This window comes from Rhyacophila brunnea, unplaced genomic scaffold, assembly GCF_057557595.1.
Source record: "Rhyacophila brunnea isolate RB1 unplaced genomic scaffold, BYU_Rbru_1.0 scaffold_1, whole genome shotgun sequence".
In the NCBI taxonomy this organism is placed as follows: Eukaryota; Metazoa; Arthropoda; class Insecta; order Trichoptera; family Rhyacophilidae; genus Rhyacophila; species Rhyacophila brunnea.
In genome coordinates, this window is record NW_028232751.1 from 6,615,890 (window position 1) to 6,904,247 (window position 288,358).

At 33.9% G+C, this 288,358-nt stretch overlaps 4 protein-coding genes across 7 annotated transcripts; 1 reads left to right on the forward strand and 3 right to left on the reverse strand.

Annotated features, from left to right (window-relative positions):
* Positions 1 to 22,486: 22,486 nt before the first annotated feature.
* Positions 22,487 to 154,676, reverse strand: Alh (coiled coil domain containing protein Alhambra). 4 transcript variants are annotated; one of them, XM_085940915.1, is made up of 26 exons: positions 154,433 to 154,676; positions 140,016 to 140,159; positions 116,793 to 116,872; positions 113,206 to 113,370; positions 113,008 to 113,083; positions 110,863 to 110,984; positions 109,580 to 109,726; positions 105,866 to 106,010; positions 103,038 to 103,139; positions 101,897 to 102,076; positions 92,404 to 92,518; positions 91,035 to 91,215; positions 89,193 to 89,303; positions 86,354 to 86,541; positions 85,154 to 85,250; positions 82,125 to 82,259; positions 81,627 to 81,769; positions 80,242 to 80,411; positions 68,199 to 68,324; positions 54,670 to 54,712; positions 54,077 to 54,233; positions 53,103 to 53,238; positions 52,018 to 52,155; positions 26,219 to 26,267; positions 24,552 to 24,603; positions 22,487 to 23,790 (listed from the first exon to the last, which is right to left on the reverse strand). In XM_085940915.1, exons 2-26 carry the CDS (start codon positions 140,122 to 140,124, stop codon positions 23,755 to 23,757), a joined length of 3,003 nt encoding a protein of 1,000 aa, XP_085797041.1. In that variant the 5' UTR covers positions 140,125 to 140,159; positions 154,433 to 154,676; the 3' UTR covers positions 22,487 to 23,754. The 4 variants fall into 4 exon arrangements, with proteins under 4 accessions (XP_085797041.1, XP_085797045.1, XP_085797048.1 ...); XM_085940919.1 differs by lacking the exon at positions 89,193 to 89,303; XM_085940922.1 differs by lacking the exon at positions 109,580 to 109,726 and having other exon boundaries at positions 154,433 to 154,652.
* Positions 154,677 to 160,053: 5,377 nt separating this feature from the next.
* Positions 160,054 to 168,289, forward strand: sturkopf (lipid droplet associated hydrolase sturkopf). Its single transcript, XM_085959991.1, has 3 exons — positions 160,054 to 160,372; positions 165,142 to 166,167; positions 166,745 to 168,289. The coding sequence occupies exons 1-2, from the start codon at positions 160,183 to 160,185 to the stop codon at positions 165,858 to 165,860; spliced, it is 909 nt and encodes a 302-aa protein (XP_085816117.1). The 5' UTR covers positions 160,054 to 160,182; the 3' UTR covers positions 165,861 to 166,167; positions 166,745 to 168,289.
* Positions 168,290 to 205,028: 36,739 nt separating this feature from the next.
* Fer1 (48 related 1) lies at positions 205,029 to 221,980 on the reverse strand. The gene is made up of 5 exons (XM_085960487.1): positions 221,745 to 221,980; positions 218,065 to 218,278; positions 213,754 to 213,844; positions 207,752 to 207,760; positions 205,029 to 205,159 (listed from the first exon to the last, which is right to left on the reverse strand). The coding sequence occupies exons 1-5, from the start codon at positions 221,978 to 221,980 to the stop codon at positions 205,029 to 205,031; spliced, it is 681 nt and encodes a 226-aa protein (XP_085816613.1).
* Positions 221,981 to 233,671: 11,691 nt separating this feature from the next.
* Positions 233,672 to 266,189, reverse strand: LOC147079428 (uncharacterized). The gene is made up of 5 exons (XM_085940879.1): positions 266,105 to 266,189; positions 244,641 to 244,767; positions 241,701 to 241,838; positions 239,964 to 240,125; positions 233,672 to 234,293 (listed from the first exon to the last, which is right to left on the reverse strand). The coding sequence occupies exons 2-5, from the start codon at positions 244,765 to 244,767 to the stop codon at positions 234,271 to 234,273; spliced, it is 450 nt and encodes a 149-aa protein (XP_085797005.1). The 5' UTR covers positions 266,105 to 266,189; the 3' UTR covers positions 233,672 to 234,270.
* Positions 266,190 to 288,358: the final 22,169 nt, after the last annotated feature.

Genomic DNA, 288,358 nt, shown 5'->3' on the forward strand with positions numbered 1-288,358 from the left:
GAGGATAACGGAGCAGTGGAGCAATAGGGTTTTACCCGGAGCAGGAGTGGAACCGGAGCAACGAAAATTTGTAGTGATCCACTACTCCGGATGTTTTTTTTTTATAATTAGATTAATGTCATAACATCCAATGAAAATATTGTATTTGACACTTTGCAACATTGGAATTATTTGAAATATGGCCGCAGAAATACTGCCGAGTGATAAATAACTTCACTTTTTGACAGAAGAGGTAGATAATGAAAGACGATTTGCTCCGCAAACGATCCGAAACTGAACTGGAATCCAGAAAATCAAGAAGTTACAAATAGTGTGGGATGTCGTTGAGGGAGGGGGATATGACACACAAAAATTAGATGGCATTGTAGATAAAAAAAAATTAAGAATTCAATAAACTTAATAAATGTAAATAATCTACACCACAGATAATATTTTTAGTACTTCGTTGCAGATCGTTGAAGTCAATAATAATTTAATCTGTTTTTTTATCAGTATTAACATGCAAACAGACTGTAGCGTGTTGGATTTCAATTTATTACACATGTGACGCCCCTTACATGCTTTCGTGGTGTAGTGGTTATCACGTAGAAGGGCCCGATTCGATCCCAGGCATAAACACATTTTTGGGTTAATGATATTTTATCCCCTTCAATTATTTATAAGTACCCAATTTCCATGGCAAACCAACGTTCCAATTCCCGGCTCAAAATTATGATGAACACAGAACTGGTGATTTTTATTTAAAATTTATTGTCAATATTAAGGCCATGGCCCCACAATTGGCCCACATTCCAAAGCGTTCCCCAGGCCACGATGTATGGCTAGCCCCCCAACCTATAGCTAATGTTAAGGACAGTGTGGCACTGTTCCCTAATTGTATTCCGTGGAACACCAGGGTTCTATGATCCAAAATTAAGAGTGTTCCGTGAATTTCTAGCGATTTTTTTGTGTTTTTATGTTACTGGAACTAGGCATCATTTATTATTTATTATTAATCACTGATCGCGACCCCCTTTTGGGGCAGCGAAGCAACATGCGACCCTTATATTGGATAAATATTTATTTTTAATAGTCAGAAAAATAATTATAAAATAAAATTCTACACGTGAATTATTACCAATCATTAAATTGCATAGCACAACTATAATATCAGATCGCAGACGAATTTTTTGATTAGAGCAGATTTGTTGTGCTTATTTCACTTAACTGGTCAACCTGCCACGCCGGTCCCCCAGACTAGAGACATGTCATCCGGGGCCTTGATTAAAACAATTGATGTGCACCGTTCGAAATAATTTAATTAAATTAACAATAAATACGGTGTGAGTAAAAGCTACTCTCAAAATTAATCCACTAATTATTTACATAATAAATGTCGGTATGTGTACCAACTCTAATATTATGTATAACTTATTATATTGTACAGAGCTAATTGGTTTTATCCGCATTCTCAAATAGTATGTGATGAAGAAGTGATTGTAGAAAATGTGACAATAAAAAACTAACAAAATATCTTCTTTTTCTGATAATTAATTTTGACAGGGGAAGGGTAAAAGATTTTGTGGCGGAGTGTGAAGGTGGGGGGTCAAAAATTACGAAAATCGTGTCAAATCATTTTACCGAGATCCCCATATGTAGTTGGCGCCGGGACAACTGGACGCCACACGATTCGAAAATAAATAGACGTTAGGTACTTTAAAAAAATATATTTAATATTATTATTTAATATTTGGTGATAATTTAAATATGTACACGTAAATAATGATTTAATCGTGCATATGATTAAGTTCCAACGAAAAAAGAGTTTTTTATTTTTACATAAAGCCTTAGGCATGGTAATTCTCAATCCGCAATAAAAAAAATATGTTAAGAGTAAAATGAATTAAAACTACTAAGTAGTAGATAGAAACTGATTAAAATGTCTCGTCCACGTTCTGTATACGTGTCTACGACAGTGTGTCGTCCAATTGTCCTGGCATCCAGTTGTCCCATCCCGGTATGGGGTAGTAAAAGAAAGCATGTGGTCACGACGGGCAAAATGATTTAAGGGCGTCCTCTTTCGCTCCCCTGTAATATCCCCGCTGACTGTTACTCTTTTGTTAAAATATAGATATCCACCTACTTATTTAAGCCAGTTCAAGTCGGATGTCGTTGATATAGCATGGTTAGAATAAAGGGGAAGTCCTCTTTTGATGAGAATGATAAGATGCGATCACACGAAAAGGTTGAAAACTCTACAGTCTACGGCAGTGAATTTCAAATTGTGCTTCGCGTGCAATTCCCAAGATCACTGTCGCGACGCAGTTCGATGATTCAGGGCGGATTAAAAAAAATGCTCTCACATTTTGGTTGGAGAAACTGACGAACAGTCCTCGATTGTCGTCGAAGTTTTCATTTTGGTTGAAAATACAGTACCTACCGAGAAAACATATTTTGAAAGGAAGAACTAAAAACGAGTCATCCTTTTGCGAGAATAAAGAAATATGTAAACAGATTTTTTACACTCTAATGGCGTCGTGAAACGAAAATGTTTGAAAGCCACTGGTATAAGGAATAGTGGCGTATCCAGTATCCATAATAGATGACTCGGCTACTCTAAATATTTTGTAATGACGCTCGTATTTTTAATGAGTAATCGATATTTTTTAGAAATTCACACTTTGATTTCTCGATTTAATTATAGAAGCTAATGTGGAATTTCGTTTTCTGTTATTAATTATAAAGATGACATGGATTTATCCACCACTCACTGTACAATGAAGGCACGTGAAGACCCCAGGATCAATAATTGAGGCCCTCCCTTAATTTTAATTTCTTATGGTAACATATTATAAACTACTTAGGTATATCTTACTTAAAAGTTTTATGTTTTCATTATGGGTATTCCAAACTAATTCGATTTCTGAAAAATAGGTACAGGTATATAAATTGTATTGCTTATTATTGTCATTTGAATTTGAGGGACTACGAGCAGTATTGCCAATAATATATTATTAATTACTAACTATGATTACGTTAATATTACAAGATTTTCGCCTTCCGCGCTAATAATATTCTTGAATGATTATAGAGATATGTATAAATAATTACAAGATAAAAATAAGTTTTTATATACCACGTTTTTAAATTTTCTGTTGAGTCATATAAACTTGACAATTCTATGTATTAATAAATACTTTTTTTGTACTTGATAGAAATACTGAATAAATATAGAATACTGAAATGTCATTTCAACATTTCATATTGATTTCCATAGTAACGCACGTATATATTAATAATTTAGCAACCAATAATAGTGTTTTACTTTTTACGAATTTTTTCCGAAATAACTTTCTATACAAAACAGAATTAAGTAACTGAAAATGAATTCAATTCCTAATGAATTTGGATAACATTTGAGTAGGTAACCAATAATACGTATACTTCGGTAGTATTATTTAATTTAAAAAATCCTGTAAATGTTGTGTAAAACCATTTATAACTGCACTCGAGTAAGTAATCACAATGAACATAAAAATGGAATCTATTGCGCGAGTAAGAACAACGGAATGGCAACTGAGCGACGTTAATATGTGTGGAGTTTATCAACTTAACCCGCGACACGTCATGCATGGGTATAAAATGTGCAAAACAAGGCTAAAATCCAGGGGAAGCTTTATGGCGACAACCATACCACCCGAATAAGATAAACTATTCGCATGGGAGGCGTACCTAGCCTCTGAGGGTTTCAAAGATTGGGTAAAGCCAGCAGAGCATCTCCCAGCCGGAGCTAATCTCGGATAACGTACATGGAAATCCCTAAACAGACTGAGAACCATGGTAGAGCGCACTCGAGACAACATGGTGAAGTGGGGGTTGTCCGATGACCAAACCTGCGAGTGCGGTGAAATGCAAAGCATGGAGCCACTGACGTCCCATGGGGGTAGGCAGATTGAGCGTTGCATGGAGGCGGCAGTTACTCGAAGGCCGTTAAATCGAGGGGAATCATTGGGTATATTATGTAGAAATAGCTACCTAAACTTAGTAATAACAAAAATATCATTCAATTAAAAAATCAGCTCACTGGTTGGAAACAAAAGATTTAACAGGACTGTAAATTTTTTGTCGGGTTCGTGATAGCTATCTTGTTTACTTCCGTTGCCTTTCGACATCCTTGGTGACACGTGCAGACTTGCGAATAATTACAGTCTGACTTACTAACTGTAGTGGTATATAATATGTTATTAGTAATGTACCCATACATTTTTTTTTAGATATTGGAGTCTTGGAAGGATGATAAAAAATACTGTATAAAACAATGGGCCGGCATTTTGGCGCTGCGTAGAGGCGGCAATTTGTCTAGGGACGTCACTGCATGGAGCACATTTTTTCATGCAAGGCTTGCCCAGTAAGCTGCAATTTTGACGAGATCCTACAAGCCGAGGAAAATAGTGTTGCCTTCGCCAACTTCTGGAGCGACACATTATAGCTATTGAAGACCCGACACGACGAAGACCATGCTTCATGCGTTTGCTGAATAATTTTAAATGTTTACAGAACTAACACAAATAAAGATCCTACTATTTATAGTCCAAATTCTTTGATTTTACTTAGGTATCTAATTAAAAACAAATGTAATTTTTAATACTCTTCTATTCAAAAAATCATATTCATTTAATAATGAATAAATTTCATTCATTTGCATTTCAGAAGGGCATATTTGTTTTTATATCGATTTTTCAATAAAACCAGAATAAATAGTAGTTTAAGTATAATAATTTTTGAAAAGATATGTGCATTATAAAAAAAAATCAACGCCAAACGCCATGCGTTTTTTGAACGCTACTAAAACGCAAAATTAGTGACGCCGTGGCGCCACTGCTACCGCTCAATCCATAAACTAAACATTATAATTTCATTTTCTAATTAGATTCATCCTTGGGCATACGTACCTATCTTTTCTGAATTGAATTATTAATACGTATAAGCCACTATTTTATTATTCCGTTGGGTCTGATGTTACTGGATATTGTTAGTTATCGACGTTAACGTATAAGGAATATTAACAATTATTAGGTAGGTACCGTGAAGAAAACACCATACACAGATTGTAATTGAGATAGTCTCATTTTAATTTCCGCGATTCGAATGAATGTGCACGGTGTAGACTTTAGACCAGTGAGACCCAATCGCTTTATACCTACCGAATGTCGCCGTAAGGTACAATTATTTTCGGGTGTGAGAAATATGAGATAACTGTTAAAGTATATTGAATAGTTACCTCTGCATCCACAATACGCATTAAAGTTTGTCACGTAAACGAAACGCGCATTCAATATTGGTAATATTTGAGACAGCCCTCGAAATGGAATTTTTTACAAATCAGAGCGCTCGATAATATCACCATATTTATCTAATTTGAAGTTTTGTAAAAATGTGTGTCGGATATTACCTATATAACTCGGTTGGTAAAATTATTTTTTACAAGACTCGGAGATTTCACGAACCGGAGCAGTGTCACAGTCCCTTTCGAACTCTGGTTTGAGAATATTCAGCGCAGCGACGATTTTCTTTGATGGAGATCATTTATTGTAATAGATTCGTCAAAAGATTTAAAATGGGGTCTCGAAAATATTCACTCTGTCCGAAACAATCAGACAATTATCCCAAAATCTTAAAACTACCATTACAAACCAAGCTGTTATCTTATGCCCCTGATATGTTTGGCACGCGGTGGACTGGTTGGTAGACTGACTACCTCTGGAGCCATGGGTCACAACTTTCATTCTACGGATGAAAAAAATATATGTTTTTCAATGTTTGCTTGATTCAGTGTTAATAATTCAGACTTAGGGACCAACATAACCACTCAGATACTACACAAAAAATATCCATTAATATTATTAGATATAAGTCATCACTTCTCACCAATAATTATTTTTAGTTAAATGATGTGATTTATGGTTTCTATTTTACTTTTTATCGTAGAGGGACAGTCCACACCGCCCTTCTCTCTAGAGCACAGGTTCTCAAACTTATTTCAACCACCGCCCACTTTGAGATTTAAAAAAAATTTAGTGGCCCCATATTTTTTAACTTACCTTTTTACTTCTGTTGTGTATCTTAAAAACAGTTATTGCAAATATAATTTTTAAACATGCATTATTATATGGATAGGATAGATAGGGTTGTCACCGATATCCTATTTCTGAGATCAAAGAATGTTTCAATGAGAGGAAGTAAAACTCATACTTAATCATATTTAGAAGTATTTTTATTAAAATTAAAAGAAGGCTTTGAATTTAAAACTTATCTAATGTGATGTATGAATCTGATGCATTTCGACGAGTTTGTTTTCGGAAATCAGACAATTTTATTTAGTTAACTTAACCATGGACTACGTACATGAAATATAAAGCTGCATCCACATTACTACATGCGTAAGTGACTCTAATTAAACCGTCTATATGGGACTCCAAGCATTCGAGTAGTAAATTGCATCTCAAGTGGTGTCGTATCCAGAAACCTTCGAATTTTTATAGATAGAATTTGTCTGCCGTCGCCCCACTTGGAGAAAGACTGCTCTGGAGGATACAGGATCTCTCCTAAGATTATTGCCATAATCAAATACCTGCGTGAGAATAGCAAATGCTATGTCAGAATGTCATGGAATGGTTCGGGATCATGACAGGAGTCGGATGGCGTTGTGTGTTTGCTTCATTTTTCTCCATATTACAAAAGTCAATACCACCTGACCGAGGCAAACTTATTAGCTACCCCTACGGTGAAGCTATGCGACCTGGAATACGTCGTACTATTCAACAACTCAATCGAGGGCATTGAAGAGATAACCGACAAGCTTCATGGCAACTCATCTCTTCTTCTTTTCATGTCCGATCCTAATAGGATCATAATATGGGCCTCCACAGAGTGGAGGTTTGTATTGACAGATTGTTTTTACGAGAAATAGATGTCAGCCACTTGCTCAACCTAGTAGGTCCATACTCTGACTCATACACAAATTGAAAAACAATGTGTACTTGTCAGACCCAGGATTCAAACCTGGGACCCACGACGCAATAGGCCAACACTTAAGCCACGCGGCCATCTCTCATTGGTCTGAAAATCAATATGAAGAAAACCAATGTTTTGTGCAATAGCACTTTCCTGATTCAGATTTCTCTACGATTAGCGACTGACAAAACATCGAGAGCGTCGACAGGTTTAAATACTTGGGGGTGCACATCACAGGAGATGGCATTTTGCAAAGGGAGCTCGCTTTACGGATGGGAACACCTGATACAACTCGATACGGAGTGTCTGGGAATCTCGACATACAGCGGATCTACAGGATGCTGGTATGACACAAGACTTGGCGAGCAACAGAGATACTTGAGACGTTGCATGGTGTCCATATGCTCCAGCAAAAGGGCGGATATGGCCAAAGAAGAACTAGATTATGTGTTATCGGCGCCATCTTCAATAATAATTATTTTTAGTTACAGTTATAATTCTAGCAAAGAGATACATTGATATTTTTCCTAGGTATGTTGGTATTTATAGTTTTCATTTAATTTTTATTGTGGGCCTGTTGTCTCAGTCCCTAACCTGCCAATGTTTACAATATGTATTTGTCTATAGTCCCAAGCGTAAATCCAGCCCCGGATGCAAGTTAATTTGGTATAATTGTTTTTGTTTATTATGGATTGGTTATCCAATTTCGTCTTAGTAAGTCTTCAACTCAAGATGCATAGGTACTCAGAAAAATAAAAGAATATGTACAAAAAACTATTGTTTTATTTATTACAATTTTTAAATTAGAATAATTTATTTGTCTATATTACAATTTATTATCACAGATTAGATACTCGCCACCTGTCATTTATCAGAATTTATTAAAATCTGTGAAGAGTGTGCAGTGATTACCCACTATTAAGTAGATACCTTTATTTATTACACTCACATCTATTACAATGACCTTCCACTTATGACATACTTGTACACAAATAGCATTATAATTCAGGTCATGTAGATTAAAATTATCAATTATTCACAATAGTTAATGCAACTCATAACTTCAGTCATATAGGCTACCTTGATCATCACAAATAGCAAAATTGTAAATGGATACTTAGATAATATGAAGAATATTACAATTAAAACAAAGTATAGCAGAGAAAAAGATGGCATCCCTCCATATAAAATGTATCAATAAATAAATACCCCATACGAGATGATTGGATTGTGGAAACCAAGCTAGCGTTACACAGAAATTTTCCATTATTCTGAACAATTTATTTTACTGTTTTAGGATTTTACGCGCTCTATAATTCTGTGTACGCAAGGCCGGCCATAGGAAATGAGTGTGTCCGGTTGATTGTTTTAAATAATTTAATGTATTGTACACTCCCATCTCTTGGAATCATGGTGAAAAAAATTATCAAACTACATGTCTTTATGATATACTTTACATATCTTTTAATATATTATGTTTATAAGGTTTTATTTTTTCATATAAATTCACGGCCCGACGGAATTAAATGAAATTAAATGCTGGAAAGTATTAATCATATAATCTGAAATAATCATATTTGTTAAATAAATTTTCTTCACTCTGCTATATATAGTAAGAATTTCACTCACATAATTATATGATGGCGATCACAATTTTATAAAATTTCTAATTCAAGTGTTCACATAATATTATAATTCACAGTATACCTACTACTAATTCAACTTAACATAATTCCATATAAAAAATAACATTCAAACCGATATTGTATACATGTTTTCTTAAATTATAGAGTTTGGCAGAATGCAACCATATACAGCATAGTTTCTTAACCGGTGGTCCGCGAAGTTTTATGGGTGGGCTACAAAAATTTTCTGTAGTTCAAAAATAGTTACCTAGAAACCGAACATTTGTAGTGAGATTGTATTATATTTCGACAATTGTTTCAAAAATAGTGTAAATATAAATATTTATTATTTTATTCCAATCTTGATGGTCCGCAAAACATTTTTTGATTTTTTTGTGGTCCACGGTTGTAAAAAGGTTAAGAAACATTGATCTACAGTACTATCTCAGTAACCTGCAGCTCGAGTTTATCCGACAACTACTATAATCCACCTTTATTTTTACTAGTTAAAATCACAAAACCAAGCTCTATAATTCGCCGGTATACGTATGTCAAATTTAATAGTCCGCTTCGTGCCTATATCAGTTATCCACCGTCATATTTAACGTAGCTGAGGCATGGATCAACCTACCGGGACGAGCGATAATTTAATTGTGAAAAAACTTGTGGCCCTCCATGAATCAAGATGATGAAATCTGGAAACCGGAAGACTTAGTTCCATTAGAAGAATTGATTTAGAGGGCGACTGAAAACTCAGAGCTAACGCGAAATGTTTTAGAAGAATAAATAGCAGAAAGTTCTGAGGGGTATGCACCACTTCCGACTGAAGACGACCTTGTAAATACATATTGGATTCTGAGGATGAAAGCAATAATTGTCAACCGACCCCAGCTCATACAGTTAAATTAGAAGATGCACTAGCCGGGACTGACGCATCACCATTAAATGGGCAGATGAAAATAATGCAACCGTCAACACATCATGTTGCATAAATTACACAATCTTCCAACAATATTCAAAAAAAAACAAACAACATGAACAAGTGGTTGTGTTAAGTGATTTAGGTACTGTTTAATATGTATGTAGTTAATAAACTTAGTTTGTAATTAATATGTATAATTTAATAAGTACATAGTAATTGATTTTAATCATAAAAAAAACCGTAAGTTGCTAGTACAAATTTCTCAATAAAAACTATTTTTACGAAATACCTGTCTTAATTTTTACAATATTTTGTGTGTATGCACTATAATCCGCCGTTTTCACTAATTGGACACCCGTCTGGTTTTTGGAGTGGCGGATTACTGAGAGAGTACTGTACTTTGATTGCATGATAAATATGTATTTCTTTAATATTATAATCAAATTATAAGATTTGGAGAATCTTCAAATTTCTATTGTTTTGTTTGATAATAGTTCCGTGGCACTCAGAAAGCTTAATAAATTGTGCACTTTTGTATAAAAGCATGAACTTGGCAGGATGAATATAAGCCATTGAGCTGCTTCGAAATTTACCTAGGAGCCTCTAAATTCCACAATACAGCAGAGAATATTTAAATTTTGCCATTATTTGGCAAAAATCAATTTTGACTAATTTTTTGTATAGAACTACACCATGCAGAGAATTTTAATGTTTACCGATTTTCAAAACCTGTTCGAACATGTCAAATAGCACCACACAACAGTGTTCGCTTACGCTTGAAGAATGAGATTGACGAGACAGTCAGCATTTTTGTGTGTAAACAGTTATTGTTGCGATACTTTAATTTATATGCTATTGTTGACAGTAAATCCATGCATGTATACCGGCGCTATAAGACTTGAGCTATTTTGTGAGTTGTCAAATATCAATACTGTAGGTATAATGTTTTCAGTAATTTATTATGTTGCGACGACATTCTGCTAATACAGTCGCACTGGGTTATTACGATCACGGATATAGCGAGATCTCAGATGTAACGAGGAAACATTCCTTGACATTTTAGTCTATGATTTTCTCCATACATTTAATCACTTTTATACCGAGCTACTATCGGTTTTACCAAGCTAAAACATGCTCAAAATTTTTTTTAAAACTGTTAATGTGTTTTTTTGTTAAACTGTTAACTTTTTGACCCTAAGCAATAAAATTCGACCGGACAGGATGCCGCCGGAATCGGATTACGTTTATGACATTAAGTGTCCAAGTACCTACCTAATTGGTGTTTTCACACAAAAAGTGTACACACATATGGTTGAAATTGCATGTAAAACATCCAAGGTTTGTGGAAGTCACTAGGTACCTACCAGCGTCCATTACAATAAACAACTTCTTTTGTAGTTTATGAATGCCATGCTTGTTTCGGGAAAAATTCTAATTGGGTATTTTTGTTTGAATTGCGACTTTTTATAATAATAACGAGCAAATTCAGTCGGTGCCATCTTCCTCTTTTCCAAGCACTTGGTTCTCAATGTCAACATGGATTGTTTAAAAATTTGACATTAATTTATAATAGGATTACCTACGTTAAGATATATAAAATGTTACCTACTACTTTGAGAACCAAGTTCAACTGTAATTGAATATTAATTTTCTTTAATTAACATTATTTTTTTTATTGCGTCAACTGTCAATTCATGGTGAACCAAGTTCAACTGTACATGAGAATAACGAATGCTGTCAGAATTAGTGACACTGTCACGGAATAGTTTGGGGTCATGTCAAAAACTTTATTACAGAAAAAAATCTTTCTCAGGGTCATTTCTTTAAACTTGGGAAGAGGTAGTGTTAGAGGCCAAAAAAGCAAGCAGAGTCAATTTAAGCCTCAATTTGTTAACTGCTTCTGTGCAAACTGATGCATTGTCATGATTCATGAATAACAGCAATTTTTTATCATCACTCTTGCAATAAACCGATCAATATGATTGTGAAATAGCTATGGAAATGAACATGGAAAAAACCTTGTGAAGTCAATCACACAATAAAAATTTCTCATGTATTTGATGGTGCCTAGGTCGGTAAATTTTGAAAGTTTGAGATGAAATCAAATTTCTATGGTCTTTAAAAACCAATGTTGTCTATGATGATATTGTGAATTTTATAGAGATAACTCCACTCCTCTGGGTGGGATATGTAGAATGAATATTGCAGACTGATACGCCACAACTTCAATATCATATACTGAAGTTATGGAGTATTACATATTATGTACAGAATGCAAACGAACCTCAATACCAACAGTTTGTTTCAATGGCAATCCAAAGCAAAGTAGAGCAGCCCCACCCCAGCCTGCAGTGAAATTAATAAGACATATACTGTTTTTGCACAATATTCAATAAACCCATGCGCACACAAAAAACAGTGGTGATAATTTTTCCAGTATACCGGCGTTACTTCTGCGGGTCCACTGTTTGACTGTATTGTTGGGCCTTCTCCCACACAACATGAACATTCACCATTTTTTTTTGACTGCGTCTGATTCTAAGATTATATTATGGACCTCCACGAAGTGGAGGTTTGCATAAACAGATTTTTATTTTTACAAGAAATAGATGTTAGCCACTTGTTCAATTTATTAGGTCCATCTCTGACTTCAAGCACACATTGAAAAACAATGTGTATTTGCCAGATTCGGAATTTTAATCTGGCACTCACAACATTATAAGCCAACCATGTTAATGAAACTAGAAACTTGTTATTGGCCACTTGAAGAATATTGGGTAGACAATTTTGTAAATAGTGGTCCATCTATATAATATGAGATGGCAAATTATAAAAACTATGGAAAAATATTTCAATATTAGTGGTCAACGGCTGGTCGGCCCCAAGTGGACACATTGACGCCAGTAGATGTGTTCATAGCAAAAGTTGGGAAATGCCAAACTGCCAGCAAGTCCCATCTGCTGGCCTCCCCGCGGCGACCTCCGAGCAATGCAACGTAAGCTGTAGCTAAGAGCAGGGGGCGAAGGGCGAGTGATCGGCGCCATAAAACTGGCCTTCAGGCTATGGGAAGGAAATCCCCGACAGAAAAACCCGGTCGAGCCGACCCTCAGGGCCCTCGTGGCTCAGGCCTCAGGAGCGTTGGCTAATCACCTTGCCTCCTTAAATGAAACAGATTAACACAACACCTTCACAGCAGCCTCGGACGACAACAATGGACAATGAAACAGGTAGAGTAATCCTCTCTAACAACTCGAATATGCGCATTGGGACATATAATGTTCGCACCCTGCGTACCCCCGGAAAGGATCTGCACGCCACACGCATCATACACACCTACGGTGTGGACATCCTAAGGCTGAGCGAAGTGCGCTGGAAAGGAGCTGGGAGAAAGTTGATTGAGGGTTACTCTATTGTCTACTCAGGTCAGGAACAACATCATCGCCAGGGAGTGGCAGTATTGATGTCAAAGAGAGCGGCCTGTTGCCTCGTGAAATGTTAACCAATCTCGGAGAGACTGATACGTGCCTCCTTCAAGACGCCTGATAGCTCCTTGACCGTCTTTCAGTGCTACGCCACTGAGGATGCCGACGCGCAGATAAAGGATGCCTTCTACGATTCTCTCCACACGGCAGTCTCCGCCATCCTCCGAAGAGACCGCGTGATTGTAATGGGGGATTATAATGCGAGAGTAGGAGCAGACCCGGTGCTTGGCCCCACGGTGATGGGACGACACGGCCTCGGTGACCCCAACGATAATGGTGAACGGCTCGTAGAATTCGCCACTCTGAACAAGCTCGCCATCTGAGGCACTATTTTTCCCCACAAAGACATTCACAAATATAAGTGGACATCTCCTGATAGACGCACTAGGACACAGATTGACCACTTCTTGTACAGCTTGAAGCACCGAAAGGAACTTCTCGACGTGCGTACTTACAGGCGCTGATATCCATAGCGATCATGAGTTACTCATTGGAATTATCCGAATAAAACTCAGACGCCAGGCGAGGCCTCTAAAGCGCGAACAAATTGACGTTGAGAAGCTTCGACGCCGCAGAATTTGGATCGACTTCGAAACTGCTGTACGAGATAGTGTAGATCGTATTTAAGAGCGGCACACATCTGAATCCGACCTCATTGAGGCGGACTGGAGCCTCATAAAGAGTGCGATTGTGTCGTCGGCCCGTACCGTCCTTGGTACCAGAAGGAGTGAGCAGCCAAAGTGGATGTCTGACGAAACGTGGGTTGAAATTGGAAAACGAGCCAGCCTGAAAGCCCTGAGAGACGAGAAGACAGATCCCGACCGAACCGAGGACCGCCGGACTGACTACCAGACCCAAGACAGGGTATTCAAACGATCCGTGCGGTTGGGACAAGCGCAATTTTATGAACCGGCAAATTGAAGCGGCAGAGGAGGCAGCAAGCAGAAATAACAACAGGAAACTATTCCGAATCACCCGTGAAGTCTGGATGATACTGGGAGCATACGGGATCCTCCCAAAATCATTGCCATAATCAAAATCCTATGAGAATAGCGAATGCTGTGTCAGAATTGGATACACTGTCACGGAATGGTTCAGGGTCACGACCGGAGTCAGACAGGGTTGTGTCCTTGCACCGTTTCTCTTCATCATTCTCTTTGACTTCATACTACGGAAGTCAATACCACCCGACCGAGGCATACCTGTTACCCCCACGGTGAAGCTATGCGACCTGGAATACGCCGATGACGCTGTCCTATTCGATAACTCAATCGAGGGCATTCAAGAGACAATCGACAGGTTGCATAACAACTCCTCTCGCGTTGGTTTGAAAATCAACGCGAAGAAAACCGACGTCTTCTGTAATAGCACCTGTCCTGATCCTGATTTCCCTCTGATTAACGACGGACAAAACATTGAGAGCGTCGACAGCTTCAAGTACCTGGGGGTACACATCACGGGAGATGGCATTTTGCAGAAAAAGCTCGCTATCCAAATGGGAATGGCTGGAGCAACATTCAACTCGATGCGGAATGTCTGGGACTAATGATTGTACTTAGTCAAAACCAAATGCCGCCTATTCGACGCTTGCATTCTGACGGTGCTGCTTTACGGTAGCGAATCATGGCACCTTACGAAGGCTGGCTTACGTTCTGGAAGGCCGCTAAATACAATCTACAGAGTGTATACGGCGGAGCTACGGGATGCTGGTTTGACCTGGAACGAAGCAAGAAGACTGGCGAACAACAGGGATTCTTGGAGGCGCCGCGTGGTGTCCATATGCTCTAGTTAAGGGGTGGATATGGCAAAAGAAGAAGAACGTAAACGACATTTTTGTGCATCAAGTGTAACTGGTTGGTTAGTTTCTTTTTATATTGTAAAATTGGACACAAGATATATATCATTTTAAATAATCGGTTTGTTAGGTTTTAAAAAATGTGATTTTGGCACATTATAGAAGTTATAGATCACTACATATAGAATTTGTGCATATGTATACAATATTTTGACTATGTGTGACCCACCAATTTTTGTAATTTGTCGCCTCATATGTCATCAACATTCGCACTACAGTGCAATGTAGGTCTTGGCTGCCTCGAAAAAGTTTCCATTCCCATCTCTTGCAAAATCCCGCTACCGCTTTAGCCTCTTTGATACTGTTACTCTTTTTACACAGTTCAATCATCGGAGTTTTAGGTCACTCAACCCTTCTTTCCTATTCTGGTATATTGAAGACAACCATGTCGGCTTCAATAAGACGATGCAGGATCTATGAACGACGTACAGTTTGTAGTTTTACCTTTCTTACTATGTGCCATCTTCATCACATATGGCTATAAAGAGCTGTCTCAATATCTTCTTTTCAAAGACGTCAAGCTTATCATGGTTTTTGTCAAGGCAGCATTCAAGATCCATAGGTCAACATGGGCAGTGATCCCTAGATAAGTATATTAACCCATTAACTTTCTTCAATTCGTAGCCATTGATAATGAAACACGGTTAGCCTCACTAGTTGAAAGGATTCTCACTCACAGGTATGTATTTAGTCATATGCATGGATTTACTGCCTTAAAATGCTGATTTTAAGGCAGTAGCAGAAAATGCCAATCTCATTATTTGAAGTAAAACGGTTGGTTATTTTTTGGCTTGCGGTGTTGTATAGTAAGTAGTACATACTACCAGCAGTAAATCCAGGAATGTGTAAAACCCCTATAATATATGATTGATTGACATTGAGTCCAATTTCCTTGGAAGCCCTTACTAGTGCAATAATTATTTTAGGGCCGGTTCCAATTCTGCCACTATATCTATATCGTCAACATATCCAAAGAGCTGCGCTGCTTTAGGGTATCATTTAGCATATTTATCAAGCAGCCACAGTATCGTAACAACCATACTTTGTATCAGTGGCATAGGATGGAGGTAGGCTGTTAAGATCTGATATAAATAATGCACACTAAACTTTGTCAGTCATACATACGTATTTGTTATTGAACTCAGACTACAATGTGCAGATGTTTAATTAAGAATACATATTACAGATGGCATTTGTTAGTTTTTTTAAATTCATTTAAGAGCATACTTCAGTGAAACGGCAAATAATTTTCAGCAATACGTGGGATGTAATTTCATATTCGTTGCCAGTCGGAGAGCGATAGTCGACCTGTTCGCACGTCAATTTATTTTATGATGGCGTCAGAAGAATTAATTCTAAAATCTAAAAAGATGACTAAAAAATGTTACGTATTTACTCGAAAAACAAAACATGTCAATGAATATATTACTATTATTACTTAAATAACATAACATTAAATGGACGCATGTTGAATTTTTGTGACAAATTATGTTCTGTTCGTCACACATTATTTGGACAATCTGCGCGTCGCATAGTCACAATCGTTTTAGAACATGCCTCAGCTGAAGTATAGTCTTAAGCCGTGGATGAACGAAACCATAATAGATAAAAAAATATTCTTCAATCTATAAAATATCGAAAATTGTGTATGATTTAATGGCATAATTTTAGATATTTTATAGATATGTAACTAGTTTTTGAGTTTGGTTTAATTATTGAATTTAAAAAACTTACTAACACTGTCTTCTCATTGTAGTGTTAATTAAATGAAAACAAATATGTATGACTGAGAAAGCTTAGTTTCCACCATTTATGTTGGATCTTAACAGCCTACCCCCACCCTTCGCCAGTGATTTGTACATATTATACTTTGTTCATTACATTGACCATTGTATGACATTTTTCTGGTTTATTACTATTCGAAAATTCTAATTGCATAAAGTATTATTAGATATTTTGTTTAAATTATCACTAAATATTCGCTTGCGCTAAGTAAGGACAGCATTTTCTAATTCAAGAAAATTTATAGTAAGCATTAATTAGACATCACAATACTATACAGAATCAAGATTGACTAAAGATTTTTTTCGTCAACTTAGAGGCCATCCAGACTGAAACCGTATGCGGTTTAGAACTGTGCGCCATGCTAAACTTATGATTTGTGTGCGTGGAAATATATTTTCACAAGGTATAGTATAAGCATCTGATCATTTCCCTTTATATAGCATATACTCACACTCACAAATTTAGTGAAAATATATTTTCATTAACAGAAAACATAAGTTTAGTATGGCACACGGTTCTAAACCGCATACAGTTTCAGACTATAAATGGCCTCTTAGTCAATAGTAAATTGCAATTACATAGCGACTTGTGATTTGGTTACCAAACAGCTATCTCAACGTTGGCATTCTACAACACATGAGGCTGGTCTTTGGATGACCTGTGACGTTCATGGGTTGATGCAACACTCTGAGGAACCCAATATACAAAGACAGCGCAGATGACGCAAATGGATGTAACGATCCTAATTATGCATGTTAGACCACTTGCACTCGATAACCACTTGTGGATGTGACATGTCACAGTAACTCATAGATGAGAACTAGAAGTTATAGTTGCAAACAATTTGTTCATTAAACTATTAGTAATAAATGGAGCAAGTGCAGAAGTCAGTGGGACAAGCTAGATTATGTCCCCTCTCTCCTACTTCCTTAAAAATCAATAATAAATTATAATTGATATTTTGTCGAAATGAGCCCCCATACTGTTTTACTGGGTGCGCACTATGTGGTATTCATTCACGATTCATTTTAAGGAAAACTACATATTTATCATCAAGTACCATTGATTCTATGGTAGTGTTGTGAAACATACAACCTGCTGGTTGATAAAATCACGATTTATGGTTACCACAGCAAAGCATTGCATTATTTTGAAAATAAAGTTAATCTCATATTTTTGACTGCCATGCGCAGATAGGCCCAAATTAGCTACCCATAAATGTGATTTAGCTATGAAGCCTTGAATTGAGAAATGTCAGACTTTGGATAAAAACCTCAATCATTCATCACGAAAAATGAATACATAGAATTTTAATTTTGACCATGAAAATCCTATCCTAAAGACCAGTGCACAGAATAGATAGATAAGATGGAAATATGAAAGCCAGTAGCCATGGACCAAGGTTATCCTTTATTACTTTATGACGGTCAGCCAATAAAATGCAAGGAACACAAAGCGCGCCAACTGTCCTAATGTTCCCTGGGCCAGTTGATATTGAGATTACCTTATATTCAAAACAATCCGAGTTATATTATATCAAAATAATTAAAACAGAATTTTTATCAGTAACACTGAGAATGTGATAACGGAAAATGGCAAGTTTGTATATTTAAGAAACGCTGACTTGAATGCCGATAAAAAGAAAAGAAACACATTTTTGTACTTGAGAAACATAAATTTTTATTTTTTGGTCACTCAAATTACGACATAAATTTTCATGATTTCCCAAGAATAAACAAAAAAAAAATGTTTATAAAGATTGTGGAATGAAGTTAACATAAGACAATCAATAATGATAATTACTACAAATAAATCATCAATTCATTTCGGTTTATTTTCAAAAATATACAAATGAGCAGAGCATAAATGAATTCTCTATAAATATAACAATCATGCAGCCTATAAATCCATAATGCAATCTAACATTATCTTTCCATAGAATTTGAGAGGTGGCAGCAACATCTATTGCACCTAAATCCAACATGTCACTCGTGCGTTTGCGAGTCCTATTCCAGAAAATGTGTACATAAATAAATATGTACATTTCACATTAATTCTTGGCCATTGAAAACATTGATTATTTAGAATAGATTCTAATACATACATATTAACAAAGCTAGTAAAATATTCTGGTTTGGGCTTGTCAATTCTTGATTTTTTGTCAAATTCTACTTTTTAATCTGGATCAGAATGCATCTTATAGTACAATGAAAACTACCACAAACTTGTAGAAATTTTGTATGAAGGATAAAGCAGCGCTGTCCAACTGGGGCCCGCCAATTTTTTTTTGCGGCTTGCGAGCTCTACAGCAAATATTTTATCAAACATTGGGGAGAGAATTACCCATCACACATTAAAATATGAAAACATTTCATTATAATACTAAATATTAAAAATAATTTTTCAAAACAAAGAAATATACTGCTTAATTTTTCCAGCTTGAAAAAAACATAAATTTGAAGATGAGAATTAAAAAATTGCGTTACAAATAAATAAATGACTAATTAGTTAACGAGATTTTGGACTTCAAATCATTTCTATGTTCGGAAGTACATATATCTGCGAGTGTGCCTTCTCTGACATGAAATACACAAAATCAAAATATACAAACAGCTTGAAAATATAATTATTAGACTTGCCATAACAAATGTTGATATTGACATAAAAGAAATTGTTGTTCAACAACTAAGGCCACAATGCTCCCATTAAATAACTTATAAGTACGTATATGTATAATCCTTGTTTTGTAAACGTAAAAATTTTCACAAAAGAAAATTAAATAACTTAATAATATTATTGTTTTTATTATTTTTAGTTGTGTTATTTTTGTATATAAAAATAACTTTTGAATTGACATTAACTGACTTTTCATTTACCTATTCTCTTTGGCCCGCGGCCTAAAAGAAGTTGGACAGCGCTGGGATAAAGCACTAAAATCGAGTAGAAATACTGTTAAATTTACATTACAATAATCACACCCTTGTTAGATAATATCGTCGGCTTACTATGCAAACCTTCTGTCTGTTTTAGAAAAAAGTTAAAACGTATTATTTATTACATTTCTTTTATAAATAAAAAAGTTTTCCTACAATATTATTTAAAGTGCACTCTTTTTTCGATATATCATAAATTTGAAACTTTTTTATTAATAAAAGAATTGTAATAAATAATGTTTAAACTGTCACCTGAACTTTTTTCTACAACAGACATAGAATATTTGCATAGTAAGCCGACGATATGTACTTTCTTTCACGGTATAATAATTTGATGAGTTCATTTATCTACACAAAAAAAATCATGAATATATGTGTATGTAATTTTTTTGTAGAAATTTAATGCTCAGATAAGTTTACGATCCGCAAACACAATAGAACAATTACAAGTAACGTTGGCTGTGACTAAAGTTATATTATATATAATTTTCCATTACAAAAGTTAGAGTCGTGTTATGTATGAATGTGAGTGACATGTTGTCCACAGAAGCAGTAAATGCGGAGCATGCGCAAAAATAAACGATGAAGTGCTATGTAATTATATCGTTTTTTACTGTGGAAGTTTATGATTAATTACCTTTAATTTTTGAAATGTTTCCATAGTAGTAAAAAACTGGGTATAAGATAAGTATTGTTAAACAGCATTCCTACGACCAATAGTCACCATACGCCTCTGATTAACATATTACGAACACCATACCATGTTTACTTATAAAGGCAGGTTTGAAAATAAAATTCGCATTTGAGTCAGGTATATTACATATATACATATATATACATACATCAAGTGTTTCGAAATATACAAATACTGGAGGCTATTACTTCAAATATGAAGAAGTGATTACATGAGTGATCTAATTATATATCTAATTGATCCAGATTAATAGTGGGATTCGGCAAAAGAGACTTTACATAATATATATATTGACTTTATGGAGACCTGCAAACACATTAACCTCTCTATATTATGTACAATGTAGGCAATCAAATATAGTCGGCAAACTGTTCTTCAATTGGCTAAAGAATAAGAGGACAAGTTTCTACTGTAACCATGTTCAATATTATTTAAGGGCGATGCTTATACCAGCAGAGGCATCTAGCGGAAAACTACAAAGTTTGCAATTTGAGACATTTTTTTGATAATTTACAATTTCACCTGTATTAATTAATAAATATGTATCTGAAAACATTAACCTCCTCACCGCGGAGCATTTAATTACTATTTAATTACCGCATTTAAATAACATGCTAAATATATCAAATGGCCAACTAATGAAGAGACAATAGCTGTGACGTCAGCGGTGAAAAGATTTTTTAAGTCAAAGATAAACTTACAATTGTAAAAAAGTGTGAATTTGTTACATATTTATGTGAACAGTTATGTTATTATTACATTATATTTTATGGAAATTGCAAGCTTCATATTTTTCCGCTAGTTGCCTCTGCTGGTATAAGAATCCCCTTAACAGAGCATTAAAAACACCAACAACAACCTAGCCTAAAATTAAAATAGACTTGGATATTTTAGAAATCATCAGCAAAATGTGGTTTGTTATGCATATTATAAATTATTGGTAACGCGATCATCGCTGTTAAATGCCATTAACAAGTTACAAATTTGACAGCCATTATAATCAAATTGTCCTCTTATTGTTTAGTAATTGGACTGGCTAATACCTTAATACACAGGAATGTAGATATATTTTAATTAAGCTATAAAAATATTATGGCTAGCTCGCCCTTCATAGTATTATGAACTCTATGAGGCATTCTCAGTCAATTACATAATTTAAGTTTTATATGTAAGTATTTAAATAATCTTTGAGCTGGTTTATTACAGCGTTAGCTTTCATATTTTATAACAATATTTGTGGTTGTCATCAGTCGTTGCTATAAAATTTAACTTTCGATTAGTTGTGTTTTTATTATTTCCTGCCAATCTACGATATTATGCAATTTATTATGCTGTAATATTGAATAAATTCAATAAAATGTTAATAAGACAAGCAATAAATATGATTGCACAAAAAACATTTACACAACAGTATATTTTATTATAAAATGTATAAATTTTCATTATTAAGTATTTTCATAGAAACGGCGCCATACAAAAATAATTATAAATTGAATACTAATTGCGAACAATTAATAAATATAACCGGATTTCTACAAATGCAAGGGTCTAGGCCACACTAAGCAGAATAGAACAGGGACTTTCGCAGGGTACAGGGCACACTAGCCGTGGATTTACAGAATAACCATTCATTCACTCATAGCGTCATTCAGTGCTATTTACGATTTGTTGAACCACTATTACAAAATTTACAGTATCGAATCTCTGACTTGCCTATTTGGCGAATCGCAAGATGCCAATCACATCATATGGGAGTGTGCCCATATATTGGTTGAAAGGAAAGAGTACCTCAAGTCTATCCAACACTCAGTCGGACCGGTCGGCCATTGTGACTTGGTATCATGAGCGAAAATTTCTCAGCTTTCAAAAAGTTTGAGGCATTTTACTGCTAGCGAGAAGGTCTTTTCTGATCAAGGATTCATCGTAATATTATATTATATCAGAAAAGGAATCATGCATACTCCGGTGTACACCAAACAAGGCCATGGGACACACTATCCCGCCAGTCAACTGTGCAGAGGTTTGGTAGTTCTCATAAAATATCACATGCTGCAAGTTATACACAGCTACTAATATGCAGTGGCTGTGGAATTGTCTGAATGCAATGATTTTTCCACAATTACGCTCAGCGCGGCCAGGCCCTATGTATGTAATAATAAAAAAACAATATAACATTAAAACAAAAAAAATCACAATTATTAATGATTAATATCAAACGAAGACTAATTGAATTTAATCGCAACAATCTTCATTTGATACTCTAAGCAAAATAATATATATTTACATACATCTTCATAGTACGGTATAAACAACATATTATTAACCATTTAATTGATAAGGATTTAGTATAATCTAGCAGACCTTAATTATATCACTGTTAACGAGATGTGCATTTCATTGAATATGTCATCACACGCAGTCTATAAAATTAATATAAAAATGTCAACTAATCCTAATTAAAGTATAGGATTCATTTCAACGTATAAACCAAGTTGATTACCAATGTTCTGTGGTGGGTAAACGTTCAACATCTACTTATTGTAACACCATATTTGATAAGAACAAAAAATGTAAAAAAAGTATATTTAATGACAATTTAAATTATAACAGCAGCAAAAATACAGCAAACACAGAAAGAACAAATTCAAGTCACAAAGCATAATAATATTGGATCCATGTATCAAGAATGTATCTAAAAACCAGTTTGATAAATCAAAAAATTGACTATCCACGTTCTGCAGCTACAAATGTCTCCATATTACTACTATTATATCCCCGAAATATTACAATCATAATAATGATAATACTGTGTTATTTATAGCAATTGACTGGTAACAAGTTTCTTAATTCATCAAAACACTATTTTATTTTTGCTTCTTAATTCATCACAAAAATTAACACATTTCCTTCACTGGAACCTCGAATAAAAGAATAAACCATTAAAAATAATAACTTGATTTACATATTCTGACTAAGAATGTATTCAATTGAAAAATCTTGAAATTTTCCTTGTGAAGTGGAAGCGGATGTCTCTATAGGCCTATCATTGCAAGAACTACTACTACTGCTGCAGCAAGTATCCTGGGCATCTATTATCTTAGACTCGATTCTGACAACACTGTCGACGTTTTCCAGTTTGGCCTCGCCAGCTGACAATGCATCAGGATTCACCGAGTCGTTTGTTTCTAGCTGTATCAAAATAGACTCTGCCGCAATTTGAGCATGCGATGTGTCGTTGATTATAGTTTCTATAGGCGCCAATGGTGCGTCAGTAATGCCCAATGCTTTGAAGGAACTAGGCGGCGGAGCATGCGACGAATTGTTTGTGACAATGCTATTTTGACCATGAGCTGCGAATATATTATTTCTAATGTTCATTTTTCTCCGAGATTTGATATCTTCTTGGGCAACGGGAGGTGTAGTGTTTGCCACTGAGCTGCTTTCACCCCCTTCCTTTGTCGGTTTTCAGCTAGACCTCGGCTGCATTTCTCGACTTGTCAGCTGAAAATAAAATAAAATATTGGAGTAAGAAATCTGAACAGGCTGGAGAGATGAGCGATTACTGGTGGCGCGTCCATGGGCACTTTTATTAAAGAAGTCAAACCACACTTGAATGCGTGGTGACCTTAGTCTTGCGTAGAGTACTACAGCTGAGACATTCCTAGGCATAACAAACTACTGATGTTTCACATCAAACATAGGACCTCGTGATACGCTCAATTAAGACTGAGTGTGGTGGTGTGAAAGGAAGTTGCGAGGGCGTCTGCCTTCTAGATGGAATGACATAATCAAGAAAGCAAACCTTAACAATGAAAAGCAACAAGATCAGTACTCGGTCAGTCGATAAGTACAGGATCGCTCTAGATGGAAGGAGATTGTTGGGAACACCTATAATTACAGTGGACACACCTATCGTGTAACTTCAAGGTATTAGTGTATTAGTGTAAAAAAACGATTCCAATATTTAACTTATGATTTGTAGACCTTCATAAGATCTGTGGTACACCCTAAACTGGCATTATATTAAGCCTTTGTTGTAATGCTCATTACTTGAAACCATTAGTTTCAAGGTCGGTTCCTCCATTTTAACTTTTTATTGATTCTGATTCTGTAAGTACTTTTCCATCGTATGCATGTATTTTCATAAATATCAAATCGAGATCTGTTTGTTAGTTAAATAGAATTAAACATATGTGAATTTATGAGTATCGATCTACCAACACACCAGCCACAGTAATATTATATTAAATCTGAATACGTACTTGTTGACTTCGTTCAGTTAAGTTTCCGTCAGCTCTTACGGGTGCCGGTTGCCTAAAGAAGTACAAAAATATATAAGTAAATATGTAATATATAGATATTATGCAATTGGAAGCATTCTGCATTGCTTCAAAATATCGCCTAAACTGTAATAAACAAGGTGAAAATCTCAAACACACGGTTATATTAAGATTATCATAGGCTGATTGGTATAACTTACTATTAATGATAATATATAGATCCCTTTTCATTTCCCGTATTGACGTCCCAAAGTCAATTCGTCAGGCCTTCAACGATCTCATAACAGAAATGAAGTTAGCTGCGAGACGAAAGTGTGGCCACTTGCGCTCGATTACTAAATAAATATTTATTGGGAATACTTTGTCCGATATTCAATTCTATTATAAAAATACTGAAAAATAATAAAATTATTTATTTATAGTTTATATTAACTATTCATTTATAATTATTCAATTTGTACTGTGCAGTTCGGACACTAATTTTACACTTCTCGACAATTTTAATTTTTTTTAATTATTATAAGGGAATAATAAATATTTTCTTTTATTTTGTTAACTGTCAATTCATGGTGGAACTGCATTGTATTGCTGTTTTTATTTAATAAAATGCAATTTTTTTGTAGTACTTATTCCACTTTTAATCAATAGATTAGGACCGGTTTCGTCCGCCTCAGAAGAACATTTTCAACTGTCCCTCTGAGGCGGATGAAACCGGTCCTAATCTATTAATTAAAAGTGGAATAAGTACTACAAAAAAAATGCATTTTATTAAATAAAAATAACAACAAATATTTTAACAATTGGTCATATTACTGACGTGTGACGCATTTTGACGTCACTAATATTTACGTTCATGCATGCAAATTTAGATTGAACATGGTTTGATGATAATATATATGCATGCTCCTCTTAAAGTATAAAATATATAATGTCATTTTACTACAATGATAATACTCAGCTTGTGGTATTGTGTGAAAATGATGAGCATGTCAATGTGATCCGGCAATCCTCTAATTCCTAGATGGTATGTGGATTGCCTTGAATCTCTATGTCACTTCACACAAAATTCTTCTTTTCATCGCTAAATCGTCTATCACAATAGAATCTTAGTTACAAAGACATAGCAGCAACATTCAGTACCATCAAATGGGGTTATTCCACCTACCAAGTATATTTTCGCCAAGTAAAAAATATTTTGTTTGTTGGCCACCACTAATTTTTACACTCGGGTAGACAAAATATTTCTTTATAACCTTATTCTTAATTGTCAGTTAGTCATATTGTACATTTTAAATATCTATGACTACGTTGGTTTATATAAAACTTAACTTTTGTAAATAGTGTGTGCATATACAGTTACGTCAACCAGTAAAAGTAATTTATTAGAATGTAGATAAATAATAATATTAACTATTGTTAATAATTGCAGTATATATAACCACAAAAACCACATAATAATGGATATGTAGTACAAAAAAAGATCAGAAAATACAAATTAACAACACGCTGTAGAAAAACCCGGCGGAATAACCCCGTTTGACGGTACTTTACACCTTTACATTTTGGGAACATTCAATTGAAAAGTCAAATTATTATATTACAACAAATATGAATTAAAATTATTTTATTAAAAAAATACTTCTTTTTACCTGCTCATACTTTCCCTAGAATTTCGTGTGTCAGCCGTAATATTGCTGGCTGAAATGAAATTTTTTTCTTCGTATTATTAATAAGAACATTAATAAATAATATTGTTTAATAATAAATAATTAAAGATAATTGTTTTTTTGTGCAACATGCAAGACAAGATAAATGAAACATAACATAGCGCTGTATGCAATATAAGTAATGAATAATAATAAAATGATACCAATTACCAATAATTTATGATGCAACCTTCAATTACCTCAGTCAATCACTCAATTATTGAGCAATGAGAAATATCAAACGTCTTCAATTTCACCAAAGTTACCAACACCATTACAAAATATATTTTACCAATTAACCGTAAAAAATCAGTTCGCACTACCCACAATAATTTATATGTTGTAATACCATAGCGATTGGTTATCAACCATTTGACACAGAGATTGACGATTATGTGTCGATTGTGTATCGTTTATGTATCGATGTGATTAGCGATTCCTTTGACTGTTGAAGCCTTCAATTGAGAGCCATGTTTTATTTATATCCTGAAATTAACTAGACTAATTTTCCTCGTAATAGAAAAGTACTCATTCATGATACGAAAGATTTGTTTGTGAAAGATGAATTAAGAAAGTAGTCAATTATGATCATGCCATTGCAATTAAAATATCTGCAACCAAACTGGTTAGCCTAAATTATAACTCAGGAATAATATTTCTTTAAATAAACTCCCTTTTTACATACAAATATAAGTATAACTAAACCAAGCGCAATGAGTTTCCAGCTATCCCTCGAATGATATATTGCAGTTTTAATTTTGGACATCCGGTGAATTAGGCGCATCACACCATTTTAAATGCAGCGCATGCGCTTGTCCATTGTAAGTGTTTGCATTTTTAGTATTAGACTTATAGAATACTATAGTTTGTTATTGTAAAGGGAACACCAAACCGGAGTATTTAGACAAGGATGTTGAGGATAAGCAAAGAGTGCAACCACAGAGTCGTTAAAGCTTTAAAGTGATGTTTTTTTTCCTGTCAAAATAAAGTTGGAATTGCATACATTCTAAACAGCTGTAAGCAGATGACATGTCTGATTTAACATTGTTATACTTATGCGTATGGCATGAATTGTTCTTGCCATGAATTAAAAAAAAATCTCTAGTATTACCTTAACTATATTTGCCATATTTGGGAGATAAAAATAATTTTCATAATGGATTAAGTTAGCAAACATTTAGTCTATATTCTTATTTGACAGAAAAATATACTGTTTATAATGGGGAGGTAGTGAAAATATTCCAAATAAAACACAATGAATTGGTTGGTAGAACAGGTGAGTTTGTATTGAGAAATAGTTTTACTACATTTATGAAAAATGAGGTAAAAAGAACATTTTTGAGATAATTACACTATTGCATCTGGTTTGCGGTAAATGTAGAATCATCTTTGAGGTATATTTATACATCATCCATATGAGTGTTTCACAGGCATAGTGCACCAAGTCAATTCTGGTTATTTTTAAGTAAGCTAGGTTCAAACATAATATTTGAGCATTTCTAATTCTGATTGCAATTCCGAAGTTTATTTCGAATCCATTTAAGTTATTATGTAAGGGAAATCATACACTTACAGAACAAGAAATAAAATAAAATGAACCTAGCAAACTCAAAAATAACCAGAATGGACTTGGTACACTATGCTTGTGAAACACTCATATTGTACCTGAATCACAATTTATTTGTATTTTTGTATGTCATATTTATGTTAAAATGTTAATGTTAATAGAAGAGGTGAGACGTACTAATTATTAGGCAAAGGATAATATCTGTTCATTTTTAATGTTACTAAACCATTAGAATGAAAATAATATATGTAATTTTACATCACAATATAGCTACTGATTGTACACGAAGATGCATAAATGAACCTTAAAAGACATTCAAAACAGTTCTATGGAATTTAATGGTAATAACAAATAAAAAATGACAATGAAAAAAAAATTGTTTTGACGTAAAATTGCCATACACTTTTCACATTATAACAAGATCATCCTTCTTCTCCACCAAAGCAATATTCATAATTCCCCAGTTATTAGGCAGACAGTATCAACAAGTAAAAACAAATAATAAGTTTAAAATATAACAAGAATGATATCACAAATCGCTATTGGCAATTCTACAATTTAAATACAAATTACAGGGTGGTAAATAAAAAAGGTAAATGTATAGACTGCCTAATAACAGAATATTTTATGGATTTATGGAAGGATTATATGTTAGGATTGAACTTAATATTAGTTTAAATTAATTAATGAATTATAATTTTTTTTTAACCAAGAAGCATAAGTCTTTGCCGCAACTTTTTTTTCTCCTTCACACCATATTGAATTATTTCACTTAGAAACACTAGCGTCTGAGCTTCAAAAGCCTTTTTTTAAAAATTAATACATGGTCTCTTGTAGCACAGCACTTTGATATTATATATGGTTGAAACGTCAAATCCGAAGGGATCGCAATGCGCTATTGACAATTTTATAAAAAAGACATATTTGAAAGTATTCCCTAACACTGAAATTTCCCTTGAAACGATCATATTAATAAAAATAAACTTATCTACTTGCTAATTTTTTTTAACCAAGAAGCATTGTCGTAATCACAACTTTTTTTTTCTTCGTTACAATGTATTGAATTGTTTCACAGAAAAAATATAAAGTATAATTGAATGGTCTCAGTTGAAATAAAGAATTTTTCCCTTAAATACATAAATTAACAGAAATGAATAAAATTAAAATAATATCTCCTGATATTTTGTGCTTGCGAGTTTAACATTCAGGCGGCGGTTAGTTTTAGTCATTGATGTCTTTGTAAGTGGTAACCATTATTCCACTGTACTCACCACGAGTGGAATATATCATAATGCGATTATTGAGTTGTTATTACCTCGGTTACTCTATGGGATTTTCTAGAGTAACCAAGGTAATAATAGCTCAAAAATCCCAGTGTGACACATTCCACTCGAGGTGGGTACAATGGAATAAAGGGACAAGTATACATAGTGTTACCTCAAAAATATACTTGATGGAATAGGACTGTAAAAATAAATTTTTGAAAGGCTACAAAATTCATTAATATATCTATGTACATATTACATTGAGGTAGCCCAACCTCATAAAGCCAGATTTTTTCATCACAATTATTATAATTAATTAGAATAAGATTAATAAAGATTCTTACTGGAAAATTAGATCTCCAACGAAATCAAAGTTTATATTTTGAATAGACAGTTTAAAATCAACAAAAAGAAAAATTTACTATTTCACTTATGTCATAGCCAAGCAGTCATCACAAAATGCAACCTCTCCGATAACCATATAATTGTTTGACAAGGTGATTACTTGGACCAGTTATTGAACATTACATGCCAGGTACACACTGTTCCCAGTAGAAAAAATACCAAAATGTGTCCATGTACTTGAAGACAAAAAGATAAGCAGAATTAGACAGGAACAGAGAAATAATCTCAAAAAATTATCTTGTATCAGAAATTACATAAAATAATTCGTATATCATCTTGAATGATTACTTTTAACATTGAGAAAAACAGAAAATGCTGAATAGAAGGTTAATTTTGTTAATATTATTTTAATGTGGCATCAGATCAGTGTTTCATTTAAAAACTTTCAATTTTTACAAAGCAATGTGACTATTGGGCTAAGACACATGGCGCTGCAAGACGCAGATACTAGGTCGGTTTGACGTCCAAGATATGTATTGCATTGTCTATGCAAAGACTGACCTAGTATCCGCATTGCAAACGCGGCAACTTGCAACGCCATCTGTCTTAACCCTTGGATGGAAAACATGACAACAATATTATTATCATGTCCATAAGTAAAAATATTTTTTTTGTAAACAATCCCAATCTTTTATAGTCCGTGAATATTTGAAATGACACTGACACATAACACTATTCCACAGTAAATTAATATTACTGCCCTAATAATACCACATATAAGTACAAAAATTATTGCGAGTGAGCAGATTAAGCAATTAGCAGACATTTTTGTTCAAAAACAAGACGATATTATTAGACATATTTCAAATAAAATCAGTAAGGAAAGTAAAAATTGCAATTATAAGTTTCTTATAAATCGCGTCAGGGAAATATAACTAGAGACCAAATCATAATGTAATCGATTTATAATCTAAAAACTTCTTGAGGCTGCCTAATTTATTAATTATAAAGGTCGGAATAATCATCTTCATTGCTTGAAGATGACTCTTCCGAAGCCAAATCCATCACGGGAAAGAATATATTACCAGGTCTCCAATGACCATATTCATGCCATACAGTACTGTTAGGGAGAGATATGTCATCCGCGGCAATGCCAGGGAGAGCTCTACTACCAACAGTACTGTCAGGATGAGGCATTTCCACATCAAGGGATTGGGGAGGCAGAGGTCGAGTATCATTTACAGTACTGTCAGGGAGATATATTTCATCCACGGCAATGCCAGGGAGAGATATTTCATTTGCAGCAATGCCAGGGAGAGCTCTACTATCAACAGTAGCGTCAGGATGAGGTATTCCCACATCAAGGAATTGGGGAGGCAGAGGTCGAGGAGGCAGTTGGGGAGGTTGTGCTGGAACAGGACAGTGAAGTTAAAATAGTGGATGGCCTATTACACATTAGCATTTTAGCAGCGCCAAGAAGTGGCGTGTCGTTTATTATTATACACTGATGTTTTAATAGTGAAAATGACAGCCCTGCCAAGTAGCACTGCTAGAACATCTGGTGTGAAGGTATTCGTTATTTTGCGTTACTGCAATTAAAATGCTAACATGTAAGGGGACTGATGGATCATATAACAGTAGAACCTCAATTACAGTCGAACTTGTATATTACGAGGAAGATGGGATCGACTGAATTTGCTCGTTATAAGCATTACTCATTAAATCGTTCTATAACATTTTTTGCCCCACATTCTATTTAAGCATAGAACATAAAAAATCTGAAAACTATTGTAAAAATCCCCGAAACAAGCATGGCATTCATAAACTACAAAAGAAGTTGTTTATTGTAATGAAGTGCTGAGCCGCCGGCGCTGGCTTTACCTACTTCCCAACTTCATAAAGCTTAGATTTTTTATATGCAATTTCAACCATATGCCTGGATACTTTTTCAATGTTGTCGGCGAAAACACCAATTAGGTACTTAGACACATAATTAGTGTCATAAACGTAATCCGTTCCCAGCAGCATCAGTCTAGTTAACTGCCCGGTAGGATTTTATTGCTTAGGGTCGAAAATGTTGTTTTTAAACGATCGACACATTAACAGTTTTGCTCAGTATACCCGAGAAGTAGCTTGTTATAAAAGTGAATAAATGTATGGAGAAAATCATAAACTAAAATGTCAACGAATGTTTCCTCATTACATCCAAGATCTCGCTATTTCCGTGATCGTAATAGCCAAGTTCGACTGTATATGGGTTGAGTGGGGATGAAAGATAGTGCTGATCCTGAAAATCCAGATAATCGAAAAAAATAATAAAACATCTATTTTACTTCTAAAATAAACCTATTTAATACTCATTTTTGAAACATTCACCTTTTTTACTAATTTCATATTTTAAAATGCACTCTTTTTTATAACCATAATGATAAATAAATGAATAAAATTAATGATCAAAAACAAATCCTGATAATCAATATTCTACTTTGGTTCTAATTTTAACCCTTTCCAAGCTTTATGAATCCTGACTTAGTACAACAATGCGCATTGTGATTTCAAGCATCAATAAATCGTAATAAATGTCAGTCAAACATACACAAATAGAGTCATAAAAAATCAGAGTCAAGTTCAAAAATGATTATGACGGAACCTAATATTTTATGTGACTCTAAAAATAAACATTTTTCACCTAAATCTGATTAGAAATCACAAACAAGATTGCTTCAGAGAAAAAATGCTGGCTTATCCTAGTGCCGCCATGACACATGCTAATCGTCACTGGACAAGTGCGCCGATGACAAAGGATAAACACTTATACACAAATATTTTAATTACACACCTTTATAGCTTTATAGCCAACACAATTTTATTTTCAAGTTCAATTGTTTTATTATATTACTTCAATAACCTGGTACTAGAATAATCTCTTATTTTATTATAATGACGTGATAGTAAGTAACTCGATAGTCGAGTTATTTTCGACCATAAATATAAGAAGAATTCTACATAAAAAAATCGTAGTCTCATGAATCAAGCCCTTTAGAATAATATTACTAAAAAAATAATTCTCAAGTGTCTGCCTGACGCCAGCAGACGATGATTCGTCATGCAGTGTATAAAAACACAGCAGCGCAGGACCTGGTGTTTGCGTAATATGACAATTTCCGCATTAATGCGGGAACGGGCGTCTGAGTGTTCGTATCTTTTCTTTATAAATGGCTGATAACTAGGGGAAATAAATAATTTTTGTCTGTTTTACCTAATAGTATATAACCAGAAAATAGTATTTAAAAATCAATGATAAACAAAGAGAAATATTAAATCGCGGACTCCTAGGTATATTTAAATTACACCTTGTTCAAATTATTTTCCGAAACTATTAACTCGCGGATAATATACTAGCAGATAGACGAATGAATGCAATCTCCAAAAGCATTCCTTTTGTAAAAATGTTTTGTAAATTCACTTTGATCAATGTAACTTTCGAATATTCTATTTAACAGAGTAGCGATCCGGCCAATATACGCGACAAATTTGAAGTGACCCGATGAGTGATATTTTTCGAGACACGCTCCAAAAAATATTTATTTAAATTAGATAGAACAAAAGTTTAGGTTATACATCGACAGATGTCAGAAAGATGATTTCTGAATAAATTAAATCAATATTAGAATTTTTGCGCCTGACCGAAAGCAGTGCTAGGCGAACGAAAATCGAAATGACTTTAGTCAGCTGACGCGCGGATGACCCACTTGTATTGGCTGACTAAAGTCAGTTGCCGCGTAAGAAGAGTTAAATAAATCATATTTATAAAAATACAGACATGCCTGATGGGGAAAATGAATATGATTTTAGACTATACATTACCGGTCAAGACGACATTAACCTTTTCCACTCGAATTTTTTTTTATAGGTACATACCACCCACTCGAGACTTTTTCCCGCACAAAGCATAATTTCAATATAAAACATTTAATTGGTGAAAAAAATGTAAAAATTTTTTTTTTTTTTTTTATTCTGTAAAATAAATTTATAATGAATATACTGTACTTATTTTTAGTTTATTTATAATTCTTCATTGTGTGGTATTTCACAAAGCAATCTCCAATATGTAATCCTGGCTTATCACAGAATCGTAATGAAATAGCGGTATGTAGAGAACTGGCTATAAAGTGTAAATCGTCCATTATGACTGTAAATATGATACAAATGAATTGCCTTCAAATACACTTGTAAAATAAGCGGCTGTCTCGTAAATTTCCTAAATTAGTTTCGGGCTCATAACAACTCATTCCCAGTGCGGTACACATTATCAAAAGATTTTTCAAAAAATAATAAATCGATACGTAATAATTTTCATTTGACTCATTAGAGTATTTCACATTATATAGGTTCCGAATCGGCATAATATACTAGTAAGTATTGTCATCAAAAACAGTATTCAAATATAAAACTGTAAACTATACGAGACGCCCCTGCGCAAGCGAGAACCAATAAAAAATATAAACACACTTCAAAATCATGCGTGACAAACACTTCACTCTAGTCTGGGAACGTTCAATAAATAAAATTTATGTGACAAAAAAACATTGCTTGCAAGCGACGACCTACGAATAAAAAAAGAGAAGATTCCGATAAAAATACTATGTTGAAATTAGGCACGCAGTATTCTTTTGCCGACTTCTTTCTCAGATAAATGTAATAACCCATTATTATTCATTCTAACTTGATTGAAATCGCATTATAAAAATTTCTGAAAATATTACAAAAAATGACTTTATAGGCGGTGCCGCCGCTACGGCGGCACTCGAGTAATACGGGAAACTTCTAATGCCGCCGATATGGCGGCACTCGAGTGTTAAGGGTTAATGTTGACCAATGTCAAGAATTATCATTCTCAAATAAATGGTCAAACTGACAGAGTTGTTGTTTTGCGCAGAGAGTTAACATGCAAATTAATATACCCACCACCGTTTCACAATTCTCGAATGATAGTCGACCGTGGCCCATTGTTGCAAATTCAACAATCAACAAGGCTAATAATAATAAGACAGTCCCACACACTGTGGTTAGAGTAAAAACTAGTGACATTCAAAAGCCTGACAGTTTTTCCCCAAATGCAATGGACTCAACCTATTCAAAGGCACGCTGCAGCAGTCTTGATGTCATCGGGGAGCGATTCCACGAGAGTTTAATACCTGTCAATTTTATTACCCAAAGAAATGGTTTTTACAGTGAGCGTGCACTCATGACACATCAAGTAATATCAGTCGAGTGAAAAAAGTGTTGTAACCAACCAGAAACCTGCCAGAGATTATGTTAAAAATAATGAAAACACCATAGCCAGTATGGAGAGAAGTTTACCAATTATGAAGATGAAAAGAAAACCTGACTCGAACGGTGACTACACAATTGACAATACATTTATTTATTCACACGCTTCAATGCAGTCAAACGTAGAATCGGGTGAATGAATTCACTCGCTACCGATCAGAGTGCCCAGAGTTATGGAGGCTGCACCAGAAATGGTTGCCAAACCGAATGAGATTAATACCGGTCGCGGCATGATAGAGAAAAACAGAACGCACACCGAAATCTCAGAGAGGTCAGCCAATAATAGTTACATTGAAAAAGTTTCGGCCAGTTCTTCATCCGGTAATGCTGTGAATGTTTCACAATTCACGAATGATAGTCGAACGCGGCCCATTGTTGCAAATTCAACAATCAACAAGACTAATAAAAATAAAACAGTCCCGCACACTGTAGTTAGAGTAAAAGCTAGTGACATTCAAAAGCCAGACAGTTTTGCCCCAAATGCAATGGACTCAACCTATTCAAAGGCACGCTGCAGCAGTCTTGATGTCATCGGGGAGCGATTCCACGAGAGTTTAATACCTGTCAATTTTATTACCCAAAGAAATGGTTTTTACAGTGAGCGTACTCATGACACATCAAGTAATATCAGTCGAGTGAAAAAAAATGTTGTAACCAACCAGAAACCTGCCAGAGATTATGTTAAAAATAATGAAAACACCATAGCCAGTATGAAGAGAAGTTTGCCAATTATGAAGCTGAAAAGAAAACCTGACTCGAACGGTGACTACACAATTGACAATACATTTATTTATTCACACGCTTCAATACAGTCAAACATAGAATCCGGTGAAAGAATTCACTCGCTACCGATCAGAGTGCCCAGAGTTTTGGAGGCTGCACCAGAAATGGTTGCCAAACCGAATGAGATTAATACCGGTCGCGGCATGATAGTGAAAAACAGAACGCACACCGAAATCTCAGAGGTCAGCCAATAATTGTTACATTGAAAAAGTTTCGGCCAGTTCTTCATCCGGTAATGCTGTGAATGTTTCACAATTCACGAATGATAGTCGACCGCGGCCCATTGTTGCAAATTCAACAATCAACACGGCTAATAATAATAAGAGTCCCGCACACTGTGGTTGGAGTAAAAGCTAGTGACATTCAAAAGCCTGACAGTTTTGCCCCAAATGCAATGGACTCAACCTATTCAAAGGTACGCTGCAGCAGTCTTGATGTCATCGAGGAGTGATTCCACGAGAGTTTAATACCTGTCAGTTTTATTACCCAAAGAAATGGTTTTTATAGTGAGCGTACTCATGACACATCAAGTAATATCAGTCGAGTGAAAAAAAATGTTGTAACCAACCAGAAACCTGCCAGAGATTATGTTAAAAATAATGAAAACACCATAGCCAGTATGAAGAGAAGTTTGCCAATTATGAAGCTGAAAAGAAAACCTGACTCGAACGGTGACTACACAATTGACAATATATTTATTTATTCACACGCTTCAATACAGTCAAACATAGAATCCGGTGAAAGAATTCACTCGCTACCGATCAGAGTGCCCAGAGTTTTGGAGGCTGCACCAGAAATGGTTGCCAAACCGAATGAGATTAATACCGGTCGCGGCATGATAAAGAAAAACAGAACGCACACCGAAATCTCAGAGGTCAGCCAATATGAGTTACATTGAAAAAGTTTCGGCCAGTTCTTCATCCGGTAATGCTGTGAATGTTTTACAATTAACGAATGATAGTCGACCGCGGCCCATTGATGCAAATTCAACAATCAACAAGACCAATAAAAATAAAACAGTCCCGCACACTGTGGTTAGGGTAAAAGCTAGTGACATTCAAAAGCCTGACAGTTTTGCCCCAAATGCAATGGACTCAACCTATTCAAAGGCACGCTGCAGCAGTCTTGATGTCATAGGGGAGCGATTCCACGAGAGTTTAATACCTGTCAATTTTATTACCCAAAGAAATGGTTTTTACAGTGAGCGTACTTATGACACATCAAGTAATATCGGTCGAGTGAAAAAAAGTGTTGTAACCAAACAGAAACCTGCCAGAGATTATGTTAAAAATAATGAAAACACCATAGCCAGTATGGAGAGAAGTTTGCCAATTATGAAGATGAAAAGAAAACCTGACTCGAACGGTGACTACACAATTGACAATACATTTATTTATTCACACGCTTCAATACAGTCAAACGTAGAATCCGGTGAAAGAATTCACTCGCTACCGATCAGAGTGCCCAGAGTTATGAAGGCTGCACCAGAAATGATTGCCAAACCGAATGAGATTAATACCGGTCGCGGCATGATAGTGAAAAACAGGACGCACACCGAAATCTCAGAGGTCAGCCAATAATAGTTACATTGAAAAAGATTCGGCCAGTTCTTCATCCGGTAATGCTGTGAATGTTTCACAATTCACGAATGATAGTCGACCGCGGCCCATTGTTGCAAATTCAACAATCAACAAGACCAATAAAAATAAAACAGTCCCGCACACTGTGGTTAGAGTAAAAGCTAGTGACATTCAAAAGCCTGACAGTTTTGCCCCAAATGCAATGGACTCAACCTATTCAAAGGCACGCTGCAGCAGTCTTGATGTCATAGGGGAGCGATTCCACGAGAGTTTAATACCTGTCAATTTTATTACCCAAAGAAATGGTTTTTACAGTGAGCGTACTCATGACACATCAAATAATATCGGTCGAGTGAAAAAAAGTGTTGTAACCAACCAGAAACCTGCCAGAGATTATGTTAAAAATAATGAAAACACCATAGCCAGTATGGAGAGAAGTTTGCCAATTATGAAGATGAAAAGAAAACCTGACTCGAACGGTGACTACACAATTGACAATACAATTATTTATTCACACGCTTCAATGCAGTCAAACGTAGAATCGGGTGAAAGAATTCACTCGCTACCGATCAGAGTGCCCAGAGTTTTGGAGGCTGCACCAGAAATGGTTGCCAAACCGAATGAGATTAATACCGGTCGCGGCATGATAGTGAAAAACGGAACGCACACCGAAATCTCAGAGGTCAGCCAATAATAGTTACATTGAAAATGTTTCGGCCAGTTCTTCATCCGGTAATGCTGTGAATGTTTCACAATTCACGAATGATAGTCGACCGCGGCCCATTGTTGCAAATTCAACAATCAACAAGACCAATAAAAATAAAACAGTCCCGCACACTGTGGTTAGAGTAAAAGCTAGTGACATTCAAAAGCCTGACAGTTTTGCCCCAAATGCAATGGACTCAACCTATTCAAAGGCACGCTGCAGCAGTCTTGATGTCATAGGGGAGCGATTCCACGAGAGTTTAATACCTGTCAATTTTATTACCCAAAGAAATGGTTTTTACAGTGAGCGTACTCATGACACATCAAATAATATCGGTCGAGTGAAAAAAAGTGTTGTAACCAACCAGAAACCTGCCAGAGATTATGTTAAAAATAATGAAAACACCATAGCCAGTATGGAGAGAAGTTTGCCAATTATGAAGACGAAAAGAAAACCTGACTCGAACGGTGACTACACAATTGACAATACATTTATTTATTCACACGCTTCAATGCAGTCAAACGTAGAATCGGGTGAAAGAATTCACTCGCTACCGATCAGAGTGCCCAGAGTTATGGAGGCTGCACCAGAAATGGTTGCCAAACCGAATGAGATTAATACCGGTCGCGGCATGAAAGAGAAAAACAGAACGCACACCGAAATCTCAGAGAGGTCAGCCAATAATAGTTACATTGAAAAAGATTCGGCCAGTTCTTCATTCGGTAATGCTGCGAATGTTTCACAATTCACGAATGATAGTCGACCGCGGCCCATTGTTGCAAATTCAACAATCAACAAGACCAATAAAAATAAAACAGTCCCGCACACTGTGGTTAGAGTAAAAGCTAGTGACATTCAAAAGCCTGACAGTTTTGCCCCAAATGCAATGGACTCAACCTATTCAAAGGCACGCTGCAGCAGTCTTGATGTCATAGGGGAGCGATTCCACGAGAGTTTAATACCTGTCAATTTTATTACCCAAAGAAATGGTTTTTACAGTGAGCGTACTCATGACACATCAAATAATATCGGTCGAGTGAAAAAAAGTGTTGTAACCAACCAGAAACCTGCCAGAGATTATGTTAAAAATAATGAAAACACCATAGCCAGTATGGAGAGAAGTTTGCCAATTATGAAGACGAAAAGAAAACCTGACTCGAACGGTGACTACACAATTGACAATACATTTATTTATTCACACGCTTCAATGCAGTCAAACGTAGAATCGGGTGAAAGAATTCACTCGCTACCGATCAGAGTGCCCAGAGTTATGGAGGCTGCACCAGAAATGGTTGCCAAACCGAATGAGATTAATACCGGTCGCGGCATGAAAGAGAAAAACAGAACGCACACCGAAATCTCAGAGAGGTCAGCCAATAATAGTTACATTGAAAAAGATTCGGCCAGTTCTTCATTCGGTAATGCTGCGAATGTTTCACAATTCACGAATGATAGTCGACCGCGGCCCATTGTTGCAAATTCAACAATCAACAAGACCAATAAAAATAAAACAGTCCCGCACACTGTGGTTAGAGTAAAAGCTAGTGACATTCAAAAGCCTGACAGTTTTGCCCCAAATGCAATGGACTCAACCTATTCAAAGGCACGCTGCAGCAGTCTTGATGTCATAGGGGAGCGATTCCACGAGAGTTTAATACCTGTCAATTTTATTACCCAAAGAAATGGTTTTTACAGTGAGCGTACTCATGACACATCAAATAATATCGGTCGAGTGAAAAAAAGTGTTGTAACCAACCAGAAACCTGCCAGAGATTCTGTTAAAAATAATGAAAACACCATAGCCAGTATGGAGAGAAGTTTGCCAATTATGAAGACGAAAAGAAAACCTGACTCGAACGGTGACTACACAATTGACAATACATTTATTTATTCACACGCTTCAATGGAGTCAAACGTAGAATCGGGTGAAAGAATTCACTCGCTACCGATCAGAGTGCCCAGAGTTATGGAGGCTGCACCAGAAATGGTTGCCAAACCGAATGAGATTAATACCGGTCGCGGCATGAAAGAGAAAAACAGAACGCACACCGAAATCTCAGAGAGGTCAGCCAATAATAGTTACATTGAAAAAGATTCGGCCAGTTCTTCATCCGGTAATGCTGCGAATGTTTCACAATTCACGAATGATAGTCGACCACGGCCCATTGTTGCAAATTCAACAATCAACAAGACCAATAAAAATAAAACAGTCCCGCACACTGTGGTTAGGGTAAAAGCTAGTGACATTCAAAAGCCTGACAGTTTTGCCCCAAATGCAATGGACTCAACCTATTCAAAGGCACGCTGCAGCAGTCTTGATGTCATAGGGGAGCGATTCCACGAGAGTCTAATACCTGTCAATTTTATTACCCAAAGAAATGGTTTTTACAGTGAGCGTACTTATGACACATCAAGTAATATCGGTCGAGTGAAAAAAAGTGTTGTAACCAACCAGAAACCTGCCAGAGATTATGTTAAAAATAATGAAAACACCATAGCCAGTATGGAGAGAAGTTTGCCAATTATGAAGATGAAAAGAAAACCTGACTCGAACAGTGACTACACAATTGACAATACATTTATTTATTCACACGCTTCAATACAGTCAAACGTAGAATCCGGTGAAAGAATTCACTCGCTACCGATCAGAGTGCCCAGAGTTTTGGAGGCTGCACCAGAAATGGTTGCCAAACCGAATGAGATTAATACCGGTCGCGGCATGATAGTGAAAAACAGAACGCACACCGAAATCTCAGAGGTCAGCCAATAATAGTTACATTGAAAATGTTTCGGCCAGTTCTTCATCCGGTAATGCTGTGAATGTTTCACAATTCACGAATGATAGTCGACCGCGGCCCATTGTTGCAAATTCAACAATCAACAAGACCAATAAAAATAAAACAGTCCCGCACACTGTGGTTAGAGTAAAAGCTAGTGACATTCAAAAGCCTGACAGTTTTGCCCCAAATGCAATGGACTCAACCTATTCAAAGGCACGCTGCAGCAGTCTTGATGTCATAGGGGAGCGATTCCACGAGAGTTTAATACCTGTCAATTTTATTACCCAAAGAAATGGTTTTTACAGTGAGCGTACTCATGACACATCAAATAATATCGGTCGAGTGAAAAAAAGTGTTGTAACCGACCAGAAACCTGCCAGAGATTATGTTAAAAATAATGAAAACACCATAGCCAGTATGGAGAGAAGTTTGCCAATTATGAAGACGAAAAGAAAACCTGACTCGAACGGTGACTACACAATTGACAATACATTTATTTATTCACACGCTTCAATACAGTAAAACGTAGAATCGGGTGAAGGAATCATTTGGAACAACAGGAAAAGTGAACTATAGAACTGGCGAAGACATTCAAAAACCGAAATGTGTTATAGATTATAACAAAAATATGGGTACGGTAGATAAGTCCGATATGATGCTTAGCAACTTGTCGTGTATGAGAAAGTCGATCAAGTGGTATAAAAAGGTCGCATTCCACATGATCGACTTATATTTATTAAATGCTTTTTATTTATATAAATTTATTAAATGTGACAAAAAAACCTTGGGCGATTTTCAACTCTGTGTAATAAAACAACTAGTGGACAGATATTGTGTGAAAATTTCAAATGCACCCCTGCCCAAGCCGACAGCGTCAACTAGCGATAATCCCGTACGATTATTGCCCAAAAGTGCAACGGGACATTTGCCAGAATACATTTCACCGACACAAAATACCGATAAGCCTAGAAGATGTTTCATATGCGGGAATTCTAAAAAAAATCCGAAAAAAAATAAACTCTCGCTATGTGCCCAGCGTGTGATGTTGCGTTATGTCTGTCACCTTGCTTTAAAATATATCACACATCAAAACAATTTTAAAATGGGTTTATGATTGTATATGTTTTTTTTAATGTGAGTTCGTGTTAACTTATCAATAATATTCAATAAGTTAAGTGTTTGTGTAGTTTAAATATATTAAAAGGGTCCCCTTTATATTTGTTTACGACTCAACACGAAGACATTAATATGTGATTTATCGATATGCACTTGAAAATTAGTAATGCTTTAATTCGTGGGAACGTATGCACAAGTGTCGAAATAGTACACACCGCGCAGAGCTCGAAATACTGGCTACAAAATGGCGTCTTGCGGTAAGTTTTTTCAAATTTGTATAGCATTCGTTTATTCAAGTGTTTCTGATATTATAACTGATTTATTACGGTTTTTTAGTGTGTCGAAATTATCCTAATGGCTTTGGGTTCTCGACTGGTGCGATGACATAATTTTTATTGCGTTTTTAGTATAGAACAAAGACGATAATGAAATTCATGTGAAGTTATGGTGCGTCATACGATTTTTGTAGGCAGGTGCCGGGTTAAGTGCACCCATTTTCGGTCAGACGACGCCTAGGGACCGATATAAGTTATTACTCCAAATGCTCACTTTTTCCGATCCAACAAGTGTTACCTCAGATAGACTAAATAAAATTAGGTTACTTTTAGAGCATACACGCAAAATTTTCAAAGAAAAGATGATTCCGCATCAAAATCTCTGTATCGATGAGGATCATTGTTTTTAAAGGGAGACTTATTTGTAAACAATTCATTCCATCGAAGCGTCATCGTTTCGGTATCAAAATGTTCGTGCTGTGTGACGTTTTGCGAAATTTCGCATACTACATTCGTGACAGAAGCGGGCGCCGGGTTAACCGACTTCTCTGAAATTTTGATGGGCGTTGTGTTTTTTTTCATCATGCCGCGACCGGTATTAAACTTATTCGGTTCGGCGACCACTTCTGGTGCAGCCTGGATAACTCTATTCACAGCATTACTGGATGAAGATGAAGATCTGCCAGAAACTTTTTCAATGCAACTATTATTGGCAACCTCTCTGAGATTTCGGTGTGCGTTCTGTTTTTCTCTATCATGCCGCGACCGGTATTAATCTCATTCGCTTTGGCAACCATTTCTGGTGCAGCCTCCATAACTCTGGGCACTCTGATCGGTAGCGAGTGAATTCTTTCACCGGATTCTATGTTTGACTGTATTGAAGCGTTTGAATAAATAAATGTATTGTCAATTGTGTAGTCACCGTTCGAGTCAGGTTTTCTTTTCATCTTCATAATTGGTAAACTTCTCTCCATGCTGGCTATGGTGTTTTCATTATTTTTAACATAATCTCTGGCAGGTTTCTGGTTGGTTACAACATTTTTTTTCACTCGACCGATATTACTTGATGTGTCATGAGTACGCTCACTGTAAAAACCATTTCTTTGGGTAATAAAATTGACAGGTATTAAACTCTCGTGGAATCGCTCCTCGATGACATCAAGACTGCTGCAGCGTACCTTTGAATAGGTTGAGTCCATTGCATTTGGGGCAAAACTGTGAGGCTTTTGAATGTCATTAGCTTTTACTCTAACCACAGTGTGCGGGACTGTCTTATTATTATTAGCCCTGTTGATTCTTGAATTTGCAACAATGGGCCGCGGTCGACTATCATTCGTGAATTGTGAAACATTCACAGTATTACCGGATGAAGAACTGGCCGAAACTTTTTCAATGTAACTATTATTGGCTGACCTCTCTGAGATTTCGGTGTGCGTTCTGTTTTTCTCTTTCATGCCGCGACCGGTATTAATCTCATTCGGTTTGGCAACCATTTTTGGTGCAGCCTCCATAACTCTGGGCACTCTGATCGGTAGCGAGTGAATTCTTTCAGCCGATTCTACGATTGACTGTATTGAAGCGTGTGAATAAATAAATGTATTGTCAATTGTGTAGTCACCGTTCGAGTCAGGTTTTCTTTTCAGCTTCATAATTGGCAAACTTCTCTTCATACTGGCTATGGTGTTTTCATTATTTTTAACATAATCTCTGGCAGGTTTCTGGTTGGTTACAACATTTTTTTTCACTCGACTGATATTACTTGATGTGTCATGAGTACGCTCACTGTAAAAACCATTTTTTTGGGTAATAAAATTGACAGGTATTAAACTCTCGTGGAATCGCTCCTCGATGACATCAAGACTGCTGCAGCGTACCTTTGAATAGGTTGAGTCCATTGCATTTGGGGCAAAACTGTGAGGCTTTTGAATGTCATTAGCTTTTACTCTAACCACAGTGTGCGGGACTGTCTTATTATTATTAGCCTGTTGATTCTTGAATTTGCAACAATGGGCCGCGGTCGACTATCATTCGTGAATTGTGAAACATTCACAGCATTACCGGATGAAGAACTGGCCGAAACTTTTTCAATGTAACTATTATTGGCTGACCTCTGAGATTTCGGCGTGCGTTCTGTTTTTCTCTATCATGCCGCGACCGGTATTAATCTCATTCGGTTTGGCAACCATTTCTGGTGCAGCCTCAAAAACTCTGGGCACTCTGATCGGTAGCGAGTGAATTCTTTCACCCGATTCTACGTTTGACTATATTGAAGCGTGTGAATAAATAAATGTATTGTCAATTGTGTAGTCACCGTTCGAGTCAGGTTTTCTTTTCAGCTTCATAATTGGCAAACTTCTCTTCATACTGGCTATGGTGTTTTCATTATTTTTAACATAATCTCTGGCAGGTTTCTGGTTGGTTACAACATTTTTTTTCACTCGACTGATATTACATGATGTGTCATGAGTACGCTCACTGTAAAAACCATTTCTTTGGGTAATAAAATTGACAGGTATTAAAGTCTCGTGGAATCGCTCCCCGATGACATCAAGACTGCTGCAGCGTGCCTTTGAATAGGTTGAGTCCATTGCATTTGGGGCAAAACTGTCAGGCTTTTGAATGTCACTAGCTTTTACTCTAACCACAGTGTGCGGGATTGTTTTATTTTTATTAGTCTTGTTGATTGTTGAATTTGCAACAATGGGCCGTGGTCGACTATCATTCGTGAATTGTGAAACATTCACAGCATTACCGGATAAAGAACTGGCCGAAACTTTTTCAATGTAACTATTATTGGCTGACCTCTGAGATTTCGGTGTGCGTTCTGTTTTTCTCTATCATGCCGCGACCGGTATTAATCTCATTCGGTTTGGCAACCATTTCTGGTGCAGCCTCCATAACTCTGGGCACTCTGATCGGTAGCGAGTGAATTCTTTCACCCGATTCTACGTTTGACTGTATTGAAGCGTGTGAATAAATAAATGTATTGTCAATTGTGTAGTCACCGTTCGAGTCAGGTTTTCTTTTCAGCTTCATAATTGGCAAACTTCTCTTCATACTGGCTATGGTGTTTTCATTATTTTTAACATAATCTCTGGCAGGTTTCTGGTTGGTTACAACATTTTTTTTCACTCGACTGATATTACATGATGTGTCATGAGTACGCTCACTGTAAAAACCATTTCTTTGGGTAATAAAATTGACAGGTATTAAAGTCTCGTGGAATCGCTCCCCGATGACATCAAGACTGCTGCAGCGTGCCTTTGAATAGGTTGAGTCCATTGCATTTGGGGCAAAACTGTCAGGCTTTTGAATGTCACTAGCTTTTACTCTAACCACAGTGTGCGGGATTGTTTTATTTTTATTAGTCTTGTTGATTGTTGAATTTGCAACAATGGGCCGTGGTCGACTATCATTCGTGAATTGTGAAACATTCGCAGCATTACCGGATGAAGAACTGGCCGAAACTTTTTCAATGTAACTATTATTGGCTGACCTCTGAGATTTCGGTGTGCGTTCTGTTTTTCTCTATCATGCCGCGACCGGTATTAATCTCATTCGGTTTGGCAACCATTTCTGGTGCAGCCTCCATAACTCTGGGCACTCTGATCGGTAGCGAGTGAATTCTTTCACCCGATTCTACGTTTGACTGTATTGAAGCGTGTGAATAAATAAATGTATTGTCAATTGTGTAGTCACCGTTCGAGTCAGGTTTTCTTTTCAGCTTCATAATTGGCAAACTTCTCTTCATACTGGCTATGGTGTTTTCATTATTTTTAACATAATCTCTGGCAGGTTTCTGGTTGGTTACAACATTTTTTTTCACTCGACTGATATTACATGATGTGTCATGAGTACGCTCACTGTAAAAACCATTTCTTTGGGTAATAAAATTGACAGGTATTAAAGTCTCGTGGAATCGCTCCCCGATGACATCAAGACTGCTGCAGCGTGCCTTTGAATAGGTTGAGTCCATTGCATTTGGGGCAAAACTGTCAGGCTTTTGAATGTCACTAGCTTTTACTCTAACCACAGTGTGCGGGATTGTTTTATTTTTATTAGTCTTGTTGATTGTTGAATTTGCAACAATGGGCCGTGGTCGACTATCATTCGTGAATTGTGAAACATTCGCAGCATTAACGGATGAAGAACTGGCCGAAACTTTTTCAATGTAACTATTATTGGCTGACCTCTGAGATTTCGGTGTGCGTTCTGTTTTTCTCTATCATGCCGCGACCGGTATTAATCTCATTCGGTTTGGCAACCATTTCTGGTGCAGCCTCCATAACTCTGGGCACTCTGATCGGTAGCGAGTGAATTCTTTCACCCGATTCTACGTTTGACTGTATTGAAGCGTGTGAATAAATAAATGTATTGTCAATTGTGTAGTCACCGTTCGAGTCAGGTTTTCTTTTCAGCTTCATAATTGGCAAACTTCTCTTCATACTGGCTATGGTGTTTTCATTATTTTTAACATAATCTCTGGCAGGTTTCTGGTTGGTTACAACATTTTTTTTCACTCGACTGATATTACATGATGTGTCATGAGTACGCTCACTGTAAAAACCATTTCTTTGGGTAATAAAATTGACAGGTATTAAAGTCTCGTGGAATCGCTCCCCGATGACATCAAGACTGCTGCAGCGTGCCTTTGAATAGGTTGAGTCCATTGCATTTGGGGCAAAACTGTCAGGCTTTTGAATGTCACTAGCTTTTACTCTAACCACAGTGTGCGGGATTGTTTTATTTTTATTAGTCTTGTTGATTGTTGAATTTGCAACAATGGGCCGTGGTCGACTATCATTCGTGAATTGTGAAACATTCACAGCATTACCGGATAAAGAACTGGCCGAAACTTTTTCAATGTAACTATTATTGGCTGACCTCTGAGATTTCGGTGTGCGTTCTGTTTTTCTCTATCATGCCGCGACCGGTATTAATCTCATTCGGTTTGGCAACCATTTCTGGTGCAGCCTCAAAAACTCTGGGCACTCTGATCGGTAGCGAGTGAATTCTTTCACCCGTTTCTACGTTTGACTGCATTGAAGCGTGTGAATAAATAAATGTATTGTCAATTGTGTAGTCACCGTTCGAGTCAGGTTTTCTTTTCAGCTTCATAATTGGCAAACTTCTCTTCATACTGGCTATGGTGTTTTCATTATTTTTAACATAATCTCTGGCAGGTTTCTGGTTGGTTACAACATTTTTTTTCACTCGACTGATATTACATGATGTGTCATGAGTACGCTCACTGTAAAAACCATTTCTTTGGGTAATAAAATTGACAGGTATTAAAGTCTCGTGGAATCGCTCCCCGATGACATCAAGACTGCTGCAGCGTGCCTTTGAATAGGTTGAGTCCATTGCATTTGGGGCAAAACTGTCAGGCTTTTGAATGTCACTAGCTTTTACTCTAACCACAGTGTGCGGGATTGTTTTATTTTTATTAGTCTTGTTGATTGTTGAATTTGCAACAATGGGCCGTGGTCGACTATCATTCGTGAATTGTGAAACATTCACAGCATTACCGGATGAAGAACTGGCCGAAACTTTTTCAATGTAACTATTATTGGCTGACCTCTGAGATTTCGGTGTGCGTTCTGTTTTTCTCTATCATGCCGCGACCGGTACTAATCTCATTCGGTTTGGCAACCATTTCTGGTGCAGCCTCCATAACTCTGGGCACTCTGATCGGTAGCGAGTGAATTCTTTCACCCGATTCTACGTTGACTGTATTGAAGCGTGTGAATAAATAAATGTATTGTCAATTGTGTAGTCACCGTTCGAGTCAGGTTTTCTTTTCAGCTTCATAATTGGCAAACTTCTCTTCATACTGGCTATGGTGTTTTCATTATTTTTAACATAATCTCTGGCAGGTTTCTGGTTGGTTACAACATTTTTTTTCACTCGACTGATATTACATGATGTGTCATGAGTACGCTCACTGTAAAAACCATTTCTTTGGGTAATAAAATTGACAGGTATTAAAGTCTCGTGGAATCGCTCCCCGATGACATCAAGACTGCTGCAGCGTGCCTTTGAATAGGTTGAGTCCATTGCATTTGAGGCAAAACTGTCAGGCTTTTGAATGTCACTAGCTTTTACTCTAACCACAGTGTGCGGGACTGTTTTATTTTTATTAGTCTTGTTGATTGTTGAATTTGCAACAATGGGCCGCGGTCGACTATCATTCGTGAATTGTGAAACATTCACAGCATTACCGGATGAAGAACTGGCCGAAACTTTTTTAAGCAACGCCCATCAAAATTTCAGATAAATCGGTTAACCCGGCGCCCGCTTCTGTCACGAATGTAGTATATATATATATATATAAGAACACTGGAGTACGGAATCGTTTTTTAAGTGCACCCATTTTCAGTCAGACGACGCCTAGGGACCGATATGAGTTATTGCTCCAAATGCTCCATTTTTCCGATCCAACAAGTGTTGCCTCAGATAGACTAAATAAATGAAGCCAAAGTGTGTCATCTATAATAAAAATATGGGGACTGTCGACAAGGCCGACATGATGCTCAGCAGCTTGTCATGCATGAGGAAATCTGTGAAATGGTACAAAAAGGTAGCATTTCACATGATTGACCTATTTATTAAATGCTTTCTATATATATAAATCTGTCACTGGTAGTAAAAAAACTCTAGGAAAATTTCAGTTAGTCGTGATAAAACAATTAGTTGCTAAGTACGCTTTGAAAATCACAAAAACTCCACAACCCAGATCATCGACTAGTGAAAATCCATTGAGGTTGTTGCCTATAACTTTAACGGATCATTTGCCGGAACACATTCCGCCCACCGCAAATAATAAAAAACCCAGAAGACGCTGTCATGTGTGCGGAAATTCAAAAATTATTAAAAAAAAAAAAGTCTCTATCTAGATATTTATGTGTTGTATTTGTTATGTCGCTCTGTGTCTCAGTCCATGTTATAAAATCTACCACTCTTCAAAACAATTTTAAATATGTAAAGTAAAAATAAACATGTAACTCATTAATAATATTTAATAGCTGTTTTAAGTGTCTGCCTAAAAGTTTGCTTAGTCTAAAATTATTGTGCTATATTTACGACCCTACTCAGGGAAAAAACATTATGTGTGATTAATTTATTACCACTTGTGAAGTGTTCTATACTTCGAGTCAAATCAAACACGAGCTGACGAATAACAAAATGCGGGCCTTGCAGTGCTCTATATACATAAAAGCAAAATGGCGGAACTGTTCTAAATGGTAAGTCATTCTATAGAATTTATTTCTTCGGATATTTTTGACATTATGACTGATTTATTACGGTTTATTGCTTTGACACTGCGATATGGAAAGCAACGGGAAACTACCACATTAACTATATCCCTAGTAATCATCATGGCTGGAAAATCAAATTGCATGGCCCTCAGTCCCCGGCAGGCCTTAAATGGTCAGAGGGTGTAAAGAATCCCCGGGCCGGCTATGAAGATTGCGACCTGGGATGTGCGATCAATGTTTAAAAGTGGAAAATTGCAAAACGTTATTATGGAAATGAATCGGTTAAAATTAGATATCCTTGGTATCAGGGAAGTGAAGTGGAAGGGGAATGGCAGATTTAAAACTGACAACGGCACCTTGTATTACTCGGGAAATGATAATAACCACCATCGAAATGGAGTGGGTATCATAGTGACCGATAAAATTAACAGATCGGTCAATAGTTTTGTTCCCTACTCTGACAGAGTAATGCTATTATAACTCAAATCGGGGATGGGTAATGTTAATATAATACAGGTGTACGCTCCAACAGCCGACAAAGATGACAATGTTATAGAAGAACTCTATGAACAGATAAATGAAATTCTAAAATCGACGAAAGATAATGAAGTTACCTTGATTATAGGAGATTTCATGCAAAGATTGATAAAGGTAAAAGTGGAAAGTTAGTAGGAGGATTTGGTCTAGGACAAATTGTCACTGACGACAAAATGTACATCATATTCGAAGCTTGCCTTCCTCAAAATCCTCAAACTTTATAGTTAAGGCTATACTTCAGCTGAGGCATGGTCTAAAATGTTCGTGACAACGCGACGCGCAGATTGTGCAAAAGACGAACGTAATTTGTCATAAAAATTCAACATGCGTCCATTTAATGTTGTTTATTGTTGTTTATTGTTATTTAACTAATAATAATAAAATATTCATTGACATGTTTTGTTTTTCGAGAAAAAACGTAAGGTTTTTTTTAGTCATCTTTACACGATTTAAGAATTAATTCCTCCGACGCCATCACAAAACAAATTGATGTGCTCACAGCTCGACTATCGCTCTCCGACTGGCAACGCATGCAAAATTACGTCCCACCTATTGCTGAAAATTATTAGCCGTTTCACTGAAGTATGCTCTAAATAGAAATCATTCAATCAAATATGTATAGTCACAAAGAATAGAATTAATAATAGTTTTTAAATAAAGACTTGAAAATCGATTCGGTACCTAGCAAGATAGTTCGGGCAGCTTAAAATTAATTAAACCATTTATATATACAGTCGAACTTGGTTATTACGAGGAAGATGGGACCGACTGAATTTGCTCGTTATATCGTCATATAACATTTTTCGCTCCACATTCTATATAAGCATAGAACATAAAAAATCTGAAAACCATCGTAAAAATCCCCGAAACAAGCATGGCATTCATAAACTACAAAAGAAGTTGTTTAACAGGTTCGCTACCGGCGGCGCCGATCGGAGCCGCGTGGCCACTCATAGTCAGTGTCACCTGTATAGTAATCACGAAAATGTCATTCTTTCACTGGCACTACACTTGAGTGGTTTATTTCTTAGCTGGCATAGTAGTTGAATACGTTACAGATATTTTTCACTAGTCGGTTTTTATTTTGCATGATAATTTGATTTTTTATAGACATTTTCGGGAAGCAATAAATTGCGTTTTATCTGTCAGGCCGTAAAATCACCATGAAACCAAACTGCATAACGTCATATTTTTGAGCATTTTACAAGGGCGACATTCACAAAACCCACTTGAATGTTTTCAATGTGTAGGTATATTTTTGAGCATTTTACAAGGGCGACATTCACAAAACCCACTTGAATGTTTTCAATGTGTAGGTACTGTGAAATTTTTTATAATTTATGGCTTGTTATAACATAACTTATTTATAACAAATACAGTTCAAGTTCACGGTGCCGGCCGACTCTGAGCGGTGACATTATATTATATTGACGTATTTACATGTTAACGACTAATAAAAAATATCATGAATATGGGTCATTAGTTTTGTCTAAAATGACCTATTTTTTAAGTTTTCGTGAATTGGCACATGGGGTCACACGGGGTCGAAAATGTTGTTTTTCAACGATCGACACATTGGGTATACTCGAGAAGTAGCTCATTATAAAAGTGAATAAACGTATGGAGAAAATCATAAACTAAAATGTCAACGAATGTTTCCTCATTACATCCGAGATCTCGCTATTTCCGTGATCGTAATAACCAAGTTCGACTGTTATATTAGAATTTGTGGCAAAATAAAAAATTGTCTAAACTGTTCAAATCAAAACAACTCAGCATGCATATTATACAAGACATGTTTGTTACTTAATTTAAATCGCCTGCAATGCTAATTTATTATGTACCTCAAAGAAAAATTCAGTCAAAGAGAATGCGCGAGCATGCTAATGATTTCTGAGAGAAATAAAACATTTGAACTTATGGTCCATTTACATTTTATATTAAATAATTTCAAAGAAAATTCTATAACAAAAAAATCACTGGGAGGAGAGGATGACAGGGATTTTTAATGCATTAGATAGATTTATTTAAAAAATGTATTGTTCTGTAATCACAAAAACCTTGACTTAATGCAAATAAAATTATGCAGAGTAATGATAGTATTAGGTTTGAGTAATAATTATTATTGATTATTTAATGGTTATGTACATAAATTAAAATAACTAAAAGATCGATGTGTTGAACAGGCGACTTACGCTGTGGAGGCAGAGGGATTGCAAGTCGTGCATTCACCGCCAAAAGATGATCCCGTCGCTGTGTCAATGAACCGACATAATCCTCCAAACGGACATTCTCAGTTCGCAGTTGATGCAAACAAGACAATAATGATGCGACTAAAAATGAGTAAAAAAAATAGTAATTAAAAAAATATATGATTTAAGCCAAACTTGCTAATGGTCTAATTACACCAACAGACTCACAAATTAAATAATTCACACCGATCATCATTATCAATTTTCAAGCTGAAATAGCAATTACAGGTTGTTTTATTAGTCAATAAGTATATATTGTTCTTGAATAGTTCTGTGGGTGAGGGAGAGAGATGATCCAGTCCCATTCTTGTTTTGTTACAACCAGAAATTTATTATAATTTGTGTTTTGTAAAATTGAATATGATGTAAATACCAACTCAATTAACAAAAAATATCTTTGGTCAGCTTGATGTTAATACCTACTAGTAAACAGTCTTTGAATATTTTTAATGTTCTCAGTAATTTTAGACCCAACGTCGTCTGAAAATCATTGCATGAATAATGGGAAATATTACATTTATAGACACAACTCAATGACACGATACAAAATGAATAATGACATTTCTGTAATATTCTCACATTTTCTGTGTTTTCACGTAATGACTGTTAAGGTCCTTTGACCGTGTCGTCTCGGTGTAGCACATGTGTGGTCTTATATAAATGCAAATGAATTGCAACATAACTGCATACTTGAGCAGTATACTTGCACAATATTGTATACATGAATACGTGTATGATAATATTGGACATCTCGTGATTGTACAGGCGACATGGAAATGATGCATTGTATACTTGCACAGGTATAATTGAATTTGTGAAGACTTACGCAAGAGTGAACAAGTTGCCAACTGTTTTTTAAACTCTGTATATCTTTATACCTCCCGCTGCAGCCCTATTATTAATACTAAAAGTTGAATGTGGTCCATAAACCTAAAAAGGTTACAGAGTATTCAAAATGGATTGCATAACTGCTTCCGTGCGTCGAGATTTATCAATAGGATGCTGTGAATTGTTACATAAGTGCTTACTATCAAAATGTTGAGCCTGCTCCATTAGAAACTGTGAACCTTGCTCCCATTGCCTCTCTAAAAGCTGGTCCAAACTCTGTGCACCACCACTCATTCCTTGTGAGGACGGATTGGATCCACTGCTTGAGTTGCGACCCTAATACATAAAATAAAATTACCATACAAAAAAAATCTGTACCTTCTTACTTATTTTAAATAATGATCTAAGTGCCAATGATCGAAAAAAATGATTTTCATATATTCGCGTAGTATATGCTAACACAGGAGTGTGACAGTCGGGGGTGGATCCTAACTCCTACAAAAATCGTCTTTATAAATCCCAATACAGAGTGGCCACATTCTTCTTCCTGCCTCGTAGGTAGCTTCACCCGGCCAAGGTATTTTTGGCATGCTAGTATTCATATATCACAAATACTTAAGGTACGATTGTTGTGATCTCGGTATTGTTGATTGATAATCTGCTGTGAAATGCGTAATAGAATAAAAATAATGAAAAACATTTCCATCTACTACTAAAAAATTTGATATAGGTACCTATATAATGTGGAAATATTATTATCATTTTTTGAATATATTAATGTAGTTTCTTTTATTTTTACTTTCATTTTGAAATGACAATACTCATGTGCCATATAACCATACTCAATGCTGTTTGAATTGTCAATCACAAAATGGAATTAAAATTATCTTATTTATATTCCATTATCGATCCTCAGCCTATGTTTCCAAACTCTAATGTTGATGACGTATTAATATACATATACAATTAGTTCAACTGGAATGAAGGCATTGACATGGATTTAACTTAACTGACGATGGCATGTAGAACACAGTAGGGCTGAGCTCCAATACCGATCATAGAGGAACCCTGAGTGATGACTCAGTCGTCCTGTGACACTTTGATGATTTCAAATGTTGGTATAACTATTTCACTTACCGAGAATGAACTATTATCAAATCATTGAGTTATTTACAGTGGCTTTATTGATGAGTGGTGGGGGCACTAGCGGAGATGGTTCTCTAAAGCAGGAATGGGCAGCCAATTCAGCATTTAACTGCTCTGAGAGTCGAGCTGCTACTGCACTTTCCGGATTCAGTTCATTTCCCAGCATGTGGGGTGCACGGCCCATCCTAAGTTTACAAAAACATGTTAAAGTAACCATAATACTAGGTACCAAATGAAACTTTTTGCATGTATTATTTTTATATGACTTGACCTATAAAAACATTACAAGTAATGTAAAAGTCTATATAGATAAAAAATCTATGAATCGAAATAATATTCTAAGTATAATTTAAAATGAAGATCTTAACAAAATCACTAAAGTTTTCTTTTACTTATAAAAATAATCTTCACTGTTGGTTACCTTCGCAACACGGAATGAAAAATAAACATATGCTACTGCATCAGCCTTTTTAAAAACTAGGTAGATAAAGTACCTTATTAAAAAAAAAAATTTAACATAATCTCACAATAATCTTTGGATAGACAAATTATGAAGGTGGGTTTCAAATGTACATAAGCATTTAGTTAAATTCCTGAAACAACTAAAGATGGTTGACTCACCGGTCTAAGTGCGGTTTCGTATTTTTCTGCCAGTAATCGGAATCTAAAGAAATTAAGAATAAGATTAATCTATCATCATTACATTCATTGTTTTCACACTTATATAAAACTTTTATCATCCCATATTGCTCTATGGATTGGAATGCTGGGTCTAAAAACATTTGGATATCTTTGGCAGGAAGTTGTTGGGAATGGTCTTGGAGACACATGCGACAAAGGCGGCACATATCGTGGACGGTAGGCACACCCATTAACTATATATGCATAATACTAAGATGCCCTAGATGTCCCACAGTTGAAAGTGGGATGACTTCATTGGGTACGCCATGTCGCAAGGATGAAAGAGGCCCAACCAGAGATTGTGATTTGAGATTTATCGAGAAACATTAAAAAAATATTTTTAACTGGTAGGGCCAGCTGTCTTTGCTAGATATTGGATTTAAGTTGACGTCCTGGTGTTCTGGGTGGGTTTTTAATTTGTCCGATCCTAATAAGATCATAATAATGAGCTCCACAGAGTGGAGATTTGTATTAACAGATTTTTTTTTACGAGAAATATATGTTAGCCACGTCTTACCCAACCTATTAGGTCCATCCATACTCTGACTCCAAACACAAATTAATTCAATATAATAAATATAAGAATAACGATACGCTTTGGCTTGAGGTGCTTCATTACTCATTGTAATAGCTATTTAAGATGGCAATATGGTTTTTGCTTTACGGTGGACTTTCGCTCTAATATCTGTTTGACATGATTGTCTTGCTGATTTGTCACTTTTGCAAGGATAGTCTTATTTTTCAGTTGTGTGGTAAAAATGATTCATTTTGTTTTTCAATTGCACGTTGGGCGCTGAAAACACGCCCAGCGCATAATTGTATACATTGGAAAAGGGCTGATTACGCCATAGGCGCGTCAGACGATACTATATGTGTATGGTAAAAAATATTTATAAGCTTTGTTAAAAATGATTAATATCTGTTTGACATGATTGTCTTGCTGATTTGTCACTTTTGCAAGGATAGTCTTATTTTTCAGTTGCGGTAAAAATGATTCATTTTGTATTTCGATTGTGCAAGAGCTTGACACGTTGGGCGCTGAAGACACGCCCAGCGCATAATTGTATACATTGGAAAGGCGCTGATTACGCCATCGGCGCGTCAGACGATACTATGTGTTTTGTATGGTAAAAAATATTTATCAGCTTTGTTACAAATGATCAAATACACATGTAGCATATCATATTCGGTCATTTTAATACCATTAGACCATGAGGTCAGGCGTGTCGTGCAGTTTCATAACAAAACAAAATAAATATGCATACTGTTAGTCATAATTTTATTTAGAGCTCTTTTTTATAAACTTACTAGCTGAAGTACCCGGCTTCGCACAGGGTCGCTTCGTGGTTATATTTATCTTAGATATTTAAAAAATAATAAGAGGTACTTAATTATTTTTTTAATATTAAAATATCTGTGTAATACAATATATCAATATGAAAATAATTCTAATAGGAGTAAAGGTCAAACAAAAGAACACTAAATTAAAATCGAATCCAAAATACGCAAACGTTATTAATGTTATTAATATGCACTAACAAACCAAAATTGGATTAAACGAACTTTGTATTTTATATAATACTAATTTAGAAACCTTTGCAGGTGTGCGCACAACAACTTACAAAAATTTCATCGCAATCAGATGAATGGTATAAGAACGCATACGAATAGAAGAAGATAGAATAGATGAAAAAGAAGAAGAAATGGTTGCCTCAATTCAGAAACCTTGGCGGGCGTGAGCACAATACTTGATCAAAATTTCATTGCAATCGGATGAATGGTATAGGAACGCATAAGAATAGAAGAAGAAGAAGATGGTTGTACTAATTCAAAAACCTTTGCGGGCGTGCGCACAACAACTGGTCAAAATGTCATCGCAATCGGATGAATAGTATGAGAACGCACACGAATAGAAGAAGATAGAATTGAAGAAAAAGATGAAGAAAATAGTTTTATCAATTCATTAACCTTTGCGGGCGTGAGCACAACACTTGATCAAAATTTCATTGCAATCAGATGAATGGTATAGGAACGCATACGAATAGAAGAAGATAGAATATAAGAAGAAGATGGTTGTACTAATTCAGAAACCTTCGCGGGTGTTGGCACAATTACTGATGAAAGTTTCATCGCAATCGGATGAATGATATAGGGACCATACGAATAAAAGAAGAAATAATGAAGAAGAAGAAGAAGAAGAAGATGGTTGTACTAATTCAGAAACCTTTACGGGTGTTACCACAAAAACTGATAAAGGTTTCATCGCAATCGGATGAATGGAATAGGAACTCATACAAATAGAAGAATATAGAATAGAACAAGAAGATGGTCGTACTAATTCAGAAACCTTTGCGGGTGTTATCACAACAACTGACGAAGGTTTCATCGCAATCGGATGAATGCTATAGGAACCATACGAATAAAAGAAGATATAATGAAGAAGACGAAGAAAATGTTTGTACAAATTCATAAACCTTTGCGGGTGTTAGCACAACCACTGACGAAAGTTTCATCGCAATCGGATGAATGATATAGGGACCATACGAATAAAAGAAGAAACAATGAAGAAGAAGAAGAAGAAGAAGATGGTTGTACTAATTCAGAAACCTTTACGGGTGTTACCACAAAAACTGATGAAGGTTTCATCGCAATCGGATGAATGATATAGGAACCATACGAATAAAAGAATACATATATAATAAAGAAGAAGATGGTTGTACAAATTCAGAAACCTTCACGGGTGTTGGCACAACCACTGACGATCGGAATCGGATGAATGATATAGGGACCATACGAATAAAAGAAGATATAATGAAGAAGATGGTTGTACTAATTCAGAAACTTTTACGGGTGTTACCACAACAACTTATGAAGGTTTCATAGCAATCGGATGAATGATATAGGAACCATACGAATAAAAGAAGATAGAATGAAGAAAAAGAAGAAGATGGTTGTACTAATTCAGAAACCTTTACGGGTGTTACCACAACAACCGATGAAAGTTTCATCGCAATCGAATGAATGGTATAGGAACAATACGAATAAAAGAAGATAGAATGAAGAAGAAGAAGAAAATAATGATTTTTCTAATTTAGAAACCTTCATGGGTGTGCATACAACCACTTACCAAAATTTCATCGCAATCGGATGAATGGTATAGGAACCATACGAATAAAAGAAAATAGAATGAAGAAGAAGAAGAAGATGATGATTTTTCTAATTCAGAAACCTTCATGAGTATGCATACAACCACTTACCAAAATTTCATCGCAATCGGATGAATGGTATAGGAACGCATACGGGACAGACACACAGACAGACAGACATACAGACAGACATACAGACAGACAGACATTCATTTTTATATATTAGTATAGCCTATACTCTTCGCGAAAGTGCAAGCAATAAGTTGACAAAGTTTTATTGCAATCGGATGAACGGTATGGCAGTGCATTCAAAACGAACAAACAAACAAACAAACCCACAAACAAATATTATTTTTTATATATATTAGATTTACGATTCGTTACAAACATAAACATTGAACACAAACAACGTGAACATTTTACAATGAATTTTACTCTTTATCATTATACATAGGTCTGCAGTTACTAGTTTTTTTTAAATTTTTATTAAAACGGATGGTCGTTCAAATTCTAAAAGGTCAAAAGTTGAAGATGACGATAGTGACAGTGAATCTATTGACATTAGTGATGATAGTGACTTTGAATTTGAGGTACATAGTGAATCGGAAACTCAGGAAGTGATGATGGGGGTATTGTACTGGCAGAATTGCCACCCGATCGCAATTCAACATCGGGACAAAATGATTTTCAAAAAACCAAAAACTGGCGAGTCGATTAGTCGATATACAGAGCACGGAGTCTGTGTTATGAAGTGGAAAGATAGAAGAGAGAAGAAAATAAGAAGAGAAGTTTTATCAATATCGTCGGCAATATTGACGGCCAACTTACCACCACAACAAATCAATTCGGGAAACGACTAAAACCAAAAATGATCGTGGAATAAGTTTTTGGGTGGCATCGAGTTCCATAATTAAATGATGGCATAACGGAAGACTTTATACGGAGAAACTTGTGATAAAAAAGCTACATTTTATGAATTTAGGCTAGCCGTAATCAAAAAATTGTTGCTTTCTACTACACCGATGATTTCTACTCTAACATGGAAAATACATTTACCCGCATTATTAGAAAAAGGTGTAAATCTTGTTTGGATACTCTCAATAAACGCTGTGATTCCATTTATTGCTGCCCAGATTGTTCTGGAAAACCCAGATTTTGTCTTGACCCATGTTTTATATTGTTCCATAAATATAAGTAGTGTGAATAATAATTTTTATGTAGCTAATTGAATATAAACATTGCAATTCCATTAATTTTTCTAATACATAAGTAGTGTTATATAATGTAATAAATACATCGGTAATGTTTGAAAACTTTAAAAAAAAAAATTAAATATAATAAAATGAGTGAAAACAATGTGTCTAAATAAAATAAAACTTGTAAAATGATATACGCGCCTTTAGATTAACCGGAATTGAGACGCGATGACTTCCAGCATAAAGTCAAAAATAATAAAACATAAGTTATGCGCCATCCCCCATAATGATGCCGGCAACACTAACATTAATACTCATGACCAGGAATCAGTACAAAATGGCATGGATGATAACGAAGAACCACCGACATTAAATGAGGTAAAAGGTGCCATGTCAAGGTTAAAAACAAACAAATCGCCTGGAATAGATAACCTCCAGAGTGAATTAATAAAATGTGGGGGAGAAAGCCTGCTCAAACATTTACATAGCCTAATCCACCAAGTATGGACTTCAGAAAAGATGCCAGAAGAGTGGAAGGATGGGCTGATTTGTCCCCTGCACAAGAAAGGAGACCAACTAGAATGTAGTAACTACAGAGGGGTGACACTCCTTAACTCTGCATATAAACTGTTGTCGATTCTGATATTCCAGCAGCTGGAACCCATTGTAGAAGGAATACTCGGGCACTACCAAGGAGGCTTTCGACGAGGGAGATCATGTGTTACTCAAATATTCACTCTAAGGCAGATTCTAGAAAAGACCATTGAATTCAATATTAACACGTATCACCTGTTCATCGATTTTAAGGCAGCTTATGATAGCATTAATCGATACCGGCTATACGAAGCAATGCGAGAATTTGAAATTCCGACGAAAATAATTAAACTTGTAAAGATGACAATGACACCAGTACAATGCCGGGTAAAGCTTCAAGCGGAAATATCCGAGCCATTTTTATCACTGAATGGCCTCAGGCAAGGTGACACTCTGGCATGCCTTCTTTTCAATATTGCGCTAGAAAAGGCGATACGGGATGCAAAGATTGATGCCCGTGGCAGCGACACGATATTTACTAAGCCTGTGCAGCTGCTGGCGTATGCCGATGATATCGACATCATTGCCATATCAGAATTGGCGCTGAAAAAGGCATTCACAGCACTAGAAGCCTCTGCCAAAAGAATGGGTTTACAAATAAACGAGGCAAAAACTAAATACATGCCTGTCTATGTCACACCACGAGAAGTCGCACCAAAGTTAGATATTGGTGCATACAAGTTTGATACGGTCGACAGTTTCATATACCTTGGATCTCTTGTAACTCGACATAATGATATTACAGAAGAAATCAACAAGAGAATCATGTCTGCGAATAAATGCTACTTTGGTCTGTTAAGACATTTTAAGTCCCGCTTACTATCTCGTCGAACTAAAAGCACTCTTTACAAGACACTTGTAAAGCCAGTGCTCACCTACGCATCGGAAACCTGGACATTAACTCTGCGAAATGAACGGCCCTGAACATCTTTGAAAGAAAAATTCTCCGCCGTATATATGGACCGATCAGGGATGGCACCAATTGGAGGAGAAGATATAATGCTGAGCTCTACGGACTGTACCAAGATTGCAGCGCAGTTCAATCAATTAAGATCGGAATCCGCATGGATATGGCGGGGTCTGCATTCAGCCAACATGGAGTTGCATGGACGTCAAAGCTGTATTCTGTGAGGACCAAATGCTGTTTGTTCAACACGTGTGTGCTACCTGTACATCTCACTAAGCTTCAAAGGTTTCGGCTTTTGAGCTTTGAGAATCGATGTCTCCGCCGAATCTTAGAGGTATATTGGTACGACCATGTTACAAACACCCGAGTTCATGAGCAGACACAGCAGCCTTCGGTGATTAACGTAATCACGAAGAGACGTTTTAAGTGGCTGGGACATAGTGCGACACTTCGTGTCACAGCCTTAAGGGTTCCGTCGTTGTGGCCGGCCCTCCCTTACCCTGCAGCGGTGCTACAAAAGCGATCTACGCACTGCAGGTCTGGAATAGCGGAAGGCGCAAGAGTTGGCGATGAATCAAGGAAAATGGCGGGAACTTGTGCTTACTCTATGCCCCAACACTGGGTCGTGACAGGATGAAAGAAAGAAGTGAAGTATGCAGAGATGGTGCCATAGTTTTCCCTTCGAGATGGATTTTCATTCACCTCAGACAGTTTGACATTTCGCTGATTTGTCAGTTTTACGATTTGCAAGTCGTCACTGCCAATTTAAATTTGGGGTCATATGCGTAGTCTATTCTGGAGTATGGCCTTCACAATGTCGTCGGACACCACCTCAAGCTGCTAAGCCTAGCAGAACAGCTGGCAATCGCCGATTGCTACCACTGACACATTAGTAGAATATATGTGTAGGTATATAAAATGTTTCGTTAAATCACATGCAGTCATTCAAATATAAAGCAATATATTATGTGATTATGATAAATAGTGATCCAATATAACGTGAATATTAATCTCACACGGGACTCATTTAGATAATAGAAGGTTAGCAGCGTAAAAAATAAATTTAAACATTATTTTGTTTCATTGTCTATAAAAAATAAATGCTTGCAGCTCGTAGAACATTAAAAAAATCATTTGAATTAAAATTTAACCTTAAACAATATAGTTTCCCGGTGCGGGACATTCATTTCAAAACAGATGTTGATAAATAATGAAGCAATACATCTGAGAGGAATAGACCAATTTTGATGAGAGTAGGGATTTATTGGACCTAAAGGTGTGGAATCAGCTTAAAGATGCCTTTATCCAGCAGTGAATTGTTACAGGTTGATGATGGTATAAATGGGTAGGTATATAACATCACAAATTTTGAAAAATACAGCAATATATATGACCAACAGTAGAATTAGGTTAGGATAACCTTTATCCAGCAGTGGATGGATCCTGGTTGATGATGATAATAACGATATGAATAGGTAAATATAATATCAGCAATTTTGATAAATATAGCAATTCATATGACCGACAGAAATACAAACAACTTAGAGAGGCCTTCATCCAGCAGTGGATTGATTCAGGCTCATGATAATGGCATTATAAATAGATAGAAAAGTATATAACATCACTGATTTTGATAAATATAGCAATTCATGACAGAAAAGAGTATAATCAGGTTAGGGAGGCCTTTATCCAGCAGTGGATTGGTTCAGGCTCATGATGATAATGGCATTATAAATAGTTTGATAAGTAAATAATGTCACCGATTTTGATAAATATAGCAATTCATATGACAGAAAGGAGTATATTCAGGTTAGGGAGGCCTTTATCCAGGAGTGGATTGGTCCAGGTCGATGATGATAAGGACGATAAAAATAGATATAATAACACAAATTCATATAACCGATAAGAGTATAAGTATCCCGTAGTGGATTGAAATAAATATGTAGATATTACAATACTATAATGTCACCCGTTGTTATAATAATAATGATGTCTTTCACTAATGTCAGATTGTTTAAAATAAAGATTTAAATTTGTTTCATTCTTTACAATGATTCAAATTAAGCATAAATAATTAGTACTATTGTAATAGCCTCAAATATATTTAGGTAATTATTCAATAAAAAAATAGTGTGAACAGCCAGTATTTAAAAAAAAAAAAAACAATTTGGAATACTATTACGTTATCTATGGAATAATTCCGATGGGGGCGTTTTCAGACAATGCAACAATTTCGAATCGTACAAAAATTACAGTTTTTTCACCGGAAAAAAATTAAGTGCGCCATTGCGTACATAGTGACATTTGAATGAAAATAATAAGTTCTATCTGTCAATAAAGGATTAGAAAGCATTAAGCGACGAACATGTAATTTTGTTAGGCGTCAACAGTAAATATGGCGATCGTATAAGGTATGTAAGAAAATATCGGATATAAACGTCACGTACCTGTAAAATCATGGAAAATTTCTGAAATGTGTTCAATTCAATCGGTAGATGAATCGGTAGCGCACATTTCGAAGTGAAGATGTAAAATTAACAATAAAATGTCGCTTCAATGAGCTGTTGGTGCGTTTTCCAAAATCTCTTAGGATAATAATATATAGGAGATTTTACAAATAAATAAAGCAATGATTGTAAATTATGTAATAACATGATAATGATTACCTGGTATTAAATTAATTAAATTAAATAAACTGGAAATATAGGTATACATACATTATAATCATTTTTGTAATTCTATATTTTTATCATTTACATAATTTTTATAACTTACATTTTTATAATCTATTTAATTTTTATTTTTATATCAATAAAAACACATTTACAATTTAACAGCATCGCTGCCTCCGGCTCCGATCGGAGCCGCGTCACCACTCATAGTCGGTGCCGCCGTATCCGATCAGAGCCGCCTGTATAGTAATCACGAAATTGTCATTATTTCACTGGCACTACCATTGAGTGATTTATTTCTTAGCTGGCATCGTAGATGAATACGTTACCGATATTTTTCGCTAGTTGGTTTTTAATTTGTTTTTTTATAGACATTTTTCGGCACTGTGTTTTATAAGGTCCTACCTACATACCACTTATCATTATCACTTATTGCATGTTGGGCAGTGGCAGCATTAGGTTATTTAGAATATTTTTCAGTATGATTTTATAAAGATAAAAAGTTTTTTAGTCAAGCAGGCCACTGTTCAAAGAAAATATTAATTGGTCTTCATATTAGTGTTACTTAAGTGGTTGCTTTGAAATTTGATACTTTTCATAACATGGTGAACACCAAATCTCATAAAATCAATTAGGGACAGATAAATTTCGTTATCTCAGGCAATAAAAAATCCATAAAATAAATTATGTAACATAATAATATTTTCGAGCATTTTACAAGGGCCTTCATTTACAAAACCACTTGAATGTTTTCAATGTCTTAACCCTTTCTAAGCGTTACGAATCCCGACTTAGTACAACAGTGCGCGTTGTTATTTCAAGCATCAATAAATCGTAATAAATGTCAGTCAAAATAGAGTAGTAAAAAATCGGAGTCAAGTTCAAAAATGATTATGACAGAACCTAATATTTTATGTGACTCTAAAAATAAACATTCGTCGCCTAAAACTGATAAGAAATCACGAACAAGATTTCTTCATTGAAAAAATGCCGGCTTACTCGAGCGGCGCCATGACACTTACGAAATGGTGCTGGACTAATGCGTCGATGACAGATTAACAAGTGTAAGAACAGTTCAGTATTATAGTCTACGGCTACGATTTCGACAAATATGTCATACACATAATGAATAATAATATGGTTTATGACTTTTATGAGCATTTTTGTTGAGTGTGTTAAAAAAATATCAGTCATAAATAGCTCATTTTTATAGCATCCAGGACATCTCAAACTGTGTAACTTTTATTTGAACTCCCATACACATTGCAGCACTGCAGGTCGAGTATAAATAAATCATCCTTGAGAACTACTGGCTATTTGAGAGTAATGTACTTACCACCAGTGCCTGGTTTGTACCTACCATTGACCCCGAACTGAATGGAATCGAATGACACATAGTTTATAACAAAACGGTTTATTTTTCGAATACCTATTAGGCTATTACAATTCGTAAAATATTAAATTTCAAACACTTTTTGCACTTCTAAATGCTTTATAGTCACCACAATTTTATTTTCAAGTTCATTTGTTTTTTTTTTTATTATATTACTTCAATAACCTGTGGGTCTATTCTATACTTATCGAACACTAAAGTGATAAATAGTATCAAACTTAGGGTAGGTTTGTATCAAAATATTAGCACTTATTGTAACAATTACACGAAGTTGGTTTTTATTGTTGCAATAAGTGCGATATTTCAACAGCAGCAAGATAGGTGCTGTTAAAATATAGCACTTATTGCAACAATAAAAACCAACTTCGTGTAATTGTTACAATAAGTGCTAACATTTTGATACAAACCTACCCTAAGTATGATAATATTTATTACTTTATCACTTTAGCGGTCGATAAGTATAGAATAGACCCACTGGTACTAGAATAGGTAATCTCTTATTTTATTATAATGACATGATAGTAAGTAACTCGAGTTATTTTCGACTATAAATATAAGAAGAATTCTCCATAAAAAAAAATAGTAGTCATGAATCAAACCCTTTTGAATAGTGTTACGAAAAAAATAATTCTCAAGTGTCTGTCTCACACCAGCAGACGATGATTTGCCGCGCAGTGTATAAAAATTCAGTAGCGCGGGACCTGGTGTAGCGTAATACGACAATTTCCGCATTTATGCGGGAACGGGCATCTGATTGTTCGTGTCTTTTCTTTATAAATGGCTGATAACTAGGGTAAATAAATAATTTTTGTCTGTTTCACCTAATTCTATAACCAGAAAATAGTATTTAAAAATGTTAATCAATGATAAACAAAGAGACATATTGAATCGCGGACTCCTAGGTATATTTAAATGACACCTTGTTCAAATTATTTTCCGAAACTATTTACTCGCGGATAATATAATAGCAGATAGGCGAATGAATGCAATCTCCAAAAGCATTCCTTTTGTAAAAATATTTTGTAAATTCACTTTGATCAATGTAAATTTCGAATATTCTATTTAACAGTTTACGCACCAAATAGTTTTTCAATCATTAAAAAACAATATAACTTATTATATCGCAAACTCGTATCGTTACAAACACGTCAGTCAAATGTCTTCGACGCACATGCACTAAGAAGCGATAAGACACTATATACGCGGCAAATTTGAATTGGCCCGATGACTGATATTTTTTTATTCAAGACACGCTCCCGAAAAATATTTATTTAAATTAGATAGAACAAAAGTTTAGGCTATCCATTGACAGATGTCAAGAGAAGGATGATTTCTGAATAAATTAAATCAATGTTCGAATTATTCGCGCCTGGCCGAAAGGAGTACTAGGCAAACGAAAATCGAAATGACTTTAGTCAGCTGACGCGCGGATGACTCGCGCGTATAGGCTGACTAAAGTCAGTTGCCGCGTTAGAAAGGTTAAGTACTGTGAAAAATTTTATAATTTACGACTTGTTATAACATAACTTATTTATAACAAATACAGTTCAAGTTCAAGGGCAGTGCCGTGACATTATATTTAACTGCCGTATTGACATGTTTATCTATTTAAAAAATATTATGAATATAGTCATCACTTGTTTTCATCTACCTTGACCTAATTTTTACGTTTTCGTGGAATTGGCACATGGGGTCAATTATATATTGTATAATAGGCAGCGAAACTGTTAAAAGGAAAACTTTTTTTTTCATTATGTACATTCATTACATTAGTGAGTCTATATTTTGTGACTGGGAAGAAATATTTTCAGTAATATACAGAAGGGCCATGCCGGTCACCGCGTATCGAAAAATTCATTGCGCTGTAGAACAACTCTAAGGTAGGTCTTCTTTGCCGGTCACCGGTGACCCCCATGGCGATCAACGTGTTAATATTTATGCTTGACTCAAATTGAAATCTCCCGAAATGTGAAAAAATCCAAGTGGCCTGCCTTTTTGCATCATCGAATTCTGGCGTCCTGGGAGGCCCCCGAATACCATCCACAGAGTGTAGAGGTATTAAATAAAAAGAGGGGCAAGTAATCGGCTTTCTCATACAACTGAATGAAGCAGGCCAACAATAGCCCGAAAGCACGAGAAATAGCGACACGATAAAAAAAAATCAGGGCATCACGGAGGATTTACTTTGGCCATTATAACGTACCTATATAATATAATGTTAAAGTGGAAATTTTGCAGCAACCAGCCTACCTCATCATACTTTTTCACCATACCAGCCTGCTTCACCATACTTTCATATAACCTGCCACCCCTAGGTATATACGGTGGAGCAACAGGATATTGGGATCCCATGACATTGTCCCAAGTGGTGGAATGAATGTTTAATAACTAATTCTCAAAAATAATGTTTACGTACCTCCAAAAACATCAGTGGTATTGTAAAATTCAAATCTTGATAGGTAGAAAGTTTCATAATACATTGGGTTTATGATATTAAAAAATGCATTCAAAACATAGACCATGGGAATTTGCAGTTTATCACCCTTTTTGTAGATTTTTGAGGGAGAGGTTATACTAATAACGAGACCATCAAGGAGGTGGATGTTGAAGGAGGGAAACATTCTGACATCATTGTGAACACATTTTATTAACTTTATTCTTATGAGAAGTAAACTAAGGTAAATCCAAATTTCTCACGTAACAATGCCTTCAATAAGAGAGAAAAAATGGTAAAATGACTTTTCTCTTTAGTATTTCAAGATGATGCGGAGAAAAACTCATCGGAGGTAAACAGTAAGTTCATTAAAAAACTAAAAAAATTATTAGAAAGAACATAACGCGACGTCTTATGTAGGCGAAGTCGATGCGAACGCGACGCGGTTTTAAGTGATATAAATGATAAATACGATGAGAAGCGGCAACGTTATCCAACGTGGCTTGTCACCAGTCAGCATCGCATATTCATCATGGGCGATGAATGATGCGAGGGTTTTTTATTTGAAAACTCATATTATAAATACAAAATTTTACAGAAATAGAAGTGGAACTGATATTATTATATATTTAGAAAGATACGTTCAGTGCTTTGGTTAGCCGGTAGACTATAAGAATACTGAACTGTTTATCATCTGTCATCGACGCACTTGTCCTGCGCCGATACGTCATTGTCATGGCGGCACTCGAGTTAGCTGGCATTTTTTCTATGAAGCAATCTTGTTCATGATTTCTTATCAGATTTAGGCGACAAATGTTTATTTTTAGAGTCCCATAAAAATTAGGTTCCGTCATAATCATTTTTGAACTTGACACCGATTTTTTACGATTATACCGACTGACATTTATTACGATTTATTGATGCTTGAAATCAGAACGCGCACTGTTGTATTAAGCCGGGATTCGTAAAGCTTTGAAAGGGTATTCATTTTATGGGTCAACCGTTCATCAAGGAGTAAAAGTGTTGGCCACTGCTAACATATTATAATATAGATAATACCATTGTAAAGTATTGCTCATTACTTCATCAACTTTGGCAACCAATACATAATTGAATTATGTACTAACTTGGGGGAGAAACATGTGGTGATTCTACGAAGGCTGGTGGATCCTGTTGGGAGGTAGATGGCATCGGTTGTGACGGTAAGGTCCGCTTTGGAGTACCCATGTGGCTTGAAGTAGGCACATTGGATGCTGAAATATAAATGTAAACACTGTCATTATAACTATTCATCACATTGGATACATTGTAAATAACTATGTGATAGTGCTGTGCACTAAACAACCTGGATATCTTCCTAATACACTATTCAGACTGGCAAAAGACAGAGGACAGTAGGTTCTCATAAGATAGTCAAAGTTACTTCTATAATTTATTTATTTACCGTTAATCCTCGAACAAAGTTAACTACATGCGACAATATTTATTTTTTTATCAGGGCTCACATGCCTCTGCAAAGGTAAAAAAATGGACAATTTAGGCTATCTTCACAAGCCTAGTCACAGAACAATTTAATATGATTGAAAAGCGAGCCACCATAGCCACCTTGGCCTTGAAGTCATTTTTGGTTTATTATTTAATGACTTTCAGGTCATAAAACGCCTGAAATACAAAGCCTGCGGAGTATCCTGAAAATTACCAATATTTAATGCGCGTTTCGTTTATATGACAAACATTAATGAATATTATGATACGAGGTGTAGCTGTTTAAAATAACATATTATGTTCAAGTTTATCCCTTATTTCTCCACACTCAAGAATTATATGAGGCGTCTAATTCCAAAAAGCGATAAGTCCACATTTGGTCAAAATCGAGAAAAAAATACGCACGTGTTCTTTGTGTAATTTTACACAATATGTATTAATTCCAAAACGTGACAAAACCCTACAAATAAATATTTTAATTTATTACAAAAAGCACTAAGTCCGTGTTTCATATTATTTTAAAGCTAGGTTGATTTCGCGCATGTTTAAGTCAACCAATAAGGGAACGTTCAATATTGAAAATGGCATCTCCCATGCTGCATCCGGTAAATTCATAACAGTGCCACGGAAATATGTGCTTTATGCAGGAAAAATTTAAAAGTGAGGTACAACTAGCGCTACGTCCAATTTTATTTTGCCTATATTAATTACATTTAAGAGTTTATCGGCTGAAACAAATTGCCATTTGGTCCTAATTTTGACATAGAATACAATGAAAAAAATAAACTCACGTTAAAACAAATAATTAAAGCTTGAAACATAAAAACGTTGTTTCCCGCAAATATCGAATCGTGGACATGTCGCTTTTTGTAATTGGACGCCTCATATATACCCTCTTACAACCTCAACTAGAAGTTAACCCACTTATCTTATATTGTGTTCCTTGTTCTGAACAATCTGTAAATTTTGTGGTGTATATTATATCATTACTATTGCCTATCTTTTCTAGCTGTAGAAATCAATATTTCATGATCATATCACATTGAGAATAAAACAATATTTTGGTACATCTTTAATGTTCATGATTATGTAGCATCTTTTAAAATTATTCTTTTGTTAAAACCTTCATTAATCGCAATCGACACTTTGGCAAGAACGGTTTTGTTTTCATGTGTTATCGCTTAAAAATTAATAACCATGTAGACTAATTTATTAATGAACTAGTTTGTAAATTATCTTATCAATATAAATCAACATGATTATAGATATTTAAAATTATTGCTTAATTTATTTAAGTACTTATAATTTCGAGACACATGTATTTTGAGATCATTGTGCATGCTATTTAACAGACCCTGTTCATGCAATATTTTCGAATGCGATTTTACGCCAGATGGCGTGCAAAACGTATAATTGCGTTCATCCAGATGTTGTACATAAGCCTCTCGCCGAACCCGAACACCTAATGCCCCTCTACCATAAGTTTAGCAAACCGTTTGCTAAATTCGGCAGAGTCGATTTTTGACAGATTGCAACTGACAGCCCGCGTTTGTTGATAATTGTCATAGGTACTTGTTTTCTTCCATATTTCATTATGATTCAGTGAATTATTTTGATTATTGTCTAATGGTATTATCTATTTTACAATTGATCCTATAATTGGTGCTTCATTTTATTCAATCATGAATGCTTTATTTATAGGTACTAAACTTTGCTTTCGTAGATGAAGCTAATCTACAATGCCGCAAATTTCGTAAAAGCGGTGACACTTTGGAATTTAAGAGTCTCGTTAGTAAATACACATCAGACGCAGATTCATGAAAATCGAAAAATAAAAGAAATAATATGAAAGTATGTAATAGCGAGTTCAAAATATAGGGACTACTAGGGATATCTAGCGGCAAAATGTGAAAATTTATCGTTTATTTGACAGTTAACCCTCCTCCCGCTAACGGCATCTAGAAATGCCCATGATAGTTAAACCGTTCACCGCTAAGGGCATCCAGAAGTGCCCATAAGTTTCTACCTCCGTATTTTCGTAATTCGGCGAGTAATACAGTCGAAATTTGTTTGAAAAACTAGCTGGGTTATTCCTTTACTGACATCTGTGACTTTTTTTCAATAAGACTTTTTAGATAATTCGAAATTAAGCAAAGACACATACCCTGTCGATATTGGAGTAAAACAGATTTCCAATGATTGGTTTCAAAATTTACCGCTAGTTGCTTTGCGCAATTTGCGCCGGCGCGAATTGATGTTAATGATCTCATACATGAAATCGGCTAGTGCGGTGATAATTTTCAACAGTCGATTGCTTTCGTGTTGTGATTGATACATTTCAAAGTTTTTTACGGTTTTCTATAAAATTATTATTGATGCGCCATTCTGTTAATAATTAATTATGTGCGTTAATTCTTTAAATGAAAAGTGATTTTATGAATTAAATCAGTGGTTGTAAAGTGAAAACGAAATTATTAACACATAAATAATTTAAAATTCCTATAATAAATCTTTTGTACTGTATGGAAATACATACGAAAAATTGAGAATAAGTAAAAAATAATCTGTAAAATATTTAAATTTAAATTAAAAAATGTAGAATAGATTTTCAAAATTCACGGCCACTCATTTTTATTTCAAGGAAAGTGATGATTAAAATTCTTCTCATTTTAGTCGAATAAAGAACTAAGATTAAAATTTAATATTATTGTGTAGTGAATTAAAACTTTAAATTTCCTCAAAACTGTTAAGTTATAATAGCATATTTAGTGTTTAAATAAAAATGTCTATCCCTGATGTTGAATGTTTGGATTCGGACTATGAGATGGAAAGTGATAATGAAGAAGCTGCGCTAGTAGAACATCCCGACGATGTTGACGAGCCTTCCAATATAGGCAGTGATGAAGGAGTGGCTGAACCGTCTACCAGTGCAGCACCAGACAGTTTACTCCAATCGTGGACTGCGGGTCCCTTCGTGCCGATCACATACGATTTTGATAGTTTCAACTCAGGCGTTAACCCTAGTGTACAGCTCAATGAAAATTCCACAGAAATGGAATTTTTTCGTCATTTTCTTAACAAAACAATAATGAATACCATAGTTAACCATACAAATAATTACCACAACCATATGCTCAACACACAAGCCCACACTCCGAATGCAAGGATCCATGCCTGGTATGATACATGCCCAGAAGAGATGTATGTTTTTTATGCTGTATCAATGTTGATGACAAGAAATCGCCATCTCACAATTGAAGAACATTGGAGTGCTGATCCATTATTAAATTCTAAAATATTTGGCCAAACTATGATAAGAGATCGGTATGAGTTGATTCTACAAATGCTACATTACTCTGATACCCAAATCCCTACTGGAGATCGTCTTTATAAAGTGCGCTCACTTCTTGACCACTGCAGAAAAATATTCAAAGAAACAATGCTACCAAACGAAAATCTCTGCATCGACGAAAGTATCATTGTTTTTAAAGGGAGATTAATATTCAAACAATTTATACCGTCAAAAAGACATAGGTTTGGAATCAAATTATTTGTGATTTGTGATGTGGAAACCGGTTATATTTTAGACTTTATTATTTATTGTGGTGTAGAAACCGAAATAAGTGATAGTGAACTTTTGGGAATATCTGGGGCTGTTGTCACCACTTTGATGAAGGATTATTTTGGTAAAGGGCATAAACTATTTTGTGATAATTGGTACAGCAGCCCAGAATTATTTCAGTTTCTACATAAAAAAAAGACAAATGCTTGCGGCACGGTACGTAAAACACGAAAGTCAATGCCAAAATTTGATAAACTGAAGAAAGGACAAGTAAAATCTCTTAACCGTGGCCCATTGCTCGTGTTAAAATGGCATGATAGGCGGGAAGTGCATATGATCAGTACCATGCACGATGACTCCATGGTACCGACAGATAAAATTAATAGGGCCACAGGACAACCCATTATAAAACCACAATGCGTTGTGGATTATAATAAAAATATGGGCACGGTAGACAAAGCTGACATGATGTTGAGCAGCCTCTCGTGTATGCGAAAGAGTCTTAAGTGGTATAAAAAGGTTGGATTCCACATCATAGATTTATTTTTATTAAATAGTAGCATACTTTACAAAGTTATCACCGGTAAAAAAATTAGTTTAGCTGAATTTCAATTAAACGTAATCCGGCAATTAATCGAAACATATGGCAGTGCCTCAAGACCATCGACATCACAAACTACTCGTGTAGTTAATAACCCAAAAAGAATTTTAAAAACAGAACTCCTAAGACATTTACCCCGTAAAATTCCTCCAACAGTAAATAAAACAAAACCATATCGAAGATGTCGTGTGTGTATTGCTTCAACTACTAAAGATAAAAAAAGAAAAATGACGAACATTATGTGTGAAGCATGTGATGTCGCTTTATGCTCTGTGCCCTGTTTTTATGACTACCATGACAAAATCAATTTTTGAAATATAGTTAAGCCATAAAAATTAATTAGGTGTGACTGAAATATGAGACCAAGTTGTAAGGAAATAATATAACAATAACGATTGTGTGCGTTCTGTGTTGGTGTTAAAAAACGTGTGAACATTAATCATCGGCGCAAGTGTCTACCACTTATCCGGTATCATAGAGGCCACTTCACTCTGCGGTATGTACTCCAAGCGTGCTTTATTATGTATGACAGAATTTCTTAAAGCTCTGTTGCTTAATTTACGATCTTTTTGTTTATTTTCACATGCTGTAAAATTAAAAGGAATGTTTTATTATAGCTAGAGCCACTCAGTGGATTTTTAGGTACATTTTTAATGACGTTTCGGTATGATTTATGAATCGTAAAAATCGCAGCGCGCTCCGAACAAGTACATGAGCGAAATTATGTCGCGATAAAAAGGTTAAGTGCCCACAGACATCAAAAACAGACCATAGAGAAAATATATTTTTCTGTTTTAATATAAGAAATACTTTCAAATAGACGCGCATGTACAAACACCGTTATTTGAATGGAGCATTAACCCGATCGGCGCGTAAAGTTTCCATACAAAAGATGTACTGTCCGCGGTCTGTTTTTCGAAATGTTATTCTTCGCTGTATTATAATTAGACTCCGGCCAGCCGGAGTTCTTTTTTTTTGGGGACGGACTCTAATATTACAACATTTTTTAATTAAAAAATGCGTTAATAATTTATGGAACCTATGTTTTTCAGAAAAATAAGGTGTACGATGTAGTAGGTACATTGAATTATTATGAAATAAATATTATTGTTATAGTATCTTTATGAATACCGAGGAATTTTCATTATGTAGAAGCGATGGTATTAGTATAGCTTAGTACCTACTTATTTAGACAAATTATTGAAGAATACAGTCACAGTAGTTCATTAACTATTTAATGTGATCTATGGCGGACAAAAAAATAACAAGTATGTGAGAACTTCCAGAGATCATCGCATCCGAACTGAATGTGTGAATTCAAATGGCAGTGATTTTACTTGTGCATGCGATGCCATCATCGCACTCGATTCTACATTTTGTGCACTGTACTATGTATTTTGGCTGAAATATCACAATAGATTTTGATAAAACACTAAGTAATTTTGCAAACCAAATTACTATTATTTAATATGATGCTATTTGCATGGAGGATGTTTTGGCCCTTGGGTAAATCTACAATCTACCTCGAACAACTCTGCATGTTTTACTCCAAGAATCAAAACTCTTCGTCATCATAATGCGTGGACAGTATGTCAAACCTACAGACTATTCATATGAATTTATTCAACAAAATTTCCCATTGCGGTAGCTAATAATATTTATAATAATATGTTAACATATTTAAAATAAATGTATCATATGAAAATATATAATAGCTGTGGAGGGATGTATCTCTTAAATTTTAGCTTAGCTGAATATATTTGTGATGAATGATTTACATCGCAATTGAATATAACGCAGGTAGCTTAGTTGGCAGAGCACATTGGCGCGAATCCAGTGGGCGCAGGTTTGTATCCTGCTGGGCATCGTATTATTTTTTAATAAGATCTTTTCAGTTTTCTTTGATGTGCTTTCAAACTATGTAGCTATCTTCAATTAAAAATGTTACATTGTCAAATCTTGTGAATTATTCGTTGACTAAAAAAATAGTTAATTGGATGATTTATAATTTTCTAAAGCTCTTATTGTACATTTCGTATATTTATTTGTTGTATATTAAATATCTACTTACTTATACATAGGTGTGTAATATTATATCTTTGAATTCCTTACTTATTAACTTAAAAATAACAATAATGCATGAAATACTCATACTTATAATATATATTATATCACTTCAAGTACCTACCGATAACAAGGGCTGCGCGACTTATGAATACTCTGACTAGAGACGTATACATGTTGCTTTTTATTAGGTATTCTTATAAATTGCTTCACTTACTCTTATTTAAATAACATATCATTTGTGAACGTCGTGGATTAATAATTCTATATGTACACAATATCCTTTAAATAAAAAGGGAGTTAAGTAAAACATTGTCTTTATGGAGCTTTCTATATTCTGTTACGCCACTGAATTGTCTTAAACAACTGGTTTAAGAACAATACGCATACATAAAATAATGATAGTTAGATGGATACAATTTTCAGTCCTAATTTGAAAACATATATCTCTACGAAGTGCAAGTTATACCCACCTATTAACGTACCATTCTTTACGAGGAATAATTATTATTTAGTCATTCGCCCAACCCACTAACTTCATTCAGTAGATCGAGTAGGTACACGCTGAAAAAACAATATGCATTATTTTTCCCATCTGCCGGATTGAACCCGCAACCCACAGTTTCATAGATGGCTACGCTACATCAGCCGCCGTGTGTACAAAATCTTGTATTTCGATAAAAAATATATACTATATTGGTGTATACCACAGCTGATGATGATAAATAATATTGTATTGAAAATAATTCATTTTAAAGTTGTTCACTTCCTTCATTTATGAAGCGATCACAAGCAATTCAAAATTTGTCATCGATAGAGAACCTTTTTTGACACCTACAGTTGATGAATTTTAAACATAGCAAATTTTTCAGTGATAAAGTTACCCCATCTCATAACGTACTTATCTATATAAATCAGTCATTTAATAAATAAGTACAAATATCACCAACCAGTTAGTTTTTTATTAAAGTTAATTTTTATGTACGCAACAATATGCACATATATTTCGTTATTATTGTGTTATTCAATTGAAAATGTCTGTTACGATAAAATATGTTGTAAGTATATCAAAATTACAAAAGTTGAAAAAAAATTAAAACTTTCATATTAAGTGTTTATTAAAGTAATTTGTGTCTAGGTACCTGTCGTTTTATATCATGAATAGTTTTTTTTACTCTTTATGTGCATTTAAATCAAATAATAATACCTAAATACATGAATAAATGGGCGTGTCTGGAAATTTGTAGGTACATACACAGTTCGCCGTATCCGAAATATTGTATGGGTAATAATATATGGTCGTATATTAAAGACTGTTCAACCTCTTTAGGTCGTATAGTACTGAGATAAAATTCATGTCCAAATAAAAAACGGTTCTTGTCGGTTTACAGGAAGCCAGTGGCAAACAAATTTTGGAAATAGCCGATTACTGGATAATTTTTTGTTAGGTTAGTAGTAATTTCATTATTGAATTTATGAATTTTGCCACAATCGGCTATGATAATTGAATTAATATTCATATTGAATCTAATAAAATTGGATACCTTATCTTATAGTATACGGTCATCTCTTTCCGATAGAAAACTCAGCGCAAACTGTGCCACGGTGAAATGCATTACGTACAATTTACATGTAACCTTAAATGGGACGGGCGGTGACTTTTTTTTAAATTAACGGTAACCTACATTTTATCTACTTAAGGTTTTATAACTAATTTAATCACGGTAAGTAGTAAAATGTGTGACATTGCGGATTACTAGCTCTGTAATATTCTAAATCTAAATCTATTAACGTAATATTTATTATGAACATAAGTGCAAAACCTTTAGAAGAATGCAATTACGGCTGACGCAATACACAATATATAATAACATAATATATTATAATTACTTATATAATAATTATTCAAACGAATATTTCCAGAAAACCTATTGTTTTGATACTATACACATACTTGGTAATGGTATCAATATGATACTTTTAGAATATTTCAAGGTCCACGCACAAAAACTTTCAATATTTGTAGGTATCAATTAATTGGTATTTGTATGCATAGTAGTTGTACGAACCTACGAAAAAGTTCTTAGAAATATGATTATTAAAACATGTATTTTTATACGCATTGTATAAAATGGTTCACTATTGCTTACAATAAATTTGCTGCGATAAAAAGAACAATAAAAGCGGTAACTCGAGAATCTTAATTGGTTCATATTATTATTAATTGTTTGCAATACGCCCTCAGCTAAAATTATTTTCGCAAGATAATTATGATAAGTACCTTCGCACCTGAGCTGGCAGAAAAAACAACTGACAAATTGTAGAAATCCATACTAAGAATCATTTGGGCAAAAGTCTCCTTAGGATATTGGATTCGTCCACCATTTTAATGTGTTTTTTTATGGGTTGATGGTTAAAAACGTGAGCTGGCCGGTGTTTAATTATAATAAATACGGCAGTTAAAAATTGTGGCTACAACTGTTATCATGCCTAGATACATAAGGATCCAAGTGCCACACTAAAACACATAATGAAGTGTTGAATTTAGCTGTGTTTACTTTAACAAAACTACTGTATTGCTTTGTTCCGATAAACTCTGTTGCCATTTTCGATGACATACCACTCGACTTCAAAACAAGTGCGCCGATGAAGACAATTAATCACTGACTAATTTTATTTTACTCTTGTTAAAAACACTTAAAAATGCCATAAAAATTATTGAAAATAATAGCTTTTATTCGTGACTTATGAATTATTGTTAATTAGTGTAAGTTTTATTGATGACAAATCCATTAAAATTGGATGTTAGTCCCCAGTTTTATTTCGTGGCATAGACTGTGTCAGCATTTTACATGTTTTATGGGCCATTCTAATTTAAGCGTTAAAGGTGAGTCCACACTGGTTGAAAATATTATAATAATTTTTTAGATTTTTTTTTTTTTAGTGAAACTTGGATTTTGTAGATTACTTTTCAGTTTTATTGAGCATTGTGTTATGTTAGTGATTGTCATTTTATGTTTTGTAAAAAAAACAATATTTATTTTTTAAATTGCGTAAATTTTTCCAAGTGCTATAAAAACTTTTTTTGGGTAAGGTTTTAAAAATTTACAAGCATTAAATTGTACGCGAAGATAATATGTAATATAGTTGAAAAGTCTATATTCCATGATTTATATTTTATATTATATTGTATACCCGAGTGTGTTTTTTTATCAAAAATTTATACGTTTTATATATTCCTTCATAGTAATTCGTAATTTATTGGTAAAACTTGCAATCCTCTAAAATATAATAATATATATTTTTTCATTCCGTGTGGACGCATCTTTACTAAATATTTACGACTTTCAATAATGAGCTCGATTTATGACTTTGAAACAATTGGTGAGACACATGAGTAATAAATGACATAATCCAGAACACAAGTTCAAGTACATTTTAAGAAATATTACGACAAATTTCTTTTCGTTTTTTGGTTGTCTTTTTCGTATTCCCCCGCACATGATGTTAAAATCGCGGTGAATTCAACTTTACACGGTAAATACTCGGCGCACACTCAACTCGAATGAAATATATTTTGTATACCTACTGCGCAGCCGCGAAAAATACCGCGTAGATTTGAACTGATGCAATCGTACCGGCGAATCTCAATAGATCGAGGGGGTTCGAAAAATCGATGTTTATGAAATTAAAACAACATATTTTTGACAAAGTTATTGATATGGCGATATGAACACGAATCAGAGCATCTTTCAATACAAAAATCAATACTATGCGTGAAGTATTTCCTACTTTACCGACATTTCAATTTTCGATATCAACAGTTGCGACATCCGCCCAGTATCAGAGCTTATGTAAAAAACAACATATGTCCCATCCACGGCGATCGGGTTAAGGAACACGGCGGCATCCGAATATACAAATTCACAGGCAAGTGGGTGAACACTCGAAAAGTTTTATTACGGCAATAAACGGTTCCGGCGTAAGGTGAGACCGTCATAAACGGTTCGTTTTGACCTATTTCCATTGACGGCCTGTAATAATCAATATTTACTTTTCATAATATTTTTGGTCTATGCCATCATTGTGTGAGGTAGCGGTGGATATCTACTTCACACGGTGACTATGCAATGGACACCACCTGATACTGGGCCAAGCGGCAATTCAGTCCGAAAAGAAGATGGGTGTATATAGAACGCACCGTCAGGCTTCCCTAAAAGAAAAACCTACGTCCTCGTAAACCTGATGGTACTGATGAAGACTCATCCATGATATATCGGTCTTCTTTTACGGACTCCGATCTCCCAGTCATGACATAGCCAGCCACACAAGAATGCATTACTTTCCCACCAGATGAGACAGGCGAAAATGCATAACCAACAACACATTTCAATATTAATACTGTAGCTGCAGAATAATAAGCGATCAAATATCTATTATATCAAATTGCTCTGCAGTAATATATTCCCAGCGAATCCATTTCCAGCAAACAATCTTAGCTAAATCAGCAAGTTGTTTGGCGACATTAAATACGGTATATTATTACATATCACAGCACATTATAAATCATTACGGTGTATTCGCCGAATAATCATTTTTCATGGTTTCATATTTTCGTACAACTGTAATAACAAATAATATTTCATTTCGCTACTCGATTTAAAACGCTGATTCTATAATTAGTCCAATATGATTATGTAACAGAATTTAATGTTAATGTATTACTTTTTAGTGTATAAATAAAGAAGAATAATTTGTCTAAATGTCACTCGAATCCAAGTACTTAGCTCGGCACTATCATGTATAATATACTATTGTACCGATACGCTGCTAATAAATCTCACCCTGCTACATCGTAGACTTCATTATCGTCATCCTCAATCTACACAACGAACACCACACTAGTGACCCAACAATACTATCGACCGATGGTACTTGATGGAATTTGAATTTAAATTCTAATGGATTTAAGTTTTGTAGTATATATTCCATTTGACTCGTTTTTTGCGACCCGGGTTTCGCCTTTCGGCATTTTCAGGCACCAGTGCTCAAATTGAATAGTACAAAACTTAAATACATTAGAACACATTTGAAGGTCTACGCCTTTTAAAAGCCAAACACCTTGTAGCCTCCAGAATCATGACCATAGAAAACCTGAGCCTTCGGATGGCTCTTTATCAGAAACGATTGCAGCCTCGCGTGCAAACATTGAAACCCCCCAAAGGTTGACTTCAATTTTATTTCAAGTTTTACTGTTTTTTTGACATATTTTGTATTTCATAATCCTCAACAGGTTTTTACTGGATTTTGAATGGCGACATATATAAATTCCATTCTATATAACCCAATAAGCCCACTTATTTACATAAGTTTGACTATGCATAAGTATGTAATGTTTTTTGCCCTCTAGCAGAGATGACATAATAATGAAGTATTGAGTAATATTGTAAAGACTAACGTGGGCCGGTAGAAGTGCTGGGAGCTGATGTATGGGCCGCAGCCATCGCAGTCATAGCGGCTCTCTTTTTATTGCGTGCAACATTGGTTCTCGCAGCGCCTAACTCTTCCTCCATTGTAGACGGTTTTGTTCCACTGGTGCTACTGCCACAAAGGTCGATTGTTTCCACTCTGCGACAACAAAAAAAAACATGATTTTTTAACTACCAATATTTGAAAAATGTATAAAGTGTCAAATTTGTCTTATAAAACCGTTTATCCCATATTTCTCGACACTTGAGAATCATACTTTCTTACAACCAAACCCAAAAGGTAACGTACTTCCCATTATTCATGTGTTCCCTGAAACAGTTCCTTTTTGTCATTGGCGAGAAGCAACGGCCAATTTCGCTTGTTCTTGGGAAACCATGCACGGGAATTAGGTTACTGGTTATTTTATTTTAATAAAAAAAAAATAATACACATGAAAAAATAATTCAATTTATTACTAATAATCTAATGTAAGTGAGTTTGTTAGATCTGTATCGGATAACACCCGATTTAATATTATAATAAACGATATCACGCATAAACAACATTCTATTAGTTGTCACTACATAGGTAGCCGTTTATATTTCGGGAATTGGCAACACTGATGTTGCTAGGTGCAATTTGACTTCTGTATTTTGAAGTTTGACATTTTAACGGCAAAAGTACTCAGAACATTTCAAGAAACGGACGCTTTTTGTTTTTTTTTTAATTCATTTGAAAAATTTATCTCGACCAAAAAATGTAATTAACTCTTTCGTGATTATTTTTCACAACTTTCGACGTAGATTATTGCGGGAACAGTGCATCGCTGAACTAAGTGCTTTATATGGGGATGAAGCACCATCAAAAACTACGGTATATAGCTGGTTTAATGAATTTTATCGTGGCCGTCGTTTGCTCACAGACGAGCCGCGTGAAGGTCGTCCAAAATCGGTTGTTTCTCCAGAAAACATCGATGCTGTGCGTGAACTGATAATGCAAGATCGTCATGTGACATATCGTGAGATTGAGGCATCCCTGAGCATTAGTAACACCAGCGTGTATACGATCTTGCATGAACATGGTCAACGATTTTCTACACTAGTTTTGAACTTACCTTCTGCAAAGTGGCAAAAATGCTTTTCAAAATGGTTCAAACGCATGGAAAAGTGTATAAATTATCGTGAAGATATTTTTAAAAACAATAAAACTGTTTTCATTTATAAAAAAAATCGTTTTTATTGGTTATTCCCGAAATATAAACGGCTACCCTCGTATCAATATGTTCTATTTATAATTAGTTAATAAAATGAATGATACAATAAGGCTCATATGATCGAACATGGTGATATAAATGTAATAAAATATTATAACAACCTTGGCCGTTTTCCGGAGGGACCCATGCTTGTTGACGGTTCTGGACCGTGTTTACTTGAACTCTGGGGCTCATACGTAACCTTCAGTCCCCAGCTACTACTGGAAGTGTGTGGAGTTGTGGGGGCTTCTCCAGAAGTAGAGCTCTGAAATTTAAATTGGTTTAGCAATTATTTGTTGATTTACTATTCGATTAAGGATAATTGGATTAAAAGGAGAAAGCTTTTCTTTAACTTTGTTAACACTATTGAAACTATTAGACCAGTAGAGTAGCGAATGAACGCATATTATGTAAATCTGGTGAAATTCATTACATTATCTCTCTATATGATTCCACAATAACTATAATCTGTAAATAAAGAATAGGTCTATGCATCAAACCTCATTTTGTTCTGCATGACAGATGTCATTTTTAAATAAAAGGTGGAAAGATGGGTGTTCGTTATTAGGTTATCGTTAAAATATTTTACAGTAATTGTTTCATCTTGTTAAGATGCATACCTGATGGGCGGACAAGTTGAGTCCCTGTCCTGATTGAGGTAGTGGTACTGACACAACCAAGGATGTTGGTATCTCCGGCCTGCCTATGTCGGGCCTGGAGGCTGGACCAGGATTTGTAAATTGTTGACGCACACCCTAAAAACAATAAATAGATGATATGTAACCAATTCGATAAATATTTTTAAACTAACATTTATTTATTAAAATAATCTTTTTTCTTTTTTTGCCTTTCACTTATAATAATAATGTTTTATAAATAGAAAGTTAAACTTCTGACATTGAAATTAACTCCAGAGATATGGGTTATTGAGCACAATGATGGCAGCTGAATACAGATGATGAAGATACCAATATTCCATCATCATAGTCATATAATGACTCTGAGCTGGATATTCTGAGAAGTGAAGATGAATAATAATGCCATTTTTAAACTAAAAATAGGAATTCGCTAGACAGTGATGGCACACATGCTGAACTCTTGGAGTGGCTTGAAGAAAATGGAATCAATATTCCACTAAATATCTGTGTTACAATGAGACACGATTGGACAGAATCTGAATTCAGAAGGCCTCTACAAGAAAGTGTGGAAACTACCGCACGATCCTACTAATCTCCCTCCCACGCAACTAACATTTTGCTGTGCTTACTCGGAAGATGTATGCAGCATTATACCAGCGAAAATTCCAAAAAAATTTAAAAAATCTGAACGTACCTACGCCAGCTAATAGAGAAATGCGGGGAATTTAATATACCAGAGGTATTATGCTTCATTGATTACAATAAAGTTTTTGATTGTGTGCGATGGCAGAAGGTATACTTGAATTGATACACAAGGGCCAAAAGAATCGACCCACTCAAGCATTATTTGAACTAATGACCTCTTATATAATTGTCCTAAATTCTAAATTTAGAATTTCACTTATATGTACACACACACGAATAGAGCACATTATCAAGAAATTTGATACTTTAAAAGATATCTAATGTTAAAAATTGATTCTATGAAATTTGATAGATTCTGCGGGCCATCAAAATTACAGCGACATAAGATCCTTTGATACGTCACAAGCAAAAATTATCGAAATATGTGAATACAAACAGTTTTAACTACGCGATAAACAAAATAATAATTTTCAACATTTGCAGCATTTAAAAATATATATCGCAATTTATCTTGATCATCATTTAGCCTAGATCAATCCAATGGTGAAAGAAGGACTCTCCAAGATAATTCTATTTCTCTCAGTACTATGAATTGCACTGCTATATTGGACAATCAGTGTTTGCTGTCATGGCCCACTGTCTCTGCCAATATTTATATTGAACTTTTAACCCGGCCGCCGCGTCAGTTTCAATATGAAAGGGGCTCTCTCTGCGGTACCATTTTTCTAAATGCTATGCTTCGCTATATTATGATAAATACGGCAATTAAAAATAGCTGGTATTACTGTTATCATGCCTAGATACATAAGGTTCGAAGTGCCACACTAAAAAATAGAATCGATTGTTGAATTTAGCTGTGAATACTTGAATAAAATCGTCCATAGTCCCTTGTACTGAAAAAATACGCAGCCATGTTTGTGACGTAAAAACGCGTCATTGAGATTGTGCGCCTATGAAAAGAAATAAATCACTGACACTAATTTTATTTTAGTCATGTTAGAAACACTTAAAAATGCCGTTAAAAATATTGAAAATAATAGCTTTTATTGTGTCGCATATTATTACAAGTTTTATGGGTCGCGTAAAGTTGAGTCCACAGTGGTTGAAATATTGTAATAATTTCTTATGATATTTTTTTAGTGTAATTTGGATTTTTACTAGATTAAACTTTTCAGTTTTATTGAGCATTGTGTTATGTTAGTGATTGTCGTTTTATGTTTTATAAAAAAAAACATTTATTGCGTGAGGTTTTAAAATTTTATAAACATTAAATTGCATACAAAGATAATATGTAATATAGTTGAAAAGTCAATATTCCATGATTTACATTTTATATTATGTTGTATACCCGTGTGTTTTTTTTTATACTTACGTTTATTTATACGTTTTATATATTCCTTCATAGTAGTTCGTAATTTATTGGTAAAACTCGCAATCGTCCTAACTAAAATATAATAATATATTATATTTTTTCATTCCGTGTGGACGTATCTTTACGACATATTTACGACTTTCAATAATGAGCTCGATTTATGACTTTCAAACAATTGGGGTGACACATGACGACATGACCATGAGTAATAAAAATAAATGACATAATCCAGAACACAAGTTCAAGTACATATTTATAAATATTTCGACGACACAGGTTCGGTTTTTTGGTTGTATTTTATTCCCGCAAACATGGTGTTGTAAAGATCGCGGTGAATATTCAACTTGACACGATAAATCACTCGGCGCACACTCAACTCGAATGAAAATATTTTGTATACCTAGTGCGCAGGCGCTATAAAATACCGCGTAGATTTGAACTGATGCAATCGTACCGGCGAATCTCAATAGATCGAGAGGGTTCGAAAGATCGATGTTTATGAAATTAAAACAACATATTTTTTACAAAGTTATATAGGTGGAAGTAGGCGGATGGATCGGGCTATTTTTTAATAAAATTCTCAATGCCGCATGAAAAATATTTCTTGCGTTATCCACAGGTCAAGGTTTGCGTATCTGACTGCTATACGGTCGCCCATGTGTTACGTACTAGCTGTATCCTACTGGAATACGGTCGCCGGGAAAGGGTTAATACCGGAAAAGACTGTTTAAAATAACAAATTTTTACAGTAAAGACTATTTAAATAGACGGAATCCCTACTTCAAGTCTGTAGTTAGTGAGTTCGAAACGTGCGGGTGGTGTGCATTCACATATTTTTTCAATGTGTATTTTAATTTATGGAATAAACCTAGCCTACGTAACTACGCAACTAGCGTAACCGCCTTTTACGAAAATTGTAATTAATATTTTTTTACTATTGTAGCATGACTTTCTTAGTTAAAAAAAATATCAATCTGTAAGTATATATTTTCACCTGAGAGTGAGGAACGTTGTGAGGAATACTCTGCGGCAGGTTAGAATGCTCCACGGATGTATGCGGTATGGTCTGTGGATGTCGGTGAGGAGGGTATCTGAAACCATATTTGTTAGCAAAGAATATTATTTGGAATAAATTAACCAATGTCACAAAATGTGTAATATTTAAATTCAAAGGTCACTGGTTCCTAACCCATTAAATACCGGGCAGCATGGCGGGTACCCGGTGGGCCACGAATTTTTATAAAAAAGTAACACCTTATAAACACATCTTATTTGGAAATATATTAAAAGTATAAAGACTTGTATTTCGGTTAAGTATCTCACCATGATTCCAAAAGATGGCAGTGTATGTACAATATATTAAATTATTTCAACAATCGACAGGGGCTAGTATGATGTGTAAGTACAATGTGTATACACGCTCATTTTCTATGGCCATCCCTTGTGCGCACGCAATTGTAGAATTGTTAATGAAAACTCTATAATACAGTAAAACCTCATTAATACGAATTCCATGGGACCGAAAATTGAAAAAAATCCGAATTACGATTAGAAATATGAAATGTATGTAAATGGGGAAAAATATTTTTATTTTTTTTTTCATTTTCATTCATTTTGTTTCCGATCATGGATGTGCCTACCGAATTGAGTCATAAAATGTCAGGATTATTTTTATTACCTTCATAAAATAAGTAATTTTTGATGTTTTAAGAAAAGTCTGTCACAATTTTCAATGACTGGCTTATGAAATAGTGTACTTTATTACGATTTATTGAATATTTTTATATGCGAGGGAGTCTGAAATCATTTTGAATTACGAAATTCGAATTAAAGGTATGGTTTTGTATTAAAATAATATTCAAGGGATTTTTTTTTTCGGGAAAATTTCGAATTACGGCGAATTTAGAATTATCAGTGTTCTTACTAATGAGATTTTACTGTATATGTTTTCTCAAAAAATCAGAGAAATATCACTTCACTTCTCGTGAAAAAATTCAAATCCAGAATTGTCCACTGTGTATGAGTGATCGACTCTCTTAAATAGAGTGTAATACACAACATGGACAGGTTCATAAACTTCATCTTTCACAGCACACATTTTGATAGACAGTGATTTAACTGATCGAGTCTACCGCATTGTGACTTTGTAAAGATTACGGATTATGAATATCCATCGGATAAATGCAATACATACCCTGGGTTTCTATCAATCGCCATAGGATGCATGACAGATGTAGATGGCATGGGATTCATGGCAGGGGATGGTGCCATTCCTGGATGATAAGGGCAGGCGTACATGTGAGGGTCCATGGGGACATTCATGTAATGGTGCGGGTTGGTCTGCCTACCGGTGATAGTTGATGGTGGTAATTCTGCCTTCCCCTTCAAGAATAAATATGATTAAATGTCTAATCGTACTAAATATATCTGCAGGTACAATTAATTTATTAGCAGGAAGACTTTAGAGAATCACACAGAATTAATTTATCATTGAAAATTGTTTTATATTATTGACAAGGAACTAGTTTTATGGTAGTTTATTATTCCATGAGAAAAATTACATCATTTTATTTGGATTTGATATTCCTGGCCATTTGATCAAGAGAATAATAATTATTATATGAAAACCCATAGGTTAGTCGGTTGTCACACCATTATCAGAACTGCATATTTCGATAAAAGTGTGACAACAGATATTACAGCCATCAACTAAAAAAGTAATTTGTGAAATTGAATATTATCATTAGGATACAATGGCCATATTGAACTTAACTATAGACTGTCTATAAATCTATAATTGTCTAATTTTTAATTAAATCGTATTTATATATTTGCAAAAAATGTGAGTGATATTTGCATAGAATGTGAAGACTAATGGTACCTGACTATAATAGTGGAAGAAAAAATTAACTTCAACAAAAATATAGATAATAATATGTCTTGGTAGATACTACATAAGTTTTCAATTACTGCACATATTCGACTAAAAGATAGGTAGTACCTAGGTTAAAATCTTGCATTATAAAGACAGTGAGATATAATATTGTAAATATAATGATTCACTGCCAATTTTTCAAAAAAGCTGTTTTACATGAAATAACAAATTAAATCTCTTACGGCAGGGGTAGTAATTTTTTGTCTTAGATAGAAAAAACTAAATACAGTAAAATCCTGGATTGCGAGTGTTTTGCAGGATGAGATTTTTGTTATATAAATTATAACTTGGGAAACGAGGTTTTGGAATACGAGTAGTACTTGTATACGCTTTGTCTACTGAGTGTCATGTGATCACAACTGGACCGATGACTCTTCTCTCTCTCCCTGAGAAATCTTCAATAGAAGGCAAAAGCAAGACATTAAATAAATTTCTTGTTAGTCGCATAAAAAGAAAGAGATTCCATTAGTAACACTGAAAGTCTTAGATAATGATTAATAAATTGGATTACTTTATATTTAATTTAAATAATACAAATATAAAAAGGTATTTTGTATTAATCATTTTTATATGAATATTTTTCGGTTTTGGAACGAATCATCCGAGTTTCCATTATTACTTATTGGGAAATTTGCTTTTATATACAAGTCCCATGAATTATAAACACGTACCCGGAACAAATTATGTCCGTAATCCAAGATCTGACTGTATATATATAATATACGCATGGCGTGTTCGCCAATGGCAATTGGAAAAAAATATATACTTAGGGTGACAATATTTTCTTGGGAGGATGGATATAGATGTCATATTGAGATTGTAAATTTTCCTTTAGAAAATAGAACCCAGATTTTTATTCTCAACACAAACAGATCAGCTATGCTTAAATAAAGGACTGTTCACTTAAATAACGGATGGATGGCCACCGTAATTTTACCCCATTTTTGAGCTTCAATCAAACACAATTACAATTCTAGTACATGCCTACAGAATTTCCGAAATGTGACACGTGTGACATAGGTTTGCCAACGATGTGTTATGAAAGAAATTTTAAAAAAATTGCAGATGTCATACTAAAGCATCTGTCTATTTTTTGTTGGTAGCAAAATAAGGATACTTTATCGTCGAACAATAATTATGATAATTAATATGAAAAACTAAGTAATTAATTCTACATACTATATGTAAACCATCACCCTTACTGGAAGTATAAATGTTGTTTTAAAAAAATGATACAATTATGTGTTGGTCGCAAAGTAATGTAGTATGCGTACAAATTGGAGACAACAGTTACTATGTGACCGCTAGATTAACATGCAAAATTTTGTAGCGTGCTTCATTAGTGTTTAATCTAAGAAATTCAAATCAAATTTACATACTTAAAAAATTATTTTTATTTCACTTCATCTGCTGTTTCATTTTGAAAGTCAAACTTTACAGACAAATTAGACACTGCATTTTAAAAGAAACATTAATAATCATACTGTCTGGAAAGTTTGACTGGGTCAATATGAAATGCAGCATATAAAACACAAATAATATTATTGATACTTAAAAAAACAAGCATTAATGTGTTAATGGAAGAAATTTATATTCAACCATATTTTAAAATTAAAGATACTCATCAACTCCAATATAACCTCCAAACTTTCAAATTGCAGAAAGCCAAAAATCACCAATTTGAAAGTACATTCAAATGTTACATTAAACATGATAGACATATAGTAGAAAAAATTATAATGCATCAGAAATATGTTTTCCATAAAAGAAAAATCCGAATTAATTTAATTAAGTACAGTAAACCATAGTTGATCTTAAATGAGGTTATATCAGTTCTGAAACAAAAAAAAATGGTCACAAACCAATCCTCGAGTAAATATAGATTTGTTCTTACTATTATGAAATTTTACAATGGAGCTTGCCAGTTGAATTAATAAATAAATAAAATAAAGTTATTTGAAAAGATACTTAAAATAAATTAATTTTCTAAATGTTCCTGCTATGGAAAATTTGTACAAAGCAATGAATGAATTAAAGTGATCAAACTAATTACAAAATTTTAATTGTGTCAAGTAACACCACAATAATACTTTCATACTTGAGGTTTTTGAACGGTGACAGTTGCCGGATTCGCAACTGTTGGTTCCTCGCAACTAGCCTCCTGACCAGGTTCATAGACGCTATCAACATTAACATCTTCCGAAGTCCGCTGGATAAAATATGCAAAAATGAAATGTGTTTGAAAATAAATATACTAAAACCAGGCATTTACTATTTTGCCAACAAGTATAAAAATAGTGACAAATTGAGTCAAAAGATATCGTGTTCTTCACAAATCCATACTTTTTACATATTAGGATGGATTTTAAAAATTGACTTGCTAACAACACCGTACCGTGGAGCAATTAATGTCTGTCTGTATTCATAAAAAAAAACTTAATTTGATAAACATGTATTGTGTATGTCAGGCAATTTGTATAACTCACTGCTCGTTATGTAGACAATAAATAGCATGGCTGTAAAATTAGTATATAAATGAATTGTGAATGTTTCACACTGAAATGGTGACGAGTATATTGCTCAATACTGACTAGAATGATTGGAAATGTAAAAAGTATAAGTATGGACATCTCTCGTATTTATCTTGAGCTACTTTAATATCCGAAGGTGAAAGACAAAAAATAACATAATTTGTTTTCACCGTAACGAAATGAAGACTTAATTAAACACACCAAGGCATGTATTTGCGGTTTGATTAAAGGAATAAAACTGCACGTGTGTGTGTAGTATAGCTACTAGTTCAAGTTAACATACATTAAAATGTATTTTTAATGGTTACACTGAAAAATTTGCAGCCTAAAAATGGAGTTGAGCTCATTTTCTTTAAATTTTTAAATTGATAGTGGCAACATCTAATACTACTAGGAATTTCATTCACAATGGTTGAATAATGCGCAGTCATGTTAAAATACCGATGGCAGAATGTTGATGACAACCTTTGCAGTGGGAGATCCATAATCAGACAAATCTTTCTATAAAACTGGGATATCAGAGATGAGGCATCATTGGAAAAAGAGCATACCACTTCAAGGAGATAATATTAAAAAACTTTAATATTTCCTGTCATATAAACTGTTTTTTTTTCAACACAACAAATTGTTCAGGTACAGTATTCTAAAAATTAGCATGAATAAATTTGGGGATATAAAATTTCCAAAGTGCACATATTCAACAATAGAATCTTCATTATCCGGCCACTTTGTGGATGAATGAATATAGATAAAAAAGAAACATCTAATTGACTTAATAATATGAAGATTTATGATAATATTTGCATATTTCTAATGTTATTGATCTTATAGATATTTCATATGAATATCATGTAATCATTTAAGGATGCGGTGCATTCACAGTATCTATAAACTGCATGTCACTGATACATACATATTGTGTATGTCAGCAGTGATGAACTTTTTTATGCTATGATGCCAAAAATCTAAAAAAAAAATTGTAATAATTGGTGGTGTGAAGGTTTTTTAAAAAAAATTAGACACTCTTCCCCTAAAAATCGTCGTTAACTTATTAAAGTTCAAAACTAAGACTAAAAACATGATTCCATGCTCAATCCCGTTTTGATTCAATGATTAAATTATCTGGAAATGTTGTGGAGATGTAACCAGCGGTGATAAAACATGACCTTTACCATTATCTTAAAAAATCAATTCCACATTGTCGAACAGTGAAATTTTTGCATTCAGAGCATATAGTAATCAGGTGTGATATAGATGCGCCCGATGGTAATAACAAACTCAACTTACGCTAGCAAAAATAGCAAGAACTTAAGAGTTTGTGGATTCTCTGAAAGTGGAATAAATGCTCTTTGGAAATAATAATTCAACTTATATAATAGTTGTACAAAGATAGAACAAAAAAAAATCACCTGTTTGTTGACAATAGGGACTAGGTTAGCCGCCTTCCTTTTTTTTGTGTGTTTGGTCTCAGGACCAATACCAAAGACACTGTCACTATTCGTAATAATGGATTCGGTAAAATTCGAATTAGTGAACTTTTGTCCTCCAGGCTGAAGTAGCTCACTTGATGTGGCCGTCGGTGCTGGTACCCTAAATATAATAATTGAGGACACTATAAAATAGCAGTAAAAAGAAGATATTACATAAATACATTCAGTACCTACAAACCTTGATTTCACATATTCATAAATATTCCGTATTCGCAAGGCCGGCCATAGAAAATGAGTGTGTATACACGCTGTACTTTACACTCAATATACTAGCACAGGTCGATTGCTTTAAATAATTTTATATATTATTGTACACACATCGGAGGCTAATTTTTGAAACGAACAATATCTAAGTTATTCAAGCAGCTTGCTTCGATTATTTAGGAGAAATTTTATTTCTGCTCCAATTTTTACAATCGCATCTAAAAGTCGAGGAGGTTTTTGAGTTTTACACGCTTCTCCGGTAGAGGCACTAGTTTGTCGCGGGCGGTTGGTTGCATATTTTAATTTTGATAGATCGTAAACAGATTGAATGTGGTAAACGTAACACCGTAAGACTCTGTTATTTATTGTTTTTTAGCTTTTAAATATTATCGATGAAAGTGTTATTTTGTATTTAAATTCTTATTAAAGTATTTGTTATTTAGTAAAATAGGTACATACATTTTTATTAATATTAGGTTTGTAAAATACATCGGGAGTTTTGTTTACATTCTTGTATTTACCATTGTAATATCAATATAAGGTAAATAATTGCTATAAGTAGCTTCTATAAGCATAAGTTAGCTATGTACTTTAACAGCTGTCATTGACGGTCATGGAGTCCATAGATTAAAATATATTGCAAACTTTTACGCGATCATAACTGCCCAATATTTTTGTTGCATTTTCGGACACCGTTCGAAGCATCATGCTTACTTTTAAAGGTATTTCACGTTTTCATATTTTATAAGGCTTGTTTCAAAAATTAGACTCCTGCATCTCTTGGTGAAATACTTAACCGAAATACAAGTCTTTATGATATACATTTAATATATTACCAAACACAACATGTTTATAAGGTTTTATTTTTTCATAGAAAATCGCAACCCATCAAGGTATTGCCATGCTAATACCTTCCACATTTAATGGATTAATAGATATTTTATGGACACAAAAGTTTTAAAGAAGTTAAAAATCATCAAAATCAATAATTTCCATGGAAAATAATACCTTTATTGTAACAATAGTGATTATTTTAAACCACCATTTTTAAAGAGTAAATAAGATACAAAAAATGGATAGTTACCCAGTGACGATTGATCCCCCGGTGTAGAGCACTCCTCCACCAATAACTACCGTAGACTCAAGCTGGGGTGTTGATTTACTAGGTGTCGCAGGGCTTGGAATTTCTTGATAGAAACCTGCAATTTAGCATGACATAAATTAAAATTAATGAATAAAATACAGACATGCTCTTCAACATAAGGCAGTTGTTAATAGTTGATAAAGGTATGTATTAAAATGCCAGCATATTATCTTTTATCCATAAGTTGCGGCAAACTTGTAGATTTTTTTAATCTGTCATGGTTTTTTTAGTTTCGAATTTTAATAAAAAAATTAAGGTAGAGATTTATGACTTAATTCAAAATCCAAGTTTAACACACCTTTCATAGTTATTTATAAATACAGAAAATTGAAAAGCATCAAAGCATTGTATCTAGCGTATTGATATGAATATGTTATTAGTGCTTGTGTGATTTTTAATAATTTCAATCCATACATAGTACTATTAATATACAATATAATTAGCATGTACTGATTTATATTCCAAAGTTACCATCATTATGGAACACAAACAAAATAAAATCATGACTAATTTATGACTGCGTATATAAATATTTGGAAAATTGAAGATGTTAAATTTCAAAGATACCTGGAACTTTATAAAAACCCAAAAAACTGCAAATAAAATATTTTTTTTGCAAAAATATTTGCGATTAGAAAAAGCGAATAACAAAATAACCCCATCATTTACATTTAATACAAAATTATGTTAAAATTTTGTTGAAAAATATAAAAAAATGGCGGCTGATGGCTATTACCAACTTTGAAATCAACATACGGTTTAATACTATTTTACGAACAGAGGAGATTTTATATTTTATGAATATAGGAAAGTACCAAGTAAAAGTAGTAAAAATATCTTAGAATGGGTTTGACTGACTTTGAAACCAATAGGCCTCAATTAATACTATCGATAAAGGAAAGGTACTAGATGGATATTCGATTTAAATACTAATTGATGAGAGTTTTATAGAATTCCATAGGAACCGCATTAGCAACCTTTCATCTTCATTCTTCTTTCATTCTTATTCACCTTTCAGTATCTTCAGATCTTAGGTGTATATTGCACATAAGATGAAAATGAAACCAGGGCTGCTAAAAATAAATACCATATAATGGTACAGAACACTCATCAATTACAATAAATAAATTATTAGTGTTAAAAATAATCAAATGTGATAATTTCTGTAGCATGTAATATAAAAATATTAATGGAAGGAATGTGACCGGTAGAAGGTATGATAAGGTTGGGAAACCACTGGACACAGAGATGGAGAAAGCTTATGTTTATCTTTGACACTTTTCAAAGTTAACGTTAAAAAAGGATTAATATTAATACATAATGAACTTGCCTATCACAACATAGACTCAATTCTTTTGGGTATGTTTACAAGCCCAGCGCAGTGGATGAGTTAGTGAAAAACATGCAAGGAAGTTAGCAGGTTGCATAAATCACAACACAAATTAAATTCAACATGCACGTGATATGGAATCAAAAACATTTTATTCGTGGAGTATCTGGAAATTTCCTAATATCTGTGCACTCTTTATCAACATGCTACTATTGTGTTTGATCTATAATATATATATTCAATATATGTTTTAAAAAAAGCTTATATTTAAGATAATAATACATGGCTAAAAATTTGCATGGGTATAACAATTTATTTAATTCAGGTCAACAATACATCCAGAGAGACAAACCAAAGCGACATGAGAGAGACAAACCAGTGACATGCGAGACAAACATTTTGACTCTGAATATAATAATTGTTACTAGCTACCCGGAACATGTGACCAAATGTGGTGTGGTGTGAGATTTCGTAGTGAAAAATAAAAATGGTAGTCGAAATTTTTAATTTAGGATTTAGAATTACATAGAAGTGGTATAATATATATATTAAAAAATAATTTGTAAATATTAAATTAATAACACTTAACTTGTCTATTCCACACCCAAGGTTATTAAATGAGCAATAGAAATACTTACTTTAGATACAAGTAAAAATTAAAAAAAAAAAAAAAAAAAAAAGCAATATATATGCTTTACAATTATTTACACCAACTCACAAACGTAGTAATATTATGATTAACATAACGCAGACTAAAAATGAGTAGTACAACTTCTCAAATGGTTCTCCACCTTGTTGTGGTGAGGAGACTTGTGCGTTCCGAGGATTCGGGTAATGTTGGCGGTAGTCTAACTATTTGAAGAGTCTCCCAAGCCTGACAGCTATATAATGAGGAGCCAGACTAAAAGGGATCCACTGGAAAAAGGTGGCAATTTCTTCAGTACTGACAAAGGGTGGTAATCGAGGAAATCGGAACAGTCTTAGGGCAGACACTTGAAGGTGAGAATGAATACATTATAAGCAGCTCCAATATTGTGAATCCACCACATTAAAATCTAACAAAAACCCATGAAATGCAACATCAAAATCATAATAGTAGATTGGACGATTCGGTTGACACCTGGTGCCACGCTGGGTCCGGACGTCATAGTGTGAAACTGGTTACACATGGGTGACTTATCAGACGTGTGAAAATTGAATACTGGTGAATCGGCCATGATAATTCTCTAGGACAGTGGATCCCAAAGTTGACTGGGCTCCGACTCATCTAACAAAAATTTCCAATCTTGGGACCCACCTCTTAGCTGTCTTAGAGAAAAGAGGGCATAAATATTGGTAATGCTCAGATTCCCTAGTGGCGAGTCGTAGAACTACTTAATGCTGTCTTATTTGTTATAATTGAAATTAAAAAAAAAAATTTATAAGTGTTACCAATATGAATGAAAGACTGTTGAAATAAGAAACACAATTTGAATTTAAAAAAAAATATTACTTAAATACCTACAAGGTTTTTTTACAAAGTTATTTCAATGGGAAGGATGTATTTGTTTCTTATTTTTCTTCATTACAGTTTTAGCATCAACTTCAACTTTAGTTACTTTTAATCGCAGTGAGTTTGATATAACCAATTTATTTCGGTATTTAGTTTTAATGTTAAGGGGCGGCTGAAGAGCTCGGTATTCAAATATAATTTAGTATGAAATGGACCTCGGCGTCGTATGCACGTTAATTTAAATCGATCTTTTGGCAAAAATCACTAATCATCGACCTTCTACATTATTATTATTGTGGACAATCTTACATTATTATTTGATAAACAGCTGCACGTGTCCGCTGATCAGAAAACAGGGCTGTCAAAATAATATAATATTTGTAAAATGTTAATTTCATCATAGTTTTTAATCAAACCTGTGCAAGTACATACTGATAACTTGGGTGGATATCGTGGCAAACATACTATTGATATATCTACGGGTATATTATTATTATAACCCAATTCAAATTGAACATAGGTTGATACTCAAATACTATTATAGTATCTTGAGATCTATCTAGTATTTTGAGAAAATAATACGATGGAATATATTATATAATCCATATCAATTATTTGAAAACATTATATTTGCATGTATATAATATAGTGAAAAGGTCAGATAACTGTTTTCTCTGCAAGATAACATCAAAATTTATATAGACTTATTTAAATGAAGAATTACATTCATGAGTGAGCACGGCTCAAAGCTCAAAGTTGACTTTATATAACTAATAAAAAATGCTGTTTGTTTCTACGAATAAAAAATCACGGCAATCAGAAAGGCCGGAAAATATGGCCGACAATGCATGATACACAAACATAAAATACACAAAATTACAAACACATACGAAGTTTACCGCACACGTGCAGACCACGTGATATTTGTTTACGCAAAATCGTCGCTTTCCAAAATGGCGAATTTGGTTGCCAGTTTTTACTGCGATGAATCAATGTGTTCCTTCCCGTCTTTTTTTATTCGTAGGTTTGTTTACTATGTACACCGAGAAATTTCTATTAATAAAATCGGAAATGAGTTGGAATATAATGCAACCAAAACTGGAAAAATTCTATTATGGGTGTTTACTTTTTGAATTAGTTGACCCCAGAAAAACAGGTACATGCCACTACGTGAACCGCAGTGGATATTAGATGGACAAAACTTAAATAATATAAATATTATAAATAAAACTTAAAAAGTACAAAATAATTATGTCTTCGACAGCCCTGACGTTATTTTTTGCCTGCCAGTCCGACTGACTGGCGAATAAAAAATAAATGTGTGTGGTGACTGTATGTTAATAATTATTTTTAGGCACTCATGATATAAATTATTTCGTCCATTGGCTTTACATAAATAATGGTAGGTACTACCTACCTATTGTTTCACTAGTTGTATAAAAGTAAAATTGCGCAATAAGTACCTATTATTTTTAATATGTTGGTCCTAAACATTAAAAATAAATACTATTCATTATTAATGTTTTTTGGATAGCACGTGAAATAAAAATGTAGGTAGATATGCATTTCAACATCCTTCGTATGTTTAATTCTCGGACAATTTCAGGTTAAAAAGTTATTAATATATTATTAAGTTTATATTGTGGTAACCACATAATTGAAAATGTCACCATCATATTGGTTTCAATACTTTCTCCCAAACAGTTGATTAACAAATTGAATTTAGTAGCATTTACGTACCTACCTATATTAGAAGATATTATTTTTTGGTCACCCCATTCTGTCTTCCGTGTTTATGATTTAAATTTAATTTAGAGACCATTTACATTTGACACAAGCATTGTCGGCGACCTTTGTATATTGCTAGTAGACCAACAATTCCGGACCACATATAAAAAAATCATATTTTCAATTCTCAAGGGCAATTCTGTAGAGCTTACCCTTAACCATAGCCGAAAATCTGACCTCACATGGGTATGAGGTAGTAAAGAGAAGGAGGACTTTCATAGCTTCATCGAACAGGCACGGATAATTATCAGCAACTGAGAGCCAGAATTTCGTTAACTGTTTACGATTGAAACTATTTTTCAGTGACGTATCTTCTGATAAATCAATGAGTTTTTCACTTGCTTTTGTTGACATACTAGTTGGTAAGTCGTCTTGAAATGGGTTACAAATCCAACGCAACGAATCAAACTTTTTCATCTCTTCCCCAAAATAGTCGTCAAAGTTATTTATTAACAGTGATAAATGACTAGAAATTTCAGACAGTACGTTCATCTTAGGCTGCACTTGGTTTTCAATAATAAAAGTTTCAAGTGTTTCAAAACAATCATACTTGCCATTCTCAATACAACTTTTCCACAACATAAGCTTTTCCATGAACGCTCGAATTTTATCGTGAACTGCAAAAATGTCTGATCCGTTTGATCCTTGCAAATACAAATTAAGTTCGTTTAATTTCAAAAAAATATCCGCCAAATAAGTGAGCTTGAGAATGAATTCTTCGTCCAGTAATGTTTAATATATTCAGTTTTTCTTTCCAAGTAAATTGTAACTTCATTACGCAATTCCACTAATCGTGTCAGTACTTTTCCCCTGGATAATCAGCGAACTTCTGTATGCAGAAGAGATGTATGGCGGCTACCCATTTATTCACATAGTTTTTGAAATAGGCGGGGTTGTAAGGGTTTTGTTTTAATATAATTTACAATTTTCACAGCTGTATCAGGTACTGTTTTGAAATCATCAGGCAATGCTTTGGAAACCAGTGCTTCTCTATGAATGCTACAGTGTGTCCACAAAGCACAGGGACTTTGTTCAAGAGCTCTTGTAACCACACTGCTATTTTGCCCGCACATGGCCCGCGCGCCGTCAGTACATATACCGACACAGTTCTTCCACTGTAAATCTTTTTCTTTTATATGGGAATCAATTGTATTGAAAATTACCTCAGCTTTTCCACAACTTATTGGCTTGCAGAACAAGATATCTTCATGCACGTCGTTCTGCCATATATAACGCACAAAAACAAGCAGTTGAGATAGGCCTTGCACGTCCGTAGACTCATCTATTTGTAGAGTATAATATTTACTACCAACTACTCTCCAGATTAATTCATCTTCCGCCCATTCGTCGCGCAACAGTATTATTGGATAGTGGTATGCGCTCGATTTCCTTAACTTCTTTTTCTCCAAACATTGTTCCAACAGCATCTTTAATCGATGGTAATACTAAATCTTCGCCAATGGTATGAGGCTTTCCTGATCTGGCGATCCTTAAGCTAATGAGATACGAGGCATATACAGCATTTTCGAAAGCATTTCATGTAACGAAATGGGAAACAATATTTGTTGAAGATTTCATATTCAACATTTTACGTTGAAAAGTCTACTGGCTTGTTTTTATCGTTGGAATGCTTTGTTTTTATATGACGCATCAACTTACTTGGGCGCATACTTTCGTTCGCTAATATATCGTAGCAAATCACGTATTGAGGACGCGGATCTATCGTATCATGATCACAAGTGAATCCTAGTTTTAGATATGCAGGGTCATATTTTCTCACAACTTTCCGTCGCTTGGTTTCATGCGAACTCGTTGAGGGAGCTCGGAAGTCAAGACTCCTTGCCACTTTTGTCACATAAAAGATGTTCTATATTTTCATCACTTTGTTCACAATTCAACCACTTTTCCATTTTTGTATAGATTACAATGATGTACGCGTACGCTGTCCAACACAACACAATGCGAAATGAACTTCGCAAAAACAATAGACATCTGTCTAGCTCGGGCCGGGCTCACGACATGTGTTTTGTTCGCCGCGCTGTCGCCGACTGAGCTGTCAGTATGGCTGGCGCTAGTTCCAGCGCTAGCTGGCGATATTCGCGACTTTGCTGCCATCTGTAGTGCATTGGCAATTCAAATTATTATTATTTTATTACAATATTTTCCGTAACTTAAGTTTATTTCAATTTTTAGGAATTATAAATAGCTGAATGAAATATCAAATTTATCACTTCCTATTTTTTTTAATTCATGTATACAGTGGCAACGGCCCACTCAACATTCGCTCGCGACCCATAGTTTGGGAAACCATGCTCTAGAAAAATAAATAAAACGTAAGGAGACTTCTACTAAAACTCGTAATCATCAAAAAAGAGATGCAGTGATACAATATAAATAAAATGGGTTTATTCGAAACGTATTGGAAAGTATCTGACACTTTAAGACTGTACTTGGAGAAATGGTATATTGTTCAGGACAAAACAGAAAAAGCAGAAACAGAGTAGCTTTTATTGAACGACGAACTCTCTGAGAGTGTCTTAAAAGCTTAATGATGATGGAAAAAAAACCATACATCAATTACGCAACATGACTTGGATAAGTAGTGCATGGCCTTTTACAAAAAAGATTCCTCATGTAAGTGTTAAAACTATTAAACAATCTCTCTTATTTCACATGCAAGCAAGATCCTATTACATATAATCAGTAGACATCTGAAACATTTCATCGACTGACAAATACGTAGGGAACAAGCAGGTTTTGTTTTGGATTACGCAAAATTCTGAACATCAGGCAACTGATTGAAAAATGTAGAGCTTAATATCCCTATGATATTATGTAGTAATATGTAACTGTATATGGAATTTATTTCTGGAAATGGGAGTTCCAGCATCAAAAACTTATAAACAATAGCCACACAAAGAAAATAATGCATATTCTGAGTTTCCGAAACGAGAAGGGAGTCTGTCAGGGATGTGTTTTACCTCTACAATTATAAAATATAAACGGAGAGCCCTAGATCATAGACAAGGTGGCAATACAATTGGTGACTAGAAAATAAATAACTTAAGATTCACAGATAATGCTAATCGCTGCAGATAAAACAAAACTCACAGAGCTGTTATACCAGGTAGAGGAACAGAGTCCGCAAATACTGCCTCCTTATTAATAGGACCAAGTTAATGGTTATCAATTGGGATAATCTTCGACCAGCAGAAAGTATACTCCAAAATCTAGAAACAATGGACGAGTTTATATACCTGGGATCGACCATTAATGGAAAAGGCAGGTGTGAAGCGGAAATAAGAAGGCGCACACGGAATTTGAAAAAAGGTGATGACACATCTTACCACTATATGGAAGGATCGAGGAATTAAGCAAACATTAGTGTTCCCAATGATTTTTGTATGATGTCGAGTCATGAACCCTGAGGACAAGGCAATTCTAGCCTTAAAAATGTGGTGCTTACGAATATTTTGTACTTCTTGAACAGAGCCCAAGACAGACCAGTGAATCACTTAGCAACTCCAGATAAAGACACGGCTCTTGACAATACGTCTTGAGACGCATTCTGCAGTTTTTTGGACATATTATTCAGCACGGACCAGAAAACCTGGAGAGACTGGTAGTTTTGGGTAGCCTCCAGGGTAGAACGGCGAAGTGAAGAAGCTTACCGGGGCCAGCCTTCACTCTACCCCGAGAGAAGCAGAGGACCGAGAGAGGAAGAATCCTGGTTGCTCAGAAGATGTCTGAATTTCCAGGTGTTCACAATCCTTCGCCATGAGAGAACGACCAAGAAGAAGAGCACAAGCATCCTATTGTTCAGGTTTACGTAAGTTCCATTTTGGGATTAAGGAGGCTGATGATAACAACTACTGGTCTGTGTGGAAAATTTTCGAGGACACTGATACACCATAAATGTCTTTCCTTCATCGTCAAATAAGACAAAACATCGGGGATGTAGTCTTTTGCCAGCAGACTGAGTGAAAGTACCTCGTCGCTGCTTTGCATCACACAATAAATGGCAGTTCTGCGCTGTTAAAGAATCCGGGAGTTGCTCACCGGCATTATCAGTTTTTGTTCCCCCACAGTATGTGATGCCTGCAAGTCTCCAAAATATATCACGCTCCTTATACCTTTGGAAACTTGGTGTATTCCAAGCATATTGTGGGACTTGAACATGTTAAAAATCTATATATTTTCTATATTTAGTTTATATTGTACACTTTTGTCACTAATGTATGCTTCCAAGTGGTTCGACTTGTTCTCAAATGTGTTTCTTGTAGCAGCCAAAAGAACTTGAGACACTAGGCCTAGGCAATTTATGTCTTTTATGTTTAAACTGATAAATCTACGATCTGATCTAGATGTATTTATATCATTATTAGTTTTTTTTTAAATTCCTATTTACATTATTATTATTGTTAATATTATTTGTATTAACTCCGCCAAAACTAGGGGATTTGATTATCATTGGTATTATTGTTGGGAGTTATTATTCGAATAGTATTGGGAGCTACTCATGGAATCATTTCAACACACCGTCATAATATTATGTTTGCTCAATTAAAAATGACAAATGTTTCGCAAAATTAATAATAATTACATGCTAGGTTTAACCAACTATGATTTGTAATCAGAAATATTTAATTAATATCAGGACATGACTTTATTTTCAGATCAATTTTGATTTAGCTACTCATAGTCAACATAGTGTCCCTCTGTCACTCAGTTTCGCTTAGCCGTATTTTTTTCCTAATTGTCTCAATATAACAGTGCATAGTGCTAGTTCTGTGTGGTAAAATGAAATATAATTCGGTTATTACTAGATGTGTCAGCGGTGGACTGTTCAATAAGTGTAGATGTTGGCGGCGCGACGATCGTGGAAGCTGTATTGGTCGGTGGTTCCACACTCTCGGTGGCGGGGGTCGCACTTGAGCTTCTCTTTGGAACATCCATGACAGAAACTTTCTTTGTGGAGCTTTTCTCAGGGTGCAGAGCTTTTCCTACAATACATTTTATTACAATACACAATTTATTTGAAAGCAGTTTAACAAACCCATTTTGTTGAAGGATCAAAAGATATAATTGGGGAACTGGAAAAAGCTATGGCTTCCCCAAAAATATTATTTTTTCAGTTCCATTACTTTCGTTTTGCACTCATAGCATCAGCTACATAAACGTATTAGAATATTTCTTTGGAATAATGCATCTGCATTTGTTGAGATATCTTGATTATATAAAATTATATTTTGATAAAGTAGAATCTTATTACTTTAGTTAACATTGAAATCTTTTGATCAAAATTGAGTAATATATTGACACATGTAAACAATATATAAATGCAAATGGACAGACATCAATATTTGAGAACATGCTTCACTCAAGGCAAAATATAAAAACAATATTATATATTTTTTTTAATTCTTTCGAATAATTGTTAAAAAAAGCACAACAGAATAGCCAGTGATGATATAATATGAATAATTGTTATAATATAAAGCCCAAAGCAGTAACTGTCATATAAAGATAATAAATAATAATACAGTGGGTTGGTATCATGCAAGTAAAGAAAGATGAAATGAGTAATATAGTATTCTTTTGTATACCATGTAAAAACATAACAATAGTTATTATGTTTACGATATTATGGTACCTCCCACTGAATGAATATTACATTTTAATAATATTCAATATCAACGATTGCAAGTAACATTATTTTGTAGAAGTACATAGTATAATAATATGTTATTAAAATTATAATATTATGTTATTATGTAAATATAAATTTGAAAAGGTTGTGAAATGACAAACTAATGGATTATTATACAGGTAAAATATGACAGTGATTTTTTGAGTTGATAAGTGAAAAAGAGGTTCAGAAGATCTTGAAGCCATATTATATAAATGTGGCATAAAGAAAATAACATAGTACTAATTAAGATAATTTAAATGTCTAATTCTTACCTTGCACTTTCGGTATGGGGTTAGTGGACTTTGCCGGCGTAACTTGTTTGGAGCCTGATGATACACCGCTCGTGGATGGTAAAGACTCCGAAGATGTAGTCGCTACATTAAAAATGTTTAGAATGATTAGATATATTGACTATAAAAAATGTAGTGTAGATAGATCCAGATAGAAAATATTAGGTGGAACCTGAAATTTATTGATGATTTCTGCCTTCAATTCGAATTCGTAAAAAAAACTTCAATTTTTCAATTTGTATAAATAAGGAGTGCGGCAGCTTGGAGAACTAAAATATTCACTATGCTTTCGTGATACAGACATAATGACACATGTTTCGCCGCCACCCTTATTCTTAAATATGTCGGAGTCTACTTATATTCTATAATTAAAAATGTCATTTTCTAACTACCTACTTATCAGTTTCTAATGAGACATATTATATCTTAAGGTCTTCTTTTGTATAGATATGTGTGGCTGTACTCTATGAGGTAGATGTGAGTGGCGAAGGTGGAGGTAGGCTGTGGAAATCTGACATAAACAGTGCGCACCACAGAATTCTTTCGACCATGTCCGATCCTAATAGGATCATATGGGCCTCCACAGAGTGGAGGTTTGTATTAACAGATTTTATTGTTACGAGAGATGGATTTCAGCCACTTGCTCAACCTATTAGGTCCATACTCTGACTCATACACAAATTGAAAAATAATGTGTACTTGCCAGACCCAGGATTCGAACCTGGGACCCTCGACACTATAGACCGGCGCTCAGGCCACGCGGCCATCAGAACAGATTAATAAATAGAATTCAGACCGGCTACACATTTTGAAGCAGGGTTTTGAATGTGGGAGTGTTTTAGGAAAATGAAACACATTATAGACGTGCAATAGTGTGTTGCAATCTTCAAATATATCAATATTGAATGAGTGTCAGTGCATAAACTGAGAGCAGTTGTCATAACAAAGGAAACGCTTAGAAAGACGTATTCTTGACAAGTGTTTCAAGTTTATTCCATGTTCTTCCAGATCATTACTCCACACCCATTAGGTATTTCAGTTCTCATTAATTCTGTGTTCCCTGGTGCACAGTAAACTTTTTCAGTCATACCTATTTGTTTACATTGAACAAAGAATACAAATTGTAGATGGTGTTAGTTATTAGTTTATAAAATTTAACAAAGGAGAAAGTATTTGAAGAGTGGTGCTATGGCAGTGATTTTAATTTGAAAGAATTATATTGGACATTTCGTAGGTATATATATTTCAAATTACGAAATTCGAATTAAAGGTATATTTTTATACGAAAATAATGTTCAAGGGACTTTTTTTTTCAATAAAATTTCGAATTACGGCGAATTTTGAATTATCCGTGTTTTTATTAACGAGATTCTACTGTATTACATAACGTGTAAGGTAAATACTTATCGTGTTAATACACCTATATATTATGCATAAATCGATTCCAGCAAAATCATATGAATTGAGTTAATAAAATTAGATATACAGTCGAACTTGGTTATTACAAGGAAGATGGGACCGATTGAATTTGCTCGTTATAAGCATTACTCGTTATATCGTTATATAACAATTTTCGCGCCACATTATATTTAAACATAGAACATAAAAAATCTGAAAACCATCGTAAAAATCCCCGAAACAAGCATGGCATTCATAAACTACGAAAGAAGTTGTAAATTATAATGAACACTGGTAGGTACCTACCTACTGACTTCACAAAGCATAAAATTTCAACCATATGCGTGGATACTTTTTCAATATTGTCAGCGAAAACACCAATTAGGTACTTGGGACACTTAACTAGTGTCAAAAACGTAATCCGATCCCAGCGGCATTGGTCTACGGTCGGATTTTATTGCTTAGAGTCGAAAATGTTTTTTAAACGATTGACACATTTAACAGTTTTAAGAAAAATTTTGTAAATATTTTTGCTCAGTATATCCGATAAGTAGCTCGTTATAAAGTGAATAAATGTATGGAGAAAATCATAAACAAAAATGTCAACAAATTTTTTCTCATTACATCCGAGATCTTGCTATGTCCGTGATCGTAATAACCGAGTTCGACTGTATATGCATATATTAATTAGATTTTCATTAATATGCGTCTGATGTATATTTACTAACAAAACTCTTGTTTAATTCTTAAGTGTCATCGCTTTTATGAAATTTACAGAGTTACAGTATCATCTTCGAAAGCAAAGTTTAGTAATAATAAAGCAGTCATGATTGAATAAAATAAAGCACCAAAGATTATAGAATCAATTGTAAAATAGATAATACCATTAGACAATTATCAAAATAATTCAATCAATCATAATCAAACACGGAAGAAAACAAGTATGACAATTAACAACAAACGAGGGCTGTCAGTTGCAATCTGTCAAATTTGGCAATCGGTTTGTTCAACTTTTGGTAGTGAGGCATTCGGTGTACAGCCACGACCAGATGCTTATGTAAAAAATCTCCATGAACCCAAATCATACGTTCCGTATTGGATGAACGGGCTCAGTTATGGTTATACTTTCAATTTTTAAATTTATTTCGTTTAAACTTGATTTTGAAACAGTCATCAATCCAACTTTGGATAGTCTTGGGATTAGACTGACAGAAGAATTAGCTCTCTTGGCTTTCTTAGCCTAGATTCATAGTCATAGTTTTTATCACTTCCAACCTAGGTAAGGCAAGTAAAGAAATAATATCAAATCCAATGATAACCTTCAAATAACATTTTGATAAAACATTTTATGACAGGGTACACGAATAAAGATAATATATTTGTCAGACAATTTCATTCATGATGGTACTTACTATACATTTGTAGAGAAACAGACGAAGTTACTGTCTTCGACGCAGTTGGGTTTGTATTTTTGCTGGTGGAAGCGACAGCCTGTTGGCCACCAGTCTTCCTCCCACTTCCACTGGATGTTCCGCTTCCGCTTGCACCTCCGATGTTCTGAAAAAACAAATCCGTCCAACGATAAATTTGTAGAAGATGAATTCAGAAACATTTAGTACTCTTAAAAACAGTATGTAATACAACTATAATACTGACACATTATCTGTATTTAAAAATTAGTACATTAAAGAAAGCATGTTATTTATGTACTAGGGCGGTTTAATAAGTAAGGTAAATGACTTATTTATGGCAGCACTTTTCTTTACCCACCATTTTGTTTCAATATTCAAACGAGAAAATGTTAAATTTACGTTGGATAGTAGGTGCTTGGCATTGCGTTAAAGACACTCAATTATGTCATAAATGAGTACCCCCAATTCATACGTGATATGTGAAACATTTTACAAAAAAATTTGGGTATGATGAAGATTTGCACGCGATGGTTGCAGCGTTTGTCTACGTTGTTGAAATGTATATATGAGGGTTTGGAGAATTTCCAAATTTCCATTGATCCAAAAATGCTGATGAGAAATCGGTCACCAATACACGTCTGGAAAGAGGAGGCGGTTATAACAGTGAACACAGAAAGGCAAACCGGTAAACAATGCTAAATAAGTGTCATCTGCTAGAATGTTTAAGGGCATTTCTTTTTGGAGTGGCAGAGAAAAATTTACGTAGACAATCTTACAAAAGTAACCATAACCAGAAACAACACCGCTTAAATCAAGAGAAATGCTGTTTCGTCATGGCAATCCTCCATTCACACAACAGTGGTTGTAATGCCCAAAATGTTACAGCATCTTGTTTCATCACCGGATTCGAACTTTAGCAACATGATTTTATTATCAAATTAAAAGAAATGGCTCAACGGAAAAAAAATTTCAGGCAACAAAGTGATTTATGCTATAAACAAATTGATGCTATTTTTGAAGAGTACAACAAATCATTGAATGAAAATGTATATAAAAGTCCAATTCAGAGAAGTGAACATTAGATGTTGGTAAGTATTTCTCAGAAGTTACAAATAATTAATTGTAGAATCTGGTGAACAATGTTTGGCACCATGTGCGAGGATGGCATGGACTCTACAAGTTTTTTCATGCGCCTGATGTCGTCATATTATATCGGCTCTCGTGGTGCAGTGCGCAAGGCGCTGGCCTTCCATCATGGAATTTTGGGTTCGATTCCCAGTGAGGTCAAAATATATTTACATAATCTAATATGTAAATTCCTCAAGCTCATTGGGAGTTTTACCACTACTATTGGGCTTCACGGCCTGTTGTGGTGTTTAATAAACAAAAAAAAACAAAAAAAAACAAAAAAACCTACGACTGCGATGGACCTGGCACGTGACATGTATGTTCGATTATGCAGCAACAAAACGCCCAAATTTAGTGAACCAGAAGGAAAACGAAATGCAGAAAGACCGTGGCTAGATCGTATACAGAAAGGCTGGAAGTAATTGACAGGAGAACGACAGCAAAAGACCAAGCAGAGTGGAAGAGCCACCCCGAAGTGCAGTGCCAAAAAAGAAGGGATGTCAAGCTAAAAAGAGCTCACATTGAAAAATAAATATAATTTCAACAGACTAATTGTTTTCTTTTTAATTTACCTTACTTATCAAACTACCCTCATAATTTATGTTGTTTCGAATAAATAATTCTAATTATGAAAACAAATTTAATTTGAATTAATTTACCCTTTTAAACAACACAGTGCATTTTCATTGTAAATCTAGTTTTTGGTAAAGTAGTTAAAATATTATTCATCATAGATATACTTTACAGTAAGCCTTCACCAACTGTCAGTATGACGTTTCTAAATAAAAAAAACTTTTGACTCAAAACCATGCGTGACTAAAGTGTCCCAAAAGATGTTATGGATAAATTAATGAAATATAATATAAAACATACATATTGGTCATGGAATAAGCTGTGTAGTATCGATGGCTGATTCTTTTTGATCTCAGGGTTATTGAGGACTAATTATTTAATTGTGTGGTTCATGATCGGATTAATAATGAAAATGATGGGCAGGTTTAATGCCACAACCATTGCGTTAAGGTTACGAAAAGGTGACAAAAACATCCACCATGCAACACATAGAGTTACATACTAACTGTTATAATAAATAAGGGCAATGAATAAGTGTACATATACTATTAATATTTACAATAATGATTCAAAGAGGATATTTTCACGCCAGTTTTATGGGCGTTATAAATAGTTTCAAAAATATAATATTTCTTGATGTACAGAAAATAATTTCTGTACACCATACAACCCCATGGCGGAGTAGTGCCAGGATGCATGTCGCTGAAGTCGTTGGGTGCATGTTAGAATCCCACGTCTGGCAAAAAAATTCATGTTATTATTTCAATTTGATTTCGGATCCAGAGCTAGGACCAAATGGGTTGGACGAATGGCTAACAACCATTTCTTGTAAAAAAGCTCGGTTAAAGTAACCTCCACTCTATGGAAGCCCATATAATGCTCTACTAATGAGCGAAAACAGTAAATTACTTTTTTTACTACATAAAAGGTATCACATTATGTGCTCAGTTCGAATGAAATTCAATTGATTTAGCCATTATGCGCGCAGTTTTAAATCTCATTATTATTTCAAACGCTAGTCTACATAAATAACTAAAAATACTGATTGAAATTATAACTTAAAGCCCTCTAAATCATATTCAGCATGAATTCATATTGTTAATTCCCATGTTGGTATTAATTTAGTTTCCACACAAAACCGCTAAACAGAAAGACTATACTAAAAAATCAATGGTGTCCACTAATTTTTACATGGAATCTAATTTCATAAATTAAATATAACCGCAATCCAGTGTTAAAATAATGTGAAGAAATTTAGTATAAAAATAATGTCATTTCGTTATGAATTCTTTTGCTACAATGATAGTGGATTAATTCACACTAGAGCCGGAAGCGAAACTGATTTCGATTGCCCACAGTATATTGTTACAAGGATTAGTACAGTACATCAATAACACTGTATTTTAACACATTCAAGTAAGCGCATGGTTAGCAATTTATTTCCATAAAAAATATTTCCTATGAAATAAATTCTGGTGGTGTATAAACTTTAAAGAAAAATTATGCATTCAGTAGGGGATTTAGTTTATTAAATCCCATTTTAAGTATTTTTAAATTATCGTTTAAGAAATTTATACGAATTGACAAATAGCCTATTTTCACTTTTACTATCATTTATAATTATAAATTTGTATATCTAATATGAGACAGAGTTAAAATAATGCCGCGGATTGACATCAAATTAAAAGGTTTCTATGTTCCAAAAGAACTATATAATTTTCCTAATAAGATTTAAGATTAAGAAAACAGATATATATGCAGTTATAACAATCGATATATTATAATGACTGAGAATTATTCTGCGATCGACCTGATGGACACCACTGCTATAAATAATTTGGACTTGACTTATAACGATAAATAGAGAGTCAAAAATAATAGTACATCAAGTCGACATTATAAAATAAGTGATTATATAAAATTGATCGGAAACTTAATTTTGTATAGATTATTAAACAATACTTGAGGACTTGATTGACTATTATTCTTAAACCCATCTAATAAGCCACATACTGATTTCGAGGTAACTCCTTTTGATTGTAAATTCGGTGAACCGGAAGTTACTTCCTCAGCTTCCTTTTCAGGACACGAGTCACTCGACTGACTGTCCTGGGAAATTGGTTTGTATGGGGGGATGGTCTTAACATTGCCTCCCTTCTTCTGTAACATTAATTCCAATTTAATTGAACTTCTGTCACTATACCTTCCAACCCAATGTAAACTGCTATGTGATTTTGTCATTATTGGGACAAGAAAAATATCTAATACTAAAATGCCAATAATTTTACTGTAGGGTTTATAACATAAACTAAACTGATACCATTTTCATCAAATTAGCATAGTACATTTACGCCCACTATAGCACAGAGCAGATGTTAGCGTGTTGCGGTAGTGATACGGAGGGTCCGGGTTTGAATCCCGCCGGCTGGGTGAAATTCACATGTTGTTTTTTCAATCAATATGTGTATCTGGATCCAGGGCATGGGTGTTTGTAATGTTCTCCTTTTCGTCCTCTCTATTCTCACCATCTAAATTCCCACTCTCAACACCTAAATAGGAGTTGTTCAGCGAATGGCTAACAATCTTTGTAAAATATAACATTAGGATACCTCACATTGTGAGGATCCCATCTGGAGCAGAAATGGCCATTCATTCTTATTAAAAAATATATAAAACATATGCTTATATAGAAAAAGCATGAGCAGAAAAAAATTATATTCAGGAAAATATAATTTATAATATAATGCCGCAAGAATATAAAAAAATAAAACATTTCAATGTCTTGATTAATAGTTTTTTTATAATTTTGTGTTTAGTAAAAAAACAAAGTGGTTCTATTTACAATATTCAAAATAGTATATTTTAATAATACACGTAATTTCATTGTGATAAATTAATTAAATGGTTGTAAGATCAAAGTTTAATTCAAAACTAAAAACAGAGAAAAGAAGTAATCAATTATTAATAATGCCATTAATACATACATTGTTGTGTCAATGTGTGGGATAATGAAATTTAAAAATATATGACCCAAGTAAAAAATAACAGTTACATCTTTGAAAAATTTCATATTAACATACCCGATGTCACTCATTTGTAAAATGGAATTCTATCAAGTAAAAGGTGACTCAATTAATAGTACCTGATGTCTTTGATAATTACAGTTTTTTAAGAAATAATTATAATTAAAATAAAAAATATTTCTTTTCTATCCATGATATAGTAATATCCAATACAATTAATTTACCAATATTAAATAATAAAACTAAATATATACACAAGACTACAATACTCACCAGCTTACTATAATGGTGTCTGCAATATCCACAGTATTTGACATTATCCAAATAGTTCCCCGCTTCTTCACACAACAGTCCAAAGCTTTGAGCACAGGTCACGTGGAACTGCTGCTTGCAACCTAAAATCCATACAATATAATAAATAAATTGATACTAGGAAACAAAAGAAATCTGTCTAAATTGGCTAGTATAACATAATGTGATTTGAACTAATTACTTCAATATACAGGTAACCCTTGTTCATCGTGATCTCAGCCAGTGTGTGTATTTATTGTATTGCAATCGATTTATAATAATATTTTTTATCCCGCCCGTGCCTTTCTTCCATTGTACAATTTGCGTGAGTGGAATGTATTATTAGAGGATTATTGAATTGTTACTACCTGGGTTATTCTAGACAATTGCATAGAGTAACCAAGGTAATAACAACTCAAAAATCCCGGCATGACACATTCGACTGATAGTGAGTACAATGGAATAAAGGCGCAAGAATTGTCATAATGAGTGGAATCACGCGCGTACGATCTTTCACTAGTGAAGTTACGAGCGTGAGTGAAACAAAATATTTTTTTTCAGTTCATTACTACATTACAGCTAAGTTACACTATCTTTATTTTATGCATGACATTTATTATTTAGTATATTAATGAAGTGATTTCATATTGTTAATTTTTTTATGCCCCTCCCCAAAAAATATATATCCTGCAATCAACAGGGGGAGGGTTACCTGTACCATTCATTGCAATATTGTAGTCTGTATGGTATTCACACAGAACAGACAAATAAGATGGAAATGCATAAGCCAGTGGTCATAGACCAAGATTTTCACTGCAGTTTTGGTTTATTAGTTAATGAGAGGCGATCCATTAAACACAAAGCACCCTAAATGTCCTCAAATATCACCAATATTAAATACACATTGAGTTTACACTTTAATGGATGTTATGGTACAGATGTAAATTTTGAAATAACAATATTCTTTACCACGTATTTAAGTATATCCCATATTTCTTCACACTCAAGAATCATACCTTTTTACAATAACACCCAGTAGATAAGGGCAACTATTTTTGTGTTCGCTACCGAGGCTAACGGTTGTGTATTACAGCATACTCCATATATAATGGTTAACTTCGCAACAGTATTGTAATAGTTTCAAATTCAATAACAGCAACGAAATTGGTGATTCAATAAACTCAAAATAATGGGACCGAATATTAAATCTCCCATGGTTTAGGCAGTATATATTAACAATAAACAAAGTGACAATATGACGCTTTTACTCCAAGTTGGCTGATCTGAGTTTGTATGTGCCTCATGAAACTATGGCATTGATTAGCATAATACTTAACGAATTCAATTCAATTTTACATAAGTACTCTATTTACATCCAGATTGATATCCAGAGACAATGTTTTTGTCCAAAATGTTAAGCCTCCCTCACATCGGGCCGAGCATCATGAATGACGGTACCCTTTCATGCGTGTAAAAACACTGATAATACATCGAATTATGGTCATAGACCACACAACGCATATGTCACAATCTAAAGGGGTATGAAAATAATTGGTACTAGAGATTTTTAAAATGTTGTTTTTTTCCGATTCCCACCATAACTGAGATTTGTGTTCAGTACAGTTTGGCAAATCATCATGGAAAAATACACAGTTGCATAGCGTATACAAATTAAAATTTATTACAACAATAATGAATTTATTCGAGCTACGTTTCGGGCATGATATGAAATTTATCATCAAAATAATCGACCTACAGAGCTTTACTATTCGTAATTTAATTGGAAAATTCGAATCAAATTATAATGTTTGCGATGTTAAGAATCCATCCTGACAAAAATGTAAACATACTGCTGAACATATCGATGTTGTGAATCAAAGTGTGGATGAAAATCCAAAACAATTATCTTACTAGTCAGTGCACTGATACAGTACTAATTTGTGTAAATCTAGGTTGTTCGGATTCTTATAGAACAATTTTCATTCATCAATGACATTAATAATTAATTAATTAACAATTATTGTTCTGCTCTCTATTAAGCTTATGGCCTTTTTTTTACATTTCATTTCGTGATTTTTTACGTTTTATGTAGTTCTAATAAAAACAAGACCTATTAAATATCATTACCTGATTTGTTGCATTGCATGCAAGCTCCAACAGACGCACGGTTAACCTTCCCCATCTCTTGGCAGATACAGCATACCTGAAATGAATACACAATTGATATAGGCTACTTACTAATCATTATAATACAGTAATAATGAATGACATAAAGATTATAAATCCAACAGGCCAAAGAGGGATAACTTTAATCAGTGCACGTACCTTGTTAAATCGTTCAGGTGGGATAAGTTGCAATATTATAGGCTCCATAGATGTAACATTTCCGAATCTAATTTCGGGAATGTACAGTGCACAGACTACATGCGCCCAGCCTCCTGTATCTGCCCGTTTGAGTGCGCCAGATCTCGATGGACATAGCTCGCACCTCTGCACCATGAAACAGAATGCTCATGAGAAAATAGTAGACATAGACTGGCAACATTACAAGTGACAAAATATTCATGTTGTCATTCCTGGAATATGTTTGCTAGTCAATGTTTCACAACGACAACCCATAAAAATCAAAATATTACACCAGTAACAATCAAGCTGAAAAATACCTCGGCCCTCATTCGCAGGAGGCCAACCCGACACTGATCACTACAGTGATGGAAGGCAGAGGGTGCTAACAATCCTTGTAGAACTTCAGAAGAACTTGTAAAAATTCACAGAGATGTCTTCGACTTCAGTGAAGTGTGGCACAAGGTCATTGTAAATTTACAAAACACACACGTATTATGCTATAAAGGAACAGCAGGCGGACGCACAAGTGGTGTCAGGCTTATTATTCATAAAGCATACTAAGACCGTATATTTAAATTCAACTGCTCATCTGATAGGGTAGGTGTCTCGTCATATTATGCCAACGAATCCGCAGTGCGCACGCAGTTCCCGTCAAGCACCAAGTTAAGGTGAAGAGTAGAAGTCATGACCAATTCCGGGCCTGGCACAATGACGTTTCGCTTATTTCATCATCTCAGGTGGATGACTCACAAAAGAAAATGCATCTTTCATATTATGTATATGAATGAAGAAGGTCTCGGCACTTGAATTTTCATTCAAAATAAGTGATCTGATTGTATTTATGTATTTTGGAGGTGTGATTTTTTATATTATCATCTATCTCTTTCCATATATTAAATAAGAAGTGATCTGATGTTATCTCCAGAAACAAGTGAGACGACTGAGAAAATAGAAATGATAAATACCTAGTTTATAATCATAACTAGATCATCGTTTTTTATTAGTTTTTGCCGATTCACAAAACTAAGTAAGTGTGCACAATTATTGAGAGTAGTGTTTTATTATTGAAGTTCGTTAAGTGAATGTTCTCATTACTTTGAGTAATAAAAGTTAACACACATAGTTTAGATATAGCTATCAATATAACAAGGATTACTGATCATTCCTAATGATTTAAGTTTTTTTTAATTATTCGAGGCTGTCGCAAAGTTGGTAACCTCCATGTTTAGCCATTTTGAGATAACGGCAAAAAACCATCAAACCATCAGACACAAAGTCGCAATGACACAGGGTCCAATTCAATGAATAATTAGATCTGTCGTGGCATCAAAATAATGATAGTATAATTATAATTAATTGTCTCTGACTTGGAATGCATTTGGGCATCTAAATAGTACTTCAAGAGTGACCTCCCAATGTGTCTTAAGCGTATTGTGTTCAACCAACATAATTATGCTACTAGCACTCACGTATGCATGTGAAACATAGATCATTCATTAATTGGAGAAAAATCCAAAAATTACGAGTAGCGCAACATAGCATGGAATGGTGCATGTAAGGCATAACACGGAAAGACCATAAAATAAACCAATGGAGGACATATGCCATCATAAGTGGTAACCCAAGGGCACTAAACGACGACAGGGACACCCGCTGAATACACAGTTTGGTGGATGTATGTGGCAGCTAGGCATTCCAATCCCGGGATCCCGAACTATTTTCGATACCTATGAATCCTGGGATTGGTAAATATAATCCTGAAACTTTCGGGACAACGTAACAACATCAGAAAAAACTAAAAAAACTAACACTTCATGCTTTGGCATTACTTAGGGCATATTATTCAGAATAATGTTTTAATTACTTAAATCTTTATTTTTTTTTATTGTATTTATTGTCAACACAATATGTTACTTATTTTTTATTTTAATTGAACTTGTATTTGTATTATTTGTTATCTTTTCATAAATAAATAAAACGGTTTTACTCTCACATTATTATTTATATTACAATATTATTTACTCCATTAAACCTATGTATGTATTTCCAAGATTGAACGCCACAATATTAACAATAAACGTCTTAAACAGTATAAATTTAATTATACTAGATTTATTTTTTACCGATTTTATCAATTTTTTTTGTACAAAAAATTTACGAAAAAAATGCCAATCCCGGGATCAAAAATTTGGCTCAGGATTGGATTCCCTAGTGGCAGCAAAGAACCAGGGACCGAGAAGAACGTAAGGAGCTACGGGAGGCTTTCATCCAGCAATAGACTGGGCACTCATAATGAGTTTTGTTTTGAGTGAAGCAACATTAAGCAATATATATAAACGGGCTATAAAAAACGGAAAAATAGAGGTTTATGCAAATATGTTGAAGAAAATCTTGAATAGAGATGGTGCCTAAGCATAATATGAAAACGATAACTAAAAAAGGCAACTAAACATAGTCCAAGGCTATCTTCATTTTTAGCATACAAAAGTGACACATCAGACTGAAATTGCCTAGGCAACTAAACACAGTCCAAGGCTATTTTCGTTTTTAGCATACAAAAGTGACATGTCAAACTGAAATTGCCTTTAGTGATTTTATACAGAAACCACAGATAGTTCCATTTGGAAGAGGATTCAACATCTTCGAGTAATGGAGAGTTCTAGGAATGTCAAAAAAGTGGTATTATTGTCTCCATTTGTATTTACAAAAAAAATTGTATTTACATAGATGACGTAATCTAAAGTCGAATCACTCGAAATGCCAAAAACTCAACTGCCAAATTGGCATTGATTGTCATCAATGGGTTTAACTCTAATACCAAAAAAAGTTTCAGGTAGTACCAATTTTTGTGTAAATAAAAAGTTTATGTAAAAAAATTTAGGCAATTATTATTTTATGTATTATTGTATATTATATTTAGATAAATGCAGTTTTTTTCTTGAGATGCACCACTTAAGGGGGAGAGGCATGCCAGCAGAGAACGAACCTAGCGGAAAAATACGAAGCTTGCAATTTGAGATTTTCTTTTGATAATTTACAATTTCAACTGTATTAATTAATAAAAATGTATCTGAAAACATTAAAAAGATTTTAATTTTTTTTTAAATTTAAATATAAACTTACAATTGTAAAAAAACCTAATAAAATGTCAATTCGTTGCAGGGTCACATCTTATTATTACATTATATTTTAGTATCATATTTATTATTAAAATATAGTTTAAGTTTTCAATTTTTTTAGTTTTCAGATACATATTAATTAATTAATACAGTTGAAATTGTAAATTATCAAAAAAAAATCTCAAATTGCAAGCTTCAAATTTTTCCGCTAGGTTCTCTGCTGGCGTGCCTCTCCCCCTTATATGGTAATTTATCTAAACTTTCAACTAAATTAATAAGCGTATTCCCTACTTAATTTCTTTTATTTTGTTAACTGTTTTGTTACTGATAATATGTTTATGTATAATGCAATAAAATTAATAGTCTTGCAATACATTTATAATTAATCTATAGAAAATGAGCAGTTAAATAATTCATTGTGATAAAAATTAATCAAATTGAACTTACCACTTTAGTCTGACGGTCGGAACTCTCACACTTTCGGCAAAACCATGGTCCTGTTGGAACAGTGACTATTCCATAGCAAGCTGAAAATAATAATATCAGTTAAATAAATGCATAGTTTTTCCATTAATAATTTTATAAAAGTCATTCAATAATCTAGTTCAAGTATTGAACGAATACAAGTGCACTAGTGACTTCAACGTTCAACACATTCTTTAACATTCTGTAAATGAGGTCTCATTCTCAAATGTTTCTGTATTACTAAGTCATGTCACTCGTACTTGTTTAATTCTGAACACCCATATCGTCACGTCTTTTCCACAAACTCGTAGCTTATTTTTTTTCAATTTTCATTTATTTGGTCAAAAATGCAGAATATTAATATGCACATATTCCATCAATTATCTAACATAATAAATTTATACAATTACGAAAAACTCTGATCACAATAAAAAACTTCTATAAATATTATTAAATGAGATACGTGTTTGTAAGTTCACAGAATACTAAAGTTTTTTCTTGCAAGACAAGATATGTTGTGGAACGTTTCACCATAAAGTTGCAACATATTCTTATATGTTCGACAATAGGCCAGATTTGTCAAAAGTGTAGTGTGACAATATTTATGGAAATTGATAGTTTAATATAAGGAACTGTTACACCCGAATGGTCCATATTTGGGGATGTCTCTTGGGGATCTAGAGAAGCCCGAACCATTATCAAGCAGACACATAGTAAGAGTTGATTGCGAAAATAAATAATAATAAAACCGGCAACGCTATACTTGTTTGGCGCCAAAATTTAATAACATCGGCAATGCCGCACTTGTCCATTGCTTTTAGCGTAAAATTATTGCTTAAAAGCGATGTGAGACCGCTCGTAGCGCTAAATGATTGCAGCGGCAAGATCGAAAGGCAAACAATCTAGGCGCGCATGTGCCAGAAGAGAAGGTTAAGCAGCCATTTTTTAAATCAAAGAGCAGAATCGATTTATCATCGTAACCATAAACATATTCATACCGCGCTCTAAAATAAATATATAGATATGTAGTCATATAGTAATGTAAACTTAATCAAAATCGCCATTTTCCACCATTCCGGTGTTATTTGTTCACCTTCCAAGTCCCAAAATATCAGACGATGACGATAATCAGTATACCGCCAGGAAGCAAAAAAAATGCATCTCACACGTACGCATTTTGACGGGAGATGGCAGCACCACATTGATTTAGTTAGAGCTTCTAAGCCGGGTTAAGCCTAAACCGCCTAAACAGGGTTTTTAAAATAAACAAAAACTGAGTAATTTTACATGGCTAACCGGCCTAAATTTTAGTAGGTAAAAGTGTCATAACAAGTGGTGTTAATTGTTAACTTCCAATTGCCCGTCAACATTAGATAATAAATATCACATGCATTTTCTTTTCTTTTTCCAAGTGAATTTGTAATAATCGTGAGAAAGCATTATTTATGCTGTCAAATCAATTATGCCACCTAAACGACAAGCGGTTGGTCGGTCTACACTTAAAGCACGAAAGAAAAGGGTAACACGAGCTTCAGAAACAGCACAAACGAGCAATGGGAAATAAGACTGGAAACCAATCGAGTAAACACTGCTCAAGCCCGTTCATCTGAAACAGATGAGCAACGGGAAACAAGACTGGAAACTGTTCGAATATGCACTGCTCAAGCTCATTCGTCTGAAACAGACGAGCAACGGGAAGAAAGACTGGAAACCGTTCGAGTACGCACTGCTCGATCTAGACCAGAGGGGGGCAAACTTTTTGGATGGAGGGCCAAATTCAAGAATTCAAAATGAGCGGCGGGCCGCAAGTCAAATACCATTTTTAGATATACACTATTTATTATCACGGAAAATAAACATTACACATTAATGAGAAGAATGAAACTGTTGTACATTTTTTTTAAATCCAGGTGTTAATTTTGTAGTTGATATTCTCAAAACTACTTCTAGAATTTTTATTGAGGTTCAGATCGAAAATGTTTGTTCACATACCTATATAGATTGATCCAAAAATAATGAACATTTTTCTTTCATAATCTTTAAGTTGGTCGAATTTGTCTGAATTAAGGGCAATGTAAAATTTGGAGATTTCTTCACTACGATGCAATTCTATTAAATCAGTGTCACACTGCAGATCAATAATCTCAAGTTGTAGCTCTGTCGGTACACTATCAATATCTATTGAAAATGAATCGCGTACTATTGCTAAACTTGTCTCAATTTTTCGGAAGTCGCCAAATCTTTGTGAAAAATCGTCATTCAGAACTGTAATAATTTTACCGTATTCTTCAAATTTATATTCTGGTATATTCAGCAACTTCAACGTTGGAAATTGGTCCATGTTGTTATTTGATATTTGTCGAAGGAATAACTTGAGTTTTAATTGAAATCCATTCAAACTTTTTACCATACCAAGGGCATATATTTTTTTCCTTGCAACGCGGAGTTAAAAGTATTTAAATGTATCACGATGTTCAACGTAGAAAATAGAGGTTACATAGTGTGAGACGAGACGCAAGGAAGACGTACCTACTGAGATAATACATTTACGAAACAACAAATTCTTCAAATTTTAATCTATTGTCAATATTTTTTTAAAAATATATAAAAAAGTTATTCGTAATCAGAAGTACAATTAATGATGGCGGGCCGCAAAAAAATACCCGGCGGGCCGCAGTTTGCCCCCCCCTGATCTAGACGAACACTGCACACTGATACCAGATGAAGGTCTCCCACGGGAGACCACCTTAAAGAGATTGACCACACAATCGACTATCCCAGAGCCCACAGCCTGCACAGCCTACTTCCACTCAACAAACGTAAAATATTAACAGCCTTCTTCCACCCGGAACGAATTGATGCACCGCAGCCTGCATCCACCCTTCGCGGTTCTCGCAACTCTAGGCCGAGCGGAGCCTGCCTCCCCTCTAATCTTAACTTTCGAATTCGTTCGCGCTCCCCGCACAAAATTCATACTTACACAGACGCGAAGCTGCCGAAAACGGCTGCTCAAGATAGCGCCGCCCCGAAATCCGATGGTAAAACTGAGAGATTCGCTAGACACGAGAAAACCAAGCCGTCATTACCCTCTTCTCGTCCCGACCGCCGCCCCGAAGGGATGTCTCCGCAGCAAGAAACGCGGACATTCGCTGAGTGACGCCGTGTATGCCACACTTTTTTGTTCGCGCGCCATTTTGCTTCTCGCCTCGGACGTCTCACCTATAGCCAACCACGCCACACTTACCTACGTCCAGCCATGCTGCATCTCACAGCAAACCAAGCCGAAAATACCTAATACGAGAAAGTCACGCCGCGATTGCCTCCAGCCAGCGAAACCGCGTTGGCAGCCCGCCAAAACGCAATCATCTCCAGCCGGCCACACCGTGTCTGCAGCTTGCATAAAACACCATTACTAATACCTACAGCATTTCAACATATAATAAACACCTGCCAATCTACAACGTGCGGTTCTATTCCACCCTGCTTCTTGGCCTGTTAGTGATACGGCCTTCACCATTCTCTTAGACAGAGAAAGGCCGGTGTCAACACTGAGTTAAATGTGGTGCATTCTATTACGATGCTAATTATGAATACAGTCTACAACCAAGTGTAGTTATTGGAAAAATGGATAAAGTATGCGTGTATTGCAGTACCCTCAAATTTAAACATGGAACACCAGGCATGTGCTGCGCAGGTGGAAAAGTGAAATTACCAGAATTACATTCACCACCCGAACCATTATCAACGTTGGTATCAGGTGTCACAAGCCAATCGAAACATTTCTTGGTAAACATACGTAAATACATTTCATGTTTCCAAATGACAAATATCATGCAACAAATATCGTGCATGAAAATTACATGCTAACATTTAAAGTGCAAGGGCAAATTTATCACCGTGCAAGATCACTATTACCACTGACGAACGCAGATCACAAATTTCTTCAAATTTATTTCATGGGAAACACTGATCAACAAATTGATCAACGCTGTCAATTCAATACGGGCACTAAACGAGAAATTATCGCTGCATTACAAACTTTATTAGATCAACATAATGAATTAATTGAATTGTTCAGAACTGCCCTTGAACTAATGCCAGGTGATGACTACAAAGTTGTAGTTAGAGCAAACAAAACACCTGTCGGCCAACACGAAAGACAGTAGGTACAGTGCACCAACAATTGATGAAATGGCGATCATTATAATTGGCGAAGAATTTAACTAGCGTGATATAATTAATGCTTCATCGCCGAAATGGTAATGTTCAGCGAGTCTCAGAAACTCGTAAACATACGACGGATTGCAATATGCAATTTTATTTTGGCAAGGTGAAGATGTATATCATTTCAATATCAAATTGAGAAATCCACAAACAGATGAGGAAACGAATAAGAAAGTCAGTGCTATGAATTTTCGTGAAAACGCTGAAAATCATATCTTGAAATGTCGACAATTGTTCCATCAATACATTGTCGATATGTATGCAAAAATCGAAACCGAACGACTCCTCTACATTCGATTAGATCAAACCAAGTTGCGTTCCGAAGAGTACATTCATTTACGTGATGCAGTTAATGATGGCAATGTGAATCCCAATGAATTGGGTAAAATGGTCATACTACCGGCCGTATTTACAGGTACCTAGTCCACGGCACATGCATGAATACGCACAAGATGCAATGACATATGTTCGCGCATATGGCCGCCTAGATTTTTTTATTACATTCACATGCAATCCTACGTGGGAGAACTTTTGTTAACTGGACAATCATCATCCAATCGTCATATTTCCACGCGTGTGTTCAAACAAAAATTGAAATCTCTAATGGATTTCATTATCAGGCATCATGTTTTCAGAGAGACACGCTGTTGGATGTATTCCATTGAATGGCAAAAAAGAGGATTGCCACATGCACACATTTTGATTTGGTTGATCGAAAATGTCACACCAGATCAAATTGATCAAGTCATCACAACAGAAATACCAGATGTCGTCATTGATCAAGACTTATTTGAAGTCGTCACCAAAAACATGGTTCATGGTCCATGTGGCTTACTGAACAACAATTCACCATGCATGTCTGATGGGAAATGCACGAAACGATACCCACGATGACGGATATCCGCTCTATCGTCGATGATCAACTGAAGATGGCGGCAAATCTATCACTTTAAAAGTACGAAACAATGATGTTGAAGTTGATAATCGTTGGGTTGTACCGTATTCACCATTACTCTCGAAAACGTACAATGCACACATCAACGTAGAGTATTGTAATTCGGTGAAATCAATAAAGTGCATTTGCAAATATGTCAACAAAGAAATGGCAGTTTTTAGAGGGAAATGCAACTGCATCCATCGATGAAATCTACCAATATCAACTGGGACACTACATTAGTAGCAATGAAGCAGTATGGCGCATTTTATCATTTCCAATCCATGAACAACATCCAACAGTTGTTCAATTGGCATTGCATGTTGAAAATGGACAGCGCGTGTACTTCACAACAGAAAATGCACGTGCAAGATCATCGTCACCACCGCCTACGTTAACACTGCATTTTTCTCATTGTGCGGGGATGATATGTTTGCAAAGACCCTACTCTACTCTGCCAACATACTACACATGGAATGCATCAGCGAACAAGTTTCAACGTCGCAAACAAGGTAAAGCAGTTGAAGGACATCTCAATTTATATTCGACTGACGCGTTAGACCTTCTCTACGCTGTTCACCCAAACAATGCAGAACGCTTTTACTTGCGATTACTATTAATCAATCACACAATGACAATAATCATATTAATCATACGTGAATCGACATCCCTCCAAGAATTAAAAACACTAAACGGTCAAGTATGTGCCTCGTATCGTGAAGCTTGCCAAGAATTAAATCTTCTGGGAAACAATGCACATTGGGACACTTCACTCGCTGATGCGACGAATAATGCTCAACCACACAGCAAATACGCACGTTATTCGCAATCATAATATTGACAACGTGCTTCCCATCTAATCCAAAAGATCTTTGGGAAAAATACAAAGACTACATGAGTGAAGAAATCCTACATCGTCTGCGTGTAACGGATCGAAACCCGGACATTCAATTGTCACCAAACGTGTATAATGAGACATTGGTTTCGATTGAGGACAATGTTTGGCAATATCTAGCAAAACACTGGTACAATAATTGGGAATGGCTGCGCCGAATCGATCTGCTAACGACCTTTCCGATCGTGATTTGCAACGAGAAACATTTTGACTTTAACGAATTGGGTGCATTTGTTCAAATGAATCTTCCGAAATTGATTCCCGAACAACGGATAGCTTATGATAGAATTATGCATGCAATTACAAGCCAAAGCGGCGGATTGTATTTCCTAGATGCGCCCGGAGGCACAGCAAAACTTTTCTCATTTCACTTATTTTGGCAACCATTCAATCACAAAAAAACATTGCACTGGCAATTGCATCATCTAGAATTGCGGCAACTCTTATGGGTGGTGACCGAATAGCACATTCAGTACTGAAATAGCCGTTGAATATGCAAATAACTGAGACACCGATATGCAATATCAACAAAAATTCTGGAATGTGTAAAGTACACCAATCATGTCAACTCATTGTATGGGATGATTGGAATGAATGTACTATGGCACACAAAAAATCATTAGAAGCGCTTCATCGTACACTAAAAGATTTGAGAGGAAATGAACAGCTCTTCGGAGGCGCACTCATTTTATTGTCTGGTGATTTTCGACAAACTCTACCAGTTATACCACGTTCAACAGCCGCTGATGAACTGAATGCATGTCTCAAATCAGTTTTATGGCCACATGTACAGAAATTGAATTTGAAAATCAATATGCGTGTACAACTACAACATGATGTATCCGCTGAACGTTTCGCAAAACAATTGTTGGATATTGGAATGAGAAAATGGCAATCGATGAATCCACACAATGTATCACATTTCCAACAAACTTCTGTAAAATCACAGCAACCACAGACGAATTGATTCACAAAGTTTTCCCAAATATCGCACATAATTACAAAAATCATCAGTGGCTCAGTGCATGTGCTATACTAGCCAACAATGTCAATGTCATCAATGTCTGCATTCAAAACAAAATACCGGGCGAAGCGACGAAGCCAAGGATAAAAGGCCTGATAAAGAAAAAGGAAGAGAAGGACAAGCAAAGCACTTCCACTTCTAAGGACAAGGGTGTTAAGTCAAGGGCTGGTTCAGCCTCAGCATCTTGCGAGGAGATCAGTCCCGTGGCTTTGAGCATTCTCTCTGAGTCTCAGGAGAGTGCGACGCTTGCCATCAAGAGGGCGCAGTCTACTGCTGCTCTAATTCTACAGGACATACCTACGGCACATGAGGATGACAGAACCTGTCAACTTAGACTATCTGCAATCTTGCCGTTGGAGACAGCATTCTCCTGAGCCTACCCAGTCGGAGGTGGGATTAATTTTTGATGGCCTCAGGGCAGGCAAAGCCCTCAGACCTGATGGGATCAGTAATGTGATTGCCAGAAGGGCATGGCGTCGAGCGCCCCATGAGATTGTCAGGCTGTATGCTAACTGAATGAGCAGGGGCATCTTCCCGGACTGTTGTAAGAAGGGTCTCCTAAGGATTATACCTAAGATGAGCACACGACCACCTCATGACCCAAAAGCATACCGTCCAATCACTCTCCTGCCAGTGCTGGGTAAGATATTGGAGCGGCTAATCAGCAGAAGGGTGGAGGACCACCTTGAGAAAATCTACCCTATCTCGGATAGGCATAGTCTACTGAGGACGCCAACAGATTTGCACAGAAATTTCTTGAGGACTCAGAAGGAGTCATTGTGGCAGGCTTCTTTTTGGACATAGCCGGTACCTTCGACACCGCATGGTGGCCATTAATTCTGTCTAAGCTTCGGCTCAGACAGATCCCGGGGGACCTGTCTAATCCCGGGGGATGCATATACATAACGGGTGTGGAGGTGGGCGTTTTACACACCATGTCCAAGGGACTGAGTGGTGAAATGGTGAAATCATCACTCAATCAACAATCTTCACAAGGTAACCCTCTTAGCTGCGACAATTACTGAGGCATTACACTACTCAGCGTTCCGGGAAAGATTTTGGCAAACATCCTCTTGATGAGAATAAGGGACCTGATAATGCACGTCCTCAGGAAAAACCAGCACGAGTTTCTACCTGGATTTCTACCTGATCAAATCCACAACATTTGATGTCTTTTCCTGCAGAGCAATGACAGTCCGTTGGCCTACTGCTTTGTGGATTATGAGAAAGCTTTCAACAGTCTGCACCTCTGGAGGATACTGGGACCATACGGAATCCCTTCCAAGATCATTGCCATAATCAAATACCTGCATGAGAATGGTGAGACTGACACGGAATGGTTTGGGGTCACGACCGGAATCAGACAGGATTGTGCCCTAGCTCTGTTTCTCTTCATCATCCTCTGCTATGCGACCTGGAATACGCCGATGACGCTGTAATGAGCAAGTGTCCTGACAAAGATTTCCCTCTGATTAGCGACGGACAAAACATCAAGAGCGTAAACAACTACGTATACCTGGGTACACACATCACGGGAAATGGCATTTTGCAAAGAGAGCTCGCTATCCGAATGGGAACGGCTGGAGCAACATTCAACCTGATGCGGTGTCTGAGACTCTTGACTGTACTCGGTTATGCCAGATGCTGCCTATTCGATGTTTGCATTCTGACAGTGCAATCATCTACTGAGTTTCAAGAACAGATGTTTGCGGCGGATACTGAATGTGCCTCTTTCATGCTGAGAGTAAAGAGGCGTTGGACCTGGCTCGGCCACGTGCTGCGGATACCAGAAGAGAACCTCAACCTGTCTTGCCTGTTCTTCAAGCCTAGGAAATCAGGTCCGTCCTGGAAGGCTGCTAAATATATAGAGCAGGGGTTCCCAACCCCATGCCCATAGGCACAACTGCATTCGCTGACTGATTTGTGTGCGTCCCCGCCACTATTCGACTGTGACAAATTTTTTTAAACCTCAATTTTATTTTGGTGAGTTTCTAGATTTTTTTGGTAGTCATCGGTAGGTCTTAGTACGCTCTTCTATTCTGAGAACGAAGGGCCGGCCGTGCAAAACGCGCATTCAATGACCCTCCACTTAAAATGTAATATATCAGCCAAGGTAGGTGTTTTGAATAATTCAAACATATTACTCACACAGCGACATCTCTTAGTCATGGTGTAATATTACGATTTAAAAAAAGGATTCTTGGGTAACCAAAACAAGTCGCTAAAGCACAGGGTTATGCCACTGGTGAGATATTCATCAAATCATACGCCGAGATTCCCGTTTACTTATGGTAGATGCATACAAAATTATGGTTCGCTTATGCATATGAGAAACGGGGAATACTGTGATTCCTGAATATAAACTACTCAATAGGAGTGACACATTTTGGAATACATACCAGTTTAATATTTGTAGTCGTGTTTGAAGTATCTAATTTGGTTTCGCGACATGCATATGAGAAACGGGGAATACTGTGATTCCTGAATATAAACTACTCAATAGGAGTGACACATTTTGGAATACATACCAGTTTAATATTTGTAGTCGTGTTTGAAGTATCTAATTTGGTTTCGCGACTGAAATATTTTCACTTTATACATCATTTCTTTTATGACAGTTTTATAATAATTACTTTTAGACTTTTATTTTTTATTTGACTTGTTTTTTTCGTAATTTACGGGTACGATTTCGTAATTTTTTAAACCTTCATAATCTGTGTTGTGTATCGGTAATTGTTTATTTTATAAGATATTAGTGTCAGGACTTATTTTATTCGCATAGTGTTAACTTATTTGACTTTTTTTGTATTATATCTTTCTATAATAAGTTTATGGGATACTTTAACTTTTTTACATATAAACCTTTTGATCTTCTTCTTAATCAAAATGGAAGGAACACAAAGTATATCAGAAAATGCCGAACTAATCGAAGATTTGATGTTCTAATCTAACTGTTGAATCGGATGAGAGATTTTGATGACGATTTTGATGAAGAGGAACAAGATGTTTTGATTCCTAGTGCATATGAAGCTGGGCAAATTGATGAATCAGTACTGGCTGATGAATCTGTTCCAGTTTTCGAATGGAAACCGAGGATTTTATCCCCAAAATAAATTCATTTGATAGCTCAGGAGCGGACGTAGACAATGTTAATAGCAGAGAATCAGAGGTTTTCAAGCTGTTCATAACCAGCACGCTCATGGATTTCATTACCATTGAAAACAATAAACAATACCAATACGTCAAAATCACTGTGATGAGTTGAGTTGGAGATTGAAACAATGGGTAGACGTAACAGTAGGAGAATTGTACCTATTTTTGGCAATATCTAATTCGAGAAATATAATACAAGACCACTGGTCTACAGATATTTCAGTATTTTCTCCGATTTACTCAGATACGATGTCCCGCAATAGATTTCAAATCATTCTTCACATGCTCCACTTTTGCGAGAATACGGAGCAAATAAGCGGGAACAAGATTTTCAAAATTAGATTCCTTGTGGACTATTTCAAAAAAAAGTTTGCGGAGTGCATGTATCCTTACATGAATGTGTGCATCGATGAAAGTTTGCTGCTTTTCAAAGGCAATTTGTCATTCCACCAGTATATTGCATCAAAAGCAAGCCGTTTTTGGCATCCAATTTTTTGTGATATGTGACTGTGCCACGGGATATTACTGAATTTTATTATGTACACCGGAAAACCACCATATATGTAACACACACGCACATGGGTACTTCAGTTTTAGATGTAGTCTTTACTCTCATGGAACCATATTTGGACAGGGGATATACCTTGTATGTCGACAATTAGTATACTAGCCCAATTTTGTTCCAAAAACTACATGACCGGAAAACGAATGCTTGCGGTACTGTAAGGAGAAATGAAAGCGTACCACACAGACACTATTTCGGCACAAATTTAGAAGGATAGAAGGGAAGTGTCCATGCTGACGACTCTTCATCCTGCCCTACTAACCGATACAGGTAAAACAACATATCGGAATGAATCGATAATAAAACCGGATTGTGTCCAAGATTATAATAAAAATATGGGTGCCGTTGACAGATCAGATATGGTTCTGTAAAGTCTACAGTCGACGCGCAAAACAATGAGGTGGTACAAAAAATGTTCTTCCATCTAATGGACCTCTCACTGTTGAACAGCCACATACAGGTCTGTTATGTTACGTTCATCGCGACCCTGGCGAGTGCAGATTTTTTAAAACTGGAAATTGTGGAAAGGGGAAATTATCCGCCAAATTTAATTTTTAATGTGGATGAGACGGGACTCTATTGGAAACGAATGCCCGTACACGTACGTTTATTTCCATAAAGAAGAAGACTGCTTCTGGGTTTAAAGCATCCAAGGATTGTCCAACTCCAACTCTTCTTCTCTCAACTCATCGAAGAAACTGATGGAGGTGATAGAGATGCCATGCAGGTTTGGTGGAAACAATTTAATATGTATTATGAAAGCTATCAGAAACATTGACGAAGCGTGGAATAAGTCACCCAGTCCTGTATGCAGGGTGTTTGGAAAAGGTTGTTCAGTGAAATTGTTGAAGTTCACTGCAATTATGAAATCGATATTCAAAATACCATCGAAGAGATTAGTCTTATAGCCATATCCGGAGGCATCGAAGGTGTTGATGTAGATCATGGGTGGCCAACCTTTTCAGCAGCCGGGCCAGATTCTAAAAATGAGATTTCCTACCTGACCACACAACCGATTTTTTTTATTATACAAAACAAAAAAGAAATATATATTATATATATTAATAAAATAAAACATAAATGAGAATCAAACATATTTATTAGATTAGACTTTTTTTAATGAATAAAAAATAAACAAAATACCAAATAATAAATTTTAGTGAGAGGTTTGATTTTGTGTGGCAGAACTAAGTGCATCAATATCGATACCGAGTGAGGTTATTCCTACACACAAACAGTTTTCCAAATGCACATCAGTGATTCCTGTTCTCAATCGGGATTTGATATGCTTCATCCGACTAAAAAAGCTTTTCACACGTGTAAGTGTTTCTAAATAGTGAAGTCATCATTAGAGCATGTTTGTAAAATGCAGGATATGTCTCCTTGTCCAAATATGTTTTGTAAAACTCTTCCAAACCAACCTGATGGAATTTCTCCTTTAACTGTTCATCGCACCATATTTCACAATGTTCTATTTGTAAATTTCCCGGTTATAAATTCACCTATACGGGGAATGGCTTGGCAAATGCAGCAAAAAGCACAAGGTGCTTTTCAAAATCTTGAAATCGGTTATCGAATTTAAGGTTCAAGTCGGATATCAACGAAACGTATTTATCCGCCACTCCCTGTGTCACGTCTGGTTGCAATAACAATGTAGGAAAGTGATGAAGATTTTTGTCCTTGACTGTTGTTCCCAAAGCCCAACTTTCGTCGGGAATGCGGAAATAATATTATACATGTCATTAATTAATTGCTATTACTATTAACATCATTTTAGGTGGCCAACTATATCGAAAATAAATAAAATGCCATCAGTGATATAACTTTCTGACATAAGATGAGATGGCGTTGGAGAAATGAAAAAATGAAAAAAGGGGTATGTGCGTGTTCGCACGCGAATTCAAATTCGAGCGAGCCAAAATCGAATCTCAATTTACAAAATTAGCACATCTAGCGGCAGCATTTAACCTGATAGCTGCCCGTAACGTAACGTTCACGTCATGCACGGCGGTGATTCAGGCGCCCGTACCGTACGATATACGCCGAGCCGTTCTACGCGCTTGTATGAGTCAAATATTTATTTATTTAATTTTAAAACGTGTAACTACATTTCTGATCAGACCTTGCAAGCAAAAAACATTTGTACGGCGCATACATCGCGAGAATAAGGGAATTTCCCGAGAGGCCAAATCAGGGTTAGCTCAAAATTCCCCTGCACACTGGGATATCTTGTACAATAGGCAGTTGGTATGATTCGATAGTGATGAGTCAGTTGTCGCCGGAATATCATTTAGTCGGGATGCTAATTCGGAATGCTTTCTTATTCAGATTTGCGTTATAATTGGAATGTTTTCAATGTTTTTACATTGAAATTTAATTTCTATTGAGTGACCAAGTGTTTTTATTTATATTTCATATACAATTTGCGTATAAAAAAGTGTTATATTTACGAGTTTTGTTTTAGATTTTACCTACTAAACTTGAATGAAAAGAAATATTTTCGATGTTTTTAGATAGAAATTGACAAAGAACTAAGTGTTGTGACTATTTTTTATTTGTATTTCGGATTCGATTTGCGTATACAAAGTGTTTTATTTACGAGTTTAGTTTTACAAATTTTATTATTCAAAATGGATGAGATCGACGAAGTTGGTGAAATCGATAACCTTATCGAAACAGTTGAATCTGAATCTGATGTCGAACTTGAGGAAACTTTGGAAGTCGATGAAAGTGAAATTATCACACCGGAATCCACTGAAAGACCGACATTTGAGTGGAAATCGGATATGTTTGAGCCACGCGCATTTTCCTTCGATGCTAACGTTTCGGGATGCAAAGCTGATAATTTGACTTCGGATGCACTCGAAATGGACTATTTCAAATGTTTCATCGATATTTCTTTTGTTGAAATGTTAGTCCGAGAGACCAACAGACAATTTGTATTTGCCACAAAAAATATCACAGTTTTGAGTGATCGTCTACGGCGATGGGTAGACTGCACAATTGATGATATGTACACATTTTTGGGGCTGTGTATGCTAATGTCAAGGAATTCACGGAATAAAATATCTTAACACTGGTCTATCCACAGATTGTTATTTTCACCATGTTTGTTATATTCCGAAACCATGTCCAGGAATCGTTTCGAACTGATGCATCGAATGTTGCATTTTTGTGACAATGAAACGCAGGTTCCCGGAGATCGACTATAAAAAATTAGACAGGTCCTGAAGGAACTGAAAATTTCTTTCAAGCAGTACATGTGTCCATATCAGAACATATGTATTGATGAGAGTCTTCTCCTTTTCAAAGGCAGACTTTTATTCCGCCAATTCATCAGGACGAAGGCTAGTCGTTTCGGAATAAAAAATTTTGTAATGGCTGATTGCAAAACTGGTTTTGTCTTAGATGTAATCATTTAAACCGGAAAACAAACTGAAATTGAGAAAAATAATTACATCGGTATATCGGGCAACGTGGTGGTAACGATGCTTGGACCATACTTGGAACTAGGGCATACATTGTACATTGACAACTGGTACAGCAGCCCAACGTTATTCAAGTATCTTTATGATCACCGGACGAATGCCTGTGGAACCGTAAGGAGAAACAGAATTGGGATGCCCAAATTTACTAAGAAATTGAAAAAAGGGGAAACCGATACATTCCATACTGACGAAATTATGGCTTTGGCGTGGAAGGATAAAAAGGATGTTACAATGTTGTCCACAATTCACAACAATACTTTCAAACCTACTGGAAAAGTAGACTATAAGACTAAAATTCCGATTTCCAAGCCGGAATGCATTGTTGATTACAATAAAAACATGGGTGCTGTGGATCGTAGTGATATGATAATTTCTTCTGTAAATTCGACAAGAAAAACTGTCAAATGGTACAAAAAACTTTTTTTCCATTTGATAGATTTATCTCTGCTGAATGCCCATGTATTGTTCCAACAAAAAACTGGAAAAAAACAACCGCTGGGTGAATTTCAATTGAAAGTCATCGGACAACTGATCGAAAAACATAAGTTAGAACCAAAAACTCTTTTGAAGCGAAAAGCACCCTTACCCCCTAGGCTAAGAGAAAGACATTTTTTGGGTAAAATACCACCTACTAACAATAAAATTAATGCGGCAAGAAGATGTTATGTATGTGCCAATACAAAAAATCAGAAAAGACGGAAAGAAACTAGGTATTTGTGCAAGCAGTGCGACATTGCTCTGTGTTTTGAACCGTGCTTCGAAATTTTCCATACACAAGAAAGTTTTTAGTGATTTTAATGTGTTTAGTATACTTCTTAGTGCTATAAGTATTTATGGTGACATTTTACAAAAATACTATAAAATTTATTTTTCAAAATACTTATATTAAAAAAAAAAAAAAAATCAACTAATTCTTGTAAGTGCAGTGTTGTGACAACCCTACCATACCTGAAAATTTTCAGACATTTTCACGAAATTGTGTATGAAAAACTTTTTCGCCGAACTTCAATTGAGGTCTCATATATGTAAGTGCATTATATTGGACTTTTCACTATTCTTTTAATTTTTTTATAATATAATTAATTCCTGGGCCCTGGGGAGTATACCTAGTACTTTCAGCTGGGCTGTTAAAAGGTTAATATTATTTTTATGTTCTCACTGCTCCGCGGGCCACAAGTTGACACCCAGTGGGCCGCAGGTTGGCCACCCATGATGTAGATGATATTCAGGCTTTGTTAAAATCACACGGCGAACCCTTGAATGAAGAGCCGCTGGAAATGGACTGCCATACTTGCCTAGAAAATTACGTTTCCGAACCTGTACGTGTGCGAAAGTTATGTGTTCAAACCATTGAAAAGGCCCTTTCTCTTCACAATCAATGCATGGAGTTGTTGAAGAAAACGACGAAGATTACAAGTGAATGAGTGCTCCAAAACGTGGCTGTAATACATTACTTGACAATATATAATCGCAAATTTTGCATAATAAATGTAGAGAGACGAGGGAATCGCCCGTTGATCGCAAAATTTCGCTTATCGCGACCATGTCCAGAGCGTATCCCCGAGATGAACGGGGGGGGGGTTACCTGAACTGTTTTGTCAAAAAACAGGAAAACGTGTACCGTTTGCACAATTTCAATTAGAAGTCATTCGACAATTGATTAATGAATACAAACATGTTGTGCCTTCCAAATCTGCAGTTAGGAAAAGACATTCAGAATTGCCACCGCGTCTCACTGAGAGGCATTTTATAGCAAAATCACCTCCAAGTGCAAAAAAAGTCAAAACAATGGCAAGATGTGTGGTGTGTTTATCCAAGAAACTGCGAAGAGAATCAAGGTTTGAGTGCAAAGTTGCGCTCCGCGCTAAACCTTGTTTTGAGACATACCACACGGTAGACAACAATTAATTTTTTTCAATTCGTTATATTTTTATATGGTTTTAAGATTAAAGTAGCCTATTGTAGTATTACTTCCCATACATTATCATGTATTAATTTGGTAAGTCTATAATATGATATAGTATTAATATAATTCCGAAAAAAGTGTATTTACTAAGGTTTATTTTTCCAAAGAAAATTGAAGGGGTTATCGCAAGACAATGATATGCCACATAATTATGAATTTGTTGATTTTGAATAAAACCAATTCCCAGGGCATACACTCATGTTTTACTTAAGACACTTTAAAAAAAAAATACACAGATGTCTCAATAACTATGATCAATGTGTAGTTCTTAGAAATTCAAATTTTGCTATAAAAATGGTTATAACAATAATATGATATGTCATGCCAGTCAAAATTGATATTGGGTAGTCATCCACCCCTTCTGCTCCAAACAGAATAATTAGATGTGAGATATATCGAACATTTTAATGATAGTAATTTTTCCTGTCACAATAATGAACGAACAAGAACATTAAATTGCTCATATCTCCAAACTATGTTTCTGTGGCATATCATTGTCTTGCAATAACCCCTTCAATTGTGGCCTTCCGTATACGGCCATACTAATACGTCCGGCATAGAACCTGTTAACTGGTTTATATGGATTGGATATTTAATTCGAACTCATTTGTCTGCATAAATTGTCTGGCTACTTTGCTAAAGCAGGTAACAGTGAATTCAACGTGTTATTATTAGTTGAGTACCTTCAAGTGCTTCAAGAACAGTTTGAAAAGAGATTTCAGCAGATTACTATCATCAAACCAATGATCTTATCCTTTTACTTGCCAAATAAATATAATGGAAACAGCTCCATACATTGCAGAGCTTGTTCAAGGAAGGCAGAAGAACTGGAGCTAGAAATTTTGGGCCTTCAGAATGATATTATGCTACAATCCTTAATATCAGATAAGGACTTCTGGAATACAGTGGACAAAAAAGATTTCATTCTTAAAAAAAGCGGCATATTAAATAAAATTATTTTTCTGTTCCACATACCTGTTCCTGCCACTCTTCTTTTTCTTATTTTAAATAAAATATTTTAAATGGTAAATCATTAACTTTACAATATTGCTTAACTGCTGGCACGAAATGTAAAGTGAACCAATCTTTTAAGGGGGGACATGCTCGTCGAAGGTCAAAATTGAGTTTTTATTGTATTTTCAAACCATGATCCTGGACACTCCTTAAACGTTGTAGATAATCTATTTATATAATTTTGAAGCCTTATTATCCTTTATAGTTATTTTAAACATTTGATGACTGCATAAAGTATTTTTGTTACATAAAATAGTATTCTTTTAAACCTCTCGCTCTAATGTTTTAGAATATAGTCATATTTTGGTACATAACTGTGCAGTGGTGTTAAGATTTTTTGCGTTTATTAATTTTTAGACGCATTTATAAAACCATTAGTATAATTTATTACGAGATAATTTTTGTAAAATATTCAAGATAAAAAAATATATTGATAATCTCTGTGATCCCAAATTTGACAAGAATTAGGCATTTTATTATTCAAAAAATCGGCAAGATTAACACATTTGAAGATGATTCTAAAGATACTTATTATAAGCTTTGTCTTTGACCATTCAAGTGTGATAAAGATCTTATGAATAATAATTATTCACCTAAGAATAAAGTAGCGTTTTTTTGAAATACGCCATTTCTTTTGTCATTCCCCGGTGGTTAAGCTACAACATACGGCCGTAGCCATGAATTGACAAACTATAATTAAAGTAGGTAGTAAAATTATGTTAACGCGCGTGTTTGAACATGTACCTAACCGAATTTTTTTTTATTTATTTTTTTAAACGGTACATGTTCAAACACGCGCATCAATATCATTTTACTCCCTACTTCAATTATAGTCTGTCAATTTATGGCTACGGCCGTATGTTGTAGCTTAACCGCTGGGGAATGACAAAAGAAATGGCGTATTTCAAAAAAACACTACCTTATTCTTAGGTCAATAATTATTATTATTATTATTCATAAGATCTTTATCACACTTGAATGGTCAAAGACATAGCTTATAATTAGTATCTTTAGAATTATCTTCAAATGTGTTAATCTTGCCCATTTTTTGAATAATAAAATGCCTAATTCTTGTCAAATTTGGGATCACAGAGATTATCAATATATTTTTTATCGTGAATATTTTACAAAAATTATATCGTAATAAATTATACTAATGGTTTTATAAATGCGTCTAAAAATTAATAAATGTAAAAAATCTTAACACCACTGCACAGTTATGTACCGAAATATGACTATATTCTAAAACATTAGAGCGAGAGGTTTAAAAGAATACTATTTTATGTAACAAAAATACTTTATGCAGTCATCAAATGTTTCAAATAACTATAAAGGACAATAAGGCTTCAAAACTATATAAATAGATTATCTACAACGGGAGTGTCCAGGATCATGGTTTGAAAAAACAATAAAAACTCAATTTTGACCTTCGACGAGCATGTCCCCCCTTAATATTAACGCAGTAAACCCAGGCTTTTTTCAATGCTCTGGGATTTTCTGGTTGATAAATTAACATTGGCATCAATTTTAAATCACCAGCCAAGTTTCCACCAAGAAGCAATGTCAATCGGTTTTTAGAAGTTTTATGCCCTGGGGCAACTGATTCTTCCTTAGATTTTTTTCCAAAATAAACCTGTGTCTTCTACATTAAATATTTGGCTAGAGGAATATTCTCCATCTTCAATAATTTTGGATAATGAGGAAATAAATTCTTTTGCAGCATCTTTATCCGCATCAGCCGATTCTCCAGTGAATTTAATATAAACCAACCGTTACTTGCTTGAGAAATCGTGTTAGAATCTTCATTTTCTAGCCTTCCAATCTTTGTACAAACTAAGAGCCTTCGCTTGAATAATTGAAATATTCAGAGGGACATTTTTTTGATGTTGGTCATCAATCCATGACAAATATTTTTCCATTTCATCCATAACTATGCCGTGTCTTTTGGAAACAACCTTTAAAGATAATATATTTCCACAATTTTGAACGTATTCCTTAATTTTATTTTTCAAAATTGAACATATCGTAGTAGACCTGTTTGTATCATACGAACGTCCGATTGAAGCAAAAGATTCACCGCAATCAGAACGTCATGTGAAGTTTATAAGACCTTGATTTCTTTTTGTTCGTATCAACACTGCAGTTTTTCCGTTTCTCACTCATGTTTATAAATTTTTAGGGTGAAATATTTCAAATGAAGAAAATTAGCAAAACGCACAACATGACACGCCCGCACGCGCTCCTGCGCAAGAGTCGCAAGACTAAACCTATCCTAGCTAGCTCACAAGCAAAGTGACGGGTGCGAGCAGGATGCAAGTGACGCAAGAAATGCACTTGCTTGCGAGCGAGCGATAAGGGGATATCTTAACCCCACGGCCAGCGCGACGTTTAAAAAAACGATTTTTTTTGAAATGTGCGAAATAGCGAATTGTGCGAAAGTCGAACGTTCGTAAGTCGAGGTCCGCCTGTATTCCTCTATGCTAAATTTAATTTAAATCAAAAACTATGTATTTTTATGTACGTACATATAAATAATATCGATGGTGTTTCGGCCAATTAGTGTAAACCTCAAAATTTTAATTATTCAGGAGTAAAAACTGTTTTTACCGGAAATATTCTATTATGTGGTATTAAAAAAAATTTTTTTGGTTAGGTACATGTTTAAACACGCGCGTTAACATGATCTTACTCCATACTTAATTTATCGTTTATCAATTAATGGCTACGGCCGTATGTTGTAGCTTAACCACTGGGAAATGATAATAGAAATGGCGTATTTCAAAAAAATACTACCTTATTCATAGGTAAATATTTCACTAGATAATGTTAACATTAATTTTACTAATGGTTTTATAAATGCATTTAAAAATTAATAAAACTAAAAAATCTTAATTCTAAAGATATTTATTATAAGCTATGTCTTTGACCATTCAAGTGTGATAAACATCTTACGAATGATGATTGCTTTATAATAATTATTGACCTAAGAATAAGGTAGTGTTTTTTTGAAATACGCCATATCTTTTGTCATTCCCCAGTGGTTAAGCTACAACATACGGCCGTAGCCATAAATTGACAAACTATAATTGAAGTAGGGAGTAAAATGATATTGACGCGCGTGTTTGAACATGTACCGGTTAAAAAAAAAAAAAAAAAAAATTCGGTTAGGTACATGTTCAAACACGCGCGTTAACATAATTTTACTCCCTACTTTAATTATAGTTTGTCAATTTATGGCTACGGCCATATGTTGTAGCTTAACCACTGGGGAATGCCAAAAGAAATGGCGTATTTCAAAAAAACACTACCTTATTCTTAGGTCAATAATTATTATAAAGCAATCAATATTCCTAGGATGTTTATCAAACTTGAATGGTCAAAGACATTGCTTATAATTAGTATCTTTAGAATTATCTTCAAATGTGTTAATCTTGCCGATTTTTTGAATAATAAAATGCCTAATTCTTGTCAAATTTGGGATCACAGAGATTATCAATATAATTTTTATCGTAAATATTTTACTAAAATTATCTCGTAATAAATTATACTAATGGTTTTATAAATGCGTTTAAAAATTAATAAATGTAAAAAATCTTAACACCACTGCACATTCGTGTACTGAAATATGACTATATTCTAAAACATTAGAGCGAGAGGTTTAAAAGAATACTATTTTATGTAATAAAAATACTTTATGTAGTCATCAAATGTTTAAAATAAATATAAAGGATAATAATGCTTCAAAATTATATAAATAGATTATCTACAACGTTTAAGGAATGTCCAGAATTACATTTTGACCCACGCTGAGCACGTCCGCCCTTAAATGAAATGATGAACATATCCTGGTATGTAGAAACTTTATTATGTTAAAATGGATACGGAGTTACAAAAAAACTAGCTCTCCTAAGAAAGATGAAATAAGCAGAAGCCTATTTGAAAATACTGCTCAAGATGCATTTGCGGTATTGTCGGCAAAGTAGGTACTTCAAAAGACTACTTCTAACATTTTTATGGTTTGTATAGAAAGATTTACAGAGCAGAGCAAAAAGCAAACTGAAAGACCAAAGGATGTTATCCTAAAATTAGCAGAACCATAAGCTGAACCGTTTGTTGGCCGGCCTTCTGCTTTGTGGATTATGAGAAGGTTTTCGACAGTCCGCGCCGCCCCTCCCTCTGGGGGATACTAGGAGCATACAGGATCTCTCCCAATATCTTCGCCATAATCAAACCCTTGCATGAGAATGCTGTGTCAGAAATGGTGGCATAGTCACGGAATGGTTCTGGGTCACGACCAGAGTCAATCCATGTGTCCTTGGTCCATTTCTCTTCATCATCCTCTTTTGACTTCATACTACAAAAGTCAATACCACCTATATTATGACTAGTGCTGTGAATTTTGTTTTTGTGGTTTTCTAATATCTTTTTTTTTACAATCTCCCTATGATTATATAATACCACCTGACCAAGACATACATACCATCCCCACGTTGAAGATGTGCAACCTGAAATACACCGAAGACGCTATCTTATTCAACAATTCATCGAGGGCATTAAAGAGACAATCAACGGGCTGCACAATAACACATCTTGCGTCGGCTTGAAAATCAACATGAAGAAAACCAACATCTTGTGCAATAGCATCTAGATTTCCCCCTGATTAGTTATGAGCAAAATATTGAGAGTTTCGACAGTTTTAAATATATAGGGGTGCACATCACAGGAGATAGCATCCTGCAAACAGAGTTCGTTATCCGAGTGGGAATGGCTGGAGCAACATTCAACTCGGTGCGGAATGTCTAGGACGCTGTACTCGATTAAAATCAAATGCTGCCTATTCGACCCCTGCGTTTTGACAGTGCTGGTGCCGGTTACGAAGGGTCAGAGAAACCATATACAAAGCTTCGAAAACAAATGTTTGCAGTGAATACTGGGTGCGCGGTGGGGTGGTACTGCTTTAGGAGTAACAAGGAGATTAGAAAGCGGACTAAACAGCCTCTCAAGCTGTGAGTGGAGGTGACATTGAACCTAGCTTCCTTGGACTGGTAGGTATATATGATCCAACTAAATTGCGGACGTATTCAAAGAAAAATTCTAATAAGAAATTTATTCAAAGAAACCTTATTATATTATCTCGTAATTTTGAATTTATGTTCAAAGTAAAAGACTGCAAACTCCTATCTCAATAAAAAACTCGTAAAACACACACATTAAAGAAAAACAAAATTTTTTTTCATGAAAATACGTAACCATACTAAATGGATATTTATAGAAAAAAATATTTCTGAATTAAAAACTGTATAAAAAGTATAAAATTGCTTTTGCCTTTCCTGAAAAGTTGTTTTTTAGATACATGGTTGTAGAAAAGATGTGCCAATATGGTGTATACATAGGATTTATGGGATGAGTACCTGGAGACTGGCAGAATGACAGGCATACTTAAGGGTGCTGCATGGTATCTATAATATCGACGGTAATCCAACAATAGTATCAGCAGTTTTGGCGAATTCTGGGTTATTGGTGTATTTTGTACAAAATTTGGTGACAGATCAAATGGAAATATTGTTCTACGAAAAAAATCCTAAAGTGCTCAAATTTGACGTGGAAAATAGTGTCTATCTGCATCCAAGTGTCTATAAACTAAAAAGAAATATTATCCATCTGCTTGATTTGTTTTATTATGACATTACAATTTCCGTACATCTTTAAATCAGTGTTTTAGTACTAATATTAAATCATTTCATTTAAAAATAATACTGATACATACACAAACAGTTTTTTGAACCCCCTGAAAAATCAACTATATGTCAGATAGATACTATTGTCAGATCACCGTCGATATGCTCTATCCGGAGAGCAAGCATGGACTAAGAAAATTAAATGGAAAACACTGGTCCAGTGTTGATTTTGATGAGAATAAAGGGGGCAAAATTATGACTTACCTTGATGTACAGCAACGGTGCACCCGTTCCCGTCGCAGTAGACGAGGGGATTGTCTGGCCAACCCCTCTCGTCTGAACACACGCAACAACCGCCAACCATCTCCTTCATAATGTAAATAGTCCCATTACATTACTTTCCACTAGCTGTAACAATTAAGAAAGTTCTTTTTTTAATACAAGCAATTGAAGACAGATGATAGATACATAATCAAGAAAATATTTAAAATATGTATGACATTCGGCTTTCATGAGCGTCATTGCCATTAGGACTGTGACAACCCAGTGTGTCCTGACTTTATACACGTTCTTGTCCCTACCCATAGTGGCCATTATCCAGTATTTGGCAGTAATTGCTCCATTCGGTCATTGAATTTTTAGCATGACTCTTCTTTGTAATATTGGGTTACTCTATATTTCGTTTGAGGGCACACAAAAATAATGTGAAATGGGTTGCCTTCTGGATGAAGCCGTAACATTGTTTAATTCTTAGGTGGAAAAATATGGGATAAACTTAAGGCCATTGGACCCATTTAACACGAATTGACACATAATAAACACTTTATTTATTTAAAATCTAATAAATAATATTTAAATAAAACTTTTTGTGTTATTAAAATTTTCTGATTCGCTTTACTTTTTAAAATAAATGACAAATAGTCGGTCCTGTTTTCGAAATTGGCCAAAACGACTGTCACGCCACAGTGAATTTTTGAACTTAATAATAGTTTTGCAGGTATATATTGTATGAAAGAAATGGGTAAAATAATACATTTGATTGATTAACCCACGTACTTTTTTTAATATCAGAAAAATAAATATTTTAAAGCCATTTTAGTTTGAGTATACATCAGCCAATTTTGAATGATTTTTTCTCACAAAATACGAGGGTGGGTCAATAAGTCCTTAGAAAAGCCGACAGGTGGCGCGACTAGTACTGTAAGCGGTTTGTTTTCATGCAGCGGCACTACCGATTCAGTATGCTGCGAAGTTTCAATCAGATTGGTCGGGTTGTTGTATGTTTCTCGTACATTTAAAAAAAAAATTTGCTTGTTTACAAAAATGGAGAAAATTGAGTTTAGAGCTGTTATTAAACATTTTAATATAAAAGGGTTAACAGCAAAGGAAATAAAAAATGAGTTTGATTTAGTTCACGGCATATCTGCTCCTTCACTTGCAACTATTTATAACTGGTTAAATGAATTTAAACGTGGTCGTACATCAACAAAGGATGAACCACGCTCAGGACGTCCTGTAGAGGTGACTACACCAGAAATGATCAATAAAATCCACGATATGGTGTTAAGTGACCGAAGATTAAAGTTGAGTGAGATAATTGAGGTTACAGGGATCTCAAAAGGTAGCGTCATTTCTATTTTACATGACAAATTGGGCATGAAAAAAATTTCTGCAAGATGGGTGCCGCGTTTGCTCACAGTCGACAATAAACGCAATAGGGTGGTGGCCTCTAAAGCCCTGTTGTCGCTCATGCAACGCAATCCGGATGAATTTTTTCGTCGCTTTGTGACTGTAGATGAAACATGGATACACCACTATACTCCCGAGACGAAAGAACAGTCAAAGCAGTGGATTGCGAAAGGCGAACCATGTCCAAAGAAGGCGAAAACCGTAAAATCAGCTGGTAAGGTTATGGCTGCTGTATTTTGGGATGCACGTGAAATTATTTTCGTTGACTATTTGGAAAAAGGAAAAACAATAACAGGGGATTATTATGCATCTTTATTTGACCAGCTAAAAAACAAAATTGAAGAAAAACGGCCTCATTTAAACAGGAAAAAAATCCTCTTTCATCAGGACAATGCCCGTGTTAACACATGTTTACGATCAATGGCTAAAATTGAAGAATTGAAGTTCGAATTGGTCGACCACCCACCGTATTCGCCAGATTTAGCCCCCAGTGACTTTTTCCTTTTCCCAAACTTAAAAAAATGGCTAAGTGGACAACGTTTTTTTTCAAATGAAGAAGTCATCGATCGGACAAATGCTTATTTTGAGGACCTTCCGAAAACTTATTTTTCTGACGGTTTAAAAAAAATTGAGAAACGTCTAACCAAGTGTATTGAGCTCCAAGGAGATTATGTTGAGAAATAAAAAAAAAATACAAAAATAAAAACTGTTTTAATGCTTTTTTCTAAGGAATTATTGACCCACCCTCGTAATATATACTGCACAATAAAAATATTTTTTTATTATAATATAACATTCAAGTAATACTATAAATAATAATTAACAATGAAAAAATAAATAAAACCCTATAAATTCGGTACAATTAGTGACGCTATATTACCAAAACACGTCTACGTTTTCATGTATTTATCCTATTTTCAGACAATTTAGAAATATAATTATTTTGCAAAATTAACCTTTCCCTTACCATGGTAAAAAAATTACGCCCGATCCCATGCCGTCCACTCAGTGTCCCGATGGAAATTTGGCATTTTAAGGCATTTTAAAAGCTAATTGATTGCTTCAAAAGGTAAAGTATGTTTTTAAATACTATTTAGTCATCGTTTAATATGTTATTCTGTGTATATCACATGCAATTATCTTATAATCGTGTATAATAATCGAACATCGATAAATGTACGTCATAACCAAACCACGGCATGTCTCGATCTGTTTTAAATGGAACAACCAACACACGCTGTCATTTCACGGAGAGTGGGGGTGGCTAATTCATCCGAAGCGAACGAGGGATGTTTTTAGGTAGCATTACATCTGCATGGACTTGCGTTATCACGTTTACCACATAAAATAATAGTTATAATTTTGCAATATCGATTCCCTGTATACATAATTTTAAAAATTGTGATCTTATTGTATCATGTTATTAGGTTTTATTAAAAATCGGATTTTAAAACACATTAAAAATATACTTACATAAGAATAATTAAACAACAAAAATACTCCGATCGTATAGTTTCCACTAAATATATTTTAATATTATGTTTATTATGTTGAAATAATACACATTAAAAAAATTAAATCACTACGTTACTTGAACCTATATGCACGTGGATAAGTCTATACCTCTTAGACTATAGATATATCACACCTACTTTTAGATAATTTCATAACAAGAGGTTTTATAGTCAATAATAAAATACATAAACATATATTTAATGTAATATTGTATCCCCAGAAAAATCTACTTTTATACATATGGATAATATGATAGGTACCGCAATTTAATACTTATATATTATAAACTTCTATTAAATTTTCATTATCCGAAATATTATTGTCGTTCACTTCAAACTCAATATCAGAGTCATCACAAAACTCCTCTGCAGCCACCCTGATTTCTTCCTCTGTTAAATATCTTCTCGGCATGATTAAATATTTTCAAAAATATTTGTCAATTTGATAATCGACGTGTAGATGATGGAAGTACGCACAAATCTAACCGTTCGACTGCCTGCTGTGCACCCAAATAATAGTATGTTTTTTTAGGTCGCTCGAAGTTTTCAAATACACATGGCCCACAAACCGATGTAATTCTTACATACCTGGCAATAAGGGTTTGTATTCAAAATGCGGGTAAATTTATTTTTATTACGGGCGCAATAAAACTGAGCCTTTCCGGTCAGTATTTTGGAATAAACGGCATATAAAGCGAAGTTGACTTGTTAAAATGAACACTTATAACATTACATTAAGGGTTGCTTTGGCGTTTATCGTCAGATGCATTTGAAACATTTATAATTCAAGGTTCGATATATTGTAAGAGGCTACGGCTGAATGCATCCTTCACAGAATTATGTTGAACAAAGACATAAATTTCTATCTCTGACTAACAAATGACATTTTAAAATAGTGTCTCATGTTTACATTACTATTATGCGCGTTTCTCTAACATATATCTTTCTAGATAGCCCTGTCACTGTCTTATCAAAATATTGATTAGACTTTCGAAAAATGATTAATTTTACATATAAGACATTCAATTCAACTACCGACATATTTTTCTTTTTATGCCTAAATATTTTATCTACAAATAGCTAAAAGTAGACGTTTATATACATAATAATAAGTGGGGTATCTATGATTTAAGGTCATTTCTAAACTCCGAGACCATCGTGGCAACGGGAGTGTTAACAAAAAGAGACCATTTGATCGATTAATCCATATAGTTTTTCTAATTTCTCATTTCTAACCTTAGTAGGCTTCTGAATTTCAATGGGTGATGATGTCTTTTTTTTCCAAAATTTTATCCAGTATTTTAACTCATAGAAAAATGACCTTTACTCGCATTGCATTAACAATCAAATTGGCAAGACCATGTGACGTAGACCAGGTGTTATAATTTGTGTTGACAAATCAAACATCATAAAATACCAGTGAATGTCAAACTGAGAAAAATGTAGTTATATTATATTATTTATTATCTTGTAATACAAATGGTTGCAGCATGTGAGATATTGTAAGATAATTGAATCTTATAACCACGATGGCTACAAAGAAGTCCTAAAGGTATTCGTTCGGTGCAACATTTATAAAAAAAAAAAAATTTTGGACTTGAGCAGTTTAGATAAAATATAGGTGGACTTTAATTATTTTGATAAATACCTACTTGGTTGGGCTTTAAGCGATTTGAAAAACTTTGCATGTACTTAATACAGTTTTTATGTACCTGGGTCGCCATGTTTTGTTATTTTCAAAGGGACGTATCCAGGAGTATGTTTATTGGCATTATCAATAGAAACAAAATAATATTATTTTTCAAGGTCTATTTATTATCGATCTTAAGTGGTTTATGTCACAAATAGTAAATTTGTAGAAAATTTAAAGTAAAATACGTTTTCGAATGCTGTCATAGTAATGGCCACTGAAACATGTGTCATAATTTTCCTAATCGTCAAAATAATAATAAAATAAGTGTTTTGGGGCACAAAATCACGTATATGTTTTATGATGTATGTATTTTTCAGATGGTTTGTGGTAAAATCTTTTTTTTTCATACTGCCACAATTCAACTATTCATAATTAATTGTTTGTTAAATTTTTCATTGTGCACTTTGACTTAATAGGTAGGTGATAAAGATTTTACCTTACTTTATTGTATTAATTTATTGTTAAGTGAGAATTAGCTGCTTTCGTTGTCAGTGTATATTTGATGAGTGCGCATCCTGACGATGTCGAAAGGCAAAACCAGGATCGCATAAAACGACTCAAATGAAATAGTACAAAACTTTTAGAATTTAATATATTTAATGCCGAGTTGAATTGAATGGAATCACCTTAGGCATTTATTAGTAATTATTTAACTCAAGTAAAACATATATTGAGGTAAGAACCTATTTCATTGAATAATAAAAACAATATTACTCTTCACATCACAAGTGACAAGATTTATATGAATTGTGTATTGCCTGAACTCGTTGATCCTAGACTAACACGGTCGATGGATATAAGAAACCCTCAATATAATAATTATCAAGTTAACAATTAATATCTATCAATATAATAATATCAATTATCAATTAATAGCTATCAATAGAAAAGAAAATAAAATTATAAAAAAAACAATTTATAATAGTTATTCTAATACATTGCATACCGTTAAACCTATACACTAATTAAGGAACCAATTATTAATTTTCTATACACTAATGTTCCGAAATCCTCCGCGGCGACCAAAACGTACTGCCGTCAAATACACGCTATTATAATAATTGTTTCTTAAATCATAATTGTTGTGTACTAAATTTAAAAAAAAACGTTCCTCGACAAATATTCATTGAATTGCTTTCTTTTATGAGTCATTTTTTTATAATTTAATAAATACGCAATAATAACAGAAATCTTCCATGCCATATTGTGAATGTTTTAAACTTATAATTTGTAATGTTAGCTTATGAAAATGAATAAAATTATATTTGTTTACACTTTCGTGTTTTTTAGTATTAGATTTTTTTTTGAAAAATATTTGCACTGAATTTGAACCTACAATATGATAGGTTCAAGAAAAGGTGTCACGTCACAAATTCAGCATATCAATAATATGAGGTTCTTATTTAGAGGTCTACTATTTTTATTCTTATAATTTATTCTACCGACTACAAAAATGTTTATAAAATTTGTTAGGAAAAAAATATTATTAATTCAACACTTTTAAGACCTCTGATTTCGTATCTACTATGGGAGATGCCAAGCAAAGTGATTTTTTGTTTTTTTACTTTGATATGCCTTAGAGTATTGTTATTTTTTATGGTGCTTATGTCAAATTTGATTCTTGCCAATAAATGCATATGCCTTAAATGCCTTAAGGTGACATATCAGTGAAATGCCAAATAATTTTCAACTGTACGCGCGACGAAATTTTGTACTCGCTTCGGATTCATTGAGAGAACGTCGGGTCAGACACACGTCACTTTGCTGCATGATGGCGACGGGCCAATTAATTCTAAAATCTTGTAAAGATGACTAAAAACGTTACCCATTTACTTTAAAAAGAAAACATGTCAATGAATATATTATTATTGTTACTAATAGAATAATAAAAAGAACATAAAATGGACGTATGTTGGATTTATATGAGAAATAATATTTCGTTTGACAGGCGTCATTTTCACCCGCGACCCGCAATCCGCACATCGCCTAGCAACGATCTTTTTAGACCGTGCCTCAACTAATGCATGGCCTTAAACACACATTCAATATCTATTAGGAATATTTGAGGTCACATGGGGCGCTTTGTACTTCTGGCGTTTTAGGATAGAGGCTGTGGCACTGCAGTGTGAGTGAGCCGCTCCAAAGGCTAAGCGATGTACTGAGTTTCGATAAGTAGGGTTTGGAAGTGTAATTTGTATGGGAGATGTTTAAGTGTATAAAAGTGACATAGATGTATGTGTGAAAATTGCCTCTGCCTTGAGTATGGTAAGTACAGTTTGGCAAGACACGACTTGGGAAGATGCGAGAAAACTGGCGAGCAACAGGAATTCTTGGAGGCGCTGTGTGGTGTCCATTTGCAGTATCTAAGCCGGCTCGCACATCACAACTCGCCTCGTGTGCCTAAGCGCCATAAATCAAAGCTTCCGAGAACGGGCAGGCGGTGTTCCTGGATAAAACCTCGCACATCTGCCTAGCGATATCGACATTCGCCGCATCGGAGAGTCTCTCGTCTGCCATTTTTATTGTGTTGATTGTATGAACAAACGTCAAACGCGGTGACCAGCGATGAGCGAGATGACAGTATAGACAGAGATAAAGACAGAAATGGCCGATGGCCGCGGGCTGTGCGCTTGCGCGGAGCTGACATTTTTTGAGATCGACATGCAGACTTTGGCCAATGCAACTAGACGAATGTCGCAGGGTCGCAGAGTTGCAGTTGCATCGGCCAATCTGCGAAGCTCCATTTGATAATGTTTGTTTCTTGGTTTACGATGACGTCACATTGACGAATTCGTCGTAAGACGCATGCGGCGAGTTCTGATGTGCGAGCCCTCTAAGGGGCGGACATGTGCAAAGAAGAAGTAGAATGAATATGAAATATAAGTACAAGACATTATCCAATTCATCCTTATGAGCTTGGTTATGGAATTTAGAATGTCTGAACATGATATTAAATAATATTGTTTAATGCCAAGCTTAATGAAGCAAAGCACACATTACGGGGAAGTATTGTCTTCTGAACACGTTGATTAAGGTGAGAACATCTAGATAAATTATCACATTATTATTAATCCTGTAGTAATCGGAATTGCTATCTTCTTTACCATTACTATCTTTTGAGTTTCTACTTCTCTTGATCATCTGCTTCTCCAGTAATACCGCAAAAAACCTAGACAAGTCGACCTTCAGGCCCCCTGTAGTAGCTCGGGCATCAGGAACGCCTGGGTTATCCCTTAGTCTCCTTAAAAACAACTAATTTAACAACAAACCATCTCTGAAACCTGATATAGAGTAACAATTACTGAGACATCATGCTATTCAGCATTGGCACAGATATTCTAGACAAGAATAGAGAACTAAATAATAAACGTCCTTGTGAAAAATTGGGACTGTTTCCTACTCGGAAAAGTGTGTACAACCTACGATATATATTCTACAGCAAAACCACAAACTGAATGTCTATCGGCTTGCTCGTTTTACGTATTACGAGAAGGCTTTTGACAGTATAGACAATGTACTGGGAGTATTCGAGATTTCTCACAAGATCATCATCATAATCAAACCCTGGGGTCATGACTGGAATTAGACAGTTATGTCCTGGTTTCGTATCTCTACATCAACTTAAATCACATATTGCAAAAGTCTATAGCACCTGACCCGAGACACACTGTCACCCCCAAGAAGACGCTATGCAACCTGGGATGCACCGGGGCGCTGTCAAATTCAATAGGAGGCATTCAAGAAACACTCGACATTCTGCATAACAATCGTCTGATGTCTGTGTGAAATGTTTTGTGCAATAGCACCTCCTCTAGATGTCCCCTTGATTAGCGACAGGCAAAACATCAAGAGTGCTGACAGCTTTAAATACCAAGCGGTGCACATTACAGGAGATGGCACTTTGCAAAGAGAGCTTGTTGTCTAAATGGCAGGGGCAATATTCAATTTGATGCGGATTATCTTGGACTCACAACTGTACTTGGTTAAAACCAAATACCACCGATTCGATGTTTGCATTGTGACGGTACTGCTTTACAGAAATGACGTAGGCATGGCTTACGAAGGCTTAGAGCGACCCTACGAGAACAGATATTTGTGGTGTATACTGGATACGCGATCGTATAACTTTACGAGTAACAAGAAGTTAAGAAAACCGACCAAGCAGCCTCTCATCGGACTGGGAGTGATGAGAGTGATTTTGGATTTAGCTCGACCAAGTACTGCGGATGCCTCAAGAGAATTTCAATCTCTCTTGTATGTTCTTCAAGCCCACAGAGGAGCTACGGGATGCTGGTATGACCCGAGAAGATGCAAGGAGGATAGTAAGCGGCAGGGATTCTTGGAGGCACTTTAGAATACACCCACGATGGCCGCGCGGCTTAAGCGTTGGCCTATTGCGTCGTGGGTCTCGGATTCGAATCCTGGGTCTGACAAGTAAACATATTGTTTTTCACAATTTGTGTATGAGTCAGAGTATGTACCTAATAGGTTGAGCAAGTGGCTGACATCCATTTCTCGAAAAAACAAAATTGTCAATACAAACCTCCACTCTGTGGAGGCCCATATGATCCTATGAGGATCGGACATGGTCGAAAGGAAAAGAAAGAAATACTGTTTTGACTTAAGATACAGTCGAGTCGGTTATTACGATCACGGATATAGCGAGATCTCGGATGTAACAAAGAAACATTCGTTGACATTGTTCATGATTTTTTCCATACGTTTATTCAATTTTATAACGAGCTACTTATCGGTTATACCGAGCTAAAGTATGGTCAAAAATTTTCTTAAAACTGATAATGTGTCAATCCTTTAAAAACATTTCGACCCTAAGCAATAAAATCCGACCGGACAGAATGCCGCCGGAATTGCATTACGTTTATGACACTTCTAGTTAAGTGTCCAAGTACCTACCTAAATGGTGTTTTCACCGACAATATTGAAAAAGTTTCCACACATATGGTTGAAATTGCATGTAAAAAATCCAAGGTTTGTGAAGTTAGTAGGTCAGTCAGTAACCTACCAGCGTTCATTACAATAAACAACTTCTTTTGTAGTTTATGAATGCCATGCTTGTTTCGGAGAACAATTCTAATTGTGTATTTTTCTTTCAATTGTGACTTTTTGTGTTATGTGACCGCTCATTTAAAAATACCTATTCTCTAATATAACGAGTAATGCTTATAACGAGCAGATTCAGTCAGTCCCGTCCCTCGTAATAATAACCAAGTTCGACTGTAATTCTATCGTATTTGGTAAAAATAAATTCTATGTGTAGCGCATTCTGTTTTCCAACATTCATGTAATAATTGCACATTATGAGAAGTTAATTTTTTGTGGCACGCCTTGTTCGGCAAATTTCATTTTGTTCAGGTGCTAGTTATTTTCACATATTTTATGATAATTTTAATAATATTGTGTGAGCATACAAATGTCATGCCATATTATCCTGTTTTGAAACAATAATATTAATTCAATAATGAAAAAAGGGGTCTTTAAACAATGCATTCATTTAGAAAGTAAGTGTTTGTAAGAATTAGTTATTCAAGTTTTTAATTTTTTTAAATCGAAAATACCAAATATTTTAACTTTTCCAACTATTCTATATTCACCAAACAATGTAAATTGAGAGATAAGCCTCAATTATATTGAGCTTCTTTACGAGCTGTTTATTGGCGAATTTACAATCTTCCTGTAAAGTCGCCCAGTGTAATCATCGAATAAGCTAATAAGCAGGTTGTGAACACTCTACCGAGAAAAGTTGAAAGCCGGTCAGTCAAGTTTACACGCTACACGCCGGCGTGTGGGCCTACTGCGTCTGCGCAGCACCAACCTCCCGGTAAAAAAACGAACTACGTTCAGTCAAAATAGTCACTGGCTTCTCAGCGAATGGAAAGTTTTGTGTGTAATCATCAAATCGCAGTAGCTGAATCGCCCGCTTTTAAATTCGCCAATAAACAGCTCGTAAAGAAGCTCAATGTAATGGAGGCTATAATACCTGATGTTTCCTAGTTAAATATAAAAAAAAGCTTTTACCCATGGATTGTGATAATTTAAAACACTGCAAATGCACAGAAACTGGCACATTATTAATAATAAAAAGAATAATAAAAAGATAATAATAAGAATAATATAAGAATAATAAGAAAAATAAAATAAAAAGAATAAAAAGGCAACCAGATGCCATCTTTGATTATTCAGTCATAGTTTTCCAGAACATTTCGAATAGGTACCTACATAATTATTTGAAAAATAATTTGGAATTGCCATTTTTGAATTTCTGTCATAGTTTTCCAGAATATTTTAGATATTTGAAAAATAATTTGGAATAATTGTATTTACAGGGCAAACGGACGGCATCTTTGATTTTTCTGTGATAGTTTTCCAGATTTCGAATAGGTATTACAGAAGTGATATGAAAAATAATTTGGATTGTGTCATGTTACATTTCACGTGACATGTCTACTTTTCAAACGCAGATATTAAATAACAAAATTTGGCACAACCTTGTTAAAAAGTGTGTGTCAACCCTTGTTTCCAAGACAATGACGGTTAAAAATAGGCCAATCGGGTTCATTCCCGCTTTTTTGAAAGCGTCATGTCAACAAATAAATTATTTCCGCCCGCAAGATCCTCACTCCAAGTTTAGATTCAGTGCCGAACGGATGTCACCGGTTAAAGTATAGAGACAGTTTCAACGTAAGATGACGCCTTCTTCTTTCGGACGAGAAGGTAGGAGATAAGTCGGCAGATTCCAGCCATTATAACAAAAAGCTAAGTAATTATTACATCTTAAAAGATATTCTTATGTTCCATACCAAGTAAACGCTTCTCAAAGTTGTATTAAAAATCTGTATTTGTTTTAGTATGTTTTTAAGTTTCAATGTAAATTGTTTGTGTGTAATTAAATGACACTTTTAACGATTAGCTGTGTTCTTATTTTTATACTATTATATTTAATTTGTAATTACACATCTTTCAAGGCGCCCAAAAATTATAATTTAATATTTCAACGAGTTTACAAATGACATTTTATTTGAGGTAGATAAATGAGTTATAAAGCATTCTTTGCACAGGGTTAAGTTTGCAGAAAGCCGAATCTTATAAGCTGTGAGATTAATAGTATTAAATATTTCATGTTTTATTGATTGAATTAGTTGGCACTCTATGTTTAATAATTGTGCATTACAATTATTAAACTTCTTTTACTATCATTCATACTGGGTATATACATTATACACTTTCCCATTTTTTCTAATTTGACAATTGCATTATCATTTAACATAGCTTACTACAACTATATTGCATAAAACTTTACAATCACCGGCTTTGAGTCTTCTCAAACGCTGTAAGATAACATTATGATTTTTGAAAATGGCCCGCCATTGGCACCAAACAATAACAAGATGACGGTCCAATCAGATACTCTTGCATTAATTACACTAATTACAGAATACCCAACACCCAGCGACACACACACAGTCACACAGCGAGGCATGGAGAGGTGCATGTTGGGCATCACGCGAAAGGACCGTAAAAGAAACGAATGGGTTAGGAAGCAGACAAGAGTACGCGATGTAATAGACGTTGCCAAACAGCTGAAATGGAGATGGGCGGGGAACATTGCTCGCCGAAAGGACAGCCGCTGAACAAATGCCGTCATCCCATGGTACCCAAGGGGTACGAAACGGCCACAGGGTCGCCCTAAAAGCCGCTGGATTGACGAACTGGTAAAGTTCGGCGGAAATACGTGGCAGCGAACGACACAGGACCGAGAGAGTTGGAGAAAGCTTGGGGAGGCCTTCATCCAGCAGTGGATTGACCCTGGCTGATGATGATGATGACTACAACTATATTGCATAAAACTTTACAATCGCTCTTTACTCTTTGAGTCTTCTCAAACGCTCGCTGTAAAGTCTCAATTACATTGAGCTTCTTTACGAGCTGTTTGTTGGCGAATTTATAATCTGCCTGTAAAGTCGCCCAGTGTAATCATCGAACATGTTAGCTTGTTCGATGATTACACTGGGCGACTTTACAGGCAGATTATAAATTCGCCAACACACAGCTCGTAAAGAAGTTCAATGTAATTGAGGCTTTAGATAACATTATGATTTTTGAATATGGCCCGCCATTGGCACCAAACAATAACAAGATGACGGTCCAATCAGATACTCTTGCATTAATTACACTAATTACAGAATACCCAACACCCAGCGACACACACACAGTCACACAGCGAGGCATGGAGAGGTGCATGTTGGGCATCACGCGAAAGGACCGTAAAAGAAACGAATGGGTTAGGAAGCAGACAAGAGTACGCGATGTAATAGACGTTGCCAAACAGCTGAAATGGAGATGGGCGGGGAACATTGCTCGCCGAAAGGACAGCCGCTGAACAAATGCCGTCATCCCATGGTACCCAAGGGGTACGAAACGGCCACAGGGTCGCCCTAAAAGCCGCTGGATTGACGAACTGGTAAAGTTCGGCGGAAATACGTGGCAGCGAACGACACAGGACCGAGAGAGTTGGAGAAAGCTTGGGGAGGCCTTCATCCAGCAGTGGATTGACCCTGGCTGATGATGATGATGACTACAACTATATTGCATAAAACTTTACAATCGCTCTTTACTCTTTGAGTCTTCTCAAACGCTCGCTGTAAAGTCTCAATTACATTGAGCTTCTTTACGAGCTGTTTGTTGGCGAATTTATAATCTGCCTGTAAAGTCGCCCAGTGTAATCATCGAACATGTTAGCTTGTTCGATGATTACACTGGGCGACTTTACAGGCAGATTATAAATTCGCCAACACACAGCTCGTAAAGAAGTTCAATGTAATTGAGGCTTTAGATAACATTATGATTTTTGAATATGGCCCGCCATTGGCACCAAACAATAACAAGATGACGGTCCAATCAGATACTCTTGCATTAATTACACTAATTACAGAATACCTAACACCGGCGGATAAATTAAATGACAAAATTATTTCCAAACTGAATACATTATAATGGTAAAAGCAAAAGAAAATTCAAAACGTCCATCGTAAAGTCAGAATATTGGGTTAAAATAGTGGCGGTAGATAGTTTTCCAGAACATTTCGAATAGGTACCTAGATAACTATTTGAAAATTAATTTAGAATTGTATTACAGGGCGAACGGACGCCATCTTTGATTTTTCTGTGGTAGTTTTCCAAATTTCGAATAGGTATTACAGAAGTTATATGAATAATAATTTGGATGGTATTATCATTTAACATAGCTTACTACAACTATATTGCATAAAACTTTACAATCGCCGGCTTTGAGTCTTCTCAAACGCTCTAACATTATGATTTTTGAATATGGCCCGCCATTCGCACCAAACAATAACAAGATGACGGTTCAATCAGATACTCTTGCATTAATTACACTAATTACAGAATACCTAACACAGGCGGATAAATTAAATGACAAAATTATTTCCAAATTGAATACATTATAATGGTAAAAGCAAAAGAAAATTCAAAACATCCATCGTAAAGTCAGAATATTGTGTTAAAATAGTGGCGGTAGCTGTCATCAGACAGCAGCCATGATTGAATCACGTCGAGACCGCGTTATACCTAATCATGCACTATAAAAATAAACAAATAAACCAACAAACTTTCATTTTCCAAATTAAAACAAATAGTTCTGATATTATTGGATCATATTATCCGATCGGTGTAAATATTACTGTAAAAATCAGTCACAACAATTCGACACAAACGAAAATAGTAAACATAATTATTTGCAGGCTTACCTGAATTTATAAACGGTTCGATCTTATAGTTGTAGTCAGTCTTCGAAGTTTTGCGTAGGTCACAAGAGAAAATATATGTGAAAATATTGCAGTTGTCCTGCAAATAGTTAAGATTATGAGTTTTTTTGAGATTTGAAAACGAACGTAAGCGGCTCTTTCAACAGTAATCCGACGAAACGAAGAACACTACAACAACTACTGATGCACGCTCGTAATGTCTGCTACTACCATAGATAATATGCGTAAATAGATTCGCAAATGGAGAACAAAACTATCAATACTAAAAAAGCGCCATCTCTGGCCAGATTTTATAAAAAAAAGGCTTCACAGTTCAAATATTAAATAGGATACAAAAAAAGAAGATCATTATCTAAATTAAATAAATTTATATATATTTTAATATAAATTTATATAAGCAGGGCTTAATTGAATTTTGAAAACTTACTGGCACCATCTGCAAATTATATTATTACTTCAATGAAAACAAATAAGTATGACTGACAAAGTTTAGTGTGCACTATTTATGTCGAATCTTAACAGCAATATTATATAATCATTCTCAAATCTTAATTATTCTTTGAATAAAATAAATAGTGTAATTATTATAAGAAGTAGGTATCATAATTTTACACAATACTACAATAATAGTTCTCCTGATAAAATGGTAGTTAACCCTCCCTTTGCCATGTTGATCTCGCGGTTTCTTTGTGACCTTAAATCATAGATACCCCACTTATATTACGTATATAACCGTCTAATTTTAGCTATTGGTAGATAAAAAAAACTTTTGCATAATAATAAAAATGTTAGGTATATGAATTGAATGTTTTCTACGTAAAATTAATCATATTTCGAAAGTCTGTTCGATATTTTGATAAGACAGTGATAGTGCTATCTAGAAAGATATACATTAGAGAAATACACATGAGTCTTATAGTTCCTATATACGATAAGTCCACTTTGATGAAAGTTGGCAAACTAAATATTTTCACTTAATACTACGTCTTCTTATGAAAACCTATGATTGAATTTAATTTTATGGTGGTTTGTTGTTTTTATATAAATATTCACAATAAAATTAATCATTTTCGTAGCAGTAAAGGAGAAATTGACAAAACAGTGATGGTCTTATCGGAATTTGAAGCTAACTGTCAAATTTATCGTATTTAGGAACCCAGTAGGTGTGATTTATCGGTCTTCGTTTCTCAACACTAACGATAAGTGGTTGACAAGTAAAGGGTAAATAATCTATGCTAATTGGCTGTCTACAAGGTCGCATGGACTCATAGGCCTTTGGAACAAACCGCACCATAAACTTATCGACGATAGGAATTCACCGTGATTTTGAAACTCTCTTTTCATATGAATGTATCGCCGTTAAGAACTCATCAACATTTTATTAGTGTGGAGCGCTGCCGGTAGAAAAAAATTGTCATCATTATCTCAATGTTGACTAAAAGTGGACTTATCGTATATAGGAACTATACGACTCACATAATAGTTTTGTAAAGATGAGACATTATTTTAAAAAGTTATGTGTTAGTCAGAGAGAAGAATTTATGTGTATTTTCAACTTAATTATGTGACGGATGAAATCCGCCAAGGCCTCCCATAAAATATCGAATCTCTTTTTGATTTTTTTTTCAAATGCATCCGACGGTAAAGATTACATCAGTTTGTGGGACATAAGCATTTGAAAAAATTCTCGAGTGGGCTAAATAAAAACAACACAGCATGAGTCGTGGCGTATTCACATGTTCTACATTATTATACTATTATCATATTAGGCAATATGTTAAATATTGGCAAGGGTTATATTTAATTCTGTTTTAGAATTTTAGGAGAATAATACAATACGATAAATTTCATAATATTGTTGTACCTGCCCATTCAAATGTTGTATTCAAACCCAAATATTAAACCCGTTTAAATAAATGCCCTTCATCGAAATCAGATAGCTATAGAAAATGTATGTTCTAATGACTAGCATCAATAATATATTTGTACCTACAGTAAAGTTAACTGTAGCTTTGTAACTTGCGGTGCGGTGCGGTTAATACGATATTCTAAAATATCCTTTTTTTGACGATATTACTCTAAATAATTCCTACCTATATTAGTTTTAATTAAAAAAGATTATAAATGAGACATTATTTTCTTGGTCCGTGGTTCGTCCATAATAAATTATATTGTCACATCAGAAAGGAGCTAATCTTTGCAAATCGTTGTCAATCATAAGCATGCAAGAATTTGATCATAAAAATGTGATATCAATAAAATTCAGTGTCTGGAGTCACATTAGGACAATGATCTGATATTATTTAGAATACAATTTTTGATTAGTGCTAATAATTATGTAAGAACAAAATAAAATATGACAAAATGTCCCACAATAATTAGTTTTATTCAAAAATCCAATCATTCCTACCAAATTTATATAAAAAGTATGATGTATCTACAATCTACATCTATTAATATTTGTGTAGCTTGGAATCAAAACTCACATTATTCCTACACCTTGGGGTCACAACTCACATATTCACAAAGTTGGTGTCAAAACTTAGCCTTAGGAGCATTATATATAAACAAAAAATAATGTCCACTCACTCACTAATATTCAAGTGTGTTAAATACTTTTCTTCTAATTACTAAAAATAGTGCTCTGGTGGTTTTTTGCGATTATCTCAAAACTCGATTTTTGGAATATGAGAGTTATGATTCTAAGCGACTCAATTGTAGGTAAGTACAAGAAATTCATTTTAAGATTACTGAATCATTTTGCTTCTAATTTCATAGGTACCAAATAATATTATTATATAAATAAATATTATCATACTCAATCTGATGTAGGTATACATATAATAATATACTATTATATTATTTCTCAGTGGTGAAGGGTGGAGGTAGGCTGTTAAGATCCGACATAAATAGTGCATTGTGAGTCATACGTACCTATTTGTTTTTATTGAGCTAATACTAAAATAATTTACATAAAAGTATTATGGTATTGGATAGTTTTTAAAAATCAACTAAACCCAGCTGAAATAAAACCATAATAGTTTCGGTACGCTTTGGGCAATCCGACCATTATTTTGTGCACACTTTTTCATTCAAACTTATTTCTTTTCGTTGAATATAAAATACAAATTATTACACGTCATGTTTTAGGTATTTTTTTTAAATTCATGAATTCCTGCCCCAAACAATAATTTGATACACAATATTATTCCATCTATAAAATATCAAAAATGATGTATAATTTAATGGAGTATTTTAGATATTTTATAAAAAGCGCAGTATTTTTCGCAGGGCTTAATTGAATTTTGAAAACTAACCGGTACCTACCTACCATCTGTAAATAATTGTAGTTTTAGTTCAATGAAAACAAATATGTATGACTGACGAAGTTTAGTGTTCAAAATTTATTTCGGACCTCAACAGATTACCTCCACCCTTCGCCACTGTAATATTTCTCTGAACCCATGTCTGACAAATTAGTTCATGTAATCTAGGTTTACCATTTTAAATGGACATCGTCCCTACATAATAGTATTGACTAAATGTAAATAGCAAAAAAACCTCAATCTGCATTAAATGTTTTAATGTATTTTGTATTATAATATGTAATATTTTTCATTTCAGAGAGTGAGTAGGATTCTTAGTTAATAATATTAGGTAGTTTTATTATTTAAGTTGTAATTTCACATTTATAATATGTTTCCTTAATATTTTAGGTACTATGTAAGCAATACAATTTTATGTGTTCGTTAAAATATATCGAAATGAATATTATTTAATATACTATGTATCTATAATTTTATGTGGCGAACGTAATAACGAACGCCTGCACATGTGTTATTCTACCTTACACAGGGCTTTAAATGGATCGGAATGCACCGGAGCGCCGTTCCTGTTCGTGAAATCGGTAAAATTATCGTTCCGTCTCGTGGAATAAATAATTTGACCGTCTGAGCTGAATAGGCCATATAATAGAAAATCTAACACACTTATTTTTATGGAAAAAAACACATAAACTTTGATAACTTTACTATGTAAAAATCTTCAGAAAACTGTCGAGCGCCCCGGTTCGTAAATTTTTCCATTTCGAGCGCTGACCTTACAACACCTTCCTTCGCTTCGGATGAATTATTAATTGGCTATCCTCACTCTCCGTGAAATGACAGCGTGTGTTGGTTGTTCTATTTAAAACAGATCGAGGCACGCCGTAGTTTAGTTATGACGTACATTTATCGATGTCCAATTATTATACACGATAATAAGATAATTGCATGTGATATACACAGAATAAAATGTTAATCGATGATTAAACAGTATTTAAAAACATGCTTTACCTTTTGAAGCAATCAATTAGCTTTTAAAATGCTTTAAAATCCAAATTTCTAAACGGTCCACTGAGTGGACTGCATTGGAACGCGCGTATTTTTTTTTACCATTGTATGGAAAAGATTAATATTTCGCATATTATGACTAATTTTATTCATACTACGTGTAATGAGCAGCAAGACAGCATTTCGTAAGAGTGGGCCAAATTAAAGTTTCGTAAATATGAGCATCAGCGAAAATAATCTTATTACTGCCATCTTGGGAAGTTCCAACCAAACATTTTACCAAGAATTATTATTCGTGTATGATAGATTTACCTCCGGCTACAGCCAACACATTATTTTTTTGCTTTGTTGCCAATCCGAACATAAAATATAATGTTAAATTTACGCAAAAGGTTCGCCGTGAAACTGATTCAAGTCATTTTATGCCAGGGCTCCATTGGCGAGCCAAAAGTCCGAGGACAAAACGTCTGATTTGTCTATTCTCTCTGCTACTAATCAACGAACGAATAAAAAGGTCGAGCTGTCAAAAGTCAAACGTTGCGATTATCGTAATGTCTTCCGATAATCGTACAATTTTGTGTTATTTATATGTAGACTTGCATAAAATAATAGGGCAATGAAAACATTACATGTTTTACGTTTTCTAGTATGAATGTTATAAATACAAAAAAAAATAATTATTAAATCACTTATTTTCTAATGTGTAAATTAACAAATTAATCAATATAAATATTTAAAATAATTCCTACAGCTGTTTTCGGTTCGAATGATTGTAAAATCGAATTTACATAGTGATCGACGGACGAAGTCTGGCACCTCGGAGAGTAAGCATACATGTGCCAGATCGTCATTATGTTTATTAGTAGGTATCTAGTAGATTGACAAAAAATTCAGTAGATTTCATAAAATATCAGTAGATTTTGGAAAATGTATATTAGATATGAGTTAAGTCTAATAAGTATAACAGTAACTTATAATATTAATTTATTATTAACAATGATGATATTAATGGGTAAAATGGCGCTCTTGGGTAGAGTTTAGTAGGTTTGTCAATGTAAAAGTGTCACACATCAAAACAGGGCGTGCGTAAATTATTTCAAGTTTAATTATTAAAATAGTCATCAGTTAACTTACAATAATGGAAAAAAACACAAATATCAGTTTATTTCTTGAATTTCGAAAAAAAAATCAAAAATTCAATTGGCAAAAAATATCGTAGACTACTGAAACTTCAGTAGACATGGCAACACTGTCCGACAGTGACAGCTGATGACAGCGGCGCAAAAGGCCGTACAACTGTCAAGTTGTGGTTTGTACAGTCAATCGTCATTTTTATAGCCTACATATAGTAAAGTAAAAGTAAAGGCTGAATAGTTGTTGTGATAATTGTATTGATACAGAATGCAATTCAACAATTTTATGGATATTGATGGGATTGATTCCCATATCGTTTGCTGGGGAAATGGGGTTGACGAAGATCACCCCGAAGAAGTTGTCATCTGTATACCAGGAAACCCAGGCCTTGCTGAGTTTTATTTCCCTTACTTGGAAGAACTTCACGCTGTTTCAAATTTACCAGTATGGATTATCGGTAGGTAATATTTTATTAGGGTCACCTGCTTTTTTTCAGACAGAAGATTACAATATTACCTACCGAGAAAGCTGCTACATCGTTGTGAAGTGATGTCGTCGCTCCCTATTAAAAAAGTCGGATCTGCAAAATGCTACTTTTCAATTGATAAAAACATTCTACTATCTATAAATTTTCTAAAGTGATGTATGATTGAATGGCATAGTTTGAGATATTTAATAGATTGAAGAATACTTTTTATATAATAGATATGTACCTATTATGGTTTGCTTTAGGCAGGGTTTAATTTAATTTCAAAAACTTATCAATACTATGTGGAATTTGTGTTATTAGTTCAATGAAATCAAATAAGTATGACTGACAAAGTTTAGTGTGCCCTATTTATGTCGGATCTCCACAGCCTACCTCTGCACCCTTCGCCAAAATACAAACCTTTATATACTTTTCATATATTTCCAAAAATATGTTTTTTTCCAGTAGAAATTCTCAGCCCAATGGGTACCGCCATGCTAGTATAGTACCTTCCGGAATTTAATGGGCAAATGAACATAATTGCGTGTGAACCCATTGAGGTGGCTTACTTCTAATAATTTTCTCTTGAGTCTTTAAACCTCAGTTTTCCCTGATAAATATGCCTGATGATAATATAGGGATTTTAATCTGCAATATGTCTAGAATGTTGGAGTTGGAGAAAGACAATAATTGCAATGATATAAGTACTATGCCAATATCTCATCCATGGTCATTCAACTGCTGGATGATGAAGGGCTCCCATAGCTACATCCATTATTCTTGGTTCCTAGTGTTTTGCTGCCATGTATATCCATCAACTTTGTGAGTTTGTCGATCCACCGGGTCTTGGGATATCCTTGTGGTCGTTTAATGTATCACTGTACGACTGCATTTGTCTAACTCCACCAGTTATCCACTCGCCGATCGACATGTTGACCCATTGAAATTCTGAGCCTGAACCTTTATCACATCACATTCTATTGTTTGCATCTTTATCCATTAGTTTCTTTTGTGGTCTTTCCCTACATACACCATGTAACGTCGCTACCGTAACTCGGGGTGAAGCCGATCAAAATTTTGCTTTTATTCGTGGTTTATAGTAGTAAAACTTGTAATAGAATTGTCAAAAAATTTATTTAAGTTCTTTTGTCCTAAATCTTTAATATTTTTGAAAAATATTTTTTTTTTCTTATTCTAACATACTTTTTTTTCAAGTCAAAGTGCAATCGCCTTCACCCCAATCAGTGGGGTGAAGGCGATCACGCTTTATTTTGTACCATAATACGTCTTTAAACATGTAGTGGGGTGTAAACGATTATGTGTAAACGATTATGAAATCATATTTTTAAAGATATTTATTATTTATTACAAATTTAAAATACGTAAAAATATGTAAATTTACTATATAAGAACAGAAAAGTAAATGCATGAAAATTATATAATTTTAATTATCAGTAGGCACACACATGTTCATTAAAGATATCTCTAGGTTGTCAAAGTATGTGTTTAATGTGTCTATTTCCACAGCAGCGCTTATCCTCTTCATATTCTCTGAGGGAATCCCCATTCACTATATAATAGATGGCCTTCAACTAGCGTTTTTTCTTCAATGGACAGAACAGACTGTCTGCCATACGATTTCATGGTGGACTTATTATTGACATTCTGATTTAATGTTGTATATGGAGTATCAAACATTTCAGCAGCTTTTCTCATTGAATATTTTCCTGCTTTGACTTCTCTGATGGCATTTTCATGATATTTTTTATCATATCTCTGATTTCCTTTGATTCCCAGCCGTTTCTTATAGTTTCATGGCATGATCGCCTTCACCCTGCGAAATTCTAAAATGTATGATTAACCTCAAAAACGACAACAAATGGAATATTTTAGAATATCTTAAAAGAGAATTGAATAATTCAGTGATTAGTTAACAGATTTATAACGATATAAAGACCTTAAAGCCTTTATTTGGCTTTCATTTGCATTGGTTTTAAATCAACAAATTACAATTTATATGTTTAGCACACGAGTTGGATGATTTTTTATCTGACAGTTCGCGAATTAATTTCATATTTAAATTAGCTACATCTGTCAACTTCACATTAAAGTTTCATTTCCCACTGCCGATAATACTTTAATCCGTCATGGTTAGATGGCATTAATTATTTTCCAAAATAATATGTACTGATTTCCTTCACCCCACCTGATCGCTTTCACCCCAAGTTACGGTAGTTGTAATTTTTGGATTTTTCGTACATTTTCATTTGAATACTACGTTTTATGCACAATGGGAGGCTACTTTTGAAGATACTATTCAAGCGTTGAAATGCGCACCATGTTAGTTTGGTTCTGCGAGCTATCGATATTACTAGCTTATCATATTTTGGTTGATATAAATATTTTATATGAAGTAGAGTTGTCAGATATATCACGGCATGTTTCGATTTTCGTTGACCTCATTTTACTTGACTAATTTCATATTTTAAGGAAAAATAACAATGGGTGTAGTCTAGGGGCGGCAGGTTATATGAAAGCATGGTGAAGCAGGCAAGTATGGCAAAAAATATGGTGAGGCAGACTGGTAATCAATTTGCGGCAAAATTTCCGCGTTAACATTATATCATATGCATACGTTATAATGACCAAAGTAAATCCTCCGTGCAGTTGTATGAGAAAGCCGATTCTTTTCCCTTCTTTTTATTTAATACCTCTATGGGTGTAGTATCTATATATGAAACCTCCCCTGCAATATAATTACATATAATATCAATAGCAGAATATTATTAGAATATAATATATCCATATAATAGATTAGATTTTTGACTTCTCAGAATGTAAAGCTGTTTTTGAAATAGTGTTTATTACAGAAAGTATACCTTCAAGATTCACTGGCCTGTGTCAGCATGCACCTCTTGATACCATGCTGTCGTACTGAAGTTTCTGTGTCTCTCTTGTATTGCGGTTCATGTTTCGCACACATACTCATGTATTGAATATAATATACATAGAATAGTATTTTTGTCTAACTCTAAATCTTAAAATGCAAGTAGAGGACAAATATGAATACTGAAGAGTAAATGGGTAGTAATATAATAATTTACTTTCATAGTGTTGTTCAGTGTAAATATTTTCTTATCAAAATACAGATAATTTTAATATTAAATATTGATTAATTATTTTGTATTCAGTCTTATATATAATCTTGATTTATAATATTATGTTATAAACAATTTTTGCTCCCATGCTGCACAAATACTGCATATTGCCTGTAATTCTTATAATTACAGTCTATGTACAAACAAGTGTACATTACATACAATTTTACCCATTCACCATTAAAAACAAAAAAATATATATCTATTATTATGACTAATGGTGAAGAGTGGAGGTAGACTGTAGAGATCTGAGGGCTGGGAAGACTAAAATCGTTTCTGTTGGTTGTGGTGCTACCACAACTAATATAAACCAGACAGGCCCTGTTATTCCGCCTCGAACAACCATTAGTAGAAGTACCATTAATGGCCGGTGTAAATGTAAATGGATAACCGTTGAGGATCATTTTTAAAACTTGAGAAGATCCATTTCATGCCCTCAGGATTATTCGGGATATATTTGAAAAATATTGGGTTGTAATTATTTGATTTTTACAGTAATGTGAATTCATAAAATAACAGAAAAGTAATGTAAAATTTTCACTTTTATCAATAACTTTCAAAACTTCTTGGTCTGGTAGAGATCCAAAAGTGGTGTCTAAATTAGAAATTTAGAGAAAAAATAAATTCAAAAGGAGAATTAGATACAGCCTTAGACTACATGTCACTACGCAACTTTTGAGAGGTATTATGTTTAACTATTCGAAACAAGAGGTATTATGTTTAAATATTTGAAACAAAAAATATCCCCATACAATGACGGAACACCCTAATGTACAGTGACCTCCGTAAGCAAAGTGCGTCCACCTTTCATTTTCAGTCTTAAATTTGATATAAAACCGTTACTTACCTACTATGTATGTTTGTCCATCCATTGTTTCTTCTTCGAGTCGTCCATTTCTATTTGAGACTTTGAGATATTAAACCGCATACGTACCATTGTTTGCCTTGTTACATATCTTATCATTTCATTTTTGCCTAGCATGCACCTTCGTAAAATGTTCTGCTACTCTGTAAGATTATATTATGGCGGCAAAAATTATTCATCTATGCAAATAGCTTGTAAATATTATATTTAATGTTATGGCCCAGGCAAATATTGGCGTTCCTCGTTGCATGTTGAAATACCGAGATTGTGTCGATAGTCGGGCAAACATTTTCCAGTTTACGTGTACGTTACCCTTTTCACAATCGTTAGCAACACGTGATCACAAACATTTAACTAACTTGCCAGCGTTTTATTAAAATAAAACACCCCTCTTGTCCAATTTAGAAACAATTCTTTTTATTATCTGACAAGTAAGTCATTGTGTTTACTCAGGTGTGAAGTTAAAAATGCTGCAGAAATTCGATACTTATAGTTAAATCATTCTACAATGACACCATGGGTGATTCGTAGGTGTATTGGTTCATTTGCTACAATACCTGTTTCAATGCTAGCAAGTAATGCAAATACAACTGCGAATTGCTTTTGCCATACCCATGATGCTACTGTTGATTGATTTACTTCAACTTCAAGCCTGCATTTAGCAATTTTAGATTTGGTTTATGTTTGAATTAATTATTATACTTATACTTTTTTTTATCCATTGTCTATTATAGGTCATGCAGGTCATGAGGAGAATGAAGAAATAAGTGAAGATGGATCAGTGAAAAAAGTTAGAGAAAATAATACTTTGTACAATTTACACGACCAGTTAATGCACAAGATATCATTCATCAAGAAATTCACCAAGTCATCAACAAAGATACATTTAGTGGGACATTCAATTGGCGCATGGATTGTGATGCAGATCTTAAAAGACGTTGATCTCAAGCCAAGGATCAAATCGGCAAATCTCTTATATCCGACGATTCAAAAAATGGCTGCTTCGCCGAATGGGTTCTGGCTCAACAAAATCGCAAGAAAAATCACTCCGTTAATTTTATTAATTATTTATATATTTTTTTTATTTCCCATGTTTATGAAAGTTTTTTTTATTTCAACTTACTTTCGCATAAAATCTCTCCGACATTCGATGCTTACGACGATTTTAAAATATTTGCGTCCATCCGTCATTGATAATGTTCTATACATGGCTTACGATGAAATGGACCGGGTGGTCGAAATTGACATGGAAAATTTGGAGAGGAATAAATCCATTATTAAAATTATTTACACTAAATTTGACGGATGGGCACCTGGAATGTACTTTGATGAGTTACGAAGCATTATGCCAGACTTATACATCGAAGAAGTCAAATATGAACACGCCTTTGTCATAAATGCTTCGGAACCTGTTGCTGCATTGACCAATAAATTTATTGGCAAATGTGTCTAATCTCTTGAATTTGAGATCAGTTACCTATAAAAGATTTCCTCTTATAACATTCCGATTATAAATATATATATATTTTTTTGAAGTAATGTATTATGAATATTGTTTCCTAATATGCAAAGAGTTTGATTTAGACTAAAATTATTGAATTGTTGTTATTAATTAAGATTTTTTTATACTTACTAGCTTAAGCAAAAATTCCTTTTCTTTATTATGGTTATCATGCGCGCCGCGTGGCCAAAGCCAAAAAACAAAATCAGAAGAAAATAAAGTCTTGTCAAAATTTAATTTTAATAATGCAGAACAAATCGTCACCGTTCAGGCAAAAGTCACCAACCCTGAAAATGGCAGTTTTGAGTTGAGTATGTCACCCGAAGCGTAAAATTATGTTCTTTAAGATGCAAAACTCACCACAGTACATTAGTTAGTAAAATTTTGCTTAAATCCGAATTATTTGTTTTTCACTAAATGACTTTCGATAAAATCTTAACAAGCAAAAGTCATTATAGGTGAATAGACATTATTGACTATATAAAAAAAAAAATCCTTCGTTATAAATATACAAGCAAAAGTCACTATACTATGGATGGTGAGTTTTACTGATCCTTCTTTTGGCTAACATTGTTCAGATTATTAACAAGCAAAAGTCACCAAACCATAATTGAGCTACCTTGCCTCCTTCAAAACCTTCCAGATGTTTTAATTAGCATCAAAAAGTAAAATTACCTTAGAGAAATTATTAAGAAGACATGCGAAAATAATTTAATGTAGATAAAACCTTAAAAACATTAAAATCTGATTTTTCCTGCATTTTCAAACTTTCAAATTGCGATATCTCAAAACTATGTTTTTAGGGTTGGTGACTTTTGCCTGAACGGTGACGAAATAAAAACTAATATTAATTGGTTGTAAATATGTATTATTAAGTACAGTACTCTCTCAGTAATCCGCCACCCCAAAAACCAGACAAGTGTCCAATTAGTGAAAGCGGCGGATTATAGTGCATACATACAAAATATGGTAAAAATTAAAACAGGTATTTCATAAAAATAGTTTTTATTGAGAAATTTGTACTAGCAACTTACGGTTTTATTTATAATCAAAAGCAAGTATGTATGTATTAAATCTATAATATAATTTGAAGAATATGTTTGGATATTTGTATGGTTGTTTGTACAGGCCCTCGGTTTTTCTTTATACAAATCCACACGCGCAGTTGGATTTCGACAAAATTTGGACAGTAGACAGAGGCCGACGAGCCGGAGTGCGTGGTCGGGGTCTTGAATTTCAGTTTTAACCCGTTGCACCCCGAGGACAGTTTTACGGTTTTTGCAGAAAAAAGGGTACAGGGCCTTGAAACGCGGAAGTTAATGCTGCAAACTCCATTTTTTATTGAAAATGTCGCTAGAATGTGCATTTAAAAAATATTGGCGTTTATTTCGGCTCGATCGGAGGTCAAATGGCATAGTTAGATGAAAATATTACTAACCGGCAGGTTGGCGCGGGCGACGCGTTACACGTAGATCGGAATACTTCACTCACGGACAATAATTGTATGTAGCGGCATCAGAGCCGGAGTGCTTGGTCGGGGTCTCGAATTTTAGCTTTAACCCGTTGCACCCCGGGGACAGTTTTACAATAATACATTGAATATGTACTACTTTTTAAAATATTTAAATGCAATAAATGTACAAAAAAATAAAAATCTCTAATATTATATTTTTTCACCTTTTTAAATTCAATCCCTTGCAATCTACGTTACTCCCGGGGAGCGCCGGGTGATACAGCTAGTTATACATATTTATAAACCAAATCCATTAACTGCATAGGTATCAACAGTAAATCACTAGATACAACCAGTTGTTCAGTGAGGCAGATATTCTGTAATGTCTAGGTGCCCTGCCTTTTCCTATTACCAAAAACTTCATTTTGTGTCCCGGTTGCATTGGAGCATGGCATAATTGTGATGCTGTCCTTGGGCACTTTCCTCCCTGTACATTACTATCTTTGCGATGAACGTACATTTTACAAGGGAGAAGTTTCAAAAATAAACCCTTATCATCTACGCAGCGGACTACTGAATTTGATATACGAATACCGGAAAATTATAGAGCTTGATTTTGTGCTTTCAACTAGTAAAAATAACGGCGGATTATTATAATAGTTGTCGGATAATCGAGAGGCGGATTACTGAGAGTGTACTGTATATAAACTATCAGTAAACCAAAAATTATTTTTTGGAACAATTAGGACAATTATTACATTTTTTTGTAAATTTTCATTTTCCAATAGAGATTCATTTATATGGCATTAATTATTATTATAATTTCATTTCAAATAATTAATCATTACACATTATGATTTTACCAAAAAGTTTGTACAAAATGATATTATAATTCTGTGATATGAAATAAAAATCATGGCAAGAAAGCAATTATGTTAGTATTTACTGAAAACACTTTTAATATTAATGCTGCTCAATGGAATGTAATGTAGAAAAATGTTAAGATTTTGTGACGTTACACAATACATCATCATGTTCGATCCCAAGAAGATCATATGGGCCTAAAGCAGAAGTTGTATTAAGGGCGATGCTTATACCAGCAGAATACCAGCAAGGCACCTAGCGGAAAAATACGATGCTTGCAATTTTAGACATTTTTTTGAAAATTTATAATTTCAACTGTATTAATTAATAAATATGTATCTGAAAACATTAAAAATATTTTTTTTTTAAGTCATAGATAAACTTGACTACGAAAAAATGAGTACTATTAAGGACAATATATTCATAAAAACTATGACAATATAAAATATTAATATTGAATTGTCTACGTTGCTTCATCTTAAATAGTATATTGTCTCCATTTTTGAATAATTCAAGTGAATTGCCAATTGAATTTAGCCTTCACTCAGCCCTGAGAAAAATAGAGGATCGAGAGTAATGTTTTCAGATACAAATTTATTAATTAATACCATTGAAATTGTAAATTATCAAAAAAATGTCTCAAATTGCAAGCTTCGTATTTTTCCGCCAGGTTCTCTGCTGTGAAATGGATGTTAACCACTTGCTCAACATATTAGGTCTCTGAAAAAAACTTCATATAAATTTGCCACACCTGGGGTTTGACACCAGGACCCTCTACATATGCGGGGGCGAACCTATGGTACGCGTGGTAATTTTGCTGGCGCGCGAAATAATCTTAGATGAAATCAGTTGTATAAAATAAATTTGAATTTTTTAACGAGAGGAAATTGGTTATTCTTCATCACATTTGCAATATGGCGCTTGAGTCGGCCGGGTGGTCATTGTAATAATATGAACAAGCATTTGGTTTAAATGGCTTCATGCCAGTAAATGTTTTTGGGTGGTTATAAGTTCTAATTTTATTGGAAATGCATGACAGTCGCATTTAATAAATAGTTGTTAAGTTTCTAATAAAATAAAATTACAAGATAAAAAGAACTTTTTCTATACAACGTTTTTAAATTTTGTGTTTGAATCATATAAACTTGACTTGACTAGCTTAAACCATCAAAAAAATTTGTACTTGATAGAAATAATACTGAAATGTCATATTGATTTCCATAGTAACGCACGTATATGGATTTCTTCCGAAATAACTTTTCATACAAAGCAGAATTAACTGAAAATGAAATCAATTCTACTTAAAGATGGCTAAAAGTATTAAAAAAATGCATTCGCATCGTGTTCTGATATACTTATTCTAAAAGTTTCAAATGTCTAGCTAGTCGGGAAGTTAGTTAAAAATTGATTGCAAGATTTCAAGTCATCAGTTTTCTCACAAGCATAGTATTTTGGGTGGTTATACCTTCTACTTGTTAACTGGATGGCTACCAATGACGTCTTAAGACCCAAACTTTTCCGTGAACGGAACGCCACTCATACAAAGATGACGTCTTTGGATGTCCCGCTCTAAACGGGATTTTACTAACGTAAATCAATTATTTTAAACATACAAATATTTTGAACACACAACGACATATATTGGAAATATCGTCACATACTCAGAATTGAAACAGAGTTCGTTGTTACCACTTGAAACGTAAATTGATTTAATTTTTTTAGTTTTGCAATAAAATCCGCGGCGTGCAAGGTACTGCCATACACACACCTACCGGCAGTAAAAAGGTTAATTCACAAATATCTTATTTGTTGCGGTTTTTCCTCTGTTTTTCTAATGAATATATGCGTTCAATGGTGAAATTTTCTGCTTTTTTTATGAACAAACGTCGCATTTAATTGAGGTTTCACCAATATGTGTCGTATGATTGCATAAGAACAAATATCGCATTTAAAATTGTGTTTTTAATTTTAGTTTTATTATCACTTTATGGAGACAACTATTTATTTTTGTAAGCTAAACCGATGTCAAGATCTCTCTAAATTTTTGATCTAACATACTTGGCAATAATTTTTGTATCAAATTAATGTTGTAAGCCTCAAATTATTTGAAATAGTCATGTATTTTTTGCATTTCTTCTAATATTAAAAAGTATCAATACTGCGACACGATGCCGATTCCAAGTATCGACACTTTTTCTTTTGATATGACAATGGCTCTACTTATAGGACATACACCAATACCACAGAACAGATTAATAAATAGAATTCCAATAGGCAATACCCCAATACACTACATTTTGACTCAGGGTTTTGAATGTGTGAGTGTCCTACGAAAATGAACAACAAATAAACGTGCAATAGTGTGTTGAAACCTTCAAAATACACCAATATTGAATGAGCGTCAGTGCATAAACGAGAGCAGTGCATAAATTGTCAGGACAAAGGACAAGCGTATTCTTGAGATCGGTTGCCTGATACTCCACACCCATTAGGTATTTCAGTTCCCATTATTTCTGAGTTCCCTGACCAATACCCACAAATACATTCTATAGTGAAATTATTTCTCAAAGGATTAACCCTGTTGCTACGAATATACAAAAATAGTTTTGTTAGTTGGTAAAGAGATGGCGCCATGCGTTGTTTAAATATTGAGAGAAGAGGAGCTCGCATCATGAGAATGTTCCAAAATCGTGAACATAGGTATATTTTCATAATTTGAGGTTTTTACAAAGAGTTTGGGCAATAACTAGATGTACGTAGTCATATTTTTTTTTTGTTTTTTTTTTTATGTCGTAAATATAATATACAGTTGATTCCGTTTAATTGGAACACACCATTGGGACTAGGTCATTTTGGCCCAATTAAGCGGCTACCCCAACTAAATGAATTCCACGTAAAAAATTAAATATTTTTCTTTAAAAAAATAATTTATTCTACACTTACCAGGAGAATAATAAAATTTTGAAATAAAATAATAAGTAGATACACATATTCAGCGAAGGAATATTACTTGAAAGTGTCAAACCATATCTTGGCAAACGTCATAATTTTTAAAATAAAATTGTCAAAACGCAAATTTATACATAATTGCAACATATTACCTTGCACATGCAACGTGGTGTAGCGGTAAGCGGTAACTGAATACGGTATGGTAGACCTAGTGGTAGATATTTGATTAATAACAAGGCAACATGTAATTATTGAAGTGCTGTTATGAGATCACATATTAAATTTAAAATTAAGTCTTAATGTCAAACAACACTATCTACAAAAGTGCAACTTTACAGGAGAGCCAAAAAACGTTTTTTTAGTTTTTTGTAGCTCAACAAAGGAAATGTTCATTTAAAAACTAATGTTCATATTTTATACTTTATCGTATATTGTACATTTATCTTGCTTATGGTGATGTTAAAATAAAATTTATAGGTATGGTTTTAAAAAATATATGAAAACTAGGGTAACTTTATGTAGTTAACGTTAAACTTTACTGACGATATAAAAAGAAACTAGAAAAGATTGACATAAAGTTGTTTGACTATCATATAGACGAGAATTTAAAATCGTTAAAAAAAAACTTTTTTGTAGATAACGTTGTTTGATTTTAAGCAGTCCAAATTGTTTCTACATATTTTTTTCTTGAGTTTATATTATATTCTTGTTAAGGCCATGCATTAGTTGAGGCACGGTCTAAAAAGATCGTCGCTAGGCGATGCGCGGACTGCAGGTCACGGGTGCAAATGACACCTGTCAAACGAAATATTATTTTTCATATAAATCCAACATACGTTCATTTTATGTTCTGTTTATTGTTCTATTAGTAACAATAATAATATATTCATTGACATGTTTTCTTTTTAAAGTAAATGGGTAACGTTTTTAGTCATCTTTACACGATTTTAGAATTAATTGACCCGTCGCCATCACGCAGCAAAGTGACGTGCTTCTGGCTCGAGATTCTCTCAGTGAATGGCAGCGAGTCCAAAATTTCGTCGCGCCTACAGTTGGAAATTATTTGGCGTTTCACTGATGCGTCACCTTAACACTACGACAAGCCATGGCCCAATGATAGTAGTAATGAAGCAGCAGTGTAATTAGTAATAAAAGTTAAACAATCACAAACATCCAGGCTTTCAGAAAATCACATAAATATATTGTGACCTCACTTGGAATCGAATTTGGAGCCCCCGGATGAGAGGCCAATGCTCTACGCACTGGACTACGAGGGTCGCGTGTAATATAATAATATGTATTATGCGGCGGCTCTCGTGGTGCAGTGCGTAAGGTGCTCTCGTTCCATCCGGGAGCTCTGTGTTCGACCCGGCGAGGACACAACACATTTATGTGATTTTATCAAAGCCTGGGTGTTTGTGATTGTACATAATTATTACTAACAACTACCATGTACGAAAAAGCAAGAATATGGTTATTAATCATTTAAAAAAAATGTATTGTGATCTCAGATTCACTATCCGGTTAAGCGATGTAAATTTCTTTTAGGTCCTTGGTTTGATTTCCGTTCCTTGAGATTTGGCCCAAATAAGCGGCTGCTCCAATTAACCGGTGGCCCAATTACGCAGAATCGTTTTTATACACATAATTATTATGTTCTGTATGTTGGCGCCTTGAATGATTGCGACTTGTTTTGTGTAATTGATATTTGCGATTTTTGTTATAGTTCATTGAATTGTCACAGCAGTGCAAGGCGTTTTTTTTTCAGACCAGCCCTGACAAATAATTATTATAGTGTTGCACTTTTGCACTGTTTACGTACATGCACGATTTGGCGATTTTACGCGATAGTTATGTTTACAACCCATATCAAATAAATCTTTAGTTTTTTCTTCACAAACGTAACAATTTATGGAATTGACCAATCAAGTGAATATAAAATTTTGGCGAGATGTTTGCGATTTTTGGCGATGCAATGCGAAATAAATCTGCAATTCGAAATGACACATCAAATTTAATCTTTAGTTTTACTTTCTTTTCTCAGATATACTTTCATATATTTGGGTTTCATCTATGTTGTCTTCAACATCGCTGTGTATGACAGTAATAACCCACACTTTGCCGCCGAATTTAACCGGTACCATTTTTCCGTTTCAGATCGATGTTGACAGCTTTTTTAGCCGTATCATTTTTTTCCAGCGAATTTAATAAATTCCATTTCAGATCAGAAACGACAGCTTTTTCAACACAAAAAAAATTTCACTGGCGCATTATAAATTCCGTTTCAGATCAATGTCGAGAAGCCTATTTTTAGAATTTTTTGGCCGATTTTTTTACCGACCAATTTGAGACATCTATTCTTGGTAACAATTTCTCAAATTTTCTATAAGTATGTACCTATTCTCATTGACGACTTCAAGAATAAGAAGAACAAAAATAAGAAGAACAAGAAATATCTGAAGGGTAGGCACACGCAAAAACAGTCCATAGAGACAAAATGATAAACGTTGTAGATAATCTATTTATATAATTTTTAAGCCTTATTGTCCTTTATATTTATTTTAAACATTTCATGACTGCATAAAGTATTTTTAGTACATAAAATAGTATTCTTTTAAACCCCTCGATCTAATGTTTTAGAATATAGTCATATTTCTGTACATCCATGTGCAGTGGTGTTAAGATTTTTTAGGTTTATTGATTTTTAAACGCATTTATAAAACCATTAGTAAAATTTATGTGAACATTATTATAGTGAAATATTTACGATAAAAAATTATATTGATAATCTCTGTGATTCCAAATTTGACAAGAATTAGGCATTTTATTATTCAAAAAATGGGCAAGATTAACACATTTGAAGATAATTCTAAAGATACTGATTATAAGCTATGTCTTTGACCATTCAAGTGTGATAAACATCCTACTAATAATGATTGCTTTATAATGATTATTGACCTAAGAATAAGTTAGTGTTTTTTTGAAATACGCCATTTCTTTTGGCATTCTCCAGTGGTTAAGCTACAACATACGGCCGTAGCCATAAATTGACAAACTTAAACTGAAGTAGGGAATAAGAACATGTTATCGCGCGTGTTTGAACATGTACCGAACCGAAAAAAAATTCTTCATCTGTGAATTTATTTTTTATTGTTTTTTCTCATTATTTATCTACAAATTTCGATCACAACCTCTGTGTGACTTTCACTTATCTATTGTAGCTACATGGCCTAGCTGTCTAAGAGCGCAGACGCACGGATTTGTTTTATCCAATTGGTGATTCTAATACTAATAATGCACAATACAATCAGCGCACAGTAAGGATTATACAGGGGGGGGGGGTTCGGGTCCATCTTCCATTAATAAGGGCTGACTTGTCAGCTCACGATCTTGAGTGTTTTTAGAGTAGTCGTACCGACAGACCCCTAAGATTTGGCGGAGACATCGATTCTTAAAGTTAAAACTAGTCCTTTAGAACCTGGTAAGATGCGTGCCCGGAAACTTGTACGTATGCAGTTTGCCGTATCACACTTCACTGTGAAATGTTGTATCGGAAATATATGGCCGTATATTAAAGACCGTCCAACCTCTTTGGGTCGTATAGTACTGACATAAAATGGATCTCTAAATAAAACACGGTTCTTGTCGGTTTACACTTTTTGAAAATAGCCGATATACTGGATTATTTGTTAGGTTAAGTTTTCATTCTTGAATTATTCATGAATTTAGCCAAAATCAGCTATGAAAATTGAATTAACGTTCATATTGAATCTAATAAAATTGGAGACCGTATAGTATAGGGTCATCTCTTAGTAAGCTCACGGCGAACTGTGCCACGGTGAAATGTTTTACGTACAATTTACATGTAACCGGTAAGCTTACAGGTAGCACGCACGCGTTGAAAAAACGGCATTTGGTGCCAAAAGAATACAGCGTTGACCCAAAATGGAGTACCTAGCCAGATTCTAATTAGAATATTAGAATTAGGATATTTCATCTTCTGACTATTTGTGGGGAAAATATATCCATTTTCATATAATATATTAGTTCTTTCAAGGGTGTTCAAACAAACAGGTAACGTGCTTTCCCCTTATTGCAAAATATCATAGACATTATTCTAATATTCATAATAATTGAAATTATACGATTGATTTAAAATTTATTGAATAGAAAATTTTAAATCTAACATGCGTACTTTTTTCTGGATTATGGAAATCGGAAAATATACACAACCTTCGTATTTCTTGTCTACAAAAGCAAAATAAAAACAATGCACCAAATTTAATGTGAATTTTTTGGAGGGTTTTTTCCATCTACCATACAAGTCCATGAAAAGGAATTTATTATCAAGAGCTGCTACAGCCGTTCTAGGACGATTTGGCGCCGGGACAACTGGACGCCACGCAATTCGAAGATAAATAGACGTCATGTACCTACCTACTTATACGTACTTTAAAAAAAATAGTTACTACTATTTATATTTAAATTATTATTGGTATTATGATTTAATAGTTGGTAAGAATTTAAATATGCACACGTAAATAATGATTTAATCGAGCATATGTTTACGTTCCAACGAAAAAAGAGTTTTTATTTTTATATAAATCCTTAGGCATGGTAATTCTCAATGCGCAATAAAAAAAGAGTAATATGAATTAAAACTAGTGCGGCGTCGAATTGTCCTGGCGTCCAGTCGTCCCATTCCTGCTACAGCGGCTAAAGTAAAAGAGCTGCAAATGCAGTTTCATTATTGATAATATGAATACAACCAAGGTAATGGTTATTGAACAGGCTAATCTTCTACCTGCAACAAATACACTTTAGCGAGACAGCTGGCCATTGCTAGAGCTACACAAATTTTTGCATAAGGACCATTTTCGTGATGATTTATATTCCTCGAACCTTTCATGGGAAGGAAGGTCCGAGGATTTTTTTTGCAATCTATATTTCTGCTTCACATCCGCCTTTTTCACAAATCGTCGATCCCCAGATGCACAAACTCGTTCATTGTTTCAGAGTGTACTTGCTGCGGGTAGAAGTTTAGCCTGATTGATAACGATCATATTTATATTATTCATTCTGACCATGTCCGATCCTAATAGGATCATATGGGCCTCCACGGAGTGGAGGTTTGCATTAACAGATTTTGTTTTCACGAGAAATGAATGTCAGCCACTTGCTCAACCTATTAGGTTCATACTCTGTCTCGTACACAAATTGAAAAACAATATGTGTACTTGCCAGACCCAGGATTCGAATCTGAGACCCACGGCACTATAGGCCAACTTTTAAGCCGCGTGGCCATTGTGGGTGTAATATTTATAGGAATTGTAAAATAAAACTTACGAAGAAAAAAAATGCTGTGTTATTTTGTCAAATGAATGACAATTTAAAAACGTCTTATTCTCAAAAATTAGTTCAATGGATTTGTAAGAAAAGCCTTCCAATTCGTTATATCGGATGTTTCAGTGTTTCACCCCCCCCCCTTTAAAAGGAAAGCTGCAAAATTTCCCAAGCCCCGCAGAAAACGGTCGATAAGTTTCCCGCTATTCCATTGGCCACAACCGTTCGTTTTCTCACGCCTCCTATAATACATATATATACCTACACTCATAATAAATGTACCTACCCATTTAGGTACCAGTGTCGTACCATTACGGCGATTTAAAACAATTAATTCAAAGGGGCATCAAGACATCAAAATGGTTTGCCTGATTGAACGAAACAACGGGAATTTCCAGTTCATAATACTGTTGGGTATGTGATGGTTATTCAGGCAGTTAACGAATATCAGCAAGGGCCCGGACTCAGGAGGGGCCCGGCGAGGCGAGTCCTACCAGATAAGTGAGATAAACATACATCACAAACTAGCTTTAATAGGAAAAAACCCGCCTGCGGCGCTATTTTCCTTCAATAATATTATAATTTAAAATTATATAGTTGTATGACACAATTTTTAATTGTGTATCGATACTCGACAACTCCATAATTTAAATATACAAAAACAAAGATATACATATTAATTTTACCACGTAGGTATACCATTTGGAAAACGCTACTGTAGAGCGTCACACCGCCTTTATCCTTAGCGATAAGTAGGGGGGGGCGCTAAAGATCCTAGCCAGGGGGCCCGGTTCATAATGTGGGGGCCATGTCAGCAATTATGCCAGTGACACCTCTATTCTTCAGAAAGTGAAAAAAAAATGTAGGTAGGTACATATTCACAAAACTCACATTAAAGTGTAAGCATCCTTGTGGTATAAATTACTCTATATCACTGTATTTTAAACACACACAAGATAGTTGTGTAGTGCTTAATAAAATAGTGTAGGGTTTCTGTTTTAAAACATCTAATCAACCCCTCTCCCCATTTATTTGATTCACATTTGTAAATATTTCTGGTTATCAGGATAACGATTATCGACAGCTAAAACAATATAAGCGACGGGATGATAAAGGTTGAAAGACCGCTCTAAGTAAAACAGGAAATACTTTCCTATAGTCACTTCAGAATTAATCTAACTAATCACTTATTTAGATTTTTTACACCTACTTCATTCACTATGTGTGAATTGGGATACACATATTTATATTCTTGATTTTATTTCCAAGTTGCAAATAACAAATATTTTTTTCTATATTCTCGTGATTTTAAATTATTGTATGTAATATAATATTGATGAGAACTGTGAACCGACACAAGACCTCCAAACATGTAACAGGACACGAACAGATATTGTCTACAATCATTTCCCATCACGATATATGCCAGACATGCGACACAAAAAAATCTCCAAAAATTGAGACAGTTTAAATGGGAAATTATGACATATCCAGCTTAGGGATTGCACTACCGGTATTTCAAAACTGGTATTCCAGTATTCAATACCGAAATACCGATTTTAAAAATCCGAAATACCGGATTTTTCGGTATTAAGAAAGCACACTCGTTTACGTTTTTGAAAATGAATTATAAGTTATGTGCTGCTAAAATGCAAATATATTGAGTGAATCCAACAGAGGTGAAATAATAATAAAACGAATTTCATCAAATATATTTATATAAGTAATTGTCGCGATGAATTATCATAATATTATTTCGAAATAGAAAACATCCGTGACAAAAATGTACAATTATTCTATAATTATTGATGACTGTACAAACGTGGAATATAAGAAGCTTTTCCTGCAGCCGGACTTATTTGCACTTGATGAACTTTCGAGGGCTTTTGTTAAAATTATCAATGTATTCAAATTATTTGTAAAAAATACTAGTTCTACAACTATGATCAATACAAATTTTTTAATGTCAACATAATAAATGTAGATATGTAAGTTTTTGCTATAAAATAATATTTTTAAAAGATTTTGATAGTTATATTTTTATTGATAAGAACCTACTTCTGTTTTTTTAAAGTTTAAGAAATATCGGTATTAATACCGGTATTCAATAAGAAATACCGAAAAACCGGTATTGACATTTTCATTCGGTATTGCAATCCCTAGCCAGCTGTTTTACTGACTTGGCACCATCGGATTATCATTTTTTTTCGTGGTCTACAACTCTACTAAACCATATTAATGGGAAACAGTTTAAAATAAAATAAGATGACCAAAAGGGAACATATTATTTGCTCAAAACTGAGAAAATCCTATCGCCAAGGAATTTAAAATTTAGGGACAAGATGGGATGAAATATTAAATAATGTATAGCTTGGATTAAACACGAGAAACTACAGTATCTCGACCGCATTATGAAAGTAGTAATGTATAGCATTCCCCAACTTGCTCTCCGAGGAGAGTTTAGTGGTAAACGTAGCGGAGGAAGACGCCGCATTTCGTGGCTAAAAAAAACACAAACCTTTGTGATTGGTATGAGTGCAGCTCCACCGAACTGTTCTTGATGGTCGACACTAGATCAAAAATCGTCCTGACGATGTTCGACCTACGTTATGAGATGGCACGATAAGGAGAAGAAACTTTAAAAATAAAAATTTTGTATTATTTCAATCATTCTTAAAATAATTTTGCATAATTTTTATGATAGCCTGTTAATATTAACCCATTCACTACGGACATTTTAATTATTATTTGATTACCACATTTAAATAGCATGCTAATTATATTATCTAATGGCCACCTGATGGACAACGTATTTTTGGAAAATGTATTTTCAACTGGTTGGTTGAAAATAATTAAAAAATGAATGTTATAATATAAAAGGTTATGTTAATTTCTTTCATAAAATTTTGACATGCCATAAATACAATTAGGTAATTTCTTTTATTGTGTTAACTGTCAATGTTCCTCTGAGGCGGACGAAACCGGTCCAGATATTAATTAATAAAAGTGGAATAAGTACGATAGAATTTTGCGTCTTATTAAATTAAATTAATAACACAATTTGGGTAATATAAATATGTAACTTTTGAAATTACGGACCCTCTAATAAGTATGTAAGGTACGCCAGTGATTACATTGTTGGAGAATGACTGTAATACTTGTACCTTACCTATGTGTTTGTAGTAGACACTTTGTAATATATAAATATACGTATTTGGAAGCTTATCTATGTATGAGCTTCGTTCATAGTAATTTCCATCGTGTTTTGGAAAATTCTACCATGATACACCTACGTGCTGTTTCAGAGTCATTTTAGGTTCTATTCTCGACAGCATCATTTTGATTATTTTCAAACGTATCTATAGGTCGTGTTAACTAATGATAATCTAATTGTTTGTTATTCAATTCTGATTATACATCAAGTTTGAGGGTGTTTAATTATTCGTTATTAGAATTACCTCAAAGAAATAAATTGCATGATTTACAGATAAATCGATAGTTTAAAAGGCTATATCTCAGTTTAGGCATGGTCTGAAAAGATCGTGACTAGGCGATGCGCGGATTGCGGGTCGCAGGTGCAAATGACGCATGCCGAACGAAATATAATTTGTCATATAAATCCGACATGCATCCATTTAATGTTCTATTAGTAACAATAATAATATATTCATTGACATGTTTTCTTTTTAAAGTAAATAGTTAACGTTTTTAGTCATCTTTACACGATTTAAGAATTATTACCCCCGTCGCCATAACGAAACAAATTTACGTATTCACACCTCGACGTTCGGTCTCCGAGTGCCAGCGAGTCCAAAATTTCGTCGCGCCTATAGTTGAAAATTATTTGCCGTTTCACTGAAGTATCGCCTTAAAAGCGAGAGCACCCATCCAAGAAGTGAATCGTGTGAGTTCTAGTCCCACTCAATTCAACGTTTTCTAGGATTTTTTCTACTAAGTATGTATGACACCCACGATAGTCGCTTGGCTTAAGGTCCCAGGTTTGAATCCTGGATCTGGCAAGTACACATATTGTTTTTCAATTTATGTATGAGTCAGAATATGTATCTAATAGGTTGAGCAAGTGGCTGACATCCATTTCTCGTAAAAATAAAATCTGTTAATACAAACCTCCACTCTGTGGGGGCCCATATGATCCTATTAGGATCGGACATGGTCGAAAGAATGTATGATACCCACGATGGCTGGGCGCCTTAAATGTCGGCCTATAGCGTCGTAGGTCCCAGGTTCGAACCCTGAGTCTGGTAAAATACACATATTGTTTTTCAATTTGTGTTTGAGTCAGGGTATGGACCTAATAGGTTGGGCAACTGGCTGACTCCATTTCTCGTAAAAAACAATTAATATGTTAATACAAACCTCCACTCTGTGGAGGCCAATTTTATTAGAATCGGAAATGGTCGAAATTTTTTTTTCGAGGTTTTCCAAAATATTGGTTTTTTTCGATATTGAGAGTCTATCAGGAATGAATACTTCGGTCACTTTTAATATAAAACGCAGACATGTTTGAATTTTCTCATTTTACTAGCGATAGTCAGTACGAAATACGAAAATAAAGAATTACAGAATATATAAATGAATATACGGATTAGATTTATTTTTATTTTCCAAATCAATGATACAGACAACGGTTGGATATAGGCGCGTAATCCACTAGTCACACCTCACCTCAATACTTCACTGCAAATAATTAGTAATGTAATAACTTTTCTATCATCTAAGGTAATAACAATGTAGTCTGTAAGCTGCTCAAGTTTCATCAATATTGGTCTAGTAGTTTTTTAGTTATAATGGAATAAACCGACTGACAGACAGGTAAACTTAACTATGTTTTGTGTTCATAGATATTATGGAAATAGTCAAAGTGATGTCCAAAGGGCAAATATTTCGTAATCACAAAGACAGCTCACTGTTATTTATTAGCACTTAGGTATGTGAGCTAGTTTCGAGTAGTTAAGGCCTATTATCAATCCAACATGCGTTATATAACATATAATATAACGAAACATGAAACAGGCAAATCACCACTAATTCTGCTTCTTCACTACTTGTATTATGCGGTAAATGTATCTATTAGTTTTATCCTATGAACCTATTTTACGAATATTAGATCTTCGCTATCAGCTCTGCCAATTGGTAGATATATGCAATGGCATTATTAATGGACAACGCACTCAATACAGTAGCTAGCAAGTAAATTCGCGCATAGCGACATTCGCACATGGATAGATAGATGTCACGCAATTTCCATTATGCGATATCACGTATCGGAAATTTATAGCGATATGATCTTTATTGATATGGCGTTAGAATAGTGTTTCTAGTGTCAATGTTCATTTGAGCGAACCCGTTTGAACCGAACCATTCGGCAGACCCGACAAAAAGCATCGAGAATGTATAGCAATATCACCTTTATTATAATGGGGTTAGAACAGATTATGCCATTCGGCAGACCCGACAAAAAAAGTGAGTGTCATTTTTTTTTCCAGATGCTTCGTCCATATTAATGTCATTGGATAATATGCCATGGACCAGTGACGAAGGGTGGAGGTAGGTTGTTAAGATCCGACATAAATAGTGCACACTAAAGTTTGTCAGTCATACATATTTGTTTTCATTGAACTAAGACTACAATGCGTAGATAGTGTTTGTTAATTTTTAAAATTAAATCAAACCCTGCTTAATCCAAGCCATAGTAGATAATAGTAAACAATATTTTTTTTTCTTAGATTTTTTATAGATAGAAGAAAAAATTATATGGTTGGTTTAGGCAGGGAGTAATGAATTAAAAAAAAATAACCAACGCCATCTGTAATAATAAATATTCTTAAATCAACGAAAACAAATAAGTAAAACTGTGCACTATTTTTGTCGGATCGCCCATATCATACATAAACTATTATGGTTTGGTTTAGACAGGGTTTAATTGCTAACTTTAAAAACTAACCAGCACCATCTGTAAATTGTATTCTTAGTTTAATGAAAACAAATAATTATGACAAAGTTTAGTATGAATTACTTGTGTCGAATCTTAACAGCCTAACTTCACCCTTCGCAGCTGCCATGATAATCCAAACGCACAAATTGAACAAAAAACGAAGACGTGATTTTTACCCAGGTGTGTAGGCACAACAAAATATCAAAAATATCTATTTGTTTTAGACAATTTTGAAACATTTAAGCCCTATTTGTTAGCAACTATTTTTAAATATTTTTGAAAAATTGCATATTTTAGGTTTAAGCACATCATCATCATCAGCCGGGGTCAATTCACTGCCGGATGAAGGCCTCCCCAAGTTTCTTCCAACTCTCTCGGTCCTGTGTCATTCGCTGCCACGTATTTCCGCCGAACGTTATCAGTTCGTCAATCCAGCGGCTTTAGGGTGACCCTGTGGCCGTTTCGTGCCCCTTGGATACCATTGGATGATGGCATTTGTCTAGCGGCCGTCCTTTTGACGAGTATTATGCCCCGCCCACCTCCATTTCAGCTGTTTGGCAACGTCTATTACATCGTGTACTCCTGTCTGCTTCCTAACCCATTCGTTTCTCTTACGGTCCTTTCGCGTGATGCCCAAAATACACCTCTCCATTCCTCGCTGTGCGACTCTTAACCTTTGTACGTCTCTCGTGTTGAGGGTCCACGTCTCGCAGCCATACGTGAGCACGGGCAGCACACATTCGTTGAACACCCTGCGCTTAAGACATAATTGTAGGTCATTCTTGAAGATACTATTTAGACGTCCTGAAATCACTCCATCCCAGCTTTGTTCTGCGAGCAATTTCATCGTGCATGCTTCCGTCTATGGGCACCTGCTGTCCGAGATCGACACAGCTGCTGACTTGCTCGAGCTGGGTGCTATTAATACAGATAATCGCTTGGTTCGAAAAGCAGTTCCTCATCACTTTTGTCTTTAAGCACATATTTTCACATAAACACAAAATTAATTAACACAATAACATTAGTAAACACAATTGAAATGTTAGAATCATCTACAAAGTCACTAAGTAGCGAAGCAAATTAATATTTTCAACAATACTGCTGCTAAAATAAGAAAATGTTACTGAACCAATTGGAATAAAAAATAAGTACACAATTAAATAGTGCTTTAAATAAAAATACTGGACTTCAAAAGCTGCAGAATATTTAAGCTGTTTTGGAAAATCAATCAGATTCGTCAAATGTTAAAATTTTTTCTACTTCAGAAATAGTTTTATTTACATACGCAATAATAACATCTGTAGAACCAAGTGGAAGGAAGTTTTTCCATAGGTATATAAAAAATTGCTAGGATCAAATCGTCAAAGATTCACTTTCGAAAATTTGAAGCGTTATTTTTTTATTTGTTGTAATAAAGCTTTTTCTTTTTGTGAATAAATAATAAATTAAACTGTCGACATATATATATAATTTATTGTAATACTTACTTAATTTTTAAGCACCTATTTTTGTTTTTTTGCACATAATTATGAAATTTTAGTAACCTATTTTTCAATTATATCTACAAATTTTAGGTACATATTATTCATTGGTTAGCACCTAAAAATCCTAGGTCTAGTGATTACATTGTTCCACAGGGTGATAAGGGTGCAAACGTAACATTACGTACATAGATTTGAATCAATTTGGATGGAGATAGTCGGATTCTTTCAGACGATTCCACATCTATAAACAACAGTATAATATTATGAAAAATATGCAATGAATGCTTTGCAAGTCGCATAATGCTAGAACAGAGGCTGATAACATTTTCTCCGTGGAGGGCGCAATATAAAATGGGAAAATCGCCTAGGGCACATGCATATAGTATTTTTGAAGTTATACTTCTTTTGGCGCATTTGGGAAAACAGATCAGAGTGTATTTTTGGCGTGTGGCGAAGTTGCGCGCGCCGATGTTACACGTTTGACATGTGACGGAAGTTGCGGCGCCGATGCAACACACAATTTTTTGATTGATTAATAACTTAAAATCTTATTAATATGTAGTATCGCATAACCCCAAAAAGTTTAAATGTATACAGCAACTAAATAAAATTGCACCGCAGTTGACTTTTGGAAGTTATACTTCTTTTGGAAGAGAGTGAAATTGAAGCTGCGCGCGCATACCGTTACGACAGTTCGCGACAGTATAAATTTAGCTGCGAATCAGAAAGCTCTATATACAAACGCAAGTTTGCTAGTAGAATTATTGTTCCGTTGCTCATAATAATAATATAATAAGCTCAAGAAAGTGAAGTAAAGAAGTGTATAATTTAACAAGATAATTAAGAGCTAGTCGAAGAATCTAGGTTATTACAAGTTTTGTTACGCCAAAGAAGTATAACTTCTAACGCGCGTACATATACACACCGATTTAAAAAAAAATGTAGATAGAAAAAAAAATGTTCTTGTCTGTTTTGTGGAAGCTAGCGGAAAACAAATTTTGAAAATAGCCGATACCTATACTGGATTATTTGTTAGGTTAGGTTAAGTTATCATTCTTGAATTCATGAATTTTGCCGAAATCGGCTATGGAAACTGCTGTTTCTGGTAAACAGACTTGTACAGGACAAAATCATATTAATTATAAGAAAGATGTAAAAGACTTTATTTTTTTACTCGAGTAAGTAATCAGAATGTAAATAGAAAATTACCGCCATATTGCGTGAATAAGAAAATCGGAATGGCAACTGAGCGTATGTTCATATTTGTGAAGTTTACCAACTTAACTAATATACAATTGTAATTATCATAACAGAAATGACGCATCAGGCAACTTCCATATGTGTAAGAAATATGGGATTCCACAATGTGGGGGTTGTATTTTTAAAAGATTTTTGTTTTTATGATAAGTTCTTATTGGTCACTTTTTCAACCATTTAGGTCCATCCTCTGGGCTTAAACTCAAACACACATTGATAAAACAATACGTGAGTTTGTCATAATCAGGATACGAACATTATAATATTATAACGAATGGAATAAAACACAATATATAGGTCTATATGGTGTGAGACTTTCGTTTTCCACCACATTATAAGCCGACACGTTACCTCTCAGCCATCATGCTGTCTATATTCCATAATATATAAGTACCTAATTCTTTTTCTTCCATCCTGTCACGACCCAGCATTGGGGCATAGGGCAATCACAAGTTCGCGCCACTTCCCTCGGTCCATCGCCAACTCTTGCGCCTCCTGCCGTGTCAGACCTGCAGTACGTAGGTCACTTTTGTAGCACCGCTACAGGGTGAGGGAGGGCCGGCCATTATTAATTTTCGGTTGGTGCAAGGACAGGTTGGAAAAAAAACAATGTTTAATTGAAAATATAATGATTTATTTAATTTACAATAATATACACGGGTTGTTTTATATTCAACAAATCAAAATAACAATTATTTAGATCGGTAATAATAGGTCCAGTGGTGGGTTTAAGTCCTGGGCGTTGGCCGTTGACTGATTCTGATGCCCCCACGATAAAAAATAGAATAAAAATCATAGGTAGGTACATTTCAACTACCAACGTACCTAGGTAAACACATCGCGAGCCTAATACTACAAGGTTCTAAGTGTTCATCCTTGAGAAAGCAAACCCAACAATGAAGTAGTATTCTAAGCTGATACATTGTTACTTTTGTTTCAATTTCAATTTCAATTTCAATTTATTTATTTTTACATATTGTGGACATTACAAATTATAAGTTTAAGACGTTCACAACATGACATAAAAAAGAGATAGATAATATGTTATTAAACAGTAGAAATATGTACATACAAAAATATTAATTATATAGGTACATTTCGCCAAGGATAACCACTTAGAACCTTGTAGTTTTCTACTCGCGACATGTCTTTCCTACAATCACATCTTGTCACTTTATAATAATCATTATTGCATTAGATAATGATGACACACAATAATGTTAGTGTTTTTGTATACAAGAATCTGTTTGGGAGATTACAAATTATAATATTATATCCAGCGCTCGAAATGGACGATTTTACCAACCGGAACGCTCGATAATTTCCCGAAACTACATATTTACGTAGTAGTTGTATGTATTGTATGGAAATACACCTGCCAAGATCAGATGTGTCAAATGGAGTAGCTTTCTTTAAACATGTGGCATAACGTTGTCGGCGCCCGTACATGAAAATCGAGGCGTTACGTCACGTAAAATATATTTTTTTTTACTATGATTCCGACAAGTTTCGTATGAACTTTAAAACATATTATATAGAAAGTAAATTGATTCACGAATTCAATATATAATTTTTCCACAAGACGGAGCGATAATTTCGGGGATTTCACGAGCAGGAGCTGCGCTCCGGTGCGTTCCGGTCCATTTCGAGCGCTATTTATATCCCTTTCATGTTTGTTGGAGGCGTTTTATCTATACTCAGTTTTTGGTATAATAAAATAATTGCATAAGTGAATTGAACTGTTTAGAGGCCCTGTTTTAATTCTTCTGACGAATCGATTGCGTCACCTGCGTCAAAGAGAATCGCCGCTAAACATGGTATTTTAAAGAACGGTATTTATAATTATTCTTGGCAGCGTTTTAATTACGTACTTATTATACTATTCTACTACCCGTCAACGATTCTAGCCTGGGAGCCCGCTTCAAGATGTGGGGGCTATGATATTATACATACACGTAAAGATTACAATGTGAACAAAACACGTAACTTATTAAACCTTTGGTATTTGGGTAATACTACATAAGTCCAAAATATCAACATTACAGATGAGCTTGTTCACGTTCGATGCATTAATTTGTACAAGAATAAAACTTAAGTAAATAGGTACATCAGCTGTAGTTACATAAAACGCTATTCCCGCTTCATCATTTATTTTATTTATTTAGTCTATTACTTACGCTTAACACACTGTTGCCATTTTCTATGCTGATTATAGTACATAAATGTCTAAAAATAAAGTATTTCTGAAAAAAAATCATCAGTGGGTTTTGAATGAAATCTTTCAAAATTATATCTATTATTTTTGGCATAAAATTATTTAAGTTTTTAAAAATTTTCAATGAATAACAATTGAAGCGCCTAGTTTCAAAGGCCCCTAAAACGATTTTAGGTAGTACTGAGAAAAATGAGAAAAGATCATATCTATTAAATCTGTGAACTTTATGTATTTATTTTTTAATTCCTTACATTCTAAAGAGTATTTTGGCTTTCCATTTTAGCGGTATTTGAAAAGCACACCCAACCATTTTAGCGGGTTTTGAAATTCACCCTAATCTTTGTCCATCATATAGGTCACAAAAATATCCATCTAACTCAAAATTTTTCAAAAACCGTTTTAGGGGCTTTTGAAATTAGGCGCTTCAATTACAGTATTGTTCTATTTATTATAGTATGGTTGGCAACAATGCGGGTCAGCATAAAATTGAATGTATTTCACTTTTGAAAAAACATTTTTAACATCACACTGATGACATATTACGTAGTTTATTTAAAAATTAAATGAAAGTGCTATTACATAGTATGTCATTTTACCTTTAAAAAAAATGACTAAATAATTTGTAGTTTTGACGAAACACCACAAAAATAATTAAATATATCGATACATAGAATTTTTGACGGCCCTACCAATTAGTAATAGATATATTTATTGAATTTAAAAAAAATATGTTTGTGTTTTTTTATTAAATTAAGTAGGTGTCTACATAGTGGGTACTTTATGAATGAAAATGATTATTACAAGGGTAATATGAACAGCGATAAGACTTATCTGCTGATAATATCATTCTTGCCCACGTGTTAAATAAATTGAATATGCTTAAAATAATACAAAAAATGTTATACCTAAGGCTTTTTTATAATTATATTTGCACATACCTAAATGTTTGTACCTTAGAATTAAAAGTAACGAAGTCACATTTACAAAAATTTAATGGGGAGCATTTTCAACAAAATTCAATGTAGGTACATGGTTTGGAACTACATTCTTAAATCTTGTAAATAATTTTTTTTATAATAAAGTAGTTTAGAAAATCTACATTTTCTTCAAATAAACCTTTGGTAAAAAAATGTGAATTTAATAATCTCAATGACAATATGAGTTTTTTATTTACTTAATATTTTTTATTGTGAATTTGTTATGCCAGTTTATTATGAGTTAAGTTTTTCTAGTGTTATTAAAATATTCGTTTGAGTTTGAGTCAAAACCCTATGCGGTTGTACATCCCATTTTTTAGCACTAAAGTATAATAATTTTAATACGGTTGTTTTAGTCTTCACATAATATATTATATTATATATATAGGTTTTTCGAAACAGATAAAAATGTTACTTCCATACTTTCAGTTCTAAGGCATGTACAGATATTTTCAATACAATGTATGAGGAAAATACAATATTTTTTAAACATACATTGTTATATAATAATTAATATAATATGTAATGTGCCATTTTCATGAAAGAAATTAATCTCAGTTTGTTCTTAACACTATTTAGATAATATTATCAGTTGAGAGTTTAATTCAGATTGTTTTGATCTTTTTATTTTTTTTTCTTTAAACATGTAGTACAATAATTAATAATATATAGATTCTGGACAATGAATAATAATTATTGTAAGTATATTCTAGCATATATGAAATGCGTTATTACAAAAAATACTTTGAGCAAATTAAAAAAATTGATAAGAACATACAACGCGCTATTCAAAAATTATAGAAAATTTTGCAAGCTGGAATTCGCATTTACAGTATATAGCTTACAATATTGTTTGTAAAAAGTTTTTTCACGAACACACCAAATGGGTACCATTGTTATTGAATGAAATACCAAAAACACTAATTTTAATGGAGAAACTAACAAAAAATTGGATTGTGATAATATCGGAAGACAGATAAAATATTATATTGTGAAAATAATACTTAAAATAAAAATAACTAAAAACAATAAATTGTGTGTGTTATTATTTATTTGAATATTATAATTTTTCAACAGTAAAATAATAATCCTATCATATATTGTCTTAAACAATTACTGACTAGTGGTATATTATTATATATTATATAATGTCGCAATACGGCGAAAAAGCTTTCAAATCAAAGTTTTGTGTAAGGCGTCAAACCCACTTAACGCAGCGAGTGGGGGCACTCGCGCAAAATTTCACAAGTGGCGCGGTGAATCATCGAAAATATAACGTGATCAAATACGGCAGAGCACACTGGTTTTGACGAAGCGCTGTGCCCGCCTGCCCCATAATTCAAAGCACATACGTGGAGGCGCACTCGTTGTTTGGCTTCTCAGCGGGACGAATTAACGAAAATACTACATATTATTATTCAAATATGTCAAAACGGCGACAAGGGGCGCGCGCTTTTTTATTTATCCGCTTCTGGACGCGTTGTCGATAGATGGGCGCCTTGGCATTCTTTGGCATTCTTTGGCGTTTGGTGGGCTTTGTCCTTAAGAGTAAGCGAGACGTTGAGACTTAAGATGTTGTGATTTTATGGTAATATTTAAGTCTCTCCGCGGTGTAGTTAATTTTTTTCCGGCAGGTTCGCCACTATCGTTCTACTTTAAATTGAATCAAAATCTCAGAGATTAGATTCAGTGTTGTGCATATTATACTAGTAGTGTGACACATCTACATACTAGTAAAAAATATTAACATTCTAGTGTTATTTACAGGTGGGTGTGCATTGCGTATCTATCAACACACGCTAGCCGATGTTGACAAAAATATATGAGCCTGATAGTCTACCGAATTAGAGAGCTGAAATTTTGCAGAAATTTGACACTCAATCTCCGAATTAACCAAAAACAGTCACCAGCGATTAAAGCGGTATGCGGTCTTTTACGGGGCGGTCCTGTCCTTATATTGATGTTTATGAAATCGCCCTGACTCGGCTTGTTGTTTATACTATACTAATAATCGATATGTGAAATTAAAGATAATATATTAAAATTTCATTATTTTGGTAAATAGGTAGTACCTAAGTATGTGATCAATATTTTTTATATGAGATTCGAGTCGTATAGTATCAAAAGTAGAACTGTCGCAAATATATCGAAATTTAACTAAGTATGCCAAATTATTCTTCTGACCATAATGTACGACTAGCAATATAATATTCGAATCAAATTCATAGCTGTGTGGTATAAAATTGTGATGGAAAATAGGGCTTGGTATCAGAATTAGAACATGTTCATTACTTTGGAAACAAAAGTAGAACTGTTGAATTTGAATTGAATATCTAATTTCTAAATGTAGAAACATATTTCATGCTATTATAACACTAAAAAACCCAACAAAACGTTTTTCGTAATTTTCTCGAAATGATGAATAACGCACAGATCTACTTTTGATACTATTCGACTCATTTCTATGTTCGTTTTAGTTTTAATTTGATTTATCGATTGCCAGTATAGTGTTATTAAAGCATCGAAATAAGGACCTGGACCACCCCATAGAAAGGTCTGCGCCAATAAACGCCAAATTACGGCTAAAGTCTATATCAATGCCAAATTTTAACTGTACTAGACGACTACTCTATGGAGGTTGTACTTAAAGTTAACAGTAAATAACTATTAAATACTGGGTATAAATAGTTGGTTCCATAATATTATAAATTTTGACTAGGGATTGCAATACCGAATGAACATGCTGATACCGGTATTTAGGTATTTACTATAAAATACCGGTATTCGTGAAATATATGAAAAATATAGAAATATTTACCAATAATTAAAATAGATGTAAAAATCTCTTTGAAATATTAATATTGCATAGAAAACATATTATAATATGTAAACTTTTAATATGTAAAGTAAGATATGGTGGAGATGTTTACAAATACTAAGTAGTTGAATGATTGGCACTTTCTTCTTCGTATGATCTTTCAATAAATTTATATTATGAATTGATCTTAGATGTGTGTGTGCCTCACTGATAATTCCACCTAATGTTTTATTAGTTTATTGTACTTTTTACACTTACACATCTAAAGGCAATGTAAGTAAACTACACATAGCATAATTCGACAAAAATGTACAATCCTGTTAAACCTATTATTTATGTTAGTTAACACATTTTGTTTCCTCTTTCAATACCGAATATATCGGTATTCTCTGATTTTTAAAACCGGCATTTTGGTATCGAAAAATAATGAGATACCGGTTTTGACATAACGGTATTACAATCCCTAATTCTGACTATATTAATTAAAACAGTTCATTGTCTGATTGCGATAATTAACATAAATCTCGTTAGATTATAAAAAATATATATACTTATATATAAATACCTCTGTAGGGGTGGTAAGTTACCACCAGCTCTAAAATTATAACAACAGGAACCGACAATTATTAATATATGTAACTCATTAATTATGCCGTTGATGGGAGGTGGTTTAGGTACGTAGAGGCATGCCCACAACAAGAGAAGGGGATGACAGGGCTCCAGCCTGGAGGCCCGGGCTTAGAAAGGGCCCGATATGACGGGTCGACCAGCTAAGTGAGATAAACACACATCACAAATCTGCTTCAACAATAAAAGATTACTTTTTTTTAGTACCTGATACCCACGGCGTGATAGTCCAACGCTTAAGCCTCGCGGCCACCGTTAGTTAGAGGTAAAATATATTAAATTATATTATTATAATTACATTATATTATATTATATTATATTATATTATATTGTATTATATTATATTATATTATATTATATTATATTATATTATATTATATTATATTATATTATATTATATTATATTATATTATATTATATTATATTATATTATATTATATTATATTATATTATATTATATTATATTATATTATATTATATTATATTATATTATATTATATTATATTATATTATATTATATTATATTATATTATATTATATTATATTATATTATATTATATTATATTATATTATATTATATTATATTATATTATATTATATTATATTATATTATATTATATTATATTATATTATATTGTATTGTATTGTATTGTATTGTATTGTATTGTATTGTATTGTATTGTATTGTATTGTATTGTATTGTATTGTATTGTATTGTATTATATTATATTGTATTGTATTGTATTGTATTGTTTGTATTGTATTGTATTGTTTTGTATTCTATTGTATTGTATTGTATTACACACTCTTAAAGCTCGTATGTCACTTCTGTTCTTAAATGCGATATGTAGGGAGCCCAGGCCACGATGTTTAGCGGGGCCCTTACCTATCGCTAATGCATCAATGAGATTGGGCTACTTTACAAGCTACTTGTCGGCGAGTTTAAAAGCGGGCGAGTCAGCTAGTGCGATTGTGATGATGACACACAAAACTTTCCACTCGCTCAGAAGCCACAAGCTAGCGACTCTTTCGACATGACGTAGTTCGTTTTTTTAACGGGAGGTCGCCACTCTCGCTCTACTGCGCAGACGCATATCGGCCCACACGCCAGCGTGTAGCGTAGACTTTCAACTTTTCTCGGTAGATTGTTTACAATCTGCTTGTTAGCTTGTTCGATGATGACACTGGGCGAGTTTGCAAGCAGATTGTAAATTTGCCAACAAGCAGCTTGTAAAGTAGCTCAATGTAATCGAGCCTCAAGGTTAAAGGCAGTGTAATGCTCTACAGCAGAGTTTCCCAAATGATATTCTGCGGAACCTAATGGTACCTCCAGGTAAAAATAGAAGTATTCCGTGAATTTTTAATGTTTTTTTTTTGTATTTTAAAATAAATCCGCTGGTATTATTGATTTTTTGATACTCGGTATCATATCTGATCGCGACCCACTTTTATGGTAGCCAAGTAACATGCGACCTCTCGCCATATTGGATAAATAGCCATTTTTATTATACCTAATTAGGAAATAAAATTCTGCACGTGGTCATTTAAGTACCTACATCAATCATTTCAATCTATTTATTTCAATTTATTTAGTTTTAACATATTGTGGACATTAAAATAATTTTATAAAAAATGGCGTGCAAACAAGTGATTTCGTGCAAAAACTCTTTAAACTATATCCTCAAAGTTTTGGCTGAAGTGAAATCTAAAGTCACAAAAGAACTGCAAGGGCGACTGGCTATTGCTTCGAATGATTTGATTGATGCAGTTGCTGAATTAACGGTTGAAAACGAGACCCTGAGGAGTACAAGCAAGGAGTACAAGGACATACAAGCACAGAGTGTTTCGGTTTCGCCCTTAGACGTTTTGCCTGACGAAGTTATTGTAGCTCCGTCACCACCGGTGTCCATATCTACGGCTGTGAAAGATAAAAACAAACAAGTTGAGCCACTATTTGCTGAACAGATTACCGTCATTCAGTCACAATCTACAAGCATTGGCAAATGGTCAACGGTAAAAAAAGGAGCCCAATGAGCCCAAGAATTTATCCACTGGAATGAATGAATCTGAGCGATCTAGCCTACAAACTTCTACCCTCAAAAAAATATGTGGTTCCAAACCTGGTTCCAAATCGTGTTCTGGCGTTGAAAAACGCAGAAGTCTACACATTTGGTTATTACACCCAGACACTACAGTAAGCGGCCTAACTGATTATGTGAAGGAGAGTGTAGGTGATATAAAATTTGAAGTAATTAAATTAAATACAAAGAATAAATATTCTTCATTCAGGATAACAGTTCCAGAGTCCTCTATTGGCCGTTTTCTTGTTCCTGAAATTTGGCCGGTTGACTCGATAGTCAATGAATGGCGTTGGAATAAGTCAGCTTCACCCCATACTACAAGCAAAAGCTCGTGACGGTCACCTAAATACATTGACGTTTATTATCAGAACGTTCGTGGTCTCAGGACGAAGACAATCGAGATGCGTAATACTCTCTTGACAAGTGACATTTCTGTCATATGCTTGACTGAAACCTGGCTCAATGACTCGATTTGTGATGGTGAACTTTTCGATAGTAGATATATTGTATTTCGTTGTGATCGTTCATTTGGTCAAAGGGGTGGCGGTGTGTTAATTGCCGTTCGCTCTGATCGGGTAGATAGTGTATCTGTGATTGACCATATATTTACTGGTATCGATGTAATTATTGTCAAATTGCTGTGTAATGGGTCGCCTTTTATTATTAGCTGTGTTTATTTTCCGCCTCGATCATCGTGTAATACTTATAATATGTTTTTCTCATATTTTGAAAATTTGTCTATTGGCAGCTCAATTGCAATCATCGGTGACTTCAATCTTTATTCGGCATCCGCCAATGTTGATTTGGAATTTGCGCACTTTCTGAGCTGTATGCACTTTAAACAGTTTTCTCAAATTAAAAATGTGAAATCACGCATATTGGACTTGGTCTTGGCAGATACAGATTGTAATGCACAGGTGAATGCTTGCGTTGATCCCCTTGTGCAGGAAGACGCTTACCATCCTGCTCTATTAGTTGAGTTGCCAATCAATTATCATAATTTTTCCAATAGTCGTCTTAGCGATAGCAATAATTTCAATTCTGTTAGCTCGGAAACTTTCTTTTTTAATAAATGGAATTTCTTCAAAGGCGACCTATTACAAATGTATTATGAAATGCAGAGTATTGATTGGAATGCTTTATATAGTACCGATCATATTAATAGTGCAATTGATGTTTTCGATGTAAATATTTATAGTGTATTTTCCAAGTCTTTTCCCATTAAGAAGTCTTCAGGTACTTCGCGCAGCTACCCTAAATGGTTCACTCATAGCATTATTAAATCCATTGACTTGAAAGCCATCTGTCATAAACGATGGAAGCGCTCGAAGTGCCTGAATGATTATGGTGCTTTCTCTGATTTGCGCAGAAGAGTTCATCGCGCCATTGACGCTGCTCACAAAGCGTACATTGAGAAAATTTCCTTGAATTTAACCTCAGACCCGAAAACTTTTTGGACGTATGTTAGGAGCTTACGTAACTCTTCTGCACAGCTATCGTCTATGTCTTTTGGGGGTAGTGTATTGAATGGCTATAAATCCATCGCTGACGGTTTTGCTGAATATTTTAGGTCAGTTTATTCCATGATTCCACCAAAACTTCAACCTCAACCTGAATACTTTTCGTCTTCTTGGCCCATACTAAATATTGGTCCTCTGGATGAGTCAGATATGAAATATGCTTTTTCTAGACTATATCCGAAATCCTCAGTAGGTCCAGATGGCATTCCTCCATGGCTATTAAAAGGATGCAAAAAACTGTTAAGCGATCCTTTATTGTATATTTTCAATCTATGTTTAAGTAAATCTACCTTCCCTGAATGTTGGAGCTTAACTCGTATACGACCGGTGTATAAAAATGGCTCGGTATCTGAAATAACTAACTTCCGACCAGTGGCTGTTCTCTCTGCACCGGTCAAACTATTTGAGTCCATTTTACATAAATATATATATACACATGTGGATGGTCAGCTGACTGACGCTCAACATGGTTTTCGATCTACTCGATCAACAGTTACCAACCTCATGGAGTACACTGAATACATATCTCGTTCACTAGACAATCATTGTCAAGTTGATGCAATTTATACGGATATGTCAAAGCTTTCGATCGAGTTGATCATGATATTTAACTAAACTAAGTGCAGTAGGCGGATCCATTAATTTTGTAAATTTTTTCAAATCTTATTTTTCGCATCGTTGTCAATATGTCGAGTACGCTGGGTGTGCATCTGAAGTCTTTCAAACTCTTTCAGGTGTTCCCCAAGGATCAAATCTTGGACCAATTATGTTCCTCATATTTGTCAATGATATAGTTAAAGCCATGGATGGAGTAGAATTTTTACTTTTTGCGGATGATTTGAAATTATATGCACCAATTCGCAATGAGTTGGACTGTTGCATGTGACAGAGAAATCTCTGTTCAATTGAAAGTTGGTCAAAAAAGAATAAATTAAAATTTAATACTGACAAATGCTTTTGTATTACTTTTTCTAGGTCAAGAACTCTATTATGTCAAAAAATTCTTTAAAACGTCAATCTGAGGCGAAAGATCTTGGGATAATTTTTGATTCTTCATTATTCTTTCACTCGCATATAACTTCCACGGCTCTACGTGCGAGTAAGCTTCTAGGATTCATCATGCGACAATCCAAACCATTCAAGAATCCTAATGTATTACGTACACTCTACGTCTCATTAGTGCGTAGCATTCTTGAATATGGGTCGATTATCTGGTGTCCTTATGAGGTTTCCTATAAGCTTATTTTCGAACGCGTCCAGAAGAAATTTCTTCGATGTCTTTATTTTAAAACATTTAACTATTTTCCTTTCGATAATTCGTCAGATGATTATTTTCCGACTGCCTTTCTACAAGGCATGCTTACTTTTCACTCTCTTGAATCTCGTCGGTCTCTTCTGCTGTTGAAACACTTTTGCCTGTTATCGCGAGGGATGGTTTCCAATCCCGGTGTCCTAATGAATTTGAATTTCCATGCGCCTGTCAATTACCTACGTGGTCGCGCAGTCATGATTTATTCTGGATTGGAACCGTTTCCTCGCGTCAAGCCTATCAGGCACCATTAGCGAGGGGTGCAAGACTATCAAATGCGCTCCCTAAAGACATAGACATTTTCAGTGATGTACTTTGCATTTTATTTTTGAAACTGTATTTTTCTGTATAAAATTGTATATTTTCCGTTCTCAAAAATTATATTTTTCTGTATTAAATTATACTTAAGTATGTTTTGATTATATATTTTTTTTTGTTATTATTATTGTTATTATATATATATTTCTTTTTCTATATTCTCTTCTCTCTTGTGAGGGTAATGTTTGACTTATGTAAATCTCATGTTGTGTACGTCTTGAATTTAGATTTGTTATGTCCACAATGTTTTGTATTCTTAAATAAATAAATAAATAAATTACAAATTATAAGTTTAAGACGTTCATAACATGACATGAAACATTCATTATTATGAAGAAGAAGAAAAAAGTAATAAAAGCGATAAAAATGAAAATATAAAGAGAGAACGTAATATAAACATACAAACGCAGTGACAATACTGACAATACAATTATACATCTATAGAAGTTCTGAAGTTCAAATAAGTACACCGAGTTTGTTAAGGAGGCCCTATTTTAAGAATTTATAAAATAGCGTCCACCTAACTCACCCTATCGCAAGTGGAATATATCAACACCTGAAGCAATTTGGTTGAACATAGTTATCGCCCTCCCAATTGGCATTACTAGTGGCAGGTTGGTTCTGCACCTCGTAATATCACACCAAATTGCATGGCACAACCACATAATATTTTCAAATGTCAATATATGTGAAGTAAAATACCACCACTGGCGGTTTTTTTTCTGTTATAGCAAATTTGTGATATGCGTTTATCTCGCTTAGCTAGTCGACCCGCTACACCCGGCTCCCAGGTTAAAGCCTGCCTGACGTCCTAGAGAATTCGGATTTATATTCCACCGTGAATTATCTACGTAGTCGCAGCCTGAGGCATAGACATTTTCAGTGATGTGATGTGTATTTTGCTTTTGAAATTTTATTTTATTCTTTAACATTATTTATGTATTTTTTTCTCTCTCTTCTGAGGGTAATATTTGCAATGTAGGTATTTATATTTAAATCATTTGAATGGATCCAGTCATTTAAAAAAATATTGTAATGTTATGAACATCCTGATATTGTAAACAGTGTTTTGTTTTTGAATAAGTAAAATAAATTAGAATACACTAAAAGACAACTAAAATATCTAGGAACTTTAAGAGGAAACGCGTGGCACGGAATTGTTGTGACCCCTTTTCAAAATTCAAAACTATAGGGAAGACATTACAGTAGCGAAGGGTTGAGGTAGGCTATTAAGCTCCGATATTGTTGGTTCATTTTTTACAACGTTTTTCTTAGGTCATATTCTTATTTGTCCGGTACAAGTCTTGCGATCGATTTTTAACTAACTTCCCGACTAGCTATACATTTGAAACTTTCAGAATATATTATCAGAACACGATGCCAATACATTTTTTTAATACTTTTAGCCATCTTTAAGTAGAATTAAGTTCATTTTCAGTTAATTCTGTTTTGTATGAAAAGTTATTTCGGAAGAAATCCGTAATCCAATCCACTATTATTGGTTGCTGGAGGGTTCTGGTATCGTAGCAACTAAATTATTAATATATACGTGCGTTACTATGGAAATCAATATGAGTGTCAAAATGACATTTCAGTATTATTTTTATCAAATACAATTTTTTTGATCGTTTAAGCTAGTCAAGTCAAGTTTATATGATTCAACAGAAAATTTAAAAACGTATATAAAAAGTTCTTTTTATCTGTAATTATTTTAAATTCATTAAGCCCTGTCTAATCAGACTATAATATATATAAAATATTATTCTATCTATAAAGTAATAAATTATTTATATAATTGCATTATTTTAGATGGTTAATCGATAGACGAGTATTTTTTGTCTATTATCCAGGGAACTACAATAATGGGGATAAATACCTAACGAGTATCGTGAAACAGGCAACCGATCTCGAGTGTGGAAGAACCATCCCATTAACTTGTCAAAAAGTGACCATAGAGAAAAATATTTTTCTGTTTTTGTACAAGGAATACTTGATCGAAATATACAAGCATATCTAAACACCGTTATTTGAATGAGGCATAATTTTATTAAACATGGCGGCACCGGAGTATCCAGACTCGCACACAATTGGATGAACAAGTTTGCACCAGGGAACACAGAATTAATAGGAACTGAAATACCTAACGGGTATATTGTAACATACAATCGATCTGGAAGAATATGGTATAAACTTAAACACGTATCAAGAATAGGCGTTCGCATTTGTTCTGACAACTGCTCTCGTTTTATGCACTGACGCTCATTCAATATTGGTGTATAATACACTCCATTGCACCTCTATAATATGTGTTTCATTTTCATAAGCCACTCACACATTCAAAACGCTGTATCAAAATGTAGTATATTGGGGTATAGCCTATCGGAATTCTATTAATTATTAATCTGTTCTGTGCCATTATCTATTATAGCTTGTTTTTTGCAGGGTTTAATTGAATTTTAAAAAACTAACCAACACCATCTGTAAATTACTGTAGTCGTATTTCAATTAAAACAAATACGAATGACTTACAAAGTTTAGTGTGCACTATTTATGGCGGATCTTAACAGCCTACCTCCAACCTTCGCCACTGGAAGACAATATAAAATGATAGTTTTTATTCATATGTAGTATTATTGATTTGATATTATTTAGTTAGATGGTAGACAAAATATTCGATACAGCTGTTTTGAGAATTCACAGATTTTCAGAAATAATTGAATAATAGAAAGTACCTCGCCAATCTATTTAGTCGCTCTTGACACATTGTTGATTGTAGGAAGTTTTTAATCATTTTCTGTATGTACACTAAATTATGATCTTTCTGCTTCTTTTATACTATACTCACAGATAAAGTTAAAATAATTCAAACTGCAATCGTAAAAAATAAAATTTCTTACATGAATTGCAAATAATTGCAAGGTTGAGACTCCTATAATCGTAAGACCCTGCTTGTACCAAGTAGAAAGACACTAAGTTTTTGGAGGAAACCTGCGCGCTTAGGAGGATTATTGACGATGAAAGGAGTTATTAAATTAGCAGTTTACACCATTACATTCTACAATCGGCGCATGCGCTATGTTCTGTGCAATTAATACGAATTACATTTATCAATAATTAATTCATAAACAAAACATGTACATAATATTATAATTAATAGACACCTACTCACAAATAGTAAAATTGTCATTGATTAATATGGTATTATACTTTGTTCGTATAAGCTATTTTAGACTTACTTGGTATTTTTACGGAAATAAACAATAAATAAATAATTACAGATAAAGTAAGCAAAAAAAACATAGAATGTAACAAATAGTACAATAATATAATAAATGCGATTTATTTTTATCACAATTAGGGATTGCAATACCGGTATTTCAAAACCGGTATTCAACTATTTGTTGATACCGAAATACCGGTTTCAAAAATTCAAACTACCGGTATTTTCAGTATTAAGAAAGCATACACGTATATTATGTTATTTTTTCATTACTTATATATTACGTATATTAAATTAAGTTTTATGCTGCCAAAACGCAAATGTATTGATTGGAAACTAACAAAAGTTAAATAATATTAACACAAAATCCCCAAAATATACGTATAGAATTGTTGCGATGAATTAACATATTATTTCAAAAAAGAAAACATTTGTGGCAAATATTTTATACAACGTTTATAGAACATCCAACGAACGTTGAATTTCACAGAGATTTTTCTGTACCCGAGACTTTTAGTATTTGTAAAAAAAATAGCAGTTCTAAAATATACATATTTACAAAAGTCAACATAATAAATGTATGTAGATACTTTATTAGGTTGCTATAAAATAGTGTTTTAAATAGATTTTAACAATGACATTAATTATTCATATTTTGACGAATACCGGTATTAATACAAGTATTCAATAAGAAATACCGAAATACCGGTATTGATATATTCATTCGGTATTGCAATCCCTAATCACAATAGGTACAGTGAGTTTTATTTATGTATACAAATAAAAGATACTTTGGTTACAATACAGTACAGTGGGTACGTGGTAGTACAGGTATGAATGCCCCCTGAGAAAATATTACGTATGTGACAAACCGCTATTGCATGTTAAAATAGAGCAAAGTTTATGTTGCCACGTGGTTACATAATAAACAAGATGACGAACTATAAACGAATAGTTTTATAGGAACATATGACTTTTTATCAGACTTTTCAAACCTCAGTGGAAATGGGATGATATCTTAAGAAGGCTATTTCGTGTGATGTACATTTTTAATAAATTGTGTAAGAAACACCCTTTTAATTAAAGGGTATATACGCGATGTAGAAATAATCAGAAAAGACCAATCCCGAATCTCGAAAAAATAATTTTTCGAAATTTTGGAATCAAGAAATTGTCACTTGGTATCGGTATCTTACCGACCGCACCCGTTAATTAAAAAATAAAGTACTGTTCGGTTATCAGGAATACAGCGTAAAACACATTTTGAAAATACCCGATATGCTGGATTATTTGTTAGTTTGGGTTAGTTTAGGTCAGGTTAGGTTGGGTTAGGTTAGGTTAGGTTTGGTTAGGTTAACCTAACAAATAATCCAGTTTATCGGCTATTTTCAAAATGTGTTTTCCGCTGTATTTCTGATAACCGAACAGTACCAAAAATAATAATAGGCGTCGACTTTTATTTTGAATTTCTTAAATTTGTCGGTAAATAAGTTTTTGTCCGGAAGAGCTAAATATGAAAGGTAATTTCGTTATAATGTCAATTTCTTGATAATCTCGAAGGAAAATCAAATAACGAGAATCCTCGTGAATCAAATAAAAAATTTCGAGAAATTACAAGATCTAATCTCGATGTATGATTCATAAGCAGTATTTTTTTTAAGTATAATTTTCCACCTTTTGCCACGAAAAATTCTCATGAAAAGGGGAATTCCTTACGAACTGGCATTGCAATAAAAACTGAATAAAACAGCTTTACTGACTTTAAAAAGGTATACCCATAAACCAATGACTTCATAAATTTACTCTCTTATAATATTACATAATTATTTTAATAGATTTGTTTGAAAGAACGTTACATATTATCTATTTTTTTTTATTTATAAATATTTTGGATCGAGAACGCTGTTGATAACCTCTGTCTTGCATGAATAAAATATTGATAATATTATATTGATGGGTTGATGAATATAATTGATATTGCATATTTGGCTATATTATATAAATATATAAAATAATTTAAAAAAAATGTATACGCATTCCCGTGCAGAGAGAATAATATATTACAATAGAACGAATCACTGCACGGGAGAGCGTAGATTAAAAGACAAGTAAGTATACTAAACTTATACACATTCAAAATTTAAAATCGTTATTCCTAGTCCAGACCAAGATACATTTGCCCGCAAACAAATAAATGTTGTACAAAAACTGTTCACATCCATTTTCACATAAACATTTAATATACATTTATTCAAATTTTCATTATTATTTAAATTCTGCGATCAAAACATGTAAAATGCATTGATTATAAAGCAAACGTGACCATTAGGAATTTATTTACTTACTGATTTTACAAATAAAATGATGTATAATTATTTATTTACTGGCAGAAGCCGTATCTTGGTTTGGACTAGGCATTACAATATTAAAAACAATATTTCATCGCTGAGCTGTTAAAACCTCCGATGTGACAATTTTCTGTCAACATATATTTTTAAAACATTATTAGTTTGTTTATATCCTTTTCCCCATTTTTAACACTACACCAGATCAAGAGACCCAGTGACAGTATTGTAGTGAAACAGTAATATAATCAATCACTAATAATGTAAGTGAAAAAAATCGCAAACACCCTGGCTTTGAGAAAATTACATAAATATAATGTGACCTCACCGGGATAGAACTGGAGCCCTCGGGTGAAGGATCAGCACTTTAAGCACTTGTCTACCGCATAGTTTATTAAAACCCTCAATATTCTATATATCACCACAAAAAATATAATTAATTAAAACCTTCCGATTTAACATAATATGTGATTTTGAGGAAGATCGTAATGTATTATCTCCAATACAAATAAGTAGTACCTAGTAGGGTTTCCAAAACTATGTTTTGTGGAACGTGAATAGGCGGAAATAGGTCAATTTATCAGAGTACCGACTATGGCATTACAAGCTATTATTGTTTTCAGTGACGTCCCGTGGGGGTAGGCAGATTGAGCGTCGCTTGGGGGCGGCAGTTGCCCAAAGGGCGGCAAATCGAGGAAAATCATTAGGTTTATGTAGAAAGCTACATAAACTTAGTAATAACGGAAATATCTTTCCAATAAAAAATACAGCTCGCCGGTTGGCAACAAAGTATAAATTAGGTACTATAAACGTTTTAAGAGGTCTTAATGTTTTTTTTCGGGTTCGCGATGTCTAGTTTACTTCCGTTGTCCTTGGACATCACGTTCTTGATGAACAGCTACACATTCGCACCGAATTTAAAATTTATTCAAATATGTTGGCAAGTCACTCGCGAGTTTTGGAAGTTGTCAGGTGTATTTTTAAATGTACCTATCTGAAACAGTAGACTCTATTGAAGTACAATACAATATTGTCTATTGAAGCAGAGATGGCATTTCAATTAGATTTAGTGGTATACCTAAATCTTGTTAGTAATGTATCCGCACAACATATTTCTTAGATATTTGAGTCATGGAAGGATGATAAAAAGTACTGTATAAAAAAATGTGGCGGCATTTTGGCTCTGCCTAGGGGCGGCATTTTGTCTTGGGACGTCACTGAATGTTTTACTTCCTTTTACTAGGATATATTAATTATTTTGAGCATATGAGATTTTCTTGTTATGCTGCAACGAAGTCAGTCAGGAGCGGGCACGATACACCACACCAGATTTATAATAACTCAAATTTCTAATATTGTACCTGATATGAAGAAGATTTGCAAGTTAAGCGCCCAAAATCATCGATGTCATTAGAACTGCATTCACTTGTATTTTACCACGTTTTTATTAGCTCGTATTCTTGTTTGTCCAAGATTTGTATTGGACGATTGAAGATTTTTAACTAACTTCCCGACTAGCTAGACATTTGAAACTTTTAGAATATATCAGAACACGACGACAATGCATTCTTTTTTTTTCAAAAATTTAATTATTTTTTTTAGCCATTTTTAAGCAGAATTGAATTCATTTTCAGTTAACTCTGTTTTGTATGGAAAGTTATTATTGTCGGTAGCTAAGGGGGTCAAAGCAACTAAATTATTAATATATACGTGCGTTACTATGGAAATCAATATGAAATTTCAAAATGACATTTCAATATTCTATACTTATTCAGTATTTCTATCAAGTACAATAAAAAGTTCTTAATAATAAGTACATAGAATTGTCAAGTTTATTTGATTCAAAAGAAAATTTTAAAACGTGGTATATAAAAATTTCTTTTTATCTTGTAATTATTTAAAATAATTACTAAATAAATAAGTATCTATTGTTTTTATATATATTTTTTAAATTATATGTATTATGTATCTATTCCACAAAATAAATAAGGTGTTCCGTTAAAATTTCAGGATTTGCAAAGTGTTCCATGGCAGGACAAGTTTGGGAAACCCTTAGATAAATGAAGTTATTCAAACTTATAAAAAACTTAAAAGTCTACTTTTATTACATTATATTTTATATTATATTTTTATTACACCAGTGTTTTGTTTCTACTGTAAACGTAAATTTTGTCATATCGGAGGTTTTAACTTTTTTTCACGATATTAAAAATAATCAATACAGTAATGAAATCATAGGAAAGTATATTCTAATTATATCAGTATGACTAGTGTCATTAGGTACACGGTTGACTTAATGTTAAGTTTTATTGCATACTTGTTGAACAGCTGGACTTTTTGCTGATGCTGATGCGTATTATTTATATTGTTTACATACATTTATTTCAGTCGGAAGGTGTTGACGAATTCGGAGCTCGAGGATCTTGTGGAGTCCAGACGCGTGCAAATAATGTGCTGCCATGGGGATGCTCACCTCTGCGTGACCACGAAAGAGAGTGTGCATGAGAACTTCCACCTGAGAAGGAAAATGGCATCAAATAATATGATAAAATATCTAGAAAAATCTCTCATTAAAATATAGTTTTATAATTAACGAATAATAAAAATATTCATATAGTAAAATGTAGAAATATAAATAGTTTGTACTTATATCATTTTTAAATTTTATAAAGTTTTCTTATTTTTAAGCTTATCCCAGTATAAGTTGTCCGCTGAGTGAGGACGCCACGTGCTAACATTTAACGTATCATCCAATATTTTTTTATACTGTGATGACCTTAGTTCTAAATTCGAACACCCGACAATTTATGATTGTATATTTATAGTAAAAATACTTAAAATAATATATTTTTATGTTCTTAGATTTGTTCAGAAATCTAGATATAAAATGGTAACATTTTTGTAAATACATCGGTCAAGTGCAGTGACGTCACTAGAGACATTTCTGCAAATTTGTTATGTACCTACTAATTATTTTATTATTTATTTTCGACTATCTTGAACAGACAAATACACAAAAAAAATTAAATTGACACACACCACTGGGAATTAGAGCATTTCCACGAAGCCTACTCTCAAACAGTGGTAGTTTTAGGTAGGTGGAGGTTTGTGATGCTGACAGGTTTGGAGGCACCCTTGTGAAAATTTTGGCTGTGCGATAAACCCCCATCATAATATTATGTATTACAATGGGTAACGGATATTACAATACAACAATAGTTATGGTGTTAGGATTTGTATGTTTTTATGAAGCGACCGCGAAAACACGCGCGTTAACATGATTGTACTCCCTACTTCATTTATCGTTTGTAAATTTATGGCTACGGCCGTATGTTGTAGCTTAGCCACTGGGAAATGCCAATAGAAATGGCGTATTTCAAAAAAATACTACCATATTATTACATCAATAATTATTATAAAGCAAACATTATTCGTAGAATGTTTATCACATTTGAATGGTCAAAGACATAGCTTATAATCAATATCTTTAAAATTATCTTTAAATGTGTAAGTCTTGCCCATTTTTTGAATAATAAAATGCCTAATTCTTGTCAAATTCGGGATCACAGAGATTATCAATATAATTTTTTATTGTAAATATTTCACTATAATAATGTCCACATAAATTTTACTAATGGTTTTATAAATGCTTTTAAAAATTAATAAATATAAATAATCTTAACACCACTTCACATGGACGTACTGAAATATGACTATATTCTAAAACATTAGAGCGAGAGGTTTAAAAGAATACCATTTTATGCAATAAAAATACTTTATGCAGTCATCAAATGTTTAAAATAAATATAAAGGATAATTTGCTTCAAAATTATGTAAATAGAATATCTACAACGATTAAGGAATGTCCAGGATCATGCTTTGAAAATAGCATAAAAGCTCCATTTTGACGTACGCTGAGCATGTGGGCCGTTAAGAAATTATTTTTTTCTCTCTTACGGCATGATAGAATTAGAGCTGTGATATATAATTATCACCGCAACATGGTAGGTAGGTATAACTGGATACAGTATATTGTAATCATCAATGAATATGAATATTCTACAAATTTCACAATACAATAGCAATTATAAGCGGTTTCGCTGGCTTAAGCGAGTATTATCATTCATCATGCCAGTGGCAGTACACTCCATCTGACATCACCCCACTTCGGGCGGGGGCATAGGTGTCCCGACACGGTGTACGTACATACATTATTTAGTAGTGTTGCTAAACGCAGGGCGCCAGTGGGGTACAGTGCACGTGTGCATACAGCCCAGATTAGGGGTTCAATTCTAGCATGTGTACATAGCAACCAAACATAATAATGGGGAGACGATGAATTGAAAAGTATTGAAGCACTTTATTTACAGAAAACGATCAATTTAGATGCACGCAGATATTATTTCTACGCGGGGTCACCTAAACAGAAAGATATTTCCTTAATATATTATAATATATATATATAAATTGATATATTTATTTATAAACGGCGCATACACATATGAAACAAAAATAATATCATATTAATATAATATATAAAATTCAACAGCTAAACAAAGTACATTAGAACCTCCATATAACGGACTAATGTGGTTGACACCCCCCCTCCCTGTTAAAGCCGAAAGTCCGTTATATAAAAACACGAACGAAGTCCTGATTATTCGTCTTCGGGTGATATATCCAGACATATCCATTGTGGAGTGATGTTAATATTCTATGTCGACGCGCTTGCTTTCGGTAATCCTGCTTTGAAAAAGAATCAACTTTCGTTTGCACTTTTGAAGTTTGCTGTTTTTTAACTCTCTTAAATTAGGAAAATGCGTCTAATAATAGTTGAAATTGAAAGTTGAGTTCTGTAACGTAGTCAGATAGCAGCGGTGAAATGGAGAGGTTTGGATGTATGTGCACGTATATATCCAACCGTTGTATCTCATTAATTTGAAAGAAAATCGAGTCAGTGTATTTCTTCATTCTATATAAGTATGTATTGTCTAATAGTAAAGTTGAGACCTCCCCTGGAACAACACTGTATATCGAATTTAACAAATGTTGGGAAAATGATAAAAACGTTTTGAAGCAAAAAGAAGTAATGCATATAACATTTTACCATCTCTGTCTACATACAAAAAAGAAATATATCCCTGCAACAACACTGTACCTATATCATCCCAGTGGTCAAAACCTTGTATATCATTAATTCTTACTATGGAAAAAAGACGGCATCTTAAAATTGATTTAAATAATGTTTTTAATTCATGTATATATGGTTGTTCAATACATCATTCGATACAACATTGTGGCATTCATAACTCAGAACTGCCCAAAATCGATGTACAGTGTTGTTGCAGAGGTGTCTCAGTTATTTCCGTATTGCCGAGGTTGCAGATATCTACATAATATGTTGTATAGTCGTAATTTCTCTCGAGAGAGCGGTAATTGATTAATAAAATAGTTTACCTCAGATTTCTGGCGTTGGTATTTGGCTTATTATTAATCATTATCTCGAGCATTACGATAGTGGATGTGAGAATAATCGCATATTTATTCAAAAACACTTCTAAAATAATTAAATATACAATCCGTATTAAATAAATAATAATTTTAAGCACAATATTATTTTTACTCACTGCGAAAAATCCTCCCTAATGGATTTATAATACAGTGTCCCCCTATTATCCCGACAAGTGGGGTGTTGCCCTCAATCTGAATAGTGTAACCCCCCCACAAATAATATTAAAACCCCCCAATAAAAGAACATTATTCTTTAAATTATATCGTGTTGGCAATTCGCTGTTCGGGGGATTAAAACAGGGGTTGTAAACTTTTGTGCAATTGCAATCCACTTATAGTACAAATTACATAATGTTTTATTACGACTTATGTATTACAGTAACCAAATGTGCATCGAATTATAGAAATATGACACTGTTAGCGGCGATTCTCTCTTTTTTTAGACGATTTACAAGGAGGCTTCGAAACGGTTCAAATTAGTCATACAATAATTAATCTATACTTACAAATATGTGTAATTATTTTTCACAAATTGAGTAAGTACCTATAATAAAATCCTTACAACTAACATAAAAAAGTATCATCATTTTACTAGGTAGCTACGTTTGTAGTTGACATTTTTTTTATTGTGGGCGCCTCAAAATCGGTCAGTGCCCCGGGCCTCCTAGTTTCTAAGGTCGCTACTGAAAGTCGAGTACATTTGATTTACCCTCATTAATATCTCATCTATAGAATTATTATATTATACAATATGATTGTATTTCTAATTTACTTAACTATATATTATTTTCTTCTGTATTCCGGTGGTTTTTATTAGGTAGGTACGTATTTTTACGTGGTTTATTTAGACATGAATATGTTGATCTCAACGCTATACGGCCACATGTTTCTTGTACAACATGTCACGGTGAATTGTGTTACGACGAACTGCATACGTACAATTTTCCGGACACAGTTGACTATGTTTGTGAAACATTCGAGTTTTTCATGACACTGACTTACGTTAATTTACAAACAACAAAACGTTTATAGCTGTCATCTTTCTGAACATTAATGTGTCTATGGCTATACCTATGTCGAACTCAGGGCTCAAAAAGACCGGAGCGCCGTTCCGGTTAATAAAATCTTCAAGATTATCGCGTTGGCTCTGAAATTTTTTTAATTGACCGTCAGATATAATAAAAATTCTAACACATTTATTTTTATAAATAGGTACACATACAATTATATAACTCTCTTAATATTTTCGTAAAATTATCGATTGCTCAGGTTCGTGAAACTTTCCATTTTGAGCGCTGGTCTAACTACAATTAAAAACACCATAAATCGCGAACAAGTTCATATACATCACTGTAGGTCAATGACAATTATTGCTGTAGATATAGCGGAAAATCGTTGGGCTAAACCATTGCCCACTGAAGAAGGAAGCCGATATATTACACGACTGGTCCTACTTTTTGCCCCTCCCGTTGTATATAGATGACCTGTCATTGTCTATAGAGTGCTCATACTGACGCGTCTGTCGTGTTCACTTGTCGGAGTATTCTTAGTTTCAAATTTCTTTCAGATTATTGTAACGTATCTTGGAGACCTTGGAATTCATCTGATTTAGTGGTTATGTGATACTAATCATTGGAAGTGACGATCAAAGTAAGTAAACTTCTTCTGTGTATAATAATATCATAATACACTAGGACGTTTTTCAATGTGACAGTCGATTCTAAACGACAATAACTAATAATTTATTTATACTCTTTAGTCATTACAGAATACCAAACTCTGCTTGCAAGTACGTTATCAATAAATAGTATGGCAGTGGACCACTCGTTGCTTGTGCAAAAAGTTATGCTCAGGCTTTATTAATCTAAAGATGGCGGTGGCTAAACTGATATAGATAACGATTTTAATACGTAAATAGAAGACGTGCCAAAATTATTTTACGTCCCCCTATAAAATAATAAACAACTCATTAATTTTAGGAATGTCACGATAATTTTTTGTGACCCTTCAGTTCGTAATCCCTGCACTAAAGTACGCCGCACAGGTGTTGAATATCTAGGGGTGAATTAAAAAAATAATATGTCTCAACGAATGAAGTTTGATTGTTTATCAATGAGCTGAAGTGTGAGGCAGGGCATGATACTATACCACTAGGAAATGTGTAATACGTTATATGTCATTGTCAGCCGAAGCCGATCCGCTACTGAATTAAGGCTACTTTCGGCACTTTCACTCTTAATGCTGCCACGAAATGTCAAAATGTAATACATACTTCACAATCGAGCATTTAAAATTATATCATCGACTCTATACTAGAGATGGGAAAACTGGTCGATTTTGAAGACTAAGTATACTTACTACCAGTATAAAAAATACTTAGTATATAAACTTGTTCCAAAATACTTACTAGTATTTGGAATACTATATATATCGTTTGGCGTGCGTATGCGACAAAAGTTTCGTACTCAACTGAAACTAAAACCAACTCCATATTATTATTATTTTAAAATACGTATCGGCTCAGGGAACTCAGACTGGGCTCCGCTTGTCGAAAAGTCCCATTTATTATAAAATTTTAAATGTATGAGCTGTTTTTCGGTTAGGTTACAATATTATTGTTCAAAAATTAATGACAGTGATTTTTTTAAAATTTAAACATGTTTTGAGCGGTAAGTATATAACAAGCCTAAGCCTGTGCGTCAGAACAGCGACTCGCGATGATATCATCATAAGTTTTTTGGAATAAGTTTATTGGGCCACAAATACTTAGTATGGGTAGTTTCATCCGAAACTTGAGTACACAAACTGGTGACAGTATTTCCAACTCACCTCTACTCTATACGCAGCCAGTGGCAGGGGTGGAGGTGAGCTGTTAAGATTCGACACAAATAATGCACACTAAGCTTTGTCAGTCATACTTATTTGTTTTCATTGAACTAAGAATACAATATGCAGACGGTGCTGGTTAATTTAAAAAATCTAATTTAATTCAAACCATAATAGTTTAAGTATGCTATTGGCGATCCGATAAAAATAGTGCACACTTTTTCAGTCATATTTATTTGTTTTCGTTGAATTAAGAATACATAATTTATTATACATGGTGTTGGTTGATTTTTTAAAATTCATTAACGGCCCACGTGCGGCACGTGTTTTATCACATTTGAATGGTAAAAGACATTGCTTATAATCAGTATGTTTAGAATTATCTTTAAATGTTGTAATCGTGCCCATTTTTTGAATAATAAAATGCCTAATTCTTGTCAAATTTGGGATCAAAGAGATTATAAAATATAATTTTGTATAGTAAATATTTCACTATATAATGTTAACATTAATTTTACTAATGGTTTTATAAATGCGTTTAAAAATTAATAAATCTAAAAAAGCTTGACACCACTGCACATGAATGTACTGAAATATGACTATATTCTAAAACATTTGGTCGAGAGGTTTAAAAGAATACTATTTTATGTAATAAAAATAATTTATGCAGTCATCAAATGTTTAAAATAAATATAAAGGATAACTAGGCTTCAAAATTATATAAATAGATTATCTACAACGCTTAAGGAATGTCCAGGGTTACGCGTTTAATTTAAACAAAAACTATCTATCTTAGTTCAATCTAAACAAATACGTTTGACTGACAAAGTTTAATAAATCTCATTTGCTGCGGATATTTTAATTAATATTTAATTACCACATTTAAATAACATGCTAATTATATATAATGGCCACCTGATGAGCAACGCACCAGTTGCGTTGGACGTACTATTTATGTCGGATCTTAACAGCCTACCTCTACCCTTCGCCAATAGATTTTAAGAGCCCACGATAACTTAAAACCATTATTATTGTTGATAACAGTGATGGACACATTTATATGTTTTTATGTGTTTGAGTAGATTTGTCTGGGCCTCCTTTGGTGTTACTTTTAGGGATTTTTCTATGCTTTGAGTAATATTTTTTAGTTTACACTATTTATGAAAAAGATGCATATTTTAATTGAACATACATAATTTGAAAACATCTCATTCATATTATACCCACTAGAAAGAAAATCGGTGTATGTACTTATGTATGCGCGTTAGAAGTTATACTTCTTTGGCGTAACAAAACAAAATAAGCCGTTACCTGAGTCTATTAATATTACAGTGGATTAGGTTGATGAAAACGTACGCGATTCATCTGTGTCTCATATAGCACATCATAATTGTAATTTATTTATTGTATTGGACCAAAACTCATCTTTGCCATACAGCGGTTATAATCGATTCAGAAGTGCCCATGATTAATTCATAAAAAATCAAATTTTAATATATTTTTTGAATTATTTGAATTATTTACCAAATCGGTGTGTGTACTTATGTACGCCCGTTAGAAATTATACTTCTTTGGCGTAACAAAACAAAAACAAAACTTGTGATAGCCTAGATTCTTCGACTACCTCTTAAGTATCTTGTTAAATTACACACTCGAGAAAAAGGGCCGCTTATTGGAGCGCCGTTGGTTTATTTCTATACACTTTAACTTATAATACTAAATTATATAATAATTATTTGTCGTTGTTTTTATTTTTAAAGTAACAACTGTCACTCTGACGTTTAATCGTTTGTTTAAGTAAGGAATACAATAATAAATTCGTTGCCTAGGCAACGGAACAATTCTACTATCAAACTTGCGTTTGTATACAGCTGATTGATTCGCAGCTAACTTCATACTGTCACCACTTCCGTAACGGTGTGCGCGCGAAGCTCTCAATTTGACTCTCTACCAAACGCCCCAAAAGAGGTATAACTTCATAAATGATTATACGTTAATTATTAATATGAAAAATTAAAAATATTCATTTACTGTGAACAGGTTACCACATTGCATTCGAAGTTACGCAATATAGTACTATCATCGAAACTAGCTACCTACTTATTGCCGCGGCTTGATTATAAACGGCATTGAAACGTTATATATCCCTAAAGAGCCGGCTAGACGCTCATGCTTTACGACAAGCTTTCCTGCGCAAATTGGTTTCTATCGGGTAGCCCGTGTGTATGGACGGGAAAACTATACGCGAAAACCGAAAAGCGCCGTAAAAGTGTTCCGTATTTTAGGCGCACAATTCTTTATCATCTCAGTATATTATACCTACGGTAGGTACTCCTGCTATTAAGGCTATACCTCAGTTGAGGCACGGTCTAAAAAGATCGTGGCTAGGCGATGCGCGGATTGCGGGTCTCGGGTGCAAACGACACATGTCAAACGAAATATAATTTGTCATATAAATCCAACATGTGTCCATTTAATGTTCTATTTATTGTTCTATCAGTAACAATAATAATATATTCATTGACATGTTTTTTTTTAAAAGTAAATGGGTAACGTTTTTAGTCATCTTTACACGATTTAGGAATTAATACGCCCGTTGCCATCACGAAACAAATTGACGTGTTTCCAGCTCGACGTTCTCTCTCCGATTGGCAGGGAGTCCAAAATTTTGTCGCGCCTATAGTTGAAAATTATTTGCCGTTTCACTGATGTATCACCTTAAGAGAATCAGAAGAAGTATTAAAAAGGACTATAGGTACCTATTTCACTTACCTTTCACAATAATTTTCTTCGGCTCCTCGCGTTTTTGGGCCCTTGTTGCACCAGACGCTGATGACTCTTTGGCGGTCTTGTCATTCCGTACCTTAACAACGAAAAATAATTAAAATCATAACTTGTCATTGATTATTGGTGGCAATCAATTCAGTTTTAACTATTTCTAAATGCTTTTGAATCTACTAACAATTAGAGTGGTAATGTGACAATAAAAGCGATGGGATGAGAGAAGAAATAACCATCATCTGAAAAATATAAATTTAATATTGAAATTGTCATATCTCTATTATATTGATAGATTTTTAATAGCACAGATTTTCAATACGCCATACTAAATCAAATTATATACCTAATTTCTGCATTCCTAATCGCTAGAAAGCCTCAAATAAAGCCGAATTTGCCGGCAAGCTTAGGATATCTCATCTTAATCAATATAATATATTCAAAATTATTGGGTGACTAGGTAAAACGAAATAATGACCGAACCTAACCTAACCTAAATAGATTCCACAAAAATGAATGTTTCATTTTTCCCCTGGCTGTTCTGTTTTGTCCGGTTACCGTTTTAAAGATAGGTTGCTACGCCAAAAATTTCAAAAACTTTATTCATTGATAATCACTTTGAAATGCTTTCACAAACTCTTAAAGCGGTTTCACACGTATGAATCACGTCAATCATCTAATACGTACTGAGTTTACTTACTAATCATGAAATGCTTAATATAACCATTATATCGCCCATCCAGAATAAAAGAACCATAACTGCAAATTCATAGTTTTGAGAAAATCGCAATTGAAGTTTTTCAACCATTTAAAATTGTTGGGAATAATGGATCGCTTGAGGATGTTAAATTATCAACATAGTTTTATATATATGATTAACTTTATTATTATCAAGTTCATGAATAATAATATACATAGTTTTTAGATTTCATTTTTCTATGCGACCGACGCAACAGACCTTCGAGTACACACTATTGTCACGCCGTACACACATCTGAAACATTACACAGTAATTAGTATTAATTAGTATTTAGGGCTTGCGCAGACAGAGAGCGGTCGGAGTTCTGCGTTCAACCGACCGTTGACCGCTAGCGTTCAGGGACAGCAGACAGGTGGCGGTCAACAATATGCGTTCCATTTGTATACAAACATTGTAGTGACACAGGCGCTGCATAATGCGAGACCGCTATATTCCGACTGCGAGTGGAAGTGAGAAAGCACCGCTGTTGCGTACTCACTCCCCCGTGTGGTTTTGCTCTATGTTGTTTGACTGCTCAAATTCCATTCAATTTTTTATTTACTTTCGCATGTCAATACAAAGCTTCGATGAATTATATAATTTGATTACATTTGACATTGACTTGTAAACTAAATATAATCTAGGTACTAAAATTACTGCTGTAATCAATGCATTTTATCAAACCGGATATTTAAAAACTTAATATCGATGATTTTAAACGAAGTTACATATAAACTTATTTGTTTGTGTACCTACCTCTATCTATAATATTTGACATTTCGATTCTAACCTTTTAATTTTACCCATAACCTCACATATCAAATTTATTCTATTATTGAACTATGAAAACTATAAATGTCGCCAAATTATCAAGTATTTATGCACGTAAATCAATCAAGTGTTGATTTAAAAACAATATGTTAGTATTAAAAACGATTTATATAATTTGCGTCACTTAAATCAAGTATCAATCTTCTCTATATCGATTCATTTTTCTGATCCAGACATTGCAACGGTTGAGAGGTACGGAGTTCTTTGTAATTGCGGGAATAGAACTCTAGAACGCTAGCGTTCCAATTGACCGGCGCGGTCTGACCGCCGGCTGTGTGCCCATACAGTATGAAGTCCGTACAGTACAAAGAACGCCGAACTCCGAACTCCGAACGCGGAACGCAGACCGCCTGACCGCTCCCTGTCTGCGCAAGCTCTTAGCATTGGAGTGCAGCCAGTGCCATAGTTAAACACGTATTCATTTTATTCTAATATTATTACTTATAATATTTAGTTATGTTATTATATTAGACGGCTATACATCAACAAAAATACTCTTTTCAGATCAAATATCTAAGGCATGAACATATTTTTTTTTGTTTTCACAGTAAAATAATGTGCTTCAAACTACTTGCAGCAAAAAAAATCTGAAAATATGTTTTTAAAGCCTTATTTTAGCACTTGTGGTCTTTTTACACTAGATATTTTGGTAATGATCTACAATTTTATGCATTTGTGTTGCAATGAAAAATATTTACACTGAAAGGTAGTGTTTATTTTTATAACAAAATATACATTGGAATGACTTAAATGCTAATACAAAAAATATGTTAATGTAGGTAATATTTTTTTTATATTCTTAATGTAAATAACCAATTTACATAACAAATGCAAATAAAAAGAGTTCCTCTAACAATTTTGTGATTCTGAGTAATGGTGAGTCTGTAGACTCACGATTAGTAAGTGGCATCAAAGTGGTTCAGATTAGCAAGTGTGTCTCATTCATCATCACCATGTTCTCTGACATCATCAACAGGGAAAGGTGGCTCTGCCGCAAGACTATCATAATAATTACGGTACATGTTTGGGATTAGGTTAGACTTGCACAAATCCTACAATCTTTAAGTTTTGCTGCTGGCAGTTTAGGTGGATTATCGTATGCAGCAATTAAAATTGACTCCATTGTCTACCGCCGACTTCTGTGCGTTCGTATGTCAATGACTTTTATAATAAATTTGATAAAAAAAATATCAAAGGTACTTCCTTTCTCACTCGGATTACTTTGATATCCTTCCATAAAACTTAATCACCTTCACATTCAAATTCTTCCTTATAGCATGCGACATCGTGAAAAAGTTGAAGAATGATGAGGTTGACAGCTCATGGACAGTGGTATGGGTTGCCATTTGAATCACAGGAGTCCATTGGGCCGGAATATAAATTGAACCAGATTTCAGATGCCTCTTTTTCTGTTACTCAATAGTGTAATGCATAGAATCACCCTCGTTTGGTGTGTAACCCACAACCAAGTATTTGTGGGTAATATTCGGTATATCCAAGCTTCCTACAGCATATAGATACATGCTGGCAATTGCTTTACTCTTATTCTGACGAGTGCAATTGTCAGAATAGAAACTTATGTCTTTTCCACTACACACTATTTTCTTTTAGGTACATCCAAACGCAAGAACTGATTTCGTTGGCACCTGTATTAGCCAAAGCTTCATTCCAAAAATAGCATTCACCATTTTTGTTAATTGTATTGAATATTGTAAAATTAAAAGAATTTAATTTTCTTCTAAAGTAAAACGCCGTTTCATGACCACAGGGAACTTGGAGTACGGCTTGTAGATCAATGCATGCTACTACTGAATCCACAGATTGATATCGCGAGATTTTTCATCACGAGCAATTTGCTTATTTTGTAAATGCTTATCAGTGTCAGCATTCTTAAACCCTCCATAGAGTGTGCACTGATCAACAATGTCTAATGTTTTCATAAAGAATGTCTGGCATACCTTTATCATGTTACCGTCCCATGTCAATTGATATGACAAATTTAGTATTCGGTTGGGCACACCTTTCATTATGCGTCTATATTTTGGGAAGACTTCAGAAGTATGGGTCTATAATTTGATCTACTGATACTATACGGCCTTCTATTTCAGATACAACAGCTTACGATGAAATGTGTTACGGCCAACTACATACGTACAAATTTCCGGACACGATTCCTACTACCAACTTTGTACAATAGATTATTATGAATCAATACATCTTATTGTTCTACTCATGACTTACCCCCGTTTCAGACGGGGCACCAGTGTCGCGCTCGTGTATAATAAGGATGCCTTTGTATTCGAATAAAGGGGCCTTTGTATTATGTTTATAAACGCTCAGAGCTAATGAGTCAACGCATAATTTCGTGATATAAATTGGAACATAAAACTGGCTGCGGTCATAAAAACATGTGTATCGGCGTCTTGAGAATGTAGCGGCCGACGGAAAAGTGTACCGGACACGCTTTAACTCATTAGCTCGGGGCGTTCATAAACATAAGACAAAGGCCCTTTTATTCGAATACAAAGGCCTCCTTATTATATACGAGCGCGACACCAGTGTCCCGTCTGAAACGGGCCTTATACTTAACTATAGCTTGTTATATTATTATGAAGATATTTTCTTATATGTTTTTATTGCAGAGACTCTTTCGAATCTTCTGCTTAATTTTACCAACCGCACAATAATATTATATAAATGATCATAGGACTATTTACATCAATATTGAAACTTACCAACTCTCCTAGAAAGTTGATGTATCCTATAGCCAATTTAAGAGTGTCCACTTTGGAGAGACGCTTCTCATAAGGCAGCGTAGGTATGTGGGCTCGAAGGCCCTCAAAGGCATCGTTGATGGACTGCATGCGGCGTCTCTCCCGCATGTTGGCCGCCTGCCGTTGCTGGATCTGATGCTGGAGACACTTCGGACGGCGTCTGTGCGATTTGAACCTGAAGAGTGCGAAAATTGTACTGAATTAAAAGAATCGGTACAGTTCGGTTATGAGGAATACAGCGGAAAACACATTTTGAAAATACTCGATATACTGGATTATTTGTTAGTTTGGGTTAGTTTAGGTTAGGTTAGGTTAGGTTTGGTTAGGTTAAACTAACAAATAATCCAGTGTATCGGCTATTTTAAAAATGTGTTTGCCGCTGTATTCCTCATAACCGAACTGTACCAAATAATCACTATCTATAGTGCGAAAACATATTCTTGGCTACGTGGTAAAACTGTGAACTAATACGCTCCTCCCATTTTTAACCGCACTTTCATTATCAAGTAACAAGCTCCTCCCATTTAGTCGCCAACAGCGCTTCCTTACGTAGCCAAGAAGATGTTTTCGCACAGTAATAATTATTATTACAATCAAATTTACACCCCTTCATATGTTGTTAACGCAAATTTTATCAATAAATGTATTTATGCCTAAGTGACAAGGAAGTAGCTGGAGAGTTTGAACTTGCAGGTATATTCCAACTGCACAACACCCAGTAACGAACGCATAATAATTAAACACGATCTTAAAAAATATAAAATAACGTTCAGCCAAACTCATTCTCACGCAAGTGGAATATATCGATATCTGGTCCCGCAAAGAGGGGGTGGTATGGCTGGTCGACAAGTTAAGTGACATAAATACACACCACAAATTTACTCTAATAGTGAAAAAAACGCCTGCGGTGCTATTACACTTAAGAGCAATTATTAACATTTTTAAATATGCGGCTGTGAGATACAATTAGATGTGATACGTTGATTTATATAACTAAATGGTGATTCACGTGTAAAATTTTATTTTATAATTATTTGTAGTGTGTTTCCCTAACGTAAAATTTACTTTGTATCAAATATGGCGAATGGTCGCATACTTGGTTACCACAAAAAGGAGTCGTGACTGGGGATTCCAATCCCGGGATCCCGAGCTATTTTCGATACCTATGAATCCCGGGATTGATAAACATAATCCCGAAACTTTCGGGATTGATTTTTTTATCAATTTTTATGGAAAATAAAATAAAAACGAAATTATAACAGAAAAAGTACGTTTAAAAACAAATAACTACTTTAGAAATAAACTGTGTTTGAATGAAGTTTGATTTATACCCATGTGTAAGTTGCCGATTCATTTTATATTTTCACGTAAATTAATAAAAATGAGAAAGATTGGACAAAAAAAATGCTTCACACTAATAACAAAGTAATTCCACCACGATCTCATACATTTTACGGCAGTTTCATATTTGGCTGACTAATTATATTTATGAAGCGGAAAGGCCATAAGTACACCATGATTTGCTTTACTATTTGAAATCTCGCTAATCCATTCATTAAGTCTTTAATGTCAGAAACAGCAATCTCATATTAAATTCTCATTATTATTTATATTACAATATTATTTACTCCATTAAAATAATGTATTTCCAAGATTGAACGTATACAATATTAACAATAAATGTCTTACATAGTATAAATTATACTAGATTTATTTTTGACCGATTTTATCAATGTTATTTGTAAATATAAATTTTTTATATTAACAATGGAAAACAATGCCAACCCTGGGATTGGATTCCCTAGTCGTGACCAGTGATTCATAATAATATGATGCTGAGTACCGACAACTCAATAAATCAACTGGATTTATTAAGAAACATAAAAAAATCGCTACAAATACACGGAAAATCTCTAATTTTACCTCGAAAAATCTTGGGGTATCGCGGAATACCATTTGAGGAACACTACAGTATAGAAAATCATACCGCCCTTAACGTTAACCATATGTAAGTGGTCTGCTAGACATCCTGGCGCTTACCCCCACAGCTTCAGTGTCTAGGACGATTTGGCACCGGCACAACTGGACGCCACGGAATTCAAAAACAAATAGACGTTAGGTATTTATAGGTAATTTTAAAAATATTTAATATTATTATTTATATTTAAATGATTATATTATGATTTAATAGTTTATGGGAATGCAAATATGCAGACGTAAATAATGATTTAATCGTTCATATGTTCCAACAAAAAAAGAGTTTTTTTATTTTATATAACGCCTTAGGCATGGTAATTCTCAATCCGCAATAAAGAATACATTGTGTTAAGAGTAAAATGAATTAAAACTACTAAGTAGTAGATAGAAACTGATTAAAAAACCTCGTCTACGTTCTGTATACATGTCTACGATAGTGCGGCGTCCAATTATTGTCCGGAGTCCAGTCCAGTCGTGTAATAAAGCAGTAAAAATAATTACAAGATAAAAAGAACTTTTTATGAACCTACAACATTTTTAAATTTTCTGTTGAATCATATAAACTTGACTTGACTAGCTTAAACGATCAAAAAAAATGTACTCGATAGAAATAATACTGAAATGTCATTTTGACATGTTATATTGATTTCCATAGTAACGCGCGTATATATTATTAATTTAGTTGCTAGGACCCCAGACCCCTCTAGCAACCAATAATGGTATCGAAATAACTTTTCATACAAAACAGAATTAACTGAAAATGAATTCAATTCTACTAAAAGATAGCTAAAAGTATTAAAAAAATGCATTGGCATCGTGTTCTGATATATTCTAAAAGTTTCAGATGTCTAGCTAGTCGGGAAGTTAGTTAAAAATCGATTGCAAGATTTGTATCGGACAAAAAACCACCGGACAAATAAGAATACGAGCTAATAAAAACGTTGTAAAATCCCAACCATCGAAGAGGCTTCAATATGCCAGAAAGTGAAAGTTGAATGATATAGGTACATATAGAGACTAAGGAAGTGGACGGATCTTGCTGCAGGCAGTTGGAAGTGGAGCAGCGAAAACCCACATTGGGGTTGTAGCCATGGCCCCCACAAGAAGGGGCTGACAGGGCTCCAGGGGGCCCGGCGAGGCGAATCGACCAGATAAGTGAGATAAACACACTTCACAAATTTGCTTTAATAGTAAGAATGAGGCGCTATGTTGTTGTACGATACAATTTTAATTGTGTATCAATACTTGACATCTCCATAATTCGAATAGATGTATTAAAATATACAATAAAACACTAAATATACAGATTAATTTTACCGCGTACACACTGCCTTTATTCTTAGCGATAGGTAAGGGGACCCGCCAAAGATCCTAGCCTGGGAGCCCGCTTCACGATGTGGGGCCATGGGTGTAGTACTGATGATGAATGAATGAAATTAAAATTACATCGAATGAGAAAATTTTAACACCTGTTTTCGTTATTATCTTCCATAGTAACACGTTGCTAGGGATTAATAATTCTTGGAGTACATTGTTATTCAAATTTTGTATGGGACACCGCCAAATGGCGTGGTTCACACGGCCTATTGGTTTGAAATCAACAAATAATTAACTTATGAAAACCTTTAATAAAGTTGGTGAATAATTTCTTTAAAAATACTCACTGTTTACACGAGCCCGATCGTTCTCTATTTTCTTGGTCGCTTTCGTACAGACTCTCATCAGACACTGACGACTCCTCGTAGAGAAAAAGATCAATACTGTTGGTAGAGCTGTCTCCAGATCCCGGCGAAGACCTAACAGCCGATGTGGAGGCAGGCGGAACGGACGCCGCAAACCCAGGCGCCTCGAACATCATACTGTGGCGATTCATGCTAGGGTCCAGGTCGAGGTTCTCCATACTAAACATGACTGAGTCGAACCGTCTGAATCGTTTGTAGAACAGCTCTGTGGATTTGTCAACCTCGCCTACTGGTGCACGTGATCTTCTTGGATCTTGCATTGGACGACGATTAGTGATAGTTAATTATTGTTTTAAAAGTTTCTAACACTGTTTTACTTTGTCACTGAAAACACTGCAAAGGGCAAAAACCTATTAAGTATAGCATAGCATAGCATTGTGTACATCGAAGCTTCTAATAATGTATTATTATAATAATCGAACTTACTGTCGAAACCTCCGTTATGACAATTTTGTCAAAATACTTTTTTTATATTAAGTTTCTGTTCATGTACACACCGCATAGTTTAGTAAAATATTGAGTAATATTATGCTATATTCCTACCACTAAAATTTGAATATCTACGATTTAACATGCCTTATTTTAATAAGAACCCAACACCTTAAATTTACCTAGTATGTACCTAATTATATCGAGCATATCAAGCCCTTTAATATCTGTTAAGTACTTAAATAAATACATTTTTTGGACTTAAAAAATAAAGTCTACCTATATATTTGTGCTTATAGTGCAGTTTTTGTCTTTACTATAAAATTCCAGTTGGGTTAGGTTAGGTAAGGTTTGATTAGGTTAACCTAACAAATAATCCAGTATATCAACTATTTTCAAAATGTGTTTTCCACTGTATTCCTCATAACCGAACTGTACGAATATTTCTATCAATAATGAACAGTGTAGCAAAAATATTAATCAAGTCGGTTTATGCTTTTATTATTTTTAGATACACATGAATATTTAGAATTATATAAACAAAGAAACACAATTACTTGGTAGATAGTATAAATTAATTTATTGGTTAGATACCACAGTATCTAGTCACATTTTCACACCAATAACTACCTATTTTCATTTTTATTTAACATTTTATGTGATTTTCCGGTCTTTATAATAGATATTGATTTATGTTAAAAACCACTAGTTCAATGACGTCGAAATACTGTCTCTAAATCAAGTGTATTTTTCATTACCTGTCGATATTAATTTAGTTCATCTCCGCTTTCATTTAAAAGGGCATTTGAATCTAAAAAAAATAATTAAATAACATTAAATAATATATTATATTACACACATTTTAGTCAATTAATTTGACGTTTAAACTGAAGATAAAATATTATTATTATTTCCGATATTTCGAGAATTTTCCGATCAAAATTTATTACACTTTGAACTTGTGAAAAATAATAAATGACAACTGATCACTGATCCATTTAATGTGTTTATTTACTTTGACTATTATTTACCGAGGATTTATGTAAAATTATATTTATCGACATTGTCACCGGCACTAAAATCCACTTTGTCCGTAACAAATAAGAGATATGCGTTGTGATTAGAAATGCATGGCACGTGCGGACAGGTTGGTCTCGCTACACTGAATGATAGGCCGCTCGTCAGTGTTACTATAATAGTACAATAAGGGTGGAAAATAATACTATACCCGAATCAAAATAGTACGTGCTATCTGCTAGCGTATTTGAGTTTTTGATTTTATTTAATTTTTCTACTGTGCATGCTTCTCTCTTCCATGAAAGTAATTGTCAAAGGCATGGCCCCCATATCGTGAAGCGGGCCCCAGGCCAGGATCTATGGCGGGGGCCCGTACCTATTGCTAAGGTTAAGGGCAGTGTGATTTTCTACAGTAGTGTTCCCCAATTGGTTTTAATGGAACCCCAGGGTTAAAGGTATTCTGAGTATTTTTAGCGATTTTTAAATAAATCCAATTGATTTTATTGAGTTGTCTGCACTCAGCATAATAGTATGAAGCACTGATCGCGACCTTCTTTTGTGGTAACCAAGTAACACACAACCCTTCACCATATTGGATAAATAGCCATTTTGTAAATCAGGAAACACACTTAAATTAATTATAAAATAAAATTCTATAAGTACGTGAATTATCTTTTAATTATATCAATCATCATAAGATCACATCAAATTACATCACACAGCCACACATTTTTAAGTGTTAATAATCATTAAAGAAAGTAGCACCACAGGCGACTTTTTTACTATTAGAGCAAATTTATGGTGTATTTTTTTAGCTTAACTGGTCGTCCCGCCACGCTGGGCCCTCAGGCTAGAGCCCTGTCAGCCCCCCCTTTGTGGGGCTCATGGTCAAAGGACACTTGAATGCGATATAACCAGGGTCACTATGACCCCCACAAGGGGGGGGGGGGGGTCTGACAGGACTCTAGCCTAGGGGCCCTGGCTCAGGAGGGGCCCGGCGTGCCGACTCGACCAGATAAGTGAGTTAAATACACATCACAAATTTGCTCTAATATTAAAAAAAAAAAAAACTCCATAATTCCAATGGATGTATTAAAAATCGCTAAAATACATATTACTTTTACCTCGTTCACCATTTGGACAAAGCTACTAGCGTCACACTGCCTTTATCCTCAACGATAGGTAAGGGAGCCCGCTTCAGGATGTGGGGCCATGGGGGTCGCTCCATATAGATGTGCGTATTGTTCAAGGGCAGAGGGTGGCCAAAATACCTTTCCGTTTTCATTTTAATTCAATGTCCGCCCTTCAGTTGGAGCATATGAACACCACGCGCCTCCTCCAAATATCCCAAGTGCTCGACAGTCTTCTCACGTCTTCCCAGGTCATGCCAGAATTCCATACCTCCGCCGTATAATTCACTCTGTGGATAGTATTTAGCAGCCTTCCAGGATACCGAAATACAACTGATGAAGAACGGATGAGCCAGATTGAAATATTAAATCACCTCATTAAAAATAGGTAAGACAAAGTTCAACGATTATTGACAGTCGTTCTTCATAAAGATAGCCTTACAGCCGAATAACAATAAATTGAGAACTACAGAAAAAAAATATTATAGAAAAAAATTTAACGATGTTATTTTGAATGAAGTTAATATTTGTTATTCCCTACATAATTTCAGGTAGGTAAACTGATTAAACAAGTTTGCACCGTCCCCGTCTGCGATTACATTGCAGAATACCAGTAAATGTATCATTATCATCATTATCAGGGGTGCGACAACCCGGTGTGGGTCCTGGTCTCCTCTAACAGCTCCCTCCACCTGTCCCTATCCAGTGTGCCCGCTATCCAATTCGGTATCCCCAGAATACGACAGTCACTGGCAGCTCCATCCAACCAGCGAATCTTTGACCTGCCTCTTCTTCTACGCCCTATTAGATTGCTGAACATCACTCTCTTTGCCGGTCATTGTCATTCATATGGTGCACACGACCAATCCATCGCAGTCTCCCAATCTTAACTGATTGAACCATTAAATGTATGCTTAATTGAAACATTATCTAATGGATTTAAAGTCAAATTTCATCAAGTACCCTCTGTCGATAGTATTAATATTAAAATATTATCGGCTGAAATAAATGTTATAGATTTTTCAGTTCATTTTTTTTGATCTTGAAAATCTGTGTGTATTTAAAAAAAAAACATAAAATGAAAGATGGCGGCGGCGGCGGCTCTTCGGATTTCGTACAGACGTGTCTCCAGCGACGAGCCTGGTGGTGACCTCAGTTTTAGATAACTGCTCCTGAAACATTACCAGGTTAAAAATGACTGATGCTTCACATCACGGGGCGGATGTGGTTTGGTGGGGCAATTAACTTCAATGCCATCATATTATTGGATGCAATTTCTAAATGTTTCTAAATTTCGCAATGCCTAAAGAATATGAGACTTTTTGTAATAATATGTCTAATATAAGCGCGGCCGCCCTATATATTTTTATTGTAGTTATCTTAAGCATCATTGAGCTTCTTTACGAGCTGTTTGTTGGCGAATTTATAATCTGCCTGTAAAGTCGCCCAGTGTAATCATCGAACAAGCTAATAAGCAGGTTGTAAACACTCTACCGAGAAAAGTTGAAAGCCGGTCAACTTTACACGCTACACGCCGGCGTGTGGGCCTACCGCGTCTGCGCAGTAGAGCGCAGTAGCAACCTCCCGGTAAAAAAAACGAACTACGTTCTGTCAAAATAGTCACTGCCCGCTGGCTTGTGGCTTCTCAGCGAATGGAAAGTTTTGTGTGTAATCATCAAATCGCAGTAGCTGAATCGTCCGCTTTTAAATTCGCCAACAAACAGCTCGTAAAGAAGCTCAATGTAATTGACGCTTTAGAAAGTGTAACAAAAAAAATCGGTGCGTGTACTTATGGCTTACTTCTTTGGCGTAGCAAAAGAAAAACAAAACTTGTGATAACCTAGATTCTTCGACTACATCTTAATTATTTGGTTAAATTACACACTTATGAAAAAGGGACGCTTAATGGAGCGCCGTAGGTTTATTTCTATACACTTTAACTTATATTACTAAATTATGTGTTATTATGTCAAGTACAATTTTTTTGATCGTTTAAGCTAGTCAAGTCAAGTTTATATGGTTCAACAGAAAATTTAAAAATGTTTTATATAAAAAGTTCTTTTAATTATTTAGTATTAATCGATTAATAAAATTGTACTATTTCACCTGGATTGTTATGAAAAAAGTATACCAGTACATTGAAAGCATGCCGATAAAGAGGATGGTTACTTAAAATCCCTCGGTTGCCGTCGTTAGGATTATTGGAGGCAAGACCATGAGATTATAAGATTATTTGCATCAGCGATTTTCTTTATGAGCGTACTTTAGTGAAACGGCAAACAATTTTCAACAGTAGGTGCAACGAATTTTCTCACTAGTCGCCAATCGGGGACCGATAGTAGAGGTGTCCGCACGTCGATTTGTTTTGTCATGGCTTCGGATGAAAATATTCTTAAATCGTGTAAGATGAGTAAAAAACTTTACTTATGTACTTAAAAAAGAAAACTTGTGAATGAACATACTATTATTATTAGTAATACGAGTATAACAATAAACATAACATTAAATGGACGCATGTTGGATTTTTATGACAAATTATAATTCGTTCGGCACGCGTCATTTGCACAATCCGCGCAACGCCTACCCACGATATTTTTAGACCATGCCTCAACTGAAGTATTATAGCCTTAACGAATATGACATAATCGATTTGTAAGAAGATTTACAATGAAAACCAATGAAACAGATCATCAGAATACTGGAGGCTTTTAAAATTAAGACGTGTTGGCAGACGATGAGGTTTTTATGGGCTGATCGTCTCACTAATGAGTTGATTTTAAGATGATTCAATATGCCATGGGAATGTTGGTATAATTCTTATCATGGCCCCCATAAGGGGGGGGGACTGACAGGGCTTTAGCCTGGGGGCCCGGGCTAAAGAGGAGCCCGGCTTAGCGGAACGATCAGCCAAGTGAGATAAACACACATCACAAAATTGCTGTAACTATTTCACTTCAAGCGTAAATATGTGATTGTGCAAAGCATATTTTTGGATTATTGTTTGTATATACTCGACAACTACATAATTCAAGTGAGTTCAAAGATACAAAAAATCGCTAAAGAATACACAGAATACAGTTAATTTTATCTCAATTACCATTTGGAACATGCAAATGTAGATCGTCAGACTGTTTTTAATTAACCTTTGCGATAGGTAGCGGGGGCCGCCAAACATTCTAGCCTGGGGGCCCACTTCAGGATGTGGGGGCCATGATTACTATTATACGTAGAAAACCTGCATACTTCTGTCGTACAAACCGAAATGAGAAATATTATTTAATCCAACGCATAGGTAAATACAAGAAGATGTGAAGAGATTCTCATGACTACGCAGTATCTCTAAGTAGATGGCAATACGATATGACCGGCGCAGGATAGAAAGATGTATGGCAATTTTAACATTCTTTTTAACATGGTGGTAACTTGCAAAGTTGCGACCCTTATTAGGTAAACGTAAAATTTTTTTTTCTACTACCAGCTCTAAATCGAATAAATTATTATTATGTTTGCGCTATGTACTGACATCTGTTGTGTTTTATAATCATTATTGAGTAGGTGCCTGTCAAAATAGAATTAGCGATGTTTTAAACCAGACCAAACGGAAGTATAAATGGTAGATTATCAGTTACTAGGGAATGTCATTGAGGGGATGCTTCTACCTACCAGAGGCACCTAGCGGAAAAATACGACTCTTGAGATTTGAGACATCTTTTTGATAATTTACAATTTCAACTGTATTAATTAATGAATATATATCTGGAAACATTAAAAAGAAAAATAATTTTAAAGTTAAAGATAAACTTATAATATTGTAAAATAATCTGAATATGTTAAATATTTATGTCCACAGTTACATTATTATTGCACTATACTTTATGGTCATATTTATTATTAACATTTAGTTTATTAAGTTTTCAATTTTTCCTCGTACAGATTTTTGACTAATTCATAGTTTTAATATTTTTATACTTATTTTAAAAAACATCGATTTTTATAAAAATATAAATGTGTATAACTTGAAATCCTTTTTATTTATAATATGTAGGTCTGTGGCGCTGACAGGATTGGGGGCAGTCCAGTAGCGAAGGGTGGAGGTAGGCGGTGAAGATCCATCATAAATAGTGCATATTAAACTTTGTCAGTCATACGTATTTGTTTTTATTGAACCAAGACTACAGTTTACAAATGGTGTTAGTTTTTAAAAATCAATTAAACACTGCCTAAACCAAACCATAATATTTTTGGTATAATTTAGGCAATTCGACAAAATTGTGCACTCTTTTTCATTCGGTACACATACTGTTGGATCATTTTTTTAAATTCATTTAGCCCTGCCTAAACTAAACTATAATAGATAAAAAATATTCTTATATCTATAAAATATCCAAAGTTATGTTTGATTTAATTGCATCATTTTAGATATTTTATAGATATAAGAATATTTTTTGACTATTATCTACTATGGCTTGGTTTCGCAGGATCTAATTGAATTTTAAAAAACTTACCAACACCGTCTGTAAATAATTGCAGTTTTATTTTAATGAAAACAAAAACTGACAAAGTTTAGTGTGCACTATTTATAGCAGATCTTATCAGCCTACCTTAACACTTCGCCACTGCCCTTCACTATGAATTGTTATACCGGGAACAGATTCTATATATCATTAAAATCGAATTGTTATGTCGGTACTGTGTCGGTATTTCTCTACTAATTTGATTTACCTTTCTACTTACCGTACTTTTTATTGACTGACAAAGTTTAATGTGCACTATTAATGGTGGATTTTAATAACCTACCTCCACCCTTCGCCACCGGGGGCACCCTTGTGAACATTTTGTCAATACTATAAACCACCATTACAATTTGTATTACAATTAAATAATAGTTAGGTTGTCAGGATGTTTCATGCTTGGATTATTTTTTTTTAAACAATTATATCTTTCCAATGGAGCGACAACATCGTCTGCCTCATGGAAAACCAGTGTTGCTCTCAAAAATTGTCATATTTGTATTCGTCCCTTTCCTCGCCACCCTTTATACTGCGCCGTACTTGTGCAATGCATGATCTGCCTATCCCCCCACGTTACGTTACTGCTTAGTGATACTAGAAGAGATACAATATCAAAGAATTTAGTTAAGTTATTTTTATAGTGACTTGTTTCAGTGAGACATCAGAATTAGTGACAATTTACTGTAATAGTATGAGAGTTCTACTATCAAACATGGCTAAGTCAGTTTCACTATTTTTTACTAAGTCTACTGTCATATTATAACTCTGTTCAAATAGGACAACATGTAAATTTGGCTGTATTTTGTAGTAAAAACATATTATTAAATTATTGCTGCCAATTCTACCATGATATAGTTAATATTATAATTAACCAATAATATTGTTTTTTTTTTTAAATTTAATTTACGGCCAAATTCACATGTGTGTTTGGACACAGAGTATGCACCTAATTGAGAAAGTGGCTAACATAAAACTAAAAATCTGTTAAAATAATCACCACTTTGACATGATCTTCTTTGTATCGAACATGGTATAAATATTCAGTTTAAATATAAGTACCTACAGTATCTTATGAAAAAATAATTATTTGTTGAAATTAACTTCTCACATATTTTTTGATAAATTATGTGATAGGAAAAAATTAATAAAAACTCAACTATTTTTATAACTCAGATACTAACAACTCCATAATTCGAGTTTTGAGATAATCGCAAAAAAATACCAGAGCACTGTTTTTTTGTAATTAGAAGAAAAGTATAGATCTTTCTTGAATATTAATGAGTGAGTGAATCTATATACATTTTTTTTAAATATATATAATACTCCTAAGGCTGCATACACACAGCACACTGAGAAATAGAGCTCTCTGATTGGCTAGAAAGGTGTTGATGACAGAATCACATTTTTCATTGAAAAATGTGAGTTATGACACCAACAGTCAATTTTGTCAACGATTCTCACATTGTTTAAAGTTACCTTTGACAGCCAACTATTTTTCTCCATTTGAAATTATTCTTCTTATCGTGCCATGTTCTATCGGAGGTTGGCCACCATTTGCCCCTTATCGTCTAGTACCCGGAACAGTTCGGCGGAGCTGTAGTAACTGTATCAATCATGGAGGTTCTTGAATCACGATATTGCGGCGTCGTCCACTGCTACGCTTTCCGTTGATCTTTCCCTGGATGACAAACTGGAGAATGCTGTATTTTTGTCACCTCATAATGTGGCCGAGGTACTGTAGTTTCCTGGTTTTGATACTACGCAGAACTTCTCAGTTCTTTCCCATTCAGTCCAAGGAATATTGAGAATACGTCTATTTAGCCATATATCGAAAGCCTCAACTCTTCATGATATCTCTTGGTATAGCGTCCATACATCGATATAATAGAAATGGATTGAGAGAAAATAACAACGAACCATACGCAGTTAAGGTTAAGGTTGCTAAGGAGACGTCTCATTTTGGTGATCTCAATTATAGTTTTTATTTCTTGAGACAGGTCCCATTTCTCATTGACACAATATGTTCCTAAATATTTATAGTGGACCACACGTAAAATCGTAAATTCGCTGTTAATAACAAAACTTGTGTTGGTGTTTGGCATCGCTTTGAAATTATATTTGAAACAATATGGATACATAATTTGTTATTTAAATATGAAATAACTAGCAGAAATTTAAATAACGCATTATATTATTTTGATTTATATTTATTGAAGTATTAGATAGTTATAATGAAATGTAATATGAATACAGTGCACATAGATTAATTATTAATATAATATAACTACATAATAACTACCCAAATAAATTAAAAATAAAAGTGAGAAGTTTGTTTTCACTAGATTCAATTAAACGTAGATACATATATTATATACTCATGATCCTAGTGAAATAATATGATCATATATTAGTTTCTTTAATACCTAGTATTTAAAGATTATTTTAGAGCTACTTGTTGGATTGATGTAGCTTTCACATGTCAGTTATGTTTTCAGGATCAATAAAAGAAATAATTTAAAAACTGACATGTTTTTTTTTAAATAAATTTCTGATATTTTTAGATCATTCGTAATAATTTCGCATTTATTTGAAACTGTACGATTTATTTTTATTAAATCAGTAATTCTATTCAAAATGTAATTTTTTTTCGATGTTATGAATTATAAATTTATTTAGTTAAAATCACTTCAGTCATTGTTTTTTTTTTACTGGTATTTAAAATACTGACCAAATAAGTATAAATTAAAGTGAATCGATGGTTTACTTTCCAACTTTTATTTTCTTATTCAATGTCAAAGACCCTAATCCGTATAACAAACTATGTACACAAACCCTTCAATATATTCCCGATAGGTTTACTCCTCGATGTGTGTTTTTTTTAATTTTATTAATTACTTGTAATATTATGATATTTTGTATTTTATATTACGAGTTTTTAGTTATGCAACGTACATTCAGAAAAGCATCTAAAGTCAACTCTGTAGTTGTTGATCAATAATTTATGATTTGATAAATCTCTAAATAGAGATATATGTAGTTATCGGTACAGATTTACGAAATTAGGTGGGATCTTTCATTTGGTCAATGCTAAACTTTTGAAATTTGTCATTCCTTTCTCGGGTTACAGGGAGATTTTATAGTTTCAAACGAGTTTCAATTAAACATTACAATTTTTTCATTTATCTTAAATCAACCAAAGACCACAGAATTTTAATATTTTGTTGTTTAATTAGGGAGTGTTTAAGCAGATAGGTACAGTTATTTCCAAAACAGTGTGTGTAGGATACATGGCGAGAGAGAGGAGTTGAATAATTGCAACATTTTATTAATATAAAATTATTTCTTTAAGTTTATATGCATATATTTTAAATATGATATAATGCTGTGTCAAGGAAATTGTACCAAAATATTAGAACTAATACATTATAGCCGAAAGATTATGTACTCATTGCACATGACAGAAAAGCTTCGAAACCAAATTACATCTTTTTAATTTATTTTGAACAAATTTTAAAAACATGTGTCATTTATTTGAGATACGACAATCATTTGATTATACTAGTTTTAACGACGAAGCTATTCTACCATCTGCAATGGGTATTTGTACCGTCCATATTGTATTAATACTAAAGTCTAATTGGAAAACTAGTTTAAACAAATGACATGGCATACAATTTTAAAATTCGTCCAAAATTAATTAGGAAAATGTAGTTTGGTTTCAAAGATTTTCTGCCATCTGCAATGGGTATAAATGATTTCGGTCATAATCTATTTGTACAAATTATAAGTAACCGTAAAATGTATATTAAGCCTACTTCATACTTATATATGCCTGCAAACAGTTTATACAATGGTTTTTAAACTTTTGCCGCTACACACATTTAATATACGTGACCAATAATTTGGTTGAAGCCCAACGCATTTTCATATCTGAATTGCTATTAAATTAAGTACACATGTGTACTGTTTTTATCTTTTTTCAGTAGGAATTTCGGTACCTAAGTAGTTTTTGCTACTCTGAATTTTACTTGGTTGTATATGTGTATAAGTACCAGCATGGCATTTGGATTGCATCTTAAATTCAGATATAATTAACACCAATAAATCACATGTTCTTGGGTGAAAATTCGATGACGTCATGCTGAAGAAATGTAACTCAAAATAAAATAATATTTTATCATCGATACCAGTGGCGTACGGTTTCTAATATGCTATGGACACGACGCATCCCTAGTTTGTTTATTCCAAGATATTCATAACATAAAACATTCATAAAAAAAAACTTTAACTTAGTTAAAACGAGCTAATATTATATGAAAAATATTATAAGTATACTTATTTAGTTGTGGTAGTTGCGTTTTGAGTATAGACTAAATATAAATAAAAAATTTAATAATGACATAACTTCCGCTTAAAATATTTTAATATGTAAATAGTAAATAACTGTTCTGATAGCTGATAGTGAAAAGCATGTCCGATATTAAAAGTCACCGCACACCACCAATGGATACAACAACTCCATTATAAAACATGACAGTATTAATATTTTTTGTTTCATTTTAAATTGGGGCACCGATGATAAACCATTATAACTTAAAACTTTTTTTTAAATATTTATTATACTGTAAAGTGCTTCATTCTGCCTCCCTCTCCAATGTATTATTTTACCATGATAGCCTGGAATAATGCTAATGAAATCAATTATCTAGTAATTAATATATTATATATGATAATTAACAATATACTATGTCATTTTTCTTTTCTATAACTTGATATTATAAAAACTGATTTTTATTTGTGTAATGTATTTTTATACCTATACAAATTGTTCTAATATGTTCTTTTATATAATATAATAGCATGTGTACGCCGTTGAAAGGAGTCTTAAATATAAATTAAAAAAGTTTTGGCACATACATTAAGCAATAAAACTTGTTTATTATTTGGAAGTAAATCATCTATAATTCTTAACATTATTTAGGTTGAACAAAAGATCGCATACTGTACATTTTTTTTTTTTACTTATTAACATAAATCTAAGTTAATGATCTCTGCAAGGACCGATCTTAGGATATTAATTTACAGATGAATCGAAAATGACATTATTATATTTAGGAGTAGGTATTTTATAAATTTATTTTATTAGGTTTGTGTGTCCTAAATGGAATTTATAAATATTTTGATAATTTCATTAAGTTAGTGTTGTTGAAACTTTCATAAAGTGCTTTTTACATATGTATTAAACTAAATGCACTCTCGTTCGTTAATCAGTATCATTAAAAAAAGTCTAAATATAATATATTACTGTAATGTTTGGAGATCTGATATAGTGATCGACTCAGATCTGTGGATGGTAGATCCTTACTGATGATTACGCCGACTTCCTGAAATTAAAAAATGATAATATTATTTTACAGTCAACTAAAACTTCGTTAAAATAAAAGCCTGTACACACATACGCTTTGGTAACCCTACTAAACCCTAATTATAGATTAATCATTGGAGAATAGCGTTACCAACTGTACTATACTTATACTGCCCTTCTAAGGAAGAAGGCAGTAACTGACTCTCACACACTTTCGAGTTAAATGACATACTTAATGTGTTTTTTCTCAAACTTTACTACTGTAAATTAATAAAAAACGGTGATAATTTTTATTAGTAAGATGTTAAAATACAAACAAAGTAATAATAAACAAGCAGTAACTGCAATGAATAGGTGCAATTTACTGCCTTTTTGCTAAAAAAATGTATTATTTTAGAAGATGTCTATTTTTCACTAAGGATTTTAACGGTATTTTAGTGATAATACTGATTTTAAAGTGAACAGAATATATAGCTTTCAAAATGACCTAACGGATTGCATTCATAACTCAATTTCAGAAATTTTGCGAGTTACTGCCTTCTTCCTTAGGGCAGTATAGCATGTGTACTATAATTTTGGACCGCGTACTATGTACAATATAAAACAGGTATAGTACGCCCAAAATACTATAATTTTGAATATCGGGAAAAATATGTAGAAAGTACTAAAATTTCGATATTTCCGTTCAACAAATTGGTGCAAAGTACTATAATTTCGCAATATAAGGAGATTTGGAGAACATTGAAAAAAAAATGCTCGAAAAACGTAAAAAAAATCATTGACTTTGGTTTAAAATGAAATTTATTGAATTCGTCGGTAAGTATTTTTGGTCGGAAGAGGTACCTAAATAAAAAAGGGGTCTCAGAGTTTCTCAAATTCTCGGTTATTTTTTTCTGAGAAACAAAAACCTATACATTTTCAACAGATGACAACGCGTACTATATTTTTTCTTTTAATAATTTATTTAGTTTTCTGTAATACAGCAAAAATTATTTTGAATAATTTTTTTTCGACCATGTCCAATCCTAATAGGATAGGACAGGGCTAGATTGAATAGGGCCTCCACAGAGTAGAGGTTTGTATTAACAGATTTTGTTTTTTACGAGAAATGGATGTCAGCCACTTGCTCAACCTATTAGGTCCATACCCTGACTCACACACAAATTGAAAAACAATATGTGTACTTGCCAGACCCAGGATTCGAACCTGGGACCCACGGCGTGATAGTCCAACGCTTAAGCCGCGCGGCCACCATGGGCGTAGTAAATACATAGTTTTAATTTTTTCATTTTCATTTTTAAAAACTGCAACGTTTACAAAATAAAAAATGTGTATAACTTGAAATCCTATTTATTTATATCGGGATTATTTAATATTTCATATTACGTATATTTTTTTCGACCATGTCCGATCCTGATAGGATCATATGGGCCTCCACAGAGTGGAGGTTTGTATTGACAGATTTTGTTTTTTACGAGAAATGGATGTCAGCCACTTGCTCAACCTATTAGGTCCATACCCTGACTCACACACAAATTGAAAAACAATATGTGTACTTGCTAGACCCAGGATTCGAACCTGGGACCCACGGCTTGATAGTCCAACGCTTAAGCTGCGCGGCCACCGTGGACGTAGTAAATACATAGTTTTAATTTTTTCATTTTCATTTTTAAAAACTGCGACGTTTCAAAATAAAAAATGTGTATAACTTGAAATCCTTATTATTTATATCGGGGTTATTTCATATTTTTCATCTACCTGAACTATTATTTTATTTTTTATTTAGGCACTTCAGACACAAATTCGCTATGACCCGACTGGCATATGGACAGTCCGTCATATCTCAAGAAATAAAAAGATATGGTTGGTTCAATCCTTGATGTTATCCATGTTTCCGTATGAGTTCTAATCCTAGACAATACGAGCAGAATACAGCCAACGCTCGAAGCATGGGCTACGCCAGGATTATGTGTAAGGTGGTGCATGTAAGAAAACTCATATTCTTATTCCACCAATTGTTAAATATTATGTCAGGTAGGCGTTGTAGTTTATAATTTGCACCCATCCCATAGTCCCCTATCTATTCGACATTCACTTGCCTAAACCTTACTATAACGGCGGCTAGTAATTCATACCTAAGCTATTACAACCAAGAATATTTCTCACACATCACGGTAGGAACTATCAAGGAAATAATAAAATTTTCCGAGATTCTACTCTAAGAAGAAATATGTATGCTTCCTGATATTCCGTTGTTGTGCGAAACCAGCTGGTCAGGCAAACATAAAGCAATATGTATTTTTAAAGAAAACTTTAAAGAAATAATTGCTGCTCTGGAAAAACTATCAGAAAATGGAAACTCATAAACAAGGCAAAAGGCTCGTCAGCTTTACATAGCAGTATATACAAGTAATTTTGTTGTAGCCATGCATATAATTGAGAAACGAATGGGTTAGAAAGCATACAGGAGTACGCGATGTAATAGACGTTGCCAAACAGCTGAAATGGAGATGGGCGGGGCACATTGCTCGCCGAAAGTACGGCCGCTGGACAAATGCCGTCATCCAGTGGTACCCAAGGGGCACGAAACGGCCACAGGGTCGTCCTAAAATCCGTTGGATTGACGAACTGGTAAAGTTCGGCGGAAATACGTGGCAGCGAACAACACAGGACCAAGAGAGTTGGAAGAAGCTTGGAGAGGCCTTCATCCAGCAGTGGATTGACCCCGACTGATGATGATATAATTGCCAAATATTTATAGATACTAGAAACTGTCACCAATGAGCTGCAATCGCTCAATAAAGAAATTGGCAAGCTTATTAAGCTCTTTAAAAGCCACAGAGAGACCGCATGAGAAGAATTCGCCCTCATTCTTTATGAAATTGAAGTATGTTGTGTTATATTAAAATATTGACTTCTTGTTAGCCTGCTTAGTGAAGAAAATGACTCACAAATCAAATCAACCGGCAGGTTCTCTTGAAGAATACTATAGAAAATCAATATATTATATACCATACCTTGATTCAATAATTTCATCCTTAAATGAACGATTTTCAGAAAACCATTGCACACTTTTTGCGCTATTGAAATGGAATTATTAAAAAATCATGAATTTATAAAGAATTCTTCAAAAATGTAAGTGTTCTGTAGTGTAACTCTCTTGGATAATAATTTTTTTTATTAGTGAAACCACAACATGCGATGAAACTTGGAACAAAAAAAAAACAATGAACCATCAAAAATAGAATACTCGTACATTGATAGACTTGAAAAGGCTGAACGATGTTATCCTGCAGTTTGTCAAGCCATTAAAATTGTGCTCACGTTACCTACAACAACATGTACCGTAGAACGCTCATTTGGCACGCTGAGGAGAGTAAAGACATGTGCGAAGTGTTCTACGGTGTACATATCTCTCTTGGATAATTAAATTTATTATTATGTGGATGGAACACAGCACTAATAATATCCACGATAGTGCCCACCAACGAGAGACTGGTCTCTGTGTACCTGCTTTGTATTTTAACATTTTTTGGCATACAGTTCGAAGTGTTGCCGAAGAAATTGTCGAAAAGCTATCAGTTTTGGGCAATACGTTTGTTGAAAGGGGCAGAGGGCGAAAACCGATGAGGGGACTAACCAAGTAAAGTATTAGTTCACAGGAAAACCAATACCTCCATAAAAGTTTAATAAGTTTGATCCAGAGTTTCTTAGTACAGTTATGAAGGTTACGTTGAGGAAGTAAGTTGTTGCCAGTGTGGACACGGCATAACAAATCATGTCCACTATATGTGAAATATTTCGTGGCCAAAGGACGTAATGGCAATTTTAACGAAAACAACTTTATTTATTTAGTTATTGTTCAAGTATAGTCCATACTATGATACATCGGTTCGGTAAATAAATGAACACAGAAATCGACGAGTTCTTTAGCTATGAATATTATTCCATTATATTGATTTGCTTATGATATTATAGAATTTACATACATTTATCACACGATACAAATGAGGGATCTAGAAAAAACGGCAGTTTCCATTTTTTTTAATGTTGACAAGTCGATTAAAATATTTTATTTATCTTTTATATGTATAATTTCTAAAAAAAGTAAGTACCTATTATAAAATAGTTTATTATAAACAACATACTTAAATTATTTATTACTTGTTTAGATTAAATGTATTCATCATATTTTAGTAGGACTATAAATGAAAATAATGATACATAAATATATCTTTAAATAATAAATAACATAAATAGCATCTTTCAAAAAACACTCCTGTAAAATATTTCAAATGTGAGTTAGAATAGTTCTGCATTCAGCTTCATTTAATGATATTATAATATATTAATTCTTAGTATACAAACAACATTTAAAAATACTTTTTGGAAATTATACACAAAAGAAAGGTAAAAGATATGTTTAATGACTCGCCAACATCAAATATATGAAAATGAAAACTGCAATTTTTGTTTCTAAGCCACTCAGATACAAATGCATATTATGTAGGTATATTTGTTTGCTGACGCGGATGGAAAATATTTTTCTTGGTGTGGAGTTTTTAGAACAAACGTGTGCCACAATGATAGTCCAGAAATCCTTACGAAAATATATGTGAGTGATGAGCGTCCGAGGAATGGAGCTCTAATGTGGCTCCTTATTGACCAAAAGAGTCCAGGCGATCCGAGTAGCGCGTGGTCTTTTATGGGGCGGCCTAGGTTCTTATTTCGTTTACATGTTTACAAAGTCAAATATCGATAAGTACTTCTAAAACTGTATAGTTATGTCGTTCACCCTTATTAAACTATTTTATATAAGGAATTTGAACGGAGAATCAAGTTAAGTACCTATTATTGATACCTTGACTCAAACCACAAAACCAAATAATTACTACTAGTACCTACTAGGCTCTATTTAATTTCATCGTGATTAGGTAGGACGAGAGTGTGTCAATTGGTATAATAGCATATTCGGGTTCGAGTCACGCCCGGTGTCGTATTTGATTAAAGGTTTTTCTAGTCGGTAGAGTACCCTTCACGTAACCTTGCAATTTGGAATAGATTTTTACAATTACAACGTTTTTCTTAGCTCGTATTCTTATTTCTCCGGTGGTTGTTTGTCCGATACAAATCTTGCAATCGATTTTTAACTAACTTCCTGACTAGCTAGACATTTGAAACTTTTAGATTATATTATCAGAACATGATGCCAATGCATTTTTTTAAAACTTTTAGCCATCTTTAAGTAGAATTGAATTCATTTTCAGTTAATTCGGTTTTGTATGAAAAGTTATTTCGGAAGAAATCCGTAAAAAATAAAACTATTATTGGTTGCTAAGTGGGTCCTAGCAACTAAATTATTAATATTAATATATACGTGCATTACTACGGAAATCAATATGACATTTCAGTATTATTTCTATCAAGTACAATTTTTTTTTGATCGCTTAAGCTAGTCAAGTCAAGTTTATATGATTCAACAGAAATAAAAAGTTCTTTTTGTATTGTAATTGTTTTGAATTATTTTGAATACTAAAACGTAAGTAAACCAATCAAGTGCCTGGCTTTTACTAATACATTGATACGGAGTGCGTATACATACACACAAATCCTTGTCACTTTGTACAATTGCAAAGTTATGTGATGGATACTCTATGTATCTGAGGTGTTTCATATTATGTATGTTTACCCTTATCTTTGTTAGCCTTCGCTGGTTTGTTTCTATTGCACTTTTTCGTAATTTGACGATTGGGCTCGCATCCTGAGTCGCTGTTTGTTTTGAGGATATCTGTTCTTGTCATTTCGCCGTTCTCCTTGCACTGACTCCACGCGGCTTTCTCGTAACGGCATCCTGAAACAGTCAATCACGATGCAAATTAAAACCTAGTAACCACACGCAAACAAATCATATAATTGTTTGTGAACTCTTGCCCCCTACACTAATGCAAACGCACAAACATTTTTTTTAAAATTAACATGTATAATATTAACACAATGTGTAAATATTGCTAGGTATCAAATAAAGTTTGTACAGTCCACATCGTAAAATAATGCTCAAAGAGACCACGTGTCGCAATTTTCGATGAAATAGCATTTACTACCTCTTTCAGTGTGTGAGTTTGGTGTACCTCGGTTTCTTAGCAACTAACAAGAATGTCGAAAGTGGGGATATAAAAAAAAAATAACAGCGAATGGGTACTACTTTGGTCTACAAAATCAGCTAAAGTCTGGCATCCTCTCCCGCCATTCACCAATTCTGATGTACAAGACGTTTGTATAGGTCCTGTAAAGGTTTACTCAACCCTAAAAGAGAGCATTATTATCTATGCTCATTTATATAGCATATACAGCGTTGATTTGCAATATTTAAATTTAAATTTAAAAAAGTAATGTTTTTGACGGTTTCGTCTATAGATGTGTTAACGAAAGTTGAGGCGAAGCAAGATTCACACAGACGCATTGTTTATATACAGAACATCAACATCTACGTATGCTGTCCTCTTTTTGGTATAAGTGCAATAAGTAAGTGTGAGCAAGACAAACGCCTATTTCTCGTGGATGTTGTGCAATGCCCGTTGCCTTAGAAATGCACCAATACACACAATATTTCGTATCTGCATTCGCTATAGCTCGCCGCAACTCTGGCTGAGAGACCTGTACAACGCCGATAACACTATGCCCAAATCTTGCATGTCACCAAGACTATTATTCAATTTGACAGTCTGAGCTTGACAAGTATATAACAAAAAATCTAATACAATGATTTTTATATAATTCATAAAATTATTAAGACGATACATCAGTGAAACGGCAAATAATTTTCAACAGTAGGTGCGACGAATTTTCTCACTAGTCGCCAATCGGAGACCGACAGTCGAGGTGTCCGCACGTCGAATCGTTTTGTCATGGCGTCGGATGAAAATATTCTTAAATCGTGTAAAGATGACTAAAAACGTTACCCATTTACTTGAAAAAGAAAACATGTCAATGAATATATTATTTTGTTACCAATAGAACAAAAAAGTGCCCACCACCACCCGCTTTCTATGACGCTTTAAACGTGTCCGAAAGAAGTGATTTAAGAGCTCATTCCGTCCCGAGACGGAGCCACACGGGACTGATGCTGCAACCATGCACCGTAGTGCAAGAAGAAAGTTAATAAAGAATAAACAGAACATTAAATGGGCGCATGTTGGATTTACATGATTATATTTCGTTCGGCATGCGTCATTTGCACCCGCGACCCGCAATCCGCGCATCGCCTAGCCACGATCTTTTTAGACCATGCCTCAACTGAGGTATAGCGTTAAGTAAGTACATAAATATGTTAATATTTTCGGAGAATTATCTAGTGATCCGGTTCGTAAAATTATCCAGTTGGAGCGCTGATTTTATTATTAATAAAAGAAATATTGAATAATCTTACCTCGTTTACACTTCTTTTGAATAGTTTTAGTTTGCTCGCACATGGAAGGATCTCCTTTCTTCAGTGTAAGCGTTCGTGAGCGAATGTTGGATTTTGACTCGCACTCCGACCATGGACCCTTTACATATCGGCAAGTTCCTGGAATATTTTTTTGTAAAAATAAATAATTCAACCAATATAACTGGAATGTACGTGAGAAAATGTGTGCTATTAAATTACCGTTAAATTTGCATATTCGAAATAATATGTCCACATAGATAAAAGTTTTTGATTTAAAAAAATCTGCAAAATTTTAATTCAAATGATAAGATTTATAAATTCTAATGGATTTACGTTTTGTACTATTCCATTTGAGAGGCCATCCATAGACTGAAACCGTATGCGGTTTCGAGCCGTGTGCCATACTAAGCTTATCTTTTCTATTCATGGAAATATATTTTCACAAACTATATTATAAGTATCTGATCGTATCCGTTTATACCATACACATACACAAATTTAGTGAAAATATATTTTCATAAACAAAAATTATAAGTTTAGTGTGGCACACGGATCTAAACCGCATACGGTTTCAGTCCATGGATGGCCTCTGAGTTGGTTTTTACGACCGGGGTTTCGCCTTTCGGCATCTTCGGGCAATACACACTGATTGTGTTGTTAGAAACGACTCAAATATAGAGTACAACACTTAATCCATTCGAATCGGAAATCAAATTACACCAAGTACCCTCGGTTGATAGTATTAATATGATTAACTATACATTTATGTGATACATTTTCATGCCGGAATGTTTCAGTTCTCAATGCAAAATCAAACCTTTTTTATTACATAAATATTTCTAATTTTGTAATATGTTTTTATTGTGATTAAATTCATAAATATAAATTATGTATATTATATATTTTGCCCAACATGTGTAAAAGTAGAGAAGAGGAAATTAAATTTTTTTTTTCGGTACTGTTCTAGTTCTACGTTGTTAGTTTGGGTTAGTTTAGATTAGGTTAGGTTGGGTTAGGTTAGGTTAGGTTCGGTTAGGTTGACCTAACAAATAATCCAGTTTATCGGCTATTTTCAAAATGTGTTTTCCGCTGTATTCCTGATAAACGAACAATACCTTTTTTTCATTAATATAAATAAGAAACAAAATAATATAATAATATTAAAGATTAATTAATGATTACGTTATTTTTCACTGATTTAATGAGAACTAGTATTTTTATTATGCTATATAGTTTATTTCGGATGATTCTGGGTTGCAAATCTTGGTTGGACAATGAAAATTAAAATGGTCCACATTTAAATATCGAATAAAACAAAGTTAGGCTATTTTTGGTGCATGTTAATAAAATTAATCACATTATGTTAGTACATGAATGTAAGTAATGCATATAAAACTTGTATAATATATCAATATTAAATATAAAAATCTGATCATATTTATACATAAAACAATAATTATGTCTTTAACTTAGTGAATAACATTTTAAATGATAATAAAGATAAAAATGCAAGGTTGTAGGCAATGGTGAAGAGTGGAGGTAGGCTGTTAAGATTCAACTGATATACATAACATCATTGAACTAATAATACAATTTGCAGATGGTACTGGTTAATTTTTTAAATTAAAGTAATCCGACAAAAATTATGCACACTTTTTCAGTCATACTTATTTGTTTTCATTGAATTAAGAATACATATTACAGATATTGTTGGTTAGATTAAAAAAATCTTTAAGCCCTGCCTACCCAAACCATAATCGATAAAAAAATATTCTTCTATCTATTCTAATATATGAATATTTTTTTAACTATTATCTGCTATGACTTGGAGGCAGGGTTATTTTGAAATTTAAAAACCAACAAACACTCTCTAAACGTTGTAGTCTTAGTTTAATGAAAACAAAATACATTTGACTGCCAAAGTTTAGTGTACAATATTAATATAGGATCTTAACAGCCTACCTCTACCCTTCGCCACTAATAAAAATTAAGAAATCATAGCGTAATACCTTTTAGAAATAGACAATATAAGGCTATAAAAATATTATCATAAAACATCTCTCTCAAAAGCAGACACTAAGAGTTAGTCACTAATCGTTAGTGGATAGATATTGTAAGTTCAGATAATATAATATATTGTTTCTCAAATTAATACAATATACATAACATATTATTAATCAGTTAAAATAGCGCACCCAATCCAAATAATTACAAGATAAAAAAAACTTTTTATATACCACGTTTTTAAATTCTGTTGAATCATATAAACTTGACAATTCTATGTATTAATAAATACGTTTTTTTATTTATTTTTTGATGAATTATGCGTAATAAAGAGAGCAATTATAAGAAATTTTCAAACATTTATTAATTGAATAACATAATATATGAGATTTTTAAAACTTGTACGTGTATGAAGTAAAAACAAACAAACAAAAAATAAGAGAGCAAGTTAATTCTTTTTTCAAAATCGTCGAACGCCGTTACGCAAAAGTGCAAGCATTGAATTCCATGGAAGCGCCACCTTGCGGATTTTTTTCGAACTAACTTTTCATACAAAACAGAATTAACTGAAAATGAATTCAATTCTGCTTAAAAATGGCTAAAAGTATTAAAAGAATCCATTGTCATCGTGTTCTGATATATTCTAAATGTTTCAAATGTCTAGCTAGTCGGGAAGTCAGTTAAAAATCGATTGCAAGATTTGTACTGGACAAACAAGAAAACGAGCTAATAAAAACGTGGTAAAAATAATAGTAGTAACGCCACAGCGGGAAAATATATTCATTTAGTAAGAACTGGTACAATTATGTAAGATTTCTAAACTACCAGGCAGGAGACAAATATAATCCGCAGGTTTTAATGGGCAATTTCTACATATTCAGCAGTGGGTGGGGAAATGGTGAACAAAACGTGGTGAAGACAGAAGAAATGTATTACCTCGGTTCTGTACTCCGCGTTCATTGCGAATCAGGACTTGATGGTCGTCGTCTTCCCAGATCTCTCCATCAGCCGACGCCAAGTTCACCACGCAGAGCACCAACAACGACAGAACAACCCACTTCATCTGAAACAACAGTTATTATATAACTCAAGGATTGTATGCATTACATTTTCTTGACATTCGTTATGTGTAGGCTTAAGATTTTTAGGTGCTAAAAAATGAATAATAGGTACCCAAAATATGTAGATATAATCGGCAAATATGTTAATAAAATTTCATAATTATGTGCTAAAAAACAAAAATAGGTGCTAAAAATTTAAATAAGTAACTATTACAATAAATTATATCTATTTCAACAGTTTAATTTAGTATTTATTCACACATAGAAAACGCTTTGTTACAATAAATAATAAAATAATGCTTCAAATTTGCGAAATTGAATCTTTGACAATTTGATCTTAGCAAATTTTTATACACGGAAAAACTTCTTTCCACTTTTACAGATGTTATTATTGCGTATGTAAATGAAGTCTGAAGTAAAAAAATTGAAACATCTGAGGCATCTGATGGATTTTCCAAAACAGCTTTAATGTTCTGCAGCGCTTGAAGTCCAGTATTTTGATTTAAAACACTGTTTTATTGGTCCAGGAACATTGAAATTTTGTATTTATGTAAAAATATGTGCTTAAACTAGAATATGTAAAAATATGTAATTATCCAAAAATATTTAAAAATAGGTGCTAACAAATAGGGCTTAATTTTCTGAAACAGATAGATATTTTTGATACTTTGTTGTGGGGCCGCTCAAAAAAAACATTTAAATACCTAAGAATCCTAAGCCTAGTTATGTGTAAGTATATAATATAAATTCGTATAGCGACAGGTTGTCTATTTATTACACACGAAACAGAAGCGCTCTGATAATGCGAAGTATGTACCCACTGTATTTTACCTAGATACATATACTATATAGCAATATCATAAAAACATAATAAGAACAAATTTTATAGAGTTATTGATGATTTACATGTACATTTACATTTACATTAATCAATGCGTACCTATCTAAAAACATTAAAATGGAAAATAAAAAAAATACAGAACTTTCGCTGTTTTTCGCAGAGCAATAAGATGTTCATAATATTATACCGACGGATATGTCGCCAAGCATTTTGTATTTATGTTTGAGCAAGTGCAACGACCCAATGGCTTAATCAAATGACCAACAACCATTCCAATAAATAAAACACAATATTATGCAGTATGTATACAAGATAATTTAATAATGATCAAGGCCGGTTTCATCCGCTTGTCAACTGCTGACAATGTCCCATCAAAGAGGATGTCATATTCTCCTATGTTTTTCTACTAAGAATTAACGAAGAAGAATGAACACCAATAAAGTGATAATCTCACCTACTTCATAAAAAACCGCCACTAATTACCGCGCGGCTTAATTGTCCGCCTGTAGCGTCGTGGTGTAGGTTCGAATCCTGGGTCTGGCAAGTACACATATTGTTTTTCAATTCGTGTATGAGTCAGAGTATGAACCTAATAGGTTGAGCAAGTGGCAGACATCCATTATCGTATAAGCAAAATCTGTTAATACAAACCTCCACTCTGTGGATGCCCATGTAATCTTATTAGGATCGGACATGGTCGATAAAAATACTATAACTATGATTATAGATTTAGATGTAATAAACTGTAGTATCCACTACATCTGATCTGATCGTCACAAGATACGAGAAATACAAAAATCATCCGAATCGTCAAATATAATCAATATTGAATACGTATTGTAACTTTTAAATCTTGTTTCAGACTCATACAGAATGAAACCAGCTTCCAATTATTTTTGTGTTCCCTACGTCTGTCTGATCATTGCAAGTGAGGTTTGTTAACTGTTTCCATGGAATACAATTTGAATACAGACGATAGACAATTTATGAATCATAATTTGTGACTACGACACTTATATATACATTTTATGTCTACACAAGCGTTAAGTACATTAATGTACTAGTGGGAGGACATTTGAATGAATTATTTTGTGCGTCATTTAAAATTTAGTAGGTCGCTGCATTGTGGAAAGCAATTCGAGATAAATAAAAACAACACTGATCGTTTAAAATGTAAATAAATACTCATGAACGAGACTATTTAACAAAATAATATAAAAAGAACTTTTTATATACAACGTTTTTAAACTTTCTGTTGAATCATATAAACTTGACTTGACTAGCTTAAACGATCAAAAAAAAAATGTACTCGATAGAAATAATACTGAAATGTCATTTTGACATGTTATATTGATTTCCATAGTAACGCGCGTATATATTATTAAATTAGTTGCTAGGACCCCAGACCCCTCTAGCAACCAATAATGGTATCGAAATAACTTTTCATACAAAACAGAATTAACTGAAAATGAATTCAATTCTACTTAAAGATAGCTAAAAGTATTAAAAAAATGCATTGGCATCGTGTTCTGATATATTCTAAAAGTTTCCAATGTCTAGCTAGTCGGAAAGTTAGTTAAAAATCGATTGCAAGATTTGTATCGGACAAAGAACCACCGGACAAATAAGAATACGAGCTAAGAAAAACGTTGTAACATAAGGAAACGGTATCTTCGAAAGTCGATTAAGGTTATGTATAAAAAAAATCATTGTTTGTCAGTTATTTGAATATTAGTCTGTGTTGACCAGTTGTTAATGTGGTCGTGTCTGGATATTTGTACGTATATAGTTGACCGTATCACAGTTCACCGTGAGATGTTGTATCAGAAATATATATATTCGTATGGTATTGATATTAAATTCATCTCTATAATATAAAACATATTAATATCTTCTACCGACCGAATTTGAATTAAAATTTTAATGGACTACTAAAGTGTGTATTTACCATTGGTGAGTACGCATGTGCGTGAAGATGCCGAAAGGCAAAACCCGGGTCGCAAAAAGACCCAAATAAAATAGTACAAAACTTAAACCCGTTAGAATCTAAATAAAACAGTTAAAAAATAAAAACCACCGGACATGGGTGCCGGCGGCGTGGTGCAAGATGGTGCAAGTGCACCACCTTTGGTACAATTTTTTTTAGATAATTATTGTATAATATATAAATATAACACTCTTATTTATTGGGGCAAGTTCTACACATAAATCAAAACAATTAATATGATTTTAAGAGTACAAAAAATAAATGTAATTAAAACATTTATTTTCAAGAAAATCGATGTAGGCATTCTATTTTTGACGTTTCATTGTTTTTTTGGTTTCAAGTTTCATACCATATTGTTTTATGGCTTTACCAATAATATGGCTTTACCAATAAAATTATCTAAAGGAGTTGCACAGTCGAACGCTTCTATTTTTGAAGCAATTTTTGTAAATTCATGCTTTTTTAATAATTTCATTTCTCTGGGATGAAATTGTAAAAGCGCAAATGGTGTCAGAAAATCTTTAATTTAAGGATGAAATTATTGAATCAAGATATGGAATATATGTATATTGATCTTGTATAATATTTTTCAAGAAAATCTGCTGGTTGTTTTGATTTGTGAGCCATTTTATTTACTAAGCGGGAAAACAAGAGGTCAATATTTAATATATACAGTATATTTCAATTTCATGAATAATGAGGGCGAATTCTTCTTTTGAGGTTTCTCTGTGGCTTTTAAAGAGCTTTACAAGCTTGCCAATTTCTTCTGAAAGATTGCAACTCCAGTTGAACGCCTTGCAGCTCATTGGTGACGGGTTCTAGTATCGATTGATGATTGGCAATATTATAATATGCATACAGTGTCCCTAGATAAAAAAAATGCAGCCCCTAGGCAGCGCCGAAAATATTTGGTACAAGTCGTTTATGAGGAATACAGCGGCAAACACATTTTGAAAATAGCCGATAAACCGGATTATTTGTTAGGTTAGGTTAGTTTAGGTTAGGTTAGGTTATGTTAACCTAACAAATAATCCAGTATATCGGCTATTTTTTAAATGTGTTTGCCGCTGTATTCCTCATAACCGACTTATACCCAATATTTTTTTCCATACAAGCGTCGCATCTAGATGATTTTGTATTATACGCACAACTATGAAAAAAATCCTAAGTACATTTTGAAGTAATTGGAATTATTCAGATAACTATTGGGTAGATAGTAAGTACATAGATTTATAGACAAAAATTAACGGCGTCATGAAATATTTTTACGGAATTCACATACTTCGAATTTGTAAGCAAGCGCATAATTCTAAACCCGCTCGATACAAAGGAAAATAACACATATTATTACAAATTTTCAAATTCAGATATATCTAAGTACTTACATGAAGCGAACATTTTTTTTAAAAATTCAATACATTCTCAATATTACATGAAAAAAGAAATAAAATATTAAGTAACACAGATGTCCAGCAACATTTACACCAAAAAAACAGCATAGCGAAAAAAGCAAAATACACTCGTAGTCATAAAAATTATAAGCAGTTATTCCGCGCGAGCTATGTAGATGTATGTTAGAATCGATAAAACAATATCCATCTAAATTCACCCTCTGTATACAATATATTGTAATTACATGCTTCACTCACGAGTCAGAACCTTCATATCAATCAAATATAATTTATAAATCATTACAATTACTTTACACTTGAACTTGATTTAGCTAATTTATATAAAGGTCAACATCAACAAAATGATATGGTATACCTATTGAGTAATAGGATATTAACAAAGAAGCTATACTATTATGTACTTATATCTAAACCCTCCTTTAATCCAATAATGGTAATTTTATGTAGGCATGATAGAAAAATGATATCATTATTTATAACTAATTATATAATTATAGTAGTGAAGGGTGGAGGTAGGCTGTTAGGATCCGATATAAATAGTGCACACTAAGCTTTGACAGACATAGTAACGTATTTGTTTTCATTGAACCAAGACTACAAATTGCAGATAGTCTAGTTTTTCAAATCTAATTAAACTAAGCCATAATATATATTCAAAAAATATTCGCTTTAATGGCACGATTTTAAATATTTTATAGGTAGGTAGTAATATCACTTTCTGGCATATTGAAGCCTCTTCGATGGTTGGGATTTTACAACGTTTTTATTAGGTCGTATTCTTATTTGTCCGGTGGTTGTTTATACAGTACAAATCTTGCAATCGACTTTTAACTAACTTACCGACTAGTTAGACATTTGATACTTTTAGAATATATCAGGACACGATGCCAATGCATTCTTTTAATACTTTTAGCCATCTTTAAGTAGAATTGAATTCATTTTCAGTTAATTCTGTTTTGTTAGAAAAGTTATTTCGGAAAAAATCCGTAATCAATCCACTATTATTGGTTGATAGGGTCTGGGGTCCTAGCAACAAAATTTTTAATATATACGTGTGTTACTATGGAAATCAATATGGAATGTCAAAATGACATTTCAGTATTATTTCTATCAAGTACAATTTTTTTTATCGTTTAAGCTAGTCAAGTCAAGTTTATATGATTCAACAGAAAATTTAAAAACGTTGTATATAAAAAGTTCTTTTTATTTTGTAATTATTATCTAGTATGGTTTTTATGCACAATATGTATTCTTAATTCAACGAAATCAAATAAGTATGGATGAAAAGTTGTGCACTATTTTTGTACGACCACCCACATGATACATAAAATATTATGTTTTGATTTATACAGGGTTTAATTGATTTTTAAAAACTAACCAATACCATTTATCTATTTGTATTTAAAGTTCAATGAAAATAAATAACTATGACTGAGTTTACTGTGCACTATTTATGTCAAATCTTAACAGCCTACCTCTACCGCTCGCGGCCGGTACCTACCTATTGAGAAATATTGGAGTAAATATTTTAATTGAGGATAAAATGATCCATGTTTGGATTGTTTTAATTGCACAAGACCAGCCTGATAATACCGGAGACCGATGATGGTTCGTGTAGGGCTGTAGGCTGTACATAATTGGTAATTTATTATTTGAAATTATGTTGCTGAAAATTTAGGTCATTTATTTATATAGGTAATACCATACTAAAAATATGCACTGATTACAATGAACTTATACAAAATAGGTGTACACTTCAAAATATTTCCACAACAAATTATATAATATATATTTTCAATTATTGACTGCCCCCCATTACGTGCCATTTTCGTGTTAGAATTATACGTTATAATGATAGTTCAATATCTACATTCTTCACATCATTCGGAATTCTACATCTTGCCATTCAAGGGAAGATTTGTCTTGGCAAAAAAATAACGTCCTGCCTCGAGAATCTCAGACTGGTTTGACAGCAGCACTCCATACCTGCTTAGAGCAGAGATAGACGTGGGAAAGATGATCAAGAAATGTTGTCAAGGTTTGATAATATAAAAACCTCCGTTACACGGAAGTACATTGGAACATGTATATGTCTGAGGGCGATTGAAGACACATATCCACATTCCAATGTACTTTCATGTAGCGGAGGTACTCAGCATTTAGCCACTAACCAAATATTTTTTCAAAATTGATTTTTTTTTACCCAGTCTCTCAAAAGGTTACCGACCACTGATATAGATAGTGTTTGTTACTTTTTAAAATGAAATTAAACCCTAAATCCAAGTCATATTAGATAATAGCCAAAAAATATTCATTAAAGTATTTATTAAATATCTAAAATTATGCCATTAAACCATACACAATTTTCGATATTTTATAAATAGAAGAACATTTTTATCGTCAATTTATTTCAGTTTTTTTGTTCAACAAAATACGCTTAGTGCAAAAATAATTTAGTTTATTTTTAATATAACTATATGTTTGTTTTTATTTATTATCATTTAATAGTTTATGTATAACATTTTAACTACCCCCTATCAAAAATATTGAAAGTCAGATACAAAGTGTCAATGTTAGAACATCGATATTACGATTTTACGAAATTTACATTGACGATGGCCGAGCGGTTACGCGCCAGGCTTATATTGCCGTGGGTCCCGGATTTGAAACCCCAGTTTGGTAAATCCACAGATATTTTTTTTCAATGTGTGTTTGCACCCAGAATATAGACATACTATGTAGAGCTAGTGAGTAACATTCATTCCTAATTTCTATTTTAAACAAAAATCTTTTAACACAACCTTTACTCTGTGGCGTCACATATTGTGATCTTCTAAGGACCGAACATTGTAATATATAATATATTATAATGAATGTTACGAAATTAATAATGTAAATTCTTTGAATGTTTATCTGAAGCCGAGGAAATGGGGTAAATTATCCCAAATAGGGTAAAAATGAAACAAAGACAGAGAGAAAATTATAAAGAAAATTGCATAAATATTTATTAAGGTATGTACGTATTTAGTAAGCAAAGAGAATCTAATTCACACGGACCCCGTTAGTTATCAATAATGTAAATTGGGAAAGGGTTCTGACTGTAATTATATTGATTTACATACTCAGTTAGGTAGTGATTTCCTTCATTTGACGATGGTGTGCCAGAAAAGCCTGAAGGGTTGGTAGAGACACTTATTGAATTTCGCTTCAACAAAGCAGATCTGTCATTTTAGTTGGATGTTAAGAGCTGCAAAGGCTTTCGAAATTGTACACAAGGTTTTGAGAGAAATTCTGCTGCTATTTGCATGGGTAAACCAATCTTTGCAAACAAGATTTTTTCACTCTCATTAACTTAAAAACTTTTTCTCTCGAGGATAGAACTGAACCCCGAAGACAGTATTCAAATAATTGATCTATAGCCCCAATTTTGATTGTGGTGTATCAAAAATTTACAACATCATTTCTCCAAAACATATTGTGATTTTTTCAATAATTTTATTTATGTTCCATAGTGTGGTACTTTTCTTAATATTGTTTACTATCTATGTACTAAGTTTATTTTTCAACATTCAACATTTTGAAACAATAGAATTTAAAAAATATATATTTTGTTAACTGCCAATTCATGATAGAACTGCATTGTATTGTTGTTTTAATTTAATAAAACATAGAATTAGAGATGTCATACAATATGTACCTATAAAATGGTTCAGCGGATACAATTTTTGCATTTGGATAATAAATTAAATGATATGATTGTACTATTAAATTAGGTGTAAGTTGTAATAATAGACACATAATAATATCATCGATACTTCTAAACGTTAGCCGAGGTGAGAAGTGTTGGAGCCGTTTCGTACTGGAAGGCCACATTAATTTAGCCGTAACCTTATATTCGCGCGCAAATAAATGCACTTCGAAATGAACCTAGGTATATTATGTTATATTATAACTAGGGCCCGGATTTATATGCTAGTGCATGTTTTGTTAGGGTGTATGCACAGCTATGAGAGTTGCACAGTTAGTGCATATTTCATAAATAAATGCATATTTTAGAGCTTTTGAATGTATAATTTTAGTTTTTTTTAATTATTTTATCGAAATATAACTAAGTTAGGAAGGAAGATAGTTTAGATGCACTTGCATTTTTAATGCCATCTTCGAGCTGTGGATTTATCATTGGAAAAAGTGAAGTCAACTCGGGCACTATTATTTAAAGTTTGCCCAAGTGGACGTTGAGAGGTAGTTTTCCGCAAATAAACAAAATACTGACAGATACCTATGCGGAAAAATTTAATGCCAGAGCATAATATTGAAAAAAATAATGTAATTTTTTTTCTGGCAAAAAACAGAAAATAGTATTTAGGAATAGTTAAGTATGTCGTTTTTGTTTTTTAAGTTATGTTTGGTTTACATTGCATTTATTATTCAATTATTTGTAGGTACTTGTGAAAAAACTATTTTGAAAATTGTAATTGATTAACTTTATATTCTTTGTTTGTGTTTTTTGTTCTGATATCGTATTATGTTGAAAAAATATTAACTAGTTATTCGATTTTTTGTCAGTAATATTTGGGTAAAGTGGGTATTTACAATTTTTTCCCACAAAAAATGTCAATTTTTAACTGCATATTTCTTCGGTTTTAGTGCATATTTTATTGATTTTGAGTGCATACGTGCATGCATATAACCATGTTTTTTGTTGCATACAAATCCGGGCCCTAATTATAACAATAACTATAAGTCATGTAAGAGGTGTGAATATTTTTTTTAAATACACCCAAAATCAGAGTCGAGACCATTTTCTATTTTCCAAAATTTTTAAATATCTGGTATGTAGGTACTTTGCACTTTTTACTACATTGATACGCCTCTTTGCCTGATTACCTTGTATAAAATTATATCAAATGATATCCACTTGTATTAATATAATACTCCAGAGACTGAAGATAAAGGAACGGCTCTCGACAAAATGTCTGAGACGTGTTCTGCAGTTTTTGGACATATTGTCCGGCGCGGACCGGACAACCTGGAGAGACTGGTGGTTTTGGGTGGCTTCCAGGGAAGGCGAAGCAGAGGAAGAGCGTCTGTGCGCTGGAGCGACCGAGTGAAATAGCTGACTGGGGGGCACCATTCATTCTGCCCTGAGAGAAGCGGAAGATCGAGAAGGATGGAAAGTCTTGGTCGCTCAAAGGATGGCAAAATTAAAAAGTGGTCACAATGCTTAGTTATGAGTGTACAACCAAGAAGAGTAGTAATAAACAAATAAATAAATATATACCTAATATATGTAAAAATGTATTTTTAGAATATATTACATTCATTTTCAGTGACGTCCCTAGACAAAATGCCGCCCCTAGACAGCCCCAAAATGCCGTCCCATTTTTTTATACAGTATTTTTATCATCCTTTCATGAGTCCAATATCTAAGAAATGTGTTCTATAGATACATTACTAACAAAGTATCAGACTGTAATTATTTGCAAATCTGCACGTGTCGTTTCTGGTCACCAAGGACGTCGAAGGGCAACGGAAGTAAACTAGACATCGCGAACCCGACAAAACCAGTGAGCTGAATTTTTTAATGGAAAGATAATTTCGTTATTATTACATTTAGGTAGTTATTTCTATATATTCCAAATGATTCTCCTCGATTTGCCGCCTTTCGAGTAACTGCCGCCCCCAAGCGACGCTCAATCTGCCTACCCCCACAGGACGTCACTGATCATTTTCATCCAGTGCAAAGTTATGAAGTGGCAACTCTACCATCTAACTTAAAAATGTAAGCAATTTAAAATATTATATAAAGCGGGTTTTCGTTTGGACCAATACATATCCAAATAAATTGGTTTTTTTGACTACGTTTTGACGATTTATTGTTAAAATTACCTGACTGACATTTTAAAACCTTTGTTACGATTGCTTGTTGCTAATATTATTTTCCTTTTTTCTGTTTTAATTAATATTCTCTTAATCAGTTAATTAAATTAACTGTATTCGTTGTCGGTGTGTATTTGCTATTAATTGGAGAGTGCTCATTGTGCATGCAGTTGCCGAAAGGCAAAACCCGGGTCGCAAAAAAATTACTGAAATATAATAGTACAAAACTCAAATCAATTAGAATTTAAATTAAAAATTCATCAATTATCCCTCGGTCGATAGTATTAATTTTCTAAATACGTAAATATTACATTGAATTAAAAATATGCACGAAGAACTAATTTTATATTTAGCTCAAGTCACGATGGGTAATTCGCGGCTAGTAATCAATAATCTGAATATTTTTTTCAAAAGTGTCCTAAAGCGCAAAGTGTTCAACCAGTGTGTGCTTCCCGTAATCACATATGCGTGTGAAACATGGACCCTAAGTAAATGAGAGATCCCGAAACATAGAAAAAGTAGCACAACGTGGTATGGAGAGGTGCATGCTGGGCATAACGCCAAAGGACAAAAAGAGGAATGAGTGGATTAGGAAGCAGACAAGGGTTTGCGATGGAATAGAGTTCATTAAAATCCTCAAATGGAGATGGGCTGGACACATAGCTCGAAGAAGACAATAGTTGGGCAAATTTCGTCATCTAGTGATATCCAAGAAGTAAAAAACGTCCGCAAGGTAGACCTAGAGGCAGCTGGATCGATGAAATGATAAAGTTCTAAGCGATAAGCGGAAGCAGCTTGAAGAGACCTTCATCCAGCAGTCGATAGATTCAGGCTGATGATGATGATGAATCAATATACTTATTATTATCTTATTAGATAATTTCGAGCGACATAATTTTAATTATATCTCGAAATATAGCAATAATTTATTGTTCATTTTCAGTGTAAGTACATATAAACTCTGGGTCACTGATTATTTGCATTGACGACTATAAAAAAAATGTACGCTAGAGAGTTGAATCAATAAATGTACATACGTAGTATGATAGTTGTATTATATGAATGATAGGAGACGTCTCTCGTTCTGTCTGGCTCACATTATCTCTCCAGAGAGCATGCAGAATCGTAGAAGTCACAGAATAATAATGCATCATGCAGTGACGTCCCTAGACAAAATGCCGCCCCATTTTTTTATAAAGTATTTTTTATCATCCTTTCATGACTCAAATATCTAAGAAATATGTTGTATGGATACATTACCAACAAAATATTAACCACTAAATCTAATTTAAATGCCATCTCTACTTCAATAGACAATATTGCGATTCCACGGTTTAAATGTATCTTAAATGTATATGTATGTCCAAATATCGAAAGCGATCCCTATATAGGGGCGTAGCAAAGTACTATTGCACCTGGGCCAGTAACAAAAGATGCGTTACATCATACAAAACGTGTACCCATGGCCCCTACAAGGGGGGGATGACAGGGCTCTAGCCTAGGGGCCCGGGCTCAAGGGGAGGGGGCGGCGTAGCAGGTTGATTAGATATGTGAGATAAACACACGTCACAATTAATTAACATATAGGAAAAGTCGTTTGCGGCGCTATTTCACAACGAAGATGTTAACATTTAAAAAATGAGGTTATGCGATACAATTTTTGATTGTTTTGTTTTGATACTTGACTGTATAGCTCTAATAGGTCCATATTATTAAAACTACAAAAAAAAATCGCTAAAAATACACTGAAGGCCTCTACTTTTACCTCAAACACAATTTTGAAAACGGGGGCGCCAAAGATCCTGGCTGGAGGGCCCGCTAGGGATCCCGGAAGGATGTGGATGAAGCATATGCATACTTTAACTATTTTTTGACCATGTCCGATCCTAAGAAGATCATAATATGGGCCTCCACGGAGTGGAGGTTTGTATTAACGGATTTTTGTTTTTACGAGAAATGGATTCTACCCACTTGCTCAACCTATTAGGACTATAATACTCTGACTCCAAACACAAATTGAAAAACAATATGTCTGCCAAGACTCAGGATTCGAACCAGGGACAGTCGACAAGCCGAAGCGTAAGCTGCTAGCCTGCTAATTAATATACATGGTCTATTTAGAGAGTATGTCGAAGCAATCCAATATTTTTACATAATATAAGAGAAAAAATAGTTAAAAACTTGTTTTCTCATTTCAGTAAAACCAAAAACATTGTCTTTTTACTTAACAGGGCAGTATTTCAGTCGACAGAATAATATTATACTTATCTATTTTTTTTCATTCAGTATCAATATGCAGGATAGCATTGTCAAAATGTTATGTTTATGAAAGATATTGAGTATCGGAACCTTATAATATGTTCTGTTGTTATGACATTTAAAATTATTTAGGAAGCGTGTGAAGTAAGTTTACAAATATGAACAACGCTCAGTTGCCATTCCGATTTTTTAATTCACGCAATATGGCAGCCATTTAATATGTTCATTGTGATTACTTACTCTAGTGCAGTTATAAAAAGTAATATTTTCTTTTACACCTTTCTTATAATTTTGTTAGATTTACAGTTTATATCGTTTACTTTTTAATGGAGTCGAACGATACAGTGTACGAAGCCTCATTTCTAAGCTAGAGTTATCAGCATTTTGGATTTTGTTATGAAGTCAATGATTTATTCGATTACCTACTGCCGTCAGGTAAAAAGTTTGACACTCTGTTAAAGTAGTAAAAAAGTATTTGGTGATTAGCCATTCCTTGTTCTTTGTCATATTGAGAAAAAGAAAAGTCCCTAGAAATTCTTGACCAACTTGTTATATACATAGTTCCAGAACTACTTACATTCTTCACTACTAACTTACCGGGTGAAATACCGTCCAAAATATTTAGAATACTGCACCCTTATTCGTCTTAAATTGTCTTAAATGCCAAGTACCTATATATTGTATCATTTATTAAGGGAAGTTTTACATTTTAAGGACAAAATTAAACGTCACCTATGCTATGAAGCAAGCATTTTTTATTCACAAAATTTAATTTCAAACTTTGTAATATTCGGAATCGTTCTTTCATTTGCCACCCATGAGCAGTGTATGCCATTCCTACTACCAAGAGAGTTTAATGTTCATTACGCTATATATTATATGTATAGAGTGGCATCAGATGAATTGTTACCTATCTGATATAGATTAGCTATGTAAAGAAAATTTTGTTTTTAAACCCCTAACAGAAATGAGTAAATCAGCACATTAACACTATTAATTGCGTATAATATAATAAATAATATATATTAACATTAATCAATAAGGTCAGTGGTACTAATATGTAGTTATTATTATGAATCTTTTATAAATTTGTAAATTATTGAATCAACATTCGTCTTTTCGAATAATAATATTATTCAGATTATTCCGTTGGGCCAAAGTTGAGATAAATAATCAATCATAAAAATGAATAAACAATATAACACATGCGCGATTAGGGATTGCAATACCGGTTTTAAAAATCCAAAATACCGGCATTTTCGGTTTTAAGAAAACACACTCGTTTACATTTTTGAAAATGAAAAACCATCAAATCTACCTATTTATAAAATTGACGCAATAAATTAACATACTATTATTTCGAAATAGAAAACATCCGTGAGAAATGTTTAATTATTTTATAATAAAATTATTGATGACTGTACAAGCATTGTATTGAAAAAGCTTTTCCTGAAGCCGGACTTATTTGCATTTAACGAACTAACCTTTTTGAGGGCTTTATTAAACATCACCAGTTCTACAATATTATAATCAATACATATTTTTAAATGTCAACATAATAAATGTATATAAGTAGGTAGGTTTTTGCTATAAAATAATATTTGAAAGAAATTTTAATAGATTTACTGATAAGTTGGTACCTCTATTTTTTATGTTTTAATGTATACCAGTATTCAATAAGAAATACAGAAAAACCGGTAATGATATTTTCATTCGGTATTGCAATCCCTACGCGCGATGCTTACACATAACCACGAAAGTATGAATTGTATTTTTTTTACAGGAAACCGATTAACTAAAAAACTTTCGAGAGATTCAGCATTTCTATGTTATCAGATTAGAACAATAATGTTGTATACACATGAATGCGAATTGCAATATGAACCCTTGTTGCGATGTAGATAAAGTTAACATTTGGTTATACACATGATAATTTTTAGACTTTTGTAGTATTGACAGCAATACAGATCCTAAAAAACATTAAATCATAGATTCGTTCATTGTTATCTACATATAATTTCCTATAGAGTATGAGCAGCTCCTTATTGATAATTTTAACATTTATGTGTATGCTATAATTATATACTAGACACATGTGTATATAATATAAAGTATATTATATACCAGGAGTGGCGAACCTTTTTACGTATGCGTGCCAAAATTTCTCAAATATTATTTTTCGACTGTCTTGCGTGCCGAGCAGTTTTTCGTGGAGAAGAAAATGATTTTTAAGAATTCTATTAAAAATATGATATTCTAGATAAGATAGAAAATAGCATATATAAAGTTTTATCACTTTTTTCAATTACGCCCTAGGTACATTTCGGTACACCAATTTTGAAACTGCCAGAATTACTAGGTACTACAAGCTTCTGTTTCTTATTTGGCACAGCCATTTTTGTGGCTAGAAATGATTTTTTTGTTATTTTATTAATTAGTTTGATTCTTTACGCACAAATTAACACTAAAATTGCTCCGATCAGATCAGGCATTCTCTCGCTATAGTGGTCTCAAGTATTGTAAATCGATCAAAATCAGAGACTCGTGGCACAACTTCCCCGCCACCTGATGATGTTAGTGCGATAATATTATATGTGACGCATAAAACCTAAGGACCGACCTATCCAATTAGATATTTACATTAAACGTAATGCTTATTCTTCAAGAGTTTTTTGGTGCTATTTTTTAAACAATGCAATCTGTCATTTATTGTTATATGTATTTTTTATATATTATATAAAATAAAACATTCGCGTGTCATGCCAAATCATCTCGCGTGCCATACGTTTGCCACAACTGTTATATACTATATGTGTATGTCAGTGGGCTCCACCTTTCGCTCACTAAACTTTCTCAGTCAAACGTATTTGCTTTCATTGAATTAAGACTACAATGTGTATGTAGATAGTGTTTGAAATAATTTTGAAAAACTAACCAACGCCGTCTGTAATAGTATGTATTCATAATTCAACAAAAACAAGTAGGCCTGAAAAAGTGTGCACTATGTTTATCGGATCACCCATAGTATACCTAAACGATTATGGCTTGGTTTAGGGAGGGTTTAATTGAATTTTAAAAAGTAACCGGCGCCATCTGAAAATTGTATTCGTAGTTCAATGAAAACAAATAAGAAGTATGACTGACAATATTTAGTGTGCACTATTCATGTCGAATCTTAACAGCCTACTTCCACCCTTCACCACCGGTGTATGTTATATATAATATATATATATAACATACATAGATACTATTATTACTCACTAACGCACGTAAAAAATCATAAAAATATCTATCCCAACACAAATAATCGTGAAAAATGCAAAATTTTTTTTTAATCTACGCATATCTACCGTTGCAAATTTTCTATTGCTACTTCCATATATAATATACGTAAATATACCACAATATCATAGTTAATTACAATGTTCGTCAGTGCATTTGCATACAAAATAAAATATAAATTAATAATTTTAGTTAGGTAATTAAAATGAATAAATTATAATCGCCACGCAATAAATAATAATATAAAATTTTAACAAAGTATAAAATACAAATACTTTTCAAGATCTTTTTAGACCATGCCTCAACTGAGGTATAGCCTTAAAGAGATACAAATTGAAAATTGAAAATAAGTAATCAAAGCAAAAAAAATCTACATCTACAACAGGTCGCCAATTAATTTGTATGTTATTTATTAGTCAAACAACAGTATTAAATAAATACAATTATTACTTAATATAATTAGTTATTCCCGTGATCACATATGCATGTGAAACATGGACCCTAAGTAAAAGAGAGATCCAGAAACTTAGAGTAGCACAACGTGATATGGAGAGGTGCATGCTGGGCATAACGCGAACGGACAAAAAGAGGAATGAGTAGATAAGGAAGCAGACAAGGGTTTGCAATGTAATAGAGTTTATTTAAAGCCTTAAATGGAGATGGGCTGGACACATAGCTCGAAGAAGAGACAATCGTTGGACAAATCTAGTAAGAAGTAAAAAAACGTCCGCAAGGTAGACCTAGAGGCCGCTGGATCGATGAAATGATAAAGTTCTGCGGAAGTACGTTATAACGCAATGCACAGGACCGAGAGAAGTGGAAGTAGCTTAAAGAGGCCTTCATCCAGTAGTGGATAGATTCAGGCTGATGATGATGATGATGATGATAATTACTGTTCGTTGTTAATAATTGTTTCATTTCATGCAAAGATGCCAAGACACATATTAAGTATTAATTATTCATCCTACCAAATTGTGACTGTACTATCTGTGTAACTGTCGAGTGTCTAATAAATAATGATTATCACATCACAATTTATTATTGAATCTAAGGAACTTTGACGTTTGAAGTGAATGTTAAATGTTTGAATGCGAAACTGTGTTCATAAAATAATTGGATGACAATGCACAACACCTTTGATAAGGGAGGAATAAAATATATAGTGAGATGAATTTCTCAGGCATATTAGAATTTTCCGTATCGTCAAATAATATAAAATATTACATTTCGAATGATAACTCTCAATTGTATGTGTATTGAAAAGGCGAAATAAGTGTTTACTTTAGTTTTTAAACGGTTGTGTTGAAAAAATCGTAGGTATCGAACATGCCGAGTAATAAAATGTCAAATGCAATGAAATATATTGCAAAACTCAGGTAGGTATACGGTATTCCTACAGGTAAGAATATCTTTTACCTGAAATAGTTTGAGTTTCGGGACGTTGCTTTGTATCGAAATAAAGAAGGAACGTTTCTTTTGAATATAAAAGAACAATATTCTTCAAGTCAAAAAAATCCCTTTCTTCGTGACGTAGCGTAGAAAACTTAACCTTTTAGATCCCGTGCTACCAGGACGGAGGTTTTTTTGAGCTCAAACCAATATGCGCGTAACCGACATCACCCTTGATTGTTCATATTATTTAGTACCAATACAAATACCAGCATAATAATGCGAACCAACAATGACATATGGACTCAAACGACATTCTCCAGGAAAATACAATTGAGCTTAACCGTGACTAACTTAAAATTCCAGCCGAATCCTGAACTTCACATGCCGATTTACCAACTATAAATAAATTATAAAATTAAGCGACAATAAGACGTACCTATGGTGTGGAATTATATATAAATTATTTGAGTTTATTACGGTGTTATCTCCATTAATCTCGCTAATTCATTGATGGATTTAGGGACGTGGAGGCCCGAGTTGTCAACTTTTTATACGACAAGCAATAGAATAATAATATAATCGAACTGGTCATTTCGAAAACCCCATAACTGACACAAAATGGCAAAATGCGTTTATTTCGGATTATTGTTTATTGAGGATAGACCTATCATTCTCTTCGAAAACAACTCAATTATAATTGTGAATATGCAACATGATTTTATTAAAGCAAGAACTTTCAAGTCAGTTCGAAAACAACATAAAATGCAGTAGTTGTGTTGTTTTCATACAGATTATCCTTAGCTACCGTTCATATTTATTTTGGAACTTAAATGCTCCATATATTATTCTACATCTTTCGAGGAGTTTTTTTTTCCTAATTTAACTATGTAACTAAACAAAAATTACACAGTTTTTTTATCTCTCATGAAAATTTTGCTTTCTGTCAGTTATGGGGTTTTCGAAATGAACAGTTCAATTACAATGACATTGATGACAAATAATAATTCGAGTATTAGTGGTTTATGTTTGATGTCAGGATTTTTTTTATAATCTATAGGTACCTTCTAAATTTGTGAGAGATTAATTTTTTGGTATATTTTAATAATTTTATGACTAATTTATTTCGACCATCTTTAATATTTCATATTATTACGAATCGATTGCTTCGTCTTCATATATTATATTCTCATCCTATTCATTTATCGACATTATAAGAAAAATCCCCGTAAAAATATACGTGACTTTATCAAGGTGTAGGCACCATTTGACGAGTCAATGTACTCCGGTTTATATGGTGTAAACAATTATAGCATATAATATCTATGTAGCATTTGGTGCAATTCATTTGGTTTTATTAGAATTAATCAAATTTATTTACTGCCGTTTTTATGGAGTTGAACTTTTGAACTTAATAAATGCGACAGTTATTAGTTTGCGTGGGATTTACAATTTGCAAGTAATACTTACTTTCAAAAAACACTATTTAAGTAATAATTATAATAAACAATTATTGATTAAATAAAATTTATAATTTGTATTCAACGATTTTAATATTTGCAAATTTATTGAGTACGTCATTAACATAATATTATTATACCAGAATGTAGGTAAAAATTGTTATTGGTATTAATTTATTTGATTAATAATTATTATAAAGACAATAAACTAGAAACGATGACTGATTTAGTAAGAATAAGTTGAATAAAATAATTACAAGATAAAAAGAATTTTTATATACCACGTTTTTAAATTTTCTGTTGAATCATATAAACTTGACAATGCTATGTTTTAATGATTTAGGACAAATAAGGCAATTGTCAACAAATCATTTTTTTGCTATTTTGCAACAAACAAACAAATATAGAATACTGAAATGTCATTTTGATTTCCATAGTAACGCACGTATATATTAATAATTTAGTTGCTAGGACCACCCTCTTACCAACCAATAATAGTGCATTGGATTACGGATTTCTTCCGAATTAACTTTTTATACAAAACAGAATTAACTGAAAATGAATTATGGCTAAAAGTATTAAAAGAATGCATTGGTATCGTGTTATAGAATATATTAATATTCTAAAAGTTTAAAACGTCTAGCTAGTCGGGAAGTTAGTTAAAAATCGATTGCAAGATTTGTACTGGATAAACAACCACCGGACAAATAAGAATACGACCTAATAAAAACGTTGTAAATAAAAATAGAACTCAGTAAGAATTTTTTTGTTAATTCTACAATAATAATTTTCTTAGAACTAATATTTTTTATTATTTTAAATCATTATAATGGAGTTCTATCATGTAAACTTCAATTCAATTGATGTTTTAATTTTTGAATCATGTAGCAAACCTAAATATTTAAAGTTTTAAATTGTATTTTATTATAAATTGAAGGGAAAATATACATAAATGTACGTAATATGTACAAATATACACAAAGATAGTTATTAAAGCAATGTTTGCATTTCACACACTACCTAATAATTAAATAGTGAGATTAAAAACTTGACAGTTTTTAATACTGTATACTGTTATGATTGGTTGACAAAAACTTGTGATGCTTTTATTTAAATTTAGAATACGATATTTACACCAAAGGTATTAAATATACGATATTTAATTTATATATTGATTCGAATTCTGGACTTTTAATTTGTAACTTGTTTTAATACTGGTCTATGATTTAACACGACAAAATATTTGTAGGTATATTATTGATCAATTTTATTATTACCACATTTTTATTAGCTAGTATTCTTGTTTATCCAGTATAATTTTTTTCTTGTTTGTCCAAAATTTGTATTGGACGATTGAAGATTTTTTAACTAACTTCCCGACTAGCTAGACATTTTAAACTTTTAGAATATATCAGAACACGACGACAATGCATTCTTTTAATACTTTTAGCCATTTTTAAGCAGAATTGAATTCATTTTCAGTTAATTCTGTTTTGTATTGAAAGTTATTATTGTTGGTTGCTAAGGGGGTCCTAGCAACTAAATTATATACCTGCGTTACTATGGAAATCAATATTAAACTTCAAAATGACATTTCAGTATTTTATAATATTTATTCAGTATTTCTATCAATTACAAAAAAAAAAGTATTATTTTATATGATAAGTTTATATGATTCAACAGAAAATTTGAAAACGTGATATATAAAAAGTCTTTTAATTATTTATTATAAGTATATAATTTATTAAAAATAATACTAATAATAAATACTTATAAGACTTGTTTTATGATGTTTTTTATTTGAAAATGGTGTTTGAGTCTATCTGGAAGTGAGTTGCGTATAATATATATCAAGAACGTTGAATAAAAAATGGCGACCGGTTCACAGCCGCGTTCATTGGTATTAATTTATCTAGGTTCATTGAATCGTACTCCGGAGTTTACTGAAGCATCTGTCCATTATAATTTATAATTTAGACGCATTCATGTCTTATCATTTATCATGCATTCTTACAGACATAAATAAAAAAAATACGATTCACAAACTTTAAAACACAACATACAGCAATGAGTGTAATAATAACATGATTATAGACAATTAAAAAACCATTAATTATAACAATAAAAACATAAATCATTTATGAATAAACAAAAGCAACATTAAAAAATATATACACCAATTTAAAAAAAATGCTGTAAACCTAATAATGATAATTAATAATTGTTTAATCATTGTCTTATTTCGTATAAAAATTGACCATTAACTGAGCAGCTGATGACATTAATAATAAGAGAGATAACATAAATACATATATTTCAAATAATGATAATTTGGAAAAAAAACACAATAATATTGTACACGCCATACAGATATTTTTTTTTGTATAAAAATGAAGAAAAAAAAATGAATCAAGTCTATAAATATAAGACACATTGTACTAATACAATATTTAAAATTATTGTCTTTATTGGAAAATTTAAAAATAAGGTGAAATAAATGAGATACACCTAATAAATATTGTCATTCTTTATTATTTTATGTTGGCCATTTGTCATGGATTACCAGTAATTTTTATTACTAATATTGAAATGTGGTTATTAAGTTTATTATTCATAATAAAATCGTTATCTTATTTTGCTAGAACAATAAAAATTGTAAATATGATAGATTTAAAATGATGAAGAAATTGAAATGACAATGGCATGTCTGCGCTATAAATTGTGGTTTAATATATACGCGAAAATTTTGTGTGTTGGATTATAGAGGGTGTATAATGATTAATAAATTGTGTGCGCGTAATTGGAGTGGTTATTAGAGAGGGTTCATACCTTTGTGTTCGAGTAGGGTAGGGCGCTATGGAGCAGGATCGGCGGTCGACAGGTCCTCGTGCAGCGAGATCGCGGTGCTAACTGCGACTCTTGTACCACTATTGATCCGCGGGCGTGATACTGATGCTGCGCGTATCACTCGGGGGGCGTTTACACGAGCGGTGCGCTGGAAGCTGCACTTTCAACATTTTCAGATAAACAGCTTTGCGCGTTTATCGGCTACTGGGAGCTTAAAGCTTTGTCTAGATTTCACGACGGCAGTTACGGAATAACCAGCCTTATACGTAGCAGCGTAGCTACATGTAGCCCAGCCTACTCATACTAAATACATTTCGCATAAAACAATCGTTAATATAAATATATTATTATTATTAAAGTCATTCTGTGTTTATAAATATGATAAACAATGACGAAATAATTATGCTCTCAGCCGTTTTCTAATTTCCACTCAAATTGTCAACATGATAGCGTTCTGTACACGTGCATAGATTTACTGTCACTAATAGTCTGTTAATTAAACTATTGCGTGGTGACTATCTTGCAAATCTCATTCTTCAAGCGTGGCAAGACAGGTTGTCGTTATTGTATAGCAGTGGCGAAGGGTGACTTTTGGAAAGAGGTAGGCTGTGGGAGTAACCATGCTTGTCAGATATATTTACGGGAAATAAGAAGATAACCCAATATTACTACTGATGAATAGGTACGCTAAATCGATGAAATTACAAAAGCTTAATTGGTTTGTTATAATTAGTTTATAAAAATAAGCAATTAGTTTTTAATTACTTATGAATTTTCTTATATATACTTATATATTATGTTCCATAACAATTTATAAGTTAACCTGTAAAACTAGACATTTTAAAATACTTCTATATTTAAAACACAGATTTAGGTAGGTACAATATCAGATATCTAAATTGTCTAATGCGTGAACTAGTAGATAAATAAAAATCACGAGATAAATTATTTTATATATTTAACAGCATTCAATACATATTTATGTGATTGAATCCCATATAAATTATTTTTTAAATTATCTTCTTATTAATTATTTTGAATAAATGCGCTCTAGCGACGTAAGCGCTAACGAAACAACTTCAAGATTTGTATGCGGAAGCCAGACATCTTGAAATCATGAGAAAAATACTTGGTACTGTTTGGTTATCCGGAATACAGCGGAAAACACATTTTGAAAATAGCCGATAAACTGGATTATTTGTTAGGTTAACCTAACAGAACCTAACCTAACCTAACCCAACCTAATCTAACATAAACTAACCCAAACTAACAAATAATCCGTATATCTGCTATTTTCAAAATGTGTTTGCCACTGTATTCCTCATAACCGACTTGTACCAATATTTTTTGCCTACAAGCGTCGCATCTAGATGATTTTGTAGTATATGCACAACTACGAAAAACCTAACCTAAACTAACCCAAACTAACAAATAATCCAGTATATGGGGTATTTTCAAAATGTGTTTTCCGCCGTATTCCTGGTAACCGAACAGTACCAAAAACTTCATATTGAAAAACAAGACGATTCACGCCAAAATAATCCCATACAATAATTATGTGAAGCGAAATGCGGTGTGTTTTATTTTTTTTTAAATTTCGAGAGATGCCATAGATGGTGCTTATTGAAATATTGGAAAAGATCGTAAAATTATGATAATTATACGATAGATGTCTTTGGTCATATTGAATATATTATAATTCGTGATTATATAAATACGTCAATATGAAAATAAAAAATATTTTTCTTAGGAAGGTAGGCTTTAAATAATCGCCTAGTATGGAGTTTTCGCCACTGTTGTATAGTGCTATTTTTCACTGATTGTGAAAATTTGTAAACATCAAAACGCTTTGCCCGGTGTAGTTAGTTTTTTTCCTGACAGTTTTGTATTATCGTTCTACTGCGCAGGCGCAGATTTCGCAGTACCAACTGTCACGTGGAAATTAGACGGAAGCTGCTGAACTTTTTGATCCATGCATGCAATCTGCAACTTACACGATAATACGTGTTTATTAATGCATTTTCTTGTTATTGTCGCAATAATACGTACTATCAGCAGTAAATCCATGCACGTGTAAACGGGGTATTATAACATTTCTTTTGGTTTGGCTTACGTCCGAAAAGGGTAAGCGAGTCATTCACCAAAATGAATGTATCGCTTATATTAGGAGTAAAACACATGTAGTAAAAACAATCTGTATTTTATGTAGATTTTATAAATTACCTCCATGTACATATGGAAACCCTTGAAAAGTCTTGTACTGCGCAAGAGCAGCATATTCTAAAACACGGAAAATATTAACGCAGAAATAAGAGATGATGCTTTTGTTTTGAAACCGTTGTTTATATTATATTTTGATGATGATTATTGTTTGCAAATAGTACTTTTCTACATATACAAAAAACCACCTCAAAAAAATCGCTCAGTTCATGATGGTTTAAATAAATTGAAGACATCGAGACGTTGAGGTGACATCTTTAGGACAATTATTAAAAAAAAAGCTATATTATACGTCGGTTGATGTACGTGGCAACGAAGAAGTGGGGACCGAGAGAAATGGATGGACTTAGGGGAGGCCTTCATACAGCAGTGGATCGAACCGGGTTTATGATGATGATAGTTTATAATATATTTACAGAGATATATAATATGACATTTTTGAATGACAACACTTTGACGACAATTTTAGGTGGGTACCGAACGTTTTTGGTATCGTTGAATAATTAGTAGCTAACATAGCCATAAAACCAGCGCTCGAAATGGAAAAATTTACGAACCGGAACGCTCGACAAATTTTCTGAAGATATTTATAGTCATCAAATCGTATGTGTATTTTATAAAAATAAGTGTGTCAGATTTTCTATTCTATGGCCTATCTAGCTCAGACGGTCAACATATTTTTTCCACGAGACGGAGCGATAATTTTACAAATTTCACGAGCCGGAACGGCGCTCCGGTGCGTTCCGTTCCATTTCGAGCCCTGCATAAAACATATTAAATCTTCTTGCAGATGGAGCTTTTCGTAGTTTCCGTAGATCCTAATAAGACCATACGGGCCTCCACAGCGTGGAGGTTTGTATTAACAGATTTTGTTTTTACGAGAAATCAGCGAAATGTCAGCCACTTACCCAACCTATTAGGTCCATACACAAATTGAAAAACAATATGTGTACTTGTACTTGTCAGACACTTAAGGCTATACTTCAGCTGAGGCATGGTCTATAAAGATTGTGACTACGTGACGCGCAGATTGTGCAAACGACGCGTGCCGAACAAAACATAATTTGTCATAAAAATTCTATATGCGTCCATATAGTGTCATGTTTATTGTTATATTAGTAATAATAATAATATATTCATTGACATGTTTTCTTTTTCGAGTTAATGCGTAACGTTTTTTAGTCATTTTACACGATTTAAGAATATATTCCTCCGACGCCATCACAAAACAAATTGACGTGGTCACAGCTCGACTATCGCTCTCCGATTGGCAACGAGTGCCAAATTTCGTCCCACCTATTGTTGAAAATTATTCGCCGTTTCACTGATGTATGCTCGTATGTTTCGTTTTCATGTGTTTTGGTTCTATCAGTATAAAAATAGGTTTTTTTCAACATCGTTGGTTGAGAATACTAGAATTAGTATTTTAAGTTAATCTTCTGTACAGTGGTAATTCGTCACTCAATATAAACATAGTTATTCAGTGGTATTGTTCGATTGTTCCAGGGTTTCAACTGGATGGCGTCCCGGCAACCCAGTGGCCGATATAAACGGGCGTTTACATTGTGTTCTTATTGGAATGTGTACCGAATGGCCGCCTCTCGGAGCTGGCGAGTGTTTACATTTTTTTTCATCTCGCAGGACAAACTGGCGGTCGATATTACACACCTGAGAATTTTAGGGTTCCTTGATTGATCGCGGTTCTCGGCTGTGTTATCCCTGCGGCATGACAGCGGACATAAATAATAATATGCGACGCCTTTAATCAAAATATAAAACTTTTATTAGTTTTTTTTTCAGCTTCATCCGCTGCAAAATTATTCTCTGTACAAAATACGAGAACTGGTTGTCAGTATGTTAGGACAGTGATGTCCTTAACCCAACTGCCACCTTTATTCAGATTTAGAACGCGACGCAGAACCATCTGGATTAACTTTGCAATAAACACCATCCAGAGTTGCTAATTCAGCTCGACTTATTTAAATACGTTTTCAAAATTACATAAGTAATTCAAAACACTTCTGAGAAAATATATTATAACCAAAAGAAAAAAATCTTTTTGAAAAAAGTAAGACACGCCGCAGGAATCGAATCTGCATCTCTCGGGTATCGCGCCCACGCACATAGACCACTATGCTAAAGGAGTCATACTTAATTGCGACAAATTTTAACTAATGGCTTTTAATACTCTCTGAAGCGTATTCCAAATTTAGATACTATTGGTGATCAGCTTTTGTATTTTAAAACAAAGTATGTATTACTTTGATTACTAACCGACGTCACGGATCACTCCAAGATTATTGTGGGCGCGATAACCGAGAGATGTAGGTTCGATTCCTGTGGGGTGTCTTACTCTTTTCTTATATCTTGGATTTTTCAGTGTATTTTTTTTTTAAATTTAAATTATTTGCTTGAAGATCTATTTTTCTTAGTAGGTGGGCTTTAAATAATCGCCTACTATGGAGCCATCGCCACTGATGGATACTGTAGGCGATTCAATCTAAGTTGCCGATATTGGCCTCTTAAAGATATGCAGGTATCTCAAGGACTCCTAAGTAAGGTTTTGCATCGCACTTTTAGAATGTCGCCCATTTAATTTTAGTCCCAAATTTTAAGCTAAATCTTAACGTAGGTATGTACTTACATAATTATTCAGTCAATTATGTACGCGCGTTAGAAGTTATACTTCTTTGGCGTAACTAAACAAATTAAGCCGTTACCTGAGCCTATTAATATTACAGTGGATTAGGTTGATGAAAATGTACGCGATTCATCTGTGTCTCATATAGCACATGATAATTGTTATTTAATTATTGTATTGGACCAAAACTCATCTTTGCCATACAGCGGTTATAATCGATTCAGAAATGTCCATGATGAATTCATAAAAATTCAAATTTTAATATATTTTTTGAATTATTTACCAACTCAACAGTTTTCAACAACTTCACAAAATTTATTTATTTATTGATATATAATTTTACTCATAAATAACACTTACATAAATATAGCTTCCAATCTTGATACTTCAATCTTTACAATGAAAAATAAATATACACTCCAATATAAATAAAGTTTTATGAATATAAATTGACAGTGTAGAATATTAGTCTCCAGAAATTTGTTTATAAATATAAATATATATATATATATATATATAATTATGTGTTAGTCAGGGTATGGACCTGATAGGTTGAGCAAGTGGCTGACATCAATTTCTCGTAAAAAACAAAATCTGTTAATACAAACCTCTACTCTGTGGAGGCCCATATGATCCTATTAGGATCGGACATGGTCAAAAAACACGTGCTCTTTACTAGGTTGTATTGAACGATTAACTAAATGACACTATGCGCATGCGCATGTACCCTTGAGTCAGAAATGAATATATTCATAATAATAAATTATGTGCTACATCGGCGTGAGCAACTTCGTCACACGCAAAAAATACACTCTGATATGTTTTCCCAAACCCGCCAAATGAAGTATAACTTCAAAAAATATTCCGCATCTGCCAACATTCCGTATCTAGTCGAATGCTGCTGCTGTCATTTCTTTTCGGGTAGCGAGCACTCTTTGCTAAGTGCTATCTCCCGTGATGTGCACTCCCAAGTATTTAAAGCTTTCAGCACTCACTATGTTTTGCCCGTGGCTAAAAAGGGCGAAATCTGGACTAGGACAGCTACTATTGCACAAAAAATGCCACATATTCGATGCATTCGCTCTGATGGTGCTATTTTACGGTAGCGAGTTATGGCGCCTTACGAACGCGCAGAATAACTGTATGGGCTTCGAGATTATAATAATATTGTTGGCGGAAACTTATGGAGGCATAACTTTAATAGTAACGAGGAGATAATAGAGCGGACTAAGCAGAATATAGTATGACGTTGAACCTGGATCGGACATGTGCAGCGGCTGCCTTAAAAGAATTTCAACCTGATATGGTCAAAGAAGAACTAGACACTTTAAAAAAAAAACACTTTTTAAGTAGTTATTCCACTACAGATGATAAACTTGTGCAAATGAACAGAACAACTAGCCAGTGTGCCCATGTTTGCGGGTTTTTTTTTTAATACTTATATCCAAAGTAACATTTCTTGGTATCGTGGAATCTTAGAATTGATATCTGTAGCGGTCAATAACTTCGGGCCTCGTCAGCGTTATTTCCACAACGTAAAAAATAACAAGTCACATCTACAGTCAGCATATTCAACACGTGTGACATTCTTCAATGAAAACGATCGAAGTTGCAATAATGCAGAGGCCAGCAGATTTCACAATTGTAAGTTTCATTGACAATGACTCGCAATTTACTGAAAATTCATGGCAGGTCATAGTTGATCAATGAGTGTTAGTATCAATCATAATCTCAGTCCGATCAGTAATCTTCGTCTCAGTCTCCGCATCGTTCCGCATAGCATCTTATCCACCGAGCCTTGGACCTCTGAATAGTGTCATAACTCTTGTAACATAACTCTTGTATCGACTGTTTACGCTGCAATAAAAACTCGCTCCTCCATTCATCGGGGCAACCCACCAATCCGACTTTCATCTTAATTCCTGGTCACCTCCTACAGTGGTCTCGTTCCTCTACAACAGGGGGGGGCAAACTTTTTAGATGGAGGGCCAAATTCAAGAATTCAAAATGAGCGGAGGGCCGCAAGTAAAATACCATTTTTAGATATACACTATTTATTATTACGAAAAATAAACATTACAAAAAATTAATGAGAAGAATGAAACTGTTGTACAATTTTTAACAGGTTTTTTTTTAATTCAGGTGTTAATTTTGTAGTTAATATTCTCAAAACTGCTTGTAAATGGGCATCGGAGATATTTGATCGTAAAGAATTTTTATTGAGGTTCATGATCGAAAATGTTTGTTCACATAAATATAGGTTGATCCAAAAATAACGAACATTTTTCTTGCATAATCTTTAAGTTGATCGAATTTGTCTGAATTAAGGGCATTGTAAAATTAAGAAATTTCTTCACGACGATGCAATTCTCTTAAATCAGTGTCACACTGCAGATCAATAATCTCAAGTTGTAGCTCTGTCGGTACAATATCAATATCTATTGAAAATGGATCGCGTAATATTGCTAAACTTGTCTCAATTTTTCGGAAGTCGCCAAATCTTTGTGAAAAATCGTCATTCAGAGCTTTAATAATTTTACCATATTCTTCAAATTTATATTCTGGTATATTAAGCAACTTCAAAGTTGGAAAGTGGTCCACGTTGTTATTCGATATTTGTCGAAGGAATAACTTGAGTTTTAATTGAAATCCATTCAAACTTTTTACCATAATATCATAGGCATATATTTGTTTTCCTTGTAACGCAAAGCTAAAAGTATTTAAATGTGTCACGATGTTCGACGTAGAAAATAGTGGTTACATAGTGTGAGACGAGACGCAAAGAAGACGTACTGAGATAATACATTTACGAAACAACAAATTCTTCAAATTTTAATCTATTGTTAATATTTTTTAAAAAAATTATAAAAAAGTTATTCGTAATCAGAAGTACAATTAATGATGGCGGGCCGCAAAAAATACCCGACGGGCCGCAGTTTGCCCCCCTCTGCTCTACAACAAGACCTGCCAAATACCTAATTCGTATACATTTATTTAATAACGTACTGCACTGGTTAGTATTATCTATGACGTCACTCATAATGGTTTGGGATCAAAAACAGAAATATCATATTGGGAACATAAATCGAACAAGGTATATTTTGATTGGTTTAAATGTAGCACTCTCCGTGATTCAAAAAATGTATTTGATCATTTTCAACAATAATTTTATTAGAACGGTGATTTTTATCCGTTTCGTACCAAGTCCATTTAATTGTATAATGAACAAAAAAATGTATCGCAGCAGTTCTTTCTGAAAACTAATGAACCGTCTTTTTTCGTTACCTTATATATTTTAATACTTATTGTAATGTAAATAATTGTTGTATCCTTAACACTAGGGATTCCAATCCCGGGATCCCGAGCTATTTTCGATACCTATGAATCCCGGGATTGATAAACATAATCCCGAAGATTTCGGGATTATGATTTTTTTATAAATTTTTATGGAAAATAAAATAAAAACGAAAATATAACAGAAAAAATAACTAAATTAGAAATAAACTGAGTTTGAATGAAGTTTGATTTATACCAATATGTAAGTTGCCGATTAATTTTATTTTTTCACATAAATTAATAAAAATGAGAAAGATTGGAAATAAACAATGATTCGCACTATTAACAAAGTAATTCCACCATGATCTCATACGTTTTACGGCAGTTTCATATTTGGCTGATTAATTAGACTTATGAAGCGGAAAGGCCATAAGGACACCATGATCTGTTTTACTATTTTAAATCTCGCTAACCCAATTCATTAAGTCTTTACTATCAGAAACAGCAATCTCATATTAAATTCACATTATAATTTATATTACAATATTATTTACTCTATTAAACTTATGTATTTCCAAGATTGAACGTATACAATATTATCAATAAATGTCTTAAATAGTATAAATTATACTAGATTTATTTTTGACCGATTTTATCAATGTTATTTGTAAATATAAAAAAAATATATTAACTATGGACAAAATGCCAATCTCGGGACCAGTGTCAAATTGTAATCCCGAAATCCCGGGATCAGAATTTTGGTTCGGGATTGGATTCCCTACTTAACACTGAACGACTTAAGTTTATCATTAAAATATAAAGCAGAGATCAGTCTAAAATTTAAAAAAAGAAAATTCACTAAAAAATCTACGTCTCCAAGGGGCGCTCGTTTTGATGCATGACACCATAACTGCTATTATGCAGCCGATTAAAATATGCACACAAATCACATTTTTAATAACGACGTGATTGGAAACCATGCATCAGAGCAAGCAAAAATTCTTTAAGAGCTAAAGGAACCAATGAGCTCAACATAGTGAGAAACGAGCGTGCTTGATAATATATTTATATTTTTCTTTTTAATGTTTTTAGATACGTATCGAGTAAATAAAACACTTTACAGTAGTGTATACAGTCGAACTTGGTTATTACGAGGAAGATGGGACCGACTGAATTTGCTCGTTATAAGCGTTACTAGTTATATCAGAGAATAGGTATTTTTAAATGAGCAGTCATATAACACAAAATGTCGAAAAAAAGTCGCTAATAAAAAATCTGAAAACCATCGTAAAAATCCCCGAAACAAGCATGCCATTCTAAACTGCAAAAGAAGATGTTTATTGTAATGTACGTTGGTAGGTACCTACTGACTTCACAAAGCTTGGATTTTTTACTTCCTATTTCAACCATATGCGTGGATACTTTTTCAATATTGTCGGCGAAAACACCAATTAGGTAGGTACTTAGACACTTAACTAGTGTCATAAACGTAATCCTTTCCGGTCGGATTTTATTGCTTAGGGTCGAAATGTTTTTAAACGATCGACACATTAACAGTTTTAAGAAAAATTTTGACTATATTTTAGCTCGGTATATCCGATAAGTTGCTCGTTATAACAGTGAATGAATGTACGGAGAAAATCATAAACTAAAATGTCTACGAATGTTTCCTCATTACATCCGAGATCTCGTCATATCCGTGATCGTACTAACCGAGCGCGACTGTATTGTTAATATTGTCTCGAAATTGCAATCTTCGTGATTTCCGCTAGGTATTTTTAGTGAGCGAAGCATTCACCTTCAGCGATGATAATTAGGAAGTTACAGTGCGATTTCTATATCAAGTCTCCTACGTCACTACGATCGTTTATGGAACCAAAACCCTCCCCCCGCATTTTCTTCCCCGCTACTACATTCCACACGCCTAGGGATTGCAATACTGGTATTTCAAAACCGGTGTTCCAGCATTTATCAATACCGAAATACCGGTTTTAAAAATCCAAAATACCGGAATTTTTGGTATTAAGAAAGCACACTCATTTACGTTTTTGAAAATGAATTATAAGTTATGTGCTGCTAAAATGAAAATATATTGAGTGAATTCAACAGAGGTAAAAAAATAATAAAACAAATTTCATCAAAATATATGTATATAAATAATTGCCGCGGTGAATTATCATAATATTATTTCGAAATATAAAATATCCGTGACAAAAATTTTCAATTATTATTCATTAATTATTGATGACTGTACAAGCGTTGAATTTAAGAAGCTTTACCTGCAGCCGGACTTTTTTGTACTTGATGAACTTTTGAGGGCTTTAATTAAAATTATCAATATATTCAAATTATTTGTAAAAAATCACTAGTTCTACAATTATGATCAAAACATATTTTTAAATGTCAACATAATAAATGTATGTATGTAGGTTTTTGCTATAAAATAATATTTTTAAATGATTTTAATAGCTATATTTATTGATAAGCACCTACTTCTGTTTTTTTAATGTTTAAGAAATATCGGTATTAATACCGGTATTCTAAAGAAATACCGAAAAACCGGTATTGACATTTTCATTCGGTATTGCAATCCCTACAACACGCCCATAATTCACGGTGTATTCAATATCGCGTGGAGTTTCATTAAAGTTAAAATGCCTAAACCTTTGCGCAAGCAGACGTAGAGTAATGTTTCGAATGTAGAAATATTGTGAGGAGGATAAACAGAAATAAAAGCTTTTAATTCTTAGTCCCAAGTCAAAATGCAAAGACCACGTAACGTAATCAGTGGCGAGTAGGGATTCCAATCCCGGGATCCCATGATCCCGAGCTATTTTTGATACCTATGAATCCCGGGATTGATAAACATAATCCCGAAACTTTCAGGATTGATTTTTTTATCAATTTTTATGGAAAATAAAATAAAAACGAAAATATAACAGAAAAAATACTTTTAATAACAAATAACTACATTAGAAATAAACTGAGTTTGAATGAAGTTTGATTTATACCCATGTGTAAGTTGCCGATTAATTTTATTTTTTCATATTGGAAAAAAACAATGCTTCGCACTATTAACAAGGTAATTCCACCACGATCTTATACATTTAACGGCAGATTCATATTTGGCTGACTAATTTGATTTATGAAGCGGAAAGGCCATAAGTACACCATGATCTGCTTTACCATTTTAAATCTCGCTAACCCAATTCATTAAGTCTTTACTGTCAGAAACAGCAATCTCATATTAAATTCACATTATTATTTATATTACAATATTATTTACTCCATTAAACTTATGTATTTCCAAGATTGAACGTGTACAATATTAACAATAAATGTCTTAATAAATAGTATAAATTATACTAGATTTATTTTTGACCGATTTTATCAATGTTATATGTAAATATAATTTTTTTATAATAACAATGGAAAAAAATGCAAATCCCGGGATTGTCAGAATTTTGGCTCGGGATTGGATTCCCTAGTGGCGAGGGGTGGAGGTAGGCTGTTAAGATTCGATATAAGTAGTGCACACTAAAGTTTGTCAGTCATACTTATTTGTTTTCATTTAACTAATAATACAATTTTCAAATGGTGCTGGTTAATTTTTAAAATTCAATTAAACCCTGCCTTATCCAAACCATAATACTTTAGTTATAATATGGGCCATTTTCAGTTATATTTTTTAGTTTTCGTTGTTTTAAATATACATATTACAGTACAGATGGCGATGGTAAGTATTTTTTAAATTCATTAGGCCTGCCTAACCAAACCATAATCCATAAAAAAATATTCTTCTAAGACTATCTATAAGATATCTAAAATTATGTATGGCATAATTTCAGATAATTTATAAATATATATAAATAATTTTTGACTATTGTCTACTATATCTTGGATTAGGCAGGGTTTAATTAAATTTTAAAAACTTACAAACAGTCTGCACATTGTAGTCTGAGTTCAAAGAAAATAAATGCGTTTTACTGACAAAGAATAATTATTGTGTGCAACATTTATGTAAAATCTTAAATATTTGATTTATAAAAATATTGATTTTAAATATTTTATACATAGATTTTTTTGAATATCTATCATGGCTTAGTTTAATTGAATTAAAAAAAATACTAACCAAGACTATCTACAATGTGTAGTGTTGGTTCAATGAAAACAAATTACGTTTGACTGACAAAGTTTAGTATACAATATTTATATTGGTTTGGATCTCAGCCTACTTCCACTTTTTGCCACTGCGTAATACTATCAACGCGCAAAAACCACGTGATGTATCACAGTTCAGCGCATGCAGCGCTGTGACGTAGAAGACTTGATAGTAGAGGTTGGTCTATAACCAATCAATTATAATATGTAGGGCATTATTATATATATCAGGTCATTCCAGCATCATATCGTCTCAAGACACGGTGAAATAGAATAATGAAATTAATCAATTATACTTAAGGGGGGACATGCTCGTCGAAGGTCAAAATTGAGTTTTTATTGTATATTCAAACCATGATCCTGGACACTCCTTAAACGTTGTAGATGATATATTTATATAATTTTGAAGCCTTATTATCCTTTATAGTTATTTTAAACATTTGATGACTGCATAAAGTATTTTTGTTACATAAAATAGTATTCTTTTAAACCTCTCGCTCTAATGTTTTAGAATATGGTCATATTTCGGTACATAACTGTGCAGTGGTGTTAAGATTTTTTACATTTATTAATTTTTAAACGCATTTATAAAACCATTAGCATAATTTATTACGAGATAATTTTTGTAAAATATTCACGATAAAAAAATATTTTGATAATCTCTGTGATCCCAAATTTGACAAGAATTAGGCATTTTATTATTCAAAAAATCGGCAAGATTAACACATTTGACGATGATTCTAAAGATACTTATTATAAGCTATGTCTTTGACCATTCAAGTGTGATAAACATCTTATGAATAATGATTGCTTTATAATAATTATTGACAAAAGAATAAGGTAGTGTTTTTTTGAAATACGCCATTTCTTTTGTCATTCCCTAGTGGTTAAGCTACAACATACGGCCGTAGCCATAAATTGACAAACTATAATTAAAGTAGGGAGTAAAATTATGTTAACGCGCGTGTTTGAACATGTACCTAACCGAATTTTTTTTTATTTTTTTCTAAACGGTACATGTTCAAACACGCGCGTCAATATCATTTTACTCCCTACTTCAATTATAGTTTGTCAATTTATGGCTACGGCCGTATGTTGTAGCTTAACCACTGGGGAATGACAAAAGAAATGGCGTATTTCAAAAAAACACTACCTTATTCTTAGGTCAATAATTATTATAAAGCAATCATTATTCATAAGATGTTTATCACACTTGAATGGTCAAAGACATAGCTTATAATAAGTATCTTTAGAATCATCGTCAAATGTGTTAATCTTGCCGATTTTTTGAATAATAAAATGCCTAATTCTTGTCAAATTTGGGATCACAGAGATTATCAAAATATTTTTTTATCGTGAATATTTTACAAAAATTATCTCGTAATAAATTATGCTAATGGTTTTATAAATGCGTTTAAAAATTAATAAATGTAAAAAATCTTAACACCACCTCACATGGACGTACTGAAATATGACTATATTCTAAAACATTAGAGCGAGAGGTTTAAAAGAATACTATTTTATGTAACAAAAATACTTCATGCAGTCATCAAATGTTTAAAATAACTATAAAGGATAATAAGGCTTCAAAATTATATAAATAGATTATCTACAACGTTTAAGGAGTGTCCAGGATCATGGTTTGAAAATACAATAAAAACTCAATTTTGACCTTCGACGAGCATGTCCCCCCTTAATAACAATTTTATTCAATGTAATATGAGAGAAACTTGGCAAAAATATCTTACCATAACAAACATTACCTTAGTTGGTAAGATTTTTTTATTTATCCATCCTGAACTTGTATGTATAATAAACCTGTATGTGTGTTAGGTACTGGGTGATGTAACTTATACGATGTCTAGTTTAATAATATTGTGACCGCTTGGAGTGGAGTCATCGTCAAACATCCTGACTCTATGAGCGCGAGTAGAACCATCTGGATTAGTTAAGTCGCATTTGGTAATAAACACGATCCATAGTTGCCAGTTTAGCTCGACTAAACCGTAACTATTTTAAACGGTTTCGTTCCGGGCAACTGCCTTTTTCCGTAGATCTATTACCTGCCAAATGACGTATTATTATGTATGGATACTGTAATGCGCCGCAATCTGCGTTGCCGATATTAGCATCTTAAAGATGGATGGATCTTGGGGACTTATCTTAAGTATGTTTCTGCATCGCGCCCTTAATGTCTGGCTTCTTTCTTGAATCCAATTCCCATGTTCTTTTTTCAAGTATATTTTTACTTTACCCTTAACCAATGGCTAACCATTATTCTTCCGAAAATAAGTCATCTAAAGTGGTTGTTATTTTTAAGTAAGTATTTTTAATTTATATTCACTTACATTCAAAGATATTGAAGAAAACCTTGTTATATACAGAATAATAATACTCATATGAAAAATAAATGACCAAGGCCTGTAATTTCCTTATAAGCTATGATCCAAAAATGACACGTCAATCTTACTTGTTTTATATTTATAGGACTCTATCTGAAAGAAGATATTTTACTACGTTTTTCTTAGCTCGTATTCTTATTTGTCCGGTGGTTGTTTGTCCGGTACAAATCTTGCAATAGATTTTTAACTAACTTCCCGACTAGCTAGACATTTGAAACTTTTAGAATATATCAGAACACGATGCCAATGCATTTTTATTGCAAGTAGAATTGAATTAATGTTCAGTTAATTCGGTTTTGTATGAAAAGTTATTTCAACCCGAGGGCTCTGGGGTCCTAGCAACTAAATTATTAATATATATGTGCCTTACTATGGAAATCAATATGACATGTCAAGTACAATTTTTTTTTGATCGTTTAAGCTAGTCAATTCAAGTTTATATGGTTCAACAGAAAATTATAAAACGTTGTATATAAAAATTTCTTTTTATCTTGTAATTATTAATATATTTGTTTATATTAAATTTTGATGAACGGTGAATATAGGTCAATAGTGTTAATATTGTAAATTGACGATTATTGGTGACAATCAGTGGCGCGTTTAGTGTCGCGGAGACCCAAGGCACTGACTAATTTTGAAGCCCCCTACGATAAAATAATAAACAATCGAATTTAAATATTCCAAATAAATCCATATATTATGTATATTTGTATAAATTATAAAAACACAGTTCAATCCAGTTTGATTAAATTTATCCTACTCCTTTTTATAAATCACAATACATTTGACAAATCAGTATATCTGTCATTCAATTTGTGTCTAAAATATGCATATTTTTTATATGTTGGTATGATTTAACATTTTATTTTTGTCTATTTGGAGGCTCCTTTAAAATTTTACAATTAATCGATTGCATCATTTGCGTCACAGAGAATAATTGCCGCTGATATAAATATACTCTATTAAATAAGATAATATATCAGTTTATAGAAAGACTAATTATATCGAACGAAACTGGTCCTAGTCGTTATAAAATTATGTGAAATAATTGCTACATAATATTATTAAGTTTTATTTTAATTTATACTTATCTTAAGAATATTCTTGTTATTTAGAATTGCAAGGAAAACCGTCCACACTTATTTTTTATATTTAATAAAATGCACTTAAACAAATAATTAATATTCGTATAAAAACATAGACAATTTTGTATTCCACTGAGGATGGTAAAAATTTCGAAATGTACTGACAAACAAGCGAGTGCGTGCATAATAGGCGGAACATTACTACTGTTTTATCGGAAGTGGAAACGTATGATCGAATGTTGTATTGATTAAAGCGCGCAAATTTTTACAACGTGGACCGTTCATACTACATTTTAATTGGATAGGAAAGTTTGCAGATGTGAACGTGTGCCGAGTTTTAAACAAATGATTGTGTATCTACATACATTTAAAAGTTATCGCGTTTTTAAATTTTAATTCTGACATTTATTATTTATATTGATCTAGACCAGAAGTCGGCAGAAGTGGCTCTTTATATAGACGTTTGCGGCCCTTCAGACATAAACTCCAATTTCACCTCATCTCAAGCAGCCTCATAACTTATGAGTTTATGAGATAGAGCTGCCAAAGAAACTTAGACTCGTACGGCATACTCTCTACCACTCATTACTCTACGTCCTCTCAAAATAAATGTCAACAAACTTAACTGGGCACCGTTCGACACAGATGCTGGTTCACTCCAGGTGCAGTTAATAGATTTATAAAGCAAGGAACTGTGGAGCAACAAATTCACAGACCTGACCAGCCGTTTGGAAGAACTCGAAAGAGAGAAATCCAATTTGATTTCTCAGCACAAGTTATAAAATAACTGCCTAAAATAGAAACAATAATATTTTGATACATGGAATAGTTTGCCTGAAACATATGACTATGTATGGTATTCTCACAATCTTTGGCTCTACATATATGCGAACAAACATTCTCATCTATGAACCAAATAAAAAATAAACTTAGAAGCAGAATAACGGATGAAAATTTACAATCATGTATTCAATTAAAAATTAGTATTTTTATTTTTTTAGTTATTTCCTAGATAAAGTAAAGCTATCAAAAGCGATGCATGGACGCCGTTCTAATTATTTTTTTTTAATAAAAAATCTTGAACTTTCCCCCCCTAAAAATCCATATACAAATGTATCTTACAGTAACAATATAATATATGCGGCTCTCTGATACCTTTGTTATCCTGTTTCCTTGATAATTTGGGTCTTCTCACTTGACAAACTGCCGACCCCTGATCTCTGATCTAGATAAGTGTTTCTCAACAGACGGTGGTCCGCAGTATTTTTCTGGTGGTCCGCGAATTGTTGGTGTATAAATACATATGCTAATATTTTTAATACAATCTTCAAACCCGTGCACATGCAAGTGTTTATGCAAGTGTTCTTGTTTTTAAAATATATTAATGGTTTTACCTGACGAAGTCAACCGCGATCAGACGTTATTAATTATATTGTTACGATATAAAAAATACTTTTTTTATTACTACGTTAGTGGTCCGCAAAACGTTTCTCATATTTTCAGAGGTACGCAAGTGTAAAAATGTTTAGAAACACTGATATAGAGTCTAGACTACGCTTTATAAACTCTCCACCCTACCAGAGGCACCTAGCGGAAACATTATGAAACTTTCAATTTGAAACAAATTATTGATATTTTACATTTTAACGTGTTTTAATTAATCAAGTTTATTTTTTAATTAATTAAGTAATTTAAAACCATGTTTATTTAAAGTAAAAGATAAACTCACAATTTAAAAAAAAAGTTATAAAATGTGAATTCATCAAAGAATTCCAGAATTGTTTTATGATTATCTTCTAATTTCTAACTTCCGTGTAGTGACAACATTTCAGCCTAAATGCCTTATGAATGTTCTCAAATATGATCAATATCGAATGCGTGTTTTGTTACGCGTGACAAAATTTAATGTACATTATGTGGACATAACTAGGCATAGGATTCTTAGGTATTTAAATATTTTTTTTGAGCGGCCCCACAACAAAATATCAAAAACATCTATCTGTTTCAGACAATTTTGAAACATCTAAGCCCTATTTGTTAGCACCTATTTTTAAATATTTTTGCATAATTACATATTTTTACATATTCTAGTTTTAAGCAAATATTTTCACATAAACACAAAAATAATGGGAAATCGTTCCATAAAAAATTAATTGGCATTCATCACTTCAAGTTATGGTCATCTGGTAAACACAATTGAAATGTTAGAATCATCTACAATTCTACAAAGTCACAGGTGGAGCAAATTAGTTTTTTAAACAATACTGCTGCTAAAATAATAAATGTTCCTGGACATCTATTATGTACAAAAGACTGCTGTCGGCCCGCTACGGCCTAGATAGCCAAGAGAGGTGCTGTGAAAACATAGCACATATTATAACAATTACAACCAACTTATTGTAATTGTTACAATAAGTGCTAATACTATGATACTTTCCTACCCTAGATAGTTGTTGTCTATGTGTCTTAGGCCAATGTCATCAATCGTCGAAGGGCAAAACATCGAAGCAGCGCGATGTTAGATATTATATTATGATTTCTCCGCACAAAGTAAAAATGCTTTAAGTAAATTTTTCCATTAAACGCCATACATCAGGCTTACAAATTGGTTATTCGCATTTTTTCGCCAAGTTTGCACAAGCAATAATTTGGACAAGTAGTTAATTCAATAAACCTTGGATAATGCTATTTATCTTAATTTTTACAAAATAATGCTATAACTAGGCTTATCGTATATGTGTAAATATGCATAGATATTACAATATATCCTTAGATGAGACCTATTTTTAGGTATTTAAAAATAAATAAATATGGACCTACCTACAACCAAAATATTGAGATATTCTAATTGTAATCTGTAAGATAATATACGTATTTTTTTAACTTCTGATTATTTCTCCACGGTATTGAGATTGTACAACTAACTGATCATAAAAACATAAAAAAACTTATGTTGGTTCTGGACTCTATTTAGTCATATCGGGGACTCGCCAAGGGTAGCTGCCGGCCGGGTGGCAGCCCAAAATTGCCGACCCCTCCCCAAATATTTTTTTTTATAGTTGGACATAATATGATAGAATTCAAAGAAACGTTGAAACGATTATTTTATGGTCTTCAAATTAATATATGTTTTAATTTATGACATATATGTATTATGAACAATGTTTAATATGTCATTGATTATGAGTGCCCATTAAATAATATAGCATTCTGAATTATACTAAGTGTAAGTGTAAAGCGTTTTAAATTTATAGACGGAAACACAGTTTGTTAAAATATAATATTTAATGGTAGGGAAGAAAACTTTTTTCAATTATATTTGATGTAGGTAATTGAATAAGTATATTTTCTGTTGCACCATATAAACTTGACTTGACTAGCTTAAACGATCAAAAAAAAATGTACTTGACATGTCATATTGATTTCCATAGTAATGCACGTATATATTAATAATTTAGTTGGTAAGACTCCAGACCCTTAGCAACCAATAATGGTATCGAAATAACTTTTCATACAAAACCGAATTAACTGAAAATGAATTCAATTCTACTTAAAGATGGCTAAAAGTATTTAAAAAAATGCATTGGTATCGTGTTCTGATATATTCTAAAAGTTTCAAATGTCTAGCTAGTCGGGAAGTTAGTTAAAAATCGATTGCAAGATTTGTACCGGACAAAGAACCATCGGACAAATAAGAATACGAGCTAAGAAAAACGTTGTAAAAAATAGCGTTTTTGCCACCATCTTGGTATGAGCTTTCAATTGCAAAATGACAAGCTTAACTTTTAATTTGTATTCACCACCATAACATACACGTACCAACTAAAAGTCAATTTATCAAATCAGTTAATAATAATTATTAAAACTTGTTTCACGGATATTTTGGAATTTAAATACTTCTGGAAAAATCCATTATTATTTTATTCAAATCCCATAAAGTACGTTCGGTCGATAGTATTAACTTCTGGGTAAATTTTGAACAAGGTTCAATATCTTAAAAATGACTTAGAATATTCCTGTGTATCATGTTTTTTTATACAAAAGTGTACAATTATTTAACTAAGCCATCGAAAATAAAAAATGTATCAAAAATAATGAAATAAAAAAATATTAGTCATCGTTGCTATTTATATTTTACCACGTTTTTCTTAGCTCGTATTATTCTTTGTCCGGTGGTTGTTTAACCAGTAAAAATCTTGCAATCGATTTTTAGCTTACTTCCCGACTAGCTAGACATTTGAAAGACTTTTAGAATATATCAGAACACGATGCCAATGCACTCTTTTAATACTTTTAGCCATCTTTAAGTAGAATTGAATTCATTTTCAGTTAATTCTGTTGTTTATGAAAAGTTATTTCGGAAGAAATCCGTAATCCAATCCACTATTATTGGTTGTTAAGGGGTTGTCCTAGCAACTAAATAATTAATAATATACGTGCGTTTCTATGGAAATCAAAATGACATCTAAGTATTCTATATTTATTTTGTTTGTTTGTTGCAAAATAACAAAAAAATGATTTGTTGACAATTGCCTTATTTGTCCTAAATTATTACATAGAATTGTCAAGTTTATATGATTCAACAGAAAATTTAAAAACGTTGTATTTAAAAAGTTCTTTTTATATATATATTTATTTTAAGTGTCACAATATGTATTTATTAATGATTAACGTTTAGGATCGAAGTCGTCTATCGAAGTTTATGACAATAATAGTGGGTGAGTGTCACAAGTAAAGGTGACGATAAGAAATGACATGAAAAATATGATTTTAAAATGTGTTTCTGGAAATAGATGCTGAGAATCTCGTGAATGACTACATACTCAGCGAACTTCAGATTCGAGACAGACTATCCTCGGCTTTCCTTTGCCGGACTCTTCAGTTTCTTCTCTTAATGTTAGGACAGGTTGCTAGTCGGAAGGGGTGATAAAGAATTCCCATACAGACGAACAGACCAAATTAAGAGTGCCAAAGTTATCACATTGACAAAAGCCCTGCGTGTTGTTGAATATCGAGAGAGAGCAAAGACGTGGAGAAGGTAAAAAAGAAGGAAATCATCTGCAGTCACGATCTTCAGAACTCAGTCATGAGATAGTGACGAATAAGGATATAGCAGTGACGTCCCGTGGGGGTAGGCAGATTGAGCGTCGCTTGGGGGCGGCAGTTACTCGAAGGGCGGCAAATCGAGAAGAATCATTTGGTATATATAGAAATAGCTAAAATTATTTGCTTTACGTCATGTTGTACAATAATTAATAGTTTAGTAAAATGGTGTGAAAATAATAAATCTGTGTATTGCTAAATGGTACAAACCAAATGTATCAGATATACCAACCAAATAGAACCTCAGACTCTGGTAAATTCGCTTTTTATATCTAAATTTAATTATGTATGTTTTAGTGGTAAGTGTATATTTTGTTAGTTATGTATCCATACAACATACAGAACATTTCTTAGATATTGGAGACATGAAAGGATGATAAAAAATACTGTATTGAAAAAATGGGGCAGCATTTTGGTGCAGCCTAGAGGCGGCATTTTGTCCAGAGACGTTACTGGGAGATAGTCATAAGTAAGATCCAATGTGCGTGCGTTTGAGCTGTATTTTACATAATGTTTATTCCCATAGATAGATGACAGTAGAGAAAGAGGAAATTATTATTAACTTGAATAATATGATAATTAACGTGACCGACTATTCGCCAACCGTATATCTGCATCAATCAATCAAATTTATTTATTTTACATATAATGAACATAACAAATTATAAATTCAAAGCGTTCCCGACATGACATAAAATAAGTGTTAATAATTTTTAAAAATAAAAATACAGAGAAGTGTGAGTTAATAATACAATAAAAGTAATAAAATAAGAAAAGAAATAAAGTAAATAACAAAAATAACAAAATAAAAGTAGATGGAAGCACACAGAGTGAACTTTGATAGACCCCAGGGCTCGAAATGGACCGGAACGCGCCGGATCGCCGTTCCGGTTCATAAAATCCACAAAATTATCGCTACGTCTCGTGGAAATATTAATTTGACCGTCTGAGCTAGATATTTCATATAATAAAAAAAATAACACGCTTATTTTTATAAATCACATTTACAATTAATGTAGTATAGTATAATATAGTGGATATTTTCGTAAAATTATTGAGCGCTCCGGTTCGTAAAATTTTCCATTTAGAGCGCTGATAGACCCTATCTTAAAAACTTATAAAACAACGTCCACGTAAAATCACACTCACGTAAGTGGAATATATCAATATCCGAAGCGATTTCATTAAACATGGTTATTGCCCTCCCAATTGGCATTAGTAATGGCAGGTTATTTCTGCACCGTGGGAGAACAAACAACGGATGTCCTCGATTCCTAAGGTAATTATCAGAGACGCACTAGCCAACACCACCAAGAATGGCAGAGTTCACTTTTACCCCGCGTATAAG

Bases quoted from the DNA above. Each gene is read 5' to 3' on its own strand.
- Alh (XM_085940915.1), bottom strand. From the start codon at position 140,124: ATGAAGGAGATGGTTGGCGGTTGTTGCGTGTGTTCAGACGAGAGGGGT. The intron at 116,873-140,015 runs GTAAGTCATAAT...TATTATTTTCAG, and splicing joins CACCGTTGCTGTACATCAAG to CTTGCTATGGAATAGTCACT. The intron at 54,713-68,198 runs GTTAGTACATAA...TAATTTCTTTAG, and splicing joins ACCACATGTTTCTCCCCCAA to ATTCCGATTACTGGCAGAAA.
- sturkopf (XM_085959991.1), top strand. From the start codon at position 160,183: ATGCAATTCAACAATTTTATGGATATTGATGGGATTGATTCCCATATC. The intron at 160,373-165,141 runs GTAGGTAATATT...TGTCTATTATAG, and splicing joins TTTACCAGTATGGATTATCG to GTCATGCAGGTCATGAGGAG.
- Fer1 (XM_085960487.1), bottom strand. From the start codon at position 221,980: ATGGAGAACCTCGACCTGGACCCTAGCATGAATCGCCACAGTATGATG. The intron at 218,279-221,744 runs GTGAGTATTTTT...CGCACTCTTCAG, and splicing joins CGATCGGGCTCGTGTAAACA to GTTCAAATCGCACAGACGCC. The intron at 213,845-218,064 runs GTAAGTTTCAAT...TTCGTTGTTAAG, and splicing joins TCAACTTTCTAGGAGAGTTG to GTACGGAATGACAAGACCGC.
- LOC147079428 (XM_085940879.1), bottom strand. From the start codon at position 244,767: ATGAAGTGGGTTGTTCTGTCGTTGTTGGTGCTCTGCGTGGTGAACTTG. The intron at 240,126-241,700 runs GTAAGATTATTC...TGACTGTTTCAG, and splicing joins TCAAAAGAAGTGTAAACGAG to GATGCCGTTACGAGAAAGCC. The intron at 234,294-239,963 runs GTAAACATACAT...TTTTAATTTCAG, and splicing joins GAAGGCTAACAAAGATAAGG to GAAGTCGGCGTAATCATCAG.